The 288,358-nt window shown below is 37.2% G+C and overlaps 2 protein-coding genes and 3 long non-coding RNA genes across 5 annotated transcripts; 1 reads left to right on the plus strand and 4 right to left on the minus strand.

The window, feature by feature from the left end:
• Nucleotides 1-1,297: 1,297 nt before the first annotated feature.
• LOC147654263 (uncharacterized) lies at nucleotides 1,298-4,284 on the minus strand. Its single transcript, XR_015284817.1, has 3 exons — nucleotides 4,217-4,284; nucleotides 3,659-3,709; nucleotides 1,298-3,110 (listed from the first exon to the last, which is right to left on the minus strand). It is a non-coding gene; the product is annotated as an uncharacterized LOC147654263 (long non-coding RNA).
• A 31,786-nt stretch (nucleotides 4,285-36,070) lies between these two features.
• Nucleotides 36,071-43,570, minus strand: LOC147654264 (uncharacterized). The gene is made up of 2 exons (XR_015284816.1): nucleotides 43,499-43,570; nucleotides 36,071-37,025 (listed from the first exon to the last, which is right to left on the minus strand). It is a non-coding gene; the product is annotated as an uncharacterized LOC147654264 (long non-coding RNA).
• On the plus strand, nucleotides 42,529-75,185 carry PGR (progesterone receptor). The gene is made up of 8 exons (XM_086882020.1): nucleotides 42,529-44,397; nucleotides 45,646-45,797; nucleotides 56,692-56,808; nucleotides 63,390-63,692; nucleotides 65,075-65,219; nucleotides 68,426-68,556; nucleotides 71,603-71,760; nucleotides 73,182-75,185. The coding sequence occupies exons 1-8, from the start codon at nucleotides 43,229-43,231 to the stop codon at nucleotides 73,335-73,337; spliced, it is 2,331 nt and encodes a 776-aa protein (XP_086738146.1). The 5' UTR covers nucleotides 42,529-43,228; the 3' UTR covers nucleotides 73,338-75,185.
• A 12,076-nt stretch (nucleotides 75,186-87,261) lies between these two features.
• Nucleotides 87,262-229,774, minus strand: ARHGAP42 (Rho GTPase activating protein 42). Its single transcript, XM_086882022.1, has 24 exons — nucleotides 228,798-229,774; nucleotides 198,056-198,151; nucleotides 180,319-180,380; nucleotides 154,257-154,328; nucleotides 137,456-137,557; nucleotides 132,935-133,045; nucleotides 126,427-126,531; nucleotides 122,989-123,118; nucleotides 119,825-119,925; nucleotides 117,415-117,524; nucleotides 116,563-116,641; nucleotides 115,639-115,678; nucleotides 114,088-114,150; nucleotides 112,475-112,549; nucleotides 111,707-111,791; nucleotides 110,465-110,523; nucleotides 109,595-109,700; nucleotides 105,226-105,385; nucleotides 103,486-103,630; nucleotides 101,157-101,537; nucleotides 99,941-100,097; nucleotides 98,782-98,844; nucleotides 92,775-92,854; nucleotides 87,262-92,563 (listed from the first exon to the last, which is right to left on the minus strand). Exons 1-24 carry the CDS (start codon nucleotides 228,949-228,951, stop codon nucleotides 92,475-92,477), a joined length of 2,625 nt encoding a protein of 874 aa, XP_086738148.1. The 5' UTR covers nucleotides 228,952-229,774; the 3' UTR covers nucleotides 87,262-92,474.
• Nucleotides 229,775-245,280: 15,506 nt separating this feature from the next.
• On the minus strand, nucleotides 245,281-247,983 carry LOC147654265 (uncharacterized). Its single transcript, XR_015284818.1, has 4 exons — nucleotides 247,882-247,983; nucleotides 247,206-247,291; nucleotides 246,935-246,982; nucleotides 245,281-246,856 (listed from the first exon to the last, which is right to left on the minus strand). It is a non-coding gene; the product is annotated as an uncharacterized LOC147654265 (long non-coding RNA).
• Between the last annotated feature and the right edge of the window lie 40,375 nt (nucleotides 247,984-288,358).

Raw genomic sequence — 288,358 nt, forward strand, 5'->3', positions numbered from 1 at the left:
AAAACAACCTCCAATGAAGGAAAAAATAGTCATTCATCATTTATCTCTTTAAAATTTTTCATTGTCTCTTCCAGATGCTTAAAAAAACTTTGAGATCATCCACACTGAGTTTAAGCACAAACATCCTGTTTGTGTTCATTCTACACAGCGAAGATCTCTGAAATCACTTCGTCCTTAGTTACTGCTTATATTTATTTTGATGTCTCAGCAATTGGATAATCAGTGTGTCACTTCACAAATAAAGCAACTTTGTGTACAGCACAACAGTCTAAGACAATGCAGGTCTCTTATTTCTGACTGGGGAAATTGGGAAGTTAAGGAGGAATATCACTGCTACACTTAAGATGACAGTGCTTCAATGTAATTTAGATTTGTAGACTGTTGTACCTAAGAAGTAAATAAACTTTTTCCTTGACTTCCATGGCTCTTAACCTCCAGGCTTTTGTATTTTATAACCACTTGAGCTATTCTCTTTCCCCACGGTCCTCCCTCCCTCAGCACTTTCTGGCTTCTTAACTCATCTGAATCCAGGACTTTGGGCACATCCCAAGAGAAATCAGCTTTAGATATTCATGATGGAGTCCATTATATGAAAAACGATAAGATTTACCACCCCCAAAAATTCATTGTACATATGTACCAAGGCATACACAACAGCAACATATTCAATAGATCCAAATGTTGAAAGGAGAAACTACACAGAAATGGATAATCATATTATCTTACTAGATAGCTACTTAGCAGCTGTCAGAATGGTTGATAGCCTGGGAATGACTACACAAGAGAGCTGATAATACTATTATGCCACTATCTAAACAGTTACAATGCAAAAAAAATTGTGTTTCAGTGTGAAAGTGTCTGCAAAAAACCCATATATATCTCCAAGCTTTAAAAGAATTGGTTTTGAAAGGCAGAAATTTTGGGGGAAGCTGTATGTAGTGTTAGTGAGCCATCACTAGATGATGTTGCAGTCAGACTAGAAGGTCCCACAACAGGACTTCATGCTGAAGTCTGTCTCTTCTCAAAACACACAGCTGATAGCTGCCACACGTGATGTAATGTATGTATGTCTTGATATAATTTTTTAATTTATTCAGAAGTCTGCAAGAGGAAGAAGGTTTCTAAAGTATACTTTTTATTTTTTTTAACTTGGTGAATTAGCTAAAGAAATAAAATAAGCCACCTTGTTCTATCTCCCTTGTAGAAGGAATATACATTTCACATTAGAAAAAAAAAAAAGAAGAAAACTAATTGCAGATAATCACTTAAGAAACTCAAAGAAAAAAAACAGTTTAAATTGGATTTTTCCAATATTGCTTTAATGTGAATGCAAGAAATAAATAACACAAATGATAACAGGAGAATGTTTGAAAAACACACATTAAAGTGTCAGACCAAACTGAGGACACGTAGAAACTCCATTCTCTTGTTTTACAGATAAGGTGTATAGATCATCTGTAACCCATGATTTGTTTTCACTAAATTAAGTATGAAAACATTTTTTTTTTAATTTCCAGTAGGTGCAGGAAAGCTTTTCAATGATCATAGGAAGATTGTGAGGAAGATCATATAAACAATGTCCACGTGCTTCAGGGAGATCATGAGGAAGGCCATAAAACAAGGGTAGGGACTGAACAATGTAATACTATCTGATTTTTTGAAAAGAAGGTTGAGAAATAGTTTGGATCCTAGTCTATTAGTATTTTACCACAGATTATGTAGATTTTTCAACATAATTAATAGAGCATAATGAAAAGCTGGTTTTACACATCAAAGATAGAAAATGCAGTCTAAAAATACAGAATAAGTCTGACGAATTAACCACCATTTAATCTTTAAAATAAGATTATATTTTCCTAGAAGGCTCTTCTTCTGGAGGAAACTCTGTGTCTAATATGTATCCACACAAGTGTGTGCTCAGGCTACTTCTGAGGTATCATGATGCCTATTAAACTCTTAAAAACATGTTATTTAAGCTCTGGTCATCCACATGACACTTAAATTAGTTCTCAAGTTTGGGGGTTGGAAAAATTCCTTCTTCAGAGCTGAGATATTGAGGTACTTTTGTTTTCCTCTGTTCTTCAACTGCCATGAGCAAGGCAGAGTTTATCAGGTGTCCCCAGATCCCCCCGTGCCAGTAACACACAGTTCTTCATCCTAGTGACTGCAATTTTACCCTGTGGAAACCCTTGCAAAAGAATATTTGTACAAAACACAATGACTTAGAATGGCACAGGTTGGAGTAGAAGAGGCAGTACTCCCTCATGGATGTAAACTGTGTGTAGTGAAACATCTCTGTGTGTTGTACTGAACAAGTAGCATGTAGATTTGAGTAAAAAGGTTAAGAAATGGCTTATGGCATATTTTTAAGGGGCAGCATGACATTTGTAATTAATGAAAGCCAGAACAAATATTTTTTAATCAGATGCACATTAAGAGAAAATACAAAAATAGATGAGGGTGTACTGACCCCACTACATATTGCTGTTTTAATTGAATACACTGCCTTGAAAAAGAACTGGAAGATTCATGAAACCAGCAATACCCATACACAAGATACATCTTAAAATAAGTAGGTATACATAATCAATAACCACTTCTTATCCTCAAAGTACAGTATTTGTGCCCTAGCTCTAGTAAAGCACATTTAGGCATCATCTACTCCTAACACATTATTATTTCCCCAAAGAGTTACGTTATCCTCTCTAATCAATAGTCAAGAGTCCATGCTCTCAGTGCAAAGGAATGAACTAGAAATAATAGGGCAGATTAGAAAGCTTTTTAAAACTTCTGTTATTATAAAGGATGAGATTTGCTTAAAGAGCTTACTTTTAAAATAGGCAAAGCATTTGTGTATGGATGAAAAAAGCGCTCAAACATTCCACTTGTAGAGTTTCATATTAACACAGAAAAATATCCTTGTCTAGAATCATCCGAGCACTGATTCTGCTGAACCCATCTGGCAGAAATAGCACATTTTGTAGCAAACACTGAAGAGCTGAGAAGCAATGTAACACCAGCAGGAACTGGGGATGGTGCTGTGACTAAACCACTGTCCAAAACGAGGCTGACAGAACACCCTCAGAGTAATAATATGTTTGACATAATCCCTATTGAAAAAAAGACAGGAAAGTTTAAGGCTGTTACGATCCTATTCAGACTCAGCATTACCTAGGGATGATACCAAGATAATGGATTAACTTTCTGAGCATTTTTTCTTCTGAGAGAACAGGTTATCTGCCCAGATGTAATGTGCCCATTGTAGAAACACCCAATGGGGAATTTTTCTTGGCAAACTGATTTTTGTCCATCTTACACTGACTGTTTGACTCTATCTCCACCTTTTGGGGGAGCTTAGCCGTCTAATTAATCTGTAGCCACCTACCTGCATATACCTGCACCATGGTATTTTGAGAGTGGAATGAACCCTGGCCGAGCGGTTCAATTAAAGCAGAACAAGAATCTCATAACATGAAAAGACACCAAAACAGGTTTGGATAAATAGACAGTATGGAAGTTGTCTAAAGCCACTAGATTTCTGAAAGGTAAAAGAAGATGCACAGGGTGTGACTCAGGCAAGGACAGGGAAGAACTAATGAGCTGGTGAATGTATTAAACTGTCAGGCTCCAATAATTCAAGGGAAAAATAAGCAGTTACCACTATCCAGCAGCAATTTGGAACTGATTGAACTGGGAGTAGACTGTTCATCTGGAGGAAAAGAAATGAAATTTTACCTTCAGCAGTACCAGCAGTTTGAGTTGGGCCCTATGTAGAGCTGACAGCACCAAGCTGGTTTGAGAGCTGCTCAGCTCCTCTAATAACAAGAGTGACAAATAAACCTCCTGCTGATTTTAATACCATAGTTATAATAATGTAGAGACATTTTAATTAAGAAACCACTTAGCTTTACACAGTCTCAACCTTTCACAACTCCATAATTTCTGTTTTCTTTCACCACCTTGACACCAGGGCAAGAATTACACCACCATTTGGGTTATCCTCATTACAGTAATTTAGAAATCTCATTAGCACAGGGACAACAACTGTTCCCTTTAATTTTTCTCCCTCTGCTACACTAGCCCAGATTATTCAGTACAGTGTCCAGTGCAGCTTAACTGGACAACATAGCCCTGTGCTTATAGGAATTTGTCTTTTGACCACTGGTTCCACCCTTTGACTCTTGATACAGAGTGATAAATGACCAGCTTTGCTCACGTGTTCAGTCGCTTGCCAATCTCCCCCTCTTCTGTTCAGCTCCCACACTGAGAAAAGCTGTTAGTGATAATTCATGATGTTTTCCTGGTGATTGTTTAATACTAACTACAAACACATGGCACTTTGCCCAGCATTTAAAATATTTTGCAGCTGAGCCACAGTCCACCTTGCTCCTCAGACAAAGCAGACAGAAAGACACAGAGTTAATGTTCTGAACATGGGATCAGCAGGACAGCTTTGGCCTGTGATTTGCAGAAAGGATGTCCCTACGCTCCAGGCAGCATGTCCCCAGCTGATGCAGTGAACTTCACTGGGCAGAGGTTGCAGAAAATCCCAGCAGCTGCCTGTCTGCTTCTCCAGAAACACTGATATCCCACCCATGGGTGAGCTGAGCTCTCTGTCACCTCTTCTGTCAGACACCTCTTCTGTCAGCTCTCAGTCCCTGAAGGTGGGCTACTGTCCTGCGAGAAATGCATGGCTTCTGCAACCTGCTGAGCACCTGAGTGCTCCTCACCTTTCCCTTTCTCCAGCTGCTGTCTGGAAGTGCAGGTGTTCTCTCACTAACACAAAGCAACGTGGCTTTTTGTAAGGTGGTTCACCCATTTTGAGATGAAATATGACAAAAAGGTTTTCTGGGTTTTCTTCTTCAATTTAATGAAATATTTCTTCGAGTTTTTGGAGGGCTTCTGTTATAAACACTTCACAGGATGCTTTTTGTGCTGAAAATCCAGCAAATAATGACTATATGTCAAGCTGAAACAATCAAATCCTCCATTATGTAACACTGGTTTCACATGGTTGAAATTAAACTGCAACCTTAGCTCACTTGTACTAATTTAACATTGATCTTAATCTACCTGCCTTGTAATTTTTATAACTATTGATGCTAGGAAGAATTGGAGAGAATAGCTTGTCCAACTGGTCTAATGAATTTATAATACCAATAAGATTGAATATAAATGATGCAATCAACAATTTAAATTTTATCAAGGCTGTAATAATGAGCCTGACAAACTTACATTTTTTGCAGTCACAAGAATGGGGCTTTTTGCAGGGCTACAAAAATGTGAGTGAACAGAGTGAGATGACTTTAATGCAGTTTTAATGAACTCTTATTTATAATTCACTCATTTATTTCCTCCTGTTTGGAAACTTCTTAGATGCTGTGTAGATTATATTTGTGTCTAAAATAATGAGCAGGTTTTGAAGCCACACACACAACTTTTTCTGGGCATCTTTTAGTATTGCCTTTTGGTAATGGGCCTATGTCCAGCCATCAGCACCAGACTCGGGAGTCTCAGTGGCTCGAGTGCTGATGCTATTTTGGGTAAAAATTTAGGAAGGCTGCAAATAATTGTTATCTAAGGAAAAGTCTCAAAACTAAACCAGGACAGCGTAACACCAAGTATTTTTGTGATTTGAAAGAAAAAAAAAACAGTCAATAAAAGGTGCTGAAAATTTTCCAGTACTATGATTATGAAACAGGATTATGAAACAGTAGAGAGATAGAGGGTATGGTGGAGATATACAAGTCACTGTGAAAACAGTGGATTATTCTATAAGTTTTTTCAGAACTGTGATCAAAACTATTCTGTGAAGGCTCAACCCATACTCTTATTTCCATTCAGGTCAATGGATGTCACCTCTGAAAAGTTTGAAAGGGGAATATGACTTAATAATAAAAAAACCTATTTTTCAGCAACATTCTTAAAGCCACACTTATTTCTCCCCTAAGTCAACATAACTTAAATGCTTAGCTGAATGGGAACTTACACATCTGATTCTCCAATTCTCATTCTTTCACAGTAATACTTACAGGGTCAGAACAACTGAAATTATGTCAGCTCACCCTTAGCTGAATACAGCTCAGGAACAGATGTATGGACTTCGTAAGATCTGAATCCTTGCTTCTCTGGGAAGCTGGCTGGGGTGATAGCTAAGATGGATAGAGTACTGGGCTTCCCAGAACACTTACAACATTTCCTGAAACCTGAAGATCCACATGTTTTTACCAAGTGGACATTTGCAAAGCCCAGGAGTCACAAGTGGATTTAACACTGCAGTCTCCATTGCTGTAGAAGAAGTGTTAGTGTACAGACCAATTTTGCTTTCCACTGAAATGTTATACGCTTGTCCCCACAAAACTGCTTTAAGAATTGGAGTAATGTAGATGGTAGAGTGAACTGATAGCAAATATTTAAATCAAATTTCTGGATCAGGCAGAGAAAATTTCAAGGTTATTCGGTAAAGATTTTTCCCCTGGAAAAAAGCTTTTTCTACTTGCCTTCTGAGATAGCATAGACCATTGTTAGAGACAGGATGCAGGGCTGGATGTATCTTTGACCTAGTACAATTGTTTTTGTGTCCTCATGACATCCTTTGACTGCAGACAGAACTGAGCAGGTTCACACCAGCAGTCCCCAAATAAATGAAGGCCCCTCAACCATCTGTTGCTGGAACAGTTTCTGATGTTTCTACAGGACTGAAGCCAACATTTGCAGCTGCTTTATAATTTTCAGTAAACCTGCTGTTGTAGTTTCATTACCCATGTCAGGTTCTCCTCAGCTTCACATATTAAAAGACAAATTTCGAAATGTCCAGAAACAATAACTCAAGCACTTATCCAAACCTGAAGCACAGACCACATGTTAAAAGTTGAAGTCAAACTAATTCACTTCCTGACATTTGTTCTTTAGCTTTCATTGGTACTCATTAATAAATCATATACAGAACACAGAAGAGATTAATTCAAACCTCCTCCCTGCTAGGACTGTTCCCAGGATTTCAATGCCCACAGTGTCATATAATCAGGAAGTCACATGTATTCCCTGTTTCCTTTTCTTTCCCTCTACCATGCAAAATCAGGAGAGTGCTAATCCTCTCTCAGACCAGAGATATGTGAGGTAGTTCTGAATAAACCAGCTGATGTACTGGAGGCATTCTTGCTACAGAAGCACTGAACTATGCACAGTTTGATTTAGCTTTCTAGTTTTCAGTGGAAAGCCTGACAGAATTGTCCTCAGCAGCCAACAGAAAACACTTCACTGCTTCCTGAAAATGTCAAGTATTTGAGACAAGCATTACATATACTTTGAAGACTCTGGTTCTCAGAATTTGACGAGCAGAGCTAGAGTTGTGGGTACAGCTCATGACAAAATTTCTACAGTCACACAGGAGCTGAAGATCTTCCATTGGACTTGAAATGTGTATTGGGTTCAGTTGCTGCTTGAGCTTGTGTTGGTAGAAAGATGTAAAAGAGAATATTGATCATCAAAATAGAAAGTATTCTAACTACAGGAATTCAGTTTCATTAAAATAGTAATTCTAAAAAAGGAGAAATTAATAAATTCAATCTAAATTTGTTTTGAGACGTGGTAAGTATTAATGTGTCAGTAACCTGTCCATAAAATACATTGTACACATATGTGTCAATTATTTTGTTATGCAGTAACCTCAATAAGACACAGATCAGTGTACAAGCACTTGCTTCAATTTAAATTAATTTTACACAGGGAAGAGCCACAGCAGTACACACAACATTATCATAAGCAGAAAAAGAATAAAATTGATATTTCTAAATTTACCAACTAAGGTTAGCAGCTTTAATAAATTATGAGATTTTCAGAACTATTAGTGCCTTTTGGATTTCAGTGACTTAAATCTGCAGTCTAGGCACAGGTACTTAAAAATGGCAGCCCCTGATCTAAACACAACTACCCTAAATTCTCAGGAAAGGCCTTTGAAATGGAAAGTGGTTTTTTTTTATTATTCTATCAATCATTCTGAGTGAAAGAGGAAATTAATGGCTGAGAAGAATACCCTTGTTTCATGAATCACTTTTCAGAAATAAAATGCAGATTCATTACGTAGTGTGTAGTATATACTGGTATGTAATCCTGAGTGTTAAAATCCCTTACATAAACAATAGACTGCTGCAAACATTGATTCTTGAGAGTCCATCTATTTCTCTTATACCTTCACTACAAATATAAAAAAATCTAACATAAGGACTTCCACATAGGAGCTGTGATTTTCAGATGTGCGTAAAAGTTAAACTAAGACCAGTTCTTATGCAAAAATATTAAAGATGATGACGCAAATGTCCAAGTCAAGGGAAATTGTGTTTGATAGTATGATAATCAATGCATCTTTTCTCTCTGATCTCTTTTCCCACTTAAATAATTTCTTTCTGGCAATGCCATCACCATTTCTATCCCTGTCTCCATTTCTTATTATTACTTGGTCCTGTGTAGTTAAATTATTCTGTCACCTGCCTACTGCCTTTGCTACCCACTCCTTTACTACCTAGTCTCTCTCCATTGTATTCCACTTCTGACTCTTCACAATGCTCTTTCCCCATCTTCTCTTTTTTTAAAAAAAAAAATAAAAATAATTAATTAATTAGTTTATTTATTTCCAGACAGTGAACTCACTTCTTTTAGTTCATTTACCACTTTGCTCTTCTGCCTCACTATTGGTTTGTTGTTTGTTTTTTTTTTTTCCTGCCTTGGTTCATATACGTTTTAAACTCAGCAGACTTGTTTATACATTGGCTGTTCTTCTTCAAAATATTTCACTGGCACTTTTTCTGAAACACATGGCAAAAGTCAGGCATTACCCCCAGAAGTGTGAACAGGAGCACTCGGCCCCATAGGTGATCATTTGTTTTCAAGGCAAAGCAAATGACTGAACCACGCAGACATACAGAAATATTTCCCTGTTCACTTGAAGAAATCAGAAAACAAGCAAAATAGCATGGAGAAAAGAAATGTAACTGAATTACTAAAAATGTTATCTCCTTGTCAAGAATTACCTAATTTAGATGAAAAACAATTATATCTGGATTCAGTACTTTCTGTAATACGAAATAAGAGTGCAATGTGATTGCTCAGTGAAATGGTTCAGTCCATGACACTCACAGATTCTCTCTCTCCTGTGCAAACTCTCAAGCTCCTTTCATCCAAGGATTCTTCTATCTCCCAGTTGATTCTCATCTTCCTAGACTCGCTCCAGCTGATGCAACCAGGGTCTACTCCTGTCTGCCACAGTAGATTCATGCAGATTGAGTGTTCAGAGCAGCAGCAGCACCTTGAAGAGAGTAATGGCATATAAGAGGGATAGCTCAGATATGCTCACATTCTTCAAATTAAGCACACAAGTTGTGAAAGTGCTGCTAAGATTAAACATTTAAATACATCACATTAAGGAAAATTAGCACAAGAGCTATCAGTTGATTTACCTTTATGAGACTCTGTGAAACTGCCAACTACTATGGAAAGGTTATGTATTTCATTACTACATTAGGCAAAAATTCACCAAAAATTGCATCCTAACACCACTGGAATGCAGGGATCACAGACATTTTCAGACACACCTCATTTGTGCTCACCTTGGTGAGACATGCAAGATGAAAATACCATGAATACCCTGAATATAGTCTTCAGAAAATAGAAATACTGCTGCACAGCATTGCAGCATCCACCAAAACATTCTTAAGCAGTGCCATGGCTGGGCAGCTTTGGGCTATGCTAAGCCAAGGAGGAGTTAAGGTTAAAGTTAGTGAGAGACAGAACCTGAGGCTTCAGTGGGGGTAAGGCTGCCAAAGGCAGGGGAGGTGGGTCCAAAAGTAAAAATTTTCTGGGACATTTTTCAAGCCCACTTTCAAATGGGTTATGGAGAAGTGCACAGCTGAGACCAGAGGCTTCTTAGTGCTGGCTGCAACTAACTGAAGGCGCTCAAGATTTGAACAAGAGGCCAGTGTTTAGGCTGTCTGTAGCCCATCCCCTTTCTCTGGAAAGCCTGATGCAGCCCTCACCAGCAAGAGCTGTGGGCTCTGTCTCTGTGCTAAACATTGCCTTAACCTAAATCCTATGCCTAACCTAAACCCTAAGTCCTAAACACAAACCTCTGATATGTCAGTGACCGACCCTCAGTCAAATTTCCAAGAGTGATTTCTTTTTGAAGTCCCTACTTCTGGCAGCCTTTTATGGTCCTACTTCATCCACAGCCCCCCACACATGAGCCCTAGGCTTTGGGATTCTCCTAACTCCAACCCTAAATACAACCCTAAACTAAACTGGGGCTTGACTGAGCTTTAGCTCAAGACCTCTTGAACTTGTTGGTTTAACAAAGTTCTGAGGGGAATTCTTTTCTTTTTCACTGCCCATCCCTTTTTCAGCCCAGCATCCCCTTTGCACTGACACTCCCTCTGGAGCCTGACACATGTTCTTTCTCACAAACATGACAACAAATATCACCCTATGTCTTGGATTTTGCTGATCCATAGCCTGAGGTCTCAAAGGAGATTATCTGACATCTTGCTGTAGACCCCTCCTTCGCTTTCAGATCCCTTGAAGGTTCTGTTGCTGAACCTTGTTTGTAAATCTAACTTTTGAACCAGCAGAGTCTTAGCACCAATCCTCCAGCCACAGCCCTCATTAAGTAGTTCCTACAGGAGGAGGCTTTTCACAGGCCATCTTCTTATTGTGCAGTTTTGTGCACTGATGATAGAGTTAGAATCAGATTTGGATGAGTGTTACGGTCACAGTTGTCACTGATGAATTGTAGGGCTCCAGTTGAAGTGAGATTTCAAAGGGGATGACAAAGATTGAGCTACAAAAAGAACTTTCCTCTGAAAATTCTTGAAGATTCTCATGGCTGGGAATATGGAGAAGGCTCAGCCAAGGTCAAGGCTTAGGAGTACTTGTAATGTGCAAAGGTGGAAAAATGCAGACGGGAGTGGCAGTTCTGATGTGGATTGAGAAGTCTTGGTCCACCAGGTTACCAGTCAGGATTTGCTTCAGCCAGGTCTGTGCCCCACAGAAACAAAATCCATCTGATTCTGAACTTCAGCCAGTCGGGAATGCAAACAGTGCCCCAGCTCACACTGTCTTTGAAAGAAATGGTCAGACATGGAGGGCTACAGACACAATTGTGGGGACAAAACAGGCTAAGGGGGCAGGGGGCTCTGGCTGTGCTGACCCACGCTGGGTCTATGAGAGAGGCCACAGGTACCCATGCCATGCAAAGACCTCCCTGAGGGACTGTGGCAAAGCACAGATACTCGTGAATCTGAATTTATTAAAAAATCTTATAATTTCCAACCAAGAAACACAGCCAGCTTGTTTGTCTCTAAAAAGCACAGTTCCTTGATGAGAGCAATAATATGACCCATTTCTTGAGGGCAGAATTGCCACAACTTTTGTTTCTCGAGAGCAAATGGTTTCAGATTCCTCATTAGGTGGCACTTGTGTTGCAAGTGTCACCATGACAACCCGAGGAAGTCAGCGTGACTGTCGCCAGGAGCAGGACACCCAGCAGGGTCCCCTCCCATCTCAGGTGCCCCCCTGGACCAGCTGCCTGGGATGCTCAGCCAGCTGCAGTGACTGTGCCTGGATGGAGGTGTCAGAACACAAGAAGAAAATCTGGATGGTGCATTTTCAGATAATTATTCAATAGCTCTGGCGGGTTTATGAGCTCTGAAGCTGACAGCAGTGTGAAATCGACCACTCGAGACAAACAATAATCTTATAAAGATGGGCTGTGTGAAAAAAACTGTTGCCCTTTCAAAATTGAATTTTCCCATTTGTATTTACGGACCATTATTAATATAGACAAGACTGAAATGGATTATATTCATATCTTTCAGCAAGTGGTGCGAGGGCTGGAAAATGAGTAAGCATTTGTATGTAATTACAGCTCAGGCTGCCTGTAATATCAGGAGCTGCCTGTAAGAGCAAGCAGCTGGCAGGCAGTGGAACCAGGCATTGCCAGCTGTTTCATCCCCCTATGAAATGCTCCACAACATCATTATGTTCCTTCCCAACCTCCATGGAACTTTGTACATGACACCTGTGGCAGTAAGTTAATGCAAGAATATCCTGCCCAACAGATTTTTTCCTTTCCCAGAGCTCCATCTCTAGGAGGAGATGCATGTTGCCACCCTGAGGAAGTCACATCTCTTTGGATGAGTGGTACAGACAAAACCCATCTCACCATGTAATCAGCCCCTACCTGTAGAAATAGATGGAATATGGGGAAAACCTCTGATAAACCCACTGCTGATATACCATGGGCTCAAGTTCCTGGGCAGTCCTCAGTGTTCCTCCATTGGGGCAAGTGGAGAAAGGACTGCAGAAAAAGAAAAATATTTTGCATTGTCTGTTTGCAGTGGCTGATGCCTGCGCCATCTCACTTTGTCTCAGATGAGGAATGTGCACTGGGACCTGTACCTTTGAGAGCTGCCAAACCAGGCAAAGACTGTTCTTCTTCAAAGGCTGATCCCAAGCCAAATTACTCTGTCATTCTATAATATTATGATGTTATTATTCCTTTCCTTACTTTTGTACCCTTCCTCCAAATCATGCCACATGATCTCCCTCTCTCAAAGAACTGAGTATGACTGTAAGTCTTAAGGTGTTATGTTAACTTTAGATAGTGACAAAACAACAGACAAGGCAGAACAAAGATACTTTTAACAGTATCTGCTAAGGATGAAAATGAAAAATGGGAGTTAAAATAATTTCTGGGTGTTCTATAAGCAAAAAAATGAAGTTGGTTTAGGACAAGTAATTTAATGTCCTTAGAGAGTATTTTTCCAAAACAATTCCGTACTTAAAACAATATAAATTACAACAAAAATAATAATTTTCGACAAAAACTGTACTACTGACCTAATTCAAATCTCAGTGGTACTTAAACTATGAGGTAGTAAATTATAGAGTACACTTTTTCTGGTTTGTTGTTCTGTCCAACTGTACATTGTCAGCATTCCATCTGAAGACAAATATTTTAGTGTTATTTAGTATGTGGAATTAGGAGATGGCTCCAGATCAAATTAGGATTCTTTTTTTAAAGAATATTGAGGTCATATACATGTAAGGGAAGTCAAGTTAACAACATGACTCAGTTATATAAAATTTACAGGTACAAGAAATTAAATATACCCAACTGCACTTGGATACATTAATCCTTATTTCAAACCTTCAGGTATATAAACTGCATTTTATATCTGAAGGCAAACAATTTAAAATGAAGTCTCAAATTATCTGAAGCTAAAATATGGAAAGGTTCTTCTCGAAGACATTATTAATATTTGTAACATCTTCACTGGGAGGTAGTGCAAGACATAAAGCAGAGGGCTTTATTGGTGGGATTATACTGGATTATTCCAAGGCAAATATAGGAGATTAGTCAAAGGGGAAAAAATGAAAATGGAGTAGTATAGAAAATTATTACTAAATACTGTTAAGATGATATGTTTCTGCTTTATACAGATTCGTGTAAATATCTTCTAGAATCCAAGGTGAAAATGAAAAATAACATGAAGAATATGTCTGTAGTTCTGTAGGTCAAAATCCTTGCAAAATGAAGAATAAGAAATGAATAATGATTATGGTTTTAATGGTTTATTCATTATCCATCTCCAACTATGTCTTAAAAAAGCACTTGCAAGAAATGAGAAATAAATAATCACCTGTTTACCAGAGGATTAAACAGAAGGTCAGCAAAGCTTGGTTTTCCATGAGGCTTTGGCTCCAACTTCCATGTTCCATGCCTCTGTGCACCTTCCCACACTTTGTGTGAAATTGTCAGCTTTTAGTTTGGGGTGGATTCATCCCAGTTAACTTCAAACGGCACCAGTGGAAAAGTTTACACCTGAACATCACACCCCCAGCCTCCCTCCATACTCAAAGGAGAGAAGTCGGCATCTTGGGGGGTGATTTGGTTAATCCTGTTTCACATTAGGACAAATCCTCTCATTATTAGGAGTATTAGGAGTGTTGTGCTCTGAAAGTAGTTATTACTCTCCTTATGTTTCAGCAGATCAGATAAAGCTGCCTGCAATTCAAATCTGAGCAGGTTAACTCTATCTTTACATGTTCTTGCAAGGTAGCTCCAGCCTCACTTCAGGTTTCTAAGGCATTGTGGTTGGACAGTTAATATATAAAATTAAAATGTGGAGGTTTCCAGGCTTTCTTGAGCTTTTTCACTCTGACTTGGTCACTTGTACCACTTGATTTTTTTAAACAGAATTTGTCTTTATTCTCTGTCTTATAGAATCTTTAGCATATACTGATGAGGTCTATGAAATTACTGCCAAAAATACCTTTAAACTTTTGATGAATCATCCTAATCTTACATTTTCAGTACCTGGAAAATGCCATCAAAGAAAAGAGAGATTAAAGTTTCTAGAGACATCTGCCAGAACAATTATATTGACTGAATCTTAGAGTCTTCTAATGGACAGGAAAAAATAAATGGTCTTCAGAATTATTTGCCACTCATCATCACTGTGAGGGAAAGTGAGCTCATCTCACAAACCTGCAGTGCATGACAAAACAGAAGTCAAAATCCCTTTTAAGGATGAAAATTTTGTTAAAAGACAATAACCCTGGTAATGCTGAGATATGAGTAAGGGACTGAGATGGGAGGAAAAGGGTACCTGTGCTTGTGATCTTATCCCAGAATACAATTTAATGCCTGAGAAATAGATGAGAGAAATTGTAAGACTAATGGCCAGAACAACTTTTGGCCACTGAAGCTAGAGTTGCATGTTGGAACAGACAGACAGACAAACATATTTTCTTCCCCTTTGTCCTGTGCCTGCCTCTGCTGAACAGATCATTTACTTACAGTAATTGTGTGAACAAAAAATAGGTGTCTCGTATTGCAGCTGAGCATTGTAAGATTACTACTGGTGGTAGCAGTCAGCTGGATTTGTAGTCAAAATATGCCTTGGGAAAGTGAATATTACTGACACATAGATTTAAATATCATCCTCAAAGTATTGTTATTTTGTAATATTATTTGGGAATTCAGGATGTATTCCATATAGGAAATACACACATTCTGTTATTAATTTCCTCTGAACTAATTAAAAGAGTAAAAAGAGGCCTTGATTTAAATTTCCAGTCCTGACTCAAATTTGGACAATAAGCTTAGGATCTCAGTAATTGGATTTTGAAGTGAAAATGCCTCTGAGGACAGATCCCAATCTTGTATAGACTGATAGAGAATAATCAAATTTCAAAATAATACAAGTAATCAATTTTCGCTTTACCTTGACTCAGCCCAGGAAAGATTAGAGCCATCAATTTTCTTTTAATTTTTAATTGCAGACTCCCCTATAAAATATTTTAAGTCAAACCTTCTCCAGTGTTGTAGGGTTGGTAGGAAACAATACAGCATGGAGATCAGTTTTGGACTGCAGCAAGGAAGGCATTTCTAGAAAAAACACGACTTCAGAAGACCATGCCTGATTCCTATCTTTTCTATTAAGCATACAGTTTATCATTTTTGTCCACAGTTATCAAAAATCTCCTGTAAAACTGAAATAGAAGGCATCTACATCATTTAAATTTCCAATTAAAAAGAAAATATATTTTACCCAGAATTCAGATTTTTCATTTTATCTGATTTACTCACCCTTTTTTAGCTAGAAGTAACATGAAGCAACGAACCCCATCCCTGTGTCTGCACCTGCACCAAGAAATCAAAAAATATTCACAAATGATCTGCAATTAAAAATGGCAGGGAAAAAAGTGCTAGTGACTAGATAAGAGCCTCTATTTATACACCTCGTTGTTTTTGCTACAGGCTGCCATGCAGAAATCAGGATGTGTATGGGTTTCATATCTGGAAGATCAGCTGCATCATTGATATATGTTTTAGATAAATGTTTTGGTTTGGGTTATGATTCCCAGTAGATGGTGTAACAAATACTGCCACTGAAGACTGCTGGAACATGTCTGTGATTTTTATTTTATTCAGTTGAATGTTTCAGAAGAGATTCAGATCTAGTTCATAGGTTTTATTGCAAAGAGAGGATGGCAAAGCCCCAGGTTTCTGACTAGGATAAGGGCAGCTGGGCAGAAAGTAATTTAATTTGGCTAAGACTTCAGCAGCCTATAATACACACATAAAATGCTGGAAGTCATGTAACCAGCAATCAATACTCTATATAGCTGGACTACCCAATGAAGTATTCAGTCAAGGATCACCATCATCCTGCTGCATAAAGCTGTAACCACACTGCAGTCCTGACAAACAGTCTTGCTAGGCTCTGGAACTAGCAGTTGAAAGCAAAACCTGTGTGGTTTTGAATTTGCTGCATGTTATAGGTGAACTGTTTGTGCACAGAAAAACTGACTGACAATCTGTACAGTGTCAGAAAACCCTCTGCCTCTAAGCACAGACTGTTTTTTTTTAACAGGTGGTAGAGTGGTAAAAAGAACAAGCTGGCATACTGAATAAAATCTCCCACATTCACTTTTAAACTATAGGGTTATATTGCAGGGAAATAAAAACTGTGTTATGTCCATTGGTTCTGACTGCTACCAAGGCAGGTGAGTACACACTGATGCATTATTCTCCAGGTGGTACAGTATCAGTGCCTACTACCTTTGTATTTTCCTATCCCAATGTGGTTATGTCAAAATAATTTAATGTTGACTGTATTTTATCATTTTATTACTGTAATGCCTAGATAGCACAAATAAAATATGACTTTCCTTATTGGTTATCATACAAACTCAGAATAGACAAGGGACATTTAAAAGCAATTTCATTCTAAAAATAAGGTCATGATTTAATCAACTCTAACTTAATGATTAATTCAGAAGGAAGTCTGATACTAATTCTTTCTGCCCAATCCTTATTTTTTTGAGTAGGTGCTCTTTTGGACAAAGTGATTCTTACACGATCACCATGGTAGGAAGATCAGACTAACAGAGCTCAGCTGATTTGTGATAATTTTTTATATTTAGGAAAAACATATATTTATGAAAAAGAAAAAAGAAATTGAAAACACAAAAGAAAACTGTAATGTCATTTAATTTTTCTTCTTCTTCTTCTGCCTATTTAGTCTCGTGTGTTCTGTCCCGAGTGCTTCTTTGTCCCAGGTGCACTCAAATGCTTGGTTTGTTGTTCTATTCTAATATGAAGAAGTAGCCAAATTTTTGTATCAGGTAGAGTTATATCCAGCAAAGTCCACTGCAGTGGACACCTTGGATAGCCTCCCACAGGTGCCTCTCTCTTCTTCTGACACTGAACACAGAGTTAGTTTTCTCCTGGACACAAATTCTTCTTCAGGACCAGAAACCAAACTGTTTGGTGTTCAGACAAATGGAACATCCCTCTAACTTCAGGCATAAGTAACAAAAATCTCATCTTTAGGCATGTGTCATTTCATGGTTTCATAGGGTAAAATCTGCATGTAATTGTTAGTAGCAATTATACTATCACTGTTAATCATAATCTGTCAGCATCAACAATATTATGGGTCCATAATATTGTCATAACTGAAAAGGGCAGTGGTTCATCAGTGAAATATTCACTGTTTCCTTAAAGCCATGGGAACAAGTTTTGTGTGACAGGACAAGTTTTGTGTGAGAAGATGCATGAACAAAAAGCAAAAATGCATAACTCTGTGCTATTGTTTTTCTTTGCCACATCATTTCCTTTCTGACTCAGATATGGCCTCTCGTCAATGCTTACTTTTTCCTGTGCTACAGAGTTCACAGGTGCAATAGTTTAATTATCACACTAAATTCTGATTTCAAAGAATAGGAAAGGAGAAGAGATATTATCTAAAAAGACTAATCAAATGAGATTGAAAAGCACACTTCAGTGTGCTCTGAACCCCAGAGGTCGAGAACATTTCCAGTGATACAGTGCTGTAAGAGCTCTGCTGCAGTAAAAATGTCTAAGCGCAGCCCTGGGCCAGGATGTGACTTCTAGAACCATACGTTAAGCCCAGCTCCAGCCAGTGAATCTGAGGCATAAATGGCCCTGTGGAAATCAGTGCTGAATCATCCAATGTTTTCCAAGTTCTTCATTTAGCATTTGCAGAGCAGGCTAGAGATAAGTCAATGCAAAGTTGTATATCTACCACATAAATGGAATGTGGCTTCTGCAAACATCACAGGAAATCATCCCAATTCAAATCCAGGCTCACCAGCTGTTGGCTACTCTATTCAAGAACTTGGTTTCAATTTGAAATATTAAAGGGCAAATAAAAAATATGTATTTCCCTCTGATATATTCAAGATTTAAGCACTCTCTTATGATGACTGTTAATGCTGATTTCTATATCACAAAAGGAAGAGCCTTTTTACTGACATTGAAATTACATTTCTCAATGTAAGGACAGGGTTTGGGTCAGAAAACCTCCCAAAACAGACCTTCCCCTTTGTCATCATACTGATTTAGCTAAATAGCAGTTTTGGAAGTAGAGAGTGCCATAGCAATAGTTATGGAGTTGATATTCTCTTGAGTTTGACAACTTCTGAATGTGTTTTTCTTCTTAGCATCTATGGTTCCTCAAATCTTCTGATGTCAATAGGAAAATTAGGTAGGAATGGACTGAAATTTTGGAATGGAGATAGGCATATGAGAATTTTTAGATTCTGAGTTTATTGTTTGTTTTTATTTTGATTTATTGTTTATTCCATTTTTAACTCATGATAAAAAAATCACAGCTTATATAATGTTGACTGTTTGCTTTACTTTTATAAACAGAATACAACAGAATATATAAATATAAATAGTGAAATTTTCAGGAGCTGGTAAGAAGCAAAACGAAAACTGGAATGCAGGAATTCAGCATTCAAAGCTTTTATCAGGCTAACAAGTGAAAAAAATGATCAGTATAGAAAATACTACATTAACTGTTACCATAGCTGTTTTTGTGAAGGGAATCCTACAACTTATTTAATGGAATTATTAAAATCTGAAACACTATATCCCAGGAACAGAGGTGTTTGATGGATGCTCATTAAACTATGACTGTGATTGAAAGGGAAGGAGATTCACTTGTTATTTTCTTCTGGCAGTATAAGGGGCATGAAATGAATCTTGAAGGATTCCCATTCAAAATGCACAGTAATAGTTTGCAACCTGTGCCAGTGTCTTACCACACTCACAGTGAAGAATTCCTAATATCTAATCCAAATCTACTCTCTTTCAGTTTAAAGTCATTCCACCTTGTCCTATAACTACATGCCCTTGCAAAAACTCCCTCTTCAGCTTTCTTGTAGGTCCCTTTTATGTACTCTAGCACCCTACAAGGTGTCCCTGTAGCCTTCCCTTCTCTACACCGAAGAGCCCCAGCTTTCTCAGCCTGTCTTTGCTGCTCCAGCCCTCTGATTGTCTTTGTCACCCTCCTCTGGATTCACTCCAGCAAGTCCATGCCCTTCTTATGCTAGCAGATCCAGGCTGGACACAGCCCTGCAGGTGGGGTCTGAGCAGAGCAGAGGGGCAGAATCCCCTCCCTGGCCCTGCTTCCCACGCTGCTCTGGATGCAGCCCAGGACACCTTTGGCTTTCTGGGCTGGGAGTGCACACTGACAGCTCATGGCCAGCCTCTCACCCACCAGCACCACCAAGTCCTTCTCCTCAAAGGGTGCTCTTGATCCATTCCCTTCCCAGCCTGTCCTTATGCTTGGGACTGTCAAATAAATAGGCATGGGAGAGTTGTAAGTAGGATGTCAGAAAAGTTTTTAACACAAGCATAACTAAAGCAAAGAGGGAATTTGATGTACAAAGCACTGAATTTAATGACCTGGTAGCTTGTGATCATCAAGTGCTTGTGATCACTTCATGACCTGAAAAAGTCCCTTTGCTCCTGTGTTCTGTTATTAGTGAAATATATACCAGGAATTGTAACCTACACAGTTCTGCTCAATCCTGTTCAGTCCTGAAGGCTTTAACTGTATACTTACCTGGCAGCACAGATGAATTAGCTGATTCTCTTAGATGAAAAGAGAAGCTGATGATGAGAGAAAATTACTTGGTCTATTTGAAGAAAATAAAGCTAGATTCCAGACTGTCTGTAAATCTTTAATGATGCTTTTAGTAATTTCTGAAGTTTCATTTCTGAACCCATCTTGAAAAGATACTGTTTTCAGTGACTTTAATGTTCCATCTATAGGGCACGACTGTCCAATTGCTAGGTACAGCTCAATTTAAAAATGCCATTATCAATCACTTCTGGTTTCATGATGCAATTAATTACTGCTAAGAACAAGAATTTCACAACATGGTTACAGTAAAGACTGCCACATTTTCAGAATTTCAATGGAATGGCAGTAAACTTCTCATAAATGATGTTTCAGCTGGTAACAGTAGAGCACTCTGCAGACTGAAGAGCTACTCTAGCAATACGAGTTTTGTGCTCATTGTTTTATTTCTTGAGCGCTGATGTCAGCCTCTGTTACAGTCCCCAACAGAAAAAACATAATGAAAAAAAATTTGAGAAATCTGAAGTAGCTCTCAGAAATGCCAGCATGATATCTACAAGGCAGGAAAAATGCTCAAAATAGAACTGTTCTTCATAACTCCTGGAGAAAAATTCTAGTCATTTCCACTCCTCTGAAGTGATAAGATGGAATAGAGATGGGCTGGGTGTATTTATAAAGAATGCTTTGCAAAAGCTAATATTCTGAAATAATAAGACGAAAGAAAGCCTTTCTTGTTTCTTGCCTATCAGTAGTACATTTTCATGTAGGTAGGTTTTAATTTGCTCAGAACCATGCATTCTCTTGATGTAGGACAAAAATGTTATTCTGGCTTACCACAGTGCCATCCAAGTCTTGCAACAGGAACATGACAAAAGAACACGGTATCTAATTCTGGCTAAAAATCCTGAAAAATAATCAGATATTTTGCTACCATTTTTGGCTCAAATATTTTAACACAACTACCTCAGCTGGTAAAACCAGTAGGGTAGAACAGTATTAGAAACTGCCATGTGATGAGGAAGCGTGGACTAGGGGAAGTCATTACAATTTGACTTGGGAGAATTGTACTGGAATGTTGTGTTAATGTCGTAATGTGCAGTAAGTCCATGGGATGACCAAAGCTGAGACTTTTGTTGTTTGGGATACCTGTGGAAGACCCTGCCTACAGACTGCTCTTGCAAGAGGAAGGAGAGGTATTCTTTGAATCCCCTTAGTGACTGAAAACCTCTAAATCTGGGCTTCAGGATAAGAATTAGAGAAGGTTAGATGCTTGGTTGGGCATCCATTTGAGAGTCGCTTGACATCAACCTTGCCCTCCTGCAAAATGGAAAAGCCAAAATCATAGTTTCATGCTCTTTGTCCTGTCAAAGAAAAACATCTTCACTCACACTCAGAAGGGGAATTAATTTTGATCAACTACATATTTTGTAGGAAATGGTGTGCTTAAACAGTGTGTTGTTATACCAGCTGTGTCACTGTCACATCAGCCTGAATGCCCTCACAGTTCCCAAACACTCTATGGGTCATCCAAAACTAAAATAACAAACAGAAATAATCCAACAAATGTAAACAAATAACAGCTATAACTTTCAGCTCTGCATCTGACTCTGGTAAATGAAGTAGCATATACCGCAGCTTGAAGCAGGACAGAAATTAAGAGCAGGTAGGTAACAATAACATAATTCCCATGCTGTGTCTGAGGCTGGATCTCAAAAATAAAAATCATGTCTTAGACCCACGGGTATGTCACAGAAAGCCAGAGATGAAGGCCAAGTAGGGTTCTATGTGTAAGTAAGATATATTATAAATTTAAGTATAATTTCATTTCTGAAGGGACAAACTCAGCAGCAGTATTTCCCAGATGTTTCATTATCTGGGATAATATGGGCTGGATTTCATTGTCACATTGTATGTCTCTATAACCCCATTCCAGTAAAACTACTGAACAATCTAAAAATTTTAACTACAATTTCACGTATGTTACAAGGCCATTAAAATCTTCTCATTTTAATGCAGCTCCTATTATATGCAGTTTTGCAATCAAAACAATATTTGATATTTTTTATAAAATACTCGACTTTGATTAATGAAATTGAATTTTTTCAGGGACTACCTGTTGGGTTAAAGGGAAAGGAGAGGTCAGGACCTAAAACATCACTTTCTTTTTTAAAAATTATTTTTCAAAAATGAAAACTGAGTAATAATCTCTAAAAAATATACGTGTTATGTAAAGAAATAAAATATGGCACTCTTTAAGGCTTTGTCACTAATGTCAAGGTCAAACAAGGTACTTTTTGCTCCACTGATTCAGCGATTCACAGCCCAAGTGAGGTCACTGCTTATGCACAGAGTACAATTAAATCAAGGTTAAACAATCAGGATTCTGTAGTACAAGATAGTGTGCCAGCAGATTAGACAGTACTAGGAAATTTACATTTGAAACATGCTTTATGAAGATTATTTATTCATTTTCATGAGTATAAAAACCCTGTAATTTTATCACTATAACTAGTTCTGTTTATAGGAAAGAAGTTAATAACCAAAATTTCTGCCTGAAATTGAAGGGCGGTTTTACATGTACTTCTATAAATACAGAAACAAATAGAAACTGCTTTTACACTATTTTGTGCATTGTTTACACACTCTCAAGATCACTTTTTTTGCAACAATGGAGTTGGAGTAAATTGACAAGTTACATAAATATATTTTTTAATCAGAATTCAACCTAAAACTCAGAGGTTCCTTTGCACAGTAAGAGTTTCTTATCGTAATCCTTCCATAAGCACACAGTGTGCAGTCCTTTGCATATATGCTTAAATAAAGACAAGGCCTTGTTTGAAGTATGACATTTAGAGAATGGAGTAAAATCATATCATCTGACATCAGAAAATTACTAATATGTGGCCTATTTTTTCCTAACCAAAACCAAATTGATTGCAGTTCAAGGCTGATATTTCACTGAGTGTGACTGGAAGCTTTCCATCTGGATTATTTACTGAATGCTGCCAGCAAGTTAGTGTGTTTAAGCTTCCAGAGGACTACTCAGGCACAAGGTCCACAGATCAAAGGCATAGTATTCAAACAACTCATGTAGTTTCTTTCAAGTATATTTAAGGTTACTTGGTTTGGGAAAAGTCATCATGGAAAAAGGTAGTTTTGAGAAGTGACCTGGAAAAAAGGAGAAGTATCCATAAAGTACACAAGTGGGAAGTTCATAGGGAGGATGTAAAGATGTTAGAAATGTAGGTGATTTGGACAGAGTTGGCCAGACATGGGACAAGCATGTGGAAACCCAAGGCTAAACCATGAATGCAAACAGGACTTACTTCAAGAAGTCAGAAATTTACCTTTTTGAAAGATTTGTTAGAATTTCTGTAGTTTTTTTATGTGAACAAACCAAACTGAATGTATCAAAGTATTTTACAGATTAATGTCTGCATTATTGCCTGGACAAAAGGAGGCTCAGGGAAGATCTCATCACTCTCTACAACTCTCTGAAAGGAGGGTGCAGCCAGGTAGGGGGTCAGCCTCTTCTCCCAGGCCACCAGCCAAAGGACGAGAGACCATAGCCTCAAGCTGTGCCAGTAGAGGTTCAGGTTGGACATCAGGAAGAATTTCTTCATGGAAAGGTTTGTCAGGCATTGGAATGGGCTGACCACAAAAGTGGTGGACTCACTGTGACTGGTTCAAGAAACAACTGGACGTGGTCCTATGGTCTAATTGACAAGATGCTAATAGGACTTGATGATCTTGGATAGCTTATTTAACCTAAATAATTTTGTGATTCTGTGATTACCTTCCACTTGTACATCATATTTCTGCTTGTACAAATACACATATGTTCTTACCTAAAACTTCCTCTAGACCCTGTCAATCAATTTCTACCTCAAAATGCCCAGTTTTAGCAGCCTGGTTATCCAAGATTCAAATAGCCTTGTTAAATAATAAGCTATTTTAAATTGACTATGTGTTTTCCCCAAAAAATTAAAGTAATATTATTTTATTTTTCCTTTTTTTTTTTTTTTTTTGTTTGTTTTTGGTTTTTTTTCCCTACTTATAAATCATACTAAAACTCTAGGATATGAACCAGAAAGAATAAAGAAAAGGAACTGGAAGTTTTTTGGACACCATTTTAACCTGAATTTAATTGACTTGCTCTAAGATGCTCTTTCCTTTATGCAAAAAAAGTCCTCTTCTTTTGTCCTTTGGCTTAATTCATGCTGTTGATTCACAAAACTGATCAGGACACATGATATGTTTCGTGACATGTATGTACAACTGCTTTACAGCAAAACACATAAAATGACCATGTTGATGCAGAACACTCAAAACTAAAACAGCAGCAACAAAATATCACTGTATTATGAATTCTTCCTAGGACCCTCTTTTAGCTTGATAAATGAAAAAGAAAAATTGATAACCAATTTCAGTGTTACTTTCTCTGCTTAAATTTACAGAATATTTTCCTACCCTGTGGCTGTTTTGCCACATTCTTATTATATGTGCAATAAACAGCCTAGGTCAAGGTAATGAATGTGGGGGTGTAGATGCTAGTGTTCTATTAAAACATAAAGAAGACTATCATTAAAGGTCTAAGTAGACTATTCTTGTCACTCTTCACCGATACTGAAATATTATCTTTTAATTCAAGATATTTTTTACCACAAAATATATTTTTGTTTTCTTAACCACAAGATACTTTTTACCACAAGCTCTTGCAATTGCAGAATGTGTATTTCCCCTACCAGCAGTCTTCTTTGGGCTGGAATGAGCAAACAGAACTGATGTTAACTGTATCTGGGTCAAAAATATCAATATATGAGCTAGTCAGAGATTCAAAGATTCAAAGAGAATCTCAGCCCAGTTTTGACAATTAAACAAATCTGCTTCAACACTGCTATAGTTTGGTGAGGAGTGTCCCTATTGTTAAACTGCTAGCACTCTGTTGCTAAATGAGGAAATAGAAGCTTATGAAATTGCTACAGTATTTATAACTCCTGTTACAGAGCCAGAACAAGTTAGCAAACACTGTTCTTAAAGCCCTGTTGACATTGTCAATGTTGTTAGTGCAGAAACAACCCCACAAAAGAAAAAAAGCCAGCTTGGCCAGTGCTTTACCTCACTCTTCTGCCAAGCAGAACCGTACAGAAGCACCAGGAACCAAAACTGATATTCAGGCTTCTAAGCAGACAGCAGAGTACTGGTCATGGGGACAGTGTGGGTTGATATTTAATATTGTAATATTCCTCTTACCACTGATCTGTGAGCAAGGAAGAAGTCAAAAAGCGGGAAAAGACTTCTTAGAATAATATTTGTTTCTGTACAAACTTACCCAATTTCTCTCTTGGTGCTATGTATGTGGTGACTGTTATCAGCTCTTCCTCCATTCCTGGCAGGTGCCATGAGCTAGGCCTTGCTTGGATCACACGACTTCTGCATGTGTTTACAAGACAGTTCCATTCATCTCAGCAGCCAGCAGCAGAAGGGGTGTCATTTTGTGGCACTTCTTTTAATATGAGTAACAAAATATTATGTGTATTTGAACTAGATATAAAGATTTTTTTTTTTTTTTTTTTTTGCAATGAAGGTAATAAAATACTGGGATGGTTTGCCCAGAGAAGGAAGCTCCCATCCCAGGAAATATTAGAGTCTGGATTAGGTGAGATGCTGAGCAATCTGATCTAGTTGAAGATACCTGTGCTGAGGGCATGGGGGTTTAGGCTGTGTGACCTTTAAGGTTCCTTCAACCCAAATTATTCTATGATTCTGTGTTTGCAATTAACATCCATGCTACCTACCTCTGTCTGCTTATGTTACAACACTAATACATAGTTAGCATAATATGCAGTTGCTGTTGTGAAATGGAGAAAACAGTGAATTGTGAGCAGTGTGTATAACTCATGTTTATGGACAGACACGGCCCCAAAAGGATGCATGCCAAGGGCTGACCTGGAAAGAAAAAAAAATTATAGAAGAGACAGAAAGCAACATACCTACTAACATTAAGTAACATAAACCTTGCAGCTTTTACCTTGGTGCCTAACATTTCTCTTTCATCTCTCTGTTGTAAAAAGAAGGAAAAAATAATATTCCCTGTCATTAAGAGAATCTGGAGCCCAGTGAGATTTATGATCCATTTTCTCAAACACTTGTCATATAGTTTCCTTATCATTTCCTGCTCAGAATACCTGAGGTTTTGCAAATCACTATTAGTGCCTGAAAATTCCACTGAAGTTAAGGCAGTCAGGGATAGTTGCTGAATGCTGATGCAAAGGGCTGCCTGTCTGAGTGGAAAAAAGCACCACCTGGAAAATCAGGTAAGAAACAAAGAAGAAAGGAAAAAAAAATTTCACCCACTCAGAAGAAGGTAGGAAAAGGAAAGAATTACAACATCCACAGCAAACTTGCTCATAGCAGGAGTTTTCTATCTTTGGTAAGTACTAGTATTAATGCCAAAACACTCTCCAGTCCCTATTCTCCTTTCTACAAAATCCAGTCATGTTTTCACATTTTCCAGTCATGATACTGATGTTTTGGCAGACTCGTAGATGAAGGCATGACCTGGTTAACAGCACTCAGACTGCTTTGTGTCATTCTGCATCTCAAAATGGAGTGAAAATATAAGTGACCCGGACTGACTGGTATAAAAATAGGGAAGTGGGAATGGGTGATTTGATTTCTATCTGTGCAACGCTCCATTAAGAATGCAGAATGTTTCATTGTATGCATACTGCCTACCCCACTTCCAAAGCAGTCAGCCTTGCTTTTACTTGCAAATATGTACCTTGAAAATATTTATAAATTTATTTCTCATCTACCTGTCTTATTCAATCTCTGTTAGTGTTATCAGATCCAAAGGCTTTGGAAGAACACAGCTGCTATCAAGAAACTCTGAAAACAGCACCTCAAACATAGCAGCTGAACAAATACTCCATCTTTTGACTTAAGAAGTACCTCACACATTTCAGTGAATGAAGGCTCCCCAGAAAAGTCCAGCCTCCTAAATGACCAAATACATCCTACCAAGTTCTCTAAATCAAAAACATAATGGTACCTGAACCTTTTTTTTTTTTCCTCATATATGAATAAGACAAAGGCATATCATTTTTCTAGTTGGTGAAAATGTACAAAGGCAGCATCCACTTTGCGTGTGTGTCCATATTGTGTATAAGCATATGGAGGTATCACTACAGCTTGTGCAGGTGTAATAAAAATAGCACTTCCTATCCAGCTCATGCCAATAGTACTGAAGAGAAGACAGTGATGGCTGCCAAGATGACTCAAGTTTGTTTTTTCTGATTAGGTTCTGCTGAGTACATCAGGACTTCACCTTACTTCAATATGATGTTTACACTGAAGAACACTAGATAAAGCCTGTTCTTTTAGAGTGTAATACTATTTTGCAGACTCCCACATGGTCTGGCAGTGATCTAAAGAATTAAAACAGAAGCAGACAGGCCAAAGCTTTTCCAGTTAATGCTGCTGACACCCAGGAGAGACAGGTGTCTACGTGTACTGAAACCCTAAGGCCTACTCCCTTGGCTCCATTACTCTCCCATCTTTTCTTCTCTATTGCCAAAACCACATGTAATTCCTGTGTGGGACCAGGCAACTCTTGGGAGGGCTTATGACCTTGGGCTTCATGATGATGGAACTGGTAGTATTTCTGAAGAGCCAGGCTGCTCCCAGAGGCAAAGAATTGCATTTGCTTGGTGTTACACCCCTGCCCATATCCATAAATAACAAGTGAGCTGAGCATCCTGTCCTTGGATCTGATGGATGGCTGTACAGTATTCCAGCTGTTGCTCACAGCACACTGCACAATATGCAAAGACTAATGATACATTTGAAAAGAAAGAAAGTAAAAGCAAAATATCAACCCTAAATAATTAATATAAATAAATATATTGAAAAATAAACACAAAAGCAAAGCCATATCACAAACCCTGTGTCTTTTACTTGAATTTTCTACAACAAATGAGAGATGAGGAAAAGAACAGATATATTTACTTTGCCACACAGCAGTTTCTTTAACATTTGAACCTGTGCAATTACGGACTTACAACCAGGTCATGACACTTACCAAATGAGAGGATATGAGTCATCTGAGACTTATGGAAAGGATGCTGAAGGCAGAATATTTTGGTCAGATACACAAATGGAAAAAAAAAAAATAATGACTCCCGATCTAGCTTTCTCAGGTTTGAAACCAGAAAATGTGACAGGCTCATTTTATCTTATCAATATGTAAAACACCTTCATACTCTCATAATTACATACACATGGACAGACTGCAAAACCAGCTATAGCTTATGTGAGCTGATGACTTCCACTGTTTCTACTGTGAGCATAATTTAATTTTTTTGTTTTATGACTTTTTTTCTACAGCTCTAACCAGGTTATTTTTCAGGGCTAACAAAATAAGGGAAATAGCAGATTGCAAAAGCATTTAATCTGTAGGCTTTGGAAGGTTTCACAGGGCACAGGACATATATGTGAGGAATTTTGAAAGATGATGTGCATTACCTGATACTACACATTTTGGAAAATTGAAGAGTTTGGCATATTTCTTTAGGGTGTATTTTGAACAAAACTCTAGCAAGAAAAGGTCTTCTTGTCTACATGGGAACCGAGGCCCAGACAGTAGATCTCAGAACTAAGCTGTCTTATGGACACAACTGAGGTGAAGCAGTTTGCATAAAACTTAATACTGTCCTTATTTTTTCTTTACTGTCAGCAATAAAGTCTTTACAGGTAAGTTAAGATTTTATAAAGGAGAAAACACATCCAGTTCTGTAATATGTCTACCAACCTCCTATATGTGCTGTCACAGTCTGTGAAAAAAATAGTTTTTTCTTGGTGGCTTCTGTCATGTGCCCTTGAAAGCTAAAAGCAGCTCAGTTCTCTAATGCAGAACTTGACTGAGCAAAGTGTGCAACAGCAAGATCAAGTCATCTGTACAAAGAAGAAACAAAAGAGGAAAAAAATTCTAACTATTTCCTTTAGCAAGGGAAGGGAAAGGGGAACTAAATTGCCTGTTAAGCCACAAAAGCTGTCTAATATTAGCATTAAAAAGGAAAACATTCATATAATATTTCTTCACTTTGTGAGCAATTTATAAAGATCAAATTTAAAAGGTAATAATAGTTTTAAAAGACAGAGAATCTATTTAGGAAAAAGTCTTATTATTCAGAAATAATATTCAGTTCATTGCCCAAACATCTGTTTCTTGATTGAATATTTCAATCTAATATTTAAGATATCTTTTTAGTGGATTTCTCAGAATTGTCAGTGTAACTTTTAAAAAGAAAAACAAGGAAAAGAAAAAAGAAAAGGAGGAAAATCACCCTGGATAATTTATAGTCATAAATAATTCTGTAAACTCCGAGATTCACCAATTACATTTTTATTAATTAATTTGGTGGCTAAATTCTTCCCATAATTACAGAATTTTAATTTGTTACTTTCCAGGCACTTTTCCATCCTGGAAAAGAGGTGTGAACTTTCTTGCCACTCCTCTTTTCAGTCAAAGTCTTATCATCTTTTTCTTATTCAGAAAGGCAGGAACACCAGCTCCATTGATATTATCAGCAGGTCTCATGCTCCCAGAAAAAGAATCTTCAATATCTGGATGGCTCACAGATTTTGGACAATAGTGAGTCCAACCACAGCTCTTGGGTTCAGCCAAATAGCCAGACACAGACAGAAGAATTTAACTGAGAAACATTCGTTTTCATGTCATAAAGAACAGGATCTTTCTGGTTTGTATGGATGGATCTGTTTCCCTTTGACATCTTGAGTTCTGTCTTCCCTCCTCTCTTAGATATACCTCAACCCTTGCATAATATATTTTGACAGAAAAGAGAATGCTGATTTTTTTCTAGAAAACTAGTATATGACATGTATTATTGAAAGTTTACTTCTTATTTGATTTTTCACTTGGAAATATTTTTGAATGAAATTTTTCTTCAGTTTTTCTTACTTTTTTGTGGATGATGGAATCAAAGGAGCAGTCATAATCTCCTATAGCCACTGACTAGTTTCAAAGACACAAAAGCAAACAAAAAAATTGACATATTTACAAATATACAAATGCATATAAATGCTGCATGCTTGCAGACATGCTCAGGTGAGAATCATTGAGTACAGACTCAATGAAGGAAGCACTAGACTAACTTGGGACATACAGAATGACAAATAATGAGGCTGAACCAGCACATACTAATGTGAAAATACCAGGAACAGATTTCTACATCAGAACACTGCTCCATTATTATTACACTTCCCCATGATTAAACATAACCACCCTGATAAAACTTTGACGTTAAATAAAGTTTCTGTGGTTATTTTACAACTTTGCACACTGTCCTTAAATCCCAAAATCACCAGGAAGCCTAGGCATGACTTTAGTTTCTTGCACTGCATCAAAACCTGCCATGGAATGTTTGCTAGTCCTGGTTTCTGAGTCTTACTGTGGCTCCCTCTCTGTCCACCTTGCTGTTGCTGTTTCTTCCAGCAAGAAGGGTACAGGTGAATCATGGTACACAGTTTCATCCTGACATGACCTCAGGATGTATTTAGAGTGCACAAAAAGCCTGGAAGACTATTCTGGGCCCCACAGGTTAGGTGTATCTTGGCTGATCAGCTGATCAACTTTTCAATAGCATGATGCATTTCCCTCTATCTGATAATTTGGATGCTGTGGTCTGTGCTGCAGACTTGGCACAAAACATGTCAGCTGAGGTAACACAAGTGTGATGTCATTACACAAATCTTATATAGCGAAGAGTAACAAATTCTCCATCAATGTGATGCTGTTGCACCTGGAGTGTATTGCATTTTACTCATCCTAGATTATATAGCTGTATATATGGCATAAATAATTGTATTAAATTAAATATACTCTATATACTCACACAATATAATCCCTTTAAATAAAAACACACTTTAATTTAAACACATTTTAATTTAAATTTTGTTCAAGTGTATCAAAAAGGCATATCATATAGGTTCTCTGCTCCCTCAGTTAAGAACCACAGGATCACAGAATAATTTAGGAGGCTGCTTAATCCAAAGTCCTCAAGCTGTCCAGTTGAATTTTGAACACCTCTAAGGAAAAACACACTGTGTCTCAGAGAAAATATTGTGGTATTTAAAAAATAAAAAGTCTAATTGGAATTTTTCAGGTTCCTCTCTTCCAAGAAGAGTCTAACTCTTTGACATCCTCTGATCAGGTAATTGTAGACAGCAATAAGATTTACCCCTTGGATTCTCTTTTTCAGGCTGAACAGCCATGACTTGCTCAGTCTCTTCTTGTAAGTTCAGCGCTCTGGCTCCCTGATTGCTGGTGACCTTCATGAGTCTCACTCCAGCACACCCATGTCTTATTTGTACTGGTGAGGCCAGACTGGGAACAGCATTCCAGATGTATTCCATGAGTGAAGATACAGGGAAGTGGAAGGGTGATTTCCTGTACCCACTGGCTGCACTCTCATACCGCCCAAGGTGATGCTGGCTTTCCTTGCTCCAGGGGCTCCATGAAGACCATGGCAGTCACAGGTTTTATTTTGTTTTGTGTAGCTTTGGGTTTGGTTTTAGTTAATCAAAACATCTTCCTGGTTTTTATTAAATATTTATCCCTGCCCAGGTAAAATGGAACAAGAGTTGTGATGGGTCTTTTCACATGAAAAGGTCAAAGACATTTAGAAAGTTTTTCCAGTTTGATCAGGACAGAAAGACAGAATACATTTCTACTTATTACTTCAATAAAAGTACTTCAAAATTACTTCAGTTTCTTATTGAATATTCCTGGTTCTGTAACTTGAGCAGGAGTTTCCTCTATCTCAGTCTACACTCTCAACACTCAATATGTTATATTAAAATATTTGAGACGTTACCAGGGCTTTTTTTTTCTCCTTTTTTGGTTGTTTTTTTCCCCTTATGAGAAATAAAACATATAGGAATTTTTAGGATTAGAATAATATACTTGTACAATAATTCAAAAAGGAAGAAAAATTATTTCCATTCCAGTACATCTATTTTTTCAACATGTATTGTGACCCCTGCCACATCATCACTTGTCTATGAGCTGTTTCCATAACCAGCAGGCTGCTTTCCCACCTCTCCTAATGAGGTGGGAATGTAAAGCTGTAACAAAGGCTTTGCACTATGAAACACTTAAAATCAAAAGGCATATACAGCCACCAACCAATGTTTGCGTGATTCTGTTCAGGTTAACTTTGAGATGATTGTCCTCGATAAGAAAGCTCAGTTTCGGTGAGATTAATTTCTTAACTTTTTAAAACGACATGTTCAGTCTAAGAAAAAACTATTGTCACTTCACAATTGTCACAGAATATTGTAAATTCAAAACTCAGACAACACTGAGCCATCACTAGATTGGAAGAATAACAAGGAAAAACTTAGTCTGCTTCCTTTGTTGCATTTCCTTATTGGTATGGTAGGCTAAATTATATCTTGATGGCATGTTTCTTGTCCTCATAATTCTTGCATTCTTGATTGTACAAGGCTTCAGAGTGATAAATATATAAAAATCAACTGTCAGAACTAATTAATATTTTTAATTATTTCCTGAAAAATTACTTTTGATACTTCTGTTCAGGTGCCTCCTGCACAGTCTAGATATCTACTGAGTCACTAAGTCATATCCTTAATATCAGTCATCATTTAAAAAAGCTAACAACTGCTGCTTTTTTATGAGTCAGGGCAGCAGTTCTAGAGCTGTGACCTGATTCTTATTTGGGTAATTGCATTCTGTTCTATTTGAAAGCTTTTAAATGTTCTGGTGAAATGGTACATTCTTCATATCCTTTCAGAACAACTGCTAATGCTTTGGAACATTTACTGGCTGAGGCTTATACCAGAGACAGAAACCTTTCTGAGAGGTCCTGCATTAGTAACAGACATAACAGATACCATGATGGATTTATCAGTCTACAAGAGGCATCCAAATATGTCAGGATCACTTTCTGGTTTAAGATTGAACTTGCATTTATTATTTGCTTACTCAAAAACTGCTTTTGTTTTGATTTCATAATGATACCTAAAACACAGAGCTGTGGCTCCAATTCAGATTTCCTTGAGGATCAGGCATGGTGGTTTTTGTCATATTCCTTTTCCCTATTGCTTTGTAAAAGGATGAATATAACAAGATATATGAAAAAATAAACTATTTTGTAAACATTATGCATTAACCTGGAAATCACAACATTCATTTTCTTGAATACAGATAATTTCTGATAACTGTCATACCAAACGCATCAGTCTCTCATCAGGCTTTTTGTTTTTCATTTCTTGTGATAGAGTACCTTCACCCAAATACACTGTTGATCATTTTTCATCACTTAAAAATCAGGACTAGAGCACTGTGTTTTGAAAGACCAGAGAAAGAGGATTAACTGAGAAAGCAAACACGCTAAAGGGATTGAACAAATACAACTCCTGGCAGAATGTTCATGCAATAAAAGCTAGAGGTAAAAACCAAAAGAAAATCTGCCATTTCCTGATATAAGAAATATGCCTTATACTGATATGAATTCAAATAAGAAAAGCTTGATATATAGTTTTAACTTGAAATGGTCTCTGTTTTGCTGGTAGATTTTAACAAACCCATTTCATGTATATCACTCATACATTCTGTCTTTGGGCCAAAGAGAAAAGTTTTCTCTTAGCACTGAGAGGAGTGATAGTTTGGACATCGTTGGGTAGAATAAGGATATTAAAAATATTCCTTAAATCCATAGTAATAATTTGGGGGACTTTAATCCATTAATACAATTTACTATTAATTGTATATTAACATTTATAATATACATGTTTGTATAATATATAATTTATAAAACTATATAAAAATGCAAGAACATTTTTATATCTAAATTATTTATTCTCCTTCAGTTTTTTGCTGGTGACTTCCAATAGCTCAGAACAAGTGTCCTACTCATTTATGGATTGTATTCTATTAAAAACTGAATTTACATGCTATTTCAGACTGCTTTTCTACCTAATCTCTCTGTTCAGATTTCTAGGCTAACATTAGCAGATTTGTGGAAGTCTACTTGTCGGAAATATTGCAGAAGTCTAGATGTTCTGGTTTAACAGGAGCTTTGTTGAGAATAAGTTATGAAAAAGAGTAGGATGAAGAGATTATGATATAACAAAGCCAGACGGGCTTCTGTCTCTGCAGGAGAAACTCCCACATGTATCCAAAATGTAACCATGGCATTGGTGTTACCGCCAGATCTTCTCCTTCCCATCCATCACTTCACCCCTCTTGCCACCAGCTGCCACCACTTTGGTAACCTTGTTCCTACCTCACTGATCTACTTTTCCATGAGCAGTGATAGTATTTTTTTTTAATTTCATGGCAAAGAGCCCCACAGTTAGCAGCACTGTATGCAATTTTTTTAGTTTGAGTTTTAGTTTTAGTTTTAGATTTCCCTAATCTAGGGGATTTTCCAGTGTGTGCACTGGGCCTCCAAAGTGAAAATGTAGCTATCGTTTTCTAGCCTAAGGATAGCAGAAGTCAAGAGAAAATCACACCCTACAATATCCCTGCAAGATGTGTTATGGTCAGAATTTCTAAGGCTGTTTATTTTGAGATTAATTTTAGAGGAGAGTGATTAACAGCTGTAACAGGCCTCTATCTTCCTCTAGGGTGGCATTAAGTGAACATCTTCCTGACATGAATGTCTATTTCTAGAACAAACTGCACTATGATCTTAATATTTGTCTTTTGTTTAGATGACTTTAACTTAATATCATTTTCTGTGAGTGGTTTTAAAGACACTGTTTCTTCTGTTAAACACTTAACATTGAACTGGAGTCTCTGATCAGTGACAGACACCTCTAGGGATGAACACAGCACTATCAATTACCAGAAAAAGAGAGAACTAAAAAGACTGTTTGACAAAGGGATATTTTATCCAGAGCTTGTCAAAATCACAGAGAAAATCTGTGCCCTTTACTAACATGAATAAATTTGCTTCTTTGGAGTTAGCAAAAAACACAGGGAACCATGTCTCTCTTACATCTTTCCACATCTAGTTAAGGGACTCATCTGCAAATTGTCATTTTGGGTGAACATGAAAATATGTTGTGTAACTTGAAGCTTTTACTCTGCTTTAGTAATCAGCCCAGGATTTATTCCAGTTTAGTTTAGACAGCTTTCACACCTTATAGAAGATGCCATTTAATCAAAGCGGTGACATCTTATTTTTCATATTCCAGGCAAGTTTCACTATCGATTAATTTATAAATGGCATGTAATAATGTTAAATTTTAGTGATGAAATTTAATTTTCTCTGATTCATTTAAGAAATGGAGCAATCACAGTCCTCCAGGGGTAGATCTTCACTTCCTGCTGTTTAACATTCCAAATCCAAATCAGTGCCTAGCAGGCTTGTGGCTTAAATCTAACTCTTTTTTTTCAGTAATGAGTAATAAAATAAAATCTGATGAGGTTTAAGTACAATGTTTGCATGACAAATCTCCACTTGTGGGTTTATTGACAATACTTTTCTGCTCTTGATTCAGTCATGCTTCTTTTCCCATGAATTTGGAACAAGTTATCCCTTTTCAGTCAGTGAGATGTGAAGTACTGGATTTGTCTGACAGCTTGACAGCAGTTTACTATTTAGACAAGTATGTAGACTCAAAAAATGTAACAGTCCTCTAGGCTTCTTAGGAAACAATGACTTGGTATTTATTACCCTCCAGTAACACGTTTTAAGGGAACTTTTGAACTGGGAGAAATAAAGAATATTGGTCCCTTGACAGTTTTTAAGCTAGTTCCTTCACTGGATCTCTTTTAATTGTGTTGATTAATAGCATTCAAGTATCTGATGCAAAATTCAGAGTCTAGTATTCCAGTTTTTTAATTCACAACATGGCTGATTCACAAACCATTGGAAATACTTCAAGTAGGTTTTGCGGTTATACAGCTTCAGGATAGAAATGAACCTTTCAAAAGGTGAAGGACTTCTGTCTTTCTTTTGCTTAATTCTTTTGCTTTGCTTAATTTTAACATCACAGGGCACCTTCCTTTGCATTTTAGCATTTCTACCCAGAATTGCCAAACAAGCGGACACCTTCACAGATAATCTTTGTACATTGCATTTATTCTTCACCACACAGTTTCATTTTTCACAGAATAACAGAATGAGTCAAGTTGGAAAGGACCTCAGTGGGGCGTACAACCTCCTTGCTCAAGCAGGGCCATCCTGGAGCACATGGCACAGGATTGTATCCAGATGATTATTGATTATCTCATGAGGGAGACTTCACAACCTCTCTGGTCAAACTCTTCTAGGGCACAGTCACCTGCAGAGTAAAGAAGTTCTTCCTCTTGTTCAGGTGGAACTTCTGTGCATAAGTTTCTGCCTGTTGCCTCTTGTCCTGTTGTTTGGTACCACTGAAAACAGCCTGATCCATCCTCTTGGCTCCCTCCCTTCAGATACTTGTATACATTGATGAGGTTCCTTCTCAAGTGTCTCTTCTTGAGGCCAAACAGGCCCAGCTCCCTCAGCCCGTCCTTGTAAGGGAGATGCTCTGGACCCCTCATCATCTTTTTCACTGTCCACTAGACCTGCTCCTGGAGCTCCATGTCCTGAGGGGCCCAGACCTGGCCACAGCACTCCAGATGTGCCCCACAAGGGCTGACCAGAGGGGCAGGATCACCTCCCCTGACCTGCTGGCTCTGCTCTTCCTAAGGCACCCCAGGATCCCTCTGGCCTTCTGAGCCACGGGGACACTGCTGGCTCAGGGACAGCTTGTGGTGGTCCACCAGGACCCCCAGGTCCTTCTCTGCAGAGCTGCTCCTCAGCAGGTCAGCCCCAGCCTGTGCTGGTGCCTGGGGTTGTTCTTCTACAGGTGCAGGAACCTGCATCTGCCCTTGCTCTCTGCAAATTATGGAAAAATGCTACATTGCCACACCTTGCCTTTAACGAGTAGCTATGAAAAACTGGTAATTCAGAGCAGGCTGTGAATATTTCAAGGCTGAAGAGTCAGTGTTGAAATTTCATAGGGCAACCAAGTTCCTGATGGACAATTAGACTGTAAACAGAAACAAGAAGAAAAGCTTGGAAATATAATAAGTTGATGGAAAATTAATCCTTGCTAAGATACCTTGAATTTACATAGGAAGGATGTCTCTTACGAAATTGAAGTTGGCAGCAAAGGCTGCACCAAAGTAAAAGAAAATTATTCCTGCTTCCACTTACAGTGTGACTCAACTTCAAGATCTCTTTTATTATATTCAGCTTTTGGACTCTGAAGAAAGTACCATAGTTATGTTCAACCCTCTTTTTTCTCTGTGTTAAAAAGCATTTTCACATAAATTTGGATCACCAAACAAGTACTTCCTAAGGTCTTATCCAGTTGTTACCTTCTTTTCTATGATTACTTAGGATGCACAATTCAATCAGGATATTAGTTTTAATACTTCTGAAGATTTACTGACTGCTTCTTTCTGAATTTCAGAGATGCTAACAGCTGTTTAATATCACTGGTTGAAGCTTCCTACTCTCCAGCCAGCAAACAAGACTTGCTGCAACATCCTGAATATTATACTGTTGAGAGTAGCATAATGTCATCTTGTTCCACCCAGCAGCACTGGGTTAAATCATCTTTATACAGCCACTTAACATGTTTATATAAAATATGTATTTCATATATACAGAAAATTGAATATCATATTTTATGTAAAGCAGCATTTATTTCTTTTTTCTGAAGTTGGACCTGCTTTGGGTAAAAGTCCCCCAGCTAGGCCTTGAAGAAAGTGTAGCATGTGCCCTTTGATACCTCAAGATGATGCATTCATTGACAAAATACTTGAGAAAGTTTTTCAGAATGTCCCCCTGCAAGCAATAACATTCTCTGTGAGACATACAAGCAGAAAGCTTCTTTTTTCTTTTTATCTTTTTTTCACTTCTCATGCTCCTGCTTATTTGCTTAGCTACAAGTGTATTATATTTTGCATTTCAGTGAGCATTAGCCAAAACATAAACAGACACAGAACAATAAAGAAAATATATGACTCCTGTAGCAGAACCAGCTACCACTTTTGTGACTGTAACTCAATACCGATCTGTTTCCTCCCTTTAGACAATTCATAAAGATAAAAGTGTCTCACAGCCCACTGCACCTCCCATATTGCTATTATCCCTGTGGGAACTTTAGCACCTGAGAGCAAAAAATTATGTAACATGCATTGTGATTAGCTTCCTCTCCCTCATCTCCTTTTACAACTCTATTGCTTACCTTCTTTGCCACATACCTTGCTGTTTGCCAATCCCTTTTGCACTTACAGTATGTTTCAATACACCCTTGCATTTAGTAAACCAATAGTTTTGATAGCTTTTAGTAAATCTGATGGTTTAGCTTAAGCTAACAAAGCACCTGATAACAGACCCCAGGGATTAATTACAGTGTGGCATGCCCTTGCTTAGAGGAAATGAAAGTATGCTTACAGTGCAGTTTCTGAAACTATGATTTTAAACAATGTAGTAGAGAATATTGATACTGCATTTTAAGGATTTAGGACTCTATTCATACCTTTTCATTTAGGCATCGACACTGCACTGCCAAAAAATCATGGCTCTTTGAGTGCTTCAGATCAAAGAAGTCCTTTATGTCTTTAATAAGACAAAAAGTGACTGAAGAGCTCCAGAAAAATGGTCCCTACAGACATCTATGACTCTGACTGTAGAAGCCTAATCACCAGGTTCAGATGTGAACAGTTACCATCAAATCATATTCCTGATGCTGAGTGCTTCCATGACTTAGCTGCTACTCCTAAATCATGATCTCTGAGAAATGCATATTTAATGTCTGCTGCCACCCAAATGTAAGTGAAATTCAGCCTACTAACTGGGGGGGTCTAAATTTTTACAGAATAGGGATTCAACCATGGAAAGACATGTCTCCAAAAATTGTAACATTACAAGAATATGCTGTTATTTACATAACAGTACTATGTTGTCATTGTCTACACTACATGCTGAAATGTGGGGCTTTTCAAGCAGCTACAGAGGTCTCTTTTTTCCTAAATAAAAATGTTACTTCTGTGATAGAAGCAAAACCCTCTAAGTCTCTCCTTATGGAAGCTGCTTTTTAGTTTTGACCATGAGTTCATAAACTGTTGGAAACAGTCTCTCCTTCTCTCTGTTTATAATAAGTGAATCACATTTTTGGTTGTACTATATCCTAAATGAGAATGATAGTAAAAAATTGTGACCCATTGATTAACTGGAAAGAAGGAAACCAGTATTTTTAACTTCTAGGTTCTGTTCTCCAACAGGCTCTGCAAAACAATGTTGCAAGAAAAGTCTGTATGGCCTAAGACATTAATTCAGTGTAATCAATCTGTCTTTTTCTGGATTTAAACATTAGCTCACTCACTGTTTATATGGAGCAATCTTGACATACAAATGGAACACTTTAGTGTGAGTAAAGTAACTTAGATATTTTTGAACTTTAGCCCATACTTCAAGATTTTTTAAAGAAAAAGTCATAATAGAAAAAGTCTGATTTTGATATTTGTACTGTTTGAGGAATCTGTGTACTTGTCTTGTTTCTCACACAACACTTTTTATTTAAGCCAAAACCATTAGAAATATTTCAAGGGGTCTATCAAAAGTTTCTACTGCTTCAAAGTGTACAGTTGAATAGCTGAATGGCCAAACAAATGCTCAGGAACTACTTAAAAAATTAAGTACAAAGCTAGAGCATTACAGTGGGAGTTCTCAGTACAATTCTATTGCTATTCTTGTTGACATTTTATTCAAGAATTGTGCTGAAAAGCAAGACAGATGAGAAATTTTGTTCAGTGCAGCTTTTACTCGTCCACAGTTCTTGAACAGAGCAAGAAAATCGACGACTTATTCAAGCTCTCAGATATATTTTCACATTCAGACATAATTTTAAAAAATGCAATCAAACTCTCCAATGTTTTACTTTTGGGTTCAAAATAGGTCGAAATTGAAAATGAATGAAAAATACAAGAATTTTCATAATGTTTGCTCTTTAAAAATTTTCTATTCAGTAAAGTATTACTGAATGTAAAAAATTGTCATTTTTAGGTCTGAATTGAAACCATCAGTTTCAATTTTAATGGCTTGCAAATTAAAAGTAGCTGTAGACACACCATATGAAACCTGTTTTTCTTTAATGTTGATTGATTATAAAAACAAAGTGAAGAAATGAAAATTAAGAAATGACAACAGTAGAGTACAAAAAAAAAAGTGATAGGGCATACTTTGAAATGTTCTTATTGAAAAACTCGTGGTACCATAGCACTATCAGGGAAAACTTCCAAATGATTTGAGAAAATCTAAGTGAAAAAGAAACAAATGAATCGCAGAAAACCTTGGGCTGGAAGGGACCTTAATGACCACCTTAATTCTAATCCACTCTCAAGGGCAGGATCACATTTCACTAGATCACATTGCTCAAAGCCCCACTATTAATCTTCAGCACTTCCAGGGATGGGCACAAGGGTTATGGAAAAATAATGTAAAGAAAATAGCTAGTTTCCAGTGAAGGTTCATAGAAATCATGTGAAGCCAATATAAATTCAAGTCCAGTCACTTAGGTCCAATAAATGTATTAAAGATAAAGAACCCCATAGTATTTTTCTTAAGCAGTGACAACTCAGCACAATTACTGTTACCATTAAAATATTTGTCAGGTCATAAAAATGAAATTAGAAAGCACAGCAGAAAACCTCGACAATATTTAACTGCTAACATTTAGAAAAATAATTAAAGTAGTAAACATTTCTATTTCTGGTAAATATGTAGGTGTTTACAGTCTCTTGGCCTTGTTAGTGTAGAATTTTAATGGACAAGTTATGAGCTGCAGTGAGTGGAAACTGCTCAGTGCTGCTTTCCTTTCAGGACCTTCTGTTCAGGCCATCTGTGGCTCTTTACCTCTTCAAGTCAAGAGGGAGTAGGAAGGGGGGAAGTCACTGTAAGGAAACATGTCTTTGGAGCACGTTTTTGTAAAGATGCAGGCCATGAATGCTGTTTGCACATGGGGAAGTGGAAATGAGAAAGCAAGGCAATGACAATAAAAGGGCATGACAACCAGCTGACTAAACATGCAACATCAGGAGAAAACCAAAATGAGCGTGGAAATGAACAGTACTGTAGATGAACTTCTCTCTCGTCTGAGAAAAGGCAGGGGTGGGAGAAGGGAGAAATTTTGTAGCATGAAAAATTGAAACTCATTTTGAATCACTTCAAGTTATTTTCATGTCATGTTATTACAGAACTGGATAGCACCTCTTAAATAATTCTAACATTGGTTCTACTGATAGGTTTTGTGAAAACATCTCAGTTCTTTCCCATGCAACATCAACAGAGTGAAACGCTGCTGTTCATGAAAAATTCCTATACTCAGCAAGTATACTTGAAAGTGCATCCTTCTGTTGAACTTCCTAAATGTTTATAGAGGGGCCCACAATAACATCTGAGTTTTAAAATGCTACTTATTATCACATTGCCACAATTCCTTTGAATACAAAAAAAGAATTTAAAAAAATTGTTCTATTTATTCTTAAAGGAATAAAAAAGAAAAGCCCCAAAGTAGTCTATAAGCCAGTAGCATTTTGACAAGAAAAATGTAGAAAGTACACACACCACATTGAATAAGGGTATGTGAAACCACTGTTTCTATAAACTTGCCTTATATGATTTCATAAAACTGAAATGATTTCCAGCAGTTATGTTTCTCTCCCTGAGAAGCTGTCCTTTTCAATCTGAAGATGTTTGGAAAGTAAACCAACAAAAGCAACTATTTTGTGGTGATCACAGTTTTTTTGGAAAGAAAGCTGTTTTCTTTCTGAAAAGCATGTTACACCTACAGGGCATAACCAAACATTTAACTAACACTTTATTTATCAAAAAATATTCTTTGTGAAGTCAGGAGGGCTACTCATACACCAATTTATGCTCTGTATCTTTCAACTCAAGTTTCTTTCCTGTGGTTTCTGTATAATGAAATGTATACTAAAGGTTGCATCGATTTTCTGGTTTTCTTTTTCTTTCCTCACGTTAATAGCTGCCTTGTTGAGCTGAATGGGTTATACCCCAAAGCCAGCATTTTACACAAAATGCCAGCAATTAGCTGGTGACAGTTTCTTGGTCAGAACTAACCGAGGCTGAGTTGCAACCTGCTATATGCAGGCTGGCCAGCCAATCCTTTTTAAATGTCCTCTCATTTCCCTGATAAAGTCAGTGAAAAGTAATTAAAATTTAGAAGCGAGGAATGCCCCACTTTCCAAATCTTTTGCAGAAAAGACGTTGTGCTTTACGTTGATGTAAAGGATGCTTTGATTTCCTGGAATGTCAGGTAAAGAGCTTTACAACGCCTTGGTTGCCTTGCTACTGGAAAACGGATCTTGTATCAGGAGGGGTTTTGGAAAAGAGTTTAATCAAACATTTAACATCTGAAGGAGACAGTAAAAAACAGACAAAAGGGAGCCGTCACTTCAAATAGGTAAAGCTTGGCTTTCCTTCTGCTCTCCAAAGCAGCGACCTATCCAGAGGCTTGTGCCCTCTGCTCAGTGAAGAGCTGCGCTTCTTGCGATGGTGAAGCAAGAGGACGGAGCACCGGCACAAGAGGTGGGGGAAAGGCAAGAGAACACAGGGACATGATCAGGAGAAGTCAAAATGCGCTGACTTAAGGCACGGGGTACCGGATGCGATGGGAAAGGGATGCGGGCACGGCGAGCGATGGGAGCGGGACAGGCGGAGCGGAGGAGGAGCCGATGGAAGTGCCGCTGGAGGAGCAGCGGTGGGACCGGGAGGCGCCAGCCCGCGCCCCGCAGCGCAGACCCTCGGTAAGGGACGGGGCTGAAGGCGAGGAGGGGCGGGGAGGGAGGGACGGGCGAGGGGGCGTGGAGCGGGGGGAAGCGGTCGGGGGACGAGCGGAGCACGGAGTCAGCCTGTCCGCCGCCGCCGGAGCCCGGCAGCACCCTGCTTTCCTGCACGCCTCCCACACACGCTCCCATCGTTTCCCCCCATCCAGGCTGCACCGCCCCCGGCTCCGCGGTCTCCCCCGTTCCGGCGGCGGGGGCCGGGGCAGAGCTGTCCCCAGGAGAGCAGCACCATGTGAGCAGGACCCGCGCCATCGGCACAGCGGGCACCTCCAGGATGTGAAGAGCCGTCCGGCTGCTCGCACCCCGTCGCTGCCCGGCTGCCCGCACTCTGTCGCTGCCGGAGACTCGCCGGCCTCCATCGCTGCCCCGGGCCAGCATGACCGAGGTGAAAGCCAAGGAGCCCAGAGCGCCTCCGCCTGCCACAGACGGGGCGGTCCTGCTGCAGGGTCAGCCCGGCAGAGATCCCTTCCGTGAGGAAGCGGCGTCCATCGACATCTCCCTGGACGGGCTGCTTTACCCCAAGAGCAGCGACGAGGAGGAGGACGAAGAGGAGGAGGAGGAGGAGGAAGGGGAGGAGGAGGAGGAGGAAGAGCCGCAGCAGCAGCAGCATCTGGAGCAGGAGGACGGCCGGGATTCCCTCTCTTACCAGCCAGGGAGCGGCTCCCTCTCGGCCAGGGACTCCCTGGACACCGTCCTGGACACCTTCCTGGCGCCCGCGGCTCATGCCAGCTCCGCCGTGCCCGCGGCACCCTGGGCCTTCTTCGAGCCGGAGGCGGCGCCCGACGGCCCGATGAGCAGCGGCCCCTCGCAGAAGGCGGCCGAAGCCGCCCCGGGCCCCTCGCAGCCCCCGCCGCGCCCCGCCGCGCTCTGGCCGCCCGGCGACGCCCTGGTCCCCGCCTCAAAGCCGCGGCCGGCGGGGCCGGGGGCCGGCGCGGAGGGTCCCGCCGCGGCGCCCAAGGGCGATGCCCCCGGTGTCGGGGCGCTGCCCGGCGGGTCCCGGGCGGGGGACCCGGGGCAGGAATACCTGCACGTACCGCTGCTGCCGCTCAACTCGGCCTTCCTGGCCTCGCGCACGCGGCAGCTGCTGGACGGGGCGGAGTACGAGGGCGGCGCGGGGCCGCGCTGCTCGCCCCCCGGCCCGTACCTGCCGGCCTACGGCTTCCCGACGCCCGACGCCAAGGACGGGCCCTTCGCCTACGGCGACATCCAGCCCGTAATGAAGATCAAGGAGGAGGGTCTCGGCCTCGCCGCCCGCTACCCGGGTGGCAGGGCCAGCCCCGCGGCAGGCTGCCACGACTACCCGCAGGCTCCGCGGGCCGGGCAGGAGCCCTCGCTGGAGTGCGTCCTCTACAAGGCCGAGCCCACCCTGCTGGCCAGCGCCTTCGGGCCGGCGGCGCCGCCCGACAGCCTGCCTTCCACCTCGGCCGCGCCGCCGGGGCTCTACCCGGCCCTGGGGCTGAACGGGCACCAGCCGCTGGGCTTCCCGGCCGCCGTGCTCAAGGAGGGCCTGCCCCAGCTCTGCCCGCCCTACCTCGGCTACGCGCGGTAAGGCGGGGGCGGCGCGGCGCTCGCTGAGGGACGGGACCGGGGGTCGCGCTGCGCTGCGGGAGAGCTCCTCATCCTCCTCGTCCTCATCCTCCTCCTCATCCTCCTCGTCCTCCTTCTCCGGAGGGGCGGGCGAGCCGAGCGGTGCGCACCTCGCGGGGATATTAAGGGGATGCTGAGGAAAGGACGAGCGAAGTTTCTCTCGGCGAGGGCCTTTTTGGGCTTCAAGGTAGTGCCCGCAGCCCCGCTGGCGTTCCCTGCGCTGCCCGAGCACGCCGCGGTGTCCCGGCTCCGCGGCTGGCACATCGCGGCTTGGGGCACGATGCCGCTCCAGGGATGTTGGTTTGTTACCGCTGCGGCACTTGAGGGCCACCCGATGTCCGAACCACTGCCCTGCCCCGGGCAGGCCGTGCAGGTTTTCTAGCTTGTCCTCTCTTTCAGCGATACCGCATTCATCGATACCTAAATGTTTTCCGAAAATTTGTTGAAAAAAATCCCAGACCAACGAACAGCCCCCCCAAAAAACCCCACCCACAAAAAGCGGTTGATTTCACACGAAAAAGGAAACTGAAACACTTGTATATTGATTTGCTAGAATGAAATGGAGTACTGTCATGCCCAGCTGTGCAGTACATAGAAATAAACGCAACAGGTGCATGCAATGTTACAGTTTCAATGGAAATCCTTTATTTTAGTAAATGCAGTGGTTGCCTAGATTAGTCTGCCTTTTCTTGCAGACAAATAGGAACTATCCTCGATATACCCATCAGACTTAGTTACTGCTGAGAACCATGCAGCTGAATGGGGGGTGGAAAACTGATTGTTAAAGATTTGTCTAGTTGAAATGAAATTTCCTAGTTCCCATATGAAAGAGGCCTTTGAAATTCAATTGACATATATCTGATTCTGTCTCTGTACAGGGAAAAGAAAATCATCACTATGACTCCAGTCACAAGAGTTGTTCTGAGGAAGATGAGCATTTTAAGGGATTGTCTAGATGGTACCCTTTTTGCTAAATGGTTTAAAATATAACGTTATGCTTTTTTTTTGCAATGCTTTCCTGTATTACCATAGTAGAGACAAACCATTAAGCAGAAAGGTAATCATGCTTTAGGTTTTTCGTGTCCTTCTGTATCTTGATTACTAATTTTAAAATGAAGTTTTTAATATAAGGCTTATTAATACAGGTAAGTAGTTAACTGTGCAAAACCAGATCTTTCATTTATTTTAATTCTTTTTCTTCTCAAGGCCAGATACAGAAACCAGCCAAAGTTCTCAGTTCAGTTTCGAATCACTACCCCAGAAGATTTGTCTCATCTGCGGTGATGAGGCTTCAGGTTGCCACTATGGAGTACTTACCTGTGGAAGTTGTAAAGTCTTCTTTAAAAGGGCAATGGAAGGTACTATATGATGCCATTGTTCCTAATTACCTGAAATAGGTCTTCTAGACACTAGGTTTATTTATTGCTCATTTCTATAAATGTTATCACTGTAGTGAATTTTTTTTTTTTGTTTTATCAACTCTGTTTAAATATTACAGTGGATATTGACAAAGTTCTTGCTTAACTGATTTTTCTAGTATTATTTGTTTTACTTTACTTTTTTGCTATTTAATATTTTCTGTTCATCAGTTAATCTTTCCAGGTAGGCAGAGTTAAATAAAAATTTTGTGCATTACACAACTTGTTTTTAAAAAGTATAAATGGTGTTCAAAGGAAAATATTATGGGTATGAACTAATGATAGGCAGATAAAAATTTATTTTGGCTTTGTTCTCTTTTTGAAGTCATGACATTTTTCTTGCCTTCAAGTTGCAGAGTTTTGGCTTCCTGGGAGTTATGGAAGTATTTAAAATTTCACTAAACTATTTCAAGTCATAATAATAATAGTGTTTGACTTGTTCCAAATAGTTGTTAGATTGCAAAGTCAAGCTGCAAGTTTAATGAAACAGTAGCAGTACGTATGTTTATTTTTCCATTTTGGATTATATTATATGCCTTATCCACTGAGATTTTGATTACAAATAAAAGAGCAGAGTGTTTTATGTGGTTCAACAGATCAAGGAGTAAAACAAATCCTTCTTCTTTTTAGGCTTTGTCTCCTGTTTTGATTTTTATCTGATGCTGCCAGAACTAGGATATTCAAATTTCTGTTCCATATATTTAACAAAACCATTGTTCAAATGGATAGGATTCCGTAAAATAAAAAAAAACACTGCATCTTGTAGTTTCTTGTTGTGATACATTGGTTTTTCTGCTTTAAAGAGTTTATCTCTCTCCAAATGAAAAGGGGAATATTAGTAAAGTAAAAGCTTAGCATAATAATATAATTAGATTTTTTGTTTCACGGTGCTGTTACTTTCTACTTTAAGTATATGGTCATGTTCTTCCTTTAATGTTAAATATTTGCAAAGTGGTCCTGGTGGTCTAAGTGAACTTTTGAACTTTTAACAAAATTTGTGCCGCATTTTTTCTAATGCTATCAGGGGGTTTCCATGAGAAAACTACTAGAGATGTAGAAAACTCTTAAGTAACTTGCAGGAAAATATTTAAATTTCACTGATTGTTAGTTGGTTTCTTAGTTTGGCTTTACATTTTTTTGCTATGTTTTGCTAAATCAGCCAAATATTTTTTTAAAAAGGTCAGGGAGCTGAAGTTTTAATACTAAGTGTAGTGTAATTAGAGTACCATATTTTAAAATAAATTTTACTTTTTGATTTCATCTCTTTTTTAATTTAGTTCCCAGTTCTCTTTGCAGCAGACGAACCTGTTCAAAAACATATATTTCTGTTCAGCAGAATTATTTAAATGAAAAATGTTAAGAGGGAATATAACAATAAAAGGAACATCTTAAAGCTGTTTTCACAAACTGTTCAAAGTCTATATTTGCAGAGTCTTACCAGAGAATAAGAATAAGAATATAGACTTATTTAGGGACAAATGAGAGGTCAATGATGTTGCATAAACGAAAGTCTTAGGTTTTACATAGCAACTTCATAATTTTAGTTTTTAAATTAATCCACAGGCTGAGAGTCTGTTGAGGAAGTGTGTTTGGGTTTTCTAGTAAGGATTTTCGAAAATATTCAAGAATGTACATCAGAAACCTGACTGTACCCAGAAAAGATACAGGTTATTTGATGTGATGAGAAGCAATGTCAGGCAATGAGCAGTGTGGCCATTGGCAAAATGAACAAATACAGTTGTACCTGATTTTGTTTAGAGAGTGCAAGACTGCAGGGGGTTCCTTAGAGATGGACTGATGGACTTCTTATTTTCATTGCAGTGTACTATAAAATTATCAGCACTGAAATAATCCAATATACTGATACAAATTTGATTTTATATGGACTTTAATTTTTTTTATATAATTTTTATTTTATATAGACTTTTTTTTTAAAAAAAAATCAGAAATAATGGTGGAAAATTGCTTCTCTGTAAGAAGAAACAGAGTATTTGTATTTTAAATGCAATAGAAAATAGTGTTTAAAATTCACTGGCAATCATATAAATTTGAGACATATTTCTTCCATGTAATGACCCCCCTGAACATCATTTCTCTGAGTGTAAAGAAATTATTTACCTTTTAAAATTTTTAGTTCTACTACAGAGATAGGGTTTTTTTAATAATAATTCATACAAATACAGTGTTAAATTCTGTTAATAAAATTTCCTGGTCAAAACTCTTGCTTTTCATACATAACTGATCTTTATGAGAAATTAAAACATGATTGGAAATAGCTGACTTTTGCTATTTCATGGATTTTCTCTATCTTGAAATTTTTGTTTTGTATGTTATGAGTTTTTTTACATAGATAAAAAAGTACTTAATACAGTAGCATTACATTTGTTGGAAAATGTCTCTTTTCTGTTTTATTTTTTTCTGTAATCTGAGATGTAGTTGCTGTTTTAAATCAAACAGCTTATGTATTTTTTGTAATTTTTTCACAGAAATTGTTCTATTCATACACCATTTATTTTACTTTCCCAGGTGTGAGGAAAATACTTTATTGGTTAAACACTTCCATTTTAATAAAATGGACTCCTATGCTATCCAGAAAATTTATTTTTTTTCCATATTCAATCTTTATAAAATAAAAAAAGAGATTATTTACAATACCCAGCCTGAACAATCATTTAAAACTGTATATACTAATTATGATTTAATCATACATTTGAATGTAAGTACTACATACATAATACATACAATTTAACAAGGAGTCGGAGTTGTGGGAGGGTCACAAAGATTACATAAGAATGTCTCTTGGCACTGAATTGTAAGATATGTATGACTTTGTAGATACTTCCTGTCTTTTGGGTTCTTGGTTCCCTATATGTGGCTATCTACATATTTATATATTTATGAAGAAAAGGTTGGTGTTAATATAATAAATGTTTTTTTTCCTCTTGGCACCATCTTGAAGCAGGTTAAACAAAAATGCAAGTCCTTTCTTTGGGACCCTGTAGTATAGCAGATATGTAAAAAAGTTAGTACTGAAGTGAGGGTGAGAGAAGGGACAAAGATACTGGGTTGTTTTTTTCCTAGTCATCCTTTATTTGCATTTGGAAGTTTTCTGTTGGAGCCTTGCTAATAGCTAGTAGTCTGTAGATTCTCTTAATGTATAATAAAATGACAAGGGTTTTAAAAAATGCTTTAAAGATCTCCTTTGAGCATTATGAAAACAATGAAAGTTACTGCTATTTATATTCAGTAAAGAAATTCAAAAAGACAAAATTGGATTCACTGTCCTGATGGGGTAATGCTGTTCCTGTCAGTGAGATGAGAGTGATGAACATTTTGGAGATAGAAATCAAAAAAAATTCAGAAATAAATAGCAAAATGCTTTCAAATATGTAGAATTACTATATTTGCAAAGTAAATTGCTGTTGATGATCAGGCACTATTTAAGTGCTACCAGTATATCTCTATCATAATAGCAAAATATGGAGGAGAATATTTCTAACAGGGCATGAGAAGAATGAAGATCAAGAAATGAACTTTTACTTCTCTAGGACTAAATTGCCAAACAGTCATTAGTGATGTCTTATTAAGATTCCTTCATGTAAAACCATGCCATGTAGATATGATAAAAATGCTTGTGGAACACCATGGTAAAATGTCTGTCTCTGAACAGGAACCCAGTGTTCAGTTTTGGGTTACACAGTCTGGAGTTACACTATTGCTAACACAGGATTTCTTGGTAGCCTGCATTATATTGCTTTCCTGTTGAAAGTGTCTCTTTTGCAGTGGTTTTACTAATGAAAATTTTAAATTACCTAAATCCTGCAAAAAAATTCAAGTGCTGTTTTTCCTATAATAAAGCCTCATTTCTTATTTTTTTGTTCTCTGTTTATATTTGCACTTTATTTATATTATTAATATCTAAGGAAAAGTAGTTGCCCAAACCCAGAGTCTGAGCCCAACATGAATACATATTACAGCAGATTGGTCAAAAGCTGACTCTTGGTTTGTTTAAATACCTGGGAACGTGTTACAAACTTGACCAAATGATTGTATAACTTTTGTCTAGTTTTAATACGTGCTTTAAGGTCAGGGTAGCAACTCTGTTGCATCGATGGGATCAGGGAACAAGCTCAAGCATATTAAGCACATAACTTTTAACTGACCAAGGCTCAACTTTTCTACTCTCTGAGGCCTGAATTTGGTAAACTGGCAGAAAGTAGGATTTCCATGAGGGTTTTCACTGCCTGTATTTAGAGAGGGTCCATGGAGTAATTGATGGTGAACTGCACCTACATAGTAAGAAGGTTGATCACAACTTCAAACTTTTTGATAAAGTTTATCTGACCTTATCAGAGTTATGAGATGTGATTCAGTTATGATGGCAGTGTGATTCACTTGTGTATGTAGTGCAATATGTGCATAAGGAAGACTGCTTGTCTAAACAGTTGTGCTTTTCCATAGCTAAAGAACCTAAAATAAAGCATGCCAAGTATTTAATAAAATGTCAACCACTAGTAGAAAATCCTCTTTGAAAACAGGCAGCAATAATACTGTAGAGACCCTTTTAGCTGTAGACTTGATGAAGCAGGTGTTAAAAGTTCCTTTTTCTCCTAACTTTGAAGGATTTTCTAATTTTCAATATGACTTTCCAGTCTGGATCTTGAGATCAGAATTTGGTACACATGTACTGTAAACCTGATGGTGATGAAATGTTCATGAGGTAGAAAACATGCAAACACGGAAAACATACACATGGCAAGTTGAGAGATAAAAAGGCTTTTCACTCAATATAACAGATTTGATGTTATTGAAGTTCTTTTGTTTTGCACATGGCCAAAATGTGTTAAAGTACAGTAAGCTTAAGTGTATTTTCAAATTCAAATGAAAAAAATTGCTTTAGTGAGGAGCCTAAAACACAGATAGAAAATGTCACTTTTGTGAGTTCAAAGAATTTACATCATGAAAATGAGAAGAAAATCTGCATTGATACATAATGTTGTATCTTCATTGTACTTGTGACTTCAAAAGGATTTGTTGTCCAGCAGTTTGACAAACAGCAATGTGATGAATTGGTTTATATGAGGCACAGCAAGTGAAGTGAGCTGAGGTGTCATTTATTCTGGTGCTTTGGCTTTTTTGGTATGCTGATGCTTGGCTTCCTACTGCTCTAACTGTGACTTTACCACTGATTTCCTAATAGACATGCTTTAGTACATAATCAGCTGCAGGAATGTCAGTTACTAAAATTTTTAGTTTAACTTTTATTTAGTGTTTTAGAAACAGCATCATATATTATCTTAAACATGTTTTCAGGTGGTTTAGAAGCTATTCAGGTAGTGCAAAACTGCTTGTTTTAAAGAGCACCAGCAACTGACTGCTCAGGCTTGCAATACTCTGTTCTAACTTCCTATGTGCACAATTTGAGAAACTTGAACTGCTTAAGTTCATTTTATGGTGAATGGAGAGAAACGAGAAACTTTAGGAAGAAATTCACTGTCATTTCTAATATGTAGTTGTGATGAAAATAGCAGTACTATTTACTAGCACTACTAAAAGTAACTATTTCTCAGCACTGAGCATAGAGGAGTGTCAGTGACCATGTGCACTGTCTGCATTTGGTGATATGAATCCTACCCACATCACCAAGGTAGCTAATATAGGTCTGTAATATATAAAAGAAATATGATAAGTGTATAAAATATTAATTTCATATTGTTTAAGTAATATATATATTAAAAAGGTATTACAGATATTAAATTATTTCACATATAAAAATTGTACTTATTTTAAATATTAGATTATTTGTATATTATATCACATAAGTATGTAAAGTGTAAGTATTTATAGTAAAACTGTTTTCTGCTAAAAGTAGATTTGGGTTTGATGGTGTCCCTCGTTTTAAATTGTGTATTTGTTCCACAGTATTCATGATGTACCACCAATACATCACTAGTGTTTTGATAGATGTCTACACTTTAGAATCTAATTAATCAAATAGAATCAAATTAATCTAAGGTGTTTCAATTAAGAGGCAGTAATGTCTGGGGTTTTGCACATTGCTTTTTTTTTCTCCTACCAATATTTCTAGGTTTTTTCCACCTTTATTGCTCATGTAGTGAATGAACCTGTCCCACTGGTTCAGTTGCAGGACAAGTCAAGGAATATAAGGAAAATATACATGAAAAAACTTATTATGGCAATGTGCTATGATAATTCCACTAGAACCAGAATGATAGGATGACTGAAATGCAAATAGAAAGAGTCTTATCTTGATAGAAGAATATAACACTCAAGGATTAAAAGGAGAATAACTGATACTTTAGTGCTATGCACCTCTGAGATAGTTGGTGTGTTTTTAAAGTAGGTTTTGTGTTCAAATGCCATGTTTTGTATTTGTAAGAAACAGACCCCCTGTTGACAAATATGCTGGCATTTCCATTATTTTATCTATTTATATCCCTGATGTAGTTAATTTCTTAAAAATTGTGACCAAGGAACAATTGTGACAAAATACCATAAAAAGAACTGGAAATAGTGACTTGTAGAAGCTACCATATCCTCCTGAAAGAGTATTAGCTGTGGAAAGCTTTTACTATTGTCAATTCCTGTATTTAGACTCCAAGACTTTATACATTTCAAGGTGTTGCAGCGGTAAACAGTCTAGGCAAACCAACTGAAAATCAATATGAAACAGTATTCCTAATCTTGCAGTTCATTATAGTTGCCATGAATTAGGAGTTAATCTTGTTTCATTTTGGTTTTCTGTGGTTTTCATTTTGTTTTCTGTCTTTTTCTTGTTAGAAAACAGAAACAGGAACAGGCAGGAAAATGTAAAAAAAGATTAAAAAGCAGGATTATAACTTTTGACTCTGTCTAGAAGTCAGTGAAAACAAGATAACTACATTTAATTGTTCTGTTTTGTAGATATCATTTAAAAATTATATTCTCTTTCGAGGTTGCTCTTTGGGGAAGTGATTTTGGAAGGAAAAAAGACAATAGAGTTGCAGGATTCACAGCCAAAGATGGGAAGATTTTGAGATCACTATGCAAGAGGAGGAAAGAGTCAGTCAAGGATCTTATAAACAATCATTTTTATTGCTTTCACTATGAAATATATTATTATGAAGAAAGAAATTCTTCATTATTTCAGTTAGATTCCAGGATGGAACATATTCACAAGTTCCTCTGCTTTCCACTCTTTGTTCTCTTTGGTCCACTGAATCCTTAATTCTTTGCTGAGGAGCAGACTTGCATCAATAGCAGGTCTTTATACTGATATAGGCTACAGAGTGGAAGTCACAACACCTACTTAAGAACTGGAAGTGAGAATTTTACTTCAATGGCCCAAGCAGGAAATGTACATCTTTATCAAAAGATAATGAATGGTAAAGTCTGTGATGGATGTGGGTTCTGGGTAAGTAGTTAGAGTCAGAAGTCTCACTTCAGGGACTTTTTCTATTTTTAGAGAATACACACAGAAATAAAACCAGATTTAAATGAAAAAAAAACAAAAAACAAACAACCCCAACAACATTATCTGAATTGTGTGGAATCTTGGAGACTAATAGCATGGGATGGCATACAGGGACACGGAGACTGTAGTGTAGATTCCTAGTTCTTCAAGACTAAAAAAAACCACATAATGAGAGGTAAATTCAACCCACATTTGCTGTTTTACTGTTTGAAAGTGTAAATAGAAGAGTGTTACATTTAGATCTGGGCTAAATTCGATAGAATTTTACTTCCCATTTTACTGAGGATGAACTAGGCCAGACTGTTTGCCCAGCTGTGGAAAACCTGTCTTGTCAGAGCATGTTCAGGGTAAGGTTTGCCCTGTATTTACCTGTATAAGTCAGGTTTTCCACAAGCTAGGGTCTAGCCTAGTCTGTTCTCTTGGCTTCCAGAAGTCAGATTTTTGTTATGATATTGTATGTGCTACTTCCAGCACTGTTTGGATTAAAAACCTCCCAGTATAGCAGTAGTCATTAGAAGACTTGAAATTGTGTTTGCTGCTTACATTAGAACTTTCAGCTTTGCTAACACTAATGGATTTTGATGGAAGTTTAAAAAATATTATCCTACAAGAATCTTGAACATTTAAGTGGCAGATAAAATCATCTCTGTGTTTTCTCCGTCAAGCTGGTCACAAACCAATAAATTGAGAGTGACCCTCAACATGCACTTTCAAAAAACAGTGAAAAGTGAACATGCATAGGAATCTTAACAGTGGGTGAAGTTTTCTGAATATGGGCCAATTGCCAGAAAGTTCCCAGGTTCATATTTTTGTAAGAAATGTTAATAGCAACCTTAATTTCAAACTCATATTCTAGCAACTAAAATACTGCTATCCTGTTTTTTTCCTGAGTGTTTTGTTTGCTTGTTTGTTTCATTTTTTGTTTTCCAGATTATAATGACAGTTGTAGGAAAGATGCTGAATATCAAGCTACAAATTGAATGGTGATTTTATCATGATGGGGGTTTTGGGTACTTCATTAGTACATGCATTTGGTATAATTGCAATGCTCAAGTATTGAAGACAATTAGTTCAAATCTAGGTAATCCTGAAGACTGAACTGTAGCAAATAGATTTTCAGATACATATTTTATCATTCCAGGAAAACCTTCCAAACATCTTCATCTAACTGAATATTGCCCTGTAATTTTGAAATTAGGCAAATATCTGGCATGTGTTCATTTTTTTACACAATTTTTCTTTCAGATGGCTGCTGTCCATAAAATATTAATGTCAAGCACGTAACAGTTCCTCAGGACCCAGCTTTGCACAATGTTAAAAGTGATTTAAATGGCAACGTACACTCAGATTTATCTATTGAGATTAAATCCACACAGATCACTGCAATTAAAAAAAATCCTTTGCTGATGAAACTGGAAAATACCAAAAATACTTGAAACTTACTTGAAATTTAGAAATGTTTTCTAAATAAGTTCCAGTTGAATCAAAATTAGTGGAATATACTTTAGGACAGAAGGTCTCGGGGAGAGATGGGGTAGAGATGAGTGCGATGGAAAACTCACATGAAGGTATAAGTCAAGTGCAAGATATGACTGTAGTTTCTTAAAAGTCTTTAAAAGAACGAAGTTGTTAACAGGAAGCATCAAGATGTGCCTGAGTTTTTGTCACCATAATCCCCTGAGAGAATTGGGTTGGCAGGGTTTTGGCTTTTAAGCAAATTTTACTGTGCCTAAATTCTAGTAATATTTGATTTCTGGCAGAGTCTGTTTAATCCTGTCCAACCGGAAGCTTCAGAACATATGAACATGGAAGTGTAGTTTTCATGACTGTGATTCAATTATGATTTGTTTTGTAAATGTCAAAAATGTTCAGTCTTAGATTTATAATAAGCAGGACAAGGTTTATATGTATTCAGACCATCTAGTGTAGACTTAGCAGATTCCCTGGAAAAGAGGTCCAGAAGAAATCTCAGGGGACCAAAGGAAACCCCACAACAAGACAAACACAAAGAAAACTTTAACTATACTTCAGCATTCTTTTGTAAATTAGCTGTGTATTAAAACATTAGAATGCAAAAGAGCTGAGATAATACTCATGGATTTTAATTAACAGAATTCTAAATTTGTTGTTGCTAATCAAAAGACTGAATGCTTTTTGTAGCTTATAATGGCAAAGAAAGACGAGTTAAAAATGCAAGTAATCCCGAGGAAGAATTGTTCAAAGTAAGTCTTTTGCTTACTGGTCTGCTGCCAATAGCAGGGCAGATTTTTATTCATTCATCTACTTTTGGTAATGTTCCCTGTATGGAGGAGTCCAGGCTTAGAATTACTGGTACAAAGTAACTGAGAATTTCTTCTGATTAGAACATTGCTAAAGACTTTTTTGTTGCCAGGCAATGTGTGAGGAAACCGTTTTTGTTTACCTGTAGTTTTCTAAAAAAAAAAAAGAAAAATTGTTATGAAAATTATTTTCCAACAATTGTGTTTCTGTCACTAAAACCAAACAGGTTCTTTTAAAGTTATGGTTAAGAAGTAATTTATTTATCTCTAAAAATATTAGCACAGAAACAAATGCATTGTTTCACATGGTTCAGCACTAACTCTTTTCTAGACCTAGAAATCAGTGAAAATTTAAATGGTTTTGTACTGAGTTCTGTTATGTTTGGAGGTCCATATTCACAATATTCCATTCAATCTGTTGCTTTGCTGAAAGCTAATGTAATTGAAAGGACTGTATTTCAATACACTAATGACAGGCTCTTTCTAACAGTATCATTCAGAGTTAAACAATGAATTGAGCTAACCTAAACCACAAAGTTACAATCTTCTATTTGTCCTTTTTGGCTGTGTTGGCTGCACCTGGTCAGCTGGTATTTCAGCAAGTTTAGTACAGAACTGCTTCTCCATCAGAGGTCATTTACTTTGCTTAAAAGACTTTTTTTCTGCACTACCCGAACTTCTTCATTCTGTTTGCTGTCAACTCCACATCAATCCAAGCAAAATTTACTTAAGTTCTTTGCAAACAGGGTGAATAACTTCAAAGAAAAGTAATTTTTAAAGAAACAATTGGTTTGTCCTCATGCTTGATTTACTTAGGAAATATTGTTAAATTATTAAGCAGTTTGTGCTGCCTGCTAATAATTTTGGAATTTCATAAATGAGGAGTTTCTCCCTTAAACAGACCAAATAAATCATTATATTCAAATAATAACGTGTTTGGTCAAAGGTTAGCATAAAATGAATGAGTTCTTTAATGGTTCAAGATTTTTGAATCTTCAGTTATTTTGAAACATTTATACACAGAAATAATTTTGTCATGTTAGAAAGCATCATATTAATCCTGTTTTTCTCTTGCCTGCAGGTCAGCACAACTATTTATGTGCTGGAAGAAATGACTGCATAGTCGATAAAATCCGTAGGAAGAACTGCCCAGCGTGTCGCTTGAGGAAGTGCTGTCAAGCTGGAATGGTTCTGGGAGGTGAGCTGTTTTTCAAAGGGATTTATAAAAATAGGCAGTCAAGTACACTACCTTCAGTCTGTCGGGGTTAAACAACATTATTTTTGGTACTGTAAAAGAAAAACCTCGTTCAAAAGTTATTTTTGGAAGAATTACCTAATGTTTCATAATTTCTTAGAATTTTTCTTTAGTGAATTTGGAAACCCTGAGAAAACACCTTTCTGTAGGAATCACCGTGTACCCTTACATTCATTTTCTTGGAGAGAAGAAGAGTGGAATTGTGTCTTTGGTGTGCATTTATTAATAATTTTGGATCAGGTAATTTGATTTAGGTAAAAAATAAGCAAATTGAAATTGACACTAGAATCAGGAATCATTGTTGTCCCCTTCTAATTTCTGTTATACCCTTCATCATTGCTTTGAGTACATGTCAACAAAATTGTATCCTTCTGTTCCACCAGAGAGGGCCAGGCAGTGGTTGCACCAATATGGCAGGCTTTGCATACTAGGTGCTGGGAAATCACATCTTTGCATTAGTTCTTCCTGTAACAGATTTAGGGGTTTTTATGTATCATTACATTAAATTGAGCACTGTGCCTTTAGAAACAGGTACAGATTTCAAGGTATAAAATCAGGTAGTCACATAGTAAGTTTTATTGTGCTTACAGGCAGGAATTATTATTACAGCTTATTTTTGCTCTATTTTTTTTTTTTTTCTTTCATATTCTGGATCAGCACAAAGCTTGAAAATATGTGGCTAAGATTATAAGAAAATGGCCATATGAAATTGATAGAAAGAATATGTTCCTAAAGATAGTTTAAAAAAGAAAGGGAAGGAGAAGAACCTGCTTTATTTCCAGTCTAGTCAATTTTATCCCATCAAATCCCTCTATCTGTCTCTCTCCTCTGCTCAACCTTACATTCTTCCCCCCACATTTCAGTATTTTTATCCCTGAAGGAAGAGCTGGCACTATATACTGTGCATAAGTTCATTATCCTGCTGATCAGCATTCATTGATAATTTAAAACGTATATAGTTTTCAGTATGATAGTTTGATTGCACAGCTCTGTGTTTCCAGCTCCTGTAAGCTGAATGTGAGCTCCATGGAGCTGGAGCATTCTGTACACACACACACGTGGCCATTGTGTCATTCTTACATGGTCAGTCAGTGCCACCTCTCAGATAAAAAAAAATAAATGGAGCTGACAAGCACATTGGTGCCTCTGGGCTGAGAGGAGAGGGACAAAAGGAGAACATGTCCTTTGTATCCTTCTCAGACTGAAGTGGTGTTTTAAAACTGGAGTAGCAGTGCAGTAGGGAAACAGTATTATTACGAAGGCAGAACCTTGTTTGCCAAGTTTTGGAAGAGGAGAAAGCCAAGGTGGCAGAGGTCCTGAGCAGGCTGTGGAAAATACAGAGTAAGAATGAAGATTCAGGAAGAGGAGTTGGCAGATGTAGTGCCTGGCATTTAAAATTTGGGAGAATATGCAAGGTTTGATCAATTTTGACCTCTAAAATAAATACCTGCCTAAGGCAGGTGACTTAGACTAGATGATCTTTAGATCCCTTCCAATCCAAACCATTTTATGATTCTAATGGGTGTAAATTAATACAGATAAAAATTCATTCCTGCCTGTGAATTTTGCACAGCTAAGAGTTTGATGATGATCTAGCCTGAATTTTCATTTATGATACCCTGGGTAACACCAATAACTAAACTCTGTGTGTTTCAACATCACAGGCAGCAGTTTCAACAAGAAGAAGAATGTGAGATGACTCACTATCATTGTCTAGTCCTTTTGTTTCAGCATTGTTCTGCATAGTAACAAGCTTATTGTTTTATGAAGGCTGAAATAGAATGCTTAGTACTGAAAGAAGAAAAGACAGATGTAGGCCAAAAATGAGGAAGACTGGGGTGAGACTATTTGTAAATAAGGATTTAAAATACAAACTGCAAATGAAATCTCAAGATAGGCTGTTAACCATAATCCTCTTTTTATGGTTATTGTTACCCTTCTTCCTTGTCTCCTGTTTCTAACTCCTTTGTTGTATCATATGAGCAATATTTCCTAATCATGACTTGATGTGCTGATCAAAACAGTATGATTCATATATGGAGTGTTACAGGGCTTAGATAATATTCCCAAAGACATCAGTGATCAAAAGGCTGGGAAGCCTGCTGTGTGAGGAAAGGCTAAACATGATGCAGGGTGTGCCCAGGTGTCCAAGAAGGCCGATGGCATCCTGGCCTGGATCAGCAGTGGTGTGGCCAGCAGGAGCAGGGCAGTGACCGTCCCCCTGGACTCGGCACTGCTGAGGCCACACCTCAAATGCTGTGCTCAGTTCTGGGCCCCTCAGTGCAAGAAAAACATTGAGGGGCTGGAGCGTGTCCAGAGAAGGGCAGCGGAGCTGGGGAAGGCTCTGGGGCACAAGTGCTGTGGGGAGCAGCTGAGGGAGCTGGGGGTGTTTAGGCTGGAGAAAAGGAGGCTCAGGAGCAACCTTCTTACCCTCTACAACTCCCTGAAAGGAGGGTGTAGGAAGATGGGGGTTGGCATCTTTTCCTAGGGAACTACAGTTCCCTAAGATGAGATGATCAGAGGACATAGTCTCAAACTGTGCCAAGGGAATTTCAGCTTGGACATCAGGAAGAAATTCTTCACAGATAGGATTGTTAAACTTTGGAATGGGCTGCCCAGAGAGGTGATGGAGTCACTATTCCTGGTGGTGTTTAAAGAAAGGCTGCATGTGTCACTTAGTGCTCTATTTGCCAAAGTGGTGATGCACCAAAGTTTGGACTCAATGGTCTTGGAGGTTTTTTCCAACCTAAATGATTCTGTGATTCTCTGACTGTGAACTGGGTTTGTTCAGCCTTGAGAAAAATAGGACTAGGGGACACCTTATCATGTGTTCCATTATTTAAAGGGTGACTGCAAAGATGGTAATACTCTCTTTACAGTCACATGGAAAAGACAAGGAATAAAGAGTACAAGTTATTCCTAGAGAGATTCTGATTAGACACAAGAGGAAAATATTTCACAGTGAGGAAAATAAGCCATTGGCATTATCCCCGAAGAGAAGTGGTGGACCCCCCACTGTTGAACACTTTTAAGATTCATCTGGACAAGGTGCTGGGTCATCTTGTCTAGACTGTGCTTTTTCCAAGGAAGGTGGGATAGTCCTTGAGGTTCATCCCATCTTGGAATCTTTGATTCTCTGTTGAATGTCCATACACAAATCTCCAGTTTTGGAACAAATTACGTACTTAGAAACATCCTTGAGTATTTTAAATGAATGAGAATCAGCAATTCTTAAAATCTCTTCTTGTGTTTACGGCCTGTATAAGTCAAGATTTTTTTTGTGCAGTTTCTGATTTCTGCTGTTAAGAATTTACAGAGAGATATTTTTGTTCTTTTACCCCTGACACCTAGTTTCTTGATGCTGGCCTCAATTTAAGTGAAGACCTACTATTTTGCTTAATTAACATGAGAAGCACTAAGATTTTACAGGATATAAATGATAAGATTCCAAAAAGTACTATATTATTAAATTAAACTTACTTCTTAGAGAAGTACGCCTATTCAACCATATAGATAAGAATGTATTATTTTATTACATGGACAATCGTTCTAGTTTTCAACCCTAAATTCAAAGCAATTTCAAACCCCTGAATTTTTCTAAAAGAAATTGTATGTCAGTTGTAAGTAAATTATAGAATAGTAACAAATAGCATCAGTAATTTATTTCCCTATGTGGACTTTTTTCTTTCTTAATGTATAGAAGGAAAATATCAATAAAAACATGCGTTTCATTGTACCATAATTGTCATTCCCTGTGAAAGTGTTAATTATCTTTGGGTTTTATAACCTCATAACCTGAGACATTAATCTACCCCTTTTCTAATCTTAAACATAATAGGATAGCAGGTAGCTGGATCAGGTCCTGGAATAAACAACTCTCTTATTTATTATGAGTGAATCTGTAATTTTCCCAGGTTGATTATTGCAGATTCCTTGTTCAGCTGTATTGCTAAGCTACTGTGCTCTTCATTATTTCAGTTGGCTTTCAGTCCACAGTGCAGTGATTACATGCAGAAAAAGGTGATTTAATTTACCAGGTAATATTTTCTGAGGTAGGATCAAAGGTTTTATTAAAACCAAGATGTGTTACTTCTGCTTTGCTGCTTTCTTTCTGTATACACCCCCCGAAGGTGTACACGGCTTGTTTTTCTACACAAAGAGCAAGAGCATAGTGACCTTAAAGTAAGAGCCATAGTGTTCTGTCAAGAATAATACATCATTGATGCTTTTCACCTCGTTAGGGTAAAGAGAAGGGTAGTGAGATGTTAAGACTTGTACTAGAAACCCAGCCCTTTTACTATGAAGTGTCTACCATCAGTAACGTCTGATTGTCTATATGATTCTTTTACACCTAGTTAAAAAATAGTAAAATACATAATTAAGTAGTGAGGACAAAAATAATATTTCTCATAGTGAGAATAAATGTATTTTATATTTTTTATGTTTTCTAGGTACATGTAGAACACAAACACTATAAAGATGCTATTCATAGTAATCAAGGGTGGGGGTACAGTGAGTACTAAGAAACTGCTTGAATGGTTAGCTATCTTAAAAGAAAATTAAAATGTTACAGAAAAAGTGTGTGCTGTATAAATATGTACAGACAAGTTATAGGATTAAGAAAAGTAGTTGTCAGAGTGGATTGGTATTACTTACCCATTATGGGACTAAATGGAGACATTTATTTATCTTGCATTGCTAACTTACCTGTTTTGTAAACAACATATGATAAACTAAGCTATTGTCAAATCTCTGTTGTTTTCCTTATGTCCTTAAGAATTTTTATTAATTTGACATGGCCTGCTTGTTGTAGATGTGAAAGTTTGCTGTGAGTTATTAATAGTCACCTCTCCAGTGGATAGGTAACAAGTGGAGTTATTTTACTGGCGGCTGTTAAGCAACATAATTAGCAATAAACACATAAGAAGTTCTGCAAACCAGTGTGACATTAATTCTGATACATTTAGTCACTTGGAAACATGGGTACTTATTAACTACTAACATTTTCATGTGATAAGAATTCTGTTTGGTTTCTTTCTTTATTGTTCTCTGAACTGTAAAAGTATCTGAAGCCATTATTTGTGAAAATACCTGAAATCATTATTTATGAACTATCAAATGCATTGTTACTTCTGTTTTCCTTCCTACTTACACAATACTTAGTGGGAAACTCCCAGCATGTCTATGACTATGTATAGATAGGTTTGTTATCATAAAAATTGGCTCTAGGTCTTTTGGCATAATAAATTGTCTATTCTTTTGTGGGCTCTTGTTTAACTTTTTTTTTTCTTGGTTCAGCTGTAACATTATAGGTAACTTTGTATTTAGTTCTTTACTAAGAAATCTCTAATCAGAAATATTTTTATTCTTATCACAGGTGATAAAATGAGCATATGATTTTTGGTGCACATGATACTAAACTAATTAAGCCTGCAGTTACGTTAGTGGGAATATGACCCCTGAATGTCATTGCATGATGAGTGTTACTGTTTTTGCCATCTCCCCCTGTCATGTAAATCAGACCATAAATATCAGTATGTTTATTGCATTTTTTGATCCTTTTTTCCCTAAGACAAACTTCTTTGGCAGAACTAAAGATCTAGCACACTGGGGTTTTCATCATCTTTGTGGATCTATTTAAAGCAAATGTGTTCCATGTAGTCACCTCTGCATGGATTTGCCTTTTTATTGAAACCACTAATATGTCACTGAGTGTTATATATCTTTGAACCTCTGAAGGTTTGATTTTCTCTGTCTATAGGGTGCACTGCCAGACTGTTTCCATGAAAGAAATTTGAAGAATTTCTACCTAAACTTGTATATTTCCATAGCCATACAATGTGTAGCTGTGCTTATTTTTGGAAGGCAGTTCAGCCATTAATTTGTTTTAGTTAGTATGGTTCGTATCACTGCAGTACAGAAATAACAATCAAAATACTGAAAAAGGGAAATTATGCTTTAGGAAGTGAAATATTTTTTAAGCATTGATGTGGTTTTACAATATTTGTTGGTCTTTCACTCATCCCTTGGGCATCAAAATAGGATTCAGCCATGAGACTGAAATGCTCTTAGGAAACTGGAGGAAAGAAGTTTCTGTGTGTAGTAATTGCTTACTAACATTTTTGGTTTTGAATATTAGGGAGTTAAAGAAGCAGTATCTTTAATTTATGTTAAATAGAAACTGAATTGTAGAGCCAGCTGGCTTAGCTGTTGGCATATGACAGAACAGTGGGAATTGAACCAGAAAACAGTTTATGAGGTTACTGTAACCTAGAATTTATGGCAATAATTTTAATGGGTGGGTGCTGTTCATCCTCTAGTGAAGGGAGTAGGATACAGAGGGAGAAGCTCTTAAGATTTTTTCCATTATTATTTTTCAATTACATAATAATCAAAAATAGGAAACTTATTCTGAAGACAGTTCTAGTTTCCTTGTATAGATTAAAAGTGTAATCCAACACTAGTGGAAAATAGTAATGTTGCTGGTTAATTCTTTGTAACAGATCAACAATTTTCTTTTTCAGGTCGAAAACTGAAAAAGTTTAACAAAATTAAGGTTGTGAGAACATTAGATGTTGCACTCCAGCAGCCAGCAGCCCTTCAAGATGAAAGCCAGTCTCTAACCCAAAGGCTGTCCTTTTCTCCAAATCAAGAAATACAGTTTGTTCCCCCGATGATAAGTGTTTTACGAGGCATTGAGCCAGAAGTTGTCTATGCTGGTTATGACAATACAAAACCCGAAACACCAAGTTCCTTGCTGACCAGTCTGAATCATCTTTGCGAGAGGCAACTTCTTTGTGTAGTCAAGTGGTCTAAATTACTACCAGGTAATATCATTTCTTACATGAAGTGAATTGTAGTTAAGCAAATATTTCATGGGAGGAGCAGTCTAAGGAGAATATTATTGACTGCTTGTTAATTTTTACAAATTCCAAAATTATTAAGCTTTTGCTTATCAGATAACTAATCAAATATTTTAATAGGGAAGCACATTTGAAAAAATCCATCTAAATCTTTAGAGTCACTCCAAGAAAGCACAGGAGCTCAGAGAATTCCTGTATGTGATTGTTATAACTGCTTTTCTACCCCAGCCCCTCTTACTCTATTATTTATTCATTTGAAGTAAAAAGGTTGTATAACTGCTTATTCTTTATTCTTCTTATTACTAAAATGAATTTTTGAAAGCAACAAAGAAATTTTTTTATAAATAATACCAATTAGGACTAAGCAGCTCACAGACAGACTGGTAATGAGAATTAACTCTAGTTATGAGGATCCACTGCTGGATCAAAAAGAAAAAAAAAAAAAAAATCTATGTTATGTGTGAATGTGTTATGTATGGTGATAGAGATCACCATGGTCATCTTGGAATATATGGAAATCAATATATTGAGCAGAAAGCCTGAAAAATATAGTTTAATGTGAGCTCAGTTTGACACTTTGCTGATGCAGGAGGCAGTAGTCTCAATCACTGCTCTTCCCATTGCAGTTGGCACTTACCAGACCTCTTGAGTGAATTGATTCATCTCACTAAATGAGAAGAATAGAAACCATTTTAGTTAGCCCTCTGTGTTTTTCTGATGTCTTCATGAGCTGAACCAGTTCATTGAGGAGGAGCATGAGTGCCAAAGCTTGCTTGAAGGCGGTAACAGGAACACGTGAAGAACAGGAGCACTGCTTTCAGTGGCAGGAAGCTGTTCATTTCACTCAGATAATTTGTGCAAATCTTTAAATTTTTCAAACAGCAAAAGTTATCAAACACAAGCACACAACTGAATACAGTTCTCTTTAGATATAAGAAAGATACTGGTATATAGATGCTTTTGTGTGACAGCAGCATCTTACTTTAAGAACACTGGTGTTCAAGCTATCGACATTAAATGTGAGTTGGTTACAGTGATCATGTTACAAACTGTCATATTTTTACCGAAGGAAAAAGAGATACATTCATATCCTCTGAAACAGTCATTTTTGCTACAATAAATTTTGGTGTGAACATTTTGAAATACTGAATGAGAACAAAAAGGCAAGAGGTTAGCTATCAAGGACAGGCAGTTAATACCCAAGCATCGGAGAGCTACATCCCCAAAACTGCTTGTCTTTCTAGATGTTCTGAATTTGATAGCTCAGACTTGTAGTCTCAAAACACCTACTCAGCCGCTGTCTAAATGAGAATGATGAAGTATTTTATCTTTAATTTCATTTCCAGGTTTTCGGAATTTGCATATTGATGATCAGATAACCCTCATCCAGTATTCCTGGATGAGTCTAATGGTTTTTGCAATGGGGTGGAGATCATACAAACATGTCAGTGGTCAGATGTTGTATTTTGCACCAGATCTGATTCTGAATGAGTAAGTAGAATGCTCTTGTGTTATATAAATAACACTTTGAACTTCTTCGTGCCAGTGGGATTGTGACTCCATTTGCGAGATATATCAAACTTCAGTAACTTTGGGAGGAGTTTTGTGGGAACCCCAACAATTCTGTGTACATGGTCAAGCAAAAGCAGTTCAAATAGTATTTTAATTATCTAAGAGAAAAAAACCCATCAATAAATAATAATTATGCTATCACAAGATTTGCTTTAATTCCTCTGAATAACTCATGAGTGAATATTTACAAAATGGAACTGAGTGTGGGTTTTTTGTTGTTTTTTTGTTTGGGTGGTTTTTGGAAACAGTTCACCTATCATCTAAATGCTCAGTTTTGACACTTTCTGATAAAAATGATTTTCTAATGTGCATTTCTTGTTAGAAAATTACATTTGTTGTCAGAAAATTGCAAAGAAAACTATTCACCAAGTAGGAATTTCAGTATCAAAGAAAAATTATATGAGACTACTCTTTTCTGCTGGGGGAGAGGAGGGTCTTTTTGGCTTGGATTTTCCTTCACTATGCTGTTTAATTTAGATAATTGTCATTTCAGTCTTTGTCAGTTTTCTAGCTCTGCAAATTAATATTGTCAGACTTGTAATTTTATGTTCTTTGGTTGTAGTACATGGGAGGTTGCCAGTAGCAGTAAAACATTATTTAATCCCTATACTTATTTTTCCTTAATACATTTTTCTCTGGTTTGTTTTCATTTTCTTAAAATACTAAAACAACTGCTATGAGGCAAACTAAAAGAAAAACAGGTGTGTAAGACATACTGTGTAAGGATTTAGAGGTAGATTTGCAGATCTAAACATCTGATTTTAAAATATATAGATGTGCAAGATCCTCCCAGTTAAGTTCTTTATAGAAGATAGTAGAGCTGACCTTATAGCTCCTGACCTTTTCTCTTCCAGATGATTGTAAATCACTATGGGGTTGTTGTGTAATTAATTCTTTCCTCTCCCACTTTTATTAATTGTGCTGTACAAATTGAAATACTTAGAAGTGATGAGGTTGAAAGAATTTCTGACTGTATTGTTGTCCCAGCATAGTATGATACATCTTATGGTTACATTTATAAGAAACACAGTGAGATGGCTTTATGCAGTAATTTCATGTCTTGGAGTATCACTCCACTTCTGGACCACTGCTGGCACCTTGTGAAGGAGACTTTAAGTACTTTCTTTGGGAATGGTGTTGAGAGTTATGAACCCTGATTATAATCCATCAGCTTCTTATTGTCACCTCAAGATCATCTATGCTGGGTGCTGACAACGTATTCCTCACTTCAGGGTCATTCTAGAGGTGTTACAAACAAAGAGATATAAAATGTAACTGATGCACTGAATCAGTGCTGCAACTATTTATTGGAAATAAGTTAGATTTTAGATCAGTAAAATGTAAACAACTTTGTTGTCTAAGATGATGTCTTAGCTTGTTCTTTCGGGTTCACTTTAAGCAAAGGTAACTGCTGAGCACTGCCAATAAAGTTAACTGTGCTGGTCGTGCATCTCCATGACTTTAGCTAAGCTGCACCAAACACTCTCTGGCTGCACTATCAAATGGATAAGGAGTTTATATGCCTGAGAGGTAACTAACCCAGAAAAAGCCATTCATTAGCGGGTAGAGGTGATCCCTAACATGACTCACCATGTGGGAGTGCAGTCACTAATGTCAGAATCACAGGAGTGTCTGCCCAGAGGTAGAAAGAGATAATGGAAATTCCTTATGCAGGGGCAACACACACTTAGTTGTTTCATAATTACCATGAAACCACAATAAAAGCTTGTGTCACAGCCAGTCCATCATTTAGTGAACTGAGTTGTTACACTTCTCAGGAAGGACGTGCTTGGTAGCATCAATTTCAGACCAAGAAAGCCAGGAGTGCTAGTTTGACAAAGATTTCTTGGTATTAACTCCCTACAAGGATTTACTTGTATTTTGCAGTGTCTGAAAATTTGAGTAAGAACAACATTTAAACTGCTAACCCTGAAAGCTTCTATTGCTCTTCGTAGATAATAATTAGGAAGAGATGCTACCAAAAAGGTAATAGCAAAAGAGATTTAAAGTAGATGTAGAAACAAGTCCATTCATGTCTAAAATATTAAATTTCTATGTTTATGTCATTTAAGAGCTGGTACAAGACATCAGACATTGAACAACATTGAAATAATTTTCATTCAAGATAACAGTAACACCTTAAATAACAAGGAAAAAAAACTTCAATGCATTGAAAACGTCTTTTTAAAATGGAAAATATCTTCTGTTTTGATTGCTGAGGTTACTGTCTGTAGTCAGGTTGGAATGCTGATCTGAACTGCCTAGCAGGTGGGGGAGCAAAATTTAATCTTCCTGTTATTGTACCAAATTCATCTGGATTGGGATGCAACCTTTTTAAGTCAGTCCAAGTTATTGGATCATCAGGTCAATGTGCAGTGAATTCAGTTTAGATTAGAAACTTTGTAATGCTATCATTGCAGTAATTTCAGTTGAAAATTACTCTCCTGATAAGTATATGCATTAATATATACTCAGTATATCAAAATTGCAAAGGGAAAAGTGGTATCTAAGTGCTGAAAAAAACCCCACAGTTTTATGTATTTCCTGTGTAATTTGTTCTGGCTACTTCTGTGGGATTTTAGGAAACATTGTATTAATGTCTCTGTTTATTCAGCATGTGAGATATTTAATAGTTTCTTTAATGACATAACATGCTACAAAATAATATCATTGCTCCTAGAAGTACCAGGCTAGAGTTGCTACAGATTATTTTGATACAAGTTTTATACAGAGTTTCAGATTTATCTTCAGTTCTATGATTCGAAATCTTTATGGAGATACAAGAATCTATGGACTTATAAAATAAGGTAGCATTTCACATTAATCACTAGGATATTTTTAATTAATAAACTCCCCTTATTTTTGGTGGTTAGCATTCATCTTTGATCTTCTTCTGGACAGCAGTAACAGTTTAAACATCCAAAATAGTAGCATATTCATTGCAATAAAAAACTAGCATAGGAGCAAAAAATCAGGAAATTTTTTATGTGTATAAGCTTATCTTTAATTCTCGTAATGTGATGAACTGCTAACAAGAGCTTTCTTTCAAGGAGTTAGTACTGGAGCCATTCTTCATCTTTTTCATGTTTTTTTAATTTATTTTTTTTACCTTTTCTGGGTGTAAGACAGAGGATGAAAGAATCATCATTCTATTCCCTGTGTCTGTCCATGTGGCAACTCCCACAGGAATTTGTCAGACTTCAAGTTAGCCAAGAAGAGTTCCTATGTATGAAAGCACTGTTACTTCTCAACACAAGTAGGTTCTTTATTTCTTTGTAACTACTAAAAGAGTTTTGAACTGGGTTGTTTAACTTGACAATCACTTAGCTCTCTGGCTTAACAGATGGAAATGTCCTAGATGGAATGTTAGTATTCTAAGAACAAAATACATTTTTTTCTAATGTTTATAAAGAACGAAGAATTTGTGATTCATTGTTGGTTTTATTGTGTATAAAGGTACTGGGGAAATGTTGGATCCTTTTTGACACATGGGTATATTGTGTTACACATTTTCAAAACAACTGTGCAGTATTTCTGCCTGGAAACATCAGTTCAAGTGACTCTACGCAGATTTAAAAAGACCCAACTAAACCAAAACAACTAAAAGTATTAGAATATATTTAAAAATATTTACTAAATTATCAGGACTGAGGGCTTTATCTCGACCAAGATCTTAAAGCATGTTTGCTCAAAAGAATTAGGGAAGTGAACATGACAAACAATGCTTGCATTTATCCAACTTTTTATAGTTATAAATAGGTGAAGTTTAGCACAGATATAAACAAATGAAAATGTTTTTCTTTGATTTGTTTCTTTGGAAACAAAATCCATGGTCACTTAGTCATACGCATCTTTTAAAGAATGCAGCATACAGCTGCATTCCACTTTACATAGGAAATGGTGAACTTCCAAAATCTTCTCTGAAATACTAAAATTTACATCTGCTGAGTCCATAATTATTAGTTATGAATCCCCAGATAGAAAGATTTAAAGTTATACAGATGCTGTTAGAAATGAGAATAAGCACTTTTGAAAAATACGGTTGAAAGAATGGAAAAGTTTGGTTCTCAACACACAATGGAGTCAGAGGAGAGATGTGCAAATCCTGCATGACCTGCTTCTTGGTTTTACAAAGTTTAAGTAATTGATAAGGAATCAAAATTTAGTCACTTTCAATCTGTACTTGTCTGGTATTTGCATAAACCCATTCTCAGAAAAACCCCTGGTCTCAGCAGAGAAAAGTTAAAAAAAATTAAATTTAGCTCATATGAACATGGAAATTACTAAAAGAATAGTGAAATACAATTCACTCTGCTAAAGCAGTAAATTAATGTAGATAAAAATCCCTGTCTAATATAACTCCAGTTGCTTTGTTAGAATATGAATGTATTCCTATTTTAAATGTTTTTCACCTTGTTTTCATCACAAATAAATTCCCTTGACTATAGTCTGAAATTTCAGTTAGAGAAATTTGTGATATTTCAGCTATCTCTATTCCAGAAAGTTCATATCAAATTCAAAAAAGCTTTATGATGGTTGGTCCAATCCCTCTCATTTCTGAGTTCATCAATCTAACAGAATTCATCCAGTTACCTTTCTTTATTATCTGCATTGCACTCAGAAACCATTCTTTAAGATGATATGTTTATGTATATACAAGAAATTACTTTTTTTAAAAAAGAAAGTATTTCTACCTGTTCTGATGAGTTTTGCTTTTTGTTCTCTCCTGCATTTATTGTCTTATAGGAAAAAACAATTTGTCAGATCTTTGGGAAAAGGAACACACCTAACAGTTGTTGCTGAGACATTTAGTAAACGTTTGGTACTGTATAAATATAATTTCACAAAAGTATTTTCAAAAAGCCATAAAACCTCATTGTTGTTCTAAACAACATTGTTAATGTTTTAACCTCATTGTATTTTTTTAAGACTACTTTTATTTTAGTCATGATATTCATCTTAATCCTCTTCAAATGTGAAAGTACAGCCATTTCAGGCTTTTGTATACTAACAGTAAATCAAGTCTAATCCTTTAGTCTCTCATTGTGTCTTCTGTTCAATTTATTATTTAGATGAACTAGTTTTGACTTTTTTAGATAATTCCAAAGAAACAGTAATTTGAATTAAACTGAGTGTCAGTCTCAATATATTTCTAATTCTGAATGAACCCCCAGCCGAAGTTTTAACATTATATTTGATTTTACAGTTTTTAATTTGAGTTGGCTGACGCTTAAATGTAGTGCTTTGCAGACTTCTGATTTAAAGGAATTTCTAAGTCTCATTGCATAAGATTTTGGCTCAGTGTGTGCCACTGAATAAAAGCATCCTCATTCTTGAGATATGTTCAGGGGAAGGGAACAGCTCGAATAGATGAACTTCTTGTCGTTAGGCAGGAATGTGGCTGTGTTTTTGCAGAATGCAGAGGAAAAAGACCATTCATTGATGGAAGATACCTTTAAAATTAATTTGCAGGGGAAATATAAAGACTTCATTGCTGGTTTAGCGATGTGAGTCAAGGATAGCTTCCATCTAACCCTAAACTCCATCAGAGACACTTCATATGAAAACATTCCTTAGTTCTCTATAAACCTGTTGTAAGAAATGTTCAGGATAATCCAGGCTTTGAAAATTAAGGTATTCTTTTTCCATGACACTTACCACTAGCAGCCACTAACAGGTTCTTTTCTCAGTGTTCTCTCCATGTCCTCATTTTGATTCTCACACCTGACCTTTAAGAGAAGAGGGAGTTCAACCAATTTCTCCTCCTTGCTATTTTTTTAAAAAAAGCTGTTCACCTTTAAGACTCTGATCTGTTTAGTGAAAGAGATTCAAACAGGAGGCCTGAGCCCTGGCAGCTTTACTGTCTGCACTGCTTTAGAGCTCATTCCTTGACTCCTTTTTGAAGCACTCCAGCTAGATCTCTCTACCACAAATTTGCTGTGAAGATGGCAGACCCTCAGCAGTGTAAACATGAATCAGTAACGTATTTCCTCAAAGGCAGGAGAGATTCTTTTAACCCTAATTTTTTTCCCAGCAAACACATGTAACAGAAGCTTAGGGATATTTCTAGATATAGGCAATTAGCAAAATTAACTGAATGCTCCTGGTGTATCCTTTTAACTAATCGTATCACTGTTTTTGGAGTAACTTGTGAATGGGAAGAAAAACCTGGCACATAATAATGAATCGCATTGTGCAGCATGAAATGCTGTAAATTTTTCCTGTACTTTAAATTTCATTGCCTTCAGAGTAAATTGTAGCCCAACTGGTTTTTCTTTTTTTTTTTTTTTTTTTTTTTTTAGTTCCTTTGGAAGGTCTAAGAAGTCAAAGCCAATTTGATGAGATGAGAACAAGTTACATCAGAGAACTGGTGAAGGCAATTGGTCTGCGCCAGAAAGGTGTTGTGGCCAACTCACAGCGTTTCTATCAACTTACAAAACTGATGGATTCCATGCATGATGTAAGTTTGTTTGTTAATGGGTTCTGCTCTTGATGTAGAGGAGGAACTTCTTAAGGTATTTCTTTAAAGTCATTTTATGGAAAGGAGTAGTCAGCATTGCTAAACAACAGAAAAAACCAAACAAACTTCCTTTATTGTGTATAGTTGTGAATAGATAGCTGTATATATTCAGCATCAGTATGTGTGTCATGCATATATTTTATGGTATACAATATCGAAGTATTTGTGAAACATGCTACCATTTTGTTTCATTTTTAGTGTAACATAACTGGTACAGTTGTGGGCTTTGGTAGGGGTGGTGTATATGTGTGTGTGAACATGTGTGTACTTGTTCAGGAAAATAGCGTGAGGAATAGGCAGTTCAAGTCGCAAAGTCAGACTACTAAAAATTAGTGCTAAGCAACCAAGATTGGCTTTGCAACCTTAGTTCAACTGGTTTTATGTGTATATTTTATACCACTTTTTCAGTATCTGTCTGTGTTTGGGAACTGAGAAATCTTTGAGAATTCTGGATACCAAGCCCTGGACACTTTTGAGCTCAATATTGGTTGTAAGGATCTCCCAGGGAATTCAAGGTGGACAGGATCTTTGCATCTTTGTATTCTTCAGAACTCAGCAAATCAGCATTTTATTTTAATTCAGTCTCTTCCTTTCAAATGCACACACAGAGTAAAATAATCTGTGAGGGATAAAAAGAGGGAGAAAGAGGGAGAGAGGCTTTCTGCAAAGTAGCAAAGTGATGTTTAGTGCATGGAGTATCTTCATTCAAGTCCTGTTTCAGCTCAAGCTGATAAAGTGATGGGAGATACCAGGAAAAGAAAAATCATCACACTGGAGACATTGGTTGAAATTAAAGCCTAGGGTAGCAGAAATTGTATGATATTTGACAATATAATGGTCACCGGTCTGAAATAAAAGTTGGAATCTCTCAGAGAGCCTAGAAGAGATTAATAGTCACATGTTGAGCAATTGCTTTCAAGGGATGGGAGTCTGTGGAGTTCAGTGTTTGCAGCATACACGGATATGATCATCATGAAAACTGTGGCAAAGCTCACAGGTCAATGCTGTCTCTCAGAGCAGGGTTTAAATAGCAGGTAGTGACCAAAGCACACACTTGAATGTGAGAGTAAGATGAAAGGTTGAAAGCTTGTCAAGTAGTTGTTGTTGGTTGTGTATGTCATGAGTGAGGGTGATACTTTATAATATTAGTGAAGCAGTGGTTTTATTTGACATGCCATAGCTATATGTATGTTTTTTGCCATTAATAGGGTCTGAAAAGTACCCTCATTACTGTTTCAAGAAAGGACAGGGTAAGGTATAGAATGATGTCAGCTGATGAATGTATAACAGATTGACAGCATGTTTATGTGGCTGCATTACTGTTAGCCTGATTGATCATGTTTGTATTTTATCAAATCCAGCTGGTGAAACAGCTCCATCTCTTCTGCTTGAACACATTTCTCCAGTCCCGTGCACTGAGCGTTGAATTCCCCGAGATGATGTCAGAGGTGATTGCTGCCCAGCTACCCAAGATTCTAGCAGGGATGGTGAAACCTCTTCTCTTTCACAAGAAGTGAAATGTCTTTTCTCTTATCATAGAGATGATACCTGGGTCATTTTTTGTTTGTGTATTTTAGTCAAGATTTTGCAATGTCAGGACTTCAGCATATTTGACATACTTACCCTGCTGACTGCTTTATACCTGTAACATACACAAGCCATTCAAGCTTGATGTACATATTGTGAGTTCCTGATTCCTTAACTGCAAAAATCACAACAGTGATGAGAAATGTTTTGTAAACTTGTCTAAGCTGCTTTTTAGATATGCATATGAATGACAATGAATAGACTTTCCAGATTTCTAACAACAGTTACACATTTTTCTTACACATTTCACATTCTTGAATTTCTGGTATGACACAGCGAAAAATTTTAATTTTACTACATTGTGTGCATGGGTACATGTGGGCATGTGCATAGTATAAGATTTTGGAGGAATTAAAATAAACATTGCCCACATTTTCTTATGGATATTTTACTTTTTATTACTGCAATACCATCATGAATAACTAAAGTGCTAGGCACACAATATACATTCAGACTCTCATCTGTGGTCATGTTGCATTGAAACTTTTAAGTCCAGCATACTGTTTTCTCCAGCATCCAGTGGAACGCTTCTTCAAAAATCAGAAAGTTTAGGAAAATTTCAGTGTGTATTACACCCGAAATAATGTGTATGCAAACACACTAAGCTTTGGCTTGTGTTGTTTTTCCTTAAAAGTTCAGCACTTACTGAAGCTAAGTCACTTTGTTGTAATCTTAAATTCATCAGCTCTTACATTCTGTATTTAAGAAGCTTTAAATAGAGATGTTTTCACTGGCTCCATCTCTTAATAATCTTAATGTTTTGAATTCCAATGCTGAACACTCAATCAGCCATTAGCATCAAATTATAGTGAGATTAGATGCAAAAAGAAATGGAAAATATGACTGCAAACATTTTGATGCACATCAGACTCATTTCAGTACGATTTAATGGAGCTACATGTTTTCTATTTTAAAAGCATGGCATTATACATGGGGTAATTGTAAAAAGAGAATTGGACTCAAATAGCTTTATACATTCAAGAAGAATGATGTGTTTTTACCATAAAAATGAATATTCAGCTGAAAATTTATAATGTGGTGTTATTTGTTTCTTTGATATGGTTATGAAAAAACTCATGTATTTAAGGCAGTTAATTGTAGATTTATTCAAACAAAAGAGAAATAGAAAAACATTGAGAAGAATTTACGAGTCTATTGAAATATGAGAAATTTTACCAGTCATTAGAAATGATAATTAAACATAGGAAATGGTGAGTCTTATTTGGGTACTTCTGGCCTTATGCTTTTGCTTTTGCCCATGACTTGCTAGATGCCCCCATTGTGTGACTGTGTCCTGCTGGTGGTGTGTAGCTTGTCTGTACAGACATATCCTTGTCACATGAACAAAGGCCCCTAGGATGTAGGCTCAGTTCCCTCAGCTAAACCAGGGTGCCCTTCATTAAAAGTGTAAGTGATGTTGCTTGTTGATAAAAATTACATCTTGGTTCTTGAAAAAACTGTGGGCAAAAGTACAGGAATATCTAAAGGTGTCCTTATGGGTCATAATTTCCTAAAGCAAACAAAGAAGAATCTATATTACAACTCGGAATAAAAGCATTTTTGAGATCCCCATATAGTAGTGCAAAACCCACTAGAGCTGGTGCAAATGTGTGACCCTAGATAAAGTGGTATAGACAGACTTTTGTGTTAGTTGACTAGTTTGTCACTTCTAACTGCCCAGGAAAAGAATGTCTTTCATATTCAATACAGTTTGACTTTTAACTGTGATCCTTAAAGCAATTATGTTTTAATAAATAGCACAAAATTCTTTATTTCTACATCTTGAAGTTTTGTTTTCTTTATTTTGTGTTTGCATTCAGTAAATGTGATACTCAGTAAAAAAATTTCCATTTTAACCATTCCATTTTCATGGAACAGCAGTATTTCCATGCATTCTTTTGGAACTGAAGTATTGCCACATGATTTACCACTGAGTAAGCAGACCATCTATGTCACTGTTTAGATTAAACCGATAACAGAAACTTCCCACACTAAAAATTACTCCTCATCACTCTAATTCTGAAATTAGAAGACAGAGCAGGCAGTATGCTTGCCTTAGGAATGCATGGATCTGCCTACATCTGCCTTTTACTCAATCCCTAAGTGGCTGACATGTCACCGTGTCCCATAAACATGGCAGATTAGTCTGAAATGTGCTATATTTGCCTCAAAGGCATAATCAAAAAGGAAGAAAAGATACCTTTTGGGAATAGATAACAAAGATTAAAAACAATCTCAAATTGTATTTCTTAAAGACCTCTAACTCACAGAAAAAAACCCCAAAAGTTCATGACCATGATGAATTCACTACACATGATAGAATGATTGAGTAATTGTGTCTACTATAAGAATCTGAAAGTCCTGTGATCATTATGTGATTGTCTGAAGTTCAAAAAATTTTCCACCTATAAACCCAGATTATAAAATAGCCTTTGGTGTCCATTTTGATATTGTCATTTACTCTGGGTTACATAGACACAATGAACAGCAGAAAAGAACCTGGGAGTGCTGGTGACAGCAGCTGAACGTGATCCAGCAGTGCCCAGGTGTCCAAGAAGGCCGATGGCACCCTGGCCTGGATCAGCAGTGGTGTGGCCAGCAGGAGCAGGGCAGTGACCGTCCCCCTGGACTCGGCACTGCTGAGGCCACACCTCAAATGCTGTGCTCAGTTCTGGGCCACTCACTGCAGGAAAGACATTGAGGGGCTGGAGCGTGTCCAGAGAAGGGCAGCGGAGCTGGGGAAGGCTCTGGGGCACAAGTGCTGTGGGGAGCAGCTGAGGGAGCTGGGGGTGTTCAGCCTGGAGAAAAGGAGGCTCAGGGAGGACCTCATCACTCTCTGGAACTGCCTGAAAGGAGGCTGCAGCTGGGGGGATGGGAGTGGGATTGAGCTCTTCTCCCAGGTGACAGCTGACAGGAGGAGAGGACATGACCTCAAGCTGTTCTAGAGGAAGTTCAAGTTGGGTATCAGGAAGAATTTCTCCATTGAAAGGGTGGTTAAGCGTTGCAAGGGGCTGTCCAGAGAAGAGATGAAGTCATCATCCCTGGAAGTGTTCAAGAAATGATTGGACTTACTTCTCTGGTTTAACTGACAGGGTGGAGATCAGTCAAAGCTTGGATGATCTTGGCAGGTCTTTTCCAAACTAAATGATTCTGATTCTGTGGACACCCATCCATACACCTGATTTCTTCCTTCCACTGTCTACTATGAGTTTTCAACCCTGCAGCAGTGTTCAGAGAGCCATTACTTGATTTTTTTACTGAGTGCTAGGTTTTATAGTTGTGTGTGCTTCTGTCCTTTAATACGTTTTTAAAGAGCAAAGCATTTTTGGCCTGAGCTTCACAAATAGGTCTAAAAAGGTATGAAACCTGTTGTATTAATTAGAAAGCTTCCCAGTCATCTTCTACAGGCTTTTGTTTCGAGCTATCACTAAAAGTTCTTCATACACTGAACAATGCAGGCTGTGCCTGAAGCTAAGCCTCTCCTGTTCTGTACAGCTGAGGTAATTTTGACCAAAGCCCTTCAGCATTACCTTCTATTGGTGCTTGAGTGAAGCAAACAAACTGACCCATGGAGTCATCTGCTTTCTTTGAGCTCTGCTTGCTGTGATTCAGTTCTGCACAGGCATCATATTTATAATTTTTAAATAATGTTTTGGAGGTTGAAGTGCCTGGTAGGGCAGCTCACCTGTATTTGGAGAGCTGAGCCCTCCAGCCCTGGCAAGCTGTTCTCTTTGTCTATGAGCTGCTCCGCAGTTGTGCTCACTGTGGTCCTAGAAACACAAAAGATCAAACACTTGGCTCGTGCTTTCAAAGATCTCAGCTGAATCTACAGCTGGGACCAGCCTTTAGGGATGGGGGGATGTGGGTTCCTTAATACCTAGTCCATGACAGAGGGACATGTGGTCTGAGAAGCTTTCAGTTGATTTCATAGCACTTTGGAATGGCCTGGTTATATGTGTGCATAATAAACACACATAACAATTTCTGATCTGCAGCTGTTTCCTCAGCTGCACTGCAGTTATGCTTTCTCGTGCTATATGTGCAACAGTGAAAGTGAGACCTAGATTTGTATTTTCTGACACTCAATGCTTTGTTAGTACCTTTTTTTTTCTTTCTTTTCAAGTAGAGTAATAGGTCTCTCTCCTTTACCTTTATCGGGAAGGTGAGCTGCTTTCCTGTGTTGCTACCTACACCCAAATATTCATCCCAGATACCAGTGATGTGTTGGTAGCATGAACAGCAGGCACCCTGCAGGGATCCTTCCTTCCTGTCCTCCCTGCAAAAACTTAAGGCTGGTTTATCTGCAGAGCAGGAGAGGATGGGGCTGCACTCCACCCATGCAGTGCAACTCCAAGCCACATTTCTTGCCTTACATGCTGTTTGTGGCAGGATGACCTTTCTTTCCTTCCGAGAAGTCAGCTTGCAGCCACAGAACTAATATCCAAAGCCCTCCCAACTTTCCACAGCTCGGAAGCCTGTGAGCATACTGCCAGGCTGGACTGTCATCCTTGCTGGATTTATTGGTTTGTACTGCTTTATGTCATGGTGACCTGACTTGAACAGAGATTTGCTTTTAGTTTAGTTCTCATTTTCCCTTGGAAGATGAAAAGGAAAAAAAAAATACTTGAATATTCTAGGTATTTTTTGGTTTAAAATTTATGTGTTTTTTTCAATGAATGCTGTTAATTTATTAGATTGACGTTATTTGCATAAAGAATGGTACTGCAGCTTCTCAAATGCTTGGACAGAAACATGCAGTAAAAAGTGACTGCATGGATATTAATAACTAAGGTAAAATTTATCAGTCTGTTTACTTTAAAGAGAAAATAAATAACCATCAGAAAATAGTCTTTAAGTGCTGTTGGAATTAATGCAGCAGTTGCATAACTTGAAAAAACTGAGCCGTGTTGTTCCCTTGATGTATATTTTTGCTCACATTTAGGATTTTTTTTCCCCTGGATTGAGCCACAGTGCTCTGTATGAGGCAATTAGAGCATATATAGAGGACATCAAGCAGTGGTGAGCTTTCATTTCATTCCAAGATATCCTTTAAAACTGGCAACATTGCAATTTCTTACCGGTGTGGGGTGGGATCATTATAAAAATACCATCATGAGCCTTTTAGTCATAGATCATGTTTTTCTGACCATGAAGACTAGGTTACCTTTTCACCTCTATGGGTACAATAGTTCCACCAATTTAGCATTCAGGTATATCAGTGAGGAAGTTCTCACAGTGTCATTTAAATAGTCTCACTCTATTGCATTTTCCCACACTCAATTCAAATACCTACCCTGCCAGTTCATGCCTAAAATCTCATTTTGCTTTGTGAAGGAAGAAAAAAGAAATAAATCATTGTCAGGAAATAAGAACACTGCATCAGTGAGCCTCAAACAAGGGGCTAGATTGGATGAAAAGCCAGTAGTGACGATAATAAGCACCTTTGACATCGCATCAGAAATAACTGGGCAGAGAAGTACAGAGACATTTGTGTTATACAGGTGAGATTTATATGAACATCACTGTAAGTTGCTCATTCCAGGGATGTACAGTTCTCTCAAAGGCCTCTTTTTCATATGCTGTATGGGAATATAGCAATGCTCTTACACTTCATACCTGTGTTGTAGAGTGATGTCCAGTCTGAGATTCTAATCTGTGGTATCTCCAGCTGAGAACAATGTTCTCATCGTGGTGCTGCTCAAAGAAATTGATTTATTCTGGCAGGCCTTTCTTGGCTATATGAAGCATGAATAAGGGAAGCACCAAACCAGCATGTGCATGGCAGTATGAATTCACAAAGGTGTGGATGTGGCCTTACTGAGAGTATTTGAAAAAGAAACACCTGGCCACCTGCAGTTAATATGTTCCCAATCATTTCTCCAGATTCCAGCAACATACCTAAGAATGAAACATGGATTTTGATGGCCCATGTAAGCTTACTCTGTTGTAGACAAAGAAAAATACACTTGACAAAAGATTTACCACTGTTAAATAGAAAAAAACATGACATGATGCTGTCAGGACAGGCTCTCAGCCCACCTGTGGGGCATTACACACAACGGATGGGAATATCATCCTTTGGGACTGTCATCACCTCACATCAAGCATTGGTCAGTGGAGGATGACATGGTTTTTCACTTAAAAATTTGGATGTTTTGTATCCTAAAGCTCAGCTTACAATACAGTCACACTGCAGTTCACATCTTACAATGATTTTACACAATCCCACACCCAGTTGCTGTTACAAGCAGTTCCTAGTGATGGCTACAGCCAGTTTAGGATTTACTGGGTAAAAACTCTACAGCAGACAGAAACTGCTTCCCTTTCTCAAGCTTCAAAATACAAGTCATGTGTCTATTTGGCTCCACACAGCCAAAAAGTTGCACAAATCTGACATTAAAAAAAAAAAAAGAAAAAAAAAAGAAAAGAAACAAAAATAAAACTCCAAACATCTGAAATGTTGAAAATATTACTTCATGAAGTTTTTCACTTCAAGTATCCTTATAGCCTTCCCTCAAGACAGACATTAATTTTAAGAAAAACTACACGACAGAAAAAAGCACAGCCCAAAGCTGGGCACTCCTGCCGTGCATGATCTGTTTAAATTTCTGAATTTCTTACAGCCTCTAAATTCCAGTTCCCATATTTGTGTAACATTTATCCTCCCCTCATTCCATAAGGAATACATATTCCTTCAATACACCTTCTTTTCCCAATGGGTTACTTGGATGTATAATACATTAACACTTTGTAGACTGTAATCCTCAATGGAAAAATTCTGTAGAAAGACAAATAATCCTTAACTTTGAGACATCTTTGGACTGATATTCATATTTCTCTGTATTTAACATTCAGGATCATGATAGACATAATTTATGCTTTGTTACTATGGTTTTTATTTTTTGAAAAAAAAGGCTTGTGTAAGATTTCTGTACTTTCCTCTTGAGAAGAGGAGCTTTCATCTCTATATTTGTATATCTGAAATAATAGCTTCAAGTATTTTTGCAAAGGTGTTGTTTAGCTACATTGTGTCATGTCCAATAAAATGGTGAAGTACTTGCTTCTAGTAGTGAGAGAAGTGCTTAACTCTTCGGCTACCAGTAGATGTACAAAAAACCACTAGCTTGAGTGGAAGATAGAGCTGCAGAATGGCACTGCTGTCACTGGACACGGGGCTGCAGCTGCCAGCACGAGGCTGGTGGAGCCACTTGTGCTGCAGTCCTACAGAGCAGCTGCTGGGAGGCTGATTTGGGGGGGAGTACTTTGGCAGCTCCAGGTTGGAGATAATACACATTATTTAGTGAGTTCAAACCCATATGGCTGGGATGGGGTAGGGTAGGGGGGGCAGAACTGTTTCCCATTTTGTTTGCAATTCAAACCCTCTACAAGACAGGACACAATACCTTACAAAACCTTATTTAGTTATTTATATATGTATATTTATTCTTACATGGAAGGTCGTTACTTTAATCAAAACTGCAATGGTCAAACTGCCAGCCTATAGAAGCATCAAAATAAGTTACAGTGCATTCCTGATCTGCTGGCATAAACACATACAAAGGGGAAGTTTATTAAAAAGCCTGGCCTGCAGTGCAGAAGGTCTGTGCACAGCAGCACTAGCAAGAGGTGCTGATGTGGAAGCAGAGGCCGTGGCACTGTGGGAGAAGAGGTGCTGGCATGGCACTGCTGGTCCAGATCAGCGAGAATACACCTGAGACACCATTAGCAGAGCAACCTACACTTTGGGTAATAATTTATTTGTAACTATTTAAAAGCCAGGGTTTCAGAATAAATTGTTCCCAGACTTCACAGAGGCGGTGGCTGCATTCATTAGCGTGCCCACACCAAGATCTACCCTCTGAATTGCAAGATGCAGCACAGTGCAGGATGCATCCATCCACCATCCATCCACCTTGGCGTCCTCAATCATGGGGGAGAAGAACTTGTCACTGGTCATTGACCTGGACTGGTGCAGCTGTGCCTTGACTGCACCAACAGGGCACATCACCTCTGGCTTTTAAGGAACTCTCTCCAGTGCTCAGGTGATCCTTTCCTCATCCTTAACATGTTCCACTTTCCACCCTATTGCCTTCTGACGTGGTGTGCAACAGGCAAGGAGTGGGACCCGCAGCCTGGTGAGGGGCACAGGCAGAATGGCTGGGCAACGCCACGTGTCCTCCACCAACAGAGAGACCCGGCCTCTCCTTTCCTGTTCTGAGGAAATACTGACAAAAACCTGGACTGCTAGTTTAGATGCCACCCCTTTCTAAGGACGTGCTGCAGTGTTTGTGTGCCCTCAGAGAAGGATTAGTCATGCCCACAATGGCAATACTTACGGACATCATTTCCACATAATGCAGAACACCTTGAAGGTGATGTTGCAGTTTCATTTCTGAATGTCCTTCTTGTGAATTGATATATTGGATGTTACCAATGCTCCACATACACATCACAAGCAGTTTGACAAGGCTGGGACTTACCACACAGATGAATCATTCTCCTAATTAATTTAGTTTTAAGCATTCCATGCAGTATAAAACAACTGGGGAAGCTGGCATTTAGTCACTACAAAAATACATTAATCTCTTTTAAGTGGAAATTCTATTAGCAGCTAGCACACAGAAGAAAATAATCTTTAAGTCTTTGAGACACTTGAACATCAAGGTGTCAAAGTTAAAGAATGTGGTCCTACGTAAATATGCATTTAGTTGAGCACATCTGCGTTGGTACCTTTATTTAGGCCCCAATTATTTATTTACACAATGACGTTCCTCAGGGTTGACTGGAATGGCTTTGTGTGTGCATGTATGTATCTATATATATATGTATCTATCTATGTATCTATGTATCTATGTATCTGCTCTGTCCCAATTCAGTCTCAATGCACACCTCTTTTGCTCAAGGATAGCTTGAGGTTTTGTTCTTTTTAACAGACATAGAAGGGTATAAAGAATCAAATAAAGTTACTCATTATTTGACATAGGCTGTCTAAACCCTTTGAAGTAGAAGGTTTTGCTTTAACCTTTAGCAGATAACAGTCCCCCTAAATGAGATAATTTTTTTTATTGTGACACCTCAGGCTCCATAATGATGCAGATGCTCTTGAGCCTGACTCATCTCTGCACAGCACAGGTGAGCTTCCTCTTAAACATACTAATGAGTTAAGCAATAATCACTGGCTGCTCACAGGGAAGGCAGCGCTGGTATTTTGTGATTATCTAAATGAAAGAAATAAGTGCTGTCAGAGACCCTGCCATGCAGGAATTCAGATAAAACCATCATTTGCTTTCCTGTGTGTCAGTAATGAAGGTGCTGCAACACTGGAGAAGGCACCAAGCTGAGCCAAGGCTGAGGTGATGCTCTGCGGAGATGCACTCCTAAATCACCCCCTGTGAGCTGCACTGGGTTTGGTGTTACCACTGTTCCACTCAGATGTTCCTGCAGGGAAGGCTGACCCAAACATGTACCAGGGAAAGTGAAAAGTGAAGACCTCTCTTTGTTCCTTCTACCATCAGGAGAGGCAGAAGAGACTCGCACAAATTTGTGAGAGATTCACACAAATGTCACCATGATAAACGCTCTGTCTTGATTTTACCTCTGGATATAAGCTATCCAGCAAAGCTAATTAACTGAAACAAAGACACAATATTCACCTGAGTTTCTCATGCTGATGTGCTTACAGATACCATTATTATGATCATACTTACATTTGGTTTCCCAGTTCATTTAGGAAATATTTCAAGGCATCATTTAAACAAAGATGAGGAAAAAAATATTAAAGCAAGGATTTGGCTGGGGCAGACTTGGTTCTGTGCTGCTCTAAGGGTAAAAATAATTGTGCTAGTTTGTTTTTTATGGTCTGAACTTCAGGGGGATGGGGAGGGAAGGGAGAAGGGCCCATCTGGAAACAAAACAATGTCACAAATCACAGCTGGAAGCCGGTGACACACTCCTATGGCATCCATTGCAGGTTTCCCAGGGAAGGTCTGAGGAGCAGGACATTGTGTGGAATGGCCATTTTTCCCATCCGAGGCAGGCAATTTGTCCTAATTACAGAAAAGAAAAAGCACTTCACAGGACCAAACAAAAGCATCCCTTGACCAACAGCAACAGGAGAAAAAAACTAACTTAAAATGACAATTTAAGATGAGGTTTTATGTAAGGATATATTTGCATAGCAGCCACCCAGCACAACTTGTTTGCACCTAAATGTCTCTGAGATGTCTCCTATCTACCTCCTTCCTTTAGATTTGCCTGGAGGGTGCCCCATGGCCCCCCAGTGTCGTTTATGTCTTTTCTTCTTGTGGATTTTCCCTGCTGAAAGGCATCCTGACTTTTTTGTGGTAATTCAGGACTCACAGTTGTCACTGCTTTCACAGTCTCTGCTTCCAGCACTTTGTGCTCAGCCTCCCAGCTCAGGTGCACTGAAACCCTAACTCTTGTTACCTTCTTGTGAGGCCCTTGCAAACAGAATGTGCTGTATTCTAGGAACCAGTTGTATCCTGCAAGCCAGTTAATTTATTTAGAGGAACACTCCATGGACTGGTCAAGCTCAGGTTTCCTATCCCGCTTCTACCCGGGTTTGGGAACTGTCCTCTGAAAGGCTTCTCACGGCTCTTCCCTGTGTGCAGCTGTCTCACCTGCTTGTGCAGGGTGCCAATGTCTCCCCAGGGCTGCCCCGAGTGTACAGAGTGCCATGAGTGCCATGTCTGGAACATGGAGACCCCCAATGAGCTTGGCTGGAGCCCATTGCTCCTGCTCCAAGCTCTGCTGTGCTGTGATGTGTTGGGCACCTCCCATACCCCACCAAGGGCTGAGCCCCCACCCTCCCAGCCCACCACCTGCTTCTGGGGATGGATCTCGTGGCTGCTGTAGCCAAAGCACAGCACTGCAAAACTTGTTTTGAAAATACCCCAAATCCAGATGTGCTGCACGTTTCCCTTTGCGTGTGTTTGGGGTTTTTTGTTGTTTTTTTGGTAGGAATACAAAAGCAATGACCATCAACAAAACTAAATCGCTGATGTTTTTCATTCAGATGGGACTCTAATCCCTACTAAGGGCACCCAAGAGCCATTAACAGTAATTTTAAATGAAATACACCCGTCCTGGGTCTAACTAATCAGTTCCTCAATTATACTGGCAGAAAGATGTATTCCAATTACCAAAGTACTTTCAAGTGAATTAAGACTCCTTTCTGTACCGGCTGTGGAGGTCACTCAATGTTCCCATGAATCCCTGCATGTTTACATTAAAAAAGCACACCACGATCTTTGGCAAAGGCACTTGCTCTAGGTTAGTTCAGCTTTTGAGCTTGTTGCCATAAATACAATAGAAAAGAAGCCAACCATTGCAAAAGAAGCCAAGAATATCTTTCAATACTTTGTTTCTGTATCAGCGATTAATCCAAATGACATGGGAAAAGTTTTACAAACATGAAATAAAACTTCAAAACATGAAAATGCAGATACCTTATTTACCATGTTGAGTAAGCAGTGTTTGTGTTAGAAAGGTTGGTTTTGAAGGAATCCATCAAGCCAAACTAATGAGAAAATGTTCTGAACTGGCACCTGAACTGACTTTGCCACCTGCTCAGTTTACACCTACGCTGTTTCCTTGGGTCACTGAAGTTTCTCCTTTTTAGGCAGGAGGCTGTGGCCAGCCTGGCTCATCTCAGTACACATTCTATACCAAAGCAATTCCACACATCACTTTCTCCATAGTCAACATTGAAAAAGACAAATTTTTCCAAACACATGAGAATCATGCCCTGTAAGGTGTTTTAATGCAACCAAGTAATGAAATGTGTCTTCAGCTTTTTTGGTAAGAAGCACAGATGCCTCATCCCTTGGGAATTTTAAATTTGGAGTTAATGTGGAAATTCAACACAATTGTGTTGATTCAATGGCAATTTAAGTCTTTTTACATTTAAATGCTCACTGAAATGTCAAAATACAGCATGTCAGACAGAAGTTTCCCAGAAATACAAAAAAAAAAACCCTAAAAAAACCCCAAACAAACTTAGTTATTCCCTGATGCCAAGCAAAATGGGACACTGAAAATGAGTGATGAGAACTATTTTAGAGCTTTGTCTAGACCCCAAAGTAGTGTGCATTCACTCCTGCAGATCAGGGGATCTAAAGCCAAGAAGCCTTTATCCACATGGAAAAGAGCAGAAAACTCCAACAGAAAACACAACCATTTTATTTCAGATTTTTAACATAAAATCAGTAATGAGCTGTCATTTTTGATGAACTATCAAAATGCAGATATTCTCCATTTCCTCTTGTACCTACTCACAGAGCAGAGCCAAGCATTTGTGGCAGCTCCTACCACTCCTACTTTGGTGGCCTCCAGCAGGAGTGGAGGGGAATGCAGTCCCTAGTGCTGGTCCCAGAGGGAGCAGTGGCAGTGCTGATACAGGCACAGGCACAAGGAGCAGCAGGGCAGGGAAGGTGCTCAGGGCATCTGGCCCTGCTCTTCCCTTATTCCCGAAAGCCCCGCTGGCACCAGGGAGTGATGGTGACAGTTTCCACTGCTATTGTTCCACACCACACCCCAGGGATGGCTCTCTACACCTACAGGACACAGCTCAGCTCTAACTCCTTGCTGCAGCCCCTCTACTTCTCAGGCTTTTCCAGCAGAATCAATACAGCAGGAAGGGGCTTTGCCAGCTCAACTGTATGCCTTGGTCCCAAAGGGAACCTTGCCTTCTCCCTGTCCCCACCCTGCCCGGGACACCAGGATCACATCAAGATGCCAGACTGTTTGGTGACTGCAGGCTGCAGGCGATGTTTTGCTCAGCTCTGAAAGCAGAGTCCACATCTCTTAAATCCTCAAGCAGGCAGAGCTGTGAAATACAGGCTTCACCTCAGAGCAGTTGTTAGAAAGCATCAAAAGGGAAAGACTCTTTCTCCATCTGGCCCATGCTGCTGAGCTTCTCAACAATCTCATTTTTACTTACAGCCACGGTATTGATGTTTTATTTGTCTGTCCCTGAGGTGCCCTGGGCAGAGCTGTGGGCACAGTGCCCACACAGAAGGAGCTGCCAGGAGCTGCCCAGCCCAGGGCTGGCAGGCAGGAGCCACAGCAGCCCGAGCATGCCCGGGGCAGGAGCTGGCTGCTGGCAGCCTGCAGCGCTCTGCACTGTCCAAACCCAAGCACAGGGAACAGGGAAACTTTATCAGCTGGCTGGTTTGATCTTGTTTAAGAAACACAGGATTTTTATTCTGCATCATAACAAAGCCTGATTGTTTCAGGGATATTAAAGTCTCCTGAGTTTCTGGTGAGTTCCTTCAGGTAAAAGGCAAGGCAGGCCACCTCACAGCTCCCTCTGCCTGGGGCACAGCTGTAACTCCAGCCTGAGGGCTGTAAAAACCGAGGCAAAAAGTCTTGGAGAGATGCTGGGGAGAGCATGCAAGGGGACTTGCAGAGATGCTGGGGAGGGCATGCAAGAGGACTTGCAGAGGCCACTGCACTCAGTTCTTGCCCCAGCTGGCAGTGCTGTTGGAATGGAGCTGTGGAAGGCCCTCCCATGAGCCCACCCACCTGCTGAATTCCAGAAGCAAAGACCTCATCAGCGAGATTCTGCCATACCAGGGTTCTGCTTCTTGCTACCTAACATCCAATGCTGTCATTTTCTTTTCCTCAAAGGCCACATCTTTGGAGACTTCCACGTAATCAGGACAGTGTTTGACAGATTATTGTCTGGCATTCACATGCTCATCTACATAAAGCATCCTTAGGGATGAAATGTTACTCTAAAATGCAGATATGGACAGAAGAACAACCAAAGTGTTGTTGGAAAAAAAGAAAAGGCTGAACAAGAGCCCAAATTTCAAACCAATAAAAAACCAGTTTGTGTATAAAGAATTTTATTTTGAAAGACATTTTTTCAAACTTTTGAAATACAGTGTAAAGTACAACATAGAATTATGTCTGCAAAGTCAACTTATGCATGTCATGCTGGTTATTTACATGTAGATATATACAGAGTGCAGATAATTATTGAAACCACACTACAAAATAAACAGAGAGTTCAATAAGATAATTTAGTAGGGATTTATTAAATAGATATTGATTGTATATATTTTCCTATTAAAATACCATATAGTATCTAAAGTAACCCCTATAAACTCTAATACCTCCAAAACTGCCATAAATATGATTGAAAATTGAAACTATCCATGTGCCCTGTTCAGCTGTTCTGCCCTTCGCTCCAACAGAAACTCTTGCAGAGATAATGGTGCTGTCTTTAGTGCCAGAGCTTTGATGACAAGTCCCAATAAAACACTTGCAGAAACCTCAGATGCAAACCAGCTTTCAACTGAGGCATCCAAGGGTTGGAGCACTGTGCTCTTCACTTAAAACAACAAGAATTATCCGATGGCTTATTAAACACTGCCACACACAGGACAAGTAAAGAACCGATATGATCTTCAGGGACTGAATTAGTGTCTGTTTGGATACCAAGCACCTAAATAAAACAAAACAAAGCAAACTCCCAAAGCCCATGCAAAATCTTAAACAAAAAAAGAAGAGACCTCCCAGCCACAGCCTGACTGACAGTGGACTTCAGTGTGAACAGGAGCTGGCCAGGCTGCAGCAGCAGCACCATCTTCAGGGCTCTGTGACCAGCCAGAGAGAGACTAAAGTTGCCTATGGCTTTGATCTGTGGCCACTGAACAATTCATCCAGGCCTCTCTGCTGAAAGAAAGGACAATGCCAAGACAGATCATAGATTATCCCATTAGCAGAATATTCCATCTCCTTTCTGGGGGCTTCTGGCCAGCAAACCCTCACTATAAATTGTCAAAGGTCTGTCTTTGACTTAGAGCTTTGAGAGTTTCCATCAGTGGAGAAGATCCATCCCAGTCTGGAGGATGTGCTCCCCAACTGGGATTTCTCTTCTTGCTGCTCAATCCAAAATTGCACAACCTTCTGCTTTAGGAAAAGAAATATCAAGAACAATGTGTTTTTTAGTGTCATTATTTATTCTGATGCAATCTTATTAAGTAGAAAATAGGCCAGGGGAGAAAAATTAAAAAACCAAAAAAACAAACCAACAGAAACTCCAGCCAAAAAATCCAATTACTGCCACACAGTGCTTTTTTTTTGTTCTTGTAATTACTGTTCTAAACTGCAGAATTTTACAGCTTTTCCCCTCCTAATGTCTTTCCTAAAGGCACACTACAATTCAATCCAATTGCAGGCAAAGAATAGAGATTAGCACCAGAAAATATATAAAAAGAAAATAAGTTACTATTACTATCATAGAATAGCGCTGTTCAGCAAATCTGTGCATCTTTTTTTTCCAGAAATAATTGTACAATGAACATTATAGGGGAGTTAGGGACATAAGTGATAACTATGGTTTAATTTAACAGTTTTGTTACATAGAACTCTAAAGCCAAAATATGGCAAGGACATTTTAATACTGAACTCATAGGAATTACACACAAAAAATGTAATCTTTATCATCATTAATAAAAAGTGTGAATATAGAATATTAATATACTTTACATATTTATCATACAATATATCACTCCTTCACACTATTAATTTGATTCATGCTGTGCTGCAACATGTATCAAAAGGTTTAACAAAGAAAAAACATGGCTAATTATATGCTGTGGGTACAGACATTATTTCTACAAGACAAACAACAACAGCAACAACAATGTATCATCTACCTTGAGTTCTACAGTGATATTTGGAACAAAACTGCTGCAAACCTTTGCTTGTAGAGTGAGTCTGATTTCCATAAAGAATAATAAATCACTACTATGAGCTACTTTAATTCAGATTGCCTAATTTTCTGCTAAGGCATTATCAGAATATTTTACCTCCATTTAAATGCTACATGAATTTCTGATTCTTTGCTATTGCCAGAAGGATTTTTGATCAGGCCTGACAGTATCATCATTAGAGAAGCTTTGATGCTGCCCCCTCCCCCACTTCAGTGTTTGTACCCCTACTTACTCAACTTTCTGATTCACTCTACAGCTTCTTGTAGAGATCAACTCCCTCTTGAAAGGCAGGGAAGAGCTGGGGCACCCACAACCCAGGAGTGAGATCATACAGAAAGTGCTACTATGAGCTGCAGAGAGTACAAGAAAAACCACAGAATTCCAAAAATGAAAACCCCTACACCTGGAGAGTGACTGGCTCACTGTAAGTAAGAATGGGTGTAACCTTTCTCAGTTGGAAATTCCATTTTAAGCTAAATTACTTAAACATTATTTGTGGCTCGTTCAGAAGAAGGGCCTGACAAAGCTGCAGAGCATTACAGAGGAAAACACAGATTTGTTTTGTGAGCAGCACAGGAACAGAATTGTTTCTTATGAAGTTGTCTTCTCCAATCCTAATTTCGCTCTAATGTGAGATGAATACATGGGAGCAGATGAAACACCTCTCCTCCACAGGGATTCCTCCAGGTCTTTCTACAACCTTTCCCTCAGCACTCACAGGCTCTGCTTGCTTAATCTGTAACTGAACTTGGCAGTTTTACAAAAATTTTAATGAACTTGGCATCTTTGACTTCTCTAGCTTGCACTCAGATCAGCTGCTTTCAAAACACAGTACTGGAGAATTCTGAGACACATACAGGGGATGTGAAATTACCTAAGCTTAGGAGTTTTTCCCCCCCACTTATTTTTAAATCAGACTAGAACAAAGCAAGTAAGAGCAAACACTTTCTACATTTTCTATTTCACGATTTGTCAAGAATTCACAACAATTAAGTTGCCCTTGAGAGGTATAAGGAGTAATCAAAGGATATTCAATACAGGTTTGCTACTGACCCCATGCAACAGACAGAAACTGGGATTTTTTTCCCCTGATCACTACATTTTTCTGCCTGTGTGAGATGAGCTAGGTTACCAGCCTCTGCTCAGAGTTCTGCTTCCCTTTCTGCTCCTTTTTTGCCTGCAGCAGCACTTTTTCTGGGAGGTAAACCTCTTGACAGCCTATAGTTTTTTGATTGTGAAATACAGCAAAAGCACAACCAAAACCATGTTGGTCTTCTCAGGTTAATGGCAGTCTCAGGCATAGCTTAGACTAAGAAAATTTGGCTTGCCTTAGAATGAAGAAAGATTCAACTGGCTGAGGAAAGACATCCACTTCCTTTCACATCAGCTCTGGGCAAATCAGATGAGCACAGACATGTCTGCTTTCACTGCCAGTGCCATTTGGAACAACCCTTCATCACAGTGCACTGGGCACAGTCTGGATTTAAGATGAAGTGAAACGTGTTTTGAGATTAATGAAACTGTTTAGGATGAAGAAAGAACCCAGGTCACTCAGTCACTAATGCATGGGGTCTGTCCTCAGCTGTCTGCAGCCAGTCTTGATCAGACTCTGCTTATGAAAAGACCATTTTTGGAACAATGTTCTTCTCTGAGCTTCTCTCTTTCTCTGATCCTCACTCAATATTTGAATTCGTGAGGAGAAAGATCCTGCAGGATTCTGCCACCAGCCTGAAATCCAGCAATTGCTCTGAAGAATTCATGCACTACATATAAGTAAAGAATGTTCTGATGTGCTTGTGTTGGCAATGAGTCTTACTTTTCAATTTAAACAAGAAAAAGGCTATGGAAAGAAAAAAAGCAGCAGGTAAAAAATTACTGATGTTTTTAGCCCTAACAGCAATTCTTCCTTAAACTTCCTTGAAGTACAACTTAGAAATCAGATTGATCTCTGCTACTGAAGAAAGAATTGAGCCTCGACAGATTATGAAACTAAGCCTAGATCACTCTATGAAACACTGAATTCTTTTGGAAGGATTTTTGAAGAAATTCTGAGATGGAGGTTAAATGTCTCAGTTTTCAATCAGGAATGGTAAGTAGCCAAGCAAGCAGTGCATGTTTTCCCTCAAATTGTACAAGAAAACTGCTGATTGAGAAAATTACTTATGATTTCTGGGGTTTTCTTTGACTTGGTTTAATTTTTGTTTTTATTTTATTTTTTCATTTCAGTCCTACCAGGAGCAATCAAAAGGTCTTTACAACACCTTTGAAAAGTAAGGATTTTTTATTCTGTGGAAGGAGACTCTTTGTCAAATATTATAGCTGGAGAAAAAACACTAAGTACTTTTATTGCTACATGGAGCTTTTAGCATTCATAGCTTATAAAATTGGCTAGTTCACAGGTCATTTGTCTTGCAATGGAAAAAAAATGAGTTACAATTTATCTCAGGTTTCAAAACATACTGCTGTTTTTTACTGCTCACTTCACATGGCTACCAATCAGTCCAGATTCAGCATCTCCTTGTTTTCTGCAGATGTTCTGGGACATCTGACAGAGAGAATATCTTCCAGATGACGGCTATCATTGAAATAGAAGTTGTTAACATTATCTATGCTGATACAGAAAGTAGGAAAGAAATCTAACAAGTATTTGAACGAAACATTCATTAAACATATCACATTCTGAATGAGCACTCACTGCACAGGCAGTGTATAAGCTGATATTATCAGTTGCATAAATTCTATACCATATTGTAACTTAATGACTAACAGAAGTTCCAACTTCTGATTTACAGTAAAGTCATTTCTTATTTGAAATGATTAGGATCAATTTTAGAATCAAGTTTTCTAAGGGAGAATTCAGATCACAATAGAAGCAATACTTACATTATGAAAAAGTCCACGATTTTCCATATTAAAAACCACAGATTACAAAAAATGTCATAGAGTGCATTGCCTCTAAATTTCACATTTCTGTGAGCAACATCCTCGGACCTGAAAGTCTGTAGCTAAATAGCAATTTTTTTTTTTTTTATTTTATTTTATTGCTCTAGAGTTCCTTACCCATAAAAGAAGAACATAACAACCTTTTGCAAACAATGGAAGTTATTTAAACAGAGTACCGTCCTCAGCACAAAAACTGTTAACTGTTTCATCACATTCTGTTCCATTGGTAGGGAGCTCTGTAACCTGCAGCTGCAGCATCTGAAGGAAATCTACCACTCAGCTAAGGGGCTGATCCCATATCTGTGTCAGATAAAAATCATAGTGCTTATTATTTGTTACCATGGATACCATGAAGATATTGCTGTCCACTAAAGATTACTAGAGGAAGACAACGTAATTCTCAGGAACTAGTCCTGTTTTGCCTTCATAAGTTGCCTTTAACCAGCCTGGTTCCACTGATGGATACACTGCAAAAAAACATATACACAACTTTTAACATTGTTAAAAATCCCATACATGCTAAATATATTTATTTAGATGATATTTATTCAAGAGCAATTGAAAAAATCAAGGCAAAACCTGAGAGTTAAAAAGGGTAATTACACCCCCATTTGTGATATGGTTCAGGTTTCTATAGGTTCTTTTTAAATATATAAGTCAATGTAAAATAAATCTTACCATTGGAAAATATTGCCCCCTGTGGGAAAGACAGCTCATGACTATGCTCAGCCTTACAGGAATACATGGCTTTTGCTTGTCTGCAAGAAAAAAAATACAGGCTTGCAATAAATGAGATAACAAGGAAAAAGGTGTAAAGGAAATTAAAATCTGGGAAGTATAGGAATAAGCAGATATACAAATGCTATATTATAATAACTGGTTACACAGCAGTTCAGAGGAGTAGAATTATAGCAGATAATAACTTCAAGCTTACTGGAGTTAACAAGCACATTATTGCAGAAAAGAGACTGACATCCCACTTAGATATTCAAACAGGAATATAATTTGGAACTTTTAAAATGTTGTTATTCAAATGAATACTGAAATGAGCACACTGTTTGAAGCAAGCCATGAATTGCCTGGAGAAAAATTCAAAAGTGATAATCAAGTCATTAAAGGTCTAAAACTTTGACCTGTGAGAAACTATTGTTAAGAGGTTTACAGAGGAAAATAATACTTAGAAAGTAAACATGAGACAAATAGGAGTAATGATTCTGTCCCAGAGAAGGAGGACAGAAAAACCTCCTGGGGTCTGGCACTACAATTCTCCAAAGTACAAAATGAAGGTTTGAACATGAAGATGAAAATTAGGAGTTCTCTTTAGATTCCTGCAATTTATCTAATATTTTACTTGAACTTACACACTCAAAACAATTTTACATGAGCCACCAATTATTCTGAATCTCTTTAAACCCACACTAAACTAAGTGAAGATGAACTTGTTGACTGTTTCACTTTCATGTGATATGATGGGGAATTGCCAGCTGAGGTTTCCTTCTAGCCAGGATTTATCTCAATGACCCAATATGTGACCTGTGGAAAAGTTTAAAATTTTCTGCATACTTTTTGAGAGTGTGTATATGCAAGTGGCATGTAATCTATCATGTCTTTCTCCCAAAATAGTGAGATAAGAGTTGCATGATAGATTAATTAACAGTGCCACATCATAAGCATTATCATCATTCATTTGAACCCTTAAAAGGATATGAGAGTGGATGGACATATTCTGAAGTTTTTATGTGAGAGCTTTCCAGAGACTATTTCTCCCTCTGAATAAAAAGCTTTGCTGTTGATTCTCTGACTTACAACTGGACTAAATGGCATGTTTTGCCTTCATCTTAAAGAGAACTAATGACCCCTCAAGGGTTACAATCTCAGGATGAGATTTTCAGAGGAGATTGGGAATTTTGAGTTGTATGATATCCAAGGGGCAGTTTATTTTCAGGGCCCCGGAAACATCTCTGATTTTTAGTGCTGTCATCCTGGTTACATCCCATCAGCTAACTAAAACAAGATGAGCACTGGATCCCTGTTTGTTCACTTAGCTTAAATGTTAGCTTTCCCTCTGGCTGGTGTAGACTGCTTTGAGTAGAGATTTTCCAAAAGAACTCCTTGGTGCCTCCTGCTGTGAAGTTTGCCGTCTACACTCGACAAGACAGGTGTCTTAATTCATTACTCTATATAATCTGTACAAATTTTCACATAATAATCTACATAATGTATATACAGAGGGAGCTTAGATGACTTTACTGAAGGTCACACATAAATGACAATTATTTAATCTCATTTTTTCCTCAAGGTCTACAGAGAGCTCTATTGATGTTCTGATTATCCTGGCCCAAATCAGTAGCACTATGACAGAAGAGCCTGTTGGCATGGGTTGATCCTGGCATGACCCTTTGTTATGCAAACCCAATACACCTGTGTGGCATAAACATGGATTTTACACATATAAAACAGGAGAGTAACTGTTAAAGATTGCTGTAGTTGTAATGAACACAAAGTAGTAGGCAATGAATTTACTAAAGCACAGGGATCATTTCAAATCTGAATAATTTGACTATCAAGACAGGTGCCAATGTTAATAATGGGACATCTCAGTAATACTGTGAAAAAAGACATTTAAGGCAATATTTAAATGTGAGGCACAATTTCTCAAGTCATTCTTGAAATATGACATGTTGTTTTCATTGCCCTTAGAAAAAGTTAAGAAATTAATGCAATTTTCTCCTGTATTCTCTAATGTCTAACAAGCTATTCTGTTTTCAAACTCCAATTTTATGTGATCCAAGTATGTTTACCTTAAAAATAAAAAAATAAAAAAAAGACAAGAAAACATAGACTCTGTCTTGGAATTATACAATTCCAAGAATTTCTAAGGTTGGAAAAGACCTCTAAAATCATCTCCTATGGAAAGAAAAAGGTTCTCAGCACTTGACATTTACATAGACAGAGGAATACAAGAAGTTAGTTTCCCAAAAGCTAATAAACGATACGATTCTTCACCATACCCTTCTCCTGAGGCACAGCAATTACACCCCAAAGTTATCTACAAGCCATCTGTGATGGCATAATGAATGACAGATTTAAGAATATTTACTCATAATTCTGGAGCAATTTTCAAGCACCTGGTTTTTGCCTCCACACTTGATTTGATTATTTAGGTTCTCAGATTTGTTATTACTCACTTCAACCCTACCCATCTGGAGGCACTGCTCATGAAATGAGCTTGCAGGTTCTTGGGCATTTTATTTGTGGTTATGAAAATGGACATTCTTACTGATGGTGTTAATGCTATTCTCCCTAAGCAAGGCTGTTAAAAAGCACATGACAGCATCACCATCATCTGTTAGAGTTCTTTTAGGATGACACTAATAACCTGAGAGGAGTGTGATTCATGTTGTTTAGGGAAGAGGAAAAAGCAACTTCAGAAAATGCTACCCACATTTCCTAGAAGTCCCTTCTTTCCATGACCTTACTGGGTAGATTCCAGTTGAGAAAAATGCATTTCCATTTCCTTACTTCCTATTACAGTTGTTTTGAGCCCATAATGATAAATACACTAGCAGTCAAATCAGTGCTCATCAGATCATAAATTCTTTTCCTTGACCATGCAGAGTCAACAATACCTGAGGTTCTAATAATAATAGTAATAATAACTATTTTGAAAGATAAACCAACTTTAAAACTATACTCCTGCACTAATGACTTTTCAGTCTAGCAAGAGGAATGAATGAAGAAAAACATATGAATCTGTCTCAGATGACTCACCAGTTAATATTATTCTAGAGGAAGAAGAAAGGTTTATAGAGCCCTGGAGATGGCAGACTCAAAACCAAGCCTGAGTAAAACACACATCCCTGGTCTAAGCAAGGCATTCCATGTGTTTTAGGAAATGCAAAATATAGCATGAAAATAAAAACAGAAGAATGACTGGAAAAGAGTACTTAATCATATGGCTGGGAATGGAATATGGATCTAGAGGGCTTCAAAACATCAGTCTGCTCCTATTGAAGTCCCAGCCTGGCACCTAAAGATCCTGCTGAAAGATTGAGCCTTTTGCTGTCACCTACTCCTTCCCATTTTTCTAATGAAAATTCTTCTTCTAACTTCTAATGCAGTTTCTCACTTTGAGAAGGAGATTTGACTTTCTGTGTACCTCTAAATCAAAGGCAAGAATATGTAGAGTCAGGGATTATGTGTTAGTACATTTCTGTAAAGAAGTTGAAATAAGCAGACCTCAGGCCTGACTGACTTATCTAACTGCAGTATTTGTGAAAATAGTAAGAAACTCCTTCACCTCCTTCAAGTGTATACTAGATTAGCAACACAGGCTGGTCTCAGTGTACACAGTAGCTTAATACCACAGTGGGGGAGACTGATGAATAATAAACTTCAGCTCAGAAAACAAGAAGACAGAAATCAAAGTAACTCTGTAATTTGAAAAAGAGACCACAGGCTGCACAGGGCATAAAATTTTGGTCTTCCCTGTCCAATCCTAACACATGTACTGTGGTCTGTCTTTCTGACTAGAAAAACCCTTTAGTGTTACAGGAGCATATACTCATGTATAAAAGGATAGAAAACAGGTTAAATAATAAATAGACCTGTTGCATCATACAAAGTCAGAAAGCAGGGTAGCAAATGCTGTGTGGAAGATGGAATTATGTAGGACCAGACCACAGGGGAAGTAAAATATCAAGTGCAGAATTACCTGCTGGAATACAGAAAACAACGTGAGACTGTAAAGCTATACAGGTACTTTTGATCTGCCATCTGTACAAAAGATCACAACAGGCAACAGGTGCTTCAAGCAGGGATGAAGTTACTTACATTCTGTAATGCATAGGTAAGAAGTAGTTTAAAATTTATCTTAGCAGGGTAAATTCCCCATGCAGAGTCCAACACTGTCTTGACTTGAGCATTTCTGGTATCAAATCAGGCCTTTCAAAAATAGTTTCTCTGCCTTACACTTGGCTGTGCATATATTCATTGGTTAGCAGACTTATGAACACAGGAGGCCTTTGTACTGCATGATCAAGTTATAATTACTATGATTTCTACATACTTCAGAGAAAAAAAAAAAAAAAGAAAGCTATTCTACAGTTTTAAATCAGCCTTCATGTTCATAAAACACAGTTAAATAATACCTGGCTCTGAATTGCAAATTGTACTCAGACTTAAGCCATACTATAAGAACAGCTGAGCTACTTCTGATTTCTTCCTCATTCTGCTTGCTAGCCTCTCATTTTCCATTCTCCTTGCTCCTGTTGCTCTTCTGCCTTCTTATGAAGGCTGAAGTAGAGGAGCTATTCAGCCTTTCAGAGTTTTCGGCTTTGTTATCTGCTCTCCACATCCATTACCAAACTGCAACTTTTTCCTTTGTCAGATTTTTGATTCTTATATGCTTTTTATATACAGATTCAGGTGGCACAGGCTCTGAAGGAACAACAGGAGAGAGCTTGAAAGAAGGAAGTAATACAAAATAAGAAAAGGAACAGTGCTGAAGATGAAATGATGCAGGACTGGTGAAGCAGTCACTTCTTTCAACTTAGCGCACTGGCTTAAGAACATTCCAGACCCTTCATTTACACTTTTCTTCCTTAAATTATTGCCCTGATCTTTTCAAACCCCTTTCTTCCTCTGCCACCCTCTTTTTTGTTCATCTTGTGTTTCATGTACTACACAAAACAAGATAAGCCTTGATTCCTGAAAGCTGCTTTTCTCACAGAATCAGTAGACCTTTGCAGGAGAGCTTTTTCTTTCCCTCCCCTGTAGATCTGCCAGAGAAAACAGCCACATTCCATGGCCACACATTCAGCATGTTGGCATCTTCCCTTACATCTGTGCCACTTCAGGCTACTACTTCTGGATCAGTGGATTGACATATTTTTTTCATCCCACGACAGCTCTGGTAAGTTGTGGGTTATCGGTGAGTAAAGCAGTGATCTGTTCTGTACCTGGCTGTCTCAAAGAATTTGAAAAGCTGGGACAGTGAGAAGAGAGACAGATGTTTTCCTACGTCTATTTACTTATCTGCTTTGTCTATTAATTGTAAGGGGAGTAGTAATGTACAGAAGATACTGAGACAAACACTAGAACATTCTAAATTAATTTAATATAAAAATGAATTGAATTAATGAAACAAAAGCAAACAATTGTGAAAAAAATGTCATTATTTCCTGTTGCACACTATCAAGAAGAAAGGTCAACAGTTTCTCCAGACAGACACTGAGGCAGGGAAGGTGTGATGGTCAAGACAGAAAGCCTGATCAAGTTAGTCTTGAACTTTCTAAAGCAGATGTTATTCCAGACCTGCCTATATGACCAAATTGCCATAAACCAGCAGGTTTGCTACACTGCTGAAGCCATTCCATACAAACAGCTGTATGGAGAAAGTACAGCACCCTCATCCTAATTTAAATACTGTTAATTTTCTCTTGTATCTGTGTCCTTAAGCAGACAGCTGACCTGAGCCTCTCTCACTATTCCCCCGGGTGAGAGAACCAGACTGGCTGTTATTCACTATGAAATTCAGGTTTCTTTTGAAGAAAGGATGAGCTTAATAAACCAAAAAAATTTCACATGCCACATGATGGAGTCCAAAAGACACAGAACAAAGCTTCAATGCTTCTCTTTCAATGATGCCCGTAAAACAGAATGTTAAACAGTTTGTAGCACTTACCGTCCTGAAGAAACTTGTTTAAGTGAGCCAGCACTTTCGAACAACTGCGCTCTTGCAGCCACTCTGAAAATAAATGTACCACCTTTCTTTATTACTACACACTCTAGTTTCACTTTTAATCATCTATAAACATGGACACACTTTAATTTATTTTTTTTTTAATTATTCACTTACATCCCTATTCACCAGACTTTTCAAGGCCATGACCTAACGGGGCCACAGACTTCCACATGCTTCAGTGCCTTGCTGAGTCACCAACAGAAACCTCAACATCTTGCGCTTAAAACTATATTCATGGATGGCCAACAGATATATTGGAAAGACTTTTACTGAAAGTCTGTCACTATCATGCTGGAACTCTGAGCTGTGTGGGAGTTTGTTTAAGTATGACACAGGAGTCTGTGAAATGACTACAGAGATCTGTTCCAGATGACAAAGTGGAGAGGCTGAATGATATCCTGCAGTATTTGAAGAACTTCTTGATGCTCTGCAGATGTGGAAATCAATTGTTCATGGGGACAGAGATATTCTGGGTCAAAGTCAGATCAGGAGAGATCTTCTGATAGCACTGAGAAACATTATTAACCCAAATCTCAACAGGCTAAATCACAATCTCTATTGCTTAGAATTATCTTCCTTTCAGCATTAAAGAAATAAAACTAAACCAAAACTAAACCAAACCAAACCCCAGCTGTTAGAAACCAACTATTTATCATGCAGAAACTGAAGACACTTCAGAGCTGAAGGCTGGTTTTGTTTTCTTTTTCCTTCCTCCAGTTTTGGACTGCCACAAATAAAATCTGATGATGAATCTTTCTGAGATAACAGCATAGACAGTAAACAGCATTTCTGCTCCTTGAAACATTAAATTCCAAAAGAACCAGAGACAATAATGCTAATAATTTTTCTAGGAAATATTTCTACCTTGTCTCTTGTCTAATAAAGTCAATGGTAGTCTTCCAACTGACTTAAACAGACTTCATGCCATCTCCTTTATTTACTATTTTAACAAAACTAGATAAATAATTAATAAATACAGAAATATTAAAATCAAGTATTCATGCATGATTTTTCAATTACTCATGTACATCTCTGGAATCATTCTATAGTAGACAACACTGTAACAACACAAATCTCCAAGAGGGCCTTAATGACTTACACAGATCCTGGTCTTTGATAGCCATTACTTGATGCAGTATCTAATCTTAATCTCCTGCACATTTTGGGAGGCAAATCAGGGTTTGGTGGAGCCTTTAATGTATCTTTGGTATCTGCTGAAGATAAGCTCTGTATAGATCCACTGCAGCTTTTGTTACCTAAGGAAAACACCAAATTATAGGGAACATTAAAGCTGATTTGAAGTTGTTTCACAACATGTATAACGGTGCAAAGCAAACGTTGTGTCATTGTTGTTGAAGGTTTTTTTTTCTTTTTTTTTCAATCAAAACAGGTAGAGAAACTACTTACTAAGAGTGAGAAGAAACAGCCTTTCAGGCAAAAAAGCCAGGAGAAAAGAATCAACAAAAGGAATGAGGAAATGATGTTAAAACTGCCAAGGCTAAAAAATTACATTGTAATTACATGGCTAGATAGTACAATCACTAAAAAGTGACAATAAAAGCATTTAAAGTAGCAGTTTGGATAAAAATGAAAACAATTCACAGGGAAATGGTTCTCAGGAAGTCAACTGATCAAAGAAGTGTGAAATCAGACCACACTAATTTGTAAGAATTAACATTTCGATATCCACAAAAGCTTCATGCAGTTTAAAAAATATACTTTAGAATAAATGACCATGATTTGCCTTAAATAATTGCCACTGTAATGTGATAAAGCAAATCTATATGTGTACAGGCTCTATAGACACAAAATAAGTCCTTTTAATGAATAAAAGCCTTGCCCACATGAGTCCTTTCAGGTGACTTATCAGTGAACTGCTGCATTGTTTCCATGGAGGTTCTGCAAGATGAAAACTGCATCTGCTTCTCTCCTTATGTCAAAGACCAACCAATGATTAATAATGCTTTAAAAGTTGTCATAATGCAGACATCCCAAAATACAAGCACAATACCTCTATTACTAATATTTCTAATCTATAGTATTATTCTGTATAATAAATTTTAGATGAATTGTAGGAGGATAAAGAATGATCTAAATTTGAGCAACATATCTTCCAACCTGTGTGAACTATGCAGGTTATAAGCAATGGAAATATGTCAGAAGCAGTTTGAAAACTGAAACAACATACCACAAAAATTAAAAACAAGCAAACAAACAAACAAACAAGACTAATGAATATCATTAGCTTTCAGACCCAGCTCTTGTTTTCTGCCGCATAAGTAAACACTGATGTGATAAAAGACCTTGGGAATTACCTTCGGCTGATGGAATTGATCTAAGGGAAGATGCTGAAGACCTTTTCAGCCCAGACAGACTGTAGGAACTCTTTTTGGTCAGGTCTGTTGGTGGAGAGGCATTTTCTGGCCCAGTGACAGAAGTTACGCTTTGGCAGTCTGATTCCACGTCTGTTTTGGTTGCATCCTCCTTTGATGAAGATTCTGGACTTGTAGTCCACAGGCCTGAGCTTTTCTGGCCATTAGAAGAAGCGGGAGAGGCAATCCAAGGAATCCCTCCTGATTTTTCCCTTGGCTGTGAGGGTGTGCACTTGGTGGTGCTGTTCTGCTCAGAGGAGTGAGAAGACAGAGATTCGATGCTGCCCATGGGAGTGCTGTCGGGGCTACTGCTGTACGAGTCACCTTGGGAGGAGGCAGGGGAAGGGAGAGAGAGTGAACAAATAATCTGCTTTTCTAATCCTGTGCCACTTTTAGCTCCTTTCTACCTTACTTGTTACCAAATTCATTAATCTGTGGTTTCCTGCAGAAAGAACACAACTCTTTTTTTTTTATTTACAACTTGAAGACTCATCTTGCCTATTTAGAGAGCATTAGACCCTTGAAATGTGCAAGATTGGCTGATGCATTTTTTGTCAGATGCATTTTCTGTAATTTTTTACCATTCCCTAAGATATGAAACCTGTATCTCTTTTCTCAAACCATATAGATTTCCTTTATTTACTGCAATATATTTGTGTCCGTGCTTCATTTAAATGATGACTTAAAGCCATCTAGCACTCTGAAAATGTTATTGTCAGAAACCTTGGCTCCCTCTTACCTGTCTCCTGCCACACCTAGAATATTTGGTAAGAAGAGTACCTCTGTTTCTACCTCAGCATTTTCAGGGCACAAGTGAGATAATAATTGTAACTTGTTTATACAAGTGCTGAGTATTAGCTAATAAGCAAAACACAAGTGGAAATCTGTTGGATCAGACCTAGTGGTCTGATCAAACTGCCACCAAATGTAGCATCATAGAAGTCATACAATCATTTAGGTTGGAAAAGACCTCCAAGATCATTGTATCCAACCTTTGACCAAACATCACCATGTCAACTAAAGCATGGCACTAAGTTAATTTCTTGAACACTTCCAGGGATGGAGACTTCACCATTTCCCTGGTAACTGTTCTATTGCTTGACAAGCTTTTCAGGGAAGAAATCCTTCCAGATGTCAGCCTGAACTTCCCCTGCCACATCCTGAAGAAGCATGATTTTGTCTACACTCTGCAAAATACTTGCACATATTGTCCCTTTTTTATAGTGGTATTCATTCATTGCAGTTACACAGTGAAAAACACCTGAGACTTGCCCAGTTTGTCCTCTGGTGAGTGTAATTCACTGCCCCTTCGTAACTTCTTGCTCAGGATCCCATGTCACTCACTCTGACAATCTGTGTGCAGGGAGCTATTTTTTTTAAACTCTTCCTGCCAGGAAACAAGTAACATAGGTGTATGGAAAAATGCAGAAGCTGTGCAAGAATATACTGAGGATAGATTTCTTAACATTACAGACTTCAGAATTACCATAGCTCCTCAAGAACAGATGCACTTTAACTGTGGATTAACTTACTGAACCAGTCTCATATAAATCTTCTGGAGGAACCAAGTGACACAAATTTTTTAGGAAGTATGTTGCAGTAGTGGAATTGTTAATGACTTAAGCTTTTATAAAGTTTTAATACTCCTTATGGGTACAGCCAGTAAGTAAAAAAATGGATGAGAATGAATGAAATGAAAGTTTTTAATTACATCTATATTAAAATAAGTAAGCATTCTAAAACAGCAATTAATTATAGATGTAACTCCCTGCTGTTAAACAGTAAGCCATATGTTAAGTATACATATACTCAAATATTCCTGGGAGAATACTAACAATGACCACAGTTACATGCATGTAAAAAAAGCCAAGTGATGGTTTTGATCTCCTGTCCTTGACTGAATTACATTTGTTATAGGAGGAGAGAAAAGACTGCATTTACTGTTTCTGAACCTTACTAATCATCTTGCAAGCAAATGAGATGAACATCATATGATGAACTTTTGTGTTTCAAAGTAGACTAAATTTAGATTAGAATATAAAGTCTACTTTAAATGATGTTGAAAACTGCATGCAATGCAAGACTGCCTATAGCCAAACATCCTTCCTCATCTGAGAAGTGAGGAATGCAGTTAACAGGGCTGCTGTGACTCAAAGAGGTTAAAAAGCTGATACTTATCATCACTGGAATACAGTATCGATAGGATATTATTCAGGCAAAGTTAAAAGATGACATAAGAAGCAAAACAACCAGTATGCAATGACAAACTTACTGTCAGGATCTGCTAGACATGGTGTGTATCTTCCTTTGGGTTTACGTGAACCTGTGGAGAGACAAATTGCTCTTGTTCTTCTTGAACTCGATCGGGACTGAGGCTGGGGAAGAGGGATATTGGGGTCTGGTGCAGTGTGAAATATCTGCATGATTAAAAAAATGGAAGAAATTACATTAAACAATAGAAGTACTCTTACACTTTCAGTATTAATCCATTTACTTCCCTCACCACTAGGCTTGAAATTAACACTATCATAGTCTCATACATTACAAAAGAGTAAAGTCACAAAACATAAGCTTTGCTTTGATCTCATTTTACAACTCAAGAACCACAATACTGAGCTGTACTTTTTATCTGTATGAATTTGTTGAAATAGATTTATTTTCTAGCTCTTGTTAAGAAGGTCTTAACAGCTGAAATTGTAAAACAAATAGGTGCCTACTAATGACTCTTCTCCAAGAAGTAATATATTTTAAAAAATATCATGACAAAGTTGATTTTTATTTTCCTCTGTGTTCCAGCAAAAATCTTTACATATTGCAGAAATATGTCACAGTCATAACTTATTACAATCAAATTTGGATTTCAGAAAGTTTTATCTGGCCAAACAAGTCAAGTTTAATGAGGATCAACTTTATGTTTAAGGCATCTCCTGGTTCTTATCTTTTACACACCGCTGCTACCACTGGTCAATTTTGCACTTCATTGCTGCAGAAAAAACTCATTTTTTTACCATGCTATGGCAGAAGGCATCTCTGAAAGGATTTCTAGGCCCTTTAGCTATAGGGCATTCCCAAAACATGAAGTGAACCATGAAAAGACATCTTGGTGCCATTCATAGAAGTGGAAGAAAGCAAATGTACTTTCCCAGTAGGAAATATTTTGGTGGACATCTTGAGATGTTCTCAAAGTACAATAAAACCACTATAACTAAACTACGGTATTAAGCACTAGTGAGTAGCATATCAATATAAAAACATGTCTGTAGACAGAGGAATAAAGCAAAAGTGATTTTGGTTGTACATAGTCTTTGTGCTGAATGAGCTCTGATTTCCTGGAGAAAAAGTCAGTGTTGGAAGAATGCAATATATATGTTTTTCAATCAGAGCCAAGAAGGCTATCAGGATCATAGCTATTTTGGGGAGTCCCTATGAAATATAATTGATGATACCAAGCTGTACTGTCAGCAATTACTGATCAACCTGTGCAGGGAATCCTGGTATTTACTGGGAGCTGCCCCTTAGCTGAGTAATGTGTAATGAAAGAAATTCAAAGCTTTTTCACTTTGTTTTGTCAGTCATGAGAGGAGATGACATAGCTCAACTAAGATCCCCAGAATAAAATTGCTTTTGACTGCAATGTAAAGGAGGTCTTGAACGTTTGCCTGAATTCTGAAATCAGGTGTGGACCTCCATACAACGGTAGCAAGAAAGAGTTGCAGCAGCCAGGAGTGAAGTTATGACCTTCTCTTTCTGTTTCTAGATTCAGGAAGCAATATTCAGAAAGTAACTGAAGATTCAGAGCAATGCCTTCAAATGGGGGATTATGTCTTGGATCTGAACTTGCACAGTCATGAAAGCCTTGCTAGGAATACAGATCCATAGCAAGGAGTGAGAAGAAGCAATTATTTTCATTAATGACCTACAAATTTTGGACTCTATTCTTAAGGACTGAATCATGGTAATGAAAATGAGATCTTAGTCCCACTTAATAACAGAACAGATAATTTCTTTCTACCTTTTCATAATGCTCTATCAGAATTTCAACGACGATATTCTGAAACTTAATGTTCATCATAGCAGCCACAGTTTCTTCTTGTGCTCTCATCAGAGTTGGTCCAAAGATAACACCAAGGTTGGATACAGTCATTAGATTTTGTTGACTGTGCAATGATACCCTTTAAATAAACACAAACAATATGTGATTCAATTGCTCTGCTAAACTACAATTTTAACAGTCAAAAACTTGCTAAGACCACTACTTTCACAAGCTCCCAAGTTCATGCCTCTCTTTAAAAAACATTTTTAAAACTTCTGCTATAATCAAAATACAATGTAGCACAACAACTATATTTCCATTAAGGCTCCTATAATGCAGTAGTTTAATGGATGATGAGTATGTCTTCCTAGACTAGTATTTCAGTTCCTGATATACCTGACAGGGAAAGGCAACTGTATTTGGAGTTCTACACAGAAAGATTCAGAACACCTAAAGTTTAGAAGTCTTAGGACAAGCACCATCTCTCTCCAAAGATTGTACAGGTCCTTACATACTTTTGACTGGATTTATTGAAAATGCTGTGTGGTAAGAAGATCAACTATATCTTAGTTTTCATGTAAAGGAGTGAAGCTTAGTTACTGAAAACACTTAATTTGCAATAGGAGCTCTTTATCTACTTGGTGAAAACACGGGATCAATGGATTCAGTGGAATTATTGCTTTTGTGTGATAGATAACATTAGGTGATCATAATGACATCTGGCTTTAAAATACATGAACCTCTTACTTCTGCATATTATGTTATCACATAGCTTTTCTTCTTTTTTCTTCTTTTTAACATAGAATTTAAAAGCTTAGTTTTCCCAGTAATTTATCAGATAGTTAAATCTCAATCAGTAATAATCAATGCCCCATTTCTCTCCTTACACTACTAAGATTTGCCAAATAAAAACTGTGTAATCATAGATATTTTGAAACAATGGCCAGTGATTCCCCAGTCACAGCTGTCCTATTGCCTCATGTCTGAGGAATATTATGCCAAGTCAGGATTTTAAAATTACCTTAATGCTTAATGTTATTGAATCTGTTACTAAATAGAACTTATTAATGAGGTCCTGGTTCACATTTTCCTCCTCACTGCCATCTGCTACAATTGTCAAGGTAAGCATTTTTAGCCATTTTCTACACAATTAAAATAACTCTTGCAACTTTTAAAACTAAGAAATAGTAAAATCTATAAAACATTCCCCTTATATTTGGGCCAGGAAGATTTTAGCACCCATTTACATCAAGAAGCAGGAGAAATATGGGAAAGGGTTTTGTATAGGAGGCAGCATGATTATAAACTGCAGAAAGACAAATGCCTATCTTCTTACATATTTCTTACATTGCTCAAATAAGTTATCTCAGAATTTTCCAAAATGTTACCTCAGACATACTGGCAGAGATCATTATTTAGAAGCCATATCATGAAAATTACTCCACTGTTAAAGCATATTTTTAGCTTAATATAACTTTCTCTGAAACTCATCTTACTTTTATCTTAGATGACTAAGGGTCTTTTAGGAAGTCCACTAGTATTTTAATGAAAATACTGAATAACTCAGCTTTAGTTATGCTATAAAAAACTTTAAAAAACCCCTCCCTTTTCAATGTTACTCTGCTGTGTGCTGCACAGTAAAAGCAGAGATCTGTTACACAAACATAATCTTACAGCATAAGAGAGAAGGTAGTGTTTGTCTGGTGTTTGGGTTTCCTTGGTTACAAATTTGGGAGCTTGGTTAATAAAAGAAATGGCGAATTTAATAACACTGTAGCCAGAAAGGGCTTTCTACAACCCATTTCAAAGGCTCAATTTCTTGCAAAAGAGAAAGAACCCAGGGCTGTAAATGGATCATTTTGATAGCCACTTTCCCCTGACCTACTCCTACTGGTGCTGAGCAGTGGTTCACAGACACAAGCTGAGGTAATCATGCATTTCAGGTAGCTGTAGGGCATTCATTGAGATGTCATTGCTTTCTCCTCAGAATCTCTTCATTTGATGATACCAGCAAATCTGTGATACCGCCAGACTGCAGACTCCCAACTACTTACCACAGAAAAGCATTGTGTTGTTACATCATACCAAAAAATGATTCACTCTTTAGAGTAGACATAATTTGACTAGGTAGGTTTAAAAACCAAAAATGAGTTTCCCATTGAAAGTAACACCAAACTTGGCATGTTTACCTAGCTACTGACCATGCAGTAGCACCTCTCTCCAGGGTGCTTCTCAGGATTTGCCAGTTTTGTTTGTTTCTATTACGATCTACATCCCACATCATCTGATCCTATTTAAATTTGCAGAGTAACACAAAAGTCAAGCTAGGCAAAGACGTAAAGACCTCATGACTTAAATTAATTAAATTAAATTAAATTAAGAAAAAAATTAAGAAAAAATAACATTATCCTTATTTTATAACCCAGAGCTGCAGTATTTTCACTTTTATGCAAAAGAATTTATAAAGGAACTAAACAGCTAAAAGAAATATAGGGAAGGAAATATGCATTTTGAAACTGCATTTTCAATAAAAGAATGATGAAAACGGGAGGTTGAATTTTCTTCTCCCCAACTTTTCCCATTTTCATAAAATTAGGCACTTTACCTGCCTAATTTATCTCTTCCTTGAAAAATCTCCACACAGTGGTAAGAAAAAGATGAGGGAGGAAGATGGCTAATACATTCAAGAGACTGATTTTAAATTCAGTCTCATATGCTCAGAATTGCTAGCATAAACAACAGCTGGAAAATTATATGGAAATTAGAAGGGGTGAATTGAATGTTGGAAAGAAAAGTACTGAAGGCATTCAGTGTAAAACTAAGATTACATCTATAAGAAATGAGAATCACAGCAAAGATGAGAAAAGATAGAGCTGAAGAGAACAATTAAATAAGGGAATACTACAGGTTTGTTTCTCTTTGGAATTGCATCTGAGATCACAGAGAATTAAGGGGCCAGGAAAAGAAGTCAAGAAAGTAATTCTTGCCTAACAGTAATAGCACTGACAAATAAATTAGTTCCTATGCTTATTTATCTCTCTAATTTTGAAGCTTCCAGACCAGCAGCTTTTACAAAATTGTTAATCCTTCCTTAAATAATTTCACTTTTTTGAGGGTTTCAAGGGAGTAGGTATTGTATTTTTTTAGTTAATTAAACAGTTTTATGAGTAAAGTAACTTACAAAACTTTTTTCCACCTGGCTCAAGTATAGTGAGAGTCAAGGTCTACCTAATCAGGTTTTGCAACGAATGCATTTACAGAAGCTTGCTCTAATTCTAGTTCTCCAGGGACTAATGACATAATGAGCTAAAACCAAATTTTTTAGGGCTAAATTATTTCCTGTCAAAGAAATGTTCAAAGTTCTCATTTCTATAACAGGAAGTAAAACTGCATTAGGCTCCATTGTAGAAAGCTTACTGCAGCCTGTAGCTCAAGCTGTGATCAAAAAAGCAAAACATCTGGGACACAGTGAATTGAATGAAAACAAATGGATTCTCCTCATGTCTTCTAAATGTGTAAGTCATGTGAGCCTTATCTGAATAATTACTGTTTCACTTTCCACATTCCCTGATGACTGATAAAAAACAGGATCCTAAATCAGAAAGAATAATACATATTCAAAAGTATTGAGCAAATACCAGCAAAAACTAACCAAATATATACAGAAACTTAGAAGAATAAAAACTTCTCTTTTTTTATCTCACAGCACATGTCAAGTGTAATTCTGTGAAGACAAAAGGTCACCAGCTTAAAGAAATGCAAAATGTTTTCCATCTGACAACTAAAAATCAATGGAATATTAAAGGACATTCAAAAGTTTGACATCTATGTAGATATCAAAACTACAAATTAAAATTCTTCAAATTAGTGCTTTCAAGTGATACTACACTTCAGACTTGCTAGAGAGAAAAATAAGATCAAGCATAAAAACCAGGAATTATCATATCATCTATCTCATTCCATCTCCTTTCTAATCTATCTCATTCCTGAAACACTCCGGGACTTTGAGACAGATCCAAACCAGTGTTTTCCATCAACCTTGGCAGAGTGTTAGATGTTTCTTAAATTTAATTGGTTACAAGTCCTGTAGTAAGTAAGAACATGAATGAAAACATTGACTAGGTTAATTTTATAAACATAGTTGGCCATCTCGGTGACACTTTATGATGTTTTTATTCTGTTTCTCCAGAGACTATTATTTCAGTTGAGAATAGCATTTTAGAAATGAAATGTAATTACAAGTGTCATTGTTTCAACACAGAGAACGGTTTAAGCAACACCGACAAATTTAAAGCAGAAATTATAACATCTTACAATATTACCAAAGAGAAAAATAAGAAATAATTACTTGACCAAGTGCTTAATAAGGATGTCCAGCATCTCTCTGTTCTTCTCTGGTAATTTATGCACAAGTGCATGCACTGCCTCAACTCTGTAGTTCTGATCATCTGACTCTATTAAACAGAAAACAAATTGTTGAGAAATCAGAACGTGTGCTAAGAAGTGACTACAAATGACATCAGTGCCTGTATGCTAACACAAACATGCATTAGGAGGATCCAAACAAAATTAGCTTTCAAATGCTGAGGAAAATTTGATTATATTTATTACACTGTGAAATCTGTATTTCAAGTAACTCGCCTAAAGCAATTACTATCAATACTGGAACCAACAAATTAATGACAGTATTGACTTGATGTGCTACCTCAGTGAAGTCTAAGATTTAATCTAATAAAATAGCTAGAATTATTTTGTGTCTTTTATTCTTATCAAGACAAGAGAAAACTGAGAAATATCTTTGAATTCTAAACTGAAGTCCTTAGAAAAATGATCTCCACTATCTTTGCATCCAATTACTGCATTTGTGAAAAGGAGTTCACTTTTGCCCTTTCTGGTTTCTCAAGGCAAGCTAGGAAAATAAAGGTCCCTGGATGAGAGGGATGAATGTTACAAAAGAATTACCAGCCAATATAAAACAAACAAACAAACACCTAAATGAGGTTTCAAAACTTCATGCAGAAGGCAGTCACGCAAAACCACTAAAAAGATCAGAACAAACCACTGAACAGCTTCATCTAGTGTGACTTCTCTGTTTTGAGGGCTGGACCGCTGCATATTAGAGCAAGGAGAAAAGTAAAGATAGTGACTGAAGATGTTAGAAGCTAGAAACAGTATTACTTTCATGAAAGCATATTTTATCATTTTACTTTTTACTTACTAACAGCAACAATGAAATCTTTGTGCAGCTTGAAAGTCATCAGTGGTTCTGAAAGACACCTGGTTGTAAAAAAATGAAACTTTAAAATTTAAAACAGACTCAAAATCTAAGTTTTATGAGTGTGATTAAGATAGCACCCTCAACATCTGCACAATTTTCTATTGGTCCAAGGAAATCCAATTCAGTGACGCCCGATTACAGGTAGTATACAACTCAGTCAAGTACACTGTCTGAAAATCAATTTGAGCTGAATCTGGTGTCACCATGTAAGTTAATATGGAAAATGTTACTTCAGCACAGAGCCTCAATGCTTCCTGTCTTCCATATCATAGGACAGGAATAAATACAGCTGCAGACACGGTATAGTGGGCTGCAGAAGCAACCTTTTTGCCCAATAAACACAAAAATCTGATGAAATTTGGGACTGAAATTCTGATCTGAGAGATCTTGAAAGAGTAACCCTCTGAAAGGCAGACTGTGAGTTCCCTTACAAACACACAGCTCCTGCTTGCTCGCTGATGTCCTAATTTCACAAACACAGTAGCTACAATGACTTGTGCTTCTGAAGATGTATTATAAATTTCTTCAACCAAAGCCAGTCTTTTCAATGAAATGTACATGAGCATTCTGCTGTAAATCCTAGGCATGTTTTCCAGGTTAGTAGGGATTTCTGATGCTGCCCTTTGTTAGGTGACTTGTTTAGGAAATACAGGTTTTTAAAAGGCATAGAACACTTACCATCTGGGTTTGATACTTCTTATTATATCTCTTTTGAACGTTATGTATTGAGATGCAAAGGAGTTATCTCAGAAGTACTGTAATTTTTGACAATTCTGTCTCTTATCAGCAAAAATGGCAGGAGGGATATTTTAATTGTGAAGATATTAAGAGCATAAGATAAAAACATGCTTTTGCTAGGATTTTCATTCAACCATAATGTCATGAAATTTTAAGGTACACAAGGGATTCACAAAGAAAAGACTGAGCACAACACACTTTGTGGTTAACATAAATTAAAATAAAAACATGCAAATAATTAAATTTAGGGCTATATAAGGCAGGATTATCTTAAAAAGGTTGAAGGTGTGTATTATGATACATAATCACAGGAACATTAAGCAGGATAATAAAATACTCATTTATTACCATGGCAATGATTACAAGAAAAATAATATGATATTAACAAGGCGAAGATTAATGGGCCAGAAAAGGAATACTGAAACTGTGCGGGTTCATACTTACCTGAGGTAGTTTTTTAGTCCACTTGTTATTGTTTTATTGTCCCAAATTTCCATATCAATATCCATATCAGGAGGCGATTTAGGGGCTGGTAGAAATTTGAATTAGGATTTTGTCACAGTTTTACTAACACATTATCCAGAAAAGTAGCAAAACAGAAGCTACTAGATCAGCCATTTAGCTCAACTAAATATTTATTAGCTAGAATAACCACAAATCTGATCAATTCAAATCTTTTAATCTCTGCCAAATTATTAATAAAAAAAAAATCAGTGCTCATAGTTAGTAACCGTAAACATTAACTTAATGTTTGCAATAATAATTAACTGTATCAAAGTGTTAAATAAGCCCAAGTCCATGGAGAATTACTAATTCATTTGTCTTAGACATGCAAAAACAAGCACCACAGAGATCAATCAGCAAGAAAAGTGAAAGACTGGAACAAGTGTCTATTAAGCTGAGCCATGATGTGTTATGGAACTAAGCTTTGGAGAACTTGTGGAACAAGCCAAGTATATATATCAATAAATAGAACTTTAAAGCTAGAAGAAGAAAAGCATTTTTATTAGTAATTTGCTCATGTGTAACATGAAGAATTGACTACTAATGTACACAAGAACCTACAGATGAATCACTCATTTTAACTCAATTTAGTGGCAGTAAATGCACATACAAAATTGTGAATATTATGACACACTCTTCTCAGCAGAGCAGCTAAGGCAAAAGGGACCACAGCATGCACACTGCCAAAAGTGCACTTCAGATACTTACAAAATATGGTATTCATCAGCTTTTGCACCTTGGAATTTACACCACCTATTCTGTACAGTCCCAGGATTGTAATACCTACATTGGGAAAACAAGTAAATGAAAATAATGAAAATAATATGGTTATTTCAACATATGTTGATGCATTCTTGATGTTTGTTTTCAAAACTTCTAAATGTACCATTACATTCTGAAGTACTGCTTTATCCTGCTGTAATCTCTTGTGGGATATTAACAAATCCATTCCACTGAGTCCACACCATACTGTACACTAAGCACAATTTTACATTAACAGAACCCTTTTGCATAGAAATGACCTGTATTAGCAAACAAAAAGGTGATGGCTAGGAAAAGTGAAAAATAAGGTCTAAAAGCAGTCCTAAAACACATTACACATCAACAAGTTTATATTGCCTAGATGTCAGTGGAATTACTAAGCACCTGTGTTTGCTTAGACCATCATCTCTTTCAAATAAGATGTGACTGACATTTGTATGAAAACAAAAATATATACTATACACTGTTGTAACACATCCGTTGAGAATTTAAGCTGCCAGTTAAAATTGACAGGCCTTTTTTAATAGCACAGACAATAATAACAACAAATAATGTTTAAAGAGCGACAACAAATACAGCATTTAAATATTTCAGTCATGATTATTTTATTATTTTTAAGTGCTTTTTAAAATCAGCAGGGCTTAAATGTCTTCCATTCTCCTCACTTCAAGCCTTAACATTTAAAAATTGTCTACTTTTCCTTTGAAAACAACATTCCTAAATCTGATCTTACTTAGATAACCTAGGTGTTTTGTTTTGAAATCCTCTTTTACCCTTCCTGCCCCAGAAAATAATGCAAGCTCTGAGTCAGCAGTGACTCAACAACAATAATATTGCTGGCTGAGAAACTGAATTCAAGTTGAGCTCAAAGTTGCACAGAAAGACCACCTTTGGATTAGAAGAGAGCTGCACACTGACAGCTCAAGAAAAGGCTGTCTCATTTTACAGGAGATGATACAGCCATAACTCTCCATTTAACACTTACTGTGAGTGGTTAGGTATCACCTCATCAGCAGAGCGATTATTATTCCCTTTTTTTACATTCTCACTAACAAAAATGAGTTGTTCAACATTAAATGCTGCTAAACATTAAAAAAAAAAATATGTACAACATTAGTGAATAAAACGATAGGAGTTACACTCTACAAAAAAAAACCCCAAATGTACCAGCAGAGAATGCTGATGCCACTTTTGGGTCTTCAGATTTCATATGTGAAATCAAAGCTGGGAGCTGAGACTCTCTACAGCTGTATCACAAGTCAAGTCAGTGAACACAAATAAAAGACTAAAGATGCGTACAATTGTGTATTAAACTGTATAATCAACAAGAAATTGCAGAAAAAGTTAAAAAATCTCACTTAAATGATATGTTAAGAATTGTTGCTGGAACTGAAGACAATGATTTAGAGTGAAAAGCAGCGAGATAAAATAGGAAAAGTCCAAACCAAATAATGGATGCACTTCAAAGCACAGATGTAAAACACGTAGAATTGAAAAAAGTAATATTTTAGAAAAAAAGACACAACAATCTAATACCTTATTTGTGGTTTAATACACACCTCTTGTTTCTACAGCATGAATACATTTCTTCACAAAGTTGAAACCTGCTTCATTTAAGAACACTATAAAAAAAAAGGGTAATTACTTTCCAACATCAATATACAGAATCTTCTGTTGAGCTACACTCACACACTAGTCAAGGAGGGCTAATACATGGTTATCCATAACATTATAATACTTGCTCTGTAACAGGCTCTTTGTAGACACATAGCATTCACAACCCAACTTTGTAATCATTCTGTACCATTAGAAGCTTAATATTCTACTGTCTTTCTCAGCAATCAGTAGCCTCTCTAAAGATACAGCTGAAAGCTGCTGAGAAAAATGCTTTTAGGAGTCCAGGACCTACATTATGACCATCCATTGTTTTTAATACAACAATATTCTTTGTTCCTTGCATACTCTCAAAATCACTCATAAAATGGTAATGTAGGAGAACAATCCTTGTTGCTGAGTTTAATTAGTCATCTTATTTCAAGTGAATGTATTTCTCATTAATGTTGTCACCAAGTGCTCTAACTACCTAAATAAAGATCTTAAAATAGCATATTTGTCACCATGAAAACAAACACCATCATATAAAACAACAGATAGTGGCTTAAATTTCAGATTTTCAGAGTCTCAAATATACCTCCAGTGAGGATGTATATCCAAATTTTACAAATCTCTTTCTCTGAGATATATTATTTAAATTATTTTTACATATTTATGTTAAAATAATATGATAACCAATGTGTTAATACAGTGTTATTACAATTAGGCACACAAATCTCATAGTATGTTTAAATACACTAACTTTGCTACTCAGTGTATTACTAACAGGTGCATATACACCAAAAACTAAAAAAAATGTGATGGGTCAAGGCCAATTGCATGAGGTTCAACAAGGCCAAGTGCTGGGTCCTGCCCCTGGGTCACAGCAACCCCAGGCAGTGCTACAGGCTGGGGGCAGTGGCTGGGAAGCTGCGTGACAGAAAAGAGTCTGGGGGTGCTGGTGACAGCAGCAGAACATGATGCAGGGTGTGCCCAGGTGGCCAAGAAGGCCGATGGCATCCTGGCCTGGATCAGCAGTGGTGTGGCCAGCAGGAGCAGGGCAGTGACCGTCCCCCTGGACTCGGCACTGCTGAGGCCACACCTCAAATGCTGTGCTCAGTTCTGGGCCCCTCAGTGCAAGAAAGACATTGAGGGGCTGGAGCGTGTCCAGAGAAGGGCAGCGGAGCTGGGGAAGGCTCTGGGGCACAAGTGCTGTGAGGAGCAGCTGAGGGAGCTGGGGGTGTTCAGCCTGGAGAAAAGGAGCCTCAGGGGGGACCTCATCACTCTCTGGAACTGCCTGAAAAGAGGCTGCAGCCAGCTGGGGATCAGCCTCTTCTCTTAAATAACAAGCAATAGGACAAGAGGAAATGTCCTGAAGTTACGCCAGGCAAAGTTTAGATATCCAAAATAGTTATTTCACAGCAATAAAATATAAAATAATCTCTTCCACACATATATCAAGAAACTGCAACATTAAAAAAGCTTGCAAGATATGTATGTCAACATAAAGAACTTACTTTCTTCTTTCTTGCTAATAATGGCTGGCAGGGTGTAGATCTGTAAAAAACAAACAAATAAAAAAAACAACCAAACAACAACAATAGGACAATGTTTGTGCTTTAAATCCTTTCTTGTTTGTGAATGGTTGAAAAATGCTATGAACTAGACTGCTGCTAGGGAAATCCCTACCTTGCCTTTCATGATTTCTTGACATTTACTGCTCAGCATACAGACTGGTTTACAGCTCTGTGCTACCATAATGCAACTAATGCATTAGAAATCAGTTTTACTGACTTCAAATGGGTTAAATTTCAAAGCATTTTGTGATTATAATTCCTGTACTGGTTCAGGCAAACAAAAAGCATGTAAAAACAATCATTGAGTTCATAAAACTGATCAGCCATTCTTTTCCTATCAGATACAGGTCTGACATCACCCTCATTCAGTGACTACTGCAAGAGCAGACAAATAGTGGGAAGAAAACTCAGACAAGCCTGTTTCTCTGTAGCTTTAAATGTTTTTCTGCTCTCTGCAATGCCTTTTGACATGGTACTAATTGTTTACTCCATGAAACTGCCCAAAAAATGATTGTTCTTTACTATCGTAATAACAACCACTTCACATATGCTACCAGAACCATGAATCCTATTACACAATATACTATCATATTAATTTAAATATTATGACTTTATATATCCTAATGTAAAATAACTATATATATATAAATGTAATAATAATATATATATATAAATGTAGGTTTAAATTAATAGGTCTACTTTTCTACTTTGTAGCTATCCTCACCATGTACTTGCATTTGTGTCTCACAAAGAAAAGAACTCTAGTTGCTGGTATTGCAACAGAGTATCTGAAATGTATACCAGCTTCTTTATGTAATATGTGATCCAGAAAACTGTAAAATGAAAATTAAAAAATATCCTTACTGGTTCCTTTCCATCCATAGCTTCAAGCCAAAGTTTTCGGTTGGATTCTGAAAAAGCTTGTAGTGTGATGATTCCAGGTCTGTCAAAAACACACACATTCACTAAAGTTACTGGTTTTCTCAAACAGTGTCCAAAGTCAGAACCCACATGCATAGTGATGTGAATATATAAAAGACAGAGAGAAGTTAGAGAAGTTGACAGCCTCCGATAAAAAAGAATAATTTTGAGTTTGGTATAAAACACATCTCTTTTTTAAAAGTTTGCTAAAAGTCATAACAATTTTAGAGAACTACTATACAAGTCATCTATTTATCATATTTTAACACAAAAATTAATTCAATATTTCTCTTTATTCCCAAGATTGGAAAAAATGTACTGCGTACCTATATCTTAAATACAGGAAATCTACCCTCATGTATCTGATATAATACCCAGGAGTAAGTGGAAAAAAGACTGTGGATGTAATTTTCAAGAAAAAAAAAATACTACCATACATTTCTGAAAGTAATAGAGATTTAGATAATAATAGAGGTAATATGCATATTAACAAGTATTTATAAAATATTTATAAAAATATTTATGATCTGTTTCTAAAAGAGGATAGTGAGTTTTGCTACAAGTTCCATAATTATCCATGCTGTATCTGCGTGCAAACACCATGCAGTAAAGACAACACATATGCTGTGTAATGAATTTAATTAGAAAACCAGGTTTGAACAAAGAAGTACTAAGTCTTAAAAGCCTAGTTTGTCTGTATAAAAATATATTGATAAACATGTGTTCCTATTACAGGAGTAATTATTGCCTATTGGTTGCAATTATTTTCAAATTGTTAACACAAGAGAAACAAACCTCTCAAATACTTCAATATCGAAGCAGAAACGTTTATCAATTGAATCTGTCTTTCTCCTGATGCAAGATTTTAGCTTGAACATTTCTGGTGAGCTTGTGACAAGGCCATTCTACAAAACAAGAAAATGGAATTAGCACAGGCAGTATGCTTATACACCTTGGCTTCATCTTAAATTTAACTGCATGAACAGTCCAAAGAACATGTCTTAACATAGGGATTAAAATTATTTACGCATACAATTACATACAATATTTTTTCTGTGTATTAAGACTACATTTAATAGTTTTCTGTCTTATATTTGCAACTTAATCACTATATCTCAAAAAATTCCCTAAATTCAAATCTTAAAAACGCCTGTGTATATAACTTGATTACATGCATTTAGGATGAAAATCATGTAATTCTGCCGATTCTCACACTCAGATAGAAAGATTTCTGAAGAATAAAGCTGACTAACTCCCAGTTCTGGCCACCATGATCATGAGACCTTGTTATGATATTGGCAAGGCTGTCACAACTGGGGATTCTGAGGAATGTGAGGAAGAGCAAATGTCACTCCTGTCTTCAAAAAGAGCAAGGAAAAGGATAGAGAATCATAGGCCCATTCAGGTTGGAAAAGGTCACAACTAAGCCATCTACTCATCTTTTAAACTCTTCCAGTGTTGGTGACTCAACCAAGTACCTGGCAGACTGTTCCAATGCTTGACAACCCTTTTGGTGAAGAAATTTTTTGTAATACCTACCTCCCCTGATGCAGCTTGAGACCTTACATCTTATGGGGAGCTATAGGCCAGTCTGCATCACCTTTATCCATGGGAAGGTGACAAATAATCATGCAAAGCATTTCCAAACATATTAAGGACAGCAGTCAGCATGAATTTAATAAAGGAAAAATCATACAGGATCAACCTGATAGCCCTCTATAATGTGTTGGCTGGCTCAGTGTATGATGGAAGAACAATGAATATTGTTTATCTCAACTTTAGCCACGCTTTTGACACTACATCCTACCACATCCAAGTTCAGGTGAAATATGGGTGAGATGGGGAGGTGGTGAGGTTCTGCCTGAACTGCTGAGCTCACAATAGAAGTCCAACTGCAGCCAGGCACTAGTGGTACACCCATGGGGTCAATACTGCTCTGCATGAACAGCAATACTCCCAGGCACCATGACAGGATGAGGCTGACAGGACAGAGAGCAGCTTAGCAGAAAAGGAATTTCAGGTTGTGGTGGACAAGGTGGCCATGAGCCAGGAATGTCATGTTGTTGCAAACAAGGCCACCAGCCTCCTGGGATGCATCAGGCAGGGTGCTGCCTGCAAGTGGAGGAAATAAATCCTCACCCTCCATTCAGTACTGGTGAGGGACACCTGGAATGCTGTGCCCAGTGTTGGGCTCTCTGCTACAAGAGAGGCAGTGATGTGCTAGAACAAGTCCAGGTAAAGGATACCAAGGTGATTAACGATCTGAAACACAACTACCTGAAAGGAGGCTTTAGTGAGGTGGGGGTCAGTCTCTTCTCCCCTGTCTTAAGTGAAAGAACATGAGGGAGAAGCCTTAAGTTGTGTCAGGGGAGGTTCAGATTAGGTATTAAAAATAAAATTTTCACTGCAAGAGTGGTTAGGCATTGAAATAAGTTAACCAGGTGGAGTCACCATCTCTGAAGGTGTACAAGAACAGCTTGGATGTGGCACTTGGGGATATGGTGTAGGGGTGATTATGGTGGTGCTACATTGATGGTTGGACTAGATGACTTTGAAGGTCTCTTCCAACCTTGATGAACCCGTGATCTGTCGCATGAGGAGAAGCTGAGAGAGCTGGGACTGTTTGGACTGGAGAAGAGGGATCACATCAGTGACTGATCTACAAATACCTCATGGGAAGGAAAGTAGACTGACTCAGATTCTTCTCAGTAGTGCCCAGTGGAAGGGCAAGAGGTGATGGGCACAAACACAAATAAAAGTAATTCCATTTGAACTTTAAAAAAAGTTTTTTATTGTGGTTGAACACTGGAACAGGTTGCTCATATGGCTCCATCCTTGGAGATATCTAATACCTGGCTGGACACAGACCTCACCAGCCTGCTCTTGTTGAGCCTGAACTGAGTTTATATTAGAAATCTCCAGGGCCCCCTTCCAAACCTCATCCATTCTATGATTCTGTGCAAATGTGATAGATTTCATATGCATTTACAACAACCACATTAGAGAAGTTATTTAATATATGGTTTAAATTTGTTTTAAAAGAAACATTACCTATATATTTATCCATGCTATATGATACATGCACTGCTTCATCTATGAAAACAGCCTTATCTGTTTGCATTTTTTTCTGTTAGCAGTTCTTAAATGCTTAATAAAAAACATGGAATATACAGCTCACATATGTGTTCATGTACATGTAACTCACCACTTTTCCACCAGACTTTGTTTCAGCTATACTCATTGTAAAAGTTTTTGTTCCTTTGTCGTAAGTGCAGTAATGTTTTACCCATGTAAATCCAAGGGGTCCTAGAGTAAAGAGAGATAGTATCAAAAGTAATTATCATTTTACCACTACTATAGTTGGAATTAGAGAAGAAAATGAAACCAAGTAGCATCCATGTGCAATCTATTCCTTATTTTTTAATCTGAACATGTTGTTCACATATAATTTTCAAACATTGCAGCTTGATAAGGTTGTCCAACAAAGTTCCAGTAGACTGACTTTGGCAACTGGATGGGTAACAGCATTCTATTGTGGTAACAAGGCAGGAAAAGGGCAAGAACAGAGCTGAGGAGTCTTCTGCATAGAAAATACAGTTTTGATTTTATCAACCCAAGGGAAACACAACACAGACACAACACAGACCCTTTCTCTTAGGGAAACCTGGAAGGCTGGTATTAAATGCAGAAAAGTGGATGAAGTCAGAAAATTAGATTCTATTTTCCTTTACTTCCAGAGTTCTTGTCAAAGGTAACAAATGCTTTTGGTAGTATCACAGAAAGGCTATTCTTCCACCTGTTGCCTTAAGGGAATGGGTAAAATGGCAACATTTCAGAGAGAGATTTAATCTTACGTCAGCTGAACACTGACAGGAGATTTCTCTATATGCAAAAAAAAGCAAAGGAACTGTGTACTCTAAAATACATTGGTTTAGAAATGAGAGATAAAATGCTGTGTGCACAGGCAGCACCTGCAGCAAGAAACATTGGCCTTGTATGCCTTGGAGGGAGTCCTGCTGGGGAAGAGGTGGCTGTAACAGTGGTGCACAACTGACCATGTCCACAAACTGACACGTGCACATGCTTACAATACCAAAGTATACTGTACAGTACTCAGAGATTCACTTGTCTTCAATTTAGATAGTGATAGGTGATACCTTCAGCAATCCCCAAGTAAGTGGATGTGTGCCTTATCCTGGAGAGGTCACATCACACTACTTCTTGATCCTACTCCAAGTATAGGATCACTCATGCAGATATTTTCACTGTTAGGCTGCCCAGAGCTTTGTTCAGGCACTGCTGTGAACCTTTAGGGAATCTAAACACAAAACCCTCTCAAGCTCAAGCTCAGTGGTGTTTTAAACTTGGTTCACACCAATGCAGTTTAGATATACAGGCATTTATAATGTGTTCTTTGCTGTGAGGACATGGAGTAAATTCTCCCACAATTTCCAGAATTATCTTCACATCCTAGAAGTACAGATAAGATCTCCCATATTTTCTGGAACTTCACTGTGGCAAAGAGACCAACACAAGCTCCCAGATTCTTCAATGAGAGTTGCTCATGGGGAAAACATGATACTGATTTTTTCAAGCTACAGTATGTGCAGACCTATTAATTCTTAAAATGTGTTATGGTTAAGGAATGGTATTCCCCAATTTAGTGTTCCTAGCAAAAGACTCCAAACCATGCACTGCTCACTCCCTCCCCCATCCTTCTCCCCTCTCCCCTGCAGTGGACTGGAGAGAAGAATTGAAGGCATAAAGGGTAAAGATCAGAGTTGAGATAAGAACAATTTACTGGAGACAGCAATGAAATAAGAAAAGAAACAGCAGCAGCAGCAGCAATATTAATAACAGAGTGTGTAAGAGGCAAATGATTCACACATGAGTGCTCATCACGTGGAGACACCTGACCTGAGTGCTCCCTCTGCCACCTCTGGGACCCAGAAAAGATCCTTTCTCCTATCCCCAGAAAACGATGGGGTGGTATTGAGTAAGGACCTAGTCATGCCCAACTCCTGGCCACTGCAAAAATTAACCCTATCCTGTCTAGAACCAAGACAAAAAGGAAGAACCTAAACTTTAAAAAAAAGTATTTTAATGGGTTTCTGTTTGGGTTTTTTTTAAATGTGAAGAATTAAACAAAAATGTTGAACAAAACCCCCGGTATTTTTACTACAGATACAAAGGTTTTGCCTTCCCAATGCACCCACAAAGGTGGTGGTTGTACGGGAGACTGAATCAGTCATGTAAGTTGGATGTCTGTCAATCCACAAATATAGCTGTGGAAATTTATGTGGTCTGTTATGCTGACTTTGAGAAAGCTCTCCTATTGCCTGTGTTCTGGAAGAAAGTAAAGTCATGAATCAAAAATTCAAATGGTTATATACCCTCAAAGTTAGCTGTTCTGCTCCTATATTTTAAGTTACTTTCACTTAGCATAACAAAATTTTTCAGAATAAATGTTTCCTTTGCTGGCAATTCATTATCTCTTTTAGCATATTAAAAGATGGATGAGCATTCTCAAAGCAGTTTAAGGTAAGTTAAGAAGTCAACTTTTTTCATTAGAAAATTGTATGCAGACACCTGTGTTGCAACTTTAAGCTTGTTATTCTTGGCCATCTATCTGAAAGAAAACAATTTATGGCCTAGCACCAGTTTTAAGAAAAAACCTATATTTACCACCATGCATACCAGTAATATATACAGAATTTACTCTCAAGAACAGCAAACATTTAATCCAGTAGCTCACAATTAGACAAGAACCCACAGGATAAGGGCTGTAGGCAAGTAAACTTGCACAACAAGGAATTATACAACTAGTACCTTTCTCACTACACAATGATTACAGACCCTGTTACTCCAGAATAAAAATTTCTTTTCAGTAAGAAGATGTCAAGCTGGCCTCTCACTATTTAATGAAGCACAGCATGTGCCTGGTGCTTCACTCCTTTTCTCCCTCCCCCATTAGCACGGCTCAGTGTAATTTCCACTTAACACAGATTTCTTTTGTGTTTATTAATCAATTAAAAAATAGACTGTGTTCTTAAAACTTGCAGTGCTACTGAGGATAAAACTAGCTATGATTAGCTATGGTAAGACAGTACTTAGATGACCTTTTCTTACATCTTTGATTTCCATTAAGCACATGTTCATTTAAGATGGCTGGGTCATTGGAGGTCTCTGGTACAGGGTGCTCCTGATGGCTGAACTGAAGGCCCTGTTCAGGCAGGGAAAGTACAGGAACCAGAAGGGAGCCAAAGCAGAGTGCTGTGAGCTTGCAGCAAGGTGCAGGTTCAGAGCTGAGCTTGCTACCAGTCAACCACTGGGGCAAACAATAGCACAGACCTTTCTTGCTGTACTTACGTTTCTCCTGCACATAGAGATAGCCTTCCATTGTCCATTGACTTGGTGGTCTGTAATCTTGGTTGGCTGATTTCATTCTTTGCATGAGTCTCTCCACTTCCTGCCTAGTGCTTTCAAAGTTATTCCGAGTCTAATATCCAGAAAAGGAAACAAACAAAACCCCACGTTATCTCATGCAAGTACTAAAATAACAATGAATGACTAATTACAAATAATGCCAAGGACACTACTGGAGACCAACAAAAGCATTTGTGAGAGACATAAAAGGGGGAAAAGGAAAAAAAATGCAATAAAGAATAATACTCTTCACTGCTAGAAGCCTAGGAATAACACAGTAATGAAGAATTCAACTCAGGCACACAAATGTAAGGAAAACACAGCTGAGAATAGCATCATTCCTCTTTCTGCAGGTCACTAACCTCAGACAGGAGGTAATTTCATATCTTTAGGTATGCTTACACAGTATTTAGCAGAGAAATATAGGCTTCCTCTTTGTACATTCTGGGATTCTCAGACAGATGCCTGGCTAAACTAGAAGTGCTGACAGCTTAGCCCTAAACCTGAAGTAGTAAGACCAGTGAAGCACTTTAAATACAGTGCAGAAAACACTAGTTTGGGTTAAAGCCAGGCTAATGAGTCCAGACAGCTGCAGCTTCTACACACATAGAAGAGACAAATTTTCTGTGTATCCATATCTGCAGTGCTACCACAGGTGCTGCTGCTCAGAATAGTCAGGTTACTGGTACTGTCATGAACAAGTTTTGACCTGGCAAACACCACAGTTCAGTATTTAAAAAAAGGGAGGTAATAAACAGCTCACAGGAGGCAGAACTATGCCAAAAGCACGGAAGAAGTGTTTCTGTCTTAAATATCACATGTGTAACCAGACAAGTAACAAAGCAAACAACTATGGTACTAAGGTGGGTTTTCCATATTTTCTTATATCTTTAAGTATATAAATAGATACCTCTCAGTTCATTTGGTGAGGCTAGAGTTTCCTTCCATGTACTTAGCATGCGATAGCAGAAAAGAACTACTGGGACATGCCAGAGCTTTGACTAATTAAATATCAGATATTGAACACTCTGTTCCTATAGGTCAAAGAAAAGAATAAAGTTTTTTGTAATGTTCCTACAAAGTCATTTATGGACTGGAATCCCCACTAGTCAGAAAGATACCTTCAGGACTTTATACACCCTGAATACTTCCCCTTTTTCATGGGCTGTTTGAGTAGTTAGTTGCACAATGGTATAAGAGTATACATGCTTAATCTTGGTCTTGAAGGCAAACACTATTATTAAAGAGGGAGGTAAAATTCTAAGATTACGTCCTTCAGAAGAGGTATCAATTCAGCCCAAATTTAAGAGAGGCCATTTTGAGACCTTCAAGAAGGACATGCCCTTGAAGGAATGTCCCCATTTTAAGAGTTTGTCTCCATCTATGAAGTTTTTAATTGCTACTTTTAAGCCAGGTCCTTGAATGAAATTACAGAAACCAAATGGACACACAAAGCATGCCACTGGCTAGCTGAGACAGTTAAAATGACAACAGGTCATGTTAGAACACCGTGACCTGTTAAGAGCTGCTGGTCTGCTACTACTGCTCCTGCTCTAACCTGTAGGACATTTTTAAGAAGAGAAACAAGAGTTCAGGTCAACTATTCCTCAAAACCTGAACACACAGTGCAATGGAGAGGAGTACTTTTGACAGCTACAGACAGGCTGAATGCACTTCTCCCTGTCTTCAGTTTGTTCTTTACCTATATAAATTATTTCACTTCAATCTGATTTTGGGTGATGCTCTGAATGACAAGGACGTAGAGAACCCAGCTGGCTGTGTGAAGCTGTGGATGTAGATCTGGAGCCAGAATTTACACTGCTGTGTAACAGGAATGACTGATGTACTTATCCCCACTAAATCTTCATGTATGTTTTCTGATATATAATTTAAAAAAAGATCCTTCTGCCTAACTTCACATCTCCCTCTATCTCTGTAATCCATTTGCAACTTCAAGTCATGCTGATATAATATTTAGAAAACATTAAATTTAACTATTTCTTAATTAATACTGAAATTGAAAAAAAATACTTTAATAATTTTGCTTTTGTAGAGACATGCATAGAAGAAACATATGATTACTTACAATGTCAGTTTTGGTCTGTGCAGTGAGCTCATGCTCTTCTCAGAACTTGCCAAATTAAAATAAGAAAACATCTGGACAGAAGCACATTTGTCACTCTTTCAGTGAAACTGCTGTGCAACAACACTGACCCCTTGTGTCTTTTTCTGAAAGTGTCTTAGTAGCAAACAATACAGAAAACACAGTATTTGAAAGGAAAAGTGGTTGGGATGCTCTGCAGACAGAGAGCATTTTGATCCAAAAGGAAGAGGCTAATCATCTAGGAAGTTTTTTAGCCTTATTTCCTCAAGCAGAATTTTAAATGGAATCTACAGATATGAACAAGAGATGCAAAAGGGAAGATGAAGTTACCAAAAATTGTAAGGTGTGTCTTTTCTTGAAAGAATGAAATGGACTTCACTTTTTTAAAAAAAATTTGTTCTGGACTTTGTTCTGGACTTCTTAGGACTTCTCAACATATTTCCTAAGTCGAAGTTCACTTTTTGCTTTAAAAGCAAAGTGTGTATAGCATATTGTACCTACTCATTTGTATGTCCTTGAAAGTGTAGTATCTGAATTACACAGTAAAACAAATATACACTGGTACACAGCACGTATATGAGTGGAAAAGTATGTTGAATAATTGCATTTTAGTTATCTTTGATAGCTATGACATTTTTTGAGCAGTTTGTGCCCAAAATGGGATCTTTTATAGCTCTGATTACCAAATCCAGACCAATCTGCAGCAAAAGATCCATCTGCTCAGTTGAGTGCAACCCTCTAGACAAATAAGAGATTCTCTCTTCTGGTGAACCTTAATGCCCATGAGAGCTGCTCACCACAGAGGAAGGTCCCACCTATTCTTTAATGGTATAGAGAACTGCCAGAGAATGGCTTCCCAAGTATGCTTTATATACAGTGGGAAGTCAGCAGATAACAGGACAAACTGAATGATTCCATGTCAGTTGGAGCATTTTTGGTACCTCTACTTAGTACAGAAGACAGGCATCATTCTCAAGAAAGCTTTTATACAAGTTTAAATAAAAACTTGGCTGCTGTCCTGTTCTTCTTGTTCTTGCTCCCAAAGTTTTGATCTGGAAATCACAAATTTACTATCTAAAAGTTATTTTTTGTCAGGAATCTTAATTACATTAACCTTATAAAAATAATTTTACCTATTTGCATATGAATTTGATTTCAGCTTACTAAAACATTGCAAGATTTAGAATTCCAATAAATTGCTATAAGTCTACTTAAATATCCTGAACTGAAATTATCAATTAAAAAAATTAAATTATGTAAATACAAATCATCCTTACATTCTGCAAATTGAACTGCAGTTGTTGCTTGTATGGTGCAAACTCCTGAGCCAGTTCATATCCTTCATGGTAAAATGTAAATAATCCTTGAAGAAAGGCCAAGAGCTGAAAAGGTAAAATTGAGAAGCATTATACATTTTTAACTCCTGGAACACTCTATCCTTTTCCATCAAAGGCAAAGTTTTGCTGAGAAGGAATTAATGATGAGACCTTAAGAAAGAGAAAAGTTACACACGCTTTTGTGTCATAAAGTTGCAATTTCCATAATAATTTAATTCACTGTCCTAGTCATTTTATCCTGTATTGCAGCTAGAGTCTTTGCTGGTGTGTATTCTCCAAGTTTAAAATTTCAGAGTTCAAGTGCTTCTTCTTCAAAATATTTTTTCACTTTCTTCATAGTCGTTGCTTGGGCTATGACCTATTTTCCACAAATGAGACTGTAGAAAGTATGTTTTGGATAGGTTAGCACAACAGAAGAAACCCAGACTATTTCTTCCTGCTCTGAACAAAATGCAAACTCTATCTGGTATGTCTGTGATTGACTCCAACAGAACCACTGTAGCCTGCATATATCCAGTTGAAAAGTCCTTTTAAAGTTTGCTTTAAAACAATGTTCAAGTAGTAAAACGTGCAACTAGATTTTAGCTCTTGAATTAATGCATTCCAGTTGTCTCTTAGTTTTAAAAGCCTAAAAGCCTTCTAACTTATTCTACTTTAAATTTTAAAAGCATTTTGACACTGCTATAAGTCACCCTACCTGCTGTTAAGTAACAAGCATTTAATTCCTTATCATGGACTGCTTTCTCTGTACATATAATTTAGTTTACAAAAAAAAAAAAAAAGAAAACAGGAAAAATAAAAAAAGAGAAATTAATTTGGATTTACAATAACAGAAGTTTAATAAATAAATAAATAAAAAGGATTTGCCTTAGTATATTACACCATTATCATCTGGGCTAAGTAACTGGCTGTCCAGGCTGTCTTCTGACTCAGTAAAGAACCACAGGTATTCCAGAGCATAATGCTTTTCCCTTTTTCAGACGTCTCTCTCAGGATGGGATGAATGATCCAATGGAAACATTTATCTCTCTTCATTGACTACTGAAGTAGTCTAGACTCAGGCAACAAAAATGCCATCGTTCATATTTAACGTGCTTGTTTTGCGTTAGCAGTACCATAGATTATTGGAAGTGGAATAGCGTAAACATGTAGCTTTTACTGTGCTTATATTTCCTTTAAATTTACTTTCAGCCCTACTTGAAGAATTGTAGCTAAATTGTTCTGCCTCCTCTCTCCCATTACTCTCTATGAGACTACTGAGAGCCTGTTTACCCGCCTGCCCTCTTGCTGCATTAGTAAGTTAAAGCAGCTGGAGGTGAACTGACCATCAGTGCGCACACAAATAGAAAGTACGGCTGGGAGAAGGACTCTGCCTTGGTTTTTACAGGTACTACAGGATCAGGTGAAACCCTGGCCTAAGGCAGAGGTGGTGCAAGCCCACGGCTGCCCAGTAAGCCAGTCATAGAGCCTGGAGAACTGAGAAGATCCTTGGACATAAAAGCAAGTTTTTGTGGGGGCCTCTACAGTGGATGTGAATTCCTGAACCATATTCCACCATCAAACAATGAAGGCAATGCAGTCTCAAGGGGAGGGCTCCACATCTTGTATAAATCAATCTCAATATGATTCATCTGTCCAGATGAAATCATCACCTCAGCTAAGGACCGGACCTTGAAATTATTATTATTAAACTGATTATTCAAGTGTTTCTGAGGAAGGTCCAAATACAACAGTTTATCTTAAAAACCTCCAGTTGTGCAAACAGATAGAAAGGGTTCTATAATTTCCTGTAATTCTAGACTGTAATTCTAATTCTAAATCTGAATTCTGGAAATAACTACTTAAAGAAAAAAAAAAGAAAATTAATCTCCCTTTTTATGAATAAAGTACAAAGTACGCAAATTATAACTAAAGCTCTGCTTTGGCTCCAGTTATGGGAAGCCTGTTCTCACACTCTAGATTCAGTCACTCATCAGTGTCCCCAATTACAACTCTTTCAGATGCCACAGCACAACTACTCTTGTGCTTCCTTTGACTTTGCCCAATCAAAAGAATGTGTAGATTAACATAATCTGCAAACAGGAGCCTGCTGCTAATCCCATCCCTTTCAGCTGAAGATAGAGTAGGAGTAACATTTAGCAAAACTGCAGCCAGATCACCACACTAACACACACTGAAGTTAAAACAAAGAAGTAGTGGGACAAAGTTTCAGTATGTCATCTTATGCCTGACTTTTAAAGATCAGTTTAAAGAGCATTTCAGGAGAATAAACTGTATAAATTTCAGCTTCAATACTTGAAGAAAAACATTTTACGTCAAACAAAACACTTTTACAGAATACACTGAAAAATACCAAGGAAAACATTTAACACAAGATGGCAGCAAAGCTGAATTTATCAGGAAGTAAAAATACAACAGCAGCAGCAAAAAAAGAAAAAACAACAAAAAAGCCACAAACTTAACCAGAAGGAAAAAAAAAAAAACAGCCCTTGAGAAAAATCTGAATTCATTTTAGTTAAAGTACTTCTCAGGTATTCTGGCAGTTGTGCATTGCAGAGGATCTGGCCTTGAGGCTTTCCTGGTTAAACACTCTCTCAGCACTCAGAAAAACAGGAATAAAAGAAAAGTGTTATGCAAGTCCTGGATCAGCATATTTAAACTCTGTGCTAATATATGACACTGAGGGTGGTGTTCATGTCAATGTACTTGTCACTAGCAGTGGAAAAACAGGAATTACGAAATGCCCTGTATCCAACTGGCCTGTGCTGCTACGGTACCTCCAGCATCAGTTCCATTCAAACAGGTACAGCCATGGTACTGTGTGGAAGAGATTTAAAAGCCAAGGTCCTTTGCCCTAGGCTTATGCTTACAATAGTGGGGTTTGTTTTTTGTTTGCATTAGAGGTAGCACTGCTGCTAAAGGCAGGCTCATAATTTTACAGAAATTAATATTAAATAGAACAAAAAAAATTAAATAAAATAATAGAAAATCAGTCCCTTTTCCTATCAAAGAAATTTTTCAGAATGTATTTTGAGGTGGTATTCACACATAAAGAGGGAGTTTATTTCATCAAGCATCACAAACAGTGCTTGATCCTTTCCTATCAACAATTTTTCATTTTAGTAAGTGTCTTACAGTTACCTCATTCTGAGTATCTAATCAGTCACCTCACTACAACTGAGGTCTGAACTCCAGAATACAAAGCTACGCACCACACCAGAGCCATAAGGATTTCAACACAGAACTCGAAACAAAATCCAACTACTTCTTGAGACTTTATTTATTTTTATGTAGAGCTGCTGACCTCAAGACTGCCTGGTCGTTTCATTCTCACAGGAAGAAGACTGTACTTAGGTTTCGGATAGGGGAGGAATTTAACCTTTGGCCTGCAGCACATAAGCCAGAAGTCCCTGTCTCCCTGTTTTCATTTTATTTATAAGAAGATAGCACTTATTCTGCAGATTAAAGTGAACATAGTTAATAATGTAGAAAACGCAAGAAAGGGAAATGCAAATTTAACATCCACTGTGAAGTCTCATGGAAATGCATGCGATTACAGGCAATGTTTTTCGGTTGGCTGTTCTTTTTTTCTTCTCTCTAAATAAACATTTAACTGACCACCCCTCACATTTCAGATAGTTTACTGCTTATGAACTTTGTGCCCTGATTTCTACAAGACAAGGAAGTCCTGGCATCACCAAAGGACAAAGCAGAACTTTAGGAAGGTGTTTGTATTGTTTTAACAAGCGTAACACCCTCAGAAAGCACAGTGGGCTTGGACTAGCTTCTTTGAGATCAGATGAGAAAAGCTAGCAAGACAGATTATTGTCACTTATTTTGCTTTATTGTTTATCCAGCTGTAAATCTGACACTAATTTGTCCTTCAGAAAAAGTTTAAATTCATTATCTGTACAAAAACCTGAGGTACTTTACCTCGGAAAAAATCAAGATCTAGGAGGATTGCAAATAGGAATATGTCAGTTACACTAGCACACATTAGTAATCACTTTGATCAAGAAGCAGAGAACAAAGAGAAATTCAAGAAACAGCTGCAAAAGTCTACTCTAAATATCATAATCTATTCACTGTATGAGTTATTAGCTTCTGTACCTTAAAATCTTTCCGTGTCTCTTCCAGGAGAGAACACACTCCACTTCTACTGACTTTCCCTGTCCTAGCTGTAACCCACCTGGCAATATTTGCTAGGTTACTTCTCCCACTCTGGTTCTCAGACTGTCTTTATCCTTTGGCTTAGAGAAAGTGAAGGTCTTGAAAGGATGTTCAACAGATCATCTGCTTTTCAAGTTCTATTCCCATATCATGAACTTATCCTTCTTTTGCATGGGCATCACAGTTTCCTCCTTCACTGCACTAACAGATTTATTTTGTTAAACTTTCCTTCAGTGTGTCTGTTAGCAAGATGTCAGACTGAGAGTTATTCCAAGAAGTGACACTGTGCTGATAAATGAGAGGCACAGGCAGCACATATGCTAGAATGACCCACAATCATCAGAGATCCAGAGGAGGAATGTCCATGCAGACACACCACCAGGCATCCTCTGCCATATGCACATTCATAGAGCACACAGAGGAAAATTAATAATATGACAATTCCTTTGATACCGACTTTAAAGATTGTTAGGCTTTGTCCATATCTAGACCTTTCATCTAGGAACACACACTCATACATCCAACAGCACTCACATAAACATGAATTTTAGAAAAGCCTATTTTGAAGTCTTTGTGGTTTTTTGTTTGTTTAATTTGGTTTTTTGTTTGTTTTTTTTTTAATCTCTTAGTACTTCTGATTTGTATTTTAATTTATTTTTCACATAAGGCATATTTTGCCTTATGGGTTTTAGCAAATGCTCTTATTTCAGCATGTTGTATGCAACAGAATACAAACAAAAATTAAGAGTTTTGAAGACTCAAAATTTTATAACTGATCTTTTAATTTAAGCTCCATCTATATCCAGATTGATTATAAATAAATTCACACCCGAAGTCAGAAGACATTACCTGCAAGGCCTATCATTACTCAGTCACCAGAGTACTTCCTGTACCCTCCCCTGAAACATCATGTCATACTGGGCTGGAATGCCTACTGATCTGCTAGTGTGGAAATGGATACACTTAAAAGTAATTTTTACCTATTTTAACTATATGTAGTTACACAGTACAAGGTCTTTTCAATACAGAAAGCTTCTATTACATTAAAGGAGCACAAAGTCTTCTGTACTAGGGTCAGAGCTAGGTCAAGATTGCTAGATTTTTCCAGGATGTGAGAGTTTTGCAGAAGGAGACAGAGAGACACACTCTGGATTAATCTGTGACAGGTAGAAAAATGTTCTTATTTAGGAATCCGAGCAAAGTTTTAGTCTCTAAGATTTGGCAGCTGTATGCCATAAAGATAGGATTTCTGTAAGTACTGCTTGCTGAATCCAGGTTCATTAGTTTGCATCAATGTCAAACATTCACTATACAATACACACTCATGGAAAGAAGGCATCTGAGCAGCTCTTCTTAGTGACACGGGGTGTTAGAGATGTAACTCAACCAATTTCACAGTCAAGAGTGCTGCTTCAGTAGTTACAAGGAAGCTGGGAGATGGTGTGGACAGAAAGTTATACTTGTCATGTTCCTCTTTGACAAGCAGAGCTCTGCTGTGCTCAGTGTGCCTAATGGGAAGGGACACATGGCACTGGAAGCTCTGTGTCAAGGGCTGTAGGTACTAACTACATCAGGCAACTGGCAAGCTAGGCCTGTCTGTCTGACATGAACACTAGTAATTGTGCTACTAGGCCACAGAAATATGCCAGCACATCATCCCGAAGATGCTTTTGGTACTGACTGACGTACGAGAGAGTCGGGAGTGGGGGATGGAAACACAGTCCAGAAGGAAATCCCAGAGTTAAATATGGACATTGAAACACAACTTTATCTTACTCTTTAATGGCATATCAACATATTCTTTTTTTTATGTGCAAAGTAAACTAAAGGCAAATGATTCCAGCAACAAAAAGATAAATTTACCTATCCTACAGAAAAATTGATTTTTCACTTTACTTTCATGTGTAACTCAGAACAATGTCTGTGTATACTGCCTACCCAAAATATTTAAATTTAAAAACTGGCTCAGAATTTAAGCCATTAAATCATAGTATTAAGAAACATCAATTATGTGTTGCACAGACACAACATTAGATGATATCCCATTAAAATGTTATGCACACTTCAAGTCATCAGACATTTCACTTCACAGTAGATACTAAACTCTTACATAATCCTTCAATAAACATGGGAAGTGTCCAAGCCAAGATCTTAATGTGTGTCTATATACAAAGAACCTGCATTCAAAACTTAAAAAGGGAGCAAAAAAAATGATATTTTAAATTCAATTTTCAGCTTTAAATGCATACATTCTAAAGAAAACAAAAATTAAACTTACAGGTTCTACAAATTCAAATTTCTTTTTCTCTTGTACTTCCTGGATTTTAAAAACATATTCTAATGATGCTTCATAGAAGTTCTGATGTTCTCTGTCAATCTGTGTATCTGCCTAAAAGACAAAATTAAATACAGACAACATTAGTCTCGTTATTGCTTTAAAAACAGGTTACATCATTAAAAAACAGATCTTTCTTAAGATTACTTTAAAAGTTTCAGAGTTCAGTTTTCTTTCTGAAAATTAGAATACCTACTTTAAAAAGCTAAATGCAAGTTTAACAAGCTAACACATTTCAACAAGTTTAACACATTTTAACAAATTTAACACATTTCAACCTATGCCTTTTACCCCTTTTTTCTTTTTGTGCTTTAATGTTCTAGTTTGTAGGAGAGGCTGGAGGGAAAGAAAGGTGGCAGCAGGTACTTGGTAAATGTAAGTTCAGACAAGGAAATAGAAATGAGCAGGATAGGAATCAAGGACAGAAAAAAAGATAATTATTTCTACTGAAATATTTAAGTATCATATGCACTGAAATTGTATCTATTTCTCAGGATTGACTATCTTCCCAAAAACATATTTTCTTTCTTAAATAGGCCATCTTTAACAATGACATCTTGAAACTTATTATTTTATAGTATGAGTCATATGTTCTTGGAATGTAAACATATTTAAGTCCCTAACCTCATAAATCAGATATATTTCAAATTTTAATTTTCAAGTGACAGAACTACAAGGCAATACTTGTCAGAAATGCCTGACTAATACCACCCAACATGGAGATCCAGTATCAGAACAGTGTCTTCTGCCTAAACAGCTAAAGAATTAACTCTTATCAGCTGATAAAGAGTAATAGGCTTTTATCCTCAATTTAAACAAGCCACAGGAGAGGGAACTAACAGACAAGCAGTGCAGCACGTAGATAATGTTTAAAGAAGACATGCAGATTCCTTTTTAATACATCCTTCTTTGTAACAAATCATTTTGTCAAGCAAATCCCTTTTGGGCTGTATTAGTTAGATTCTGCTCTTTGGTCAAAATATTAGCACAGATTAACAACATGAATAAGATCACTCCACCTATTTTTTATGTATGTCAGTTAAAATATAGAAGGATACTTCTGTATATTCTCTAGTTCAATTCTGGCATTAAAAATAACAAATGTGGGGAAATTGGGAAAGCTTGATGTTGTCTTCCCTTGACGACAAACTATAAACCAGAAAACACATCATAAAAGAGATTTAGTACTTTTAACAGTACAAAAGCAAAAAGTCAGTGTTTTCCTTCAGGCAGGACTTGGCCATCAATAGCACCATATATAATTAAGATTGCTTCTCAACTCAAGGACAAGCTACTATTGTGATTTGGCTGTACCGGCTCTTAACAATATTGATCCACATCCCTAGCCCAGTATTCTAACACTACTTCAACACATGTGCCTCAAGGATATGCTTCAAATCATTCAGCACCAGCATTTCCTTCCCATGTCTATAAAAAAAATAAAAATAAAAAAATCAGTAAATAATAGCTGAAATTCAGCACTCAAAATTCCAGTAATGAACCGCTCTACCTCAAAGTTAACTCTGACATTTGCCATTCATATAGTGTGTCTGGCTACTGTTTTCCCTGATAGCCTGATAGTTTCATTCCACAAAAAATAATCTATCAGAAAGACAGTGCTACAAAGCTGAACAGAAGCAGTTGCCACCACTTTGGGACGTGATCCAGCAACGCCTTGCTCTCACAAATGCCATCAATAAGCACTTTAAACAGACTTCAGCTCTCTCATTTAATTGTACATAAATAATGCAACATAGTTTTAGAAATTGTCTCTTTTAGGCTTTGCCTCAGAAGTATTTAAACACCTAATTAAATCCATCCCTACTCGAATAGCATTTAAGCAGGTTGTAGTTATAATGATACTTAAAACAACCAAGTGCCATCTCAAATATGATTTAGGGTCATAATCACCACCAGTGAACAAGGATATTCCCCAAATATATATTCTGTAGAAGCTTCTGGATTTGTGTTAACACCAAAGGATTCCCATTTGTAAGAACTGCTTTGAAAGTGATCTTCAAGTTTCAAAAGCTGAAAGTATTTGCATGCTTTTCTGTGACTTCAAACTGCATGTAAAAAATAAAGAGATTTAATGGATATGATTTTGAGTCTCTACCTGTATGATATATAGTTTAAGGGAGTAATATTTTCATTGATGTAGGCTATCACCTCAATATATATATACCGGAACTTCACATAAGCTGGGACTGATTCTGGAACAAATTTCAGACAAATGAAATCAGAAGTTTAATAGACTTCTCATATCACTCAATTCTAGGCTTCCATAGGCAGTGAAAAAATGCTACTATGATGTTTCTTTTTGATGCTGAAGGAAAAAAGCCAGTCACCTGTGTAAACTGGACCAGCAGTCTTGCAGGCCCTTAAGATATCCATCATATTTCTTTAGTTAGGTGAATATATGCAAACTACTCTCTACAAAATGTGTTTCACCCATCAGACTTCAGATGCCAAATTAAGGTGGTCTCAATTGCACTCAAGTGAGATATGTAAAAGAACCCAATAGACCACAAGATCTTTGCTCATCCCAGTACTCTTTAACCCACATAATGTGACGAGGTATCAAGAAACCTCATCAATTCAAGGAAACTGTATTTTTCCCATGTGACAGTCAAAAAATGGTATTTCCACCTCCCAGCATGATGCTGGCTTGAGGCATGGACTTCCCATCTCCTGCTCTGGGCACTAAAGCCCCAGCTGCCAGCACTGCTTGGTTCTTTGCTCGTGCCCTGCTCTGCTGTGGGCTGCTCCAACCAACTCCATCCTGGACATACAAGCTATAAATGGGGCTCACCCAAACCACTCAACAGCTATCTTGGATTTCAGGTCAGGAATGGAGCTTGGCCTCCTTTTATTTACAATATAGACAGATGCCAAAAGTCTCCCAGGTTAACAATTCTGGTACAGATTTGCTATTGTACCTTCTACTTATGGTGGGTCTCTGCTGCTGATTCGGCTCATCTACAGCTGTAGAAAACTGGGGAAGACAGAAATGCCAAGTTATGCCCTTTATCCTTTACAAGGGAGGTGTCTAGAAATCAGAAAACCTCAGCCTCAGTTGGGATTTTAAGATTTTAAATCCACATATGTCACTTAAGGACACACTGGAAAAAATTATTCTGGTTTTCCATTAGTTTATAGATGTGAGCCAAATCCATTGTTATTCTACCATAGTTTATTAGATTCACAGTTGTTACTTTGCACTTCAGTTGCTGCTTTTAGACTGTAATCATTCTCATGCCTCAAGAGTAAAATATTTTACTTATTTTATTTTGCTTCTATTCTAGAGCAAATTAGCGTTTAAGTTTACTTTTCCACAATTTGGTAAGAATTTCTTTTTTTTTTGTTTAAGCTGGGGCTTAGCCTCTAACAGAACTGCTTCTTCATCACTGCGTAAGATATTTGGGAAAAGTGAAATCTCTGCCATACAAGTGGAACAATTAACCAATCCTACATAACTAATGTCTTACCTAGATTGATTATTATACAGACAGCAACAGCAATTCAGGCATATAGATTATGAGACATTATTAGAATTTTTAAATTTCTAAGCCTTATTTTATTTGAATTAAAATATTATTGGTAAACATGAAAAAACAAATTCTACAACCTGTAGTTGAGTGATGGTCACATCTTCAGTGAAAATTCCATTGGCAAACTAACCCTCATGATTTAAGAGCCGCCACAACTAGAGTAATCCCATAAAAATGATTTTTAACTATTTTTGTCACAATTCCCAAAGTGTCATCACTGTACTATTGCTGGGTTTATTGTAGTTTGCTTCAAAGACAAGTCATATTCATTTCTACCAGCATACCAAAAAGCCCTGGAATCCTCCTGTTAAACTGGGAGTTTTCATGCTTATGTGTTTTTTGGTTCTTGTTGTTTTGTTTTTTTTAACAGAAAAGAATTAGCCATACAGACTCAAAGCACAAGTTATAGATGCAATTTCAGGGCAATTTCAGGTACCACAGTCTCAGAATAAGATGAAAAAAAGGAAAAAGAAGCAGAAAAGAGCATCATTAAAGTGATCTCAGTTCAGTCTTCCAGATTAGAATTTTTGTGAAATAGAAGTGCAATTTCATCAGTTAATATATGAAATAGCAAACCTAAAAGCAATTAATTAATTGGCTTGCCAATGTTCACATATAGCTTATAAAACTCACACTTTTACTGTACTAATGTAATTCCATTGTTGCAACCAATAAACATTAGCTGTACTTGAAATAGATAAAGTTGCAAACATAAAATATTGCTTTGTTCAAATACATAACTTTTATTTGGGTCTTATTCATCCCAGTCAAGAATTTATAGTCACAACAAGCATGATTACCAGAAACCATCACAATTTCACATTAATAAAATACAGCATATCTTGAAGAGAACCAATTTGTTATCATGACTTCCATGCAAATGTGAAATTAGGTAAGAGTGTTCAGTTCTTACATCTTGCAAATGAGATTCTTTTTTCTTGGCTGACAAATTTAAGTGCTTCTCTAAGATGGAATAATATTTCTCACTTTCCTTGTCAAACTTCTTCTTCCCATCCTGAAAAACAAAACATTCCCATGTTAAGTATTGGACTAAATATCACAACTAACTTAAAAGAAATAACAGGTGCCAAAATATGCCTCATTATAAAACCACTTTTATTGGTTCCAGTATTTTTAGGGTTCAATTCTGAATTGGAACTAAAGATAGGAGAACAGCTTAAATTATTAAAAGCAATAGTAAACAGGATTTTTCCCATAAATAACAAACTCATACAACAGACTCTCATGGCTTCCCTTAGTAAATATACATGAGCTTTTATGAGTGGTGTCTTTTTAAGCAGACACTTAAAAACAAAATAATCTTCCCCATGTTTTCTAAGTGTATCTAACTGCCATACTGTTTTTACTAAAAGAAAACAACAGAACAATCAAAAAACCAAAAACACAAAATACCACAAACAAATAGAACTCAAACAAACAACAGTAACCCCCAAACACACAACCCCCCCCAAAAAAAACCAAAATAAAACAAACAAACAAAAAAAACCCCAAAAACCCCCACTGTGGAGGACATAGGTGAGTATAAAAAATGTGATAAAGATATAGGCCTATTCTTTGCATTTAAGACTAATACGCTTATTTTCCACCCACACTCCTAAAATACGAGGATGATGGAAAAGCATATGTGTGGTTGCAAAAGGAAATTGGTCCAAGTGTCTGTTTCCAATAATATTTCGATGTGTCTGAATATTTAAGCTTGTCTCATTTAAAAGTTATCCTGCCTTTTTCCTTTCCCACTCCTCTGTTTCTCCCATCATGTGGAGCCAATCTTCACATTTTTACTGTAAAACTATTTTGATACATAATACAAAAGAGAGCTACTACTTTGAGCAAATTAAGAAACATCTTATTTTCTGCAAACAAATTCAGAATTCATACTTCAAAACTTTTCAAACCTGCTGTTCTGAAATTTACATCTGAAATTTAAGAAGAAGATAGGTTTCTCAAAAGCTTTTCCATCCTTCAAGGAGAGACAAATTTCAAGAAATAGGAGAACTGATTGAAGTTGATATCCCATCAGAGCATTATTAATGATAAATCAATAACTTTTAATTATAAAATAATATATTTCCTAAATAAAAGTGACTTTCTTCCAGTGATTTATATAATCTTAGTTAAGTCCTAATGACTAACAAATTGAATGTTTTGAGAAAACAAAAAAAGTTTCAAGACAAACAGTCCTACTTACACATTTGCAAAATCTATTAATGATCAAAAAACTAATTACTGGCCATAATGAAGTAACATCAGGTAATTTTAAGAATTGTAGTGATTTTCTTCCTCACCCCTTTCTCCCTAGAAATTTTTATATACAAAAACAAATAACTAGCTTGCATTGTAGCACCACCCCATTTTCCTTAGTCATATCATGGGAAAGTCAGGTCAGTCAGAGAAATAAGAAATAGGAGGAAGATTTTAATGACATGAATTAAAACTCATCAACCAGCTGTAACAACAAACCACTTACTGATTAGCTCCAGTGACTAAAGCTTACACCAGTAATCATACTAGATTGTAAAACACATGATAAACTTTCTATCCTGAAAAAAGTTCAAATATATTTAGTATGAAAAGTATGCACAATTTAATGTTCTCACTATGTTCACAAGAGAGATATCTTCAAAAGATACCAGAAGGAAAAGAAGACACTTGACCCAACAAAATATTAAATAACAATACAGAATAATTACTAATGCCTTCTATATTTAATTACAGATAAGCAGATACCAGGACAAAAAGGTAAAAAATTAAAAAGAAAATATTGTGTTTTGTTTAGCAAGTGAAAAGAAGCTGTAAGAATTATCTTCCAAAATCTTTCCCAAACACATTCTTAAAAGAGAAAAGGCAGAAGGCTAGAGTTGTGGCAAATAACTTGTTAAGTCAAGAAATCAACTTCTGTGGGACTGAAATGATAGGTCAGTTCCACTGCCACAGTTTTATTGGAGAATACTCAAGTGCCAGTCTTCATGATGAAGCAAGAGCAACCTGTGTGTCTCAACAGCACCCTTGGTCACAAACGGAAATTCAGTTCAGTTGATCATTAAATAAAAGGTGCAGTTAGTTACACACTGTTTTATCTTCTGAGACAATGATGTAATGTGCTGGACTAGAAATATGAACCAGATTAGTTTAAAATCCAAGAGACAAAGGTGTCAAAGTCATCAACTTCAGGAAATACTCAAGTTAAGGGCAAACACGATCCTATGAAAAGTGTCGAGAGAATTACTTTTCAGGTGTTTTTTTCCCCATGTAATTGTAAAGTGGGAAAGGAGTCTGTCTGATTGCAGTATTTAAGACTTTGGTCACAAGCTACTGGAGTTCAGTGGTGGATAGCCTGTCCACTAGACCACCTACCTCAAAAGGTAACTTGACAGACTTTGACAATGATGTCTGAGTGCTGATAGGACATACTTCACACTTGGACTTGATACTGTGCTTGCCTCTGGTGTCTCAGACATCAGACCAAAGAAATTAGCCAAGGAGCCATGGGCAAAGCTCCTGCAGGATTACCCATTTCAGACTGGGATCATCCCTCCCTCCCTCCCTAACATATCTGTCATACAAACAGTAAGTATTCATCTCACCTTCTCAACTATTTGTCTCAGAACCCGGGTGATCAAGAGGTAATGAATAACCCAAAGTCTGGTTAGCCACTTGAGCTCATACTGACACTACCATAACTTTTACTAACTAGACCTGGAAAAGAGTCAGAAGTCTCAGCTTCCCAGTGAGAATCAAAGAAAAAGGTGTGACAACAGGACTTTGCCATCTGAAATACCTACATACAGCACATCAAATACATGTTAATACCAAGAGAGGACCATTGATACACCTAATGTGGCTCCCACTGCACTGAATCCAAATCACTTTTATTTTCTGCTATGATCTATAACAAAAATATGTGAATTACATATCACATCCTCTCTTTATACATAAAAAGGAAAACAAAAAATTTAAATGATCATATCTAAACAGATAAGCCCACCCTGCCTGCCAAGAAAAAGAAAAAAAGAAGTTCAAATAAACTAATTGTGGTTTTAAGGCATATTGTATCTCATGTGAAGCTTCATAAAGATTTCCATGGCACCATCCATAAGGGAACACAGAATTTGAAGGCTCTCATGGTTTTCTGCCAGCCCTCTCCCAGGGCTCTACACTGCCACAGATCTGCTCAGCCACTGCCTCCACAGTTTTTTATATCTGTTACATTAAAGAGAAAACTGGAAAATTGGAATTTGCCTGTCACCAGGACAACTTCTGGCCCAAGTGCAGTGTTTTCAGAGACAGCACATCTGATAAACTTCTTCCTCCTTTTCCAGATTTTAACAAGAACTTCTTCCTTCAAAGGCAGAAGTTGACAAAGTAGAAAGACTAACAGAAGTCAACTGCGAATAGAGATCTCTTGGCAATTTGGACTGCATTACTGTCTTTACCCAGTGATACTCCCAGGAATATGTTTGCAGCAGGACAGTGTTTCTGGCATTGCTCTGATTACTCAGATATGTTTCTGGGAAAAGTATAAAAAATACTGGCCCCAACAGGTGATTGAGTATCCTTTGCTTGGAAGGTCCTCCACTGTGCCAGTAAAACCCACATATTTGGATGTATTGAAGCCTCTGAAATCTGTTTACTTAATAAAAATTAACAACAAAAAAGATACACTCAGAAGCAGGTGATTCATGTTCTGGATGAGAAGAAACACTTCAGTTTATGCCAAAATAGCTCTAGTCTCACACACTCAGTCAGTGACTCACAGCACACAGGCTCATCCTAAGTGGAGTCACAAACTCAGCTTATTCCAGCTTTAGCCTGTTCTTCTGCAGCCCTCAAAACACTCTTAAACACAGCCACAGCCCAAAAGAATTATCTGAATCCTGGTCCCAGCAATCTGTACCCATAAGACTGAGAAATCTACTTTTCCACAAACTACAAGGTTTTCAAAGAAAGTTTCCGTGCAAAACTGTCTCCTCAAAGTTTAGGAGACAGATGATTGCTTTTGCCTGGATTCCACATTGGATCAAACCCCAAGGAGAAGAGATGTGGTTGGATAAGAAAGCTTGTGCTGCACAGTTACCAGAACAGACTGCACCAGCCATGACACAAAGCTTAAGGCATGTGGTCATAAGGAAGATGCTAATTCCTGACCTCTTATTCCCTTCAGACTCCAGCTTTCTTCCATCCTTGCACATCTTTCCTACAAGTACACCTCACCCTTTCTCTTTTCCCTGGAAAAAAAGTATAACCATTTCTTTCAAAATATCAGCTAGAACACATGAAAAAACTCCCACCCAAAATCCATGTGAGATAACTAGGAGGGTGCAATAAAAAAAAACACAGAAAAAGAGAAATGACATAATATTAAACCTTGGATTGTTTTATACTGATGTATAAGTCATCAACACCTTTTGTCTAGACTAAGTCCTGCAGACTCTAAACACTGTAAATATCTCTGTATAGTTGTTTAACCATTCTCAGGTGTGTCAAGCCTTAAATCAGTTCAAAAATATTTACAGTTTGAAATGCTTCAAATTTCTAGGAACCCCATTAGGAAAGCCCTTAACCACACAGCCGGCTTACAGCACTTAATGGAGCCTTACTAACTGCCAGCACTCTCTTGAGAGACTTAAGTCATATAATAGTGGATCCAGGTTTAATTCCTGGTTTTATTCTCTCTGCTCAGATTTCCTGCATAGTTTTATTTCAAAACTGATTAGACAACCTCCCAAAAAATCATTTTTTCTGAAATTAATTTTGCTTGAGACACATCTACTTATAGGCAAGTCAGGTATGCCAAGTTTAACTCAAAAGATGTTCTTGTATTCCTCGTTTTATAAATATTTATGGCTCTGAAAAGTCCGGACATCAATTGCTGAGAAGTCCATTAAAAAGTTAACTCAAGTGAGTCAGATAGTTTTTCTCCTGTTCAGAAAGATTTTGATTGCATGCTATAACTAATCATATACCTGCTACAAACCATTAACATGATTCTCACAAATTTTACCCACTAGCTCTATTTCTAGATATAAAGCAGAAATAGTTGCTATATTTTGAAATTGATTTTCCTTTTCCAGAGGAAATATCAATAAATCTGGTATTTTTATAATGGTTTACATCAACTTTGTGTGCAGTATTTAATGTCAAAATTGTTATGTGTATCTTGAGAATTATTACATAAATTATTCCTCTTTATTTTTCCAAATAAGAACCTCTGCCACCCTCCTCATTCATTTCCCATTTTTAGTTGCAATAATTTTTGGTGTTATATTTATCTATTAGCTACATCTTGTATCTGTCCATAAAGAAATTTTTTAACTCTTTGTTGCAAAACAATATTTTACACTTTAACATGCTAATCCTTAAAAAACCCTGCCAAAATATAATCTTTGTTGAAACCACAAAATAAACATGTTTTACAAGAAATTATTTTAAAAGGATCAAGAAAGGAAATTAAACCAGAAATTTTTGCAAAGAAACTATTTGGAAAAAAAGATGTCAATACATTGAAAAGAGGAGAATACCTTAATTAGAAAGCAAGTGAACATTGTGAAACATGTCCATGATGATTTCTTTCTTCTCCTCACCCAGAATTAGTACATATTTTTATTAGCAACTCAAACTGAGGTGTGGAAACTGTAGAAACTGGCACAGAAATACAACAACAAGACCTGCATATAGATCATGTCAGACACATTTGTCAGCTGAAGAACCTGAAGGCAACAGTGAACTCTGTGGAGATCAATAAAGCCACATCCCTTTTCTATCTCTTTGACAAGTGCAAAAACGTTGATTTTTGCACCAACAGACTGGAGATGTTCACTGCTAGAATGTTAGACTTCAAATATAGTTTTTTCAAAGCCACCTTTTTCATTACCTCCCAAACAAAAATTAAAATTGTATTTCTACAAAGTTAGTGGGATTTTGTTTGGAGTAGTAAATTTGGGGACCATGTCTTACTAAGAAGCAGGACAAACAAAAGTAGAACTGCAGTCTAGAAAATAAACTAAATTTAGTTTTGGAAAGACTGACTTGAACTAAGATCCTATGGGCTTCTTGGAAAACATAAAATCTCAGTCTCATGACTTCTCCTTTGAGGAGAAAAAAAGTAAATTCTCCTTCCATTTTATGTTGCCTGAGGTTTTGTCAAGTATTCTCATGGAAGTAGTTGGTGAGTTACTGGGTTTTGGTTGGTTTTAATGATACTGAAATTATCATTGGCATCTGAGATGAGAGAGTGTGTTTTGATACATGTCTGGACAGGAAGAATTTCTTTTTGGTAGAAATTTTGATTTGTTATGTGAATGCTAAAGGTTCAAGATAAGGTTGAAAGAAGTCACAAGCTTTTTTCCCTGGAGAAAAAGTGAAAAGGTAACACAAAAATCCTTCCGTCCTCTTCTTCCTCCAAAACAGAATTTAATATATTGTTAGGTTATCAGATTTCCCCAAATCCATAAGGAAGTCAGAAAGGTTAATGGACATGGTTTATGTATCGTTAGCAAGTAATGTGAAGTGAACCAAATTTATACCATAGTTCATAAAGAAATCCTTGTTGATCGACATAAAATAGGGTTAATATAGCCATAAATCATGTCTTATGTTCCTCATAACTGCTAGTGAAAACACTTCCAAATTGAAGCAGAATGCATCATGTAGAAAATTAAATGTCCAAATGACTATAAATCTTAAAACCAATTTTTTACTAAAAAAGAACAACCATATGCAAACCATGATGATCCAGAAAACAATATAGTGTAAGACACAAATAATTATAATAAAAAGAACATATTGCAACTATGAAGTATAACAAGGCAATAAACTGGGAATACAAGACTGTTTAGCAGCATTAAAGCTATGAAGACAGATATTAGAAACTGGCAGTTTAAAAAATAACCTGAATTAAAATCAGGTAAGGAATACATAAAACTGAAATATATTTGAGACAACCCAAAACTAATTTAAGTTTAACTGGAGTTCACATCTGTGTAAAATACTGAATAACCTTGCAAGAGATAATTTACTTTCAGGTTCATAAACTTCTGAAGAAAATTTTCTTTTCCCTTTGTAATGCATTTAGAGATCCAAGTATCAGGTACTTTCAAAAGTGTATCCTGGAAGAGGAGAATCCCACAGCCATTTCCTAATAATTCCCTATGTAATTCCATCAGATGTTTTCAAATTAAAAAGCAGATACTATTAAATGAGAAAATGTATTTGTAGGATGTAATTTCTCTCAAAAAAAAGCCCTCTTGAAATGGAAACAAAAATATTAGAAGTTCCCAGCATTGCTGTGAAAAGACATGCAAACCTGCCAGTACTGTCAGGACACAAAGCAGGACATATTAGACTCCCTGTTATTCAGCTGCAGAGCTGTCTTGAGTTTATTTGGCATTTGCTGATTCCAGGAGTAGCTGCTCTGTGTCTGGGAATCTGCTAAATCCCTGCCCAAACAGCAGGACTGGTGAGTCTACACACGTAATCTAGTTTTATTACTTTACTGTCTATTAAATATGAAGTATTTTTGCTGGAATAGCTTACTTAGGATATTATCAAATTACTGCTTAAATCATATGGAGAAGCCCCCTAGAACAGCAGAAACTGACTTACTTTTCTCTGCATCAGGTTTAGGATAGCTTTCTGAAGTTTAAAATATTTTATCATAACAGGAAGACTTTTGTTCCTCTACAAAAACTTGTGACTTTAAAGGATTTCACAAAGAAAGTTAGCCACACTCTTTAGGAACTCATGAAGAGGCCATTTCATCTGCACAGTTAGCAACATCCTTTCTTGGTGTACTTAGAGCAAAGATAGAGAAAAAAGCTGTGAAGAACAGAATGTCATTCAAATAAAGCAATTCCAGTGGACCAGCTTAAAACTTCACATACTCACTGCTTTATTTTAAAAGCTACAGATAAAAATATCTCTTTCTTAACTAGCGATTTCTTTTTTTAAACACTGTTTGGGGATCTCCCATCTATGCCAACCAATCAGCCAACATCTCTGATCTCAGCATGCCAGCAGTACATTCAGCACCACTCGTGGTCCCAGGGCACCTCTGACGCCATCACAACAAAACTGCAATGCTGACCTGAGGAAGAACTTGAGGCGTGTTATGTGAAATTTTTTAGATTAGTACACACAACTGGAAACTGTGCTGTTTACAGATATTTTGGGAAAAAAAGAAAAAAAAAGGAAACAGTCTGAGGTCAATGTCAGAAGTGATTTTGTTTTGTTTTGAAAGCATCTATTTTTAGAGTCCCTTTTACAACACTGATAAAAGAACACAAATTATCACTTTGGGGTGAAAAGTTATGCCCCCCCAGTGGCATTGTTAAGCTCACCCAGTGCTCTCAGATTACTTCTTGGGGGTGCGTATTAAATCTTCTCATCAGGACAAGAATCTCAGACCACCCCTTCTTGGCAACCTCCACATGAACAAATGGTTCTGTGGTAGCTACTATAACCTGACAGGTCCCAAAATAACAAAACTGCTTTATTTGGTGGAAAGACGAATCTCTTGATGCTCCCGTATCTACCAAGACACAATAAAGTTTCAAGCTATGAAGTCCATTTTTGTTACAGTACAGAAGGGATGCTTCCCAGATACTATAACCCACATCACTTTGGGATAGAGCTATTTCAGAATTTGCTTTACCAAAAGAAAAGTTGTTAAATTTGTATACTCCCAGGCCCCTGCAGAATCTGATACATAGAACAAGATACTGGATGATGGGAAACCTATGGCAATATGGCTGATCAAATGATTTTCTATTTAGAGTGGAAAAAGGCTCCACGATACTTATGGAATAAAGACCCATAGACCCCACATCATCTGATGTGTACAAACAATGCTCAAACTGTAACTATAACCGTAACTATTTCTGTGCTGTTAACTACGCCATGAAACAAAGGGAAGCAATGCAGAAGGAGCTCTTAGTTTTTCCTCAAACTGCTGAAAACCCTAGCATGTAACAGTATAAGATTAACAGATTAATTCATACCCATGTATAAAATCTCATGACTTAAGCATTAAGGGCTCAGTACAGCTGTGAAACTATACAAAAGCACCCAAAAGCACAATTCTTAAATAGTCCCTGCAGGATAAGAGAACACAGCTGCCTTTGTCAAAACATAATGAATTTGGTTGGATAAAGGATGCTAAAACTCAGGATGGAGTCTAATTTTGAACAAGGGGTGGAAGGGCAGGGCACTAGGTGCCTTTGAGCTGATGAATGAAGATTGCTTGTGCAGGGAGAAAAATACCAAACTCCCTACGTCTTCAAGTCCTGTCCTGCTCTGCACCTGGGCAATTGGCCACTTCCTGTATTTCTCTTACATCCTTCTTGGGACATTCAAAGTCTCATCAACAACCTTGAGACCCATTTTTCAGGTGTGGAACATGATCCTGTCCACAGCCTTGCTGTGGCCAAGAGCAAGGCTAGAAAGAACATAATAGGTGAGTAGAGCTTCTGCACTCTGCCAAATTCTCCAAATCCTTGCCCTCAAACACTCACTAAGAAGTTCAGCTCCCCTGTGAGCTGGAAATTAAGTTTGAAGGTCAATGTATTTGTTTGTACTTCTGATCACAGCTCAGGAGTGCAGTAGGATTCTAGCAGCTGTGCAGGGTCAAGATGCAACCTTCCTGAGCCCTTCCCATGACATACACTACAATAGGCTGCAGCAGGTTAGCAATAAAAACCCCTTAATTTAATTAGAAGGTTTCTTGCTTCTTTATGTTCTATCATCCTTTTCCAGTAAAAAGGCTGATACTACCTAAGTTTTTAATTTTTTTTGTTTTACTAGCTGTAGATTTCTAAAAAATAAATGGTTCTTTTTGTCAAGAAAGGTACACTGCATGGTCATTTAAACAATTCCACCAATTAACACATTTATTCTAAGCCTTAATTCTTAAATGTTATGGCGGAATAGTAAATTATTTTCCAATTTACTACTGGGGACTAATTTATTTATCCTTAATTTATATCTGTTTTCTTTACTATGCAAATTAGAATCTTAATAAACTGCAGAAAAAAACCACAGCTTCAGAAACCAATTTAAGCCAGTGATCCAGTTAATCACACTCACTAATAACAGACAGACTGCATTTAACAGAACTTATTAAAACTGATTATGCACATAACATTAACTGTTTTCCTCACAAAACACCTGTAGTTAACAGACTGAAACACCAGTTTTTAATCACTGTGTCCAGAACCTTTTAGCTGGGAGATTTGAGTTTTAATTCTAATTTTTTAAAAGAATACACTTTTAGTGTATACACTTAAAGTGTATTCTTTATTTTCTATTAAAAAAGCTTTTAGAATCGTTGTCCTTTTTTTGTTGTTTCTTTCTGTTAACTTCCTAAAAGTTTATCAGCTTTGAATGAAACAGTAATTGAAGTGAAGCAAACTGTAATGAGAAAATAATTTTGTTTCATTTGCATAATGGCATGAGCTGTCCCAAGAAGACCAGATGCTTATTAAAAACTCTGGGTCCAGGTGCTCAGCCAGTGTTATCTCCCAGTTTAAGGGTTTGGCTCTGCACAGACAAAAGTAAGACTTTCTTAGGTGAAATGTATGCATATTGGGCTCTTCACTACTGTTTTTGAAACTTCTCAAATATTTCCCATACACAAGTGTAGAAGAAGCAATGGCTAATCATATTACCATTACAATTATTTTGTTCATTGCAAAAAAATGTCTTTCACTGTTTGATATTTCTCTACATTTATTTGAATAAATAAGGCAAAATACATTTAATCTTTTAAAAATAATTTTATACTATACATTTTCATTAAATGCAAGTTCTGATTTCCTGGTTCTTGCATTTGTTAACACTAGTTTAAGTAAAATATCAGATTAGACAACACATATGGGATTATTTCTCAAATAAAAGTGTTCAAAACCTTGGAATGAAATGCATTTGTAAGTGCAATTCAAAACTTTCACAATTCAGAAACTTCAAGCAAAACTTGAGGATTTATGTAAGTAAAATAGAAGCTAAAGAGAATTTGTACTTCTCTACCTACCAGAGATAGATGCTTATTAACCTCTAATACCTAAAGAGATTGCCCCAAGTTATTTATCAGTACAGCAGATTTTTTTGGTATGCGGCTGTCTCATGACCATTGAGTAGCCTCAATTCCTCATGCTCAGTTATTTCATGTTACACTTTATTCCCAATCCTCCAGTCCTCCTCCTCCACCTCAGCAACCTCTGACAATACCACCCGATTTTTTCTACCTGGTCATTACCAAAAATAAAACAACAGACTGATCTCAATTTGCCCCATGGGATCTTTTAACTTCTCTCTAACCAGACAGTCTCTCCCATAAACAAAACTCACTCTTCTTTTCCCATGAGCTAGTTCCTCTGACAGACTGGGCTTCTCATACTAAGCCCCATCTAAACTACATCACAGTGACTCATGCAGAGTGTTCTAAAAGTCTGGCTGAAATAGAAATAGGTTTGATCCTCTCCATTTCCTTGCCTACAGAGTAAGTTACCCAAAAAGGTATCAGGTGTCTGGTACTTACCATTATTGAGAAACTGTTGCATTTTAACTCAAAACATTTGACCATCAATAATCCTCTTTGCCTGTCCTCTCTGTGCTTGCTTCCCCTGGCCTCCTCCCTCCATGGTTCAGACTGACACTTAAGCACACCAAATCTAGGTGATGCAAATACCAAGCCTTGAGTGGCAGACACCATTTGTAATGAAACATCTTCAGCCGTACCTGCTACAGCAAAGTCACTCATCTTTCTCAGTTAAAGGACAACAAGTGCTAAGATCAGATCAGATACTGAGGAAACTGGCTCACCAAACATTGGCATTCAGGTATTTCTAAATCTAAAACTGTGCTTTGACAGCTTTCTGACAGACCTCAAAAAATGGAGCGTTTTGTTTGTTTCATGCTCCTCAATTTCCAGACAATCTAAATTAAACACAGAGAGAACGTGCTACCTCCTGCATGCCTACATGTGAAGATAGATGTGAGCAAAGATGCAGGAAAATTAATCCCAGCAGTGAGTAAGGATTTGTTTCCCAAGTAGAAAGGAATTCACACTTTGAATAAATGAATGAAATTAAATAACGATAAAAACTAATCCTCCTGGCCAAAATAAATTATTTTATGAAACAAACAGATGGAATTGTAAGGAGGAAACAAAACTCTCCTTTTAAGTCTTAAAACCAAAATTGCTTCTGTTGTCTTTGATCTGATTTAAGTTGTATTAAAGGTCAATGAACATTGGAACGAATATTGCTAAATACTGTACTCAATGGATAAAAAGAAAGAGGAAGGTTTGGCTTTACTGTCCATAACACATCACACAATGAGCTCACCAGAGTTACCAGCTGGGGCCTCGCAAACCACATTGACCAAATAAGGCAAAAGGATTCGTGCCTGGAATCCTTTCCCAGTTACCTCACCCGGCTTCTGCTCGCCTTGCTACAATAATTGGAGAGGTCATTTTTTTAAACTCAGATGGAGTAAATCAACAGGCTGTCCAATGCAAAGCTAGGCTTGTGTAGTCTCTGGAGAGAACTCAGCTTTATTTAAACTGAGTGTGTACAGAAAAGGAATAACTGAAATATGTGCAATAAAAACAGAAGAGCAAGTAGTATAAATCAAGAAGAGCAAGTGATGCAGATTTGTATATTGCTGGTTAGATTACAAACACTAATGCTTTATGGGGAAAGTATCTCAGATTTGTTGAGTACCTTCAGGTTTTTGAAGTGCGTGTAAAGAATTGGTCTTTAATGCTATTCTTGTGATGTTCTAAAAACACTTGAACCTTGCACTCTGAGTCCTTGTATTTAAAATATAGCTTTGTAACATCAACAGGATATATTTTATCCTCCATATTCTTTTTGATTTCTGTTACTATACTTTTGACTAAACTCATTATAGTTTTGAAGAAAAAATTAAATATTCTCATGCTCTGTATTAAAAACATCTGTAGAATATTCATCATGGTAGCAAAAATCTTGTGAACTTATTTATTAGTAAAATAAAATGGTGATTCTCATAACTTATAAAATTTTCCCCTTTTTTCCCTTGGGAGGGTAGGGTTTGCTTGTATTTATCTGCAACTAAACTTTTATCTGGTGTTTTATAAAAGAAAGAAAAAAAAGCCCAGAAATCACTTTTAAGTGCTCTCTCACATAATCTTCCCCCCAGCAAAATCTTACAGTAGTACCTAAAATAATTTCCTGTTTTGTATATAGGTAATGCAGCTATCTAGTAATATTTTTCTTCCACAAAATTTGGAGCCACAGTTTAACAGGGTATTAAAATTTATAATGTCAAAGTCCAATTAGAAGACAGAACCCAACACCCTTGGCTGCTTGGATCTCTAGTTACTGCTAACACTGCCAATGCTAAAGGCTTACCAATCTCATGCTTCTATATCCAATCTCTTTAAATGTTTGTCCATAAGATATGATGCAAATTAATTGCAAAGTGACAGCTCTAGAAATGTGACATTACTAGCAGTTATACTGTGGAGTTTGCACCATTCACAGAATCACAAAATCAGAGAATATGCAAAGTTGGAAGGGACCCAAAAGGATCATCAAGTCCAAATTGGGCCATGCACAGCACCATCCCCGAGAGTCACACCATGTACCCAAGAGTAATTTACAAAGAAGTTGAAGAGCACAGGGCAGAGGATGGAGCCCTGTAGAACCCCAGCAGTGACAGGTCACCAGTCTGATGCCACCCCACTCATTAAAACCCTTTGTGCTTGACCTGTGAGCCGATTCTCACCTACAGCATGATGTGATTATTCCTCTGAATGCTGGACATTTTGTCCAGAAGGATCCTGTGACAGCATGGAAAGATTACATCAGCTGGCTTCTTTGTCATGAAAGGAAATCAGGTTTGACAATCAGGACTTTCCCCTTGTGAAGCCATGCCAGCTGTCACCAATGACTGCATTGTCTTCCAGGTGTTTTCCAATACCTTCCAGAATAATCTTCTCCGTAACTTTACCAGGAAGTCAGACCAACAGGCCTGTGGTTTCTAGGGTGCTCCTTCTTGCACTTGTTGAAAACTGGGACAACTTTCACCAGCTTCCAGTCAGCTGGGACATCTCCAGTTTCTCTTGCAGAGAACATGTTTGCACAGAAATGTTCTGGGGTTTTGGGCAGGGAGGGATGACAGAGAAACAGAAGCAAGTTTGGATTTGATATGAATACTGTTCTACACACTGTTGTAAACTAACACTACAGGATAAAAACAGGTCACACCTGCTGTGGACCTGGTAAAGGTCCACTCAACTGATGTGTCTAGAAAAGACCACAAATAAAAAGTGACATTCTCAGTCTTCTGTGAAACCTGCTGCTAAAATCCAAACAACAAGAAAACATCTTTTGTTCCACTATCAGCACAGATCATCCCAAAAGAGTTCAAAGGCACAAATCTCAGTGCAAACCTTCATTAACTGCAGATAAATAACCAGCAAGATCAACTCATTCTGTATTTTTAAGAGCTCATAAATGCTCAAGGGCTGATCCCAGTGAACCAAAGTAGGGGTAAGCAATCTGACCATGTTCTCCACTTTACCAATAATGGGTTTCACAAAGCCCAAATTTCTACTCTGTTTCATATGGGTCTCATTATTCCTAGATCATACGCTGCTATTTTGTAATTACTAGAAAAACAATACTGAGTGTAATTAAGCTCTGACTTGTTTGTGTTGATACCATTTAGTTAAAGGCCAACTGTAATTGCTTCCACTGATAAAAATCAATTCAAAGACAAATGTATCACACTTGGTTATGACGGCGTTCTGAATCTCATTTCTGAGTTTGGCAGTTGAACTTCATGTGCAGTGCTAGAAAATACGTTTGTTTGACATTTTATAAAACAATGACCTGGGAGAGCTCTCTTTAGGGTATCCATGTGCCAAGTATGCTGGACTCTCCAAAACACACAGCACTTTTAGACACTGGAATAAGAGTTAGGTGAGCCAGGCTACCTCCTGAACTCATTCTGTACAGTGTAGTATGACCACAGACAAGTCAAAACAATTCTAAGAAGAGGAGCAGATGCCCATATTTTAGATGGAAGAGATACAGAAAAGCCATTGTGATATACCAAACAGAGAGGGCTCAACCTGTCCTTTAGTGCCCTTCCTTTAATATTCTTGATGATACAAAAAAGAAAGGATTCATCTCCAATTAGATCATTATGTATGTGTTAACATCTACAGAGTGATATATTCAAAGGAAACGTGAGTGTCTTACAGAGTTCTGCAGAGAGCCCTCTGAACCACCTATGGATTGTCTCTGTCATGCAGCAAGACAGTCAGCAGTATGGTGCGTTGAGCTTTCAAGTAGGGTGCTCTGAAGAAGGATATCCCTTAAACTATGAGAATATGAAATGGAACAGTACTACAAAGAACTGGATGACACTACTAAAACCTACCAAAAACTAAAAATAATTTTGTGCTGGGATTAAATTCTGATTTGTGCAGTGTGGTAAATAAACTCCCAGCCCTGCATCTCACAGCAGCATAGGGGTGGGACAAGAGAAGAATGCAGTTGTACACAAAAACATATCAAGTGAAAGGGTAAAGAACACCCACTTCAGAGAAATCTGACCTCAAGTTCACAGTAAAAATTCTTCACAAACATCTACTGAGTTCCTGTGCGGAAGCAGTCCCATGTGTTTGCTACGCATTCACAACAGCAGCACAAGAAGCATGAACCTTTGGTGCCTCTTCCCAATAGCTCTGTTCTTCTTCTGAGTTTCTTTGAGTACAGCACAAGCACAACCTCACCTGCAACATCAGAGAGCTTTTCCTTGTACTCATTTAACCCTACAAATGGAACCTTTCCCAGAAATTTTTATGAGCACTAATATAAGATGCAAAATGCTTCAGAACTAGTGTATTTATGCAGACAGAAGGAACTGTTACTAACCATAACCTCTAAGTACTACAGCCTCCATGCATAGCCCAGAGACTGTGATCACAGCAGTCCCTGATAGTCACTCAAAAATTCAGGATCAGACTGAAAACAGCTCTTCTACACTAACAGTTAATTCTGATGTATTTTTCCCCAATATATCTGATTTCCTGAGCTGACTAGTGAACCCTAGAATATTTCTCTAGTATAGAGAACCTGCGTTGTCTCTCTCACACAGGTATAACACTTAACACCAAAGAACCATATAAAGTTACCAACTGGAGCACTTCCACCATGGGAAAATCCCTGGAGAATATTAAGATGAATACTCTGGCAAATGAATGTGAACCACTGCACTGTATCAGCCACGTAAAGAGAAGTGGGAAAGCAGAGGCAGAGATCATGCTGTCTTTAACTTGATCTTCTGTCTTTAAACAATGTCCACTTGAGGGACTCATAACAGCTGTTTGAATCCTCCCTGTGGTACTGGGTTAACCCAAGACACAGCATAATGTAAATGCAGACATCAGAAGATGAACACAATGCCAGATGGTAGGAATGTGCAACAGTAGCAAGAGCTGTGTTCTATGCATATTATCAGTCTTTAAGTTCCATTTCTAAATTGTCTCCTCCTCTGAAGTAAAGAATTTAGTATAATTCACTAACACATTAATGAGGATGGCAGCAAGTCTGTTTGAATACAAAATGCCTGTTTTCAGTCCAGCCTTCAAAACACACTGATAAACTCAAATAAACATGAAATTAAAAACAACCCCAGCCACTTACTTTTGCTGCTCCTATTTGCTCTTTTCGAAACTTCTCCAGCGGTGCTATTAGCACATCATTAGCATTCTGGATCTGCAAAGTTAAACATAAAAGATATCTTCTTAATACAGAGTACTTGCAGAAAGTGGAGTTACTGTAACTCTGCCAATGTATAAGACTGAAAAACGAATGTCCAAAACATTTGTGTAAGAGCAGAAGGCAAGTAATTATGTTTTCTTTACACAAAGGCTACAACACAAATGTACACTAGTTTACTATGGAACGTTTTTATGAATAACTAAAGCAATTGCAATGGAGGATGCAGTAATTTTCTCTCCAATATGTAGAAGATTTTTTGGTACTTTACTGCCATTTCTTGCATCTTGCCTAAAACCAGAATAGAAAATGAAAACTTTCAGGAACAAGTGTTGGCCGAACAAAGAAGACAAACACATGAATACTAACAGCGACTAAAAACGTCTGTGTTTACGGAATTGGAAACTTTGACAGCTGAATCTTCTTGGCTATCCCTTTGGAGACCTAGGTACACTGAACAGAAGAAAGTGAGGCAGAGAACTCTGAAAAGATAAGTGGGAACTTAAAAAAAATACTCTAGATTGGGTTCCTTCACTTTTCTAGTTTTTAAACTGATTTGAGATGTCCTGCAGCTATTTTTATCCCTTTAACCTAAACCAGAGTTGGTAATGAAGCACAGTTTTTCCCTCATGGCCCTGTTTATTTAGTGTAAATCCAGTCCTGGGAACTCCTTACTGAAACCCATTCCCAGCAGTAATCACCCAAAGCAGTCTGTAGTCATTTGGGACTGGAAACACACACGCAGCAGAATACAAATGTCAGCCAAGCCATCATGCCACTCACCAAGGAAAAGTAGCATAATTTCCCCATGTGCCTTTTAGGAACAGGAAGAATAACCAATTAAATTGACTTTGCTGATGAAAATCAGAGAAACTAAAAATTGTCAGCATATCAGAAATAAAGTACAATAAAACATGTTACAATATTCTGTTATACTGACTACAGGCAAAACTCTGTGTTTTCTGCAGAAATAGGTTTTTTTCTCCTTACCAGTACAGTCTTTACCAATACTCATCATTTGGGCTTTGGCAGGTTTAGTGGTCTGGGCAAAGCTAACATGTATCTAAGCCAAATATGAATGAATACAGTTCTTGAAGTTCTTCCATAATAGTAATTGATAAGTTACATTGTCAGTTGAGCATAAAAACTTCCCAAAAGGCTTTAATAAAAAACATATAGAATAAACCCATTGAAATACAAACACACTTTCTTCCCAAAACTAACATTACAATTTGAAAGACCACAGAATCACCACATCTCTTAGCAGGGCAAAGTTTTAGGAGAAGCTGAGACTCTCTTTGACACCCTTATGAAGTAAAGTCCAAGAAAGCAATGGCAACACTGGAATGCTCAGTGATACCATGATCAAACTGTGCTACATTTAAACACAAAAGTCAGGCACAGAGGATGAGGAGGAATGTTTTCATTGCATCCAACATCCTCCATCAGTTCCACTGGACCAGACTACAACACTACATTACTCTCCAAGTGGATGCTTCCCAATTATAAATAGATTTTTAGCTGATGTCCAGAAGTCTAACTGGGACTCAACATCTTTTACAAGGCAAAGTGCATGCACTTAGCAAAAGATAATTACAATCTCAAGGATCGCTAAAGCAGCAGCAGTGCAAAACTTAAATGATTTGCCTACTATCAAGCAATATTGCAGCACATATGCCTGGAAGCAGCAGCTGGAAGCTTTGATAGCTTACAGAGCATGTACGTAGCTTTTAGCAACACACAGAGAAATGATTGCTGGAGCCACTGGTATGGACATGTGGGTGCATTTTTTTTTCACACCCCAAACTGAGTTTTTCTCTGCCCTTTAGTTTTATTGCTAAGTAAGTCACAGTTCAATTAAGGGAGACATATGTATGTTATTAAGTAGTTACTTCTGATACCAGACCACTGCTAGTCCTGTTGCTAGCCATTGCCAGTTAAACTAATCCCATGTGGAGCTGTATGGCCTCTCCCCTGACTCTGTGCTACCATGGTCGTACAGCCTCCATTCCACACCAGGAGGCCTCACTGCCTATATTGTCCTCTTGGCAGCATTCAAGTGACTGAAACACAACTCCTACCCATCTCACTCAAAGCTTCTGCAAAGCAAATGAAAAGGAGAATGAATCCTGCTTTAAACACCATAGAAGAATATATACATAGGAAGCATGTGGAACTGAGAGGATTCATCTGAGAAGGGGCTTTGCTGGGCTGAAGCTCAATGTTATCACTCCCACAGTTATTCATGAAGTGGGAATGGACAGCAGGCTTTTATCTAGATGGGGTCAGTGCCTCCGAATAGATCTGCTAAGCCACATCAACAGAACACATTGCAAGCTCACCCCTGGGCTGAAAGGTTCTACTGGCAAGAGCCCTGTTGTGAAATTCATGTCACAATAAAACTGGGAGCTAGGCAAGAAATAGGCTTTGGTTTTTGGGAGGGAGAATGTGGCAGCAAAGGACCTAAGAAAATCCCAGCAGATGCATTTCAACAGCCACTATTACAGAATGCAGAATGCTCCACTGTGTAAAGACTTCCATCAATTTCCACCAGGTCGTGCCTAGCTTTTGGAAACTGAAAATTATAGAGAAAGAAGAAATTTTGCCTTACATATTCAGTTACTAATTTCCTTTCTTTGTCAATTATTATCACTGCAACTACCTTACAGTTTCATTCTTAAGAGTTAAAAATCAGCATATGCCCCCACCCCCCTTTCTGAGACCCCTTTAAAGTAGCAATTCAGCACTCCCACAACCCTTTCTATAGAAATCTGATTGCTTTAGATAATCTGAGATTTTCACTGTGTGGTCCTAATAGAGTAACTTTTTTCCTGCCAAGATGATAATCCCTCTCCTACTCAGTTACTGTGCTAGGTTGAAATCAGGGACACTGGGAACAGCCAAACAATGTCAAAAAGACTGCAACAGTTTTTGTAAACAGCAACTTCAGAAATCCATATTGTGTTTAAAATATGGATTTTACCCTTCCAAGTTTATTCAGATTAGGCACACCTTTAGAGAAGTTACACTTTCTTGATCTAATAGTTAATGAATGTTGTGCAGTTCCAGTGCTCAGCATGGTTAATATGTGGCAGAAAATCAAATTATGTGATTGTTTCTCTTGTTTGGCAAAAGCAGTGGTCTTTCTCCAGAACAAGAAAAAAAAAGAATGACACAATTTTAATTTACTGACAGTTCATCAGTCTCTTTTTAATTAAGATGCTAGACAAGTATTAGCAGACATAATATAAGAATATTACTTTGACATTTGAGAGAACTATAGTAGATACAGTAATACAGGAATAAAGAAACCGATTTTTCTAAACTAAAAAACTTACTAAGATTTTTCTAAGATTACTAAGATTTTTAACTTCGGTATATATCATTCCACTTAGTTATAGTTAACTCTACTTGTTGATAAAAGTACCACTGAAATAAGCATCATTAAAACCACCCAGAGGTTGTAAATATATTTGAAAAAGAAGCATTTAAAAATTCAAAATACTTTTTCCAAGGCAATTTGGACAACTTATGAGGTTGGTAATTATTTGCATAACTGCAACATTTCAATGCACTCTGACAGCCTGTGAGAAAATATAGTGAAGACACTTAAGTTGTTTTTTCTGATTCATGATCATCCATTTTTCCAACCTACCCTTTTTCTCTCCAGAAGTTAGCTGTGAAATCGAACTTATGCACCAATATTGAGATTAAACTGTGGTTTTTGCACATCGCAGAGAAAGTCCACATATATACTTGAAGACTTTTTGGGCTAGAAATCTTTTCAAATTTTTTTTTACTAAAACTTTAAATCATTAGAACAAAGAACATTAAGTGAATCATAATTACTATACAGTGTTAAAAAGGGAAGAATAAATTTCTTGCAAAAATATATGAACATTTCCATTTCTAGATTTTCTTAAATTCAAGTCAACATTCATTTTTTGAATGAAGTTTTCTGATTTTTCCGAATTTGGGAGAGTGAATGATATAAAACCTGTACAGCAGCATTCTTCTTCTTTTACTTAAACTGAAAGAGGGTAGATAAAGATTTACATGGAAAGAGGGCAGGTTTAGATTAGATATTGGAAAGAAATCCTTTACTATGAGGGTGTAGAGACCCTGGCACAGGTTGCCTGGAGAAGTTTGGATGCCCCATCCCTGGAAGTGCTCAAGGCCAGCTTCGATGGGGCTTTAAGCAACCTGGTCTAGTGGAAGGTGTCCCTGGTCATGGTAGAGAGTTGGAGTTAGATGATCTTTAAGGTCCTGTCCAACCAAGGCTATCAATAACTCTACTTTGGTAGAACTAGTGGATACAAACAGAAATTTACCTAAAAGCATTGATGTAGCTGCTATTTAATTTTTAAATACGAACAATACAGAGACAGAAATCTTAAGCCCTGAATTGTTTTATAGGCTTTTACCTTCACCTTAGTGTCAGCAGTGCTGAACTGCAGTAACAAGAACAGTGAATACTTTTTGAGCTTTGTATTTTCATTTGTAGGGATAAGAACAAGGTAGGTCACAGAAAGAACTGAGGTAACAGATTTCCCAATTGTCAGAAGAGAGCAACAACTCGAGGCACATTTGCAGTAACAGAATTAGAAATTATATTAAACTTATCTGAATGACAGCAAAACACTTTAACTATGAAAAACTTTTGGGTTTATGGAGTGTATCTTGGAAAAACATTTTTTGTTCCAAAATCTGCTATGACTACTTTTTTTTTATTAGTTTTACAGAATGACCACACTTAGCACATGGTAAATAGAACTCATTTCCCTGAAATACTGAATGACTTGAAAATTCTGAATGCTGATAAATACTAATTTTTTTCAAGTGATTGTAAGACTTCTAGAAAACAAAAATTAAATTCATTCAAAGTGGTCAACAAGTCTCATAGCAAATATATGCATAGTAATGCATTTCCAATTTAGAAAAATATTTCTCTACTAGATAAAAAGACATCATTTAATTTTAAATCTTTCCTACAATCCCTAACAATTCTTAACATCTGATCAAAATACCTCTTCTTTCAGTCTGAGGCCTGTATCAACAGCTCTGAATCAATGAAACTTCAAATACAACAGCTGAGACCAAATACAGACAAGCAGGCTTTTGTATAACTTATGTATCAAATTGCATGCTACAAAGAATATAAACATGCCATGGTAAAACACTAGTCATGTATTTAAGTGCACAGTTTCTGTTTTAGAAGTTTAAACGTGTAAATATTACACCAAGTTAATATTGTGAATTTCAATGCCTGTAACTACTTGACCTTAGCAAGACAAATATTTTTACAGCTTTGTACAGAAAACTCTATACAGAGAAATCACATACTTAAAAACAAATAATATACTTGAAGTTTATCTTAATACATCTCACCTTTTTCTTAAAAAAAAAGAAAGATTACATCAAACAATATCCAAGCTTGTGTTAATTTCCTAAAAGCATCACTACCACTACCACCTAGTTAAAATAAAGCTGATATTAAAGGAGATTGAGAAGATGACAAAGTTTTAACTACAGATGATTAATATCATAGACTGGACACTTCCATGTACAATGTGCAATGTAGCATTCAGCTTCTTACCAAAACCTAAAGCTGTATCAAATAATATTAATACATTGCCACAAGGGGATGCTTATAAATCCCATGCTAGTGAAGGCTGGGATCAAAGAATGGTTTGGGTTGGAAGGGAGCTTAAAGATCATCAGGTTCCACCCCCTGTCATGGCCAGCAATGCTTTCCACTAGATCAGGTTTTTTCACAAGTGTTTTCAATTTTCTATATTGCAGTTTATGTTCAAAAAACATTACTGTAGTGTTGAACATGAAGTGATTGTTTGTTATTATAATAAAAAATGACACAATAGAATATGCACAAAGGCTGCCTTTAGCACAGAAAGGCCAGTCTCCTCATGGAGTCCTCACAAAACATTACAGAAAGAACAGAGCTCATCTGAAGAACAACTGAAGAATTTCAGATATTAGGTGTCCTCAGGAGCTTTTCCCGTTTTACTGATTACAAACCAAGCACATTTGTAAAAAAGTCAGTCTTCATGAAGAACCAGACTCAGATTTACCATCTGCTTTTAAAACATAACATTGATATTCTAAAAAGTGTACACTGATATGTGGTGTAAATAATGTGGTGTAAACACATAGAAAAAATATTATATGCATATATAATATTTTAAAATTAACATTGCAAACATAATTTCAGATCACTGATATTCTGAGTTGGAAGGGAGCCACAAGGATCATCAAATCCAAATCTTAAGAGAATGGCTCATCCAGGGACTGAGCCCACAACCTTGGTGGTATCAGCACCAAGCTCTGACCAACTGAGCCAATCTTCAGGGTCTTGTGTATCTTGACTTTGCAATTACTTGGCAGAGGTCTTGGTAAATGAAGGCTTACTGATATATTTTTTCTATCAGAACATCTAATTACGTGTGAGTGGACAAACTAGATTTGAAAGCTTCATCTTCCAAGTATTTGCCATCAGATTATTTTTTTTCCTGCTTTCATTAGGATTTACTATTCCAGAAATAGTAAATTACAGAGAAATTAAGTAAGATAGGGGTTTAATCTGAAGAACCCATATTTCAGAGACAAAAAAGGGTCTATCTTTTTATCTCTGTGTCCTCCAATGAGGACATAGTACCTTAATGTTTCCATATTAACTCTAAGCCCCTTCCCATTAATGTTTCTTTCTATTTCCAGGCTATGGAAAACTGACAAAGTTAGACAAGTACAGATGCTAAATCAATCTCATTCAGCAGTGCTGAAACAGGTATGCAATCAAAGCTTCTCATCTGATCTAGGCTATCTTTTCTGTCAAAATCCAAATTAATCATTGCACATCACTTCTGTTTGAGAGGGGACATCATTCAGCCTCAGAAATAACCATTCTCCTGTCCATCCCCTGGCAGCATGCTGCCTCCACTACTCACACTTTCTGTCATTCACAGAATGACAGAATATTCTGTCTTCTAGTATTAAGACACTAGATTCACCAGTTAACTCTGGAATGTGGCAGCTAATTGGTGTCTGACAGAGATAGGGCTCACACAGGGAGCTCACTGAAGCTGAGCATGGAAACCAACAGAAGAAACTGGATCATCAGAAAGAAAAAGCTCCTACCGTCTGACTCTAGCCACTCAGTGCTGCTCCAGAATCATCTTATGCTAGCCACTTCTTTATAGACGAACACCAGAAATTCCCAAGGGAACAAATCTTTAACGGAGCTATACAAGATGCAGCATGTCGTACAAATGACTTCAAGCATCTTACAATTATTTTTCTTAGTAGTTTGTTCATCTCTTCATGAACTGCTACCGTAACAATTCTCAATGACTGCAAGAGTGGACTCTATATATATTGCTCAGTGAGTAACAGGACATGTAAGGAAGGGTGAAAACAACCTTAGATGAGAATACTTGCATCATGAATTTACAGCAGGAAGTTTCAAATGTGTCTCAATAATTCTTGTTTTGCATAATAAACTAGTTTATTGATAACTGAACTTATCATTGCAGGCAAAAGAAAGTAAAGGTTGCAACAACATTTCCATACATTAAAAGTTTTTAAAGATGCAAAAATGGTGTTTGGCATGTTTAGATAAAGTATATTATAAACACATTTAATACTTCTTTTTAATGCTACTTCCATTTAATTTTCTTGTTCACCTAATGTATTCATTGCCTGTTATTTCTCTGGAGGGAAAAGCTTAATATTCACTCCATCTGTTTTAAATTCCCCATTTGAGAATTTGCATTAAGCTTAATACATCTTTCTTGCCTTATGAAAAGAAAATATCATTATATTTAAACTCCCAGAACTATTGTTATTTTACAGCAGATAAGTTTTAATGTTTGTGTGCTAATCTGTTTTGGTCATAAACACAAGATTTTTGGGCATTGTCGGATCACTAATACTTGAAGCATGACTTTAAACAGCACCAAGAAGAAGCTACTCAATTCCTACTGTTTGTATGTGGACATATAGTGCATTTATAATCATCCTCCACTAAATGGTTTGGTTTGGCAAACCAAATGTACTTTATATTTTAAAAGCTGATGCACAAATTTTCCTGCTGACCTATATTATCAATCACTCCAAGTAGGAGTAAAGTCAGAGGCTACAAACCTGTCCCATGCCCAGTGAAAAAACTGCCTCTGATAACATCTAGAGGCAATAAGATGTCCAATATATTTTATGGACAGCCTTAAAAATTATTTACAGCATATAATACAATTTCATCTGCCTACAGAAAGCAGATTTGTTTGAGGAGGAATATTAGATGCCTTTCAAGCATTGGGAACTGCTAAAATGAAATTGATCAAATATCATTATGCGAATTCTGGTTTACATTTTCAAGATGCACAAACCAAATGCTTAAGTAAAAAAATGGATTACTGAAAACAGTCACATTCTATATGTATGCTTTACCTAAAAATTCAGATTTTCTCTTTTGTCATAATTCTTTATTTTACTTCAAATCTCAAAAGATTGCTATATTTAATTTTCTTTAGGTAGGTGAATGAAGAAACAAATTAAATACTTCAATTATTTGACCCAAATAAGACCAAGCTGTATCTTTTCCTGCTACCATCATATTTGACAGACTTTTAGAAACTTAGATTACAATAGGAAAACCATGTGATGCTAAACTTCAAAATGTCTTTAAATTTTTACTAGACATTTAAAATATATTAATTTTTTAATAAAATAATCACACTGAAAATTTACATTTATAGCATCTTTGAAAATAAGAGATTACGTAAAAAATTGCAATGCTTTTAGATGCTGTGGTCCACAAATAATACCAATGTAAATGCAAACAGCTTTCTGGAAAAGCAACATGAAGTATTCACAAGGCAAACATGAAAATGGAGAAATGAAAAACAGCAGTTGATAAGAGAAATAAAAAAGTGTGCTAGTATTTCATAATAGTTTCAAGAAATTGAATGCCAGAGGTCACTATCAAGACAAAAAAATCCAGCTGAATTATTAAAAGGCCTGGCTAGTTTTATAACCATTAATAAAAACACACTAGTTGCATGTTTTAAATGGAAGGAAATGAGATCTTAGATATTAAAGCATTCAGAGCAAGCAGACAACTTGTCTGTCATCTTCCACTCACAGCATACAAAATGGCAAAGGAGTCCTGTGTTTGTTGAAACATTGAATAGTCCCCAGAAGAAACATCTGTGTACAAAAGGGGCCCAAACAATCGCAGAAAAGTTACTCTTTATAACGTAGTTGACGTGGTAAGAGTAAAAATTCAAATATAATATCATAAAAAAAATTAATTTAAAATTTTAACTTCTGCCCTTCCCCTTGGTAGCCTGAATAAAATAACAAAAGTAATTCTACAGCTCTTCTCATGTGTCAAGACTCTATTCCAAATGTCAAACTCTTTATCAAGTATTACAAGTACTGAATAAAGATGTAAATAAAGATGCTGTAAATTAGACTTCATGGGGAAATTAAGATGCAAAGAACAGTACCAAGGGAATTGTCCAGACATGGGTTTAACAATGCTGCTCCTGCCCTCCCACAGTAACTTTTAACAAAATTGACTTCATTCCTCTCACAATGTACCTTGCCAAGAAATGGATTTGAATAAAAGGTCCTCATTAGCAATAAAGTTTGGAGGGAAGTGCTGCTTGAAATTTGCTTTCCTGAAGTGCATGCAAGGAAAAGGACTTGGCTGAATTACTATCAGCGTCTGCACAAGCCAGTCCCAGCCTGCTAGTCCTGCTGTGTCAGCTGCTGCTCCCCGGTACTTCAACAGCAACAGAGGAATAAACTTGTAGCATCCATGCATGTATCACCCTGATAGTGAAGCTCAGGATGTCATCCTTCTCTACCAACTGTGGAGCTCACGGTGACTTCAGACCTTCTCAACTGTAGCAAGGCTCTGCAATGTGCTCTGGGAGATGATATGTGAAAACTGACAGAATTATCCAAGGAGGATTAATGCTCAAATCCTTTTTACCCTGTTAGCTTCCGACCAAAATTTAAGGTTTGGGTGATTCTTAAGTGCAGTGGTTATGTGCAGGAAAGTATCAGAATTATTCATCTCAGAAAACTCTGCTGGTATTGAGAGGATTATAACCTTTATGACAGCATAAAATATTTAAGTTTTACTACTGGCAGCACCACTGAACCAATCTGAGAACAATGTCATATCTCAAGCAACTTATGGATCAACACAATTGTAAACTAAATTCCTGTAACATTACCTTTATTAAGCAATCTTAAATTCATGTTTTCAGGCCACAGCTGCACATCTAAAATGGAGTGGCTAGATCAATTTTAAGAAACTTCCATTATAGCACAGTTCTAAGCACTGAGTTTTGAACAAACATGACAAGCTACAGTCCTAGCTCCATGATTTAGTAATCTTTAACAGCTGGAGGGTTCATAGAGTATGGACTACCCTTTTTGCAAATAACATAGCTCCCACTGTGTGCTAGAGGTAAAAAGCAGAATTCAAGATTCCTTGCATTCAAAACTAAAACCAAAACTGGGACAACTGAATTCAATATGAAAATACCAAATGCCTACTGAAGCACTTGCCGTCACTCCTTCAGCCCAACTACAAAGAGTCAAGAACTTGAAGGGCAAAATGTTTAAATCTGATCAATTGGGAGGAGGGACTCCAATACTGTTACATTTAATACACAGAAGAGAAAGATCATTGGAAACAGAGAAAACATAGCTAACCTGAAGGTAAAGTACATTTACAATCAGACTCTAAGATGTTTTGATCCACTAGAAAACTCCCACATGAATATAGTTTCAAAAATTCCTGTCCTAGGTATTGACAATAAAGTCCTAAGACAATGTCATAAGAAGTGCCTCATCTTCAGTATGTTCAGAAACTGGAAGCTAAAAGGCATCAACTGATTCTTCTTCACTCATTTCCTTGATGTGTGCATTTAAGCAGACTGACTTACTCTAATGCAATGCTAGCCATTACCAAGCACATTTTCCTGAGCAGGCACCAAGCACTATGACACCCAGCAAATTCCCAGGACGGCAGGAGCAGTGGGTAGATGCTACAGAGAACCTGGTTGTTTATGGGTATCCACACCCTCCAAGCACTGACCACTGTAAGGCAAAATGCAAGCGCAGAAGCATCAAGATACATCAAGACACATGCACTACTATTTTTCATTTATGTGAAAAAATACATCTATGGGAGTTTTTAATGGATTAAGAGGAAACAGTGGCCACTAAGTTAAAAAGGAAAGGGGAAAGACCCAACTGACTTTTACACCTTGTAATTTATTGTAAAAGCCCGCTGGAAGATAATGTATTGGGACAAATTTGCTGCACCTTGGCTCCATTTTTCTACCTCCTCCTGTGCTTTCATTTCTTTTCAGGATATGCCAGCGCTTTCTTTTCCCTCAAAATCCTTTCACATAACAAAGACCATGCATGCCACCTACCCTTTCATTGCACAAGGACACACTTCAAAGACCTGATTTCTCTGTGTCCATATTCCTGTTTTTTCCTCCACTGGGCAAGAGCTCAGTGGGGTTTCTCTCACTCCTGGCACTAACAACTTGAGCTGGATACTGTTATGTGCCCCTTCCGCCCTCTCTCACTCATAGCCTCTCCTGTCTCTTAGACTTGCTGCTTAGTTGCATCAGAAAATTTTCTACATAGATGGGAACATTTTAAAAAGTGTTAAAGAATGCATGTAACTTTTTCTGATACAGGCACAATTACAAAGATGATTGAAGCTAGAGGTTTCCTCCTTTTGGAGGAAAAAGCTACCTGGTAATAAATGAAAAGGAAAAAAAAAACCAAAATAACCAACTAACCAACCAAGTAACCAACCAACCAACACCCACAAAAACAAATGAAAACAAGGGGGTTTTGCCCCCTTTTTCTCTAGCAAACCCCTGAAAATATTTAGAAGACATAAATCAGCAGTGGATATGGTCATGATAGCTAATCATCCAGTAAGAGACACCATTTTTTTTCACAGCTTATTCCATGGACTGTAACTCAGCAAAAACAGTAAAAGATAATGATACCACAAACACAACCACACTGAAGGAAAAACAGTTCAGTAGTGTACTTGCAAGTCTGGGCATTTATCTTTTTAACACTACCATTAGTACAAACAGTGCATGTGTCTTGACTAGGCTGAGAGTTCAAATCATACTGAAAGAAAAAGAGCTTGAGAATGTAGTTTCAGATAGGCAGCAGAAGAAATGTTTTCTGGTTCTAACCCCCCTTGATGGCTTTCCAAACAAACCAAAAAATTTCTCAGCTTGAAAGTTCACATTACATATTATCAAGTAGGAAATGGCTACATAAACACAGGAAACAGCATAATTGGAGCACAGAACTAATTAAGAAAAAAAACTGATCCAAAATTCAAATATGCCACACTTCACAACATTTTTCATACTACATTATTCTACTGAGTATTCTGGTAGATGTAGATATGTTAGGATATTACAAGTATCCTTACCTTTTTAAACAGTGACCACATGAAACATTCTTTTCCACTTAGAATGAGTAAACAAAGCAAAACCAAATCTTCTTCTATAGGGGGAAATTTCCAATTTAAGGAGTGCAGAAGTGAAGAATCCCTGCTTTTGTGGAGAGTTGCACCACTTTTTAAACTTTTTTGTTCAATGCATTAACATTTACAGAAATTATCTGATTAAGATAAATCCTAGCAAATAAGCAAAAAGCTTTACTCTACAAAAAGCTTATTTTAAACTTTCTAAGACGTTTTTAATTTGCCTGTTAGACCTACTTAACAGTTACCCCAAATCAGTTCCGTATGTTTACTACTTTGTCTCTTTGCTTTTCCAAATCCTGATCTGTAAGTTTTGCGGCCAGGCCTGTTTCCCTCACTGTGCAGATGTCAACAAAACTCTCCAGAGTGGAGTGAATGTTTCCTGAACAGGCCTCCTTGTGAGGTCCATTAGGATGTGAAGGGAAGGTTGGAAATCAATAAAAGAATAAATAAACATTTAACTAATCAAAGTAAGAACTTTCTAACTTACCATGAAAAGTGAAACCAATGTTATTTAATTAGTACAGATTATTCCTTACGGGATGTTGAGCTGCCAAGCTCATCATAACATTTATTTTGAAAAGCTTCATTTGTCAGAAATCCTGAAACTGCCTTTAAATATTCTTTCCTTAAAAAAACAGAAAGTCAAGAGTGCAGAATCCTTCTTCTGATACCAAACATTAAAGCAGATAGACAAGCTGTTCTTTAGTGACAGACTTCTTAAAAGATCAAGAGTGTGATTGCCTGGATGTCATAAGCAACAACTTCTCAGTCTGAAGTAAGAACAAACATCTCAAAATTTAAAGTTTGAAACAAACAAATAAACAAAGTGGAAGTTTAGCAGTGAGATATAAAAATAAGCAAATGGCTAACCCAATAAGGAAGCCAAGATGTTGGCAGGAATGTTTACTGCAGCTAGGATTTTCTTTTAAATTTTTCATATTGCAGAATCTGTCAGAGAATATCAATAAATTTTTCAAATTGCCAGAAATGGTTATATTTGACATAGTGGCTCTGATTTTCTGCAAACAAACAAGCAATAAAAATGGCCAGCTACAGAACTCTCCATAGAAATTTAGATTCCTAAATATGGAAATCAATCTATTTAGAGCCTCTCACAAAATGCTCTTGGGACAAAAGTCATGGGTGAGGATGGTACTCTTAAATTCAACCAGAAAAGCAGATTTGTTAGATTTTGTCCAACTTCTGCCTGTTTCCCATTTTCCCCATAATCCCTACCTCAAAAAAGAGTAAGTCTTTTTGACAAATACAGCATACTCTTAGCCCATTAACATGATGACCACCTTTGAGATAACTTACTGAAAAATACTTAATGACAATCTGATTAACCATGCTCCAGACTAAGAGGGATGCATGGTCACTGAGCAGTAGAAAATACTTACTCTGTTTCTACATTGCATTTTTCAACACTTGGCCTAATCGCAGTTTGTGCTTTAGACGTTTTCCTTGGCAAAGTCTGTTTTCTTTAGTGAAGTATTTCACAATGCAGCTCATCATGAGGAAGTTTCCCTGATGTTCAGCCTAAATTCTCTCCCAAATTCTTCCTGTCAGATGACTGTCTCTTAGGTAGATGATGTAAGCAGCATTCACACTTCCCAGACAAAGAAATAAAAGTTTCAAATCAGAGTGAGAGCTTGAGAAGGTGAACAGTTCAAACTGAAAGGGGTTTTAAGCACTGATCTACCTACTTACTCTTTTAGCAATCAAAGCAATCACTACCATGTGAAGAAAAATTGCCTTATCTGTGGCTAAATGGTGGCTATGGGGACTAAGCAACTGTGTAAGCAGTCACATAACACCTGACTGCTGCTCTTAGTGAAGGTGAGAATTCAAGCAGCCAGGCCAAGTTGTGCTGGTTTACGTCTGGCTGCACTATTTGTGACCATTATGTGCTGCCTTCCAGTATGAAAATTAATTTGCACCTTCACAGACACTGTAAGTCTTCACAGGTCAATGCCACTAACTGCACAAGTGGGGTTAACAGGTCTACTATCTTTTACTATTAGGAATCACTTTGCATTATATTGCACAGCTGCTGTGAAATAAAACACTGAGAAAGGCGGTCTGACAGTTCAGTGCTTTGCTTCTGTGACATGTCCATAGCTTGGATACTGCCACAGTTCTTCTATGTACTATTTGTTACCTCTTCTGTACCAACAAAATCAACCCCCAAAAAGCATTGTTAAAAAAGAGTAACAAGAAGAAGTTGGTGCTGAGGAAATTAGCTATTCAAAGAGATTAATGTAATTAGAAGTTGTATTTTACTTTAACAACTACTTCGTGAATGGATACACCCAGGCATAAAGCCAAAATCAGCTTAGCTGTTTGTAATGGTACTATGCCCAGTAACTGTTAATGTTGAAACTGGAAGTATGTATCCTTTCAGGAAACAAAAACATGCGTATGAACATTTAAGATATATTCTGAAGAAACGTAGGTTAGCCACAGATGCAAACTACTCAGAGGTAAGGGAACTTTTATAGATACAGGATCGATAGAAAACCTTTCCATTTCTCCATACTATTGGCATACGAAGTTTTACTTGGTAGCTGACACACTAAAGAACATTCAGATGTTATTTAAGGCTCAAATGTGGAACACTTATAAATTAGAAGGTTCTGACAGCTGTCAGTGGTCAAAATTCAAAATGAGTATGTTGAGAACAGCACACAAAATTAAGAAAGGAACACAGGACATAGCATAACACAGGCCATGACAAGACATTTAGAGCAAAAGCTCTAGAAATAGTATCAGATTCAGGTTTTTTAGCCTTTTTTTCTGCTCTCAGGCAAATACAACTAACAAAATAAGTCAACTTAGAAAGCTCTCGTCTAGCTTGTAAACAAGTCTCAATATAGTGTAATAGGCAGTTTAGGGGAGAGAAAGGGCTTGCCTGGTTTCTTTAAACTGTGACTCTACTAAAATGTAATTGTGTGTAGCCAAGTGGGCTCAGCTGCAGGGGTCACACCTCCCTGTGTTCCTGCTACATCCTGTGTACCCATCAGGAAAACCAAGTCAAATTTTGCCTCAGTGTGGGAATTACAGATGGTCTCTGCCTGTCACGCAGCTTCCTCACCCCCTCAATAGTATCCCTGGTGAAGAAATGGCCTTTACCCACAGGATGGGAACGCTGGGTCCAGTCTGACAGCAGCTGGGGTAGCACTGCCAAGACTGACAGGACACCCCCAGGAGCGGGGCAGGACAAGCAGCCCTGGCTGACCCCTGTGTGCGGCCACCTCACAGCTCCGGCTGGCCCTGGCCCAGGGCGACTCCGGTCAATGCCAGACCCCACTGCAGGCGTTGGCTGGCCATAGCCCACTCCATACTGACTGTGACACTTGGACCTCAGTGGGAATTTCACATCAACTCCATGAGATCATGTCATCACATGTCACATGACAGCAAATAGGCCAAAATTTTACTGATTTTGACCAAGGCGAATGGACCACCTTCACTTAACCCAGAAAGGAAACATACCTCTATGGTTTGAAAAATAGCTTCCACTAAAGAACAGCTATACAAAGAAGCAGATCTCACAATATTTTAATCCTTAAGGCTACCAGACTCTGTGGCCCCATGCTTCAAAACTTTCCCCAGGACCATGTGACCATGGCTTTCATATTTCTACTTTAATTTCCTTTTAACACTAGAAAAATAATCTCTTTCCTTGACCGCAACTACTTGTAATAGCACAGCTTCAACAAGTATTGCACCAAGAGGTAGATTTGTAGTCATTTATTTTGGTGGTCATGCTAGCTTAAGCAGTTTGCTGATCTTGAAATGCCCCTTCATCCTGTTTTAGACTTCTTCTTCTGTCCTCTGTTACTGTGACACTGAAATGGTCTGTCGCAACATGGTTGAAAAATAACCAGTAAATATCTTGTTTGTTTTGCTTTTAGCCAGGTCAGTTTTGTGAAGTGGGTACATAATAAACTGGCATGGCTGCCAAAAAAACAGAAAAAACAATCTGTTTCAGTCTTAGCTCAAAGCAAAAGCACTTGCTGCAGGAGATACATCCAGGAAAGCTTCTCAAAATAAGAATAACTGAAGCCTCTGCAGACATTTGGAAAGTATAATAAAGGCAACTTAAGTGTTCTGCTAATATTAACACAACATCCTAACAGAGAATACTTATGTAAAACATCTCTGTACGTAACACAGCTGTGAGCCCATGCAGATTACACAGATTGCTCAAGGGAGAATATTTTGCTTCCTTGTGAAAAGGTGGGGGCTTTGGCTGTTTGTTTGGTTTAAATAAAGGCATACTTGTTTCTACACACCCTTTGGTACATAAAGTGCTTGTGTTGTTTTCTGGTTTTAATCACATTTCCCAGGACATTAAATAAGAACATCAAATACAGCGGTTTCGTTCCAGAGATAAGACTAAATGAAAGAAAATTTAAAAAATAAGTTTGTAGGAATGAAGCACCTCTTCTCATACTTCCAGGACAATTGCAGATTAAAAATTTTGCAATTTTTAATATCAAATTAAAAAAAATTTAGAAAGTGGTAGCATACTAGGTAGCAGCATGTTCTGACATGATTACAAGCTAGTAATTGGTAGAGCACATATCCTCTTCTACGACCAACTCCATTCCCTCCCTCTGTAGCCAGAAAATAAATATATGAAACTTAAAGGCCACAAGGTTGGCAGATCGAGAACTCATGTTCTTTTAAAATACTCATTTGAAAGTACAAACAGCTTTCTTTTCTCTGTCAACAGTCATCTGAAAAGACACTTAGTAACTGTGGTGGAAGCAAAAGAACCTAAAAACTAAAATTGCAATTATCACATTTCTGTGAAGACTAAAATGATATTAAAATAAACTCCTTCCAGCCACGCTACTCACAGAATGCTTCTCAAAACTCTGGGAAGTGCTGTCACGCAATCCAATACTACAGGCAGTGAAATGCTCCCATGGAATGAGCATATGGATTGAAAACAAAATAGATTTATAAAATGACAAGTAGCAAGAGGCTTTCCAACTAACCCTTCATTCTGTACTTTTAATGAAGAGAGCATTTCATATCTCTCTTCATGATACTCTTTATAACTGGGAATAGCAAGCAAGTTCATTCTGTGAATGTTCTCACTGAGAAATGCTGCAAGGTAAAGCTGAAGAGAGACCATTTAGAAGGACAGAGAGTGACAGCAGAAGGGGAAATGTCCTTAAACAGAAAGAGGGTAGGTTTAGATAAAATATAGGGAAGAAATTATTTAACTTGAGAGTGGTGAGACATTGGAATAGGTTGCCCAGAGAAACTGTGGATATCCCACCCCCAAAAGTGTTGAAAGCTAGATAGGGCTTTGAGGAATTTGGTCTAGTGGGTGGCCTCCATGCCATAGGAGGGGGGTTAAAGTATGGTCTTTAAGACCCCTTCCAACCCAAACCATTCTCTAATTGTATATACATATGGAAGCAAATACAAATATATGCACCTTCAATACAGAAAGCAGGAGAAACTGTAATTGCTAACAACCAATTACACTAATCTCCTGCAACACACATTGTTTTTTAAAAATAAATAGGTTTTCTTAATTTGCATTTTCTGAAAAAAAAAACCTGAAGAGCAAATACTATACAGACACTGAATTATCAAAGTCTTCTTACTAAGGTTGGAACACTGTTATGTAAGATGGTAAAGGAATGTACATGAATCTTATAAATCCCCTTGTCTCTGCTCCCCTTTGCTTTTCTCTTGAACAATTATCTTATTCCCACTCTCCTGTCTTACTCACAGCCTCTTAGCCCCATCAAGACAGACAAGTGCTCCCTCTTTGATGCCAACTAACCAGCCAAAACAACAGCAGAGATCAACAGGGGAGATCTAGATTTTCACACCTCTTACAAAGTTGTTTACTACAAGAAAATAACCTCGTCACAAATCAACTCTATGATAGCTATCTTGGAAAACAGCAAAAACTGTCTCTAAGAAGAGTCAAATTGCTTTCCTCCTTAACAGTTAGGTTTAAAGGCAATAAAATTATCTAGGCCCAAGCTGAGGAGGACAGGGTGCAAAAGGTTCTGCATATGATCTGCTTCTGCACTCTGGACATTAATATCAACAGGAAACAACTCGTATTTTCAAAAGAAAAAGAAAATCATAGAAAGCTACTAAGAAATACAGAGCAAAACATGAACAGTAGGTTCTCTGTTGACTTAATGATCTGGACATATTCTGAGTTAATAGCATTGTTCTGTCACACCACAGTGACTCCACATGTACCTTTTGCAAAGTTAAAGAAAACATGAACCTATATCTTCAGTCCCAGATAGCAGTTACAGGGATGTGAGAGGGACTAGTTGCAACTGGTTTCTATTGAGATCAGTTGGACCTTTTAAAAATTATCATACTCAAATGTCTCAAGATGACTGTTTTTTCTTCATTTCCACAACAAAAATAATGGAAGAAATTATTTTAAATCATGAAAATTACTGGACAAATTAGAACTAGATTTAAACAAATTAGGAATGTACTAAGTGCACAATTATGGAAGCTGATGCAGTGTTATCAGGAAGAGCCAGCTAATGCTCTGTACTAATAGCAACCACAATTTTATCTCCAAATTGTCTGGCCTAGTATGTGTTCTTTATCTGAGAAAAGTTCAGAAATGCATACAGATGTTATATGTTAAACTACCTTAATGATAACAGAACTTGAACTGTTTATTATTTGGATTTTTTAATTTATTTTTTTTTAACTGAGCACAAATACTAAGAAACACCCACTCAACACATGTATTTTCATACTTAAGTGGTGCAGAGAAAGACAGCAAACAGGATTCCTTCTAACCCAAGACAGAGCAAGGGGGAAAGCTGCACTGAGAATACTCTCTTGACATAAACCCACCAAACGATCATGTTGCAGATTTGCTCTCTAGGAATTCCACATGACAGAAATATGCCAATCACTTCCTGATTTAGTATATAACAGTCACAGACAACATCTGCAGGGAAATGGAGGTACACTTCTAGTATCTTTTTCATAGCAATTATTTAAAGAAATTACTATCTTCTGGATCATAATTCTGGCCCAGAAGGTCTTCATTTTCCTTGTGTGCACTGAAGTGATGGGAAGGAAGTTATAGAAAGTTATTACAAAAGGGATTATTTTTCCAGCTGGCTCACTTCTCCAATTATGTTCACCACACAGTCACACAAACACTTTTACCAGCACAACAGGGAAGATCTTTCCTCAAAAGGTTCAAGAAGTACTCTACAAATATGCAACTTATATGAATACAGAAATACTCTTCTGAGTGTTGCTGAGTGTCCCCCAAGTAACTTCCCAGTTTTGATGGAGAAAGAAGATGGAACACAAGGCTGACTGAGATTTGGGGCAAAGCTGGTTCTGCAAACTGCTAATTAGATAAAATTCTATGAAGCACATTTTCTTCAGTCATTCCAGAGCTAAAACAGCAGAAAATCATGCAATGCTACTGAGTACACTCTTGCTTCGGCAATAGTCTCCAAGTAACATTTTGCAGTGTTTGTCCTGGTTTATTCTTACAATGTAAAACTGACAACTGTATCAGCAAGTTGATTTTAATTTTTGAATTAAAAAAAAAAAAGGAAGAAAAACCTGATTTAAAGGGCTGAAGTGTTAACCTATTGCTGAGGACTAGTTCAAGTGTGCTGAAAGATGTCACTTCAATTAATGAATCACAGGCCTCCAAATAACACTGATCTACTTTGTTTGAATAAAAGCTAATCAAAGACACCTCCTTGCAGTCTCTTCTCATTCTCAGCCTCTAGGTGTTAACCCTCCCTTGTTGCCTTTCTCTGTATTTTTTGTATTCTACGTAATACTTTCTCTCCAGAAGCAAGTATTCAATAAGGCCTCCCCAAAAGGTTTATGAAGGCATGTGACTTGCTTTCAGTAATTTTCCCAATGATTTCTAAAACCTAGCCTGTCAGAGGAGAGTAACCTGATGGTTTAAAAAAGCAAAATTAATTTTTAACAAAACCACTGAAATCAGTATTTTCCTATCTTGCAGAATTTCCCTTACTGAAGACATGAATTTTTTTTGTAATTAATATAAAATATGTTATCTGTTGTACCTGGTACAAAATAGAAGGAAGAAAAGGCAAAAAAAAAAAAAAATAGATAAAGGTAGGTAAAAATATTTTTTATAAGAAAATTAAAAAAATCAGTACTGATTTACTGATCCTTCTTCAATAGAAGCCACAAAGAGATATTTCCAAATTAGTACTCTGATGCACAAACTCAGAAAGTCTTTCCAATAGACTGGTTAACAACACAGCCCATGCTACCTTAATGACTCAATAGGATGTACAGCCATCTAAAGTAGAAGGAAAAACCTCAAACTTGCTAAACCCCGGTGCTTTTAATTAATTTCAAACAGCAAACATGGTAGGGAGAGAGGGAGTAGGAGGAACAACAAAAATAAAGAAACAAAAAGCCAGTCATAACTTCAAAGAAGTCCTTTTATTTGTGTTGTTTTCCTTCACTTACAGTAATACGCTTCCAGTGTTCTTCATGGGACACTCCTACCAAGGAGATTAATTTAAATGCCAAATCTTGCATGAGAGGTGAAAAACATTGAAATCAGTTACCAAGTATATCAAAACACCATCAAACACTATTTTTTTCCAATTTGAGAGAGGCACTATGCAAAACAAAATGCCAGGTATTTGTTCTGCAGTCTCAGGGTGCTGGTATACGCAATGTTATTTTTCCCTTGTATAAACTGAGAAATAAGCTGCCCCTGTGGATAGGAGACTGCTTACTCTTCTGATGGAATCTGTAACACACTTTGCATTATAGGGAAAAGGTTAATTCTGCTCAACAACATGCTGTGCCCTTCAGTATCTGATTTTATGTACCATTCCATGGATAGCTGGTTTTAACAGCTCATTTATTTTTTTTCAAGTGCAGCTTTTGAAACTGAGTGTTTTGATGCTTTCCCTGGAAGCAGACAGCAACAGACCCCTTGTGTGAGGGCAAATACAGAACCACAATGGGAACATCCAGTTAATACAAAAAAGTCCACAAAAATGAGATACTGTCTGAAGATTATTCGATATAAAAAGGCAGACTTTCTAAAGAAAAATATTCATTGCGCATAGTACAAAACTATCCACTTCATAATTTTTATACTATCCCCTGGAGTATTTAATATTGGTCAAGAATCTCACTGATTCATCATGCCAGAGAGAAAATCTCTGGGGCCATTCATCACCTGCCAACAACCCAAAAAAAAAACTTGAATAAATAGCAAGGAATGTAAGAATTAAGAGCCTGTTTCAGTCTTGGATTTAGTAGACTCTCAGAAATAATCAGGGAGCTCCAGCTAGATAACACTGACACTCAAGAGAACTCATTCAGTCCTTTAGACTCATAGGGGATCACCAGTAGCATGAAACAGTCTATCCATACTTATGTCAAAACAGAATAATCCTACAAAAGGAAGTAGCATTTTATTTTACTCCTAGATCATTTGTGTTTGTAATTAACTTTACTAATAATTTCAAATTAATAGGAAGCATAAATAAAATATGAATCTCTAAAATAAAATATATTGCTTATTTAACAAAAAGAATGCAAATTCAGTGAAAAAGGAAGGAAATTATTTTAAGTAAGTTCTCTTGATAACGATTCAAAAATTCACATGGGATTAAATTATAGCATCTCTATTGTTCCCTAATAAACACAAGGAAATAGAGGTCATTATTCTACATCCCTGATGGCTTGCTGCTGAAGTCATTGGAAATACAGCAGGAATGAGTCTGACTTTTTATCCTATTTACAGTACATGTGAAGCCCAAAAGTAGTGCTGTTTGGTTGGGTTTTTTTAAATGCACATTTACCAACAGCACCACTAAATTAACACCGCAACAAAATGACAGATATCAAACCTAAGGCTGTATATCAAAAAATATACCTTGTAAGTTACTTTTTCCTTTATTTTCTTTTGAAGGGGAAATGTGTGGCACATGGGCTCTGGTTTTTCTCACTACTAGTCAATTTTCTAGAATCAAGAAATAAAAGACAAGGATAAAATAAACTGACTTGCAATAATCACATTATTACTGCCAGCAGTAATAATGGCTACAAAGTCTTACAAAACAGAATATTTATGTGATACACAGTTTCATTTAACTTTTTACCTCAGTGTTTTTCCCAATAATACTGCTCATAATGTATTGTTTCATTAACTTCTTAATTAAAAAAAAAATAAAAAAATAGTTCCTTCTGGTTCTTTATTCAGGAAGGGCAGAAGACTTGCTAAACACTTCTCAAACTATTTCCTTGACCATTGGAAACACATAATTTATATAGTCAGTGGACTATAAGCACTCCAACATTGTGTTCACCAAGACAAAAATATAATTTGATTTATGAAGAATTTAATAGGCATTAGACGAGAAATAAATTGTTTACATAAATATATACTTTTCATATTCAAGTCTGATTAATGAACTTACAGGTAGGCTCATGATTTAATAAAATAAAGTCCAAGGCAGGGAAACAAGGCCATTGTTAATATTGCATTAATTGCAATTGGCATGCAAAATTAATATCTGTAATTCCATATTCTCATACATCCTGCATTCACTGATACAATAGTGCCTTTCACTATCACGTGCTACAAGAATTAAAAGGAAGTTGAAAGTAGTATGATGAAGTGCATCCAAAAATAGCCACAACATTTTATAGCTATTTTTCTCCAAGCCTTCTACAAAATGTCAGAAAGAACAAGCATTTTTTCAATAACTTTTGCATGTTTTCTCTTTTTATGAAGAAAATCAAATTTTAAAGACCTGCATGCCATGTCTCAAAATTTCCCATCAGCTGAGAATTTTGTTTAATATTGTCACTAAGATGCAAATTGGCTGACTTAAAGTGCTTCAAGCAGAGAAATCTACGTGTATGCATAATGCTCCAAACTTCCTCAGAAACAAGCAAAAGTGCTCTAAAGATTCCACAGTTAAATTACAAATTTGTCAAGCAAAAGACTTATACTAGCAATCTGCTTGGCACACTGATCCTCACAGGGACCTCTGGATTCTATGACAACATGTAGAAAACTGCAGTAAGAGACTGGGGAATAAAAAACCCACATATTTGACAAAGGTGAAAATTTTACTCCAGTAATAATTAAACAAATTCCACCAACAAGCAGCTCAAACATTTTAGACCTAGAGAAATTCTAAGTTTGATACATTCTCGCATGCAAACATAACTACCACAAAAAACCTGTGTATCTTCATTGTTCTCTTTCTGGACAGAGAATGAGAACTGAATGAGGTTATTCCAAACTGAGCAAAAAAAGCTGGATACAAATGACTTCTCACCAAGAGCAGCTTCTCCCTACATGAAGACCCTACAGGGACCCACGCTGGAGCAGCCTGTTCCTGAAGGACTCAATCCTGTGGAAAGGATCAATGGTGGAGCAGGTCATGAAGAACTGCAACCCATGGGAAGGACTCACGTTGGAGAAGTTCATGGAGACTGTCCCCCAAGGGAGGGACCAGTACTGCAGCAAGGGAAGAGCATGAGGAGGAAGGAGGTGCAGCCCTCATTCCCTGCTCTCCTGTGCCCCCCTGGCAGGGAGGAAGCAAAGAACTGGGATTAAAGTAAAGCCTCAAAAGAAGGGAGGGGAAGGAGAAGTTTCTTTAAGATTTGATTTTGTTTCTGATTACCCTACTCCGATTTGATTATCATTAAATTAAACAGATTTCCCCCCAGGCTGAGTCTGGTTTTCTCATGACAGTGATTGCCAAATGATGTCTCCCTGCTTATCTCACCCCATGAGCCTTCCCTTGTATTTTCTCTCCCCTGCCCAGATGAGGAGGGCAGTGACAGAGCAGCTTTGGTGGGCACTAATCCAGCCCGGGTCAATTTACCACACTCAGCTATACAGTCCATGCATTCCCAGGGAAATCATATTGATATAGAACAAAACTTATCATTCCATCTTTTTACACTTAATAGTATTAATATTTTTTCCTTCTTTTAGGCTAAAGGCCTTCCTACATCTTTTACAAAAACACTATATGGCAAGATCAAATTATGAACCAAAGAGAGGCTATAAACTTCTAAAAATGAAAATGGTAGTGACTCACTTCTCTGAGGGAAAAAAAAAGAGGGAAAAAAAAGAGAGAGAAAATAATAGGAAATTATCTGTACATATTATGAATGACTAACAATTTTGAAAAATAATACCCTCACCTATTCGTTACTTTTTTTTCTAATAGTTATCTCATAACAATCTTTAACTTAAACTGGAAAGTTATTAATTTAAAAACATTTAACTAAGGAGTTAATAAGTGTTCTTCTAACCAACTTTTGAGGTGGTAAGTGTAGAACAGTCACCTCACTCTTCCAGCTACCCAGGAAAAAATATTTTGCATGAAGCAAAAAAAAAAATTATACTTTTATACATTTAAGTGATATTAGCTATGCAATGGTACCAAATAAATGTTATGACTTTGCCATTTTAAAATATTTATCAAAACAGAAATAGTGGGAGAGCAATTCTACAGCTATTTATTTCAGGATAAGACAACTTCATATAAACTTCTTTCTAAATTAGTAAATTTGTTCCAATCTGAGTCATAAAAACCTTACCTCAATGTTCTAAGCACCCATAAGAGGAAGGAAAATGAGGACAAACATCTTTGGATGGTTTAGAGCTAATTAAACTTTCACTATATTTAAAAATCCCCCTACTGATGTTTATTCTTAGCTCACTCCTTTATTCATTATTGACTCCCAAGGAAGGACAAAAATAGCTTCACTGCTTACCTGGATATTTTTTATTTTTTAAATAGTTGCATAAAAATACACTTAAAACTTCTTTAACAAAGCTATATTTGAATAGAAAATAGAAATATAAAAATCAAAGCAAACAGCAGATTCAAATGGCATAAGGACACCATATCAATGGATGACTCTGGCAAGTCTGATCCATAATGTATTCTTCAAGAGTTTCTCTCGGGTGATGAATTTGCTTTCTCTTCTTATCACTTACTTATCATATTCTTGGATTACTAACATACATTCACTGGATAACACTCAAGAGTATTTCATTAAATATAAATACAGATCTACATCTCCAATATTAGCTTTTTGCAGGAAGGGAAAGGTAGCATTCAAAGTTTATTTTGGGTCAGGGAGAAGGGAGGTAGGAAATGGAGAGAAAACAATTTTTAAATCAACACAAAAGTTTTTGGTTGAACAGTTTATTAAAAATTGCTGTAGTTTGTGCTAGTACATTTCTGCCTTTGCATAAGAATTCCAAATAATTCTTATGATATATTTAGCCTCTGCTACACACAAAAAAATTTTTAAAAAATCACTTCAGGGAGAATAGAAAAAAGTGTACTATTTTATTCAAGGAGATGTCCAGTGCCAGATTGCTGCCAGCAAACTTACCAGTCGTCTTCTCTCCTCTTCAACAGCAATCAGGAGCCGAGCAAACTCCTTCAATGACTGGGCTGAAAGGAAAACAAAGAAAAAGAACATTCTGATTAAAATGGGATTTTAAGATCAGGTGAGTCTGTTATCTGGATTGAAGCTACAGTGATAAAATATTGCTCTTACACTGCACTGTAATCACTAGCCATAAATGAGACACACTGAAGCAGGCAGCAGGGCAAGAGCAAAGAAAAAGAACCGAAGTCTTAAGAGTCATATGTTTTTTAAAAATAATTTTTTTAATGGAATGAAACATGGAAAAGATGGAAACATGGAAAGATCAGTCTCAAAATAGAAAAATTCTGCTTTCAGCCACAAAATTCACTTTAGCATACTAGAAGCAGAAAGAAAATGCCAAGAAAATAATTGAGTTTCTCCCACTAAGGTGGGAGAACAAGCATTTGTAAGAACTATGAAAAATATTTGGGTAAATATTTGAAACAGCATTTTAGAAGAAATGCCAAGTGTTTAGATTTAACATCTCTTTGGCTTTATGTTTTACAAGGACAAGGTCTCAGGTGACCCAAACAGATGATTGATTTATAAGCTTTGAATTCTGTTACAACTGTGACAGACTCTTTGCCCAAAACTCTTTTCAAATAGAAGTCAAAGGGCTGAAGCAGAGGCAATTGAAACATAATACAAGAATTAACCCCTAAAAGAGGGCAAGAAAGAGGAAAACACTCTGAAAACTCTTAACACTTTATTCTCATGTAAGCATGTGGTACAAACCTGTCCAGAAAAATCTTTCTTTCCATTTATATTACTTTCTCAAGGGCATAGGAGTTACTCAGATTCGGCATCACAGTCCCATACAAAAATCCCAGACAACAATCATGTGAAGAGAGCTAAGTATCTCTTTTACTTTCTCCTGATGCAACTAGCAGTAATTGCTACCAATGTCAGGATGCTACATTTTGTGGTTTGAAGCTCTGAACTCAGAATACAGATTGCTAAATACTACAGCTTCTCACAATAAACTTGAGGCACTCAATCATTTTGAAAGAGGTAAAAAACAAACATGGAAACAAAACTCAGATTTTCTCAAAAGAACAGGATTGAAAAACTCTTTACAGTTAACCAACATATAGTGCTGAAGGTATGCTAATGGAAGTCCACCTCTTAGTTATTTTTTCATCTTAAACGTTTTTGTGTCAGTCTCCAATAATATGGCTTTATCCCTTCTCAACTTCTCTAAAAGGTTTAAAGAAATAAGCACATTTTCTAGAAAATACTGAAATAGATCCTTTAAGAAAGAACTAGTATCTGGTTTGCCTTAACTGCCTTGTCTGCATTCATGAACTGCTACTTAGTTTTTGGACCATTCCCAAATAATTTCTATCCTTTATACCATCTGGACCTTGCAGAGGTCACCTCTGCATTCTCCTTTCTCTCTGTTAAGTTTTATAGCTAAAGAACGCTTTGCTGTTTGTTCCAATTTCTTCTGCAAGAAATTACATAGCTAATTTTTTTTTTTCAACTATGATGTTATACTTGCATTTCTTGACCTGTAAGTTATTGCTTGCTGACAAATTCTTTTTTTCCCCATTATGAGTTCTTGGTTTAGTCCAAATACACCTGGTAAGTTAAATGTCCATCTACTTGGGCCTTGAGTTTTTTCCTTTTAAATATTTTCCCCTGACAACACAAGTGCAAGAAGATTTTGCCAGTTATGTCAAGAACTTTAGTTTGATATCCACTGAATTAACTCAATCTCTCAGTCAGCTCATAATATCCCATGTTAAAAAGCCAAAAACAAACAGATAAAGAAATAAGATGATTAACTGATCGGTTATACCTGACTAGGAATCTGTAGACCATTACACTCAAGAATATCTAAGTACCCAATATGAAATGCTAAAACTAAATAAACAATTAGCCAGACAGACATGGCTAAACTATGAGGATGTGGAGGGGCTGGGGGAGAGGGAGGTGGGGAAAAAGGGGAGTGTAGAAGAAACCCAAAACACAAAACCAGTATGAGAAGCTTTTGATTCATCTTTTGAATTTTAAAGGCAGAACCAGAGAGTTTTTAGTTTCAAAGCTGAAACATTTGCTTAGGATTTAAATAAATTCAGGTCAGCCACAGGAAAAAAGTGTATAAAATATGTTCTGTAAGTGTGCAAATCAAGGTTTTCCTGAATATTTAACACTAATATAAAGGTACTAGTCTGTCACCTGTACTTTGCCTTGGCTAAAGACTGAGAAACTCTGTCTTTTCCTCCCCATTGGCTCACCTTTATGGGAATTATAAAGGTCAAAGTTTCACTTAGAACAAATAACCTACATTCTTTAGCAACACTAAGACAAATCATTCTCCTGATTTTATGAGATTTTGATTGCAGAGACACCTTCACATCAAAACTGACTACACTCGCTGCCCAATACCCAGACCCATCCCTACATCCAGCCATGGGATGTCCTTCCCCAGCTCAGGAGGTGCACAGGCAGAGCTTGTGCACTGTGTTATTCAGAGCATAGAGAAGGATGCAGACCCAGAACACAGAGTTCTGCAACACAAACATCTCTGGTGACTCCAATGCTCCTTGCAATGCCACCACATACATCGAGAAAGGTTTCACCCATGCCAGCTTTCCTACAATAGCCCTGAGTGCCACAGTACTGATCTTTCATGTCATTACACCTATTTTCCCACACAACCCCCACTCAGTGTGGCCTCATTAAAGCCAGGGTCTGTCCCTAGAGAACTTCTGCTGTGCTGGAAGTTGCAGTGGGAGTGGCAAAGGGAAGGAGAGTCCTTGCTCCCCTTTTCCCAGTGTACCTCTTTTCCTCCTTTTTCCCCCCTTCTCCCACAGAGCCCTCTGGCTGCAGAGAGGTGACAGCTCTGCCGCACCTCAGTTTGGGGCTGGGCAGACAGAAGGATGCTGAGGGCAGAGGTCACTGTAGGGGGGAGGCATCCCAGTCAATCCACAGGCACTGGCCACCTTGGAGATCGGGGCAGGGGCGTCCTTCCCTTCCACAACTAATACCCTTATCAGGATCTCAGCACAAACCCTGGGCACAGGGTACACACACCTAACTCTGGATTCACAGCTCTCTACGGGAAACAAGCAGATATTTCAGCATTAATAATTTGAAGTGTTTTTGTGTAGCTGAAAACCAGAAGATTTAGAAAGCAGACCCATCTGTGTTAGATGCAGCCAACTGTCTGTCAGGACACTCAGGCATTATACAACAGCTCCACAATCTTTTCTTAGTAATGAAACAATATTTTTTTTAAATACACATCTTTTTAATCAGAATAGGCACAGAAGAATTAAAGTGAACTCTGTAAACACAAAGGGGGTGGGAGGAAGAAGAGTCAAGCATTTTGCAAGAGGAAATGTCATGGGAATGTGCTGATAAGAAATAAATTCTGAAAACACATCAATAATGTGAAGTACAATATGCAGCCTAAAATACTAAATATAAAGATATTTTTAGTTATTTTCATGAAGAATTATTGTTATTGGTGGGCCACATAAAGAAAAATAAAGTGCTGACTCAATATTTCATTCTAAGTCATTAGAAAACATTAACTTAAAAATCCCAACAGTTTTACAGTCTGCTTTTTATTTAAGGACTACTCAAAAGGACTTGTAAGATACATTTGGTATCATGATGGAAATGATGCCTGTGAAAAGAAATGCCCAAGAAGTAAAAACAATTGAATGTATACCCAGATGTACACTTGTGGTCTCATTTATCACAATCACAACAGGTTGCCAGCGGCTTTCTCTGGAGTGTTCCCGACTCAACAACAGTGTGCTGCAAAATTTGTTCAGGAGAAAGGGCTCCCATTATTTTATTTACTAAAAAAAAAAAAAAGGTACTCTCTTTAATTTTAATTGAAAAGTCTTTTAATTAATTTGCTTCATAAAGAAACAAATTAACAGTAGCAACAGCTTAAACATTAATAGTGTAGATAAAGAAATTCTCTTTTTTTCCAAAATCCCTATCACCTCAAACACAAGGTATAGGTCCACAAATAACTACACTCATATAATTAAAAAGGAACCGAAGTTTGATGTACAATTGAGTGAATGAGGGAGAAGTAAGAGGATAAAAATAAATTTATGTGAATTTATAGAATGCTTTATTTGCATTTAAATTGCAGCTTGCTGCTGTGGCAGAACCCAGAGTGCAAAGGCCAGTCCCTAAGCACTGGGGCAGCTGAAGCAGGAGTCAGGAGAGCTGGGAGCAGCTGCCTCAGAGCTCCAAGCCCAGCCAAGCCCAAGTGACTGCATTCCCCAGCTTCAGCCACTGTCCCCTTCTCACCATGGAGGGATGGTCAATGAACCTGAGAAGGGCCCTGAGTGCCAGGTGACGCCTCTCCCTGCACTCGCTCTGCAGGCACCTTGAGGAGACCTGCACAACACTGTCACTGCATTCACTGGAGTCCAGGTACTCCGGGATCTGAAAGGCACAGGGCAGTGACAGGGAAGCCAGCCGGCAGAAGCCTGGAACCGCTTTTAATAAAGCATTTAATAATGCTTTATTAAAAATATCATTCATTTACACTCTACAAATCTGATTTACTGCATTGACATCAACACAGTTTTCATAGGGAAAAAAAAATGCACATAATATATCTTATGGAGTTTTTGCTATATACTTATGTAGAGAATGTATCACCTTAAAATAGCATCTCTGTGGAAATTACTGAAGCTACTCTATCAACCTTAGCTTAAAATTTAAGAGTGCAGTGTCACACTGTACCACTAAATGTCACACCCAATAGATATTACATCACCTACATTTAATGAGAAAAGGCTGACAAAAAGGATGACACATATAATAATTTTGCATGACCAATACTGAACTGAAAGACAAAGCCAAGTTTGGAAGGTAATGTTCAACCCAAGGCAGAAATGAAAAGCTACTGTGGAAGACAGTACAACTGAATGTGCTTTTCTGTGGACTGTTGCTTTAATTTCGACTTATACATTCAGTCTTAAACAATGCATAGACAATTTTACATACTCTACACAAAACAAGAATGTATAGAATTATGAGCAGAGACCACCACCATCTTCAGATATGTGAATGCCAGCACAGAAAAAGTAATACATACAGACACATGTCACATGTTCTTATGACACCTTGCTGTATGAAAGGCAAAAATGAGCAAGACTCTTAGAGATTTTCTTATGTCTTCCTGGTCTGACTGAGGAACTGCCAGGACTGTGCTGTACACTGCTCTAAGTTCTCTTTGGCAGAATGGTCAGTCAAGTACTTCAAGCACATCCTCCTAAACCAGTCATACCCAGCACAGACTTGCTATAGCAGCCCCAAATTCATGCTTGAGCACAAACTTCCGCTACAGTCCAGAAGGGAGTTTTCCCTGTAAATAATACATCACTGAAACAGAATTCAAGATAGACTGATGGCCCATAAAGAATTTTTCTAAGGATTAACACTTGTTTACTAGACTTCCATGAGAAAGCAGAATAAATGTAAGATACATGAAGGCTGGGAGAAGAGATTTTCTTTTCCAAATCTAAAATTAAAGTAAATATATTATTAAAACATTGTTAATTTACAGTTGTATTTCCAGAGTTTTTAATAATTAGCATTAACTGTCTTTAAGACATATTGAAAAAGTATGTGAGGTGGTGGTGATAGTGAGGTTGAGTAGGACATGAGTAGCCATAGAAGGCTTCCTTTCAGACAGAAAAGACAAACATTTTAGAGTAACACTGACTGGCCACAACATGTATGAAGAGACAACCATCTGCTTTCGCAGTAATTTCTACTTAACAAGAGTTGCGGACGCTGTTAAAGCCACAGAAGATCTGTAATGACTATCAGTAGATAACTAAACTGGGTGACTCAAAATATCATCACTATGGCAAGTTTTCACATTACAAAATGGAAGGCAGAGGAAGACTGTGTAGGAAAAAGACTCCCAAAGCATGTCATTATCTTGGTCTTTCAATATGCTTTCACAGCATTCAAATGGTATGAATTTAATTGTAGCTTTATTTTATACAAGAGAGGTTTCCTTTACCACTGTCACAACCTGGATTGATTTGTTAATGATCCTTTTTTCCCCCCTATTTTTCCTACTGTGTTAAGCTTATCAAACATAAAAAGTGTACAATTACCTAGAGCTTTAAAGGGAATTACAGTTGAGCCCAATGGGAACAAGCTGAAGAATCAACATCTTAATCTACAAATAGAAATAACGAATAATTTATATAAATTGTGAAAAAAACATCAAATATCCTTGAACTTTAAGCAGAGTAATAATGTCAAAACATTTTATAACGAATGTTGACTGGGTTGGAGCACCTTTGCAACACAATTTAAAAAACAGCATTGCAAGATGACTGCAACATTTTCCTACAGAAAACAGCTGTTGGTTTTATTTTTAAAACACATTTTCAGAAAAGCTGTATTTGGATAAATCTTCCCAATTATTGCTAAGGTTTTATATTTTCTTTACCTACTGTAATTTCTTCCACTATTTCTACCCTAGTTTGTCTTCACTCACTTTCCAAATGGCAAGATTTTTGGAGAAACTTCAGCCTGGAAGACTGAGCTCTGTACCACAAGTAATATTTACTGGGAAAGCAGAAAAGAAGACAAAATAGGAGAAGAGTACAGAATTTCAAATCAATGTTTATCTCAGTTATTTTGTCCCCTTCTAAGTATCATTCCCAAGATAATAGAAAAAATGCAGCAACTGCTTTCTTTTGTTAAGGTTTCAGATAATATCAGTATGTATTTATGCAAATTCCAGTTTGCAAGCTTGCAGCATGTCAGATATGCTTTAACATTAAGCTGAATATTGGTGTCAAGAGACGAATTATGTTAGAAGATTCCATTGTTAAAAAAGAAGTTAGAATATCAAGATAATGGTTCATTTCTTCATGGTTTTTCAATCTCATTTTACATTTGGAAAACTATTACTGTATGTGCTGCCTTATCCTCTCTATTTGGTTTCTCTTACCTTCCTAATCTAGGTATCAGGTTTTATGGATCTGTAATAAGGACCTTATGCATTCCTGTTGTCTGTGTTTACATTTACCACAGCCTCCACAAGAACAGTAAAAAAAGCTATCTGGGCCTTCCTATAATACAATGAAATGCAATACTAGTAGTAAAAGACATAGGGTGGAACAAAAATTCAAGTGCAGAGGTTTAAAGATTACATCAACATACCCCAGCGTGGAAATACAGTCTCAAAGTGACAATGATTTCTGCCAGAAGACAGTGGTTTAAATTTAGAATCCAAGTAACCACAAATTTCCTTGAAGACTTCGATCGTGGGAAGGCACACTAAGGTACAGACAACCCTGTCTGCTCTGTACTGTTCTGTTCTTGTGATAGAATTAAGACTTTCTTAGATCAGACAATGTGAAGCTATTTCAGACTCAATAAACAAACATTCTTACTATTTGCTCCTAAATAAAGGGTTTAATCCAATGCTTTTTTTTATCAAATACTACCATGGTATTTCAGATTTTGAAGGGTCTCCCAGAGAGCACCAGTTTCAGTGGTAACTTTGTCTCCTGTGGCAATTCCCTCCTTGAACTGTGAGAAAAGGTATTTTTCCAAATTTTTTTTTTTTTAATTATTGAAAATAAGTGTGCTACCTCATATAAGGAAATCCAAATTTGCCGAAAAATTAATTATAGATCAGGAAAAGACAGGTGAAAAATGTCTGTTTAAAAGCTTCTGCAAAGAAATTATGCAAATAAATAAGCAAGAAAAATGACAAAATTAAGCCTTTTATGTCCAAATTTATGCTTCAAGGTCTATGTATTGTTCTCCAATTATGATCACATGTTCCACTACATGCTGGCAAGCACAAAATTCAGTCAGGGCACAGCTACTCGAATGCATGTAACTAAAAGTAAAGAAACCCCAAGGGTTCTCTCTATTTCATTTGAGTTAAGGCATTGTAAACTCAAGAGTAAATTCAGTGGTAATTTCTTCTTCACATCGTGCTTAGGAGCATTTTGGCTCCTCACAGTATTACGACAGAGAGCTGCAAATTCCCAGTGAAAACAAAATCAACAATAAAATTATCAGATATTCAGCAACAGTCTCTCCATTTGACCTCCCCTGGTTTATAGCATTTGATCCCTGTATTTTTCCAGGCAGTGTTCCCCACAAAATTTCAAAGCCCTTCAATTGCAGGCCCAATACCAGGCACAAGCATTTGGGTTTTGTCACACTATAAAGGTGAGACAAACCTTTTTTCTTCTGAGAAGAAGCCAGCAATTCCACAGTAAGAATGGAACCTCCTGCCTGAGCATCACACATGTATGCTTCACACTCCCCACCAATATGAGAGCCATAAAAACCACCAAATCAAGATCCGAGCTTAACTGAAGCCCAAAGCTCTGCAAGATGTGTTTGGCAGGACAGTATAACATGTACATACCATATGAGGCAATTTTAACTTGAGTATTTTCACTCTGCAAAACTGACTGAGCAAATATAGCAAGGTATTTTCTGAAGTTTTTTTCTAAACATATGTAGAGAATAAAGTGCAGAGCTGCTATTATAAGTAAAAATCCTTTTCTCATTACAGGAACAAACTTCTGTCAGGGAAACCATCTAAATCCAGTTACAAACAGTATAATATTTGAGAATTCTTTGCTATAAAAAGTAGCTATCATGTCACAACTATTTAAACATAAAAATACAAGCCTTGTACGAAAGTTAAAACAATCCTTTGAGGCAACACATTTACACTTTCCACTTCACTACTTTTCAACAGAGGTCTACACAGAAAGCTACACGTTTACATACAAACTAAGAAGAATTGCAAGAAAGTCAGGTTATCTAGAATTCCCAGATTTACTGTCAGCACTTGTCAAACACAATACTTGAAGAGATAACCTGAAGACGTGCAATGTTACACATTTTAAATAAATCCAGTTACTTGGCTTAATATCAGTAAATTACCATGCCTTACTCATGCAGAACCTCACAATGCAAATACAAGTAGAAAATTCTAAATAGATCAAGCAAGGACAAAACACTTCAGAGAACCCTGAAATTTTTTTTAAGTTCATAATGGCTCTCTATCCCACAGCACATTTGTAAAACCAAAACAAAACCAAAACCACACCAAAGAATAATTCCACTACCACCACTTTTAACACTTTATTAAAAATACAGCTGCATATCTACCCTGTGATAGTGTTCTACTCCATTTATAAAAGCAGTACAGATTTTGAAAATACATAATTCAATTTTGAAAATTTACTTATCTTGTGTAGCATGAATTCTTCACCATGGCAGAGATGTGGTAGAAAAAGCTCATTCTAGAATCTACTAGTCAACAGCACTTCTCCTGAAATATGGCATCTTGGAGTGCCAGCAAAAACATTTTCAATCATCTAAATAATTTCTTCCATTTTCTTAGGAACATGAGAAGGATCTCTCAGGTAGTCATGTGCTCACACAGAGCACTATATAAAACCTGTCTACAAACGACTAATTCTTTCCTTCTCTCTCCCATTTCTTCTACAGTTCTATGAAGGGGTAAAGGCTTTTGGGACAAGTCACAACAAATACACCATTTCTGCCATGTTCTCATAGAATAAAGAGGTAAGGGTTTAGATAAGTGATCATTAAAAACCGCGGTATCTCTACACCACACTACAAAATGGGATTTTACATTATCGTACCTGTCAAAGAGAAATCAGCCTCTCTTTCACCTGATGGAGCCGCAGGCACAGCAGTGGGGCTGAGCTCTACAGCTGTAGAACTCAGCAGGGTGTAGGGGAAAATATTCAATCCATCAAATTCTGTCTAACAGGTACAAAGTGATCTTAAAGTGCTGCTGGAGACCTACTTTGAAAAAATAGCAGCTTGAATTGGCCCCTATTGAAAACTAACAGCATACCATAGAAGTTCATTTAATTCAAGTAATCTTTACCTCAACTAAATTGACCATTAACCTTTGACTTGAACAGATCTGCCTTTGCCAGAGTTGACTGATATCCTATCACATGTCAAAGGAAGAACTGCTCTAAAAACCATGGAATATGCAGAAATATTTAAGTTCAAAGATGGATTCTGATGCAATCAGATTACAATCCTCTCTTGCACTCTCTCCCCCATCCCACTAGAAAGAGCTGTGATATAAATGTACTATGAGTAAAAATCATCTGTTCTAAGATAAGAATTGCTGCTTCAAGGTTTTTTTTGAGCAGTTGAATAATAAGACAACATAGGAAACAACCACTGAGCAATATACGACATTGTTTGCAGAAATGTTAAGCTGCAAAAGTAATATTCAATCACAGCATTCCATAAGCAAAGGAATTAGAAGTAATTATGACTACATTTCAGGCTTGCCAATCCCCAATTCTTCAGAGGCACATCCACACTTTAAGTGAAGGAAAAAAACCCTGATATTTTCATCTTCCCAGCTGTATAAACCTTATTTGTGTGTGGCTCTTTATGAGTGCTGAATAGGGGAAGTAAAAGCAAAAGCAATATATTCAGAATGCTACTGAGAATCATTAATACTGCTTTTCTGATTTTTAAAGTTTTGTACATTTTTTGCTTGAATGGTGAAAGAGTTTAGAAAAAAATATCACCAAATAGTTCAACAGATGTTAGCTTTGCCATAATTGCTTAATTAAATTTAGGACTACAAAGGGATCAAAAAGTTCCTGTGCTTAAAATTCTAAACTCTACTAAGCATTTTGATTTAGGAAAATACAAATCTTTTACGTTACTTGCTCAAACCTGAAGATGAATATCTCAAAGCTGAGTTGATCAAACTACTATCTGATTTTGAAAATTAGTTCCTATTTCTCAAGAGGTATGCTAACCTGGCAACTCTAAAATGTTACACCATTCTACTAGAAGTGTATTATATACATCAACAGTACATACTTATTATTTTCAAGACAACTCTATAAAGCAACGCTCTAGTCCTCAGATTGTCTCCCCAGAAGCGTTCATACTTCCACTGGGATGTCCAAATCTAGAAATAATGAAATTAAGTGACAAAGGAGGGGAAAAGAGGTATGCTGAAGTCATGGAAGGAGGACAATAAAGTAGACTACACCTTCAAGAATCCAGAAGATTGGAATGAGAGACACAAAAACTACTTCATCTTGCTCTGTGAGTGGCATGGACTTGTCCATTCATCTACTCAGCTACTCAGATCAAATTTTGACTCATCTTAACTCCTTAGCAGAATGTACCATTGCCTGCCTCACCCTCTTTCTCTGCACAGTAGGAACTCCAAGGCAAGCAGTATCTCAGACACCAGAGTCTGCAGTCCAATACAGTAAAATGAATTAACATGAATTTTAGCTTCTGTTAGTACACCAGAATGCAAACTGCAGGGACTCAACAGAGCTCCTACTGTCAGCTACTCCTGACACAGAAGAAAGGTAGGACAAACAGAAATGGCAGTAACTGCACCAGCCCTCACCCCAGTTCAGTTTTTTCAGTTGAATACTCGTCTTAAGGTCAACAGAGTATGGAGCATGTGAATTCCAACAACCTTCTGATAGGTGTCCAAGAGAAAAAGAAACAACAAGGACTGCGTTGTTGATCTTATTTTACCTTTTCCTCCTGAAGAGATAAAAATGTACTGCACCATTATTTTGTTTCCTGATTTGTCAGCTGCATTTGCCCTTCCAAAGCAAGGACAAGAGGTCCGTGCTTGACAAACAGAATGCCAACCTTCACTTTCTGGGGTAGATGTTGTTTTGAAGCCTTGATAGGATCCTAGCACTAGCATAAAATCACTCATTTTTTGAAGTCAAGAAACAATAGAGTTCCGGAAACAAGTGGCATTTGCTTAAATTGTCAAATATGCAACAAGGATTAAAGAAAAATAATGGTAGGAACAGAATTAACAGATTTGAAACAAATACTTTAGGCATTTCACACCCTGATTGTGCTGAGTTCCTCCCATAAATTGTTACCATTGAACTTCTGCAGATAAATATAATCCAATACAAGTACCAAATAACCCTGTCCTGTGATCTTACAGGTACCTTAAGCAAAGTTGCTTTCAAAGTAATCTAGAAAGTTAAATATTAAAATTGATTCTTTCAGCTGAAGGAAAAAGAGCTGGTAAATCTAAGCAGGTAATTACTGTGGAAAAATAGCACACAATCTTTCTATGCAAATTCACTCTCCATTGTAAATAGCATTCTAGTCTAATTCAGGACTCAACCCTTCCCCACCCACCTAAAATAAAACCACCTTTTGTAAATACACTTGTCTCTAATGTGTTTCACAAGGTCAACAAACTCAAGCAGTAGAAAAGTTGTTGGGATGATGTCTACACTAAAAAAGTCCACCCCCAGAATTCTGCCCTCAAGGTGGTGGCAAGATCCTGTTCTCTCTTTGCTTTGGATAAAGCAGTAGTAGACCTCAGATGCTGGAAGTCATTTTAGACTTACCAGGAAATTGGTAATTCCATTCAGAAGCCTGGTTACGAATGAGAATTCTGTGCAAAGTAAGTTGAATATTAACCCCAAAAACAACTTTCTTGAACATAAAAGCTTAACCTCAAGTCATTAAAGAGATGATCTGTAAGATATCCAAGTGATTCAGACTGTAGGTGGTTCGACTGCATTTAATAAATAATTCAGGAAGAGCCAAGCAAACTCAAGAAGCCATTACATACCACAATCAACAGTGGCCTGAAATCTTGAGTAATCTGACATCTACCTTCTCAGATTCCTGATGAATCTCTAAAAGACAGTGTCCTAACCTGGAGACTGCCAAGTCCATAGAGTGATTGTCAAGATTTGTCTCTACACACTGTAGACATGCATAAAGCCCCCATGTAATTTTTTTGCTGTTTTAAACTTATTTATTTGAATAAAGCATTGTATCCACAACATGTACCATTAAAAATAGAATTTGGTACCTCTTAAAGTCAATTAAACTTTTACACTGTTACAAAAGATGGGGGGAAAAGGAAATATTATTTTTTTTCCTTTTTTCTTTTGTGCAGTTTTATATACAAATTTCCCAGTACAGATCTATCTGCTGCTTTGAATAACAGGATGCTTGGTCTCTAACAAGCTCTCCAAGAGGATAGAGCAAATGCTAACTGAAAAGCATTCTGCATGTGGATGCCCAGTACAAGAAAAAAGAAGACTGAACTTCTAGCATCATTGCTCAGCTAAAACAAGAAAGCAAAACACAGCAGTGGACCCTAACAAACACCTACTATTAGCATTCTGAATTTGTTTGCTTGGTTTTGAGCTCTTTCTTTCCAGTACATTTGAGTCAATTTTTCAAAATTCAACTTGAGAGTAACTGCTGTAAACAACCTAAGTGCTAGGTATGAGCTAACAGTTCTGTAGGTGGTTAGCTGAGAGCAGTTTAATAATCCCATGAACGACTTGAGCTGTGAGTCAGCAAAGATCACAAGCCTCAAATGCTAGTGGCAAGAGAAGAATTCAGTGCCCACAGGAAAAGATACCACATTTTAGAACTTTTGACCTATTCTTTGTGACTCAATTAATAATGATTTCATAAATCATCATAATCCTATTACATTCTTAAATCATGCATCTGATGCTACCTGAAACATCTGTCATAATATAATTCTCTTCAAGGAAGAAAACCCCAAACTTCAAAACCAACAGTCATAGAGTGAAAGACATATTTCACTCAGTTTTTCAGTGCACTTTCCTAAACAGCACATGCTAAAGAAACACAGATACTAAAATAAAATGCCAGAATATCAGAATGTATTTATTTGTCTTTTTTTTTTTTTTTTTTAATTCTGAGGAGCATGGTCTTATTCTGCAGATATCAGATCTCACAGATATATAATTAGCCACAATACAAAATAGACACAAACTTATTAAAGGCACAAGAGAGAATTCCATTGAGTTAATAATGTTTTTAATTTTCGTCTCTAGCAGCCAAAACCCAGATAAGACAAACAGAATAAAAGAGGATCAAAACAGGGAAATTCCTAGGAGAGATCCAGGTGACAAGTTGGATAATACTAGGTGGGGCTGGGAAAACCTTCTCCTTGCAAAATTATACCTGCAGTGTTTACTGAGAAAAAAAAGAGATGATCATTAAAAACATAGTTCTTGCAGCTGTCCCACCCATATAAAGTTCTATGTTACCTATAAGGTTTGAAAAATGTAAAAATCATGAATCCATTTTACACTAAACTACCACTGGGTTACACAAATGACTGACCTCCTTTACATTCACTGTCAATCTTAAGTATTTAATTTTTGTGCAAAATATTTACAAAGAGGGCTGAGAGCAGGGTGATATGTCTAAAAAAACCCACAGTGTTATCAAGTGTTGGTATTTCTGAGGAAAACACAGTTGTTAGATTAGGAATGCAACACCCTCTTCTCAGAGTAAGGGCAAGTCACATCAAACCTTCATTACTATGGCTTTTTCGTATTATTAATTCGTTGTCACTCTTTTTATTACTTTTGCATTGAAAATGCCATCTTCTGCAAAACTTTTCAGTTGCACAAAACACAGTTATAACTTCACTGAATCACATGCAAGTGGAGCTAATAACCATGTTCTGCCATCAAATAAAACAGCCCATGCATTGCTGCAGATCACATGCTTCCACAAGCATTCCAAAACAGAGGAAGAGACAAAAGCAGCAATTGTTGCTAGCTTCTTTTATTTTTTGAAGAGAAAAACTAGTAAAGATTGAGATCACTGTTTTCCACACCAAATTTGCTGGCAAAAAGATTAAAAACTGAAAAGGTTTTTATAGCTTGAATCCTTTGATGTTCACAGTTAAAAAACCAACCAAAAACACAAGAGCCGTAGATGAATTGAGGAACAAGACAGTCTGCTTATCCAAGAAAGTCAGAGAAGTTCTTAACAACTCATGCATAAAGTGACTCTAAACTAAGCATGGTATATCTGAAAGTTACTATGAAGGTAAATCTGGCTACCTTGCAGCAACATGAAAAAAACTACCTAAAATGCATTATACAGCCACATACACAGACAAGATTTTTTTGTCAAAGAACACCCCTCCTATGCAAGAATTAAATTCTAGTAAATAAAAGATAAGAAATCATCAAAATTTGAAATCAAATATAGGAATTAAAAAAAACCCCAAAAACAAGAAACCAACCCAAACAAATAAATCAGTGGATTAAATAAGAGGTGGATTATTAAATAAGTATGAAGAATACCACCATAATTCTGTTTATGTGGAGTGTGTTATGACACACTCCACATAACTTATTCATTTAACTATTAATTACCTTATTAACTTAACTTACTTATTAAGTTAATAATAACTTAGCTATTTTAACTTACTTAACTATTAACTATTTTAACTTATTTTATGTAATGGAATAGATAAGTTATATTAAAAGAGCAATTAAAAATGCACAGCTTATAGAAAATACAAATAAAACTGTTCTTATTATATCTCAGACTGAAAAAAAAAGGACAAAAAAATGTTGTGCTTAGTTGCTAAAGAGAGACCCTCAACTCTAGTATTGCCTCAAAAAATGTCAATGGAGCTACCAACTCAATTCCAAATATTTTTTGCTGGTAAGAAAAAAAAAAAAGAGAAAAAATCATTTAATTCACTTATATTAAATGCTGAAAGAAATGGAACCTTTTTTACAAAAAAAAACCCTCAACAGCTTGACAGAAGAAGTCTTGTTCAGAGGTGAATTCCCAATGCTAAGGTGTATTAGGGTAGATTTTCAAAGCTAAGCTTGAAATAGAAATGTAGTCCTTACAATAAGCCCCTATGCATATGGTAGGGTTTTACATATCTTATCATGCCAGAATATCACTGCACACTGAAGTAGAACTTCTCACTGGCCTGCACAGTTGCAGACATTTTTAGAAAAAGAAGGTGAAGGCAGAAGGAGGTACAGAGCAGGATTCATCTATACAAAGCTGTCTTTGATGATAAGCAAACATTTATCTTGTTGGGACATGTTAAAGATATGGATAAATTCTAGGTCACTCCTCTAGGGAGATCAAAAATTGAGCCTTATCCTATAAAAGCACACAGTATCGTTCAAGCTCTGTTAAGCTTGAATTTGATTCCTGTCAGTTTACCTTTTACTCTTACAAACTTCTTTGATGTACATGACAATCCATCAGGCAATTGGTTCTTTAGAAGCTAGAAATCCCTTCTTTGAAGCTTCAAGTGAAATAAATCAGCTGTCAAGCTTCATGAACTGTGTTTTTTTCCTAAATAGTTTTAAATGCCAGTTTAATGTCCAAACAATAAAATGTCTTTTCTTTGCTACGTTTAGGTTACAAGTAAAATGAATGTTGTCTTTGTTCTCAGTCACCTGATTTTAAATGCAAAACTGTATGTCTTTATTGACCAAATCTAACTGAGATACTGAAGATTTGGTTTAAAAAGATATATATACAATATAATTTTAACAGCCAGAAAATAATATGTAGCATGCCAAAGAGAACATGCACACCATTTCTCTTTCCAATCAGGACACACCTGAAGAATACATGCAGTTTTATACCTGAGTAGCAGCATCTCAGTGATTTCACTCCCCAGCTTCTAATTGTCAGTAACATTAAACCTCCCCTCCCACCCCCTGCCAGGAGTTAGTGGAAGACTGTAACCAAATCTTTGATGACTGTTTTCTGACTACCACAATGTTGTAGGCTGAGGATGAGGCAAACCTTGAGAGTGAAAACAAGCAGTTCAGTCCTTCTGTCCAATGACTCAGTCAGGAAAAGGAAAACTTGAAGGGAGAGAAGACTTGAAAATAGATCATCATAATAGATACACTTGAAAAAGACTAAATCAGGGTTTCCTCTCTGCATTACATAGAACTTCTTCAAAAATACCAAGAAGTGCTATGTTCCCCCTTGTACTGCCAAATTATTTATTTATAGAAGCCACTGCTCTTTAAGAACCATGTTACTTCCTCTCAGATGTTTTAGGAGACACATGGGGGCCATGTGGTATGTAAGACTCATGATACTGAATTTAGCCATTCTGAAAATGGATTATAATCCAAATTTTTTACCAATGGGGGTTAAAGCACTCCAGCTGCTGTGCTACTGTGTAAAAGCATCACTACAACTGCAGAAATGCCTTGCAGTAAAGAGTGGTTGAATTTCTGAACCCTGGAAACACTTCAAGGATTAGTCTGCTGAGGGAAGAGTATTTTGATGACATTGAAGAGGCTTACATTGAAGACAAGTTGAGCTGTTCAGTTCTGCAAATGCAGAATTTCTGTGTGTGTACAGAGACAGAACAATAAGCAGCTAGTATATTTTACTGGCAAAAAATTCAGACAACCATATACTCAGAATGCACAAAATGTAATGAACATACTCCTCTTTTTAGACCTTTAAATACATCCTGTGTCTTACTAGGCACTTAGGCACTTTTTTGCAGACTGATTATAGAACATTATAGAAAACTTGTGTACCTTCTAGTAGCCCACTGAAAACTGACTGAAAGGTAAAAGTAGCAGCAGAATTTAAAGGATTCAGTTGACTCAGCTGACAAAAATATCACTGAATACTTTCTGCTACAAAAGAACAAGCTATGCCATGAAGACGAAGTTTTTTGTTATGTATTTTTAAAGTCTTGCATGGCTTCTACTTATTGAAATTCTTCTATTTTTGTGACATGAACCATTAAAAAACAACTGTGAACTGCTCCACTGTATTTCTGATAACATGCTATAAGAAACAATAAAAATGTTACTGCCAGCAAAGCGAAGAGAGTACTTACCAATATTAATTTCATCATCAGTTTCAGCATCTCCAATACACTCAAACTGAAAATCTTGTAGAGACTGTGAAAATTTTTGTACTGCCATGGATAAATCTAGAATTCAAGAAAAAAAAAAAAAAAAAAAATCAGAATTATTCCACTAGAACTTCACTGGAGCAAGGCATCATGCATTTCTGCATTAAGTATTTTTTCTGCTTACAATGTTTCCTTACTAGAATCTTTTTTGGACATTAACCTCTTTAAAATCACCAGCACCATTTCAAAATCAAATACCTGAGATATCCTAGACACCTATGAAATAGGTTGATGCAAGACTTCAAACATTAATACATGTATGACATTGAAAACTAAAGAATGTTTATACATACTGAAAAAAAAGAAATTAGTATAAGAAATTAATCTCTAGTGATAAATTGCATATGTAAGTGGTCTACTCTTTAAAATATTGCAATATTAGTTTGCAGATTAAAATAAAGCTCATGACAGTTTTCTTCCACTATCAAAATAATTACATTCTAATTGTTCTGATATACCACAATGTACAATGTTTTAGTGCAAAACCTTGGTAAAAAGAAATGGAAGAAAGAAGAAAAGCACAAATGCTTGCCAATCAACAAGATAATCCATGGATTATGAGCACTGTTTTCACTGAATTTCACAAAGCAACCCAAATTTTCTAGCATAAATTTCATTATAATTGTAAGCGACAAAACAAATACAGAATATCTTCTTTTCTTTTTTTCAGATATACTAATGGCTAATGCAGAGATGAATGTGATCATGAATGGAGTTGGTCAAGACTTAAAAATACCACCAGTCCAGGTGAGCCCAGAAAAACTAACAACAATATTCCATAACCTGGAGGTTGTACCTATGGTATCTGCTTTGATGCTAGGAAAATTGACAGTTAAGATTCTGACATCTGCTAAATCTTAGGAAATTCATGGTAAGGATAAATTATGAATGAAAGCAAAGTCATAAATTCAAAGCATCACATATCTGCTTCCATCCTTGGGGATGTTCAAAAGCTGTCTGGACACAGTCCTGGGCAACTGGCTCTGCTTGAGGAAGGCAGTTGGACCAGATGACTTCCATGGGCCCTTTCCAGCCTCAATCATTTTGTGATTCTGTGATTTCTTTATCCTGTTATTGTAAAGCCATACTCATTCACTCAGTGCTGGACACAAAATTAAGAGGGCTAACTTTCTTCCAGGCAGGAATACAGTCTAACATTAATACACAAATTGGCCTAATATCCTAAATCAACACACAAACAACCCCCATACATACAAAGCATCATTTAAATTTGCATGATTCCACTATCCTAAATGAAATAAGAATTGAAAAAAATCTACAAAATAAAATGACTGATTTTCTTAATTTTAATTAAAGTAATTAAAGGTAATTAACACTATCAAGCAAGAGATTCCCTTAATGGATTTTGCACTGCCCAAAACTTACTCAATGCCTGTTCCTTTTGCATTCTAATAGGCAGCTATAGAGTACATCAGACCAAAAAGAGATGCATTATCCTTAGACAACACAGACATTAATAGATTATTTTCTTCTATTAGTAGAGAATTCTGTATGCATACCTGACAAATAACTTCAGATGCAAAGAACTGGGTAAAGTACTGCTGTATCTTTTTGATAAAGCACATGGAAAACAGGAAAGAATTCTACCCAGAATTACTGCACCCTTACTGTACATTTCCTATGGTGCTGTTCATGAAGATTATATTATTAAGTGTATTAACAAATTGAATGCTAAACAAAAAGTGTTTCCTATTGTTTGTACAGATGAAATAAAAATAATCTTTACAAGATTAATCACTGCATTTTATGCAAATACAGCATCTTTCATAGCTAAGTAAATGATTGTTCTACATTTGTTAGAAAGATCTAAACTTGAATTTGTTCACAGCAGTATATCTTAAGTTTAAAGGGAAGAAACACAGTTTTATTATTCACTCTTTCACCAAGTTACTGCACTTCTAGTCCCAAACCCTTCTACAAAACTATATATAAACTGTACAGCTGTATAAAACTGTATAGCAATTGATGCCAAAAGGAATTACATGGCATTAAAGTAATTGAATGAAAAAGTTTCTACATTGCAAGTACACTGGAATGTAAAAAACAACTCTTGCTAATATGAATGCAGATTTATTCCCTTTGGACAATCTAATAACTGCCATGATGAACAGCATCACCGTGAATGTGAAAGGAAATGAGGGAGCACTGGCTTTCCACTATCATTCTCCCACAGATGCAGGGTTTGGTGGAAAAAATGTCAAAATAAAGGAAAATAAATGTTAAAAATACTAAAGGTGGAGTCTCCATTTCCTATCCTGGATTATTAATATATGATGCCAACCCTTCTTTCATGGTGTCAGCAAATCAGACACATTTTGAACCTGAAGGAGGTATGTTTAACCTAGTTCAGAAATAATATGGGTATGAAGAATTAAGGAGCTTATTAGATAACTTGATAAAGTCATGCAGCAAAATACCATTTGGAGATATCTGCCTCTATATGAGGCCTAATACCTTGAGAGTATTAGACAATAACACAATAAGATTAAAGCTGTTCAATGTAGCAAAGAATATAATTAAGTTCCAAGGTCAGATGCTTCCTGTAACACTCATTTACAAGTTCTGTACAAAGTTAATCTAACCTGAAAAGATAAAAAAATATTATTTTACAGAAAATTCCAGCTGACATGGACAGCTTCCTAAAGGCTGAAATAGGAGTTACTCCCTAAGACTCTGACACTGCAGTTGAATCACCAACCTTGGACAAAGTGGAGCTACTTGATTGTATTTATTACTTTCTTAGAAGCATCATCACTTTCATTGATTATAAAATTATAAACCCAGACACAGAAAGGAACAGCTGTGCAGTAAGCACATATTTTCTAAAAGATACCAAGATTCAAAACTGAACTAAAACAAATTTAAGAGCAACTGTTTCAAATCAAGAAGAGGCATATCATGGACAAAAAAAATGAAAAGAGATAAGAGATCTCTCCCGGTTTTACAAGATGTCATTTATCACTGTATATCCCAAAGTCTTAATGTCACTGAAGAGTCCTCAATGCACGCTGCTGCTTCCAGAAGTAAGGTAATCACCACACAAATCACCTGTAATAAGAATCTGTGGCATTATTCAGAGTTCTTACTCAGCAAGTACATTGTAAAGTCATGTCCCTCTTTTCACTGAATCCACAACTAGGACATTTACTCAGCTCAGGGCAGAAACTTTCCTTCAAGCAGAGACAACTGATCTTCTAAGTTACTAGAAAAAGCTCATCAGATTTATTGACTGGCAGTACAAGTCTATCATCCAGGAAAGGATGGCTGCTCCAAAGTCTCAATGAGCTCGTAAATGTTGCTGCCCCTGCTCTTCTACAGGCACTTGAAATAATCTCTCTGGCTGCCAGCAAATGAATGAAAATGCAATCTGATTAGTCTCATTTGCCAGAGGAGCAGTTCTGTTAATATGTACTAACATTATGTTAGAGTACTTGCCTCTACCACTTGTTCCCTGCTTTCTCCAGTTCCAAAGATGGATTCAGTTCCATTCTGCAATGAGGCACATAGTCAAGAGTAGCCACCTACACCCTACATACTGTCAGTGTAAGGAGATAATTGTGACAGAGTTGCCTGTTTTACTCAGGGCTGCATCAAGTCAACTGGCCAAAAAGAACTTTTTTTTCTGGGGTTGACAGAGGAAGTACTAAAGAAGCTACCACACTGTGACCGGAAATAATAAGAGGATAACTACAACAAAGCTTAACCACAACAAAGTAATGTAACACCATTATTGCATACAGATACATACAATACCAACCTTCAGTATCATAATGCCAGTAGAAGAATAATAAAAGTCATCATCCATTCAGGAAAGTCACCAGGGAGTCATGAAATGCTCTATTTTACTTCTCCCTTAAGTTTTATATATTTGATTAATCTACTTAACACATATTATCTAATAAAAAAATGAAGAATCATCTTCTGGCTTATTCTAGAAGACAGGTTTATTTAAGACTCACTTTCTTTGAAAATGACAAAGAGAAGTATGTAATATGAACTGTAATATATTAACTTATTTTAGGTATCAGGGCCTTACAGCCGAATACAGGATGGTAAGACTATGATCCAGACCCTTTGTATCACCAGAATTGTTGTTCCTCTTTCTTGTCCCAGATTTTTTAAACAGATCATATAATAATTTCTCATATAGAGTCCTGAGGAGGTGGAGAGAACAACACATTGCAAAAATGTGCTGAAATGACAGATGTTATTTCCTGAAGGATGAAAATACAAGTGTATTCTTTGGCATGGCACAGCCTGTCACAACAAGGACAAAGTCCTACAGATAAGGACACTCAGAAAGATTTCCACAACTTGGTAAGCGCAATTAATTTTTTTATTAGGCTGGGAAAGTTGTCATTTGTTTGGTTTTGCCAGTCTGGTATCTGGAATAACAGCAGAAAGTCCAAACTTTTCACAGAGATCAATCAGTCTCCAAAAGCTCTGGAGTATTTGCAGAGGACTTATATCCCTACCCTAGTAGCAGCCTGCAAGAAAGTGTTCTCAGCAAACACATCAAAGACAAAGTCTTTCCACTTGTTTGCTTACGAAGATGACTTCATTAGCAAATGGAGTTCCAATAACCAATGTTCTTCCTGACTGCTGCCAATCACTCTGGGAAAGCTTGGTATCATTCACTGGGTTAATAAAGAAAAACAGCAGTTGAAACCTAGTGAGATTAAACATGCCTAAATTAACTCCTGAGCACCAGCTGGAATGCAGTAAATGGGACTTCAAACAACAGACACTCTGGCTCATACAGTAACAGCAACATATCTGTCTATCTGACACAAAGCTAGTTATTATTTCGTGGCTTCAAAGACAGTGGAAGCAAAGAGGTGATGATTGACCTAGCAGGATATTAGAGGCAATCCTTCAGTCAGCTGAATTTCAGGACAGCTGAAGACTGCAAAGGAGACCACATACAGTCACGTTTGGTGTTTCAAACCTTTGGGGAAGTATGAGTCCACTACTAGATATGACTAGATGCATTGCAGTGCTCTGCTTGATGAGATACCTCATTTGGTCATGCACTGACATACAAGTTCATTAAAACCCAAGCTAGCCAGCAAAACTCAGCATTAAGATATTGTAATATGTGAATAAAACACAGCAGAAATTGAACAATATTGCCGGAGTACTTGATAAAACAGCATGCCAAAATGCAGAGAAACATTTATCTAGTTTATTGACTTCTACTCCTCAATACCTGAAACTGAGTCATTATTATGGTTATTTTTTAAATGCTTTGCAAATAGATTTATTTTCTTGATTAATTTCTTAAGCAACTCTTATTCTATAAACAATTGTTCAGGCTAAGTTATCTAAACACTTGAAAAAGTAGTTTTTATATGAGAGACATTATTACTGTGAAATGGCAGCCATGAGCATGATTTGCAGTACTCTTACCACACTAAATGACAGAAGCAAGGAACCATTTAAAAATTCATAAAAGTGAAAAAAGGGCTTTCAGTATTACAAATACAAATTTGTAAAACACTATTTATTCAAGAAAATGCTTGTGAGATACATGTCTCCTGAAATAGTTCACGACATGCTCTTCTACAGTGAAGATGAACAGGGAACTTCCTTGGCTTTGTTATTTTATGAGGGAATGAGCTTCAAGGATGTGAGCTATATCAACAGCCAGAAATAAGCTGGGGGAACAAAAACACCCCACTGAGAAGCACTGAACTTCAACAGCTTCTGTGTTTGCTGCAGTCAATTTGATTGTAAGTAGAACATGTCACAGTGGGATATCTTTTTCCACACCATAGACTGTAAACACAGAAGCTGGCAGTACAGTTGTATTTAGGCAACATGAATGATTAAGTAGTTAAAAGCAGTGATCATACAAGACTGCATATATCACTGCTGTATTTCAAATTTCTTCCTGGCTTAAGGGCTTTCTCATTAAAACTTCCAGCTTCACAGTAGTAGGTCCTAATTCAGAAAAGAGCACCAAAATGCATTTTCTTTGCAATTTTTGCCTTTCCACTCTTGATTGCTCACTATTAATTTAAAAAGAAAAATAAATGATTATCAATGGTTTTAGGTAATTACCACATTTAGAAAAATCTTCCTATTCATAATATATGTTAGCAGGTCAGCACAAATAAGGGGACCTGAAAATGTCTTACAAATCAGCCCAAAGCAGCAATCCTGAGCCTGGGAATGTTGGCACACATGCTGGTAATGCAATTAATTCCTTCAACTGCCTATGAAAAGAATTCTGGGGTTTTCTGACAGAACAGGTAATCCCAATTTAATAAAATATCATTGCCATGACATGTCCAGATCACCTGTAGTTAGAGAGGAATTTACAGTGCATGTTAACATGCCTTCTAAATGCTGACAAAAAGATCTGTATAGTCAGCTGATGCAGCTTCTGATGTTTTCATGGCTTCTTTGGTTTCATGGCATTAAATCCTGGAGTCCTTCCTTTGCATGGAATATTTTCCCTGGTATTTCTATTTTTAGAAGTCTAATTGATGAAATTATTTACACACACTTGTTATTCTTTATTTCTCAGCTGAGTTAATCTCCAGATCATATTAACTTTTCTGACGAAAGGAGAAGAGGGTTTTTTTCTTCTTATGAGTGACCACATTTTATCCAAACTTTTGCAGAAGAATTTAATTTGGCAAAACACAGGGCAGGCTGGCACAGAGTAGAGACTATCTACAAGGGCTGATGGAGCTAATGCTGGCCACTTGCCACAAGGCTTTTTAAAGAATCCACAAGAAAACACCACAAGGGAATAGAGAATCCAGTGCCCAGTGCCAGAGATTTTGCAGCTCTAGGGCCACTGCTCTGTACTGACACAGCCTTTCATTGTTGCTCTCAATACACTCTTTACCCCCTTTATTTGCCAGCTTCATCAGTGCATATTCCTTGCCAACTTGCTATTCATGGATCAATAATAAGCAACTAAAACAAACAACTCTATCAACTCCCTACCCCTACAATCCCACATTACTTTTTTTACCTTAGGCTCTATGCTTTGCTCTTAATTTCAGGGAAGCTAATTTCTTCCCACAATCTCCAGGGAAAGGACATCAGGAGAATATGTCAACATGTAGCCCATGCATTGCTGCATTCCTATGGGGTTACATAAGGCACTGAAATTTTTCAGTGTCATTCTCTTACTCATGAATATTTCCATGAGAAAATGCACAATTTACTTTCCCATTCTAGAAAGCACTGAGAAATCCCCTTGATCAAATGTAACAAAATCCCCACTTTCTTAACACTGTGAGGCAAGAGCTACTGGAAAGTCTGTATGTTGTATAAACTTCATAGCTATTCATACCAACACTGTTCAGTCACAACTTCCTTATGTTAAACACTTGTGCAGTACTTTCGATGTTCTCAGTGCTTCTCTACAGCGCGGAACTAAGTCTAATACAGTCTTGAGGACACTCCAAGTACACAACATTGATGCTTAATCAGATGGGGATTTTTAGGCCACATTTGCATTACTTGACAAAAAATGTACTAAAACTTCCCTGAAAAATAACTGTTGAACCAAATAACACTATACAGACAAAAGACAATATTGATAATATTCCATCCCTCTTTTCACTATTCCTCTCCTTACCCCCGCTCACGCTTTGTGTTTAGATGTGGAAACCTAACCTTATTCAAATAATTAGAACAGAAAAAAAATGAACTTTAGTTTAATTTAGTATGCAAAAGTTAGGAAAATCTATAAAATTACTAACTTGTTTTGACTTTGTCTAATTATAAATACATGAAATAATACAAATGTACCTAAAAATGTATGCCCTGTAACTCTTAATGTGGAGGGCACCATACAATACATACTGCCCATCTGTTTCTCTGAAGTTAAAGCATGTATATAACTTCATAACTCTTTCTCATATTAAGTGATGTAATTTTGTTTTGATACTCCCACATTCTTGTACTTTATTTCTCATTACCTCATTCTTACAAAATCTTTTCTCAATATTTTAGTTTATAAGACTGTTTATAAGAGTCAATGATACTGGTGCATTTGATTATAAAGTAAACTGACTTTGCAGGGATTTACCATGGTCCAAACCTTTCAATCATTAAACCACATTGGCAGAATTACACTTTACAAGAGACTAATCACATGGTACAAGGCAGAACAGAAAATTTTCCTTTGCCACCACTGCAATTTTTTACAGTCTTTTGCCACAAATATGGCTAGAACTATTGGAAAGCATTTGGTTTCCTTTTACTTCTGAAATTGTAAAGTTTGGCTGTAGGGTACAACTTAGTACTATTTCTAGCATATTATTATATTTTTCTAAATTATATTCAACCAAAACATTTCTATACAATGACAGTTCTGCAGTTTTTGCAAGCTTATTTTCATCCTGTATGCTTTTTGGCCAAGATCCACTGTAAAGACCTGAAATATTCCAACATTTCTTCTGTCTTGGAGAAACATAAATCTTAGAAAACAAGCATATTTCCCTGTTTGTTTTTTTTCTATTCTCAAATAATTGAATATCATTACAAACTCATCTGTACTCTCAGTACTTTCCCTGTCTGTCCATAGTTCTCTATCGGAAAGGTCTCAAAGATTCCTAAACTCTCATCCCTGCAAACTTGCTTTGACCCTCAACATACTTTCTCTTGCTCCTTCTGGGGATTTTAAATGCTCTTTCATGATCTTCCACATTCTTCCCCCACCCCATGGATGTTTATTTCGCAGAACAGTGTCAGACTTTTCCAGGGAGTTGGGTCCACATTCCAATATTCTCCCCTCAGACTCTTCCAATGAAACATGGTTTATCAGGCATGCTACGTCATTTCTCTCTCCTCCTGGCACATCCCAGCCACACTGAGCAGGCAGAGAAGCACCACAAAAAAGACAACAAAGAAACTAAGAGCAGATGCTGCCAGAGGTTCAAAAAGCAGAGCGATTTCCTGTCTGGCAGTTAGGGAGTTGCCAGAAAAAACATGGGAATTCCCAGATTTCTAGTGCAATGTAAGGTATTGGTGCATCAGATAATCTTTCAGTAGTACTTGAAAAGACATTTTTCTCTGTTTGTTCTTAATCTTACCATGCACCCAAAGAAATTTAAAAACTACATGTGCCTATTTTCAGACAAAGAAATATATGACATAATATAATATCAGAAGATAATTAAAGCCTATGCCGCCACACATTCTTAAGGAGCCAGAGTTCTGACTATGTGACCAAGATCAGTCCTGCCAGTTCAGTGCTGTGCACATGCAGAATGAGATAGTGTCCCCACTATTACCCCTACCCAAATACCTATATGGAGGAAAAAATAAAAAATAAGATTACTTCTGGTATGAACAGGGAGCTCTAAGAAGCTGCTGCTATGAAACCAAGGATAAATCACTGCAGCAACTATCATGCAGACCTTCAGCTATAAAAAAACCTGCAATATATCTTTCAATGCTTTTCTCTTCCATGATTTTTACATTAAGTAGATTCCCCTGTTCTGTGAAGAGAGCTGCTCGAAGGAGGATGGGTCCCACAGGCCTGTGCTGGATGGCGGGGGAGGGATGAAAGGAATGAAAGCAGTTATCAAGGCATTTGTAAGTAGTGAGCTCTTGGAACAACATTAGAGTTGAGGGTCATGGGAAACAGAAGCATTGCTCACCCTTCTTCCTGGCAAAGTTTTCTGTGCTTGGGCAACAAAGTAAAATGTGTTGTAAGACCAGAAGGAGGAGGAGAGGGATAAAAATTAAAATGTGTATATTTAGCTTATTTAGAAAAGAAAATACTACCACTTGGCTTTAAAGGAAATGAAACACTTTCCATATGAAATTCTTTTGGGCTCTTAAAGCTCAGGAATACAATGCTTGATTAGATTCTTTTGATCAGACAAGTAATATCACGGTCACATGTACTTCAGTATTGCACTTACCAGGGGTGGGGGGTGAGAGTTCTAACACACACACAAACAGATCTAGCATTTGTTTAGAGAGTCAGATATGCACTTCCACATATGGAGGGCAGAACTGAGATTCCTAATCAAGCAGGATTTTGTTCAGTGATGCTAAATGTCACAAAATGTCTTGACCAAATTTGGCCTAAAGGCAGTTTTTTTCCATTCAGTCTGCCATACAGCCAGTGCACTACTACACACTGCTTAGCTACTTTTCAGTACTTAGAGAGAATGGATACTAAACACATCGGTCTTATACAGCAAACAAGCTTAACATGCTAGTTTCAACTGTCCTCTAAAATATGAAAGCAATTCACAAAATGCAGAGATGAGAGCCATGGAAGCACTTAAAAGTCTTTTAAATATACATTTTTGAGGGTTTAAATTAAATCACTTGCAGTATCATTAATTCAAAAATCTGTTACCAAAATACTTATATTCTAATAATGGGGGGAAAAAGTATCAGTAAAATGAAATATGCTTCATTAACTAATGAGATACACAAATCAGTTTCACCAGGTGAGCTCCTGCTTAGACAAGTCAGAATTAAGCTTTCCCAAGGAGGTTGGGGTTAACTCCAGTTTGCATGAGACTATTTCCTTAATACTTACAGGTTTTGCATTTTACTTTCCAGATTCATCGCATTTGGACAGAGAAAATAAGAAATATGTAAAAACCAGTATTCATATGTTTCTTTCTGTGTATAAAGCTATTTCAAAGAACAGGATCCCTGTATTTAAAAAAAAAAAAAAAAAAAAAAAAAAAGAGAAATATCCCACATACTCATTTTGCTGGATTTTTTACTCAACTTCTCAGACAAAAATAAGGAATTTGAATGACTTTCAGCAGAAAACTGTCTAATTTTTTTAAGTCAACTAACTTGTAAGAAAGACTAGCCTTCTACATAGTTCATGTACCATTTTTTTTTAATTTTAATTCTCTGGAATTTTGTTCTACTTTCCTGTCAAAAAAGATTTAGGAAATCTTCATATGCAAACATCTACTTGTTATCTCCCTGCCAGAGTGATATCCTTTAATTAATAATCTTACCATCCATTACTACTAGTAGTGTTTATATTATGGCATGTGTAATGAGTTCTGGGCTAACTACTATCACAAACAAATGAGAACTTGTCATTAAAACAGATATATAATAACTGGGTTGTTTTATTACTATACACCCAGGCATGGCCAAGAAATCTATTAAATACTAGTAATTATTTTAAACTGGGGGAAAAGAGAAACATCATTAATGCCACTCCATCAAGCCACGAGAGACCTGTACTTAAAAAACCATACACAATTTTTTCTCACTCCTTGACACTATCTCTTGATATCAAAGGTACAGGGAATCGAAGCAGAGGTAAATAGACAAGAACACCTTGTTTAAAGAAATGCACACGCTGCAACCTGCCTGAAAGGGGTAACTGGGGAGCCACAAGACTTCTACAAAATGACAAGCAGTACAGAAATGATGGTTGTTTCCCAAGTGAAAACAAAAGGCTATCTAACAAAGCAAGAAGCAAGCTCAAAACATAGATAGAAGATGCTTTTTCTTAACATTTGTAGTTAAATAATGAATCTCATTATAACCGGATACTTTGGATATTAAAAATTCATGTGGACTCAAAAAAGGACTAGACAAGTTCACAGAAGAAAAATCTGCTGAGAGCTATTAAAGACATAACTAACCCCTTGCTAAGGAAATCTTTAAGCACCAAACCACTGGAGGTAGTGGAAGCCTCACTATATTCTGCCTGCTGTTTTTCTCTGTCTTAGACAGTCAGTGTCATGCGTGAGAGAAAAACAGATCCCACAGCAGAGCACTCACCCCTATCTAGAGACCGGATGTAACACCAGATAAGCTTCATGTCCAACCCTGCACAGCTGTGCTTTATGCTCTTTGTAGCAAGATTTGGACACATATTCTGTAATTGCTTCTATGCTTCAAGACACCATTAGCTGATCAGCACCACCTGCCAGTAGGAGGTTATCACTCTCATGGATGGATACACCACCAGGAGTATCTTTAGCCACCTATCCAGTCATCCGTTTGAGCAACAGGCAACAATAGGAGAAGGAGCTGAGTTCACACTGAAAAAGTAAGGATCGTGAAAATGTTCTACCCTCCCTGCTGAACCACAAAGAAATATTCTCCAGTGTATGAGCAATGACAGATGGATGAAAGCTGTATTATCCTCAACTGCTCCACAACCAAAGGATGCGGGCCATTACACCTTTAGTTATATTTCAAGGCTGTAAATTCTTCCAACAAGGACTTGTCTAGTCATTTGTACCATGAGATAAACTAAGTATAACTTTTTACAGTATAAATAAATGCATTAATAAATAGCTCACAAAAAGTTGATTTGAACTACCAAGCCCAAATGGCTTCAACAAAGATTGATTAATCTTAAGCATGAAATTTAATTCCTTGCACATGTATGTTATATTCACCCTTCTCCTCCAAAATTTTCCCAACTTTATCTTAGCATGAGGGCAGTCACTACATAGACAACTATTATGTGATTCTTTTTTTTTCCTCAGGGTTCAGTATTGCTCTTTCCTCCTCCCATAATTGCTCACTGCCTAGCATCCAAGTCCAGTAATAAACACAGAATTATCTCAGCCTTCAAGCAAGCCAGACCTAGAGAAAAAAAAAAAGAAGTCCATTTTTATGTCAAATCCAGCTCCATTACCCTATTTACAGATGGAAATGCTGAAAGCAAGACTGCCTAAGGCCACACACCCCAAACTGGTGATTAGGCAGGCCCTTGTAGTTCCCTAGCCCTTGGCCATTATTCCAGATGCTGTTCTGTCAGACCAGGAGATGTTAACCAGAGCTGCAAACAACACTACTTCTCACACTTCCCTGTCACCAAAAAATCCGCAACTTCTTTCTTCCAAGGGAGCACAATTTTGAAAAATAGTTTTCTATTAAAAGGAGCGAAGAAAATCCTAATTTTGTTAAAATAAATAATAGGAAAAAAAAAAAAAAAAAAAGCAGCACAACATTGTTTTGATCCATTTAACACAGCTCCTACAGATGGCCTGGCTACTTCAGCTAGAGTAGTTAGTGCTCTCTCTTTCAACTCAGCCTCCATGAAAATGAAGAACACCCGACACACAAATATACCTACCTTCTTAACAGACATTTGCTAAACTTCAGTTCAAGCATCTTAAAAATAAAAAAAAGAAAAGAAAACGATGAAACAAAATTGTGACAGAAGTATTAAGGTTATATAGATCAGAAAATTTTACATTTAACTTGAATATAGAATTTTTGTATATACGTTTCCATCAATTTTCAGGTGCTGCAGGATGTTACTTGTCTTTCTCAAAAAACATATAAATTTCCACCAACTAAAATTACTTCCAATGAAGATTTCAATCTAGCTTCATCATAGCTCCCTCTCAAGAATCAGAATCTGAAGGAATATTGAAGAGATAGGAAAGTATTTCTTTGCACTGAAGTTCTAGGAGAAGCCTACACAGGTTTTCACCAAGAGAAATGGGAAAAATATCCATCTTTAAAAATACAAAAAAACACTGAAATAGCTGATAAGAAAGCTTTTGGAAAATGCCCATCCATCTTGTTTCTACACACAATGGAAAAGTCAATAACAAGTAAATGAGTCAATAATTCACTAAGAGAAGGAAGAAAATAAAAATAGAAACACTTTGAGCCTGAACCAGTTATTTTATATTATTCATAGAGGAAAATTTGGTTTGTAATCCTAGAATTATTTTTTTTTATCCAAAGACTGACTGCAGAATGTCCCTGACCTCACCATAACATCATTTTCTCTCAAATATGCTGCAAGAAGTTGGATTTGGAGGACTAGCTTTGAATGGCTCCGTTTGTTGGCTAGATGGATTTCCATTCCATCACAGCCTCCTCCTCTCCCTTTTCTCAATGAAAAGTGGCTTAAAGGAGTTGTACACTTATTTCAAATGCCCAGCAGCACTTAACAGATGGTTTCCTTAGACTCAGTTTAATACAAGTGGAAACTTTTCCATGAAAGTATACTTTTCAAAAACCATGGGAATTCTTAGCAAGCTTAAAACCAAACAAATTCTGTAATGACACAATTCTGAAATCATCAATTCCTTTTAAAATGGAACAGGAAGTCTCTGCAAAGTAAAAAGTTTCACTCTAAAAAGCATTTGCAATTTACAATGAGTAACACAAACCAAACAGAGCACAAACATGGTAGTCTGGACTTCGGACACTGCCTCCCAAATGCAGAACTCTTTTTTTCTTTCTGTGAGCATGTAAAATGCTTAACTGCAATGGATGGTCTTTTCAGAGCCCTATGTCTGTTGACTGTAATCCTTTTTCATCTGCAGTTGAACACATACAGAAACATGAATCAAAGGTCTCTGAATAACTCGAGAGAATTAATTTAACAGCCAAGCAAAACACCTTCCTCCCAAAACATTCATGTTAGCTTCCTTACATAAGCAAACAGAGCACATTAAAGTATTGCCTGCAAGAGGAGGAAAACATGGCACTAGATAGCTGGGGAAGGGGGTAAGGATGGTATTTGTTAATTTTAATTCTTCTATTTAAAATTACAACCACAAATAAGCAGATGGTTTTGCAGATATCTCTGGGTCTAACATGCAGGGCAATACATACTTTCTCCAAAGTCAATTCTATTTTGTGAATTTTGTCAATCTATACATTGTTAAGAGAGATCATAATGACTCCTGCTGAATGCTGCAATAGCTCAGCTATTAAGGATTCTGATCCTCTGGCTTCCTAAACATACAATATCATCTCTTATCAAGCCAATTATGCACAAAGACAGGCTTGCTAAATCCTTTTACAAGCACCTTCCAAAACAAAACAATACTCCTGGGACCCACTCTGCACAGACAAGAGCCCAGAACACTGATATAATTAGAGCTACCTCTATGCTACCACTCACTACTTAGTGGCCAAAGAGCTAGCAAAGTTGATGTCATACCCTCAAGCTAAATATATAAATTAATCCTGTGTATTCTGCTGTTAATTCCCATAATGACTGAAAATAAAATTTAAAATACCATCCTGGAATATTAATTATAAACTGGGTAAAGAAAAGTAAAGACTACTCTCAAAATTATGTGGGAAACAGTAACTATAAATATGGGTGAGAGAACCAACATGAAGTTTGACATAAATAGCCTCATTGAGAATTATTTTCCTATTGGATTTGGAGGTCACCAAAATATGCACACAGTTACTTGGAAATAGAACACCAACTAAGTCAGACAAAAATGAGGACTTACAGCGCCAATTTTTTAGTAATGACACTCAAGGTACCTATTTTTTATTTTTTTTTGTGCTAATCCTTCCTCCTCCTGTTTCTAACATGAAAAATGAAACTTCCCTCAAAGAAAAACAAAATCCAATAATAACAACCCTCAAACTTTCAGTCTTAGCAAGAAAATTTAGTACAGGTTTCACCTTAAGAAGTCTCCTTGAAGTGAATTACCCAAGTGGCCAGAAGATAGCAGCTAGCAGCTGCTAACTTCACTAGTTGGTGTATAGCTTCCCAATAAATACACCTAAAAATTAATTTTATAATTCATGGCTTTGTCCTATTGCATGAAAAAACAGAACATGTTTCTGGATGTGCATAATAGTCAGATTCTGTTTTGTATCATCTCTCCACAGATCAGCAGTACCTCGAGGTGCTTGCACAACAGCTTTTTGAGTGAAGAGATATGTATTTCTGAAAAAATCATATTCCATTGAGAATTCAAGAGCTTTTAGCTCTAGCGTTTTTATACTTCTGAAAATATCATTAGCAACCTACATAATCCTCATATTTTACAATCCAAACAAATATTTTCATTTAAATATCAGGTTAGGGTAGTAGTAGAGCTGTAAGGAAGGTAGCAGAAGACTCTTCTTTTTGCTTCAGTTTTGCTAAGTACTGAACTCAGCAAAGTGCATATTCCAGCTGTGTAAAGTATTTATCTTGAAAGAAACACAAGAGCATGTGGGCTTTAAGCCAGAAAAATACTCAATCATCTGGAATATCACAGGATAGACCAACCAAACTGGTTTCACAACTGCCAGGGCAGGAAGGCAGCAACAAGTACTTAATGCAGTTGCCACAGCTTCTTATAAAAGAATCAAATTTTTGTAGATTTTCTGTTTTAACACTTCTTTTTCCTGCCAAATAATTCCTTTCTGAATCTCCAAGAAGTCTTACTATTTATCAGAGCCATCATAAAATCTGGAGATCAAATTGGAAAAAAGGGTGTTAACACTGAATAACATTTTGCTGCTGATACATGTACTCATAATCAGCTTTCATTTTTTCCATCCTTGAAAAGCAGCAGAAAGACGTCAGAATCTTAAATGCCAAGGAGGTAAGGTGATACAGGAAAATTACATTTAAGAAGCACATATAAATGCACATAGGAAAAAAAAATAAATATATCCACATATTGATGCTATTTACATTAGCTTTAATACTCCTTGAAAGATCTTGGGAGTCACTGCAAGAATTTATTTTATAATATTAACTCAACAATCAGCAACAGCCACAAATATTAAGGCCTAGTAGGGAAAGAATGCCAAAAGCAGAAACTATCACTATTTGATGCATTCTTGCTTTGGATATTCCACAAAGTTTCTTGCAGTCTAACTCAGAATGGGCATAGTTCCCATAAAGAAGAAACAAAGGACAACCAGAGGACAGATTTGGTAATTTAAAAGCAGAAACTAACTAGACTTGAACTTTTCAAAGCAGCTGGGGAACAAAAACTGAAATAATGAAGAAAGAAAATAAAGACCTTAAAAAAACCCCTGCAAATCCAAATCCAGATGAACAGGGCAGGCAGTGTATACAGACAACAGTTACTATTTCTCATAGAACAAAATTGCCATTGTCAGATAACATAACCAAGGAGCAGGCATACAACAAAGGAAACACTTAAATCGTGAAAATCCTTGCGTACTGTCACAGACTGGTGTGGAGCCTAACAGGACACCTGGATTTCAACCCAGGTAAGATAAATCCCTTTATGAAAAGGGGTTATTTGAGGACACTTGGGGAAACTTTAGCAGAAGGCTATGCAATTAGAGGTTCTCCTTATCTGATTTATAGGAGCTCAGTACTTCTGTGAGGGTCACTGACTGGCCATTTATTATTGTGTTATTCAGTTATTCTGGAGGTCTGAAGGAACAGTGCGTGGCTCTGCTGAGACTACACAGATGCTGACCAAGTCTAAACCTAAGTATTATCTGAAAATCTGAAACTTGCATTTCAGTAATAATAGGACTTAATTACTGACTACAGTAATTTGCTTTATGGGGAAACAATCAGGTTTTGCAGATGCATCTTATCAATTTATGGGGTTTTGTTTGTATAAAAAACCCCCAAACTTTCCATGTACTTAAATTCTTTCAGAAGCAGAAGCAAATTTCTGAGACACCAAATTCCATGCCATAGATCTGGATCTCACTGTAAATTCTCCCTCCTAAATTTCTCTCTGAGAAGCACAAATACAACCCTTACACTGGAATGAATGAGGAGTTACAGAAGTATGGGACTTCATATTTAAAGAGCCAACATACCTGTAAGGAAGTTTAACAAAACAGTATGACAAAAGTTCTGCTGGCAGTACAATGTACAGCAGCATAAAAAATTCTCTTGCACTGATAGTAGGGATTACATGAACAATCTGTTTAATTTCAGAAAAAAATGAATGCCTATGCTATTTTAATAAAATATACTAATCAACTGTTTTAAGATCCCAATCCCACACTAAAAAGTGCCTATTTTATAAGTACCCAAATCAAACAAATTCAAATAGTAATTCAAATGCTAAAAATGGTATTTAATGCTTTTATAGATAATAACTTTTTATTTTAAATGTCAACTGAAAGGCATATGTAGAAAGTGAGATACAAGTGAAATGCCCCCACAACATTTAACAGAGGTTTTAATTACTCAACACCTGCTTATATACAGCAAAAAACAAAGTACTAGTTATAGAAAGATGTACAAGTTAAAGATAAATCTCCCCAAATCACAGGGTTTATTTCACTATGGGACAACTGTGACAAGAAGAAAGACATAAACTTGGCATACAAAGGGTTTAACTTTGATATCTGCCAAGAATCCAGACGTGGGATTGATACGCAGAAACTCCAACTCCCACTGGTGCAGAACCTTATAGTCTCTGCCCATCTTCACTGCACTCAGCCCCTCTTGCATATCCACAAAGGGGCAGGGGGATCAAGATTTATATTACTTAATATGCTTTAAAAAGAAGAACCCGACCAACCAACCAACTAAGAAAATATCAAGCTACTAAAACATCATTCCCCCAATCCATCCGCTATAAGAGTAACACTGCTGTCCTGTGTTTTATTCTCTCCGTACAAATGCATTGTTGTTCAAGTGCCGTTTTGATTTACAAAGGGACAAGAGAAGCGTTTGTCAAAATACCATGGATTCCTTTGGGAACATTAAACATTCAAGAAAGCATTGTAAAATGGACACTCATCTCAACAACACAGTACTCAGAGCTCCATAATGACTCCTCAAGAGAAGTGGCAAAAGCAGGCATGTGAGTTTTTACCATAAAACAGTCATGCAATCCCAAGGTGCACAGACAACTCTGCCTTCTCATAGAGAGCATCAGAGATGTTCTGGAGTGTCAGTGAGGAGGAGTTGTGACAGCATAATGTGTATTTCACTGACAAATTATTTGGAAGCTGTCAGAAAGTTGGTGGAGAAAAAAAACAAACACGTGATCTGCAATGCCATTTTAGTAAATTTAAAATGATTACCATTCCCAGGGAGATTTGGGATATGATGCATTAAGAGACAAGAGTAAAACTAAATGAATGAACTAAGTAAAGAATTACATTGTTGCTGTGCGGTAGCAATGCCAACAGAATAAGAATAAACACATTTTAACCTGCTGTATTTCAACTACACTGAGAAGACACTAAACAGAAAAGGTAGCACTATGAAAGTTATCAATATTGTACAAGAACATCAAAATTGGAAGTTCTTAGGATGTATGGAACTAAAGGAAGTCAGTAGATCCTGTGAATTTGTAGGTTTAATTTACCTAGACCAGAGACCAGTGGGTTTCTTTTATTACAGAGGAAAAAGAATGGAAAAAAAACCGTACTTTACTTCTCGATTAGATCTGAAAAAATAAATGCTAAACAAATTTCTTGAACATTTGGCCTTAACGTTTTCATCTTACATCCGGCAATCTGGGGATAAACAAAAGATGGGTAAGACATCCCATCAGTTCATAACAAAATGAGTTGTGTCATACTGACAAGGGTGCAGATGATGGCATCTTCAACCAGCTAAGCAATAGAAGCTACAGCTTAATGGGCAAGCTCAAAAATACTGTACGAGTGTATCAGGAAATCTCTCAGCATACAAAGAAGATTTGGCTATGTAAACAGGAAATGTCCTGCTGTGCCTAAACGCCTCTTCATAAAACGAAATATTTTGGATTTCTCACTTGACCTTAGGCTCCCAAACAGCATGAGGATGCAGCAGCTCAAAGCTCACGTAGCAAAAAGCCAACCATTCTGACTGTATTTGTGAGAAAACTTCATTAAGTCTATTGCCAAGCTTACATTTATACCTACAAGAATCTGCTTAGATGCATCTCCACGTTCTTATGTCAGTTTCCAATTAAACCAGTCACAGTAGTAGATGAGAAAACACTGTATACACAATAACTGTGAGAATTTTAAGGTTTTTGAAGTAGTTCAGACTATCTCTACCTCAACAGGATAAAAAAGCTAAGCTATTATTAAACCCACTTTCCTGATATTAAGGGTCTTCGAAAAATATTAAGTTTGCTATCTTCACATACGTGTAAGGCAGCAACTTGAACTGAATATATTTATTTAGCGTCTGTATATATGAAAAGAAACATAGTATTACCACCTTAAACTATTTGGTTTGGTTTCAATGTATATTTCCACAGGCATGTAGATACACTAAAATTATACAGTCTAGTGTTCAAAACTAAGAAAGGGAAAAGAAAAAAAAATGCAAAACAACAAAACCAGACACCAAAAACATCCCCCCAAGACAGTTACTACAAGCATAGCACCTCCATTTTGAGTTACAGTGCTGATACCAAAGTAAGGAGTACCAGAAGGAACTGTCTGAGGCCTTACTTGCAAGTATTTTAAACATGAAAAACATTAAACTGCAAAATGTCTTAAGGAAGTATTCTTCACGGATTTCAAAGTTTCACTCACACATGTACATTCAAGGATTGTAACTTCACGACCTGCAAGTAGACTAAAAACATTTGTTTTTCAGGCAAGGAAAAAAACCCAATGTGATCAACAAGCCCTGCTACCCTGAATGGAAGTTTCAGGATTTAATACTTCAAGTCCAACAGGTGTAAGTGAATAAGACTGCAACTTAGGGGAAAAAAATTCCAAACAATTTATTATTTTCCAGCAATGAAAAGTCCTTTATAGTCTCAAGGAAGTATCTTACTAGCTTTACAGTTGAAAGTTTATAATCTTAATTTGTATGGCTTCTGCTAACACTCGGATCTTCATACACCTTGGTCTCTTAGAGAAACCTCCCATCAAGAATTTTATCTTTGATATAAATAAATCTTTAACTTTCAGATTAAGTAATGGCAAAAAGCATATGCTACATGGTGTTTGTGGTCTTCAAGAACGGAGGCATGTTTATATGCTTTTCAAATGTTCAAAAGGGTCTTCTTTGTGCCTTCACAATTTTTCACATTTTCCAGAAAACGAGCAGCAAGGCCAGACTCAACATCCATAAATGCAAAAACTATCCACAAAACCCTTAAAGTGAGACTGGCCAACATACTTCTGGCATCTGTCAGTCTGCAAGCCCATGTTCACATTATTAAATGTACTCATCTTCCCCTCCAGGAGCCAACTGCTTTCCAAAGTCAGTGTCAGCTGCCCTGCAGGTATGGCACATTTGCTGTTTCTTGACTTGCTGAAAATGTCCCCAAACACATTATGCAAAGACAACAAAAAGTGATTTGCTGCGATTCTAACAATTTTCAGCTCTCAAAAGAAAAGCATGTTTTCCAACACAGAAGTCTCACCATGTTTTTTAAAAACAGAAAGCAAGGGAGTTGCCTCTAAAACCAGAGTGAAGTACTCATCATTTTCAAGAAGAAAATATTTTGAGAAGCTACAGTGCATTCATTTCCTTGCTACTACAGTTGAACTGACATAAATAAATGTATCAAATTAAGGTAACAAGTTCTTATATCCAATCTGTACAAAAAATAACCAGTCAGTTCATTCCTAGACAAAGACCTATGAGTCAAAAAACATTTCAGCAGGTATTTGTGATGCTTACCAAACTGCACTATTTTTCCCTAGTTTTAACCATCAGGCTTGGTCAATAACATCCTGAAACTGGGAGAAGAAAAGGAAAAGAAAAAAAAACCAAAACAACAAAACAAAACAGGAGAGGGGGGAAAAAGTAGTACTAGCCATATTACATTTCAGTATCTGCACATGGTTAATCAAAAATTAATATTCCCAAAGATTATTTTAACCCCACCTACTTTGTTGGAGCTTAAACCAACTCCTGTTTAACCAGATCTGATACCAACTGAAAGCAGCAATTTTTTTCCTCAGGTCTGTTTTATACCATTGGATGTCTGCTTGGTCCCTACCCTCTGGCTCTTCAAAGCACAACTCAGATGAGAAACCAACCCATTAAATGCTAAGAATGCCAAAGGCCAACTCTTGATGGTACTGACTTTTACGCAAATAACACACACCATGATATGAAATTCACAAAAGCATCTCTGAGCACACTGAGTAAACTAAAATTTTTATAATAAGCTATTACTTCTCATTAGGAAGCCATTAGTTCATTTTTCTTTTTCTGTACTGAAACAGATTCTTTATAGAAATATGCAAGTTAGTACAGATTCATAGACTATCCCGAGTTGGAAGAGACCCACAAGGGTCATCAAGTCCAACTCCTGGCCTTGCACAGGACAAGCCCAAGAATCCCTGCATGTGCCTAAGAGCATTGCCCAAGCACTCTTGAACTCTTGTAGGCTTGCTATCATAATCACTCCAGTAGGGAGCCTGTTCCAGTGCACAACCACCCTCTGGCTGAAAAAAACTTTTCCTAATACCCAACATGGAGGTAAAATATTTTATAAATACTTTTTACTTACCATAGAAGGCAAAATATTTGACAACACTTTATGAATGAACAGATGTATTTTTATACATACATGTTTAGCAGTATCAGTCTCTCAAATGTTCTCGTAATTTCTGCTTTTCCCCAGAATAAGGGGATTTTACCACTCCTAAAATAAAGCTCAAGTCTTACTTATTTCAAGGTTTCCCAGAAGGTAAGTGACATGGCTCTGTAGCTTCCCTGTTAATGCAGACTAACTGGTAACTCACTAGAGGAGGATGGAAAGGTTTTTTTAGGTTTTTTAAACGTTTCATTATACAGCTTATTATTTAATGGCAGTGGTAGCTCCAGAAATAAAAAGGTTCAAAAAGGGAATATTTTTTTTAATTGATAACCCCAGACTCAGAGCAATCTTTTTCAAAGCAGCAAGTTTCTTCTGCATGCTTCCTGCAACCTGTAAGTAACTTTAGGCTTAGAGGAAAATCACCCCTCTATAATAGTTATGGATTTAAAGTAACAGTTTATACAAATAGTAAATTCCACAGAAGATGAGTTCTTGTGTTCTCTCTACTTCTACCTCTCTCAACTCCTCCTCATCCTTTGTAAACAAAGGTTAAATAAGACAGAAAAGGGTGAGAAGATGGAAGGAATGGACTTAGAGGAATGTAAACTTTCTGAATAGCACAGTCCCAGTGCTCCAAAGGCCTCTACAATACTGATAATCTAGGATGGCTTTTGAACATCAACATGTACCATCACAACACTGCAAATCTCTCTGCTCTTCCTTTTAAATATGACCTGCACTTTTAAGAACTATGGCTTTTAAGAAGAGATCTTCACATATTTACACTGACATTTGGCCACTTCTTGAAATTAATCTGATTATTACAACAGAAGATAAAAAAAGTTACAATAAATCCCATAGTTATCCCTTGTGCACTTTCAATTAGCAAAGAAAGAACTCGACTCAAAAGGAAATGTATTTACCATGAAACCCTACCCCCGGTATTGGTTGTTTTACCAAGGATTTTGAGGTTTTTCTGTGCACGGTGGTGAGACAGTGGCAAGGGTGAGAACTTGGGGAAGAAGAACAAAGATGATTTTTATATTTGATAATTTTCTAGAAGGAAACAGGTTCTTGGCCAGGTACTTTTGTGCAGAAAGCAGCAAGAAGAGGTCATCACAAAAAAATTATATCCTTAACAGAAGTCTAATGTTAATAGGTTTCTTAATGGGCTGAATGGTCAGCTGAATGACCACCTCATCTAAGATTTACTGCAAAAGAATTAAAAGCCTTTGCAGCTTTTTAACAATTCATTCCCCTGTTATTTTCCTAAGTTCACCTGCCCCCATGAACAACAACAAAACAATTCTCAGTCATCAAATGCCTAGGCAGCAGCTGCCTGTTAGAAGAGGAACCAAAATGTTTCTCCTCCAAAAACAGAAGCACTGAAAGTACTTGGAGAAGAGCTTTACTGGGTTTACATGGCAAGGTAGAGGTGGAGAAGGGCTGCAGAGGTGGCTTCTGTGAGAAGACACCAGAAGATCTCATGTCAGACAGATGGTTCTACAGGATCAAATCACAGAATCATGGAATACCAAGCTGGAAGGGAACTCAAGAATCATCTGGTCCAACTTCTTGGCAAAATCACAAATTGCTTCTTATTGTTACCTGCTTTATTTTTCATTATGTTTACTTTACTTAAAGGCTTTTACGTAGAAATTTAATCCTAATGGTGATACCTAATTTAATTTAAATAATATATTTCTGAGACCAAGAAAATCTTTGTAAACAAGCACTATAACCCATATCTGGCATGCAAACCTCTCTTTAATCAACTTGCAAATCAACTAACATGAGTAGTAGAACAAACTATTATGACCAAGGCATTGCAGCACCTTGTATCCTCCTTTGAATATTGATCTAAAAGAAGATAACACTTCTTAAGACATACAGCATTTCCATACTCTTTTGCCATGTCTGAACTATATTAAGCAAAAAACCAGAGCACAGTAACGTTTAAGCTTTTGTGTCCTGTGAAATACAAGTTTGCATAATTCAGGAAAGGGAAGTGATTTAAATTGGTAACTTCCACCTTATCTGAAAAAACTACACTGTAACATAGCCTGGAGTTTATAAAGTACTGTGAAATACGCCTTTCTAATGAAAGCCATTTGCACTTCACAGGGTGCCAATGGGAGGTTACATTACTGCCCAACAGTACTTCAATTCCATATTAATATGCAAGAAAGGTTATTTTATTTCAGTTTAAATATATACTTCATTGCTACTGCCTATAAGATCCTGAGACTTTTTCACCTTTAATCATGCACTTGAGGAATCCATAGCACCACATAGCCAAAAGAAGACCATAAGCATTGATCTGATTTAATGATTGATGTTCCCACAGAATATGGAGAGAAAAGATAAAACTTAAGATCATTATACTAGTTTTGTTTTCCCTACTTTTAGAGCTGTTGAAAACATAAAAGTGAATTTTAAAAGGCATAGAAAAGAGCTACTAAAATGACCAAGAAATCAGAGAACCTCTTAGAAGAGAGGATGTGAACAGTTTGTTCAGTCCAGCAAAAGGATGTGATTATTCACCAAGCAAATCCAAGTAAACAACAGTGCAGAAATATTGAGTGCAAGGAAAATCAGCATAAACAAGTTTGAATTTCCAGATTAAATTTATTTTTAATAAGTTATCCAACTCTCAGAGTAACAAGGTTCTAGAACAGCCTTCTAGCAGAAAGGATAAAAATTGTTTTTAAAATGGAGCTTGACAAGTAGGGATTACATTATGTAATACTAGCAGGAGACTGGATTTAATAAAGTAAATCCATAGTACAGAACTTCCCTATATTCCAGATTGATTTATAATTACAGTTTTGAGAATATAGAAAAAATAGAAAGGGAAAGATACAGCACTGGCTTACTTATTATTCTGTAGGAAGAAGGACTGTATTGTCCTCTGAATTTTTTTATTTTTTTTTTTTTTAGAGGATGAATATGAAGTTATTTACTATTACAGGAAACTGCAAATTGCTGTAGCACTTCTGCCCACAAAAACCCAAGAGATTTGGACAAGTTCAGTGACCACAGCATCATATTTTCCATTGTAGTAAAGACAATATTCCTAAAGCAGCTGGTCTCTTATTAATAGAATTCATTTATCTTATTCATAGGAAATGAAGCACACAGTAGACAACAAACCAACTGGCCCATTAAGAAACATATTAAATTTAACCTTTTAAAGAAATCAGTTTAAAAATCCTATTTTTTTTTTTTTTTAAATCCACAATATTTTCTTCAAGCAGAGACATCATTTCATATGGCATTTGAAACTCAAAACTGCTCCTTTGGTAGCCTGTCATAATCCAATTACCAGGTTTCTCTAAAGCATACCAGTTTCAATATCAAGGCTTAAGAACACCCATGTCGAGTCCTTCAAGGTCTTCTTAATACAGTAATCACTACTGAGAGTAAGGAAATTCACTTGCAGGTACTACTGGTTCAAAACAAAACATCATGTGATATCCAGAAAATAATGCAGTCTGTAACCGTCTGCTACATCCTGGTATTTGTTTTCTTCACATATATTTGGCTAAAGATAATATGATACAGACTGCAGCTGCTCTAAGCACTAGAGGAAGCAATTAAAATCCTTCTCTGGCCACCAACTAGCTTACTGTTGGTATCTCTGCATAAAAGGCAGAACACTGTTAAAATGTTTTTGAAAGTTACATCCATAATCCATAGATAATGCAGACACCAGCAAAGATTGCACAGGACCTACAAATGCCTATCAGAAGTAACAGAACAGCAATGCAACAGATAACTTAAAAAAAACCCTAATGGCAATGAGCAAGTTTAAATTCCCTTTTAGTGGGAAAAAAGAAAATATAGTCTCTCACTGTAAATAGTAGTTGTAGGGCTGAAGTAGGTATGATGACCACATGTGTGATCCATGAAGCTGTGCTGACTATTGTGAATGCTTACTTACTAAGTAAGTGCAACACTGGAAATATCCCAGAACAGCACAGATCATATGGTCAAGTTTAGTTAGCATCACATCTTAATGTATGGCCATACTAAGTGGGAAACATTTTTTTTTTTTTACTGGGAATAATATACTTAGGGACTAAGAAATATAAGTTACATAAATAAAGAAGAATAACTGCTATCAAACTTCAGCAGTCAGTTTTCAATGAACTCAGTCTTGCTTCACTTACAATCTGGAAAAGACATTGCAAAGACATAATCTTATGAAAATATGTGAGACAAAGATATCTGGGAAAATGCATCTCTCTGGAAAAATACAAAGGTTTTGGTTTTGACATTAATAAAAAAAAAAAAAAATCCCCAAAGAGATAAAAAGTTCGTAAATTCTTATGCTGTAATTTTGTCCTTTTTTTTTCCAGGGAGCTAATCCCCAAAACTTTTCCATGTATAAACAGGCTCATCACTGTATTTTGTAATTAGGTTTAGTAGAGAAGTGAATCATTCCTGAAAACCCTGAAATATGCCAAGCAATTTAAGACAATCTTTTGTGTGTGTGAAATTCAATAAAATCCTGGTAAATAACACCTCCTTGCATCCCTTGCAAAAGACATTATTTTTGAAATAATGTCAAAAGACAGTCTTTCGTCTTGTGTCTCTGTTTCTCCTTGTGTCAAGTAGTAAAATAAAACTAATAACTGCTACTAAATTACAAAATTCTAAAGATATCTGCTAAATCTTTTTTATATTACATGTATATATAACACCACAGTTCTGTATTACTATCTGCATCACACTAAGACACTTGAAAAAGTATAATATTACTTAAAACAGCTGTAAACATACTGAACTTTCAACCACTTATCCCAAAACTTAGGCAGTTCTCATCTTTGAATATGTGGATTTGATAGGACTTAAGATGGACAGGGCCTCAAAAATCAGGAGAAACAGAAGGCTTCTGCACACAGTGAGCTTTACGATCACCTGTACAAGATGAACATCACTTTTCTGGATTGTTAAATACATTATTCATTAACTTTGTCAAGTCAGTAGGCGTATTATGGAAATTAAAAGCTTACAAGTAATTCTATAATGGAATTGCCTATATAATCTATTGGACAACATCCTAGACTAGGTTGTTTTTTCAGAAGATAGCTACAAAGAAATTTCAAAGTACATGACTGGCAAAAAGTACAGAGAAAAACAGACTTGGTGTTTTAATTGGAAACAACCTAGAATGAACAAGAAGAAAAAATATCAATTCTGCCCTAGGAGTCATTCCACAACTGGACCTCACAATGTGAAGCATTTAGGCATATGTATTTTCAACATTGCACCTGAAAGATCTGTTAAATTAGGAGACTGAAGAAATAATGAAATCAAAAGTTACCTAATAATCAAGGTCAGTTGTAACAGGAAACCATTTTTTCTAAAACTTTTTTTACCCTCTTAATTCCAAAGTTAGCAACAAAATCCCTCTTCTGGGTGCACTAAAAAACTATATGCTTCTACTTAGATTTGTCAGGATTAAATCTGTCAAAAGATAAATTTTTAATATGATAGGCAAGTCTCTTACATTCATAAACTAAATCTTTCAAGAGATAGTAATGCATTTAGTACACCTCAGCTATTTGAAAAAGGCAGTGTAGTCCATTGGTACAAATCCTAATTGTAGGACAAGGCTGAAGTAGGCACAATGGCCACGCAGATGGGATGCTAACACCTATCTAAACTGAAACATAAAACTTATGTTGCTCTGCGCTACTCAGAGAGTCCTGTTTATTTAGAAAGACAATGAAACAGTGCAGAAAATGCTAGGGAAAAGCTGCTGAGGATTTTATATCAATTCTAGCTTTATCAGTTCCCACTGCATTCACAAATGTCAACTGCTGCTTCATGGAGCACGCTGTTACAGTTCTGCATGCCACCTTGGAAAGCAGCACTCTTCAGAATTAATGTAGCAAAACCACATTAAAATAAAGTCTGACTCATTTTGGGACCACTCCAAATAAAATGCAAAATATTTGCATACTACCTTAAGCGTATTTGTTCTACCTTCAATTTATGTGGAATCTGCCAGGTATTTATAAACATTGCATTGTTAGAGTAACTTGAATATTTAATGATGAAAATATTAAAATATTGTAACATTTGTAACACAGAAGTTTAATTTCACCTCAAAAACCATGGACATGCTGTCATTTCATATAATAAAACTTACATTTAGCAACCTATAAAATATTATTGTGTTTTCTAACTGCATCAAGTCAGTTTCACTGTCTCTGCTCTAAGCATGGTCAGGGATGACATATTCCAAACCTCATTTCCATTGAAGCTCTACAGCACAGTTCAGATTTTTTTACCCCATCAGAACTGATCCTACAAAATGGTATGTAAATAAAAATCCTAGATCACCTAGAGATAAAACTTGGTAAATAATGCCTGCTTTGTTTCCGGGCTTGTAGGTTATTAAATATTCAAAAATAAAATAATAGAGCTATCATTGAATTCAACTACTTCACAGTTTGATTCTCAAACTCATTTTAAGAAATTTGAAAAAAAGAAAAGGCTTGCATAAGTATTTTATACTTCATTGATTTTAAAGGTGAGTAGGAGCAGCTAATTAAGTCAAATTTCTGTGCTCTAGAAATATAATGTTACTCGCTGTGACAGGTACACTATCCTTGCAGCATCTACAACAGTGTCTTCAGAGCATTAAGTCCAGGATGTCTAATTTGTTGAGAAAAATCCAGACATTTCCTCAGCAGCCCTAACACAGGAATTAAGGCAATATTCTATAGAATAGTCATGAAATTAAGGGTTTTGAAATGAAAAAAGGACAAAGATATCTTACTATACCAAAACAAACTTTATTTTCCTAAGGCTAAAAGACACACAACATTCTAGATCTGTACATAGGGTACAATAAGCATTGTGTCAAATAGAATAACATTTGAACTAAAAGGTTTTTAAAATCAGGAGAACTTACAAATTACATAGTCATTACTTGAGACAGAAATATCGTTCTAAATCCTGCAAGGACTCTTAAGTGTTCTCCCCAAAACCAGTGGGATTACTCAAGAATTAGGGTTCAAATCACTTCTCAAATACAATATTTGTTCTACTGCAATCTGTCTTTGGCAATCATAAAATGGCTCGTGGTGGAAGGAACCTTAAAGATCATCAAATTCCAAACTCCCTCCCATGGGCAGGAACACCTCCCACTAGACAGGTTGCTCAAGGCCCACCCAACCTGGCCTTGTACCTTTCCACGAAGTGGGCATCCATAGCTTTTCTGGGCAACCTGTTCCAGAGCCCCATCACCCTCACAATGAAGAATTTTTTTCCTAATATCCCATCTAAATCTACCCACTATATTACCCCTTGGCCTATTATTCATTGCATATCCTAAAAAGTCTGTCTCCAGCTCTTGTGTGCCTCTCTTTAGCTACTGGAGAGTTGAAGGAAGTTTTCCCAGAGCCTTATCTTCTCCAGGCTTAACAGCCTCAACCTCTCAGCCTGTCTTCAGACAGCCTAAGAGGAAAGCTGTGTTTGTTCATATTTGATCTGGAACCAAAAGCAGCCAGTTCTCAGTGCTAGTCCAGGTCAAAAAAGTACTCATGGTGGTATCCTAATCTGTCATTGCTGTTTCATAGGACCAGGCTTGTAACAGTAAGTTTTTACTACTTAAAACAAGCTCAGACTTTCTGTTACACGGAGAAAGCTTTTCAGCAACAAGAAAGGCTTAAAGTACAAATAAACTTTGGACAACAGGTGAGAGATCCAGAACGACTTAAAGACAAGAAGTAGGTGGCAAGGTTTAGAGTACGGGAGGACAAACCGAGTCTAGTGACGCTCCTGGGCAATTCTTAGCTTTCACTTTATGATCTTCAGAGCATGACCGCCGTTTTCACGCCCCAGAAAGCTGTCAGTGCTCAACTCACAGACCTTTAAAAGCACTACACTGCTCGTGTTTATCTCTGCTCTCAGAACCTTTCAAAAATACATAAAAGTTATTCTACCACATGAAGACTCGAGAGTATGAGGGAGAGGATATAAACTCTGCCTATAAACTCACTTTATTTAATCTTGCTCTGCCCACTTATTACGAACATCTTCGTTATCTGAAGACACAACCAGCAGCCAGAGTGCCAAAAAGAGACCCCGCCGCAACACTCCACGCCTGGTCCGTACTGTACAGCGATCTACAGGGCGACTTTCCGCCCCAGCCCCGACCCCGGGCTCTGTCCGCATCCCAGGCGGGACCACCTGGCCGCTCCGCGCCCCGGCGGCGCCCACGCCCCGGCGGGGAGGGCGCGGCCGAGCCCCCGGGCCGGGGCAGGGCCCGCACCGCCCCCGCTCCCCCGGGACACCCAGCCGGCCCCGCCGCGGGCGGGCGAGGCGAGGCACGGCGGCGGGGAGCGAGAAAGGGAGGGAGCGGGGCAGAGAAAGTTGAGGAGGCGCCTTTCGGCGGCTGCCGGCAGGGGAGCCCGCGCCCAGCGCCCATTCAAACAAAAGAAGCCCCTTCTCCTGCCAGCCACCGCCGGTCCCGCCGCCCGACTCACTTCGCAGCGCCCCGATGAGGAGGCTTCCGTCCTTAATCAGCTCCTTGATGAACTTGTTCGTCCTCTCCAGCTCGATCTCGTGACACTTGAGGCGCTCCCTGAAATCCGGGCTGTCCAAGTAGGAGTCACTGAACTCCAGCGTGGGCAGCCCCATGGCAGCGGCGGCGGCCGCAGCCCCCCGGCCGGCGGCGAAGGGAGGGAGGAACGGAGGGAGGGCCGCGCCGAGAGACGGCGCCGAGGGCAGAGGGGAGAGCGGGGCAGCGGCGAGACGAGGCTGGGCTGCCGCCTCCCCGGAGAGGCTCCGGACCCGCCGCACCGGGCCGCTGGCAGCGGAGGCGGCGCGCTCCGGCCGCTGTCACCCAGCTACATTGCTGCCCGCGGGGCACCGCGGGCTCCCAGCGCCGCCGCCGCTCCGCCGCTTCCGGCAGCGCTCGCTCTTCCTCCCTGCCCGGCGCTAACTCCAGTACGAACCTCCCCCGGCCCGGCCGAGGAATTCCTCCTCCTCCTCCCGGCGCGGCATGCTCACACGCCGGGACGCGGCCCGGCAGTGCCCGCCCCTCGCTCGCCGCCCCTCCGCGCTCTGCCCTCCAGCGGCGGCGCGGCCTTGGGCCGCTACGAGCCGGAGCGTCCGCTCGGCACTGCCAGGTCCGGCGCTCGCCTCCTCCTGTGCCAGGGCCTTTGGAGCGCCCGCAGCAAAGTCAGGAAGGAAGACCCAGCGCCGGGGCACGGAGGCACAAGGGCACTGCAAAGGGTGCGCCTGGAGGAGGCCGGTTTGTGTCGGGGTGAAGGAGGGGAGCAGGAGGGGCTCCGGTCCCCGCTGGAGGAGCCGGGGCCGGGGCAGCCCGAGCGGGCCTGCTCTGGCAGGGAATCCTGCTGGCACCCAGCACGGCCCTGGCCAGCCTGCCCCGAGTGCGTGTTCGGCCTGCGGCGGGGCAGCGCCTCGATGGACGGGCATAGACAAAGATGGGAACATCCGTGCTCTGCCACGGAACTCGGTTGCTATGAAGGGGATACAGCTGAGCCTAACCCATCCTAAAGACGAGTATCAGGAAAATGCAAGCCCTGTTTCTGCAGCAAAGTTAGGTTTTTACAAGTATGTGAGTGGGTTTATTACAGTAAACAGAAACGCTTTGGTTGATTCTTGTATGTTTATCTGGAGTGGTTTATCCAGACATACCGTATCAGTGTGTAAGCATGTATACAAATGTACATACTGGATTTAAGAAGAGCTCTCTGTAAACACACCTTCAAGTTGGCAACAACTCAACTGGAAACAACCATCGAGGCATGGCTGTGAAAGTAATTGTACTCCAAGACAGCCCACCACTTGGCAAAAACGGCATTCAAAAATGGCGTGCACAAATTCCAACCAAATTATTGTCTCCGTGTTTACACAGTTGAATATGAGAGTGTGGGAAGGCTCAAAGCTCCTACATGCTGTAATTCCTTGACATAATTTGTATTTTTCACACTTCTTAAATGTTCATTGAAACATACCTCTATGTATTCACAATAGATTTTTTTTGAATGTCAAAAATGCAGAAGAGACGTTGCCATTTTTACTAACACAGCCTGCAGAATCTGTTGAAGTGAAAAAAATAATAATTCTCAGTTTTTACAAGGCTGAGACTTCCTCAGGACATTATCAGAGCTAGCCATCAGTGTTGATACCAATAGACACATTGAAGTCTCTTTTAATTCCTAGTGATCGCAAAACTCTGCCCGTTACCATGTTTGCTGTTTTTCTAACAATAGGACGAATAAAACAGAAAAGGTCTGCTTATTTGCATGCTTTTGCAGCCAGTAGCATGTAATTTCACTTGCAAACTAATAAACTTTATATAGAATCCAGCTGAACTACTGGAAGGATGTTCCAAATGGATCTTTTTTCTGACTATTAAAAACCTAATTTTCAGTCTACATATAGCCACAGAATAATTTTAGGAAAGGTTGTTCTCTCGTCAATATCATCTGTAACTAAAAAAATTGTCTTCTATCCTGTTTATTCTTTGATGTAGTTTTAGAATGCAATAGTGTCATCTCTTAACTCTTCCATACAATTCCTGAAGTAAATCAAAGCTTTCTGTCATATAATAAAATACTATTTTCCTTCTTTATTCTTGTTGTTCTTGTCTAGATGTCTAAGTTTGATTTGATCTTACTTCATCATAGTTTACTAAAATTTTATGCAAGACCTTGTTCAGTCACATTAATGACTGTTACTGAACTAAACACCTTTGATGAAGATTGCATTTGTCTGTTTCACAGCAAAATTGCTACTGTGCTTCACTAAGTTTCTTAGATCTTTCTTTTCGAGTCTTCAGCTAGCAGATTCCAAAGTGAAAACAGAAACACTCATTGGTCCCAAAAACGTACTAAGCATTTTAGTTCAAAGTAGTTATATGGGTAATCAAGGTGGCTGATTTTTACTGTATAATGTTCTCATCTCAAGAAATTCCATAAGCACATTTCTGCTTTTGGTATCAAGATCATGAGTGGAAATATTAATGAGACCAATATTAATAGCATTCTCCCTCCAAGTAACTTACCATTATCCATTTAAGTAGTTCCATGATTCTCAGAATAATCCATATCTTAGCCAAACGGAGAATTTCTCAGCACACAGTGTACCAAAGTTCATGTAAAAATTCTACTAGTTCACATGTACTACTGTTCCCTTTTCTCAGCAAAAACCTTTCTTTTTAAGGTAATAGATTTGTTTAGAATTGTCTTTGCTTCATAAGGCAATATGTGGCCGAATGAAAACCCAATCCTGCGCTATCTTCCACTGGCAGAGAGAAGTTTTAAAGTTAACCTGTGAGCTTAATGAGCATTTATGGCTCCATCTGAAGGAGGATATGGTAAATGAGGGATCTGGCATACTTGCAGAATTCAACTAACAAAAAAAGTCTTGATGGAAAGGTAAGTCCTAGGGTGTACTTTGTGTTGGAGTTAGTTGAGACCTTGTAGTTTGCTGCTTTCTAAGGACAACAAGGTATTTGAGGATGTATTTGGAAAGTATGGAGGCCCAAACTTTATAGTGAGCAGGATAAAACTGTATATGGTTTGGTTTCTTTTTTCTTTTATTTCCCCTAGAAGATTCTTGCACAGTGCCCTGGTAGAAACAGTAGGTTTCATAACTTGAAAAGATGGGAGAAACTGGGGAGAAGCCTAAGCTTTCCGAAACAGCATCTTGTAAACTAAGAGTATGCTAGGGGAGAGTGAACCATACTGAAATGGAGTTTAGACATCTAAGTAGGTAGGAGCACCACTCCTTAAAGTAAAAGGCTCTAGTAAATTAGTTAGCCTGGTGTTACTACTAGCTGTGAAGAGATGAACAAAAAATGGACACCTTTTTTTTTTCTGAGCCCCAGGGAGATTTGTCCTGTTTTATCAACTTCTATGTTTGTTATTCTAAGCTTATTCTAATATCTTACATGCTAATGAGGTCAGATCAATTACTGTGCCTTTCTCCTTCATCTTAAATGTAAACACTGAACTGTAATTTCCAGACAGTGGCCCTAGTCTGACTCTGAAGGATACCTCAGGCCTATTTCTAGGCAGCCTGGGAAGAGGAAAGAAGGGTTGTGTCTCAGTACTGCTGACAGCAGCACCTATTCCCTACTCGTAGTGTGACGAGAGGCATGCAGTCCCCAACATTTATGGCTCTGTCCTCCTCTGTTAGATGCTATCAGTCTAGGCAGTTAATGCAGAAAAGGACCGTGAGTGTCTCTTATCTACTGGGGAATATTTTATTATAGAGACTCTGCCAACTTCCTTGTTTTTCTTCTGTCTCAATGTACACAGTTATGGGAAAATTACTTATAGAGTCGTGTGGCACTGCTCTGTCTTCTGAAAATTGCTGTTTTCCCTTGAGAGACTGTGGGATTATAGGCAGAAAAATACAGGGACACTGATGCTTGTAAGCCCTTTTGAACTGCTCAAGTATACAAGATTAACTACCTATCTAGCATAGAAAATATTAATAGAACAGAAAACCTCACTCAAGCGATTTTTTACAGAGTATTTGAATTTGTTTTAGCACTCTAAAGAGCTTGTTTTACTTAAGTTTCAAATAGGTTTCTTCTTGGGAATTGCCAAGATTCCCAGGAACTTGCTAGGATAAATTCTGTTAAAAGTTTTCAGTTTCTCCTTATTAATTTAAGATACTACATGCTAAGCTTATATTGGTGAACAGTGTTAAATTAAAAAAAATAAAATAAATGAAAATTCATGAGGAAAGTAGGTTCTAAGTTTTTTATTTCCTTGCATGTATAAACTGAAAGTAATACTACTCTGTCTGGAACAGAATCTCATGTTAACTGACTGTTAAATGACATAGCTGCCAATGTGTTCTGTTTGTTTTGTTGGTTTGGGTATTTTCACTGCTAGTTAACATTGTCAGAGGAGGAGAGTAGCTAGACAAAATCATAGTTTGGCAACCACGCCTTGTAATTTAGTATGTACAGACCATGGTATCCTGAAATATTGGTCTCTGTGCACAGAGGTCACCTCACATGTGCATTCCTATCAGTGTTTCAGATTGTCATAAATAATTACAGATTGGCAAACTTTCTCGAAGAAAATGTAGTGTTTTTAATACATGAGCTAGCTTCAAGTGGTTTGGAGCAGCTTCAAACAGTGAAGTTCAAAGCTGAAATTAAAAATCATGTTTAGTAACTCTAATGCTGTGTTTGCTTAAGCCTCCTGGGTACTTCTGGGTAGAATCTGAATATTCCCTAACAGGCTGCGGTTCTGCCTTCTGGTATGCTCAAAATAGCATTTACCTCAAGAAGTAGGTGCCTGACACTATGTGAATTACAGACACTTGAAACAAGCAGTTCCCAGCTTCCAGATGGGATGGGTACAGCACCCGTGACTGAGCAGATAAAGGCTACTCAACATTCTGTGCGAAGCAGTAGATGTGGCAGCTTAAAAATCACAGCAAGGAAATGAGGGCTGCTTTATGTATCCTAGTACCTAAAGTATTAGCCTCTAGAGTAGGAAAGCTGAATACATTGAGTCTTGGCTCACAGTGTTGTCTCTAGAAGGGGGAAACTTCAGATCACACTTTGCATTGCATTTCTTCTTGAAGCTTTTGGGAGTTCCACTCAGCATGAAAAGTCTTTGGATCACTCTCCATGTCTATATACAGTAGAAAAATGCCTCAATTCTTTAATTTTTACTTTGGAAGCAAAGCATCTGAGAGACAGTAGATGTATCATCTTAATTGAAATTTGGTGCATGTATCGTTTGGTGAGATTCTGTTGTAGGCACCTGCCTGCATTTTTCTGAAAGTAACTTTGGTACATTATTGGTTATAGCTTATGAAGTAAGTAAACAATGGGACTATGAAAATCACCATCAAGGTGAACACCAAAAAATTTAATTTCACATCATTATCCACAATTATTCTTTCACATCCAGGATCCAGTTCCCTAAGTGGATGCCTTCCTTACTAGCCTTGTCACTTGTATCACTTTGAACATGAAAGAAGAAACAGATGTAAGCAAATTCTGGTCCTGCCCTTAGTCAGCAGACTGCAAGTTAGTGCCAGGTAAGAAATGGGTGATAACCTGATCTAGATGAGCAGCTAAAAGGCAGGGTATATTCAGCTCAGCTGCTACACCTTCGCACAATTCTTGGGTCAAGGTGGATGTCTGTGGTGACTGCAGGCTGTATAGATATCTTGATATAGATATCAAGAAAAGAAGGAAGCTCAGTCACTTTGGAAGATTGTGGTAGAAAGGATGCCACAGAAAGCTTAGCAAGAGAAGGAAAGTGACATATCTGCTGTTTTATCATGTGAACCTCTACTGCATGGAAACTAGAGAGATGCCAATTGCAGCCATACTGTGTGGGGGAAACAGGCCTCAGGAGACAGCAACTGGTGTCTCCTGACATAAAGTCTTTGGTTCTTCCTAGGTTTTCAGGAGCCAAATCAGATCCGAATACAGGGCAGTCAGATGACATCATTTTCACCAGCTATTGTTTAATGGTATGATTTGCAGGTATGTAAGGTCTTTAAAGGAACGGTCATTATTAATTTCTGATTATCTTCATACGTTACTCTATAAATTTGAAGTCGTAATGGTAACTTGCATCCTGTGCACTCAGTGGAAGAAGATACCAGTTTATCTCTGCTTTGTCTGTCTGCAAGTTATGACACAAATGTCAGTAGGACCAAGAGCTCTTGCATGCTCACGTTTCCATTCACCAGAGACTGAAGTCCTTAGCAGTCAGCACTCTTTGGCACATAATTTGAATTTAGGTTGACTCAGCAGATAACTGGGAAGGCTTTTTATGATACAACGTTGTCTTTTCTGGATGTATGGATATCTGCTAGTCTGTCCTAGCAGAGCAACCTGTGGGTTGCTTCATTAGCAATTCTTGAAAGTGGGCACTGGTAACGAGCAGGCTCAGCCTCTTGCTAGTACTTCCCTGTGCAGAAAGAGCACAGTTGAAATGCCCATCCAAAGGGCAAATCTTGCAAGCCTCTTGGCAGCCATAAAGCACTGAAAGCATTTTGCCAAGTAAAAAAGCTGGATTCAATTTGGAAAGATAAATCTGGACTAGGCCAAGTTAAACACAGCGATAGAAATGTTGAATGACACATGAATTACTGGTTTCTCAAAAGCAAGCCCTACCCTGAAAACTTAATTTAATTGCAGAAAATTTTACTCAGAAAGTAATAAAATTCCAGAGAAAATACTGAAAAAATGCCATTTCTAACTTAATCTTTAAGTATTTTTTTTCACTAATCTAATTATGTGTTTACAGAGGTACATAAACAAGAAACTAAATTAATAATTTAATAAATTACCTGAACATTTTTCTAATTCTCTGTGTTACCTAGAGCTCTACTTTTGTGCGTAGTCAGAAGTGCCTAGGTCTTGATAAGACTAAGTAGTTCTGAGCTTTTGAATTCTGCCTGAATCCAGAAAAAAGGTATTCTTTATGGCATATAAGGAAAGAATAATTTATGTGCCTACTCATTAATGCCTACAAGGATGTTTTCTAATCCTGTTCTTCTCTGAAAACTAGTCAAGTAATTTTTGTGATAATCACTGAGTAGCAGTCCTAGGGTGAAAGACACAGGTTATGATTCTGGGTGTTTGAGTCAGAACAGGATACATGCAGTGAAATATATTTTTCTTTTTACAGGTAGGGAAATGGAGACAGAGTAATAATGCAGGAGCAAGTTACTTCCATAAACTTGTCTACACGAGGAAGCTTTCTAAAATACCTGATGTAGAATAGCAGTGTCCCCTTGAGGATTTACAGCAAAATGATCATCCTAGAATAAATTAGGGATAACTATCTCAGTAAATCTCAAAATACATAAAAGAAATATAGTGCAACATTAAACTTTTCAAGAATATTTTACCTAAGCATGTTCTTATTCTTCCTTTTTATGGAAACTCTGTTTTTAGGGTTTTTTTTTTCCATTTACTGTGTAACTGATAACTGCTCTGACGTGGATTTTTCTCTTCATCCTCTAAAATATGTGGCTTACATTGTAATTTCCAAGATATTGAGGTGTTTACTGCCAAAAGTAGGAAAGTTCTTCTTGTTTTAGTAAAAAACCAAATCAAATAGCAAATGAAGTCTGTTTTTCATGGCTCCATCTATAAACACACAATAGATCTTCATGTGAACAAGAGAAATATGCTCTTTCTTTGAACTCTGTTCTCTTCTCATCAGTGTTTCATTTTTTGTTTGATTCATAATGTTTTCATTACATTAAGGTAACAACAGGGTATCCCTCCTGTAGATAGTGGAATAGCTATCTGTCCTTATACTTTAATCCTCAGGGTAATTTTTTTGTTTGAGTTAAAGCCCTCCTGGTTTTGAGTTTCATAGAATATATAACCAGAAATGTATTGATAGTCATGTCAAATATTTTACAAATATATTTAAAAATAAACAAACCACACATCCAAAAAACTATTAAATTAGGCTCTTATAGCCAACCTGGGTAATTTTTCATGTAATTGCAAAGACTCAAATAGAAGATAGTCTGCAAGTGTTGAAGTTATACTTTCTATGATATAAACCAATTCAGATTTCATTTTTTGTATTGGTAACTTAAAAAAGTGAGTATTGCCTAATGATGAACCCGTATTTGGGAGAAGAGGAAGAGATTGCCCCCAGTCAATTTTGCACATGGCCAAAATATCTATCTGATGTTTCTCAGAGCCTTGGGAAATCAAGCTGTGATTCAAATTGCTGTTTGTCTGTTTTGCTATTCAATATAGATTTGCTTCTGTGTGGTCCTTGTCTAGCACTATAATTATGCAAATGATACTGGCTGAAGACAGATTCCTTAGAGTGCAGATGCTCCTAATCTGGAATTCTAAAATTAAATTACTTTGCCTAAAATTATACATTTTGTAGCTCTCTCCTCCTTATATTGGAAAAAAAGTATTGTTTAATATGTTTATTGTAATGCCTCTCCCTCCTCTTCCCTCCATTTCTGAAAATATAGATATTTAAGAGCGGTTCAAAGGAGACATATAGCATGAATTTCTTCTCCTAAATCATCCCTGAGAAAGAACTTCATTGCCTCTTGTTCTCAATATGATATTTTCTTAGTTTGTTCAAACAGTATCCTCTGTTGTTTCACAACCCTGCTGAAAATCTTCTCCAGCTCTAACCATTGCTGTCAAAATTATTTCTTCTTTTTGTTCTCCCTTGTACTTGGAAGAACAATGTTTGTCTTCTGACATTTTTACCATGTTTCCTTCATCTTGCTTAAACTCATCCTCTTCTTAAAAACTTTTCTTCTTGTAAAAAATTAAAAAATTAAAAAATCAGAATTCTGTCTGGTTTCTTGCTAGACATGACGTTCCTAAATGAAGCACAGAATTCTCTGTGAGGACTCACAATAGATGAATTTGTAGGATTACTTATCATGCTCATTTTTTGTATTATATTAGGAGATGTCTCTTTGGAAGGACATCACTGTATAAATCACTGTAACCCTAGGACAATTCTGTCCCCACCACCATCTAGCTAAATATTTCTCATTCTGTATTTTGAATTTTATTTTCTCTTTACAACATTACACATTGCTTTGTTCTTTGTTCCAAACCCAGTAAGATAAAGCTAGTTGTCTTACTGATTTGTCAAAATTATTTTAAATTCTGTTCCTTTCATCAACAGTATTTTCTATTTCATCATGACTAGTTTTGATAAATGAAAATTTGAACTGAGATTTCTTTGGGACATCTCAGCAGGACAGGGAATTACTAGGTATTTTCACTTGCTCAGCATCTTTTGTTTCTCAAAAATATGCTCACTATTCCCTTTGTCTTCCAGTTACTTCTTACTGCTAAAACTTTTTTTGCCTAACACTTTACACATTACATCTGCTCATGTTTTTGCTTTTATTGGTGGGTCCTTGGTTTCTTATGTTCAGCCTTGCTTTTGGTTTTTGTATGATTCATTCTTCACTGGTCCAAATTACCGAAGAGTTATCAGTACAGACATAATTGTGTCTGCTACTCCTACTGTGTGGCTTTTCCTGTTTAATAGTTTGGCCTACAGAATAACCTTTCTGTAGTCCTACCTGCACTCCTTCAAGTTCTTTCAGAAAATGTCTATTTGCCATCTCCATATTTTGTGAAATCTGCTTTTCTGAAAACTCTTGCCCTATCCAACTACTTTTGCAATCTTTGTTTCAGTAGAGTAATAACATTTGTCCTTTAGTAATAATAATCTCTTGGAGATAATTGTTTATGCTTTCCCAAAAGTCAGAACCATACCTAAAAGAAATACTGCTATGAAAGAAGAGACTTCTCTCTAAATAAACAGTTTAAATAACAGTTGCTCCTTATGATGCCTTGAGCAAATGTTTCAATAGAAGTATTATATGTTTTATATATGTTGAGGTTATAGCAGATGAACAAGCTGAAATTGAATTAGCAGGGTTATATTATTGCAAAAAGGCGTATTTCCTATCAACTTCATTGTGAAATAAGCTCTGGGCGGGACAGCTTTGTCCTCTTGTTTGACATGGTAGTTCAAGGATGTGGTCTAGGTGGAGAGGGATAAACAGGGAGCAGTGAGTGATCAGAGGTCTAGGAAACAACAGGAAATGCTGAAAGAATGTAATGTGTGTTTTATGCAGAGAGAATACTAAGAGTATACTAAGTGATACAAGACTTCTTCAAAGGAAAGGGGGTATTTGATTTGCATGCTCAGAGAATAGGCATTTGGTTCAAATTACAGCATGAGAGATTTGGGTTATACAAGGAGAAATGGTTGGTGATAAGGGTATTTGAATTTTGGAATAGTCCCATTTATTCATAGAAGCTATAAATCATAACAGAAATGCATTTTTTTCATAGAAAATTTTCTAGTTCATCCTTGACTCTCAGTAATACTAGTTTCCTGTAAAATAGAACATCTCTCAATGTTCTGTTTATGTCCTGATTTTCAGGTTATGACATCTCTCTGAATCATCTGATCTGGATCATCTCTCTAAAATGCCCTCTTTTTTCTCCTACTGATAGCTCCCACACACAGGGAATTAACAAGATTCACTGAAAACTGAAATCATGATTGAAATCCCAACATTTGTCTTGCGAGGCTCTGAAGTCTTGGCCATTCACATTTTAATCTCTTTTCAAAGACTAAGCTTAATTAGGCTTATTGAAAGTTCACTGAAATCAAGAGAAGTTCTGACTGTTTTCAGTGGGCTTCTAGTCTAAAGAATTTAGCTTTATTAGACATGTCTTACTTTTGTTTTGTCATTCTAACCCCAAATACTCATTGAATAACCTGTCCTTGTCCAAAGATGCTTTAATTTGTCATTTTTTTCTGATGTCACTGGTTTACTGAAATAAAAAGTGGGGATTTCCCCCCATATATTAAGATTGTTCCAATATTTCTTTCAAGCATTTAAGTTTCTGTTGAGCCAATACCTCAAACGCTTTCATCCCAGTATTTAAATTGCTGTAGATAAAGAATTTCCTTGCAACTCTGTATGGGTGGGTGGTTCCTTGCTGTGGCAGAAGGGAGCTTTTCACTGATTTCTCAAAATGAGCATTTACCCATCTGTCTTTAGAACAAACAAGTATGTTTCCACTTCCTACACCCTTGCCACTTCAAAGTGAGGTCTCACTTTGTGCTTGGAGAAATATGCTGTTGAGTTTTTCTTGATTTCTACATCTCAATCTGATGCAAAGGAAGAGGAATCCCAGATTTAGAAGAAATCCTGCTGAGCTTAGAATTGTGTTCACAGTTCATGAAAAGAGTGGTAGGATTTCATGCAGCCAAAGAATTTCACAATGGAGACTTAGTCTGTCTTTTCAAGAAAATATTTTGAAGCAATAACAATATCTGTATATTTTAAAGACTGTGAAATTTTAAAGCTACAATCATATATGTAAGTGTGCTCTTTGTGCATGTATCTAGCAGTAGAGATTTTAAATAATTTTAATAATTTAATTTTTTATGCTGAACAGTGTGTCTTTGACTTTCACAATACAAATATTTTTATTGGTTCTTTTATCCTAGAATTATGTCTGGAAATTTCATGGCAGCTACTGTGTAATACGTTCAGATGTCTTTTATGAAGATTGTACAATTTAGAGTTTCTATTTTGAAAGACTGTTTTGGACTGCTGTGCCTTTATAACATCTATCATGCGGAATATTAGAAAAAAAGCAGAGTGACTGTCATAGGCAGCCGAGACACCACTTTGCTTTATCAGTGCCATGAGGAATTAGGGTACCATTCTGGGAAAAACCTGAGGCTGATGACTTAAATGACTTGTTCATGGTCTCAGTGGAAGCCTGTGACAGAGCATGAAAATAATTCATGTCTTTTGAGCTCAGAATTAGAGTCTCAGCTTTATGATCCTGATTTTCTCTTGCTCTGATGGGCATTTCAATAAAGAGAGTGATTGTGTGAACATAATTCTGTGTCAAGAGATTAGTATTACAGATAAATTGTACAATTCTCACTCATCTGCTTAAATAAACTGATGTAATCCCCTTTTAATGGAGAAGAGGTTCTATTTCATAAAAAAAAAAAAAGATTGCTCAAAGCCAATTTAAAGAACTATAATCATACAGTATTGTGATAACAGAAACATGGAAAACCAGTTTGTGGGCTAAGTGAAACAGTAGTGCCCATAATGAAACAACATCCTCCAGGGAACAGCAGAATCTTCCAACTATATAATTTAGGTATTTTCAAAGGCAAGGCTCCCCTTATGGCTTCAGATGGCTGAGGCAGAGAGACAAAACAGAGTCTAAGCAGAGCCAGAGATGGAGATATGCCAAAGGAACAATATTTCTCATCCAAAGATCAAGAGGAAACGTGCCAATCTGCAGTGCTTTTGGCCAAAGGCTGTCTTCCTCACTTAATCTAAAGAGAAGGCCTGTCTGGGGTTCTTACAGTGGTGCCCTGAATCTGGTCTCTGCTGCTATGTGATGTGGAACAGAAAATGTTGACTGGGAACTTTGTAAGCAGATGTAGGTCACATCGTCTACTTATTAAACAAGAAAGTCATTTAAAAAAAAAGGTAGGTTACTTCCTGATGGAAAATTTTCTTCCTCTCCTATTAACAGCTGTTTTTATTATATTTATCCATTTTTTATTATACTTATACATCCTTGCCTGAGGTGATCTCTGTCATGTCATGGATTTTGTTAGGATTCACTCTGGATAGGAGGCCTTAAGTGTGACAGGAGAAGAATGCTGAATCAGCGGTATTTTTGCACACTTGCTTTCAAGCTATTACCTTTCTCTTCATATCCTACTTCTCTACTATTAACTTAATTTCACAGCTGGGTCTTTAACTTTGGTGGATATTCTTATTCCAGGTGGATTTGGGCTACAAGAGTGGCTTAATCTACATTGAGAACACTTGGAATTATGGTATCTACTTTTACTTTGGAATAAACAACATAGACTTCTGTTTCCGAATGTCTTTATATCACTTGCCTGTAATCTTTTTATTCTCATTTCTCCAATTTAACAATTGCTGTAAACTGTTTCAGTCAAGGGTTGTCTCCTTGTTGCAAAATATGCGTGGGATGTCTGTTACAAGAGACTGGTTGTAAAAACTACAACAATAAAAGCAACAGTCTTGGATCTAGCTCATCTCCTTTATCATATATTTACAAAACAACTCCTGGAGCTGCTTTGATCATGCTAGTGTTCATCCCATGAAGGATAAATTTTGCTCAGATTCCAACCACAATTAGCATTTAAAAAGTAAAAATGCCTACTTGTGTAGCATTTCCTATAAAAATTCTGAAGAGTAGATGGGCACAAATAATTTAATTTTTCTAAATAATTTTTCTAAAGCCTGCATACTGAGAAAATCCCCTCACAAATTCCTGGGTTAAAGTGAACAACCGAGCAATTTAAGTAGTTCTTCTATATGAAGTTTACAGGCTGTTCTTCAGACTGCTTCATGCATCACATATTAAAAGCAAACAACAAAAAAAAAGCTGCAGTGGCCCTGAAGGCAACATACAGAACACAATGGAGCATAGGTCAAACTCAAGTCTCCTTGTGCGGGATGTCGACAGCTGAGTGTGTGTGCTGCGGGGTCATAACACAGGTTCAGGAAGATGTGGGAATTGCACTGGGGAGAGAGGAGGTTAAAAGTTTAAGGCTCTTTTAAGCTGAGAATGGCTTAAAAGTCTGGGTACCTTTATTTTTCAGAAAGTACTCTGTCAGTCTGGATTGACATTGCCTTAGAAATGAAAAAAAAAACCCAAAAAAACCCCAAACTATAGTTTATTTTCTTTAATGAAGGTATTTGTTTTAGTGTGTTGGTACAGCACTTGTTTTGGTCTGTAGCTGTCCCACAGCTCCAGAGTGCAATACACAAATCTGTAGTTTCTAAGCTCAAATTCTCTTCAGTGAGTGGTTCAGTGCTCTTCCCTGCTCACAGCTGCATGATTCTGCCCTTTCCTTTGCCCTTGCCTTTGTCTGACCTCAGGGCATCAGACATACCAGAGCAGAAGTAACCCTGCAAAAATGTTAACAGTGCCAGGAAATGCCATAAATTAAATGAAGTTGTGCTACTCTGTTGCACCAGCTTAATGGAACCATCAACCTCTCTTGTTGGAAAGCGTGTGGCTGATTCTTCCACGAGGGTTAGCACAAAAGCAGCTACAGGCCTGTGCTGCCACGTGCACTTGTTTTGGATGGGATAGAATTATTTTTCTTCACAATGGCAAGGGAAGAACCACAGTTGACCAGGGTTAAACCACAGCACCATGCCGATCATTAATCTGGATCTGTGTAGAAACCAATCTAGAGAGATGTGGAAAATTTAATTGAAAGAAACTTCACTGGTTATTTAGGCAAAAGACTTGCAGATCATGTTACTGGATTTGTGCATCAGAATACTGGGTTTAGTGTCATGTAGTTTAGGACTGTAGGTAACTTCATGTGTAAAATGTGTGTGCTTCTTGTATTAGGAATCATTTAAGCTTTTGGTTCAGGTTTCCTAAACTGTCTTCTATATACATCTCTATTTTTATCCTGCTGCTTGCAACTTCTGGAAACTAGGCTATGGTAGTGAGCTCTTCTTTCATGGTCAAATCATAGATTCAATAAGGTTGAACAAAAATCTCTGAGATCATTGAGTCAAATCATTTACCTGGCACCACAGTGTTGACCACTAGACCATATCCCCAAATGCCAAATCCATGTGCCTTGTGAACAATTGTAGGGATGGTGATTCCATAACTTTCCTTGGGAAGTGTCGTCTTTGCAGTGACTGAAATAATTTCCTCTCATTTTTAGGCAGTTTTTAAAAAGCTTGCATTAAATGTCTTTATGGTTTTATTGTTCGTAATTCATATAATGCATCCTAAACCCATGTGATTTATGTCAGATTCTATATTGCTTTTTGCTATGCAAAAAAGCCCAGCAAAATAACAAACAAAACCACAAGCAAACAAAACAAAAAAACAAAACGGAAAATATGATTAATGTACACCAAGGATGGATTACATCTATCCTTGTAGTAAAGCTACAAGTAAAGGTAGTTTAGACTTATATTAAGTGAAAAATATTAGTTTAGTAAAACCTGGAGGCTGCTTTTGAAAACTCTGGGAAGTTTGCTTCTTCTTTTGTCATAAAAATCAGGCATAACTAAAAAGAACTGTCATGCCTGGAACTAGTTGAAGTGCCATTGCTGTTTTGACAGTTATCTATGAAATTCAGGGGGCAAACAATTCTGTTAAATTAGATTCAGTGTTTCAGCTAAACCCTTTCTTACTGTGGTTGGCATTTTCTCAGCTTCCTTAAATCAAATGAGATAGTCCTACAAGTGAGCCAGTTTGATCAGCATGTATCAAACCACTAATTGCCAACAGAATGTAGCAGGTGAATACAGACAACAGTTCATACAACGTGGAAGGAAATTTTTTGACACAAGGAAATATAAAAGATGACCCTTGGCCAAGATAAACGAGGAACATGACTTCTTCTACTGCTGTCTTAAGGAACCTTGTTCATTTGAGCCTTATACATATCAGCTGCAATGATATGTTATTTCTATTGGAATGAACACAAAACCATAACATCTGAAGCTGTTTAGCTAAAGCTAAATTCATGTTTGTTTTTTATATTTCTAGAATTTTGTTGTAGAGGTTTTTGTTTGCTTTGTGTACTTTGTTTCAGTAATAAATCTTCAGATTCTGTTTCTGATGCATTCTGGTTGATTTCTATTTATATTGAACCCCAAGAAATTTCATATTAATTAGTTTGAACATGTATTCTTTGGCTTATTCAAAGAAAGTCTGTGATAAATAAATAATAGTTTATATCGAGAAGAAAATTTTCTGAGTCCTGGTAAGCTTTCTCTGGTCTTTACAATATGAAATTACAGTATTTGTTAGATTTTTTTAATGGACATTTGTAAATGGTTTTGGAATATTACAAAAGCTACATTAATATAGTCATACAGTCATATCTTAATCATCAGCTATTATCTTAATAATGTCATATTTTCTTGGGATGTGAATCCATGGAAGTTGATACCATCTATCAGAAAAATATTTTTCTGATGTTTTTCTCATTTTCTGAAAAAATTCTCATTTTCTTATTTTCTGAAAAATGTCAGATGATTTAGGAAAAATAGGCCACCAAAACAAAGAAAGAAGTTTTCTTACTGTATGGTTCTTCTGATATTTACCATGGAAAACTGAAAACTTAGAACCATAAAATCAAAGCACATGGTGACTCAAATCCTGTGTCTAGCAACATCTCTTTCAGATGTCTTCACTAACATATTTTTGTATTTCTAGAAAATAGGGGGTGTGGGATAGCAAATAAGCCTTACGCAGATTTACATTTCATGGGTTTCCATTCTGAAGGCTCTGCTGATTCAGCTACCAAACCTGTAATATGCTACAGTAATTGTATATGAAATTGTTGCTGTGCTGGCATGATTTTGCTGCTCTTGGTTTACAGGCTTAACAGTTTCTGTTTTCTTTGGTATCTCAATGCTATATTTAATATAAAGTATTCCTAGACTATATTGAGAAACAGATTACAACTAGATTTCTCTGCATTTGTGCAGACCTGAAGTACCACTGCCAGTTTGGTGACACTCTCAGTCCTTGAACCTCTGTATTCAGCGTCTCCATAGGCTATTTGCTTGATATTTTCTTTAAACTGAGGCTGGCTGCTTTTGTCTCTCCCTTCTTCCCACCTCATGTTGGAAATTTTATATCTTTGATCATCAAATAGACAGTCTTATCTGCTTGCTATCTTATGAGGTGAACAGTCTTGGGCCTCACCACTCACATAGGAGGCTGCCAAGAAGTCTGGCTCATTTAAGAAATACAAGTCTTTTTAGATTGTTTACTTACGATGTATGATATTCAGACTTACTGTTTTGATTTTTCAATTTATGTATTTCCCCACAGCAAACAAGGAGTAGATGTTCCTCTTTTGCTTCACAACTTTTTCACTGTGGTATGGTAGACAAAATGTTGGTAGATCAAAATAATATGGTTTGAATTTCCTCATGAAATAGGTGGTGACTTCATTCTCTGAAAGTATTAGAATTTAGAACCTTGTGGTAAGCAACCTTTATCATTTATTCCTTAGAAATAAAATTTCATTGATTTATCTGAATGCACCCTCTTAGGGTACACAAATTTTGCACCTTATTATTGGCATCGTGGATAATTTTAAGCTTTCCCCTTGTATTGTGTTTTGTTTTATTAGATATATTTTACATAAAAATTAAGTATCTCCTGCAGTCCAGTTTCCAATAGATTTCAATGCACAACTGTACTAAAGTGCCCTGACAGCCCTCCAAAGTCCAGAGTTCATCCCACATCTCCCAGCATTCCCTGCAGGGTCAGGCAGCTGTGTGCCTTGCTGAATCTATTACCTCCAGCTCCAATTATTTTTGCTACAATGGCTGCTTTCCCTCTTTCTTATATACAGTCAAAGCAAGAGCTTGGTGTACAACTTCCTCACATCCCCTGACCTTTGGGCTGGTGGGATGATGTACCTCTGCTCTCACACCAAAGCACTCTGAAGGCTGCTATGAAGTCCAAGTCCTGCCACAGTCTGTAATTACAAAGCCAGGAAGGATGACTCTGACTAACAGTAGGTAGTCTCTGAAGAGACCTGGTATGTTATTAGAGCTGTGAGCTGTGAGACTTTTGGAACAAAATGCAGATGTGATCTAAAGGGCAGTAACTCAACTTTTCCATCCAGATGTAGGTAAAGAAAGTGGTATCATTTGGAAGCTGTGCTGGATTTCTCACAGGAAATGATAGTCTAATTTCCCTGAGAACATGCACTGTGGGTAAATATCTGTGCTGTCCCTGTACTTTGATACACACTAGTTTGATAAAATCTCTGTCTAGGACTAGAGCCTTGTGAGGATCCAAATTTCCAAGGAAGGCAGATGCTGGCTGGCAGAACTGGTGCATTCTGGTAACAAAGCATTTACACTAGCAATAGTGGCGAATCTATCCTGAAATGCATAGGTGAGTTTGGTAGGACTTGATGACCTCAGCATCCTTCTGGCCCCACAGCCTGAAAAACAAATTGCAACCCTTTGGACGCCTGTGCAGTAATTAAAGACTCAGCAATTGGGTATGTGGCAATCTCCATCAAGGACACAAAGTACCTACTTGCTTTACTCTCATGTTTCAGTCCTTCTCCCTCTCTATGGAAAAATACTGGAGAAAAAGAAGGAAGAAAACGGGACTTTGATTAAATTCTTGTATGCATTCCTGTCTTAGCCTGCTATAGTCAGGATACAGATTACTGTGAATGCCCTTCAAAAACATGCTCTATCCATTACCTGGAGAGAATTAGACATACAACTTAGAATAGTTGTCGCCATTTCAAGAAGTTTCTTTAAGTTGTGCCCATGACAGACCTTGAACTCTTTATACCTACCTCTTTATTCATCCCCGTAGAAATTGTTTTGACTGATTTTTTCATGGTGATTCATGAATCCCAGTCTCCTTCCTGAAGTTGTTTGGCTGAAAATTAAGCAGTGAAATTCCAGTTCATTAGCCTGGATATGATTTTCTGAAAACCCTCTATTCTTCTATCTTTACCCTGTCTTCCTCAAAAATGTTACTGTTCCCTCTCAGTTTAGAAAAAACTTCTCTTCCCCTCAACACACACAGGCAGACACACACATTCACTTTCCCAGAAGAGCTTTATGCCATTAAGTCCTCTGCCTGCTTTGTTTTGAACTCCTGACTTTATGGCAGTTGCTCAGATCCTCTCAATCTCGTATTCCTCAGGTTTAACAAAGCAGGCATCTGTTATTCTTTTACTAAGCATGGGATAAAGGTCAGCTCTAAATGCCTCATCATGTTTTCTAACTACTGACGTGAGACACTAGTGCACAATTCCAGTTGGCAAGATCTGTCAGCAGACAAGAGGATATAAATCAGTGTATATTGCCGTTATTCCCCTATCACACTAAAGCCTGAGTGGGAGGAAGTCAAGGTATCAATATTAGCTACTGTTTTCCACAATAGAAGACTTGGATAAGCTCATCAATTTAGTTATTTTATTTTTATATTTTAATTTTCAAATCAGAAATATATTTGGTGCATACACTGCAAAGACTGGACTCAAGTAACCGGTCATTATGTCTTCAAATGTTCCTGGTCATAGTTGCTCCTGTTATGTTCCTTAGTACTTTATTTTTCCATGATACAAATGGCAGTTCCTTGAGAGCTGTAATATACTTTAGCTGCCCTGACCAGCCCCACCTGGGACCTTCACCCACAGCTGCAGCCCATTGGCCAGGGCTCATCTTAAGCTTGTGCCTTGGGAACTTTTCTCCTGTGAGCTGTGTTGTAGGTTGTGATCTTGTCTCCTGGGTGGATTCAAACCTATGCTTAATGTAGACTGTCTTCCTTTGACTGTGCTGCTTTCTGGATAGACTTCAGTCCTACCTCTTAGGTTTTTCTCCACCCTGCTCCTTCTGGCTCTCTGAATGGGTCATGCTGAGTGTGGGGCTGCTATGCAGGCACTGCAGGACTATGCCCTGCTTGATGAGGACACTGTCTCTACTGCAGTAGTGTTTGGCTCTTGCTCACCCTCCCTCATGGGACAACATCTTCCTGCTGCTCCTTGCTAGAGAGGGCAGGCCACAGTGGTGATCACCCCCTGACATCAACACCAGGCAGAGCTGAAGGAAGAACAGCCAAGTCTGGGCAGAAGAGTGGGACAGTCCTCACTGGCAGGCAGGAATTAAGCTGCATAGGATATGAGCTGAGCTTACACCTGGGAGATCTTTCACCATCCACAACCACTTTTCTAGGGTATAGCTTCAGAAAGCCAGTATTCTTTCCAGTGCTTTGAATTTTGTCACTTGAAATGACTAAGAGCTCCTGGGCTCTTTAGGGTATGGTGTAAGCATAGCTTTGAAAATGTTGGCAAATATTTATGTGGAGTTTGGAGGTGACCCTAAGCAGATTCCTTATTTAATCACAGTGGGAGAAAAGCCTGATGGAGTTTTTTGGTGTGTTTGTGGGATGTTCCCCCCCTTTTTTAACCTCTCCCCTGAAGTTAGACATGTATGCCTTTGAGAAGCCATTTTTTAATTTTTTTTTCTGTCATTATTGTAATTTTCTTTTCATTAGATCATTATCACTCTGCTCATTTGACTGGGAATTTCCCCCAGGAGTGTGTCTTGCCAAAAGTGGTATTATTTTATGACAGATTTACATGAGAGCAGGTTTTTCAGGTTCTTGGTGGTAAACTGTTTGGAAATATGTAGATGGGAAAACTGCACTTTTCTGTAAAAAACCTCATCAAGGTCACAAACTTTTCTTGTTTTGTATAGCTTCTTTCAGCCCCCCAAATAATTGCCAGTCAGCAGTGCAACCAAGAATTGTAGCCAGCACATAGTCCTTATGGTTCCAGAGTCTTTTACCCTTTTAATATCAGCACTGCACATCTGATATGAAATAATTGTTTAACTTACTGCTGTGATTGAAACTTGAACTATTTTGTCGTTTCTAAACAATAGATGGGGAGTGGGGTGGAAATCCAGCAGTTTTATTGTAATTACAAAGGTTTGCAATCTGAATTCTGTTCTTCCCCAAAGTAATACTTTGTGTGTGAGAATTTGTTTTTAATAAGCACCAGAGATTAAACTGTGAATGATCCTGAATACGTGCTTCTGACAGGGAGGGTGATATGCAGGAGTAGGTGTCAGTCTCAGAGATGCAGTTCATATCATAATTTACACATTTTAAGAAGGCTAAAAAGATGCAAAGGATTCCCTCTTCCATGCCCAAACCTTGTCCAATAGCCTAGTAGACAATATTTTTGGACACTGAGAGCACATGTGTCACATTAGTACTATGTCCCTTCTTTGTCATCAGCCTGAGCTTGTGGAAACTGCAGCGGCAGCTCTGTCATTCAGCCTTACAAACTGAAACTCTGTAACCTTAGGAAGATGTTAATTAGGGCATGGCTGTGGCTGACTCTGCTGAGGCTGTAGCCTGAGCCTGCAGCCAGGTTGTATGAAGTCGCATGAGCGCCATGAGTAGAGCTCTCAGTTGAAATTGAGGCATGTAACTGAATATCCACGCCTGAAAAGCCCAGCTGGTGGAACTGAGCATGTACTTAGGCAAACAGATTTGAGCATGCATCTTTTGAAACCATCCAGTCAGGCTGTACTTTTAGCACTTGTTCCAATTTGTGCTAACTTGTAGGAACTTGGCAATTCAACATTATAATATTCAATTCAGATTTTCAGGTGATTTCAAAGGACCACATCTGAAAGTCAAGAAGTTTTATTGAAGAACTGTTATAAATTTACCATGCGGCTTTAATAAGCCAATACATAAAGATAGTTTTAACCTGGTACTTAAATGGTGAGTTTATTTATATAAGGTAATTAATCAGGTAATTAAATAATATTTCTGCAATAAGAATTTTGCTCTCTAAAATGAAATTTTTCAACCATTGGCTTCTGTGCAGCTTGTTCTCCCTGCTTCGTAAATGTATTTTACATAAAGTTTTAATGTGCAGGTACGTTTACCTGTCTAAATGTCAGTTTTACAGTACTTCAGTGTATGCAATATAAACAAGTGCAAGTTTGAAAACACAGCTCTTAATAAAATAAATGTCACATGTGGCAGCTTATTTAAATATTAGTGATCTGATATTTGTGTGGAAAACACTGCAGTTTATACTCAAATATTTATTAATCTTCTTAAACTTGTGCTTCAGCAACGTGAGCAAACTGCTGGGATAGAAATTTCGGTCTCTTCATTTGTATTCACATAGCTCAGTCCTAAAATGCCCTCTGCTGGGTACTGGCAGCAGCCAGGGAAGCAAGAGCATTTAAGGTTGGGAAAACTGGTATCATATGACTTATATCATTCAGCAGAGTGTCTAAATTTTGAAGCAATGTCTTGCTAAAGTTATTTAAAGCTTAAGACTGTGTAATATGGAATAATTTAAAAGGGAAAAAATTAACTACTTCTAGTTAGACTTAAAATTAATTAGTTAGATATGTTTCTAAAGAAAAAATAGTCTTGTACTCGGATTAAACCACTTTTCGTTGCCATCATCTCTTTTTTTCTCCAATTCTGGGCACAAGCAGAATTATGTTACTGAAACTAATAGGTGTTTGGGGGAAAAAAGATAAAATCTAACATATTGGTATTCTAAAATTGTGGAGCCAAGAGAAGCCACATTTATTACATAAAATTGTAGCTAAGGGAGAGTAGAGGTTTTCATCACTGGTGTTCCCTGATTGTTAGAGCTTCTTTCCCCTACCCAGTGTGATGATAATGCATAAGTAGGAGGGGAAGATCTCAATTGTTTTCTCTTGTTAAACATAGTCTGATGGATAAAGAGCCACAGAGAGTAAAAGGTAGTAATGTGATCAGGTCACTTAATTGTGGCTCTGGAATATAACTATAGCGATGGTACCCTTCTTAGTAAAAGGTAAACTAGGAGTTATCCTGCTTGGGGTTTATCTTTGCAATGACAGCTGTAAAATATTTTGATTGAATGTAAATCCTCATGATGTTATTGAACTGGTAGTCTGATAATATCAGCTTGTCACTAATATGTATTGTGATAACCTTGCCCAGTGCTGTCCGTATAGGACACAAACCTCCACACACTACTGCTTTGTATTTCCCCAATGTACTAATCAAAATCTTTGTGTTTTGTATAAGTTGGTGTGTGGAATGTCATTGAACTGTTTAACAAGATTCTACAAGAAATACTGTTTTTATTTGTATTGTTTTTCTTTAAGATGAAATAACTTATCTCAAATATCTTCAGATACAAGTCCTGGACTACTGTATACTTGCTTGAAACCTAGCTTTTTTCATTTTTCTGAAAACTAAATATATTTTTTTAATGGGGCAAAAAGCAACCAAGATTTTGGCATGTGGCAGGGTTGTAATTTGGAGCTATTAATTCTTTATGATTAATGTGAAATATGTTAGAAATTCTGTATGTATTACATCCATATTTTTTTTTTCCAAAAAAATTAACTGACTCACAGAGTTTTACATCTTGGCTTCTGACTCTTATCAGGGTCAGAAACGTTTTTTTTGTCCAGATGGACATGGATTAGTAATAAAGGCATTTTAATTAAATGGAGTTAAAATTGTAGTGGACTACACTTTGTTAGTTTAACTGCAATTGTGCAACATATGTTGATAATCCATCTGAAAATTTCAATTTATTTCACGTAAAAATAGTCACAATAAAGTGCCAGAGTTTAATTGAAAAATAATAGCACAACTGAGCAAACACTGAGCTGTCTAAGTTATACTCATTAAGTAAACCAGACCCACTGATGTACTAGGGCTTTTGTGAAACTAGCAGGAGTTTCCTGTCCAAAGTACTTGCCTTTTCCTAAATTTTGAAATCTGGGTTAAAAATATGGTTGTCTTGTCACTATGTAACACAATGCCATTTGTTATCTTGTTTGTCACAATATGCTACTTCATGTTAGAAAAATAAAACAAAAATAATTATTTTTATGCAGCAAGCAAGGAGGAAAATTAAATCTCTCTCCATAGCTGAAATAGAACAACCTGCAGGGAAGAAAGATGCAAAGGCACATGTCAAATTTATGTGACAGGAACAGTTTTTAAATGCCTTAAGGTTGTTTTCGATATTTTTTTTCCTCCTTTTAGTATTTTTATACCAGCCCTCAGTCTACCCTATACCTCATAATGGCTGTTTTTCTTCTGATAAGAAAATAAGAACTGGCAAATTTATGATAGGTAATATCTGGCATTTTGACAGGATGATAGTGAATTCTGTTGTCTTGTAAACAATAATTAGAAAAAAAACCCAACAAAACCTCATAGGCATTCTGAATAAGGAATATGTCTGAGTATTAGAAAACATCTGATATTGTGATATTTGCAGTAATATTACAGTAGCTGCCAGGATGTCTTTTGTTCATCTTTAATCACTGCCAGTTAAAATTTAGGTAGGATAGTGGGGATAAAAGACAAAGCTAAGAACACCTGCCCCTCACCCTTCCCTTCTCCCAAGCTTCAATTTTACTCCACTTGCAATTTTTCCACCTCCTCCCCTCTGAGCAGGATGGGAGATGGGAAATGGTGTTGTGTGCTGTTCCTAATGCTTCATTGCTGCTGCTGCTCGTTCCTCCTCACAATCTTCCTCTGCTGCAGCACTGGGTCAGTCCCATAGGATGCAGTCCTTCATGAGCTTCTTCAGCCTGGGGTACTGCACATAGACTGGAGTTCTGCAAGAGCTGCTCCATCATGACTCCTCTCTCTGGGGCACAGTTCTTCACAAGCGGACTGCTTCCATACGGGTCCACCATGAGCCACAGCTCCTGCCTGAAAAACTGCTCCTGTGTGAGCTTCTCACCACAGGTTGCAGCTTTCTTCAGGTGCATCCATGGTCTCTGCCATGGGGTTTTCCTGGGGCTGCAGGTGGATCTCTGCTCCGTCTTGGACCTCCCTGGGCTACTAGCCACAGCTGCCTCACCATGAGCTGCACCATGGACTGCAGGGGGATCCCAGGTCCAGCACCTCCTGCCTTCTTCTCCACTGACCTTGGTACCTGCAGGGTGTTTCTCTCACAGTATCTCACTCCTGTTATCCCAGCTCCTGCACAGCAGTTTTCACCCTTTCTTAAATATGTTGTCACAGAGGTGCCACCAACATCACTAGGAGGATGTTGTGCTGGCTGGAACTGGCTCTGTCAGACATTTGGGCATCTCCTGATGTCTTTTCACAGATGCCACCCCTGCAATTCCTCCACTACCAAAACCTTTCCACAAACCCAGTGCATCTTGTGTCTTCTCTAAATAAAGGGGAATACTGAAATTCCTTCTAAATGTTTATACAGAGACATGTCATGTTTCTTTTTAATGTGTATTGTTTTAAGAAAGTGCTATTTTATCCTCAGAAATACCCTTTCAAATGAAGATAATAGTGCCTGTTTTAACTGAAAGAAGCATAAACATCACATAAGTAATAAGACTAAGAATGATTATTTTTGTGTAGCTGATAATTGATTTTACCACTTTACCCCTCCTGCATTAAAATTACATTTTTTCATATCTCTTCTCATATATATATATATATAATTTTTATTTTTCTTAATTTATTTTTTCTTATTTTTTCAAAGTTGAGTTAGAGTTCTGTTTTCACTTGAAATGGTGAATGTTTTGGAACCTCCCTTAACTAGGATACCAATCCAGGCAAATAGAGGAACTACTCTGTGCTTGCATACCCATTCCCCCTGTTCAATTGACTTTAGAACCTTTTCTGTATTTCAATAACAGATTTTGCTAAAATACTGTCAATATGTCATCAGGAGATATTTTACAGGGAAGACACGCCTTTCTGTGATGCATAAAATCCCTGTGATGGCCATAGCCTCTTGTGTCACACAGGAAAAGCTCCAACCCATAGCTGTTGTGATCTTTTGCTCTCTTTATTTTTAACTTTGACTGAAAGCTCTCATGTTAGTGTCTACCACATGGACTTATTTAGCAAATCCCTTTCCTTTTTTAAAAAAAAAAAGTTCTGTTAATATTTTTAACAACTTTCTTTGCATGTTTGAACTTTAAAAAACAAGGATTGTAAAGACAGGAAATCCTCATTATTTCAGTAGTGTTTGTCTCTGCAAAGGGAAACACACTTTTTTTCTTTTAATGGATTTCTTCTATTCCTGGTAGCTGATTTATTTTCTGAATGTTCTTTAGTTTTTTCATATAACTTATATATTTTTGTTTTATACATTGAAATCCTGCCTCATCTCTATATGACACATCTAATAAAATGTCTTTGTCACTGCTTACTTCTTTTTCTTTCGGAATTGGTTCTCTTCCCTTGGATATACATTCTCCAGTGGAAGCCTAAAAGCAAAGGATAGTTCTTCCATTACATCTATCTTATGCCAGTTGGAGACCTAGAAATCTAATTTTCAACTTGATTTATAAGTTGTGCAGCTAGTAGTGAATTTATGGGCATTACTGCTTTTAGACAATGTATTCTTGGATTCATCTTACAAAGTTCACATTTTCAGAAATAGTGCCCTTTTTTCCCAAATCCTTCATGTTGCAAAGAAAGTTAACACTTCCTTCCCACAGCAAGATCTTTAGGGAGAAATTCATCTTGTGCTCTCAGTGAAAGTACAAGGGATCAATACTTTGATATGTTGTTTTACTTTTTTATGTTTCTGCACTTTTCCTTTTAATTCTTATTCCTGAGGAAAGACCTTACATATGAAAGATCTCTGACTTATTTTTTCCACAGGTCTATTATTATTACTGAGTTTTTCTTCCTTAAAATTAGCTTCTTTTTTTTTTCTGTGATGAAGCGAAGATTTTGTTTGCTTTCCTAATTTCTGACCTCATTTTTATATACCAATTTGCTAATAAAATGCTGGGATTAATGCTGACCATTTGCAATCCTTTCCTTAGTGTATGGGGAGACTAGAGCTGGTGTTTTCATTTCTCCAGTGCTAGAATATCTGACATAAAGGTGTCAGTAGATTAGTGGATATTTCACTGTCAGTTGAAGAAGAGTATCTCTCTTGTCTATTTTTTTTTATTTTTCTTTTCCTTTTTTACCCCAGAAACTACAACTTATTGATTCCAAAACTTTCGAACACAAATCAGCCATACAGGATTTTCTTTCAAGATAAATCCCAGTAGAACTGGAGCAAATGAAAGAATTTGCTAATTAGCTGTTAATGAGTGATAGATGTTCTCTGCCAGCATATATATCCTCTGCTTTGATACTTTAAGGAGCTCATTGGAACAAGTTCAAACTATAAACTATGTCACTGCTGAATAGTACTTTTAATGTAGCTAAGCTTGTTGAACATTTCCAGGTAATTATTTTCCTGTGACAATGTACCTGGTCTTTTAAAGATTAGAATTTTTTGTTAGAAGTGAAAATTTTGAAATATTAAGAAAAAAGAAAAAGTGGAGGTGTCCATTAAGAATGTTATGGCACAATAATATTTTCACTTTTCATTTGAAGTTTCTTTATTTCTTGAATTATATCCATTAATAATAATAATAAAGTGTTTTCATTTTCCTGGTAGAAAATTAATTTACCAAATTAAAGTCAGGAAATTTCATGGGGAGCTATAATTGAAATTATTTTATTATTTTCATTTTATTTTCTCATTTTCTCTTTGAAATATACTATTGCATAGCACAATCTCTGCAACCCAGTCTGAAATAAGAATTTATCAGGTCTCTCTCCTATATAATCAAAAGAACTGGCAGGAAAATTGCTATTACAGTGATCAAGAATCATGGAAATACAGACCGAGAACAAGCTTGCTTCTCAGTATAAAATAAAATTTGTGCATCTCAGACATATTTGGGAACATTTTCAACACATTGAAACTGAAACAGTTTACAAAAAATAAAAAGGGTTTCCCTCTGGGGCTTCTAGCATTGGTCTAATCAGGATTCTGTATATTGGGCAAAGCTGGATAGATGTGGAAGTGGAAAGTTCTCCTGGTGCTAATGTCCTCCGAGACACAGAGCAAATTGTCTTTTAAAAAATGTAAATTAAAATGTATAGTATGCTTTTATCTACCTCCTCTTTGTGGGCAGAATTAGTAATTTCAAATCATTTTGCCTTATTTCGAATGGTAATCATTGTAGAGATGGTCAATACTGTGCACTTTATCAGCTATGGAAGAACACAAATTAAACCAAGTAGTTGTTTTAAAGTGTTTATTGAAGTGTTTTTTTAAAAGCATGTATAAATTCACACTGAAACATAAGCACATGCACTGACTTAATTCCTGGTTGACCCACCTTTCTGCAATTTCCAGTTCTTCCAGTACATGAGGAAAGCGAGGAAGTTTTGCTCAGAGACTTTGTGTATACCAGGAACATGTTGATCAACATAGCTAATAATCAGACACCAAATAAAACCTATTTTATCACTACTAACACTAATTTCCCAGTCCAAGGTTCATATTTTCCCTTTCCCTATGAGTTTTTGCAGAGCTTTTTCAATCTAACAGTATATAAGCTAATAAACTGCAAATTTTTCTTTCTTAGCCTCACGGTTTGCTCTGAGCAACAGGGCAGTCAAATAAACAGGCCAAGCACTGAAAAATTGACAGACTTGAAATTCATAAGAGCATGTATAAGTGGTCCTCTAAAACCACTCTGAAAGCATCATTAATCATGCTGGGCACTGAGCCAGAATAAGCAGCTAGTTACAATCGTATTATTCCTTTTAACAGAAAAGATGAACTTTCCTCGTCTTTCCTCTGCATGGTTCTTTGCACTTAAAGTACATCCAGCCTCAGCTAGAAGTATACCTTAGCAGGTTAGAAAAGGGAGACAGCAGGAGTTGTTCCACCCCCCACTTCGTGATCTTTGCTTTGTAACAGATTTCTTTCATCAGGAACATATCGCCTGCTTCAATTGTAAAACTAATGGCAGGTTTTTCTTCTGCTAAGGGATACTCCACACACTATGCAAACAGGCAAAAGAAGAAACAAAGCAGATCTTTAGGTTGTGTATTCCTCAGCCACAGGTTACTGAAAGGACACACTGCCTCTAACAAAAATAAATCTAGAAGCATTTCTGTAGACCACTTTCACTGTGTTCTATTGTTCTTTAAAGATCTCAACAAGCAAAATTGCACTGAACACTTACAAAATAGAACTGCCAATAGAAACTATTTGTGGGGTCTTGTTCCTCCCTTGCTCCCTGTCACACTGGGGGAGGATGACAAGTGTTTTCTCCACCTATAAATTATTGCACTCATTAATTATGCTAATTAGGACTAATTATGCTAGTTAGGTCCTTTGAAGATGAAAAATGAAATTCTTTGATTTTATGGATGTAGCTTTCAAATTTATGGATGTGGGTTTAGAGGCCTTTCCTTCTCAAGGATTTGCACATGACAATAATCAGGAAGTTTATATACTGTCCTTTACTTGAATGCTTTTTTTGTGATATTTTCTTTCAAAGTAAACTTTGAAGACTTGTATTTGAGTCCACTCATTTAAATAAACATGGGGCTAAACTTGCAGTTTTAGGAGGACTAGGTATGTCTTAGTTCTGGGTCTTACTCTTACACTTTTATTTCATTCTTAAAATACAGACAAGAAAAAATTGTATTGAATTCTGGTCTTGATCCCCTCAATTTAATGCAATTGTCATTTATTTCAAGGTGAAATTTTACAATGGACATTTTATTAGAAAATGGAACATCTGTATTACTTTTCGCCTTCGCATTAGCAAAGTAAGTTTCTCATATGGAGATGAGGAAGTATACCTTCAAGTCAAGATGAATGGTTTGTACCTGGAGATGCTTGCCAGCCCACCATAGCCCCAGTGAGAAAGCCAGTGATGCTGTGTAACGTATCAATAAAAAAGGTATTTATCAGAGTCAACACTGCAAGAAGAGAAGAGTGTAGGTAATCTTTACATCCCTTGAGGCAGAGTAGCACTGAATGGCTCTTCAGCCCCTGTGCAGCACAGAGTGCAGACCCCATCCATAGAACATACCCTCCCCTTTGGATCCTGTGAGCTACTCCTTGATTTCTCACATGGAAGGAGCTCAGTCATAATTTCTGCTCTCAGACAGGAGAGATGTTTGTGTGGGGCTTGCAGCTGTGCAGTTGGATGAAAGCAAAGGCAGCCAGGGAGTAGAACTGCCGGCATGAAGTAGGAGCTGCCACAGGCTCCTCTGTTAGAACCAGCTGGTTCTGTTTGTCCTGCAGCCAAGTTCTGAGCAGCACTGGCCTGAGGGCTGTGCTGGTCCTGCACGTATGTGACAGCTCTTTCCATGTGCAGTGGTGGAACAGTCAGGGCCACTGCACCACTCCCTAATGGTATTAGGTAAGTTAGATTGTGGAATTGAGTATGTATGTGTTGATACCACTGAACTTCAAGAGACCTTTCCTTTCCTCTGTTTCAGGGACAATAGGAGAAAATAAGTTCCCAAGAGGAAACCCCAGAGAAACTGCTTGAATTCCTTATTAAGTCCACAAGCAATTTGTTGACTAAATAAACCTAAGTGTTCTTAAATCATCTATTCAAATACAGAGTGATTTGTAAAGTTAAAGACTGCTAATAAATTGGTATTGCAGAGCTGGTAAAACACATCATATATCACCAATTCTGGTACAGCTCCTGTGACATGAATGCAATTACATTATTTTACATTTCAAAAGCAAAAGAGAAAGAACAAGTCAGAGGGAACAGCTGAAATGCAGGGGGGAAAATGTATTTAGAGCTGCTTATTGCATTTTCATTTTTTCCTGTCTTTTAAGATTGCAGCAGTGGGGGGGTCCTTGTTTTCCCTCCAATAGCAAAACATCAGAAGTAAAATTGTGATAATTCATGAAAAACAGTGTATATGAACATATAATCTAGAGTTAATGGGACATTTAGTAAATAAGCAGTAGAATGCAAAAGTAGCAGTTTCATGAACATGCCCTATTTCAGAAAGAGTGTGGCTGAACACTGCAAAGATGCACTTCAATTTGTGAAGTAAATTCCACTAATTGTTTCTTCTCTAATAAAAACACATACAGTCTTTATAGCTGTCTATCTATTTAAAATCACAGTATGATGAGAACCTCTCACCAGGATTTGTAATACTGTGAGGTTCCCTCTAAATTTTATTCTTGGTATTCTCATCAAAATTGGCATGGGCACAAGATGTTGGTCTTTATTGTATAGCCATAACTCATATCATGTTCTCTATCTCCATTATTTTCCTCATGCAGAAGCAAGAGGTCAGTGCAGGGCATTAATGCTTTGTTATTTTCCATACTACTCACTGCAAGTAAATGTCATCAATTTGTGATATATTCTGCATAGAGTTCTGTACTGTGCTGTATAAACCCAAAGACAAAAACAAGGCCACTGGTAAGTAGTCCAAATGTTTCTCTACATTTGATGTGGAAAGAGTGAATGCTTTCTTTTTTCTCTCCTTTGAGCTTCATATAGTAAATAAACAAATAATTATTTTTCCTTTTCATTTCTGAAGTACTCTTAATATATTTGAGTACTGATTAATAAAAAAGAATCTTTCTGAAAGCTCTATATACGGAAAATAGGACTGGATAGTTATTTGATTTTTTTCCTCCCATAGGAAATTGGTGTATTGTAGTGATGCTACATTACAGTGTAAGAAAACGTACACAAATGAAACAATTGTGCATGCCTTACAGAGATTTTCCTGGGTAGAAGAGAGGAGTAATAAAACTTTCATAACAAATACTAATCATTTTGCTGAACACTTTCTAGCAGGCATAAGGCTAAAATGTAGCTGAAAACAGAGTGGCATAAGAGCAGGTGTTAAAATGTGGTAGTCTTCTGTGCTTATACTTGGCTTTATGGGAAGAAAGAACTGATAACATTCAAGATTGAATACAAAATAAAGGAATGAAAAAGGCATAAGCTGAAAATATATTTAGATTTTAAATTTCTGCAGTCTGAAGGTTTTATTCAATTAGACTTGATCTGTATTTCTATATTTTGTGTTGAGACAGCTTCAAATACCCATTAATCCAGCCTATTCCAATCATAATATTTAGAGGGCTTTAGCACTAGCAGTGCAGAGATCTACCTCAGCCAGCCTTAAATATGTGAAAGATTATGTTTAAGTCTATACTTGTCACCCTAGTTGCTTTTGAAGTCAGTGAAAACTAATAGATGCTTTCAGAGAATGTCTCATATAGTCTTTGGAGACCAGAGAGAAGTGACTTATGCTGTGGTGTCAATCACCCTCTGGAAGTGTCTGTTTCTTTCAGTGGCCTACAGAAGGAACCTGCCAAGACTAGTTGAGATTTAAACCTTGATGTCAAAAAGAATGGATCTCTTTCCACATTACCTGTCACTGCTTGAGCATGATGTTGATGCTTTCTGTGTAGTTTGCACTCTGTTTAGAAACAGAGCTTGACTTTTTAATAGATACAGAAGGAGAAGGAAATAATGACTGCCCTTAGTTTAACAAACTCATGCTAACTAAAAAATCAATTCCGTCATATTAAATTCTGGATTAGCAATGCTGAAAAAGTTAAAGTCATGGTGAACTTAATGAGGAGAAAAATGCAAGGAGAAAAATCTGTGTATCCTATTAACTAATTTCACAACAACATACAAATTGTACAAATTGATTTTTTCCCAGAGCACCAGAAGTAACATGGGCAGAAGGAAAACTGTAATGTCCTTGAATGACCTTTGTGGTCAATGCTGTTCAAGTCAATCTGCCTGAAATTTCCAACACTTCAGTATTATTCAACACCTGTCACAGAAAATTATTTGTTTCAGCTGTTTTCAACCTTCTCATGTTTTTGTTTTCTTTGAATTTTAGAATGAATTTTTGTGAATTTTTATAGTGAAGTTTTATAGGAAAGTTCTTAATTTTATACATTTATATGCACAAATTTTCTCAAGTATTTTGTTTTAGTTGCTTTTAAGCAATTGTTTGTTCTTCTGGAATATTTTAGATGGTAGCCACAATTTCATGAATAATCTACTGTTTTTATTTCTGAAAATGTTTGTCCCTTTATCTATCTTGACAAAAGTCACCCATAGCTGGCCTTAATATTATTGGATTTTTTTTCAGTATAAGTCTGTAGGCAATAGTGAAATTAACCTTTGATCTCAACTTTGTGTTATCTCTTACTGTATAACCTTATACAACTACCATTTTCATGTAACTTCTTTAAAATCTGGCTCAGAGCAATTACTATTAATTGACATTTTGTCTATCAGCAATTTTTTCTGCTTTAGAAGTCATAATTAATGCTACTTGCTTTCAGTGCTAATCCTCTGGCCTCCTTGAATATTGTATGACTGTTTTTATTCTTAAATTGCTTTTTGTCTGCTCCTGGCCACAGACATGTGCTTATTACAGCATTCACATTCATCCAATTGTTTTAGCAACAACATTGTCTTGTGGCAGTTACAGTTGCTGTTCCAAAAATTGACTTTCACAGTTAGTTACACCTTAATAAAGAGCTTTTTAGAGCCCTGGCATTCCAATCAGTAATGCTTGCCAAGAAGAGTACATTGCTTGCAATGAATTCTTTTTAAGGAGTACCTTGTTGCATTTCTGTAACCTCTTTTTTATTATTATTATTTTTCTTTTTTTATTTTTTTTTTCTCATATGGGCTGTAGTGCAATTCTGCTTTGGAGAATCCCTGCCCTTGAGCTGCTGGCCATATTGCTTTTGATGCCCAGAATACTGTTGGCTTTGTGGGCTGTTGGCTTGAGTCAGGCTGGAGGATATGTTGCTCTTCCCTCATTCACAAATGCTGTAACCCCATTGTAAAAGGACAGCAGATTTGTCAGGCACACTATGCCCATAAAGCAGTCATGCTGGCTATCACAAATCCACCTTATTTTCCATGTGCCATTGAATAGTTTCCAAGAAGATCTGCTCCATGACCTTGCTGGGAGCAATGGTGAGACTGACTGGCCTGTAATTCCCTGGGTCTTTTGTTTTTTTCCCTTTTCAAAAATGGGGGTTGTGTTTCTTTTTTCCAGTCAGTGGGAACTTTGCTAAACTGCCCTGACTTCTCAAATGTGATTGAAAGTGGTTTGGCCACTTCCTTTGTCGGTTATCTCAAGATCTGCAGATACATCTCATCATGTGCCATGGACTTGTGCACTTTGAGGTTCCTTAGATGTTCTCAGACCAGATCTTCTCCTACAACAGGTATTTCTTGACTCTCCCAGCACCTGCCTTTGCCTTCTGCGGCCTGGGCAGAGTGGCTGGAACACTTGTTGGTGGAGACTAAGGGAGACAAGTCATTGAGCACCTCACCCTTCCCCATATCCTTGGTAATTAGGGCTCACATTTTCCCTTTGATTTCATGTATCACCAATGAACATAATAGATAACATTTTGTTATGTATGCTAAATATAAAAAGATACTATTTTGTGCATCTTTATATTCTAAGCATGGCAGCCTGAAACAGGCCTCTCTTTAAATATGAGCTATTTGGATTTATAGAATGAGATGCACCTGCCTGCAAGCTCATGTATCTATCACTTGATCCAACACAAAGCTCACACTCCTTCCAGTAACAACCCTGCTTCTCTAATTCTCACATTGCATTGGGAACCTCGAATATTAAGGTCCTGATTTGAGCTGCAGGGCCTAGAATGGAAGAGTGCATCTTAAATTAATTAATTTAATTTGATTTACTGATTTGTTATAATATCTGAACGGGAGTAAAATCATACTCTGTCAGTTGGAGAATAATGTAAAGTGTGGGTTCAATAAAGGCTTTTTCCTCGTGGCCACCAGCATTTTAGAAATCCCATTTCACAAGGATTTTCTATTTTACTTGTTTCTCTTTTGGATTAGACAACCCAAATGGTGAAACAGAAATAAAAATGTCAACATTTTACAAGACTGAGTCCTTATGAGATACACAGGTTTATATTTTGTGGTGCTAAAAGGTTCATATTAGCTAGGTAGTTTTATTACTCTGTTCTTGTGGACAGATGAATCAATAAGGAGGGTACTTATAAAATCCCTTCAAAGTAAGTAAGATCATGAAATGGTGGATACCTGTTTTTGGCATTTTATTTATTTCATTATAAATTTTTAATGGTTTTTGTTAGTTTAAGTTATTTTGAAAAATATCCATTGCACTCATCTTCCTGTTTGTTATTTTAGGTTAATGGTCTGATTATGTGGAGAATGGAAATATGCACTACCTATTTAATATTTTTTTAAGAAGAAATATGACTCAAAAAGACTAAGTATGTAGCATTCATATTTGAACACAAAAATAGATAAAAGTAGAGAAGATTGTGGGGAAGTGAGTGCTCCACCTATCCTTCCTGAAAAACTTTGCTATCTGCAGCAATTGGATGGGTTAATCACTTCTGATCTAAGGGAAACTACTGACATGATTAATTTAACTGTGTGCTAGCAGTGCTAGAAAACGCACCATGAATAAGTATATACATTCTGAGTGGTGTTGACTTAGGATGTTTACTATTTTAATCCATTTGTGGTTTGTTTTCCTTATTCTATTTTGCATAGTATTAAGTACTCTAATTACTTGCTGAAGTAGATAGCTGAACTTTAAGGAATCTAACATATGCAGTATCTAATGTGTGTAACTGTCTTGAAGATATAATTATCTAGAGATGGAAAAAGTGTATTGCATTTAAATTTGGAAAGAATAATAGCATGTGTGCTTTCCAAACAAATGTTCTTGTTTACAAAAAGGTAGGACAGTGTAGAGTGAGGAACCACAACTTGATGTGTTGCAAATGTGCCGTCTCTAGGTAGGCTTCTCAAATCTACCTGTGCTGGAAGAGTGTTGAAAAGATTCTCTGTCCTGTGTCTCGTGTTTCCAATTGATTCATACTGGATGTCAGGAAGACAAGTCTGAGGTTACAGTACCAGTCCTCATGACAAGACAAATTAGAAAGACAGCTCTCATCAGAGATCATTTACAAGATACAAGGTCTTCATCAGGGACACAGCTTGCAAGTTTACAGGGTTACAGGTTTTGAGAGCTTTGCTTAAATACTGAACCGATCTGAATCCTTTTTTTCTGTTCAACACACTCTGATACCATTGAAGAACCAAATTTTAATAACTAAATTTCCAAGACATAGGACAGTAGTCTCCAATAGTCAGGTTTCTTGGAAGGAATTCTAATTACCACTAAAAAACCATAGATTCAATTTACATCATTGGTGTTTTAAGAGAAAAATATTAATTGTAGGTGAAATGTGAAAAATTCATGCAAAATCCCCAACTACTAATTTGCAGTTAAAGAACTCTACTAATCACTGCCAACAACTGAACAACAAGCCTATTCGATCTGTGGAAAATAAGCCTTCAAAATATTTTTCCCTTCAAAAAGGTCTTCTTCCTCAAAGGCAGATAAGCTTAGTTATCTCTGAGCATAGCCTACAGACAGAATGGGTTCCTAAAACTTGTCTTGCTATGAATATACTGTTGTATGGTTAAAGAAACAGTTCTATCACATTTAACATTATAATATTCAAAGACAAGGCTGAGGATTGTCAATATTACTGAGGTCTGATTTAGCCCTGATTAATGTAAGTATCCTGAGATGGAATAAATCAGCAAATTCATTGAAATAATTTTTCAGTATCTGATCTTCCTCCTTTAAATTTTGCCATTATTCTACAACCTAATTATTTTGTAGTTTGTGTCCTAGTGGATGGAATGATTTCATGGTTGCTTGCCTGGATGTTATTCATACAGCAGTCCAGATTCAGTCTGTTATTTTGATTAAGTTAGCAAAATCTGTAAAGAGCAAATCATTGTTCTCAATCTGCAGTCATGTTCCATTAAAGGTTAAGGGAATCAGAACCCATGCAAAGATTACTATCAAGGAATTTACTCTCACAATGAAAATACCTGCAGTGCACAGAGGCACAACAATGCAGAAATAGAACTGACCTTTTTATTAGCATTGTCAAGGGTAACGTTTCAAAACACTCACAGCAGGAACCTAAAGGATCATGATTGCATTGTAAGGGAATTCAAATATTATGGTCCAATTCCCTACAACATGAAGACAGTCTTTATAGAATGAATCACTTTTTCCCTTTCTAAACTCTCTCTACCCTTTTCCCTAGTAGCCAGCTTCTGAACTATAAAAATTAATTTATCCTTTGCAGAAAATATTTATTTCCTGCCTTTCCAATACTAATCAGAAGGAGTAGTTTACCCCAAGTCAGGCTTAGTTAGCATTATTTTCCTGTGTTTAATTAGATAACAATCATTTTTTTTCCCAAATGTTACAGCTTTTAAGCATCCTTTAAACCATGGTTTAGATATTGCTTCAGGGTCAGTTCTAATGGCACAAACATCAGATTAGCCAAATATCTTTGCCATATACTTTAGATTTATGTGTTCCAGGAAGAATGCCAGCGTGTGTGCCAGATCTATTTGCAAGCATGTGTTTCCTTGTATTTGAAGTAAACGTGCATTTTGACTGGCTTATAAACAATTGCTTTCAAAAATCTGAATACATTCACTATTCTAAGATTATATAGATTTTTAATTATAGTCCTACTTCTTGCTTCTTGCATGTATAGAACGATAAAATCCGTGAAGAAACTATAACAGTCAAACTGACTGCCTTCTGGATAAGACTGGTTGTTTGAACCTCTCTTTTTTCCATTAGGAAAGGAGAGTAGTAATAGTTTAAGAGACAATATTCCCAGAACAGTTACAAACTCTTTCCACCAGCTCTACATCCCTCCCTTTTATTAGACTTAATTGGATCAAAACTGGTATTCCTTTTAAAAAAAATTGTTCAGGAATTTGACTCGCAAATGGATTGTGTTTCCAAAGGGTTGCATTTTTTTTTGTTTTTTTATCCCAGAAAAAGAAAGTATTTACATGATGCAGAGAAATTTCTGGAGAACAGATATGGGGCCCAGAGAGGTAATCCAGGGGAAACAAGGTGTAAACATCTGCCTTAAGATCCTGCTTGTGCTACATGTTGAGGCCCAACCCATCTCTTCTACCCCTCAATTTGATCTCCACTGTTTTAGAAACAGTTTTCTACATTTTGAGATGAAGCTGAATTTATAAATGGCACTCATGATTTTGTTTGGGTTGAGAACTGAGATCTCTTGTGAGTAATAATTGATTGCATATAGGTGTGTGAGGCATGTCCTCATCATTATAATTTCTGTGAACTGTGTGCTACCTAGTAATGGAGGTGAGAGTGGTTTATTTTAAAACGATTGCTGAAAATATTTTATAGAATTTGGATAAACACAATCCATCTTGTACTCTACCAAAAATACTAAGCCAAATATTTTCTAAGTGTCTGTTATGTTCTATAAAACCACATTTATGAATCACCCTTGTAATCATATCTATGAATGAAATCAGTTTTGTTTTGAGAGTTCCTTCTTCCAGGAAATCCTGATCTTGCATTAGAGACATCTTTGATCTTCAGTGACTTCTAAATCTGACTTCCATCAAGTTGCTAGGTTTGGAAGAAGATTTTGTCTTTTGCTATTTTGGTTATCCTGTTCACCTTCTTCAATTAGAAGTTTCTTTATTATCAGCAGAGATTTTATTTTTAAACATGCCAAGAATTCATTGGTTTAATAAAATACAGTGTTTTCAGTACCTTCCAGACATCTGCTTGAACAACTATGATGGATATTAAGACAAATAACAGAAAACAGATGATTAAAAAGTGATTATTCCTAATGTATGTTTTTAACAATATTCTAGGGTTGAATCTGAATGTTCTTTATGTGTTATTATTTACTATTTTATTATCTTCATGAAGACTCATACAGTGGTTGGGTTGAAATGGACATTTCAAGATCATCTAGTTCCAACCCTCTCCCATCCTGGAAAGGGACATTTTTCACTAAATAAGAATGTTCAGAGCTCTATCCAACCCAGCCTTGAACACTTCCAGGGATGGGGCAGCCACAAATTCTCTGGGCAACCTGTCCCAGTGCCTCACAGTGAAGGCACATGAATCTTTAGGTCACGTTTAAACCACCCTCTTTCACTTAAAACCATTGCCTTCAGTGACATTTTCTTGTCACTTCTGGCCTTGGTAAAAAATCTCTTTCCAGCTGTCTTGTAGTCCCTTTAGGTACTAAAAGGCCACAGTAAGTTCTCCCTGGAGCCTTCTCTTCTCCAGGCTGACAAAAACAACTCTCTGAGCCTGTCTTTATGGGAGAGGTGCTCCAGCTCTCTGATCATCTTCATGTCTCTTCTTTGTATGCTCTCCTGCAGTCCATGCCCTTCTTATACTGGGGGGCTGAGAGCAGCGCTCAGATGGGGCCTTATGAGGGGAGACCAAGCAGAGCAGAATCACCTCCCTTGACCTCATGTCTTTTGATGCAGCCTGGGATGTGGTTTGTTGAATTTCTGTACGGTAGGAGCAGATTGCTGGTTTATGTCCAATTTTTCACCCACCAAAAGCCTCCAGTCCTTCTCTGCAGGGCTGCTCTCAATCCATTCATTCTCCAGACTGTCGATATTGGGGCTTGCCCCCACCCATGGACGGGACCTTGCAGCTTTGCTGCATTTCACGAGTTCCTCACAGGCCCACCTCTCAATTCTGTCCCTATGGATGGCATCCCTTCCCTCCTGTGTGCTGACCACATCTCACAAACTTTCTGAGAGTGCAGTCAAATGTAAAAATGGATATATTCTATAATTAGAATTTCACATTAAAAAAAAATACTTTAAATATTTTTTCTTCCCACAAACCACACCTTAATTTTTTTTTTTTCCCTTAATGTGTTTTAATTTGCTGTAATTCATGTTTTCATAATTGGGTTAATTTGTGAAACATCTTCAGAAAAACAATAGTTATCTAAATATTTTTCTCAAAGCATTATGGACTGTTATTTTAAACCTGTTCAGTTAATGTTTTAACTTTGTGACTTTAATCCATTAATCAGACATATTACAATGGCCAACATTATTTCCTTATTAGACTTTATGCAAATCAAGCCCAAAGTATAAAATTAAAGTTGCATGAATCCTTGATTTTATTTCTTATCAATCACTCAAGCTGATTACAGTTCTGGTGTTATATAAGGCCTGCCATTTTCTAGACTAGAGGAAAAATCTGATTTTTGGATCTATAAATTCAAATTTGAATGAATAGTGCTTTTCATCAGGAAGTAAATACCGGTGAAGTGTAAATGTAAAATGTAGAAGTATAAATTATCTGGTTTGATTTTACATAGCTTGAAAATATGCCATGTCCTCTTCTCCCTTTAGACTGAGTGATTTGTGCCTGTGCTATGTGATGGCATTATTCAGCAGACTAAATGCAACGTCAAATTGTTAGGGAAATACAAACCACCCCTAAAATACTAGAGTAAAAGCTAAGTTTTATCTTGGATTTGCTCTTACCTCATCTGAATGATTTTATTTTACTTTATAATGAGATTTATTCTGCTCTTATTTTTCAAATGAATAGTAGAATATCATAAAGTGTCTGTTATCACAATAAAAATGCAAATTTTTGAGTGTGATAAGAAATGTATGGTAATCATTTTTGCTATAGTAACAGAAGTTTGAATTTTAGGATTCATTATTTTTCAAGGTTTTTAGGTGATACCATGATTTAATGGCAAGTTTTGGTTAAATAGTTTCATTGATTTAATAAATTTGAGGTAAGACCTGTACCAAGTTGACATCTTTTGTACTTAGCTGACATTTTGTGTTCATGGATGAAAGATGGAACTTTTTAAGCGTCCATAGATGAATGGCAGAGAAAGAGAATAAGAAACTGTAATAATTTCTTTTGCTTTGTTCTTAATCTGACAAGTAACACCTCCTGACGTCTTCCTCAAGGATGCACTCGAAGCAAAGAAAGTTCTCATTATACCATGTGCTGTATGTTAAAAAAAAAAATTGGCCAAATCCCTTTATAGCCACACTTTGTTGCATGTAAAGGAAACAAACCAATTTTAATTGCATTAATTAGCATGTCTTTATTCCTATTGTATTTTATGTGTCTAATGGATTGCCATATTTATCACTTCATTAAAAGGATGAGATTGCATAAAATAGAAAGGGAACCTCAGTGATTGATTCAGACATTCAGGGCTGAACAGGCTTCTGCTAGATTTTACAGCGTTGGCTTGAATCTATCTCTGGTAGCTGAGGACTGTGCCCAGTCAATATTTTCAAGCCTTTACTGAGTTAGAAGAGAATTTACATACATTCTTCAGTTTTCCTGATATCCTGCTTTTAATCGGGCATCACTGGAGAAGATATTTATGATGGAAAATTTTTGGAAAGAATGGGATTACTTTTTTACAAAGTGAGGATGCAGTGTGTCTTCAGAGAGCACGGCTACTCTTGGGAGGGGTCTTAGCCTGTTGATGGGAGCAGCCCAGTGCCCTGCACAGACCTCAGTCCATGGCACAGTCTGTCTGAAGCCCTGTTTGCTCTTGGGAGCTTGGTCAAATGTCATACCCTTGTATTTCTGCCCAGCAGCCCAGTCTGCTGCTTTGCATGATCGGACTTTCCGGATGAACCCCAGACCGTATTTACTCTTGATCGTGTAAAGCGCACTGCATTGGTGAAGAAACATTTTATTGTCACTACATGTGACAGGTCAGATCTTGTGGGACTGTGTGCTGTTCACTGAGAGCACAGCCCTGACCCTTGGCTCTCCTTCAGGCAGCAACCCTGATATTGCTTCTCCTCAGCACCACCACGGACACAATCCCTCTCCAGAGGGCTGACATCCGACACTGTGGCATAGTGCTTATGCCAGTCAGCACTTTTAACTGAGCTCTGCTAGTCTCCAGCATTAGAGAAACATCATAAAGAACAAAAAGAAAATTTATAGTCCACAAAAAGATAGTGTCCTTCAGAGCTGAGATTCAAAACAAAACAGAAATTGGGTGGTTATCTTTGAGATTTGATTACTGATTATTTGATTTCTACAGAATTGATTCCTTCTATCCTTAAATAGCAGGTAGAGAAGAGTCCAGAACATAAAGACTGAAAGCACCTTACTCAATGTCACATCATATTAAAGTCAGATGGAAAGACTGTAGGATTTGTTAAAGCTGTGCTTTATCTGCTGGGCCATGTTTTTTCCCTTGGAAATGCATTGGGAAATAGTATAACAATAGTGTGAGAAACAAGAAAATGAAGCTATTCTGCTAAAATGCTACTTGCAAAGCATTTGAAATTCATTAGTGACAGAATTTGGTTTAAAAGCATCAGTTTCTGTTTTACCTGCAGCACTTGCGCAATCACTGCTTGTCTGCCTGGATAATAAAAGCAGTGATAATTGTACCAATTAAGAAGTGAGAATGTCAGTTATTGCTCTTTCTTGCTTTCCAGGTCAGAGCAGATGCAATAGGAAAATACATATCCAACAATCTAAAGACAGTTTACCCTAAAATAGTTCTTTTGCAATTTAGGCATTTAATTAAAAGCTTTAAAGTTTAATTAAAAAGTTAAATCATTTGTCTATTTCTGTGGAAAAAGAAAATCAACAAATCCCACAGTGCTTATGTGTTTGGATCAATTGTATATCATAAACCACAGTGAGATAAGCACTATTTTCTGGTCTGAAGTTATAGCATTTTTCATGCATAACACATAAAAATGTATTCATGGTACTTGAAACAAATAGATATATGGTTCTATTAAGCACAGTGTGAGAGTAAGTTTTAATCTAAAAAGATGCTTTTTCTTTCTTTTTTTTTTTTATGGTGGCACTAAAGCAAAAAGCCTTTTTTACCAAGGTGAAAATAATGAAGATTAAAAGCTTAGTCATTTCTATTATATTTTAAACTTTCAAAACAAAACCTGTTGCATTTATATACTGATATACACTCAGACAAATACCAGAGAAAACTACTGAAGAATGAGTAATCAGTGGGAATTTTTAAATCAGTATCTGATGTCAGATTCTAAAAAATATTGACTAGTAGGATTTAAAATTCAGAAAAATGTGATTTAACCTCATAATTTAAGACTACAATTTCCAAAGGGCTGGCAAATAGAGAAACAGACTTGTGAATAACTCAGAAATTCAGAAATGATCAGAACAAGCACAGTTGGGAGTAGAAGTAAATAAACTGTGGCTACAAGTAACTATATGTCTACTCAACTACTTTGAAAACTGAGGAAACTGACAGATATTATTAAAAATATTTCTGTTCTTAAGTCATATTAATAAGAACAAAGGTCTTAGAAGAAAACTTTCTTTTTTATTTGTCAGTAGGGAAATGTTAAATTTTATAGTCACCTGTTCTCTGGAGTTATCTCCCAGACATGGATTCTGGTTTCTGAAGTTCATAACAACTTTAGGGAAAAAAAACCAAACTCAAGGAGATTGATGGAACAGTGGAAGAGGTTACCCATCAGGAGCCTGAGCTCAATGATGCCACCTGGTCATGGAGAATGACCAGGAGAATGACTGCTTAACCTGAGCAGTGTAGATAAAACAACTGCTAGAATGTTTAGTCATTGAAGCTGTGTGTGTGCTAGGGAGGCATCGTGGGCATGTCTGACCCAGGGGTAGCCCCTCCTGTAATCCTCACTGCCATCAGGCTGTATGCTCCTGGGCTTGGCTGCCCTCATGCCATACTCCCTTTTAATCAGTACATAGCCTCACTTGCACCTTTTAAAAACATTAATTCCACCTCCTGGCACACAACCTTCACAGAATTTCAGACACTTTGAATTGACATGCTCCCACCCAGTTATCCACCATAAAAATGTCTTCTGGTTGCAGGAACCCCACGAAGGGTTCAGAGGGGACCTGGAAACAAATGTGATATAGCTGGACTGTGCCACTGGCATGTCAGAGATCAATCCCTGACAGTCTTTTCCATCTGATTTTGGTTATTTCCCTAGTCTTTTCTACATGATATTAGAAGGTACTTCATCCACTCCTTGAGCTACTTGATTTACATGTTTTCTGGGTGCCCAGCTGTTGTACTTTAGGACTATTTGACCAAAAACATAGCTACAAAGAGACAGCTGTTCCCTGAGCATCTTAAACTCAGTTTAATGTATTATTTAATGTATTTAATAGATCAGTAATGTGATAAAAATCTGAAATCAGAATCTTCTCCATTGCTCGTGCCCAATACTTTTACGTATAGAGTAATACCTTTCACCTTCATCAAATGACATGATGAAAAGGTAGATTTTTTTCATATAAATTTTAGTATTAAAAAGTGTAGAAGCATTTGAATATTTTTTTCTTACATGGCTTTAATTATCTTTACATGGCTTTAATTATCTACGGTAATATAAATACACAAATTATTCAAGAACAATTCATTAAATAGTCATAAGGTTGGGAGAAAAAAGTTCTGTATGGAAGTCTGTGCCAAAATAATGCATGTACATAAGTGGCCTGAATTAGGACTGCTAAAAATAATGTTAATGATGTCATATCCAAATTTTAAAATATAATTGTTAACCACTATAGCATTTAGAAATATAGTTTTGAGAACATAAGAAATAAATGCCTTCTACTTTTGTTGGAGAGCAGCACAAGTGTTTTTCCATAGTATTTTTATTTTGTTTGTATTGCTCAGGCTCAGTGTAGAGGAAACAACATATAAAATGCATTGAGCGTGCATACCTCAACTTGTGAAACTTATTAGACTGTACTTTAAAAGAATGATAGTCCTATACAAGTGGAAATAAAGGCTGGAGTAATCAGTACTGATGATGACTTTTATATGCAGAAGAATAGAATCTACTCAGATATTGTTGACTATGAAATGCCATGAATAGACTATGAAATGTAGATGCTATGACAATAGTTCTCTTGTCTGAAGGTAGTTGTAAAGATCTGAAACAAGTATTACTATGTGTGAGCTATAAGAATGGGATTGGATTTATAGAGCAGTTCAAGAGTGCATACATTTTATAGACGTTACAAACATGTATGAGGTAAAAATGAATCACCTGTTTAATTTTATCTACTGTCAGCATTAAGATTAAATTTTTATTTTAAAATATTCATCTTCCCTGTAAATCTGTAACTAAATGACTGAAGTTATTTTTTTATATATATCTAGTCCTATTTTCTCCACCTTTTTAAAGCAGGTTAATTATATTCATGAACCTTTGTTGCATTATTCACTTGGAAGACCTTGATTATGCATTATACATCAGAGTTTCATAACTAAACATCCAAGGTATGCACTGTACTCAAACATGAGATGACATCATTAAATCTCTAAAATATATGTAAATCATAACAAAAGATTTTTCTTAGTTAGAAATAATTTAACATAGAGGCTGACTTTGATTCTGTTCTATTACATAGGTCAAAAATTATTTTGCATAGAGAGTGCTCAAGGAAGAGCTGATAATGAAAGCAGTATACAGATTGTCTTTCTAGGACTAAAATTTAAGAGAATGTTTCTCAGATTATCACCTAAAAATAGCCCAAGCTAAATATATTTGGACACAATAATGTGGTATTGTCTATGGGATTAACCCTTTCTTTGAATGCACGGCAGTTTGGAGATTCTGGTACAGAATTATTTAGTCTGGGGAAGTTTCTGCTATATAACAGCTAGATAAAAAACGACCACACCTAAGTCTCTGTGTTGGAAAGAGGATTCCAGTTTTCCTCTTCCATATAATAGTTTATTGACTGGTCTGGCTATATGCTGAGTGCTGAGGGAGTGGGGGGAGAAGCTTGGTGTCTGATAAGCACCTTACTGAACTTCTGGCTAATTCATCAGACAAAACACTTTCTTTAATGTGTTTAATCTGTGTGAAATTTCTGGTGTTTCATCACCTCTGGTGATCTGATGTTCTTATGCTCAGACAATAGTATGAATATATTTCTCCTCCAAACACAGTGCCTTGAAATGGTGCACTAAAAAAAGTCAGAAATATTTGGATATTGGCACCTTAAATTATTTATTCCAGGGTTTGCCCTAGAGTACTGTACTTACTATTCAGTAGTATGTTGATTGCTCCAAAGTCAAAAATGTGCTCACTGAACTTCAACAATGGGAATTCAAGATCAACTTCGTAATGGGTGTTCCTTTATTTGATGTCAATTGCAAGCAGTTAATATAAAACTGTTGTTCTAGTGCTATCATACTGGGGGATTACGTGCTTAGTAGCCCAGATTAAAACACTCCAAATCCAAGACATGTATCATCTGTTTACAATTTTTTCTCTTCATTATTGTCTTCTGTCATATCTTTACTGCTTGCCTTTAGGAAATGCTTACTTTACATGTATGCTAACTACCTCCAAATTCCAAAATTACCTTTAAATTTAATTGTCATAAATTCACTCATGGTGAACTCATGACTGGATATTTCCATGTCTGCAGTGCTACAGGTGTCCTGTGTGGACCTTCATTAGTTCTTGATGGTAAAGGAAGTTCTGCTTGGTGGCCTGTTGTTTGTTTGTGATGAAATTGCTCAGGTATGTCTTTGTCTCCACTGCACAATTGTTGCAGCTGGACTGCTTTCCTAGCATTTCCTAGGAATACTATTGTCATTGCCTGCACCTGGGCCTTAGGCTTTTCACAGATGAAAGCAGATGTTGAACTTGTTCTAGAAGTAGACGGCAAATAGAGAGAAATACCTAAGGCAGACTGGATTAACTCCTACAGGTTTTCAGAAAAAAACTTTAAATTTTATGCATTAATATTGAAGCTGTTCTCGGTAGACTGAAATGCCCTACTGGGGAAAAGCTATTAAAATTTTAATTTGGAAGAGTGCTTAAGTTAGAATAAAAGATCATACAAATGATCTTTTTCTAACCAAATCAAATATTTTAAGTAAGTATTGGCATATAATAGAGTAACATATCTTCCTATTAAAGCATAAATAAGAAATAACTTCCTTTTGGAAAGAAAAGCCCCTGAGTTTACATGCATCTTGTGAATTGCTTTTTGTTATTATTGGTATTTGCTTTTTTTCTGCATTGTGACTCGCAGTTAGAATAAATAAATGTTTTGCATGCTGTGTTCTTGATTGCACACTTGTTTTTCTGATAATAGGTGCTATAGCAGGATAATAATGGTAATGTACCTACACTCACACGTTCTGTGTAGGGCAATTAACTATCTACACAGATGGGCTGTTGAATTGCTGTTCTACATGACTGCTGCAAAATCTTGCAAACTAGCATAACCTTACCTCAGGTTAACAGCTACAAAGCAATCTTCTTAGCCATTGGGTCTTAACAATGTTTGGGCATCTGGCACAAACAGTAAAATGGGTTGTGTTATTAAGGGCTGGGACAGCATGAAAGAGAAAATACAGTGGGTTTTGGAGAATGATAGGACAGACTGTGTGAAGTTCTTTTGTGCATCCAGCACTTAAGATGTCTTTAGGAAGTCACAAAGGTAGATAAAGGACAGCAGCATGGGCAAGAGCAGAGGAGAGAAACATGCCTTTCTCCTTCCTTAAATCAGTGTTCCCAGTAATTTGCCATGCCTTTGTCCTTGCTTATTTTATTGTTCCCAGTAACTGGCATATCTCTAATATTTCACAGGATGAAAGAGATGATTAAATTGCATGCACTGAAGAGAGATTTCTCAATTTCATATAGAATAGAACTAGTAACATGAAGGTCATAAGTTTGATTCCCACATGGGTGGTTCACTGAAGAGCTGGGACTCAATGATCCTTGTAGGTCCCTTCCCTCCGAATATTCCATGATCTTGGGTTCAAGCAGGCATTCAAATAAAGAAATTTTGCCATTTGTATGCAGTTCTTGCCTTTGTCATAGAATCATAGAATGGTTTGGATTGAAAGGAATCTTTAAGTTCCTTCCTTGCTACCATGGGAAGGAATGCCGCTGATTAGATTGGTTAGCTCAGGAATCCATAAAACCTGGCCTTGAACAATATCTTGTCATTGCAAGATAACAGAATCTGCAAAGTTTGGGTGTTCTTATCTTTTGTACTAGTGTCACTGTTTTCAAAGTCAGCAATATTTGCTTTTCATTTATTACAATCACAGAAATTTCTCTTATAATCCAGATTTTTAAGAGGGAAATACAGCTGCAATGGTTTTATGATCAAATTGAATGGTGAGTGAGGAAAGATGTAACTGGACTTACTAAGAAATAGTAATAGAAAAGAGAGAGGAATCTGGGAAAAAGAAAAGAAAAGAAAAGAAATGAGACACTGTCAGCAAAATTGGATAGTAAATGAGACACCTGGAAATGGGAAATACCTACCAATAAGACATCACTTTTTTCCATATATATTATTCTGAACACCTAATCTAATATCTTCTTCATTATATTTTAAACATAGAATTATTCTTCCATCTTTCACTGAAAATATTTGTACAGTATTGCCTAAACATGAGTAGTTTTTACCATTTAATAACCTGCATGATGTTTACAAAAATTTTTGTAACAGCATTCATAGCAGGAGGATTTCTTGTTTGTAATCATCCTGTAGTAATTCTCACAGCATCTCCATCTTTATGTCAACATGAAGACGAAGACAAAAGAAAAAGATATCCCTGAAAGCTGCTCTGGAATTTGTATGGTTGACTGAATTAGATACTTTGAATTGAGCTCTGCTGTATATACGAGGATGCCTGTTCCTCATCTGTAAAATAAAGTAGCAGTATTGTCCAAGCTTATAAATTGAACATTGATACATGAAAGTCAGATACATGCTCAGAGGTAACAAAAATGGGTGTCAAATAAATGGGTAGGCTGTGATTGTATGGGCATGTGCACTCACAGTCAGAGGATGCACAGTGTGTTAGTGCCTTTAATGGGATGTGCCCGGGTGCGCAGCTGCCTTTGGACATCAGCTCTGAGCCATCATAGTGACAGTTCCATGACAGAATTCAGGGACTGAAATACTCCAAGGAAGAAACAAGCTGCTTTGGATGATCTCTGTAGATCGTCAGCCATTGCAGGGCTTTTTTCCTTTTTTACAGTGAAAGTTACTAAATATATATAAAATATTAATGTGGGCATTTTAAAACTCTGTAACTTTTCTATTCTTTTAATTTCAGTTCATTGCAAAATTTAACCAGTAATTCATTAATGATTTAATTTTATATAAACTTCTAAACAAATAAATGGTAATGATTAAAGTATGGCCTTTTGTTTGTGATATTCATAAAATTACAGTTGTAGCAAGCCATACTTTTATTACTAAACAGTGTGAAATTATAATTGTAAAGGATGGTTTAGAAATACAGAGGACATATTTACATAAAATAATTTTGCTTATAATGTGAATTGTAACTCCACTTGAAAGAAATTTGAGTAGAAAAAAAAAAGACAATACTTTGATCATACCAATGATTTGATGTTTACTGTCACCTATTCTATTTTCTGATGGTAAGACTGATCAGTTTTGATCTTATCAAAACTTTTTGGATAAGTTTTACCTGAATTTATACAAAGAAGTTCCATTCTAAGGGTATGTGCATGTTGCTAGCCTGAGCTTCACAATACAGGAGACACAACAGAAAGGCATTTCTTTGATGTAAAAATTCCCTTTTGTGAAAAAAGTGAAATTCGCTTTGATGAAAGGCACATGGTTTGGATAGCCTTAGGTCACATTCAGAGACTTTTTGCAATATTATATATTTTCTATTATAAATACAGTGGAAGATTCATGATGAATATTCCCTAGTCACTTAAAATTATTTGAGAATCTGAAAATGTGTTATTCTTGATTAGCCTATGAACAGTGAAAATCTTTACTTGAAACTGGGAACATTCAGGTTCAGTGTTAGGAATTTATCACTCATTCCTGACCCAAGGAACCACCCTAATTTTAAGGGAGTGAGAACTAGCATGGCCCATTTATTTCAGCTGCAGTAACTCTAAAACTAAGGGTAAAGGTCTACTAACTTGAATTAGCTTCTATTAGGAAGCTATACTATACATTAATGGTCCTCTGATTTTATTCAAATGTCAAACATCATATCTTCACTTCCTTTTCACCTTTAATATATTCTTCTGTTATTTAATCACATATGGTTTGTTCGATTCCTTGCAGAGCAAAATCTATTAGCTTTCCCTTGAATTGTAATTTCAACAAATGGTTCATGAAGTTTGAAACTAAGGTATCATTTTGTGGAGGAAGAATCAGTGAAGTTCACACCACTAAGCTTGGCACAAACATTTAGTCATCTAAACGTCTGCATCTTAATAGTTGTCAATGTACTGTATTGAAAAGAAAGTTATAAACATCTCTAAAGAGATAAAGCACCTGGATAATTTTACTTGTCTACTGTAGCAGGAGATAACAGCCTTCCAGTACTTGAAATGGGTCTACAAAAAAAGTTGGAGAAGGACATTTTGCAAGAAGATGTAGTGACAGGACAAGGGGGAGTGGCTTTAAACTGTAAGATGATGGGTTTGGGTTAGATATTTAGAAGAGATTCTTTCCTGTAAGAGTGGCGGGGCACTGGAACAGGTTGCCCAGAGAAGATGTGGATGTCCCACCCCAAAGGTAATCAAGGCCAGTCTGTAGCAACCTGTTGTAGTGAAAGGTGTCCCTGCTCATGGCTCAGGGGTTGGAACTAGGTGATTATTAAGATCCCTTTCACACAAACAATTTTATGATTGTATTCTCCATTTTTCCCCCACTGACACAAAGTGAGGTCTAGAAAATTCTCAGAGCTTTAAATGCAAACAATATAGAAGTGCAGAGTTTGATGACATGAATTTTGATCATTGCATCTAAGAAATGCTGCTTTCGCCTTCAAATATTTTCTTACAGAAAGTGGCTTAAAACAAGATCTTTACAGAAATAATATTGTTTCATAGCATTCTGTATCAAAGAAAAGACTGTTCTTTAGTTGCTTTCTGTGTTATTAAATATTACAGAGTAATCACAGAATATTCTGAGTTAGAAGGAATCCACAGGGATCATTGTGTCCAGCTCTTAAGGAGGCAAGTAGCCTGTACAGGGATTGAACCTACAGCCTCGGTGTTATCAGCATCATGGTCTAAAAACTGAATTAATCCTCACCCTATTTTATTTTGGTTTAAATAACACCTTTTATTGTTCCAACACTTAGACCTGCCCTTGCTAATTTTTTTGAGTAATGAGAATTGAGCACTTAGGAGAGCAATATAGGAAGATGCATAACATTACTTTTAAGAATACAGAAATAGGGCACAGTGTCTCAGTGGGGACGTTAAGAAGCAGGTGACAGTGGGTTAACTAATAGTTAAATACTATATTGATTAAGAATTTTAACCTGAAGCATAAGAAATTTCTATCCACAGAGAAGATATGTTTATATCTTTGAAAATGATATAGCAATTAACAAGTGAGATTTTGTTGATAAGCCAAAGGAAACAACTCATTTGGTGCAAAGTTCATGTTGTATTCTGAGTGTAGGAGACACAGAACCTGTTTTAGCCTTTGAGTGTGTTCAAAATTCTGTGAGAGTAATGGAAAATATTGATTGTGACAGAACAGAAGTGTACTCCCTCCTATTGTTATGTTGCAAATGAGACACTGGATAGGAAGATGTTGCTTGCAAAAAAGAGAAGAAAAGGATACAGGTAGAGAAAAAAATCCCCAAGTGTAAATGTGCACTGAATTTAACAGAAAAGGGTAGTCTCTGATGAAAACAATACCATCCTGTAAATATGATTGTTTGCTTAAACCAGCTGAAACAACTTTTTTTTTAATCACAGAATTTGTTGAATATAAGTAGCAATTCTGACCTGTCCTGTCTGTCCTCTAAACTATGGATACTACCTAATTTCTGTCAGTGTGTATCACAGGAAGTTAATTTCAAGTTGTTTCCTCAACCTTCACAATCTCGTTTTCCTTCATTGATTTGAGATCAATTTGGCACTTGATCTGCTCCTTCCTACAAGGCTAAATCTGTGGCAAAAAGCATTTTAATTATCTCTTTCTAATCAGTGAACTGGCAGGAGGTTGTTCAACTTGTCTCCTCATTCCTATTATTCTTCCATCTTTAGTTTCTAAAAGACTGGTGTAAGTCTCTGGAGACACACAATCTCAAATTAGTCAATACACTGCAACATTGCTTTTTTATATCTTGCATACACTCTGTACTTTTCAACAAGATTGATGGGGCATGAGCATAAGAGTTTTGGACTTTGGCTGTTCTCGATGGTTATAAATAAAGGAAACAATCTATTGTGTCCACTGCTTCTGTGTTAAATACAAAGAGGCAGAAAAAGTCAAGTGTCTGCACTGCCAATGCATCTGCATGTATTTCTGTGTGTGGGTGGAAAGATGGCTATGCAGTGACTTCATTTGTTGGACCTAGATATTTACCTTGTGGGCTGCAGCGGACTAGATCCTCTATTTAGAAAGCAGCACTTGAAAACATGGGTTTACTTTTTGCCTTTCTGTGAATTTTCCTGGTGACCTTAGTTAACTAGCATTTGGTCCAAATCCTTGGGTGTAGATAGCTAAATAAAAGGCTGACCTTGAGATGTGTTTGTTGCTCCCAACCTCAGTGGCAGATTCATAATATAAGTGAAAAGACTACTTAAATGATTCCTGAATATTTATATGTCTGTCACTTTAAAATTATTTGCTTTAGGTCTTTGTGCTTCACTTTGATTAGATGAAAAATGACATAGTAATCGTAGTGATAATGGCAGTAATATTAAGAACACAGTATAAACATGGAGCTCATTTTCAGTAACATTTCTAAACAGTTTTGAACCATGTAGAACAGATATATAAAAACAGGTAAACAAAGAACTATATCCTACAAATCATACCTATCTCATTGCCCTGGTGCTGGTTACTGGCCTGTCCCACTGGCCTGGTCCTGGTTATCTCACCTACTGGGTCATGGCTGCCTTTTCTAGAACAGCCTCTTGAGCAAAATAGTGGAGTAACACTAGAATAGGCCTGAATAACTTTATTGCTCTGAAGCACAGCTGGCCATCATTCTAAAAGCAATTTTGGATTTTGTAGTTTTAGGTTATCTATCAGTTTACAGCCATTAAAACTCATCCTTTAGATTGTGCACTGTGAAGTGACCTAAAATGTTCAACACAGCCAAAAGATGGTTCTGATCATGCATAGAATTATCCCAGTCATTTAAGTGAGACCATAATATGCATCTGCATGAATTTCTGGTGTAAAGTATATTTCAGTGTTTTTATTAAAGAAAATATTTGCTGCAGTTCTCCAATGTTATGACCATGTTATTTTATTAATCTACTCTCTGGTAACTGCCTTGGTTGATGTGAAAACCAGTTCACAGCCTCATCACCACTTGGTTCTTAGTGAAATTCTTATTATTTTTTCTTACGTATAGCTGATTTTACAGGAACAATTAAGTAATTATTTTACTCTGCTATATGTACAGCTTTTGCACTGTAACCAACAACAGGCTTCCTCTTTCTCCTCAGTGTTTGGGCTTGTATCTTAAATATTATGTGGTCCAACAAATAAGAAAGCATGGCTAGATTTGACTTTGAATACAAGATGAAAGGTCTGTCCCTGAGATCATCAAGGTTTCACACTTTCATGTTTACAGCTCTGTGTGTTCCCATACATTCCCACACTGTTTTCATTGAGCCACGGCAATTAAGGTGCTCCTACTCACACAATCTTTAAAACAGCCTCTTTTTTTTACTTCTTTGGTCAACAATACCTCCTCTCTGCTCGCAGCCTGTTTTTTAGGTAGGAATTGTCCATCAGAATTTCCTTTTTCACTGCAATTCAGAGATTTTTTTAGCATTCTGCAACAGACAAGGAGGTTGGCCAGACCTCTTCAGAGGTCCGAAGGGTGTGTTTGGTCTAATCTTTTCACCCCAACCCATGCTATTCTCTGGTTTCCAGAGGAAAGGAGATCTGGGAAAAAGTCTACAGTTCTCAAATTAAGCTGTTACTTTTGGATACTGTGATATACCTGTATAAAAGAGAAAACAATGTTTTCTTGAACATCTAGTGGATACAAAAAAAAAGCTATGAAAGAGGCACTGCAGTCACGTAAAAATTGAATTATAATATTTTAAAGACATAACCTAATTCTCTATAAACTCACAGATCTTGCTTTTATTAACAATTTTTTCAAGGCAGTAATGCAATCTCTGATAGCTGATTTTGAACATATGGTGATTTAAGATGTCACTACTGTAGTCCACCTTGCTTTTCTGCCAGAGGAGACTCTCTACAGATCAGGGTGATTCAGCCTTTTGAATTCATGTTCTTAGTGTCTGAACACTAACTAGCTTCACCTGCTGAAGTCTGCTTGATTTTATGAGTCAGAGCATGAGAGTTTTTCTCAAGTGCCAGGAGAAAAATCAACATCAGTTTGGCTTTGTGGAAGAGTGAAAGTCATATGATCAGTGATCACAAACCATTAAAGACCATAATCTTAAGGAGTACCTAAAATAAATTTAACGCTATAGTTGAACCACCCTAGTCTAAAAATTAGTCATTCATTGTAAAACAATTGCTTACAATGAAATATATATATATATATATATCTATATATATATCTATATATATATCTTTGATTTAATGCCTTAATATGACTGCTTACAATGAACTTTAAAAACAATGCAAACAATGTGGTACTAAATCCTTTTATTTCTAGGCAATGTAATTAAGACAAATTATTTCCTTTTCTTTGGCCAATGCCTCCAAAATCAAGCACAGACAAATTATCTTTCAATATCTTTCCAAGTACAATCTGGACACTCTAACTTTTCTTACAGTATGATTGATCCATAACTTTCAAGTAATAAAATCTAAAATCAAATGTCTGGCTCATAGTCAGGTCTGCATCAAGCAGTTATAATGTGCTTGCTTTGTTGTCCTTGCTTGAAGCTACAGTCACAGTGAGACAACCAGTGTCACACAGTTAATCAGCCTGATTTAATTAATACAAGGAGATTATTCAACAAGATGATCAACTACATTGACAAGATTGCCAAAAGCCCTCTTGCTATACAGAGAACTATCTCTAAGTTATCAAAGGTGTCCAAATTGTGAAATCTGCTGGCTTTGGTGGCACAGGAGCCATTGGCATGACATGCTGATGGACATATTTTACTGATTTTCTCTCATATATTGCAAAAATCTGTGAAAATTGACAAGTTTACTATCTCATAGCATCAAACCTGTTGAGTTGTCCTCAGTTTCTTTGACAAGGCTCTGGATTAGGAAAATGAGCTTTGGTTGAAAACACAAAGTTAACTTCAAAAACAGACTTGAGGAAGCCACTGATCCACTTAAGCATGTCATCCATAGTAGTACACTGTGACAGACATGATGTCATCCTGCTGACAGGATAGATAACCTGAAAGCTATCTATTTTTCTTTTATTTTTCACAACATCATTTCTCATACCATGCCATCATTTTTTAATGTAAAGGAAGTGTTATCACATGCTTCACATGAATGGCCTGCAAGTTAGTAATAAAAAGACTTGTCCTTCAGCAGCAATGTGAGTCTTTGTATGCCAAGACATTTTGAGACAAATTTAATTCCAGAGTATCTTTATTCATAGACTCTATGCCTGTGATTTTACAGGTGTCTAAATCTCATTTGTTGTTGTAAACTTCCAATTAAGAATTAAGAGAGTACCATGTGCACATTTAGTAAGTCTCTGTTTAACTAAGTATTTATAACTTGAACCTCTCTGAGTGTGTTGCTTAATTATTAATACTTAGGAGAAACTTATATTTAAAGATTCAAGAATAGGGACTGTTATGTCACATTCTTACTTAAGCTTTTTTAAAAAAAATTCTAATAAGTAAAGTTAAAAAATAAAATTTTTTCCATTTATTCTTTATAGGGCTTCCCTGAAAAACTTCATATTTCCCATATATTGTTGATATTGCTGGATTTTTGAAGTTTGAGGCCTATGTTTATTTTTCTCATAGAAATGCATATTTTATTTCAGGGCATGCATAATATAAATTCATTCAATATGTATTAAGGCTTTAATTCAATACACATTATTGAAAGTCACAAGTTTAACTTAAAATACAATTATTGCTAAGGAATTTGTCTCTTAAATAACCATTTTTCAATTTTAATTGTAGTGACATTTTGCTGTAGAATTTCTATTTTAAAAGAAATCTGTTTTTGGAAAATACAATACTAATATGGGAGTGTATTTTGGAATACTTTCTATCATGTGGCGCATGACTCAGTGCAGTTTATACCCAAATTCTTAGACTTTCCAGGAATGCAGTGAACTGACCTAGTAACCAGAATCCTAGTAAACCCAGCTTTTTTGCAAGCATTAAACTTCTGTGAATCCTGACCACATTTTTGTATCATGTACTTTCTTTTCATCTGAAAAAGCCTGTGAGGGATGTGTTCAGGCTAAAGGTTTTTCTCTGGAATACAAATATTTTATCAGGGTCAGAAAGAGAAAATATTACTTTCTCACTTTTAATTTTGAGAAGAGAGACAGTGTGAATAGCTCTAAGGTATACTTCATTATTCCTTCTATACTTACATTTCTCCACCTACCACAATAAAAAATGCAGGACTTGCCAGTGTGCACACTCTTTTGTGAGCATTTCTGCCTTTCACAGCACCACAGAAAAATGTCACACTCCCTAGACCTTAACACAAAACACAAAACAACCGTCTCCCTGCAGAAAACAGTAATATTGCCTCATCATTTCATTATATACTGACACAATAGGAAAAGAAGCAAAATTTTCCTTTTGAGTTCTGATTTTTGCAAAATGAGGCAGTTTGGTTATGCCCAAAAGGTCATGTTGCTTCTTTGAGAGAGCAGTCTGTGTATCTGGGAGGATGTCAGAGCTATGAGAGCTGTGTATTGCATTTTATTTGGAAATCTGTGGGCTGGTTTCCCCTATGTTTGTGACTTTTAGAAAATAGCTTCTTCTGGAGGATGGTGCTTTTCTGGCAGTAATTTTTCTTCTGCAGAAGTTGTTTTGGAGTTGATGCAAATACATATCAATGTATATCACTGAGACTGAGATGCCTGCCTGGATATATATCTGGACTTGACACATGGAAGGTTTTATTTGCACTCACGTATTTTTGAGAAGTGCAGAATATGGAACAGGGTCTCATGGGAAAACCTGTTACAGTCTTCACACTTTGTTCAGCAGGGTGGAGAGGCCGTTCCTTTTATGTCTGTGAGGCTGTTCCTCAGGAGGCAGAAGAGCTTGGAGGCACCAGTGCCTGTAGAGAGAACCAGAGATCACTTTTTCCTCTTTTGCAGACAAGTCTGAAGAAAAAGCATGCTTCCCTGCAATGCAATCTCTTTCAGCCCCTGAGGCACTAGAGGTTTACTGCACCTTCATGCCAGTTACTGTCTAAAAACCACAGTATTATTTTAAAGATGAAGAAGCTGATTTTTGTTTGTTTAGTTTTCAAAACACTGAACAAATTCACCTTAGTGTTAACAGACTAAAGGAGGGAGAGCTTCAGGCATTTTCATCAAGGCTGAATTTAGATTTGTGGAGAATTCTCAAAACCTGTTCAAAGGCACACAGCAGGTGTGAAGTGGTTACCTCACTGGATTTCTGGGTTTACTCAGAAAAGCCTTCCCTTTTGTCTGAAAGTAGCTCTGAGAAAGCTTCATATAATGTGAGCGTGGTATACTGTGAATGTGGCACATTTAATTATATTTTTTGAATGCCCATCAGATATTTTGAGCCATAAAGAATATCTCTTGTTAGAACTACTTTAAAATGAATGGGAATAATTTTTTATCAAGCATGTAAAAAAATACTAAGCCATGCGTATCAGCTTGAGGGTAAAGAGAGGGGAAGGGTTGATCAGTAAAGTATTTTAAGTTGACCATACATAAATGGAACCTCACAAACTGAAGCAGGAGTAGTATCAAAGTTACAATGCTACAAAACATGATTGTAACTAAGGCATCAGCCTCAGTGACAATCTTTCCTTGGATTAAAATTTGAAAGGACTTGGAAATTTCAAAGGACTTCAGATTTTCAGTTCTCTGTTTAGAGGTATGTAACAGTAAGCAGATAGCACTTATAGACTTTCTATAGAAAACAGGTTTAAAATCAGGTGTGGAGAGGATTAAGGGAACTACTTTAAATCATTTAAATCACTTTAAATAGGTGGGATGGAGCTTAATCTAACCACACAATAAAAGGAAAGCTGAGGGCAAGTGTGTGACAACTACTTCTGTATTCTGGTTTTAAGCACCTACTGCAGTGCTATCATCAGTCACTCACATCCTCAGTAGGATTTAATGCTCAGTGGCTGTTACAGTCACTCACAGCATAGCAAAATTGTGGTGCAAGTTCTTTCCTTTCAGAAGCAACAAATTAAAACCACAGCACTTCTGGGGGAAAACTATGAAAATTTTTATCTTCATTGGTGAATTTGCTATATTAAGTGGAAAAAATTATAAAATCCTTCCTACCCTGGCAATATTCTGGCCCTGAAGCCACAGAACTCTGTTCCCCCTTGGTGCTCTGACCGGCATGTAATGTCTGCCCCTTCTACAGAGCTGAGTCACTCCAATAATGCAGATGGCATCTACTTTACATGTTCAGCTGTGTATTTTTAACTTTGGAACATTATCGGTACAGGTTCCTCCCCAGACTGTTCAGATTAAGGGTTCATTTTTCTGTGTCCTGATCAAGCACTGTGTAAGAAATATGAGCAAAAACATTCAACCTCAGAAATACTGAAGTATTTTGAAGTGTGTGCTTTGTTAGCAGAGTTTTAGAGCTTGTAAAGTATTGTTGTTTAAATCATAGAGTGTCTATACAAAAAGATGAGATATAACTCTCTTCAAATGTTTAATTTTCAATGAAAAATACATTTTGTTTTTTTACATACCTCGATTTTGTACCAATATAGCAGCACTTGGCTGTCTGCTAGATGTCCACCAAGCTTCTCTATTATTCCCTCTCCTCAATAGCACAAGGAAATAAAATGTGATGGGAAAGCTCAGGAGTTAAAGAAAGAACAAAGAAACCAGTTACAGCTGTGGAAAAACAGAGGGTTTTTTTGGAATTAATTTCATTTGTTGTCATTAACAGAGTAGGATATTGAGAAATACAACAAAACTAAGAAAACCTTCCCACCATCCCTCTACTTATTTTCAGGCTCAACTTCACCTCCAACTCTCCTACCTCCAGGTAGGACTGGGGAATAGGGTTTGTGGCCAGGTTTTTATGCTCCTTCCTCCTCCTGCTCTTCACCACAGTGGGGTGTCTCCCATAGTAAAAAGTCTTTCATGAGCTTCTTAAACATGGGTCCTTCTCATGGGCTGCAGTTCTTCAAAAAATGCTCCAGCAGTGAGTTTTTCCCCTGGGGTACAGTCCTTCAGTAGTCGATTGTTCCTATGAGGGTTCCCCTCCATTGGCCACAATTCCTGACAGAAAACCCACTCCTGCCTGGGATCTGCACAGGCTGAAAATGCTCCATGGTATGTCCATCTGCTCTAGGATGGGATCCTCCATGGACTGCAGCACAGGTATCTGCTCCAGTGTGGACCTCCTCCTGCAGGGGAAGCTCTGTTCCAGCAGCTGGAACACCTCCTCCCCCTCATTCTTCCCTGACACTGGTGTCTACAGGGCTCACACATAATTTCCCCTTGTCTTCTAGCTGCTGCTCAGCAGATTTTCCCTTTCTTAAATATGCTGTAATGGAGGAAGCTCCACTGTTGCTGATGGGCTCAGCTTTGGGCAGTGGTAGGTCCATCTTGGAGCTGGCTGGAGCAGGCTCTGTCAGACACAGCAGCAAAGAATCATAGAAAGGCTTGGATCGGCAGGGGCCTTGGAGATTGTAGATCTGAAGGATCCACCTGGGAAATCCACCCCATTTCAGTGAGCAGGGGTGATCCCCATTAGATCAGGCTGAACACTTCCAGGGATGGAGCATGCACAGCTTCTGTGGGCAGCCTGTTCCTGACATGGAGGCAGATCCCAATATCTTCTCACAGAGGCCATCCCTGTGGACCCCCACTACCAAAACCTTGACACAAAACCCCAAATTTTACTTCTGTGAAATTTCATCAGATGGGAAATTAAGATAAAGAAGATGAAAGTCAAGTCATAAATATTTTTATGGTAAAGCTCCCAATTTTTAACCCCCATTAAACCCTTGACATTTTATTTTGTGGAATTGTTTTATGATTGTTAATGTCTTTAATGGCTATTTGCCATT

This window comes from Cyanistes caeruleus, chromosome 3, assembly GCF_971803275.1.
Source record: "Cyanistes caeruleus chromosome 3, bCyaCae1.hap1.1, whole genome shotgun sequence".
In the NCBI taxonomy this organism is placed as follows: domain Eukaryota; kingdom Metazoa; phylum Chordata; class Aves; order Passeriformes; family Paridae; genus Cyanistes; species Cyanistes caeruleus.

Coding starts and splice junctions, on each gene's coding strand:
- PGR (XM_086882020.1), top strand. CDS start 43,229: ATGACCGAGGTGAAAGCCAAGGAGCCCAGAGCGCCTCCGCCTGCCACA. Junction 56,809..63,389: donor AGCTGGAATGGTTCTGGGAG/GTGAGCTGTTTT, acceptor TTTCTTTTTCAG/GTCGAAAACTGAAAAAGTTT. Junction 65,220..68,425: donor CCAGATCTGATTCTGAATGA/GTAAGTAGAATG, acceptor TCTGGGTGTAAG/ACAGAGGATGAAAGAATCAT.
- ARHGAP42 (XM_086882022.1), bottom strand. CDS start 228,951: ATGGGGCTGCCCACGCTGGAGTTCAGTGACTCCTACTTGGACAGCCCG. Junction 111,792..112,474: donor GCTGATGAATACCATATTTT/GTAAGTATCTGA, acceptor AATTTCTACCAG/CCCCTAAATCGCCTCCTGAT. Junction 101,538..103,485: donor ATGTCTAGCAGATCCTGACA/GTAAGTTTGTCA, acceptor CCTCCTCCCAAG/GTGACTCGTACAGCAGTAGC.